The following is a 233,435-nucleotide window of genomic DNA, read 5'->3' as shown; positions in this document are numbered from 1 at the left end:
GTCTTGAGAGTACATGACTCAGGTCTTTATAGCCCTGTGAATCTTCTTATGAAAATATGGGCTAAATATGAACAGCTAATGGAATTTGTCTGTGTCCCTCATTATGATAGAAATGTTAGCATCAGCTACAGGGACAGCTGTCACTTCTTGATTATTGTGAGGCGACGAGTAGATATGTTCCCAACCTTTGAACAGGTGCAAACTAGACAGGTTTATGAAACATGATAACCATGATTATACAAGTATGTGGGGCATTGGGATCTGACCGCGTGATCATAGAGAGAAAATCTGTTAAATATTTGGAAATGTCAGTTTGGTTTCTAACTTGAAAAGCAACGTATGAGTCAGAGCTGTCAGTTTAAGTAAATTGACCTCTTTGGGGATGTCTGAAGTATCAAGGGCAGGGGCATTTAAGATATAAATTCAAAAGAGGATTCTGTTATCACAACTGCTGCAAACTTACCCACTTTCATGTAGGAATCTGTATGAGTGTAACTATTCATATTGTTCTTCTCTATGAATGAATTTTTACCATATATCCAGTATCCTCTGTTACTGATGAGTTAAATTTAAGGTCAGACATTTAGCATTTTTGTCTGACCTTGGAATGTTGGGAAAAAAGAGATTGTCCTACTTTCAGATCACTGTATTATCTTTTGTATTGTGGTGAGAATATGAGCTTGAGCCCTTTCAGCATTCAGGAGGCGGCCTTGTTTCCACGAAATTTAATTGCCATGAAAAGCCTTTTGGCAATAAGCAGTGAGATCCAGCGCAACACTGCGTTCTGAATGCCTCGAAGGTTTTGCCTTTTTTCCTTAGATGCCAGAGTAGAGCCATGATTGATTTGACAGCCTGTTATTGGCCCAGATGCTACCAGTGTAAAACATATTTTACTCAGTCCTTACTTCTGCCTAGAGCAGGACAATAACTGTTACAAATTTTGCTAACAGACATCAAAATCCCCATCTGTGTTTAGGTGTGTTTTTCAAAGAACAATGTCAACAAGGTCATTAAAGCTCCACGTTTAATAAGGGAACTGACCTCTTTGGCATTTTTGTGGACTTGTAAGGAAAAACAGCACTGTGCATCAGTGCACCATTTCTGAAGCACTACACTTTCATACTCTGTCAAGGGTGAAAGTAGCTTTGGATTCAAAAAGGCCAGTAGTTAGTAAGCAAAGAAGAGGAAGTATGTCAAGAAGGCAATTATCAGAGCCAGGTGGTGTATGTGCTCATAGAGAAGACTCTCATAATGAGCCAGAGTGAGAATGGAAAAGGTTAGATGAATTATGAGTCAGAGAAGAAACAACTGATCATTTTTAGAATTATAATCCTGTGTTAGGATCAAAGAATCTCTCGACATCCCTGAGATTGTGTAGTCAAGCAGAAGTTTAATGAACTAGCCCTGTTAACACAGTGCAGGATCCTTACCTGGTTTCTCATTTTTCCAATTCATTTGAGTTTAGGGAAGAGAGAAATTGTTATGAGCCAGCAACTAGATCAGCTGATAAAAGATTTTGCTGGTGTCTTGGTGTGTAACTAGTTTTCACAAGTTTTGCTCTGTGTGTTCTTTCTTTCTGATGATTGGTTATTTATGCATTTTCTTTCACTTTATGATTCTTAGAGCTTCTTTATTTCAACCTCCGTCAACTTTGTGTGGAAAAATGTTTATAAGGCATCATGCCACTTTCCCTTTCATGCTGTAACTGCCTTGCCTGCTGAGTCTGAATTTTAGACTGTGTGCTACCAATTATTTTTTTATTCTCAGTACAGTGGCTGGTATAGTTGTACCACCTCTGCTTCTGAGTGTTCTTGTAAGATATGCTTTTCTTATAGGAAGAGTTAAGGTAGATAGTGGGAGAATTTAATTTTGAAACAATTATAGTTTTCACCTCCTACATCCTACTTGTGTGAGGTTTTGAACTGGCTTGCTCAAACATGTGCAAGAGATCCAGAGCAGTGAACAGGGGCTCTCTGTAAAACTGACCATGATTTGGAAGGTAGGGGTATTCTTGCAGTAAAAGGAAAATTAAATTGAGGCAATTTGCAACAGTAAAACAGCAGAAATGAATGCAATTCTTGGAAAATATTAGAAAGCCAAAATAGAAGTGTCTTAGTTAACTGTCTCATATTTGGCAGTTTTATCCCACTCTCAACTTTCTTAAATCTGCAAGATGTAGAAGTAAAAATGTTAGAAGTCCAAACTCCACAGGATAGAGCAGTGGTGAGAATTATTTGTGACACTGCTAATGAGAGAAATTTCATTCCAAAATATGATTACTAAATAGATAGCATTCATTGATAATTGCTGAATTGAATGACTTCAATATATAAAAAGGTTATTTTGCCCATAAGTGGAGCAAAAGACTGTGATTTGTTCAATCACAGATTCTCTTTGGGATCTATTCCTTCTCACAGAAAACTACCTATGCCTGTGCTTTCTGTATCTGCACAGTCTGCAAGCACCTTGTAATTACCCTGGCTGCAAAGCTAGTGCTGGGGCACTTAGATTCCTTTCTCTATGCAAACAGACTGAATATTTTTGTACCTTGTGACTGAATATTTCTGTGCCTTGTGCTGCTTGTCAAATACTGACGCCCTATAGGCTTTGCATAAAATCAGAATATTGCTCTTTTTTGTGATACAGAAACTTGATTTTGGCCTGAATGTGTGGAGACAATTTGGCTGCATGTATTACCTGTTGTTTTTCTTTTTTTTTTTTTTGTTACCATTGAACGTATTGTTCCAGTCATATCTCTTTAGTATATTTGGTGTAATTATTATTTAACTATTTAACTTTATATAACTGTTGGTTTAGCAGGATAATTAAAAACCTCTTAAATCAAATATATACTAAAAAGATTAAAAAAAAACAAACCAGAGAATGAGACATCTGTATAAATCTGGTTTTGAACAGTGTCATGAAAAGAAAAACTGTGAAAACCTTGCAAAATATTTTTCCCCTCAGAATCCTATTGGTATTTAGTGAATATTTTGTTTTCTGAGTAATAAATAATAATCTTTAACTATTCTACAGTTTCTGTGTTTTGTGATTTGTCACTCTAACGCTCCTGTAATTTTGTCAGCACATGAACTGTATGAAACAGTGTTTCTTTCAAGGTTTATTTTGGACAACTGTTCTAGCCTGTGCCAAAGAGAGCATTTTTTCCAGAGTAATGTAATATAGTCTTTCTAGTCTCACCTAAAAGCTCTACTGGTCTTTGCCCTGATGTGCCAAGAGAGGGAGGATTAGGTAGGGTGGGTGTAACTAAAACCACTAACTGAGTATGCTGAAACAAATGTGTGCTTTACCATATATAGAAACAAAATCCTTTGTGAACTCAGACACTGTGTAAATCATATTATTTATCCAGCATATGCTGTGGAGGCAAAGATTTTAGTTGGTGCCACTGACCATAAACTGAAGACTTGTATGCATTTTATTTCAAAACTTCATGCATTAAAAAAAAAAAAAAGGAATAATCTGTGGAAATTTCTTGTTAACAATTTCAAAAGAAGCTATCTGAATAGCTTTCTTGGATGACAGAAGTTAAAAAAAAGAAACAGAAAGAAACAGGCAAATCTGCAGAGTACGTTGCCTTTAGAGATAAAATTTGCTGGATACAGGCCAACACATGTATTTTATTTCCCACCATTTTATTTATAAATGAATGAATGCACTAGGTAAATAATGGTCTTGTCCTTGTGTAAAAGCCCCCTAAAATGGAGTTTAAATCAAGTGCATGTATTTTACAAGCAAGTCAGATCTGCACAGCTGCACAGTTGTTCCCTTTGATATGGTCTATAGAAATTTGAACCAGAAGTCTTGATCAAACAACTCTGAGCATTGAAACCTCTGAAACTGCTTCAAATTCTGAGACTGGACAAACAATTGGTAATTTAATTTCTGTTAAGAAACCTTTCCTCTATAAAACTTGCAAGCAATGCTTCAAGCTTTGTGTGCTTTAGAAGGCATCGTGATGCAGTAGGAGGAGATCAGTTGGTACTGAGGACCTGACATCTTTGTTTATACATGTTTCAGGGATGGTCTGTTCAGTTCTATTTTGATTCTATGGATTGAGTTCCCATTACTGGTTGATATGCATTAGCAGTGCTCCCAGAAAACAAATTCTGGTAGAATTTCATCCTAAATGAAACCACTTTGTGCACTCTGAAGTTGTTGTGTGATGTGAACCAAAACACAGTCAGTGGGAATAACACAGAGTTTATTTCAATAGCATACTTCTGAACTGAACAAAAGTGCTAGTCTAATTTTTTAAGTGATGAAATGTGGTTGAAAAAAATGAAAGAAGCTATTTAGTTGATGGAAACAGTGTAGTTTAACTGCTTTAGAGAACTTTTTTAGGTTCCAGATTGTTGGCAACACTGAATTACTTGAAAGACCAAAAAACCAAATTTGTCATGTAACAAGTGATACAAAAGTACCATATAAATTAATATGTGTGTTTTCAGAGGCAATTCTTGGCTTTTTTGTGTGGAGTATTACAGTTTCATATAAGTTTTTAGCATCTCCCAGAACAGCTCTGCTGTTTATGCAGCAGTAGCATAGCTGAGGAAAGCTTTTCACACCTGTTGATCAATATCTGAAAAGTCGAGATAACAAGCATATGAGGTCACACTTCCTACCTCTCCATCTAAAAATAAATGCCATGTCTGCCTTTGGCTTGTAATATATCTAGAAAAGTCTAGATGCAGCTGAGAGGCATAGTAGCATTGAGCTATCATGATTGAATGGCTGTGTCATTCCGAAGCCAGAGGATAAAGTGGATTGTTCTTCAGCTGGACACTTTGTTAAGGATTTTTGCCATGAATCACTGAAACCCTACTGAGATAAAGAATTCGGCCTTGAGCACGCCATAGAAAGAATTGTATCTTCCTCTCACATTTAAAACTCTATATTCAGTTCTCCCAGACTGAAGTGACTGTAGGATATTTCCTATTTTTCTCCTCTATCAGGATCAAGGATTTCAGAATCTGCATTAACTGAAAATTGTAGTTTCTTTTATGTTACATTGGTGTAAAGGTTTTCTTATAGGTCGGTACTTGCAATTAGATAGGCTTACCTTCTAATTCTATCAAAGTCACATCCAACTTCAAACATCTCGAAATAGCACTATGTCATGATGCAATACCACTGAACTTCCCCCAAAGTTTTAGGATCAGATCACATTCTGTGACTTCCTTGTAACATAACAGTCCTTGTATCTGCATTTGCAAGAGTTTTCCCACATTTGTAACTGGCATGTTTGGCGGGTTAGAGCAGTTTTAGGTGTTTAGTTTTGAAGGCACGTGATCTCATTCTGTTTTAGAAAGCCCAGGTTATATACTCAAATGCCTAATACAAAAATTGCCTTTTGTTCTTGCCAGGGGTTTGATAAGTGTGAAGAAAACTGCTCTGTCAGGGTGAAATGCCAAACTTCTGTTATTGTCAAGTCACTTGACACTCACACTTTCTCATTTTCCATACCATTTGAAAAGAAACACAGAATATTTATCATATGTAACAGATTTATTTTTACCTTTAGTTACATACAAAGACAGAAACATTAAACAAACATTTTAAAACACCAATGACATTTTAAGTTTGTAAAAATAGACATTATGTGCACTCTCACATCCAAAAGGATTTTCAGATTTGCGTGCTTTATTAGTGGGAAAATATTAATACTATACATAGCCTCCATGATACCTGAAGAGCAGAATTATGTTTTGTGCCCAAAAATATTTCAGGAACTAACCTTGGAAAGGGTGCAACACTTTTTTGTCTGCTTATGATATACAAATGTAAATAATAAAGTCAGTGACACACTCATTTTTAAAACTTTTAAATTCTGAAATAATACTTTAAGATATTTTGAAAAGTCTTTGAATATGTGGATGTTATATTTCAATTTTGGGACTTGTGAATTTTTTAAATAAATTTAAAGTATGGACAGCTTCTTATTTTGATTTCATAGTCTACTTACATTTTAAGCTTCTTATATTGTAGAATGGGAAAAGTATATGAAGTTATTTTTTGTTAGTCTTGTAGACTTGATAAAAAATTTTGTAGATTATTCTACTTTAAATTGGGTTCAAAATACCCCAATAAATAATCTCTGACTTGTGTTGGTATTATCTGTAAACGCTAAGATTTGGTTTGCCAGTTAGGTGTGTTTATGTAGCTGGCAGCTACCTGAAAGCAGTGTAACCCTTGACAAATTCCAGGAATTGATGACAAAAATGAATTCTTTCAGCCTTTTTTTTTTTTCCTTAGGACTTCACTAGTTTTTTTGTAAGAGATCTTTCCTTTGTATATTTTAATTAACAATTGTTTTTAAAGTTGTCCAAGCTTTAATTTTCCAGCAACAAAGATATTATGATGATGTTTCCCTTTTTTTTCTATTATGGAAATTAAAAGATGGAGATGCAAAAATCCAGTATAATTTTCTGCAGAAACGTTTTAAAATTTACTTTCAAACTCAATTTGCAGTGAGTTTCTATTAGAGTGTGTTTTTTTTTCCAGGAAACAATGTATGTGTGTTCATGCCTCAGAACAATTTTTTTGCTAAGTTATGTGAAAGATGATACCATTGCAAATCATTAAGACAACATAGAATTTTTGTTTTGCTTCATACTAACCAGTCTTTATTATACTAGCCATTTTATTATGTGACTTGACATTTATTCTTTATCACAGTTGCTGAATCAGAAAATTAAGGCACTATAACCCCAAATTCAAAGCAAAGTAAGCAAAATCTATCTGGGGTGCACATTAATGCTGGTTGAATAATAGACATGGAGCAGACATGAAGAACTGCTTGTTTTGTACTATCCATGTAAAATAGCTGCTTTTTTAATGACCTGTCAAGCCTCTACATTTGCAGACTCTAAGACTTTGATGGTGTTGGTGTTTGCATAGATACTTAATTTATGTTAGAAGTAATGTCTTGTTTACAGCACTTATGTATATGTTGTAGCATTCATGTTTCACTTTTTGTATTCCAGGACAGCTGTTTTATTTTGTACTTCCTTGACTTATATTGACAACTTCAAAGACAATATTTTAGCAGAATTTTTCTGGTATAATATGCTACTGCTGGCTAATAGGGGCTTCCACCTCCCCCAGAGTCCCTCAAGGGAAGGTTTAAAAGATGCTACTTTGGATTTAGTCAGAAGTCCTGACACTTGTACTGCAGTTCTAAGCTGGAAATGGCTTTTTGTGTGCATGCATATAATTGTGTGTTAACCTAAGACTAGCATTTTGGGTAAACGGTGACTGTTTCATATCCCTCTGGTGGCCTCATGCGAGCTCGGGCGTGAGCTTCACAGTACAGTTGGCCCTCCACAAAGAAGTAACCTTTTTGTTTCAGGTTGAGATTGCAGTCAGAGCACACAAAACATTCTGGGTGCCGGTATTTATCACGTGCCTTCACCACTGTTCCTCTGTATGGAAACAATGAAAAGAAAAAAAAACAGAATTAATTCATATGAATTTTAAAGTGAGAAGAAACTGAAGCAAACTGGTCAAGGGAAGGCATCCCTACCCATGGCAGGGAGGTGGAACTAGATGATCTCTAAGGTCCCTTCCAACTCAAACCATTCTATGACTATGATTGTGATACAGTATGACACAAAGAATGTTCTATGTATTTATTTTAAGGTTGTTCGTCTGATGGTTTTGGAAACTACTATATTGTTTAAGTTTGGATGCTGAGTTTGAGTAAGTGACATAAAATGCTGTAGAGTTGATCACATAGTTCATTAGTACATTGGAAAATTAAGAGTTTAAAGAAACATGTTAGTTTGGTTACAAGACAGAAAGTACATCCTAACCTATCAAAATAGTGACAAAATGAGTTTCAAAACCACATTCCATTCGTTAGCGATAGTGTTCTCTGAGTTCATAATTATCTGTCTTCTTTGCTGAAGTTAGAACTTTCAGGTAGAAATCTCGTGTTTTTAAAATAAGTTCACAGAGCTTTCTGGATACTCCCACTGGGTTGGGAGAAGAGTGCTTTGCACTACCAAGAAGCTTTTGAGAATTCACAGCATGAGATAACACAGCACAGATAACTGCTAGTTACGTTATGTGTGTGTTAATGGTTGACTTGCAAAAGGTCCTGGGAAATCTCAATTAAAACCTTTGACAGTACATTTTCAAAACTGAAATAATCTGTATCGAAATTGTTGAAGGTATAGGTTAATAATTAGAGATTTAGAAATTTCTTGAGCTAGAGATTTCTAAAACTAAAAAGAAACAACTTACAGAATCCCATTCCCGCACTTGTCACACAGTGGCACTTTCTGGACACCAGGCATGGCAGTAGGTGCCTTTGTTACAGGGGCTTTCACACTCCTTGTACCCACAGGGCGCCCATCTGAGAAACAGAACAACCCTGTTATGTATAGGCTGATATAAAAGCATTTGATGCAGTAAGTACTTTTCCTGTAAATATACTACTGGATGTATTTACAGGCTTTCACTTATATCAACAAACAATGCTGTTTCACTATAGAACTTTTGTGGGCCACATTCCACCTCTCTGGAATCAGAAAAAGTGTTGTGTAGCCGTAGCCAAAAAGCAAGTACAAAAGAGATCGTATATGCAGTGCTCTCTGTCTCATGGACATCATCTAATTCTCTGGTAGTAGGTCTTGAATATAGCAGGAGAGGGAGGAGGCTTTACATAGCAACATAACAAAATCAAGACCTATTGTTAGAAAGCTTCTTATTTATATAAATCACCATACAAAAAATAGGAATGATTAGTAGCATGATATGAATACAAAATAATAACAAAATACAAGAGAATGCCAAGCAAAATCCCACAATGGTATATATAGATAATTAGACGTATTTATCCCTTTTCTGGTAAATATTGAGACATAAACATTAAAATTTTAAGTATTTATCTCTTAGGTTAATTGTGGTTTTATTTTACTCTTTATGCTTATTGTAAATATAACAAACTTGCAGTTTTTAGGGATTTTATTTTTAAAATGTCTTCATTTGAAGGAAATATGATTGTAAATTATATTATCCTCTTCAATTTTTATTTAGAATGAAGACAGAATTGGTTTTAAGAGGATTTTAAGAGTTTTTTTTAATTCCTCTTTTCCTGGATGTGGAAGAGAGCGTTTTCTTTCTTGGTGTCATGAGTATAAGGAGCTTGTCCCAAAAATCCTCTTATATAAAACTTTTTATCATTCAGTTAAAGTCAACTGTACATTAATGATCTTAAAATCTGAGAAAAGATTCTGAAAAAGGTGATTAACACCTCCATGGTATTCACAGAGGAGATAGCTAGCTATACAAGCAAGGAGGCGAAATGACAGGAGACCTGTGTGATAATTATAAGATAGAGAATGATTAAGGCTTTCAGCAATGCTTATATCTCTGATATCTCTTACTTTATTCTTAGATTCCCCCTTCCCACAAACATTTTAAAACTATTCGAACAGGTAGAATATGTCATTATTAACCACCTTCCTCGGAGACTAAATTCTGGAGCACCTTAAAGGAGCCAGATTGGCGCGGCTGACTGGGCTCCTCCTGGTTGGCATGGAGCATCTTGTACACGTCAGACTGAGTCACTGAGTTGGGAGATGGGTCACTGTAGCAAAGGGAGGAAGAGCAGATAAAGCAGTTTAACAAATATAATTTTAAAGCAATAGTTCTACCAGGCATAGAGTCTGATTCAGGAAACAAACATAAAGACTGTGTTTCAACAACTACTAAAGGACTTTCTTCCTGGTAGCACTGCTTTATATAGCCTCCTTCTTATCTAAAGGAAAAAAATTAAATCAGTGCAATTGTTACAAAAATAAATCTACAAAGTCATGAAAGTATTTCCATAATTACAATTCTGGCGTTACTGACATTTGGAAATAGGCCATTTAACTTCAAAATAGTTTCATTCCTGTAGACATCTGCTGTATTACTAGGTACTCTTTGGTAGGGCAGCCAGAAGTTCCCTTTTCACATCACCTGGCCTCAAGAATGTTGTTAAAATCACAACTTATACCTTTACATAAGATCAACCAAAACCTAAGCAGACAAATCTTTTGGGAAGATATGACTTCTAAGTTGGCTCGATCACTAGATAATACAGTGTTTATTTTGTTAAGAAAATTGTTATTTATTTAACTTATGGAGATTACAAAAAGGAGATAAATAGGTATTGTATAGTAGGAAGCATTGTAAGGTGAATACTGACAAATAGAAGTTCCATTTCTTGATTTAATAAAAATGAGACATGGCTTACTTTAGTAATGACAATTTTATGCTGAAAAGATAAAGTAATTTATTGTCCAAACAATAGTTGATGGTTAAATCTCAAATGACCTGCAAGATGAAGATTTTACTAAGAATACCTCATGTGATTTTAAACTGTGCTGAATGTCTTGAATTGTTCATGATAAATGACATCCTAAGTAGTTGAGAGGAAAGGTAGATGACTATATGCACTGGCAGGAATTAGACTGAATGTGTGGCATCTGTAAATTTCAAACTACTAATTAGGAAGGTCCAAATTTACTTGGATGAAGTCTATTATCTTACTGCTATACACACAAATGTCTGGTTTAAATTTCCTTTTGCAACTGACCTTCTACTGTCTGTTAAATCTTAGGTAAGTTGCCACTGGAACTAAGCAACTAAGTCCACAAAGAATTAGACTGAGTTTTGCTTTAAATAGTTTATTTGTTTACCAGGGTAGCATCCAAGCTGCCAAATGGCCCAGTAAGAGCAGCAGCAGTTGGGTAGTGACCCCCCGGTTGCTTATGTGAATTGTTTGCATCTTCATCCGTCGGTAGATTTCTTTGAGCTGTCTTTAAGCTGTTGAAGAAACTACTATTTTTTTTTCTTGCTTTTAATGAATAAAAGTAGTTTCGTTTTTACATTTCTTGGCAATGGTTAATTAAACTCTTGAATTGTCTCCTCTTAACTAAAATATTTCTAAACATCAAACAAGTGATAATGCAATTACATACAGAAGGCAAACAATAAAAAAAAGGGACACAAATGTGTGAGATTACATTTCTAAATGCATACATAGTGAAAACCAATCCCACAACAAAAGAGACATTTCAAATGTGTAGAGAGTCAGTTCTCAAACTGTCAATGTCACAGGCAGCGTGAAATCTGATTGCTTTGGGTTTAATCCATTACTTCAGAATAAAAAAGCAGCAAATTTTTCTTTTATTGTTCTCTAATTGTTCTGATTGAGGATAAATATTCAGGCACTAGAGTAACTTCACTCTGCAAAGACTTCATGAACTATAGTTTTATTTTCATCAGATAGGGTGAACTTAAAACTTCTATATAAATATGGCTTTTTTGGTTAGTAGCAGCCAAATTCTTCGAGGTGTGAAAGAAGGCTCATTGGTGCCAATGATTATTGCTTATTTAAAATATTAGTAACTAGCTTTAGTTTACACCATACATATTATGAATTATTAACTTAAGTACCATTGTAAAACGGAAAAATAATTTACTATTATGCAAAAGTAAAGATAAAGCAATGTGACTGGTGAATGATCCCTTGGAAAAAATGAATAGTGTCTTAAACCTTGTATTGTATAATCATAATTGTTATCCATATGCATAAGGTTCCTACCTGACTTTTAGTCATGCAATGCATAAAATTCGTAAGTCAGACATGGATTAGTAGGCCTACAGTAAATTCTGTCTCTTTTTGTGCGAGAGCTAAAAATTGTCCTGAATGAGAATTAAATATCTGGAACACTATAAACATCTACAAGATTTCCTAACCTTCCTAACCTGAAATTAAACAGTTGAAATAAATTTTATTTAATTATATTTTATTACTTATTAATAAGAGAAAATTATTAAATTGTTATCAGATAAGTAATTATAATAGTAATAAACAGTTTTGATTTTTGGAGGGAATCAAAATCTTGATTTGGAGTGGTCAGCCAGCTAATAGTCCAGGTAGTATAATCAGTTTTTATTTATTACCCACAATTCAAAGAATATTACCTATGAAATATTTATTTGTAAATTCTGAAGGACTCCTTTAATACTTTGGGTTAGAAAATAGAAATTACTAATATTTTAATGAAAATATTGTATGTTTTAAATAACTTAGTTTCTCTCTAACCCTTTCACCCTTTTTCATGGAAAGAGCGATATTATTAAACCTTGTGATTTTTGGCATATTTTAAATTTGTATATTCATAAATATGAAAGATACTGCTCTAATTACCTTATGACAGGTGATTCCCCCAAAGCTGTAGAAACTTGGCCTTGCAGTGTTTCCATGATATTGTCATCTGAGTACAACTGCATAGGTGTGTTAAACTGAGCATGTACAATCTTGACACCGGGAAGCTCCATTTCCAAGGGAATGTTAGGGGCCATCTTAGACACTGCTTTCAGCTCTGTGGGGCAGATAGAGCTAACCGTGCTAATTGAAGAGGGGGTACTGCGTCCACTGCCACAGTCCATCCCTGAAGGAGTGCTGCATCCACTGTGTTAATAGGCACATTACGGAAGAGTGTGCAGTGTGCATTGGATTATAGAGAATAAAGACAAAAGTACAGAAATACAGTGATGTTAACAGGCCTGAAAAGCATAAATGGAACAGACACAGAAAAGCAAAAGTATAGAAAGCGGAGAAAAGCAAAAGTATGCATAGTCATTGAAAAGAGTTTTCCTGCAAAAATTATCAATGCCAGTTATAAAGCAGTCCTTGAAATTCTGGCATGCGTGTGCTCTTTAAAGATAGTAAAAATCCACTGATAGATTGAATAATTCAGAACATAATATCACTTTACATTTGTAATGCTAGGTTTTATCGAGAATTAATTAAGCTCCCTAAAATGCTTTGTTCTAGGTGAGTAATTCTTAACATCTATAAAACGGTAGCATACAAAGGTTGTGTGAGTTGTCCATGCAGTGATAGAATAAACACCAGCAGCACTGAAATCCCAGACACATCATTTCAATTCTATACCTCACAACTATCTCAGTCCACAGCTGAAAAGACTACTATAAATTAGTGTAAAATAATGGGGGTGGCATTTTCTAGATTTCCTTGAATTCTACAATAAGATATTTATTAATATTTTTAAATTAGTGTAATAATTAAAAAAATAATTTGTTAATAATTACAAAGAAGAAGAGATACTAAAGCATCCAGGCTTACTTTTGCTTTTCTAAATCACAGTGTTTCCAGTAAAATGTAAAGTGGTCCTTCACAAGAACAATGGGCATGTATTCAGAGAATTATTTTTTCCTACTTTTGAAGTAGACTTTATAATTAATTTGTATATAAAAAATAAGATGTACATTTTTAGAAATATTACTTTTGCTTGACATTACTGAAGTGAAGTTACTGTGCAATTCAACATACCTGGAAAAATATTAGCAAAAAAAATGTGGACATTAGGCCTGAAGTCTTTCTGAGTGTCACTGTTTTATACAGTTCAGTCTTCTTTCCATAGTACCTCAGAGGCTTTGTTTGTTACAGGGTATTTCTTTGCTGTTGCTATGTAACAGCACGTAACCAAGGCTTTTACACAGTCATTGGTTATCATTTATGTGATATTTGGAGCTGTGAGACAATAAATGGCTCAAATACATCCTCCAACCTTCCTATCAGAGTTGTGGTTAGTTTTTCCAAGCTGATGATTCTGTGTAAACCTGGAAGAATGCTCTATTTCCCAGTTTGATAGTACAGTACTCTGCTCAGTAGCTTCTCTCGGGTGGAGAAGACAAACCAAAATTCTGCCTTTGATTCAGAGGGGAATTTGTGCAGGACCACTTTTTTAAAATTTTAAAGGGAAATACTTCACTATCGAAGAAAAGTCAAAAAAGTTTATTCTAGAAATGGTAGGCAAGCCTTAAAGCAAACTGTAATTGTGCATCATCACCTAGCATGAGCCAGCCAAAAAATCCACACAGGGCAACACACGAATTTACAGTATTTTCTTTTAGAAGAATCAGGACCACCTTTAGATCCTGCAGTAGAGTAAGTTTTGTCAGTGCCGATAGTGTTAATAAATGGAAAGCAGGAGGAAAAGACTAGGAAAACCACAACTCTTGCTATGAGCAGCCAAAGTAATGTTAAACCATGATAAATTATAGGTAAATAATAAATAAAATATAGTTATGTATTAAATGTAATCTCCAGTTAGTTTTGCCAGAATAAAGTCCAAAATTTTGGCCAATGTCCAACCCATTAGTTCAAACCCCAGTCCACAATCAGGTTTTCTTTTAATCAAAGTCCTATTTAGCCTCAGCTATCTGTCCTAAAAGCGTGTTTAGCAGTGGGTATTGAGCCAAACTGATGAAATAGTAGCACCCAAATGTTGTGACAACAAGGTTTCACAGATGTAACACCCTGTGTCAGAGATTCTGCAGTTTGCGAGTGCAGACCTCTCCAGTGCTGACAGACCTTGCCCAACTGCAGTTCTGAAACTTGTTGCATTGCTGTCAGGGTAGTTTTTGCAGTTTATTTTCCTCATCTGACATGCTGGAAAATGGCTGTTTACTTCAGTATTTTCATGGAAAACAGTGTGTAATTGAGGTTTCTGAATTAAGAGATTAGGCTCTTGATACATTCATTTGAATTTTCATAAATCCAGTAGACACATGTAAAACCTTTTGGGACCTAGTGGTCCCAAAGTCTGTTTTGGTACAGTCGGTAAGTGCTACCTACAGTGAGAAGCTGTGGATGTTTGCTAAGGACTGTTTTGTCCTTGGGAACCTTTTCTCCACTGTGGTGGTGTTCTACATTGATACTTCTTGTTAGCAGGATGGGACCATCTCCTACAGTCAGGTAATTGAAAAATTTAAGACATCTCTCAAAACTGATGATCAATATGAGATTACCCTTTGAACACTGGAATCATTTGTCATCCTGTTCTTCTGGTGTAGTTTGTCAGACTTAAATTAGTATGATTAAAATGCAGGCATTATAATTTTTCAGAATTAAAGGTAGAACACTAATTCCACTAGTAAAAACTTCTATTGCTAGCAAGGATAAAGGGTCACATTGCAATATATTGCAGCCCTCATGCCCTTATGAGCTTCCTTGTGTTTTTAGCCACACAGTTTGAATTGGCTTTTCCTCCTCTGTATTTGATAATGTAAACAATAGTGGGAAATTTCATCACCAGTTATGACAGAGGATTATTACATCAAAATGATGGATGTAAATGTGTAAGATTTTCTGCATTGGAGTTTTACATGTCTGTGACATCAGTTTTCCTATTTTAGCTCAGCATTAGATTGTTTTCTGGAAAGAGATCTGCTGAAATGCAAATTTAAAATCTCTGAATGGCCTAGATTATAATCTGTATAAGTAGCTATCTTTTGTTCAGCAAGATAACAAATTATATGTATTTGCATTTGGATGGAAAAAGTTCACAGTGCCAAAGATCTGTAAATGTACAATATCTGGTGCTATGCTGTAAACTGAATCAGGTTCATGGATACAGTTACTTCAGACTCTTATCAGTATAACTGAGATGGAAGTGTAGACCCGCTTTCTTTTGGAAATAGAAATTTGAATGCTAAGCCTGAACTCTGTGAGTCAACCATTTCATTTTTTTTGTCTGTTTGTTTTTAGTTTTGGTATTAGGTTATCTAGTACTATAAGTAAATTTCAGATGTATCTGTATGCTTTATTAATGTCAGTGGTGAGTATCCATCCATTAAAAAAAATAACACCATGCATCAAATCCAGCACAGCACTCAAAGTTTATAACCTGCTTCGGCCTGAGATTATGAAAGGTTTGGGCCGAATATTATGCTTGTGTTCGAAGTAGTTCATATCCTGTAAAGAAAAAATGGTTAAAATAACTTTCTTTGGCCTACAAATGTTGATTTCTAGTTAAAATGAAGCTAAAAATGTTTTAAAGTTTTAACCATGAAATAGCCGTGTTTCGTTTGTTCATTCCTGGTACTCAAAATGCAAACGCTGTAGTGTTCAGGAACATTCAGAGTAAAGTGCAGTTACAAGAGAGAAGGTCAGAGGGTAGTGTTGCAGCCCAACGTAGAGTCCAAATGCTGGTTACCTGCAAACGTTGCTACAACAGAGCTGAATGGATAGTTCTCTGTGTTGGAAAAAATTGTTTTGCTGATCACCATTTTTTAAATTAATGAATAAACTCCTGATTCCCAGAAAAAAACAGCAAGAGCTGGACTTTTAATTTGAAAATGGAACAGATAATGAAATACCACAAATGACCATGTATTATAAGTAAATATTAGTACTCACTTTTGTGATGAGTTAGGAATGAGACCCCTCAGTTGTCCATGAAGCGCGTCTTGAATATTGCCAGATGAATAGAGCCCAATTGGAGAATTATAGGAGGAGCTCACTACCTGTCTTTTGTCATCAATATTTGCTGCTGCAACAAAAGGCTGGGCCCTTCTGTTGTGAGCTGTACCAATAGGCTTGAATTCCTGTACATGATAGGCAGACAAAATACACAGAGCTACAATGCACACCAAAGCTAGTAATGAGTAAAACTGACAACACACGTATTGTTAATCTGCATTTTTTACTTTTGCAACTCTGTTATTTTTTAACTGGTGCAAGCATCCTATATTTTTCCATGAATTTTGTATATGCTACTTAAGCTATACGCATTATTTTCCTGCCTCCGGGCAAACAGAAGGCTTAGAATAAATGGGAGGAATGAATATTATAGTGACTTTTCGTATTGTTCTTGAGATTTTTCACTGTTTACATTCTGTTAGAAACATTTCCTGGATAGTTAGCTTGACTGCTTTGCTTTAGTGCTAATCTCTAGATTCTGCATTTTCATCACATACTGATAGAGGGATTCCCAAAAGTATGACTTTTATTGTGTCTTGCCTAGAAAACACATGATTTTAAACACTTCTTTTAACGGAAATAGTCTTGAATGTACCTCAGATTGAGAATGTTTTTCTGAACATATTTCATCTTTGAAACACACTTGTGCTTCAAAAATTGTGATGCTGGTATAATTTAAACATAATGTGAAATCATCATAAATAGGTAAAACCCAGAAATGGATAAATTTGAAATTATTCTTCCTATGTTTGTTTATTTCTGTAGTACTATTTTTTTTTTTAATTGTTGACCAGGATAATTTCCTTCAGTTGTGGAATCCATAAGGGATAAGATCTGGAAGTAAAATCTCTGATGATCTTTCAGATACTTAAAATCTTCTTCTGTAGTGGTTGGCCAGGAATGATAAAGGCTACTGACTGCGTGAAAATTCACTTATTTGTATTGTGTATATTTAGTCAACAGTCTCTTTTGAGTCCCTTTCAGCTCAGGTCCACCCCTAAGCCTCAGAAGTAGACTTCGAAAAAGTTAGCCTTGTCATCTGCTAAGAGGTTGTTTTCATACTACCCTAGTGGGTGAAGAACATTAGCTGCTGCAGTCTATCCAGCTGCTGTGGCCCTGATGTCTTGCAGCACCCTTTGGAAACAGTACTGTGAGAGCACTTGAACTTCCATGCATATGGAATAAAAAGTTTTTGTTACTAACAAATAGGTGTCTACAACCCGAATTGATATTTTCTGGACCTTGCAATGTTAAGATAGCACAGGTCATTAATACTTCAATGTCCATTGAAATCTCTGCTGGTTCTCTGATTTGGCTTTGGTTTTGAGTGTGATTGTTGTACAGCAGTTTCAGAAATATATTTAGGATCAGAATAAGGAAAAGTCATGGATATATAGAATGTGCAACCAGAAAATGCAAACAGTAAAAAGCAGTTGTATTAAATGAAAATGTTTAGCAGCATTGCACTGTAAGAGGCTACTGAAAGCAGCAATCAGATAAATGACCACAAAGATTTTACTGGCAATTCCTTCTTTCTGTCTGAGAGAACTGAGTTGCAGTTAACAAAATGTATTAGTAAATGGAAGTAATCTAATACAGTTTAGCATCATGGCTACTTAATGAAAGATATTAATGTCAAAGTATTTAAAATTGATTTAAATCCGTATATGATTCAAAATGAACAAAACCAACTGAGAACATTGTAATTTCATCCCCCTTTTTCATTTCCTATTGAGAAATGAATAGAAGATGAGGTACCATAATAGCATATTAACAATGTAACAGTTGTGAAACAAGTATTTGCAATTAGTCAGACTTACATACTGTTTTCTTTATCGCTCATCTAATCACATAAAATGTCAGTGACAGAACATACAGCAGCAAAAATAGTCCAGCTCTTGTGTTTACTATATCTCATCGAATCTGCAAAAAGTCCTCTTTTAGTTCAAAAGCTAAATGAGAACTGAAAGTTGTTGAAATTCCTAATCAGGAATGTTTGAGATTTACAGTACTTAATTTCTTAAATTTTTTCCAACTGATAGATGTCCTTTTTGCAGGGTTAGCTACATTTTTGCATTGATATATGTGTCAGGAATAGAATTAATGTAGCTCCCAAAGTCTGTAGAAAGGCATCCAACACAGACCATATGATGGTATTCATTGGGGTAATTGCTGTGGCAGAACACAAATGAGTACAGTTTGGAGGTATCGTGTGGCTAAAACCTTGATCTTTTAAATGCTGTTAAAAAGAGGGGGTAGGTCCTCAAAACTAGCTAGGACAATTATATTGTTTCAAAAGTTGATTTTCAGTGGTAATAGACTATAAAGTTACTTTTTAGAAGAGTGGCTTGTATTTTTCTTAGATTTCTATATATATATGCATAGCATGTCTCACAGGAATGTATAATGTCCTTCAGGGCCAAAAGTCTAGTCTCACTGAATAAAATGTTCAAAGGCAAAGATAGATGCAAATGAGAAAAGCTCAAATAAAAACAATTCAAGATATTGTGGTAAGGAATATAAAATAATTTTCAATCAGGTTAAAGGAATTGTAACAGAAAACATTTACAGGTCATCATGTTATTTTACATTGACAATATAGCAGAAAGGATTTTAAAAATAATTTTATAATTTGCCATTTGTGAAAGATTATCTTTCTAATTATATTCATTGAGAACTGCATGTACTAAGTCACTTTTATACAGAATACAATGTGATTGTATTAGTAATTCTTCAAGTGGTCCTATTATTTATCCATCACACTATAGGTTGCTCCAGACTAACAAAGTTAATGTGGCTGTTTTTTATGTGGGAACGTGTAGCTTTCAAGAGTCACTTTCAGTCAGCCACTTATTGCTGTAAGTTGGAATTGTTGCCTCAGTTTCCTATTCCAAGGGTTTAAAAATAGTGAGAGCTTTCATTGGGCTCTGGCAATTGCCTCTGTCAGTCTCCAAATGACTCTTGGGAGATGTTCAGCGTGATACAGAAGTTTGCTACTGTATAAAGGTTCCTTGTTCCATAGCTGTAAGTAGGAACAATTTTTAGTTGTCTATCAGTTTTCACAAAACCATCTCCAAGCATCTGTAGAAAAATTTTCATCCACTGAAGATACAGTAAGTGTTCTTTGGCCAAATAGTTGGCCAAATTGCTGAAAAATTTAAAATAGGTTTTACACTCATTTTAACTATCTTTTATTAGCCTACAAACAGAAACTAGATACTAATTAAGAATATTGGTTAAGTCTTCATCTGTTTTTGCTATTTAGTTGGCTTATAATGCATTTTAAATGACTGACATCTCTTAACTTTCTTGGTGAATTTTAAAATGTCTATCTGGCAAGAGTTAAAAAGATCTGATTACATTTATAAGATCTATGACCTTTTGAGCAATTTTAATTTTTATAGAAATGGAGGAAATGTAATTCAGTGGTTTTCCATTTCTGTACATCAGTCACAGAATCACAGAATCAACTAGGTTGGATTCAACCTATGACCTTGTCAACTAGACCATGGCACTAAGTGCCACATCCAGTCTTTTCCTAAACACCTCTAGGGATGGTGACTTCACCACCTCCCTGGGTAGCTCATTCCAATGCCCAATCACGCTTTCTGTGAAGAACTTCTTCCTAATGCCCAACATAAATCTCCCCCGGCACAGCTTAAGACCATGTCCTCTTGCCCTATTGCTGGTTGTCTGGGAAAAGAGACCGACCCCCACCCGCCTACAGCCTCCTTACAGGGTGTTGTAGAGAGTGATGAGGTCTCCCCTGAACCTCCTACACTCCAGGCTAAACAATCCCAGCTCTCTCAGCTGCTCCTCATAGGACTTGTGCTCCAGGCCCTTCACTTGTTGTTCTTCTCTGGACCTGCTCCAGCGCCTCAACATCCTTCCTAAACTGAAGGGCCCAGAACTGGACACAGTACTCAATGTGTGTCTTCACTAGTGCCAAATACAGAGGCAGAATCACTTCCCTGGACCTGTTGGCCACACTGTTCCTGCTACAGGCCAGGATGCCATTGGCCTTCTTGGCAGCCTGGGCACACTGCTGGCTCATGTTCAGTCTTCTGTTGATTAGAACCCCCAGGTCCCTTTCTGCCTGGCTGCTCTCCAGCCACTCTGTCCCCAGCCTGTAGCGCTGCAGGGGGTTGTCATGGCCAAAGTGCAGGACTCGGCACTTGGCCTTGTTGAACCTCATCCCGTTGGATTCAGCCCATATATCCAGCCTGTCCAGGTCCCTCTGTAGAGCCCTCCTACCCTCCAGCAGATAGACACTCCCTCCAACTTGGTGTCATCTGCAAATTTGCTAATGTAAGACTCGATCCCCTCATCCAGATGATCAGTGAAGATATTAAATGGACTGGGCCCAACACTGATCCCTGGGGGACACCACTAGTGACTGGCTGCCAACTGGATGCAGCACCGTTCAACACCACTCTAGGCCTGGTCCTCCAGCCAGTTCTTAACCCAGCACAGGGTGCCCCTGTCCAAGCCATGGGCTGCAGCTTTTCCAGGAGTATGTTATGGAGAAGGTGTCAAAGGCTTTGCTCTTACATGACCTAGACAGCACAGGTTGTGCAAATATTTGTCATCTGGAATTAAAGAAACTTTGTACTGTTTTCCTTACTGATATGCAGTGCTGCTGGGACTCCTGTTGTGACTATGTGATAAAATTTAATTTAAAATTACATCCATTGTAGAACAAAAGGCTATATTTATTTTTTTTTCCACAGGGAGGTCAGAGTGATGGATGCTCTTGGATGGAAGAATTTAATCTAAAATGGAAATCATCCCAGGAATGGTATAGCATATTTGCTTACAAGCATTTCTACTTGTCTGGTGCGTACTATTTATTAAATATACTCAGTGCTCCTGATTTTTCTAGGAAGGAAAGAGAGATATACTAAAATGAAAAGGCTGGTTTTAATCTAGGAGAAACAGTTTTTCTAATTGCCAAATGGAAACTGCTTTTCAGTAGTCTGCCAAGTAGCACTCAGTGAAATCTTGTGATCTATTTTAAAGTAACTGTCCTTTTTAGGAATGCAGCTTTCATGCAGAGGGATTACTCTTCTGTCATACATGCCTGCATGGTTTTCTCTATAGCTTTTTTAGTGAATTTGTTCCATTGCTATTCATTTAATGTGTATCCTACTATTCCACAAAAATAGGCATTTAAAATAGTTTTGTTTCTTCATTAAAGTATCTCCTGCTGCTGAAGAGACTATGTTATTTCTGAATAAGTTTGCTGTATCACTTAATGTAAGTTTTTAGATTGGAAAGAAGAGAGAGAAATGAAACACTGAAATGCCATGTTTGGAAGTGTCTCTGGGAAAACTTTGGATTGGTGGGAGTACTTATTGCACAGGATTTATTGACATGGAGTCTGCACTTACATTTTCTAGGATAACACAGAATAAATACTTTGACATACTTGCTTTGAACCTGGAGTTTTAGGATCAGCAGAATGCTCTTCCCTCCCCCCTCTTGGGAGAACACCAGATGTTCGTGTATGTTAAAAAGGAATGACAAATAAATAAAGGACTAGGTGTAGGCAGTAGCTAGCTAATTAGCTATTAATGGTACAGAGACTCTGACTCATAGTAGCTCTTCTTTTTGAGCTTGAAGAGAGAGGAGGATGTCAATTGAGTGGATTTGCTTTGGTCATATACAAGGATCAAGACTTTGTTGGTCAGAAGTGGTGAATTTGCTTGTACAAGACCTGTACATGGATCTTGTACAGATTCATAAACTTCAGTTCTCTGGTATAGTATAAAAATGTATGGAAATAAAGAGATCCAGCATTAATGGATCTCTCTATTTAACCATTACATCAAATTGAATTATGTGGTCTGATGAGTTCATCGCTTAGGTACTTGGCATTTATTCCTGATTGAAGCATTTCCTCAAATGATGAAGAATCTCTAAAAGAGTTAAAGCAACTTAAACTGTATCAGAATAAAAGAACATTTTTATTTCCATAATAGAATGATGGTGATAAGTACAGTCTTAAAGAAATATGATAATGTATTGTAGATTGTTAATGTTTTGTTTCAGTTATAGCTGAAAAATCAAAAACATTCTGTCAGATAAAATGGTGTTCACATATGTCATATTCATGGTGGTCTGTATTAGCTTAAACTGGCAGATAATGGATGAAGTTCTATTCAAAGAATTTTAATGACCACAAGGGAGATAATTTATAATGTAAAACGGCAAATGGAAATGGTTAGGTAACTTTTCACAGTTCATACCTGTGGTTCAGCTTCCAAATTTATCTTGAAGGGATGTGCTCTGCCATCTTCTGAAACTTGTGGGGACCATAATTTAGTTCCTGCCCTAGAAAGAGAGAAATGCAGAATTTAAATATTTTGAATTCCGATAGGGTTGTATAGGTCCCTATGAAATATAGTGCAGCTTGGAAATGTGCAGGCTTTTCTATGCTTTTTTAATGTTTTGACGTAAAAAAACTTTGATGATATGTAATCAATATATATAAAGAGTATTTACTTTTTTAAAAATTATGTATGCTATGAACAATGGGAAGCAAATTGTTAATAGTTTCCAAATACAAAGGGAAAGGGAAAGTACTGCCTTTCTGACCTGAGCTGACCAAACTTTTTAAAATTTTACTTTTTTAATGGTTGATAGAATGAATGTTGGGTCCTCAGAATATTTTGCACAAGTAAGTGAATATGATAGCAATAATCCTAAACCAGGAACTTCAATTTTTTTTTTGTGATAACAATATCCATGCAAAGCCTGCTTTTAAATGTAGAAGTGCAATCTAAGTGTGCAAAGTATGTGCAAGTGTAAATCAAAGTGGCACAGAAGATTCTTTCAGTCATGTAGGCAGGGATAACAAACACAAAAATACCAGTTACAATTCTGTTTTCACTGACAAAGTGAAATATGGCAACTAATTTTATAGTAGCATAATAGTAATGTTAAATACTAATCTAGTACTGTTTGTTATATATACACTTATCACATCTTGAAAATGGCTTCCCAAGATAGTTGTTAAATGGCATATATCAGTCTGTAACAGAACCTAGAATTAGCTGTGGGAGTTTTTAACCATAGTGTGTGCTCTAGTAATTAGACAATGATCCTTTCAAAAACAACTCCACCTTCTGTAGTTGGAAACAAATATTGTGCTCAGCTGTAATAAAGAGCTGTGCTTCCTTGAAGGCCTCAGGTCAATCAGGGCTATCCTAATTTGGAGAAAGCTGAAAGAGTGTGCTAAATGATTCTGATTAAAGGCTGAGCAAACTCAGCTGGAGATGTGAAGCTGCAGGTTTTTTCTCTTCCTGGCTCTAGCTGAGAGAAATGAACACAAAAGTTTCTGGACTCCTGCAGTTTAGGTAGGAGAGTGTTTCTTAGTTTTGTTTTGAATGTTGATTTGAGAGTCCTGTATCTGGCTTAATATGTTGTGACCAAAAGGATTTGCTTTAAACTTACTCTTTTGTCACCCTTTACGAATGCCTGACGTGATGTTTTCCCTAACTGGGAGGATATACTAGCAACTTTGTCTGTGCTTGGGAGCAGGAGGCAATGATAAGCACCTGCAGCTGAGGAAATATTGGAGTAGAGTGGTCACTGAACAAGTGACAGCTAGATAAGGGTTTTATTATTTCCCCAAAACATGAGGAACTGCTTGCTTACTGATGGTTAACATAGGATTTATGGAATCAGCAGAGTCATGTGGCAAGTAACCTGAGAGAAACAATTTTTTTTTGTACCTATGAAGATGAGTTCTGGGGAGTCTTGCTTGGCCTGGAGCTTGTGGGGTGGGTCTGGTTGCTTGTAATTTTAAAGACATCATGAAATTCTTCAAACTATTTTAAATAGTTACATTATATAATAATTGTAATGTATAATCAGTTGGTTGAATAGTATATTCTTTCAGAAATAAGCAGACATGTACACATACCTCTCTATTTTCAAACAAAGCTGATGTGTAGCTGCTTTAATTCTCTCCTGGGCATCATTATGTGTCATGTTCTCTGTGCCTAGACCATCAATAGCTATAATAACATCACCAGGGCACAGGTTGGCAGCTGAAGCCTTGCTTCCAGGTGTAATCTGAAAAGACCAAAATGTAACTGCTTAATCACCAGGCATGCCTGAAAATTGATAGAGAAAATAAACTTCACCATGCTTCCCTATTTTCTGTTGGATGGGGGAGGCAGGGAGTGGGCCTGTAAACAACTATATGATTGCCTACAAAGAAAATGAATTCTTAATTTTGCCAGACCCTCTGTAGTTCTTTTGAAAGATCATCAAATAAATGTTTTATTTATCATAACTTCAAATTAGATGGAAATTATCTTTATACTTCTGCATAAGTTTCCACTCTGACTTCTGTAGTTACTGTAACTCATCTTTGAATCTTCTTTCTTAACTGCCATATATAACTTGCTTGAAAAAAAAAGAGTTATATTTTCCCCTTAACACCACTAGCAGAAGAAAAGAGCCATTAAGAAATAGTGTTACTTAATGTTCATGGGTATGATGTGCCAGTGGACTGAATAATATAGAAAGCAATGTTTAAGGACAGGTACAGCAGTTCATGGTTTCTGTTAGCCTGGCCTTTCATGCTGTATTGCCAAATAATCAGAAATATGCTAATAATACTAAAATAATATTTTTCTTTTTATTCATGTCTAATTCAGACCCTGAACTCCTTAAAGTGCTTATCTTTCAGTCCCATTGCATTTAAGTAACAATGTCCCTGATCCTCCAGGATGATCCATGTGGTGCAATTCATATCTTATGTAAATGTACCACCATTTGTAGAAATAGCCCTCAGCTTATCTTTCTATGCTTGCCTTTTTTTTTTTAATCTACTTGATAATCTTCTATATGACTGTTAAAATAGTTGAAATGCAACATAATTTTGCTTTAAAATAACTCTTGTAGAGAGGCTATGACCTTAGACATTACTGAAGCTTGTTCTAGAATTGCAGGTCTCTATGTGCAAAAGGGGACTTCTCATACCACCACAACACTTACACATACCACATACACAACAGGTCTTAGGTCACTGAGTGGGATTTAGGTCCCTTAGTTATGTATTGCCATTTTAGGTGACTTTTGATTATCTAGACAACAACATGAAATTGATGGATGTAGCACGTAACTCTTCTGAAAGAGCAGAACAAAGGGGACAGACCGATTCATCCAAAGTAACATTAGTTGCTTATTTATAAGTAAATGAATCCCAGTGTGAAGGACAAAAATGTCAACATAGTGTGACTTACAAGAGCAGTTCTTTTATCTGTGGCACATATTAAGTAAAAAAGCTATTGGAGAGAATTTTTCTCACTGTAGGTTCTGCTACAGCAAAAGCAAGTGTTATCTTGATTATTAAAAGTGATTAAGGAGGACTGGAAAACATGCTGTGGAGACATTCTGTAGTTCTGGTGTTTCGCAATTTTCCAGGAAATGAGGAGATTAAGCTGCCCAGTGCACCTCCAGCATGTTCTGAACCCCAGCTTTGGTGAAGCTGGCAGACTTGTCTCTGAAGGTGACAGTACTATCAACATAAAAGCCAAGTAGAAACATTCTTTTTGATGAGAGTTTGCTTTGTGGGCTCTTTTTCTGCATTCCAGCACATAAACTTATTTTTGATGTCACTGTAACAAACTGCAATGCATATGTTATTATCAAGTCAAGGCAGACTTTCCAAATGGGTATTTGTGGCCAGCTGGAAGCTTTTCCACCCTCACCCTTCAAAAGAATGGACTAATGTATTGTGGTCTTAACAAAGTGTTAAGGTGCCTGAATACTCTGTTTGAATATGAATCAAGGAAGTTGCTTATAAATTCTAAGTCTGAAATCTCCAAAATTGTCTGTTTCTCAAACTTCAACAGCTGTAAGTGTAAATGAACGGCATCGAGACCCCTTACATCACTGTAATAAGGCAGGGGATTTAGAAGAATGATCATGCTTCTTCTTTACACTGGGAATTGTTCCTGACTTTGCTTGGCATGTTGTGAAAATGTCTGCAATGACAAACTGCAGTGGAATTCCTAGTGTTCCAATGTGACTGTTGATGCTCTAATACCCAAAATGGGCAAACCCAGCCGTTCTTGGTTCCCTCTCAAGGGTAAGGTAACTTGTATAACCCTTATATAGGTTACTCAGTAGATTATGCTTTTTACATGTCACAACAAATCATCTGCTGTATCTGTGACACACTGCAGCAATGTACTGAGATAATGATCCTGCCTTATAAAGCAGCATATCTGTAGCAGCTGTGCTGCTAGTAGGACCTAACCTACTCTGTGTTGATGGTAAATCCCCTGGATTTTATAAGTTGTCACTAGCTGCATATATACCATTTATATGTTTGAATGGGATTACCAGTTGGTGGGAGCAAGGAGGAGAAGGGTCAGGAGTCTGTATTTCCTATTATTTGGCTGAATTGTGTCTCTTGGGCCTTAACACCTTGATGGGGGTGCTGAGCATGACGTGCCCAAGCCTGCTTGGGTGCAGAGCTACCTGCCCTCATATAATCTTTTCCCTCATCTGATCTTCCTGGGTTTGGCAGAAAGAGCCAGCATTCTGCTGCTAGAATTGAGCAGGAGGAATATGGCTGGGTGTCACTCAATATGTTGAGGGGGGGAAATCTTGACTGTTGCTCATAGGGAAGTGGGACTGACAAAAGTACAGTGGCCTACATTTTATAGAAAGAGGCCGTGTTATTCATTGCAAGATTCCACCATATCATGAGTATAATATTGATATTGTGGGTACCTCAATAATGTAAATGTTGTTGTTTCCTAAGGGCTTATTAGTTACCTATTAAGTGTGTATTGTGAACACTTAGAATTGTGTTATGACTAGTGTTTGTCGCTTGCTCACCTGGGCAGGTGAGATAGATTCTACTGTTGCTTTGGGAAAATTTTTGTCTTGCTCTTCAGGACATGCCTGTATGGCATGCCTGTTACTCCTGTATCTTAGGTAGCTTGGATTTGGATATGGATATGTGTTGATCATTCAGATGTTGTCACAGACTATTTAACCACATATGGGTCAATGTCTCCTACGAAACTGAAGACAACCTCTCTGCATCTGATAATAGACATACAAAGCTTATCATGTTACAGCATCATAAATTTTCAGGCTTTGTGTTTTCTGAAGAGAGCTATGAATGTCTGCAGAGTGAATAAATATAAAATTGAGTTAATATGAATACTAGCACTGTGATTGGTAAAGGTCTATATTAAAAGAGAACTTAAATCTAGAGTTGATAATATTTCACCATTCCCTCCAAACTTTAAAAGTCTCAGTTGTTCTTGCAATGCTTTATTCAGTAGAACTTAAATTCTAGGATTGCATTCCTCTAAATGCTTAACCCAAAATGTTACATTATTCTGGTTAGAATAAACCAAAACTATTCAGTTTGATTAAGCTAAGGTTTTGATCAGTTTCAATAATGCAATTTCTTTGCATCTGCGCAAAGTTCCAAGTATTTCAATAAATGTTTCCACTATTTGTAGTTCATTTGTTGTTTCTGACCATAATAGAATTTAAATATGTCTATTTTAGTCCCCTCTTGTTCTTTCTCTTTCCCAGTGATCATGGTCTGTGGTTTTTACATTTGCTTGAAACAGTCAAAACAGCAGAACAATTTGCAGATGAGCTATTGAGGTGACATCTGTTCTTTAGACAGGTGGATAGTCTCTTATGTTGTCTGTCTCGACAAGTCCTGCTAAAAGCTTTCCTTGTTGAACAAGGAACTATAGCCAACCAAACATAACACCTGTCCAATTATTTTATTCAAAATGTATTTGAAAATAATTTCTATTTATTGTTTAATGGCAAATATTTTTAATTTTTTTTTCTTGTCAGGACAGTTAAGCCAAACGTGACCAGGTTGCTGGTGATACCTTTTACAAACAGAACACTTATGCCCCAAGAAGCAAGACTTACGAATCTTATGAAATGTTCTCTATTTCTTAAGGGGTATTGTATGAATACTTATTTAGGCACTCTTTTAAATGTATGCTGTGGTAACAAAAATATTAATTTTAAACAATTCTACCATTGATATACTTGAATTTGAGCTAAGCAAACTTAACCATGTCGTTTTTTTCCTATACATAATTTCATTGTTCTACTTGAAATGTGATTTTGAACATTTCTGTAGTATGCCAGAAACCAATGGCTTTTGTCTTGTAAGGCATTTCGTAGGTATGAGTCAACTGCAAAGTAATTTATTCCTTAGAAAGTGACATTTATAGTAACATCCTTTGTTATTGCAGTTTTAAACTTCATTGTAGTTAATCTAAACACAAAGAAAATACAAACCAGACACAGCTAAAATATTTTTCATTGGAGATAATGGAAACTATTTTTCTTTTAGAGAACCATAAAAGGCAATGAAGGCCTCAGAACATTCAGAGATTTTTTTAATTAATCAATGTTTTTATCTCATTTCTCTCCAAAGGCTTTGCTATGTCCTATGAGTATTTTTCATGTAACTTCATTCAGTCAAATATAATAGCATTCTGATTTACTTCTGTTCAAAATACATGAAATGTTTTATGCTTTAACTTAATTTAATCATTTATTCCAGATTTATAAATTTTCACTAGTTAATATGTGAGAAGGTGATCCTTAAACTTTGTACAGACTATTGTTTGGAAGCATTTTTACTGCAAGGCATCACCAGTAGTATCCATCCATCTTCAGGGTTCTTGACGCTTGCTCGATACCAGGCATAGTGTATATAGTGAGTCATAGTGCAGGGATTTATTTAAAAAAAAAATAAAAATAGCAATTTGGATGCTCGTGGAACACATACTTGGTGTGTCTAAGGTCCTGAAAAGCAGCAAAAATATAGGGAGAACTAATTCTAGTCTGATGTGCACTGAACATAATTTTCAAAATTATCAAAATATGTATCCTGTCTTTTGAGTAGATCCATGTCTGTAGATGCAGGGCAGCTGACAGTGTGTTGTATGCTACATTCATTGAGTAACTGGTTTCTTAAATTTGAGATATTAGTTAATATATTGAAATCCATGAAAAAAATGAAGGCTCAGATTCTTGCTCTTAACTGGGGGGGAGTGAGAGAGGTAGGTAAACTTTCATTTTCTAAATATGACAGAAAACACCAAATAACTACCTCTTTCATATTCAGGACTGGACAACTTTCTCATAATTCACTGATTTAATGTTTATGGAAGTGAAAACCTTCACATATGTAAAAACAGGTGCTGTTGCCTTTGCTGGCAATAATCAGAACTTGATTTAATTAGATAAGAGTCAGATTAATTTGCAAAGCACAAACTTCCAGACATGAGGAGCTGCTGCCAAGCAGTCTTCACCTCCAGTGATCTGAAAGGCTAGTCGTGAAAAGGATAAAAGTGAGGTCTTGTCTTTACACAGCTTTGAATGCCTGGGAAATCATGCCAACCTTTTTCTGCTGCCAAGGCACTTGAATTTAATTTTTGAGGCATAAGTAGAAGTGCAGTTAAAGTATCTTAGGTGAATTACAGAAGCCTGTCACACAAAACTTGTAAAAACTGTTAGCATTTCAGCTGGCTCTCTTCAGAATTAGCAGCCACTCGTTAATCTACTCACAGTTTTGTCTGAACTCCAGAAAAGGGCAAAAATCTACAGCAACTATTAAATGGAATTAATAGAAAGGAAATGGAAAGAGTACATACCCTGGTTATGATTAAGGGTTGATTAAAATCTATTCCTCCCGAGAGCCTGAATCCCCAGGGTGACGGTCCTTGGAGAATAACGTTTTGTGGCATTGTGGACAGTTTTTTCTTGGTTACTCTTCTTTTTTCCTTAGGTCTGTGTGAGGAGCCGAGCTGTAGGAGGAAGGTTGCTGTCAGCAGAGCACCTGTGTACAGGGCAGCTGACCTTTTATACCTCTTAAGAAGTTTTACTCATTCCAAAGCTGTGGGCACTGCACTTTATCCCTTCGGATGACGTCAGCCAGTCCCTCTGCTTCTCCACCCACAGAGGGGAGTATCACACTCAGACAAATAAAGTTGGAGTGCTGGAAAGTTTACAACAAATACATCAGCTTTATCTGCTGTTTCAACGTCCCCCTCAGCCAGACAATCAGTAAGCTTCAGGATGCAGAGTCTTTCTGGTTTCTTAAAGCTACCCTGTTGCTCATTTGATATCATGCTGATTACGTTGCTGGTGCTTGATTCAGCCATGTGCTTTGACTTTGTACGTGACTCTGTTTCATGTAAACAGAAATTCTGATAAGGAAATTTCCCTTTCAAAGTCTTGTTTTACATCTTCTTTGTAATGTAATAGTTTATTGCACTAAAAAGTCCTTCCAGCCCTCCAGCTGCATTTTTTTTAGATAGTCACTTGAGACCATGGCATGCACCAGTCCTAATGCCTTGAAAAATCTGGACTGATGTCATGCATATTTCTCATACTGAGGAAGAGAAATGCAGTATTAGGTGATGATGGCTTTTTTGCTTTGGAGAAATGTTAGCTTTTTAAGGTAGTTGTACTTCACTTGTGGCTTGCTAGTAGATAGTAGGGTTCATCATGGGTTTTTGTAATTGTGTTCTTGTCCAGAATATTTCAAAGACCTTCTCTATATTCAGAGTGTATTATTTCATTTCCAGATCAGAACAAAACCAATGGTAGTGACTGTTCCAAAGTAAACTATCAGAAAGGATATCTGTGTCACAAAAAGTTTGCAGTGTGACAGTCGTCATCAGCTTGTGGGGGTACAGCCTGCTTTAGGAATGTGAAGGCAGATAGGCACATTTAAAGAAAGAAGGCAGGTGTTTAGGTCAGTGGTATCTCAGTCTCGGTAGCTCAAATATTTTTGTATATTTTGAAGTTCAGGAAAAAAACCCACTAATTCCTTGTGAGTACTGTATAAACTCTGGTATGTCCTAACATGTTTTGAGATTGGTTCAGGATATGCCTTCAATATATTGACGCTATGTGGTTTATCCTGATGGATTACATTGTATGTGTTCAAGGTCCGAATTTATTACCAAGTAGTACTTCAGTTTCTTTTCTCCTCCTCCTTGATAACTGTTTCAAGTGAAAATCCCTCTTATATTTGCTACTCCTTTTTTTATTCCTCTTTTGCTAGTAAATCCTGTAATGTGTTTTGATTTGTAGCTGGGAATGAAGAACATATTAGATGTTTTCATTTAAAGAGTTCTTTTGTGTGTAATTTGCATTTTCTTTTTCTTTGAGTATTGGCAATTTCAAATAGTCAATCCTGCAATGCACTTCAGTAGAAAATGATTGGAAATATAAGAATTTCAGTATCAGGTCAAACTCAGATCATAATCAGGCTCCGAGTTTCCAGTGTCAAAAATTATAATTGTATAATAACTTGTTCACTGCAAAGATTCCTTTCAAGTTCCCATGATTAAGTTATTGATTTATTTCTTAATATGCAGACTTATTTTTTGGGTTTGTTATTTTTATTTTTATTTTAAGAAACTCAAGTTTGGGGTTGCTTAACTGTCTGTAAAGTTTGTTCATGTTTCTTTACTATACTGAGATTTGCTCATATGTCCCTTTTAAACTTGTTAGATACATGTAAGAGGAGGACATGTTTAACCTTTTTCTGGACAAGTGATTGCTCTTAATTTCAGTGGAAATAGTACGCATATATGAAACTGAGCTCTTGCTCAATTTCTTTTTTTTTTCCCCCTGCCTGGTTTAATGGAAGGGTGACTTGCTCTCCAAGGTGCTGTTGCTCTGGAGAGCAATTGTTAGATCTTGTTTTATTGATGTTTCACAGATTCAGCTTTTTTTTTTTTTTCCTTTCTTTTTAGAATTACCGAGGGGAAGAAAAATAAAAGTTTTGAAAGGCAATACTGAATTGATGCTTCTGATATAGGGCTGTTTCCTACTTTCTTTTCAGTGACTGCCTTTAAGAAAGTCCCTTTACCCATTTACATAGTATGTGTACATTTTTTTGGTTTATCTACCTAGAGCACTTCTGTTCTTTCATATTGTACCAAAATGATCACCTGAGCCGGATTGAAGCCAAAGTCTTTTATCCACTTAAAAGCATATTCCTTTCAGTAAAATAAAAGCTATTTTCTTTTCTTCTGCCTGGTTTTAGGGCATCATATCTTCTTTCATAATAGTTGTAGGTGTGAAAATAGATTTTTTGTAAATATGGAGCAGTGTGACATTTTTCTTTTCTTTTTTTTTTTTTTGTATGCCATTGAAGCTTCCATATAAGAAAACAAGTATTTATTTCATTGTACTATAGGATCATTGGTGCTACAACTTTTTTACCTGCAAATATACATCCTCTGAATTTAATGGACATGCTATGAATGTATGTATAAAGTAGCTTCCTCAGAATCATAATGGAGTCTTTTGGTTTGTAGTATGACTACCCAAATGTTTGAAGTAGACTTTTGCTCTTTAGGTTGATATTTTGTTTGACTTTTGTGCCAAATATTATCTTTCTATCCAATGCAATGTGAAAGAGTACAACCACTGTTTTCCATCCTCCCTCCTCCCCTGAAAACTGGGGGCAGGGACGGAAGCTGTGTCAGATTTCTTCATGTCATTAAACTTTTTGGGATTTGGGAGCTGGGGTCACAAATTAGGCATTGGAATAGTAGCATGATGCACAAATCCATCATTGCATATGATGCCACCTCATTATCTTTGGACAATCAAACTCCTGTGCCCATGGCATGATGGCGTTTTCCATGTCGCTAGCAAAAGGCATTCCTCCCAACTCACATCAGATTATTTTTGGATATCAGTTTTCTATTTTCTCTCCTAGTATTGCCCTGCCTCGATGGAAGGAAATGTTGTTTTCCTGTCAATTTGGCAGACCAAGAGTTGAAAAAAAAAGTTGTAAGGAGCAAATGTTTTAAACCAATTCATCCTTGTGTAAACTTATGGAGTGCTCTGTTTCAGGCTGCAGAATTAGAATAAACCCTGGTACAGGAAGAAACAAACAAACAAACAAGCAAACCCTCTTCAATGTCTGTATTTTAAGCCATAAACCTCCTGTCTTATTTCAGAACTTAGTCTATAACATAATAAACTACTGGACTAGTAATCTATAACATAATAAAATATTGGTCTAGGCCATTGTTTGGGAAGGTTACACAGTAACAGCCTAGGATACTAAATGGAGTCTGAAAATCACTTGCACATGTGGAACAACATGTACTGAAACTGGATTTCCAGAGGTGAAAGGTCAGTGTTCCAAACTGCACAGCCTGTTTTCTATTTCAAAACTCATGGGTATATGGGAAGTTTTCTTATAATAAACAGTACTTATTTTAAAACAGTTTCCCAAAGCAATAAGTCTGTCTATGTACAGACTGTAGTTTTTCCTAATCGCATTGTTAGGGAGCAGGAATGCTTAATAATTTGGATCCCAGTGAATTTTCATGTCAGCTTTTGGTTGAATGCCTGATAAATTAGCAGTACCCTTAGTTTTTCCTGGCAAAGAAGAAATCCTCTCTCCTTTTCCTTGTAAGTGATATGACAAGCAGCTCTGTTATTCTTCTCTTGCATCTGGCAAAGAAAGGAGAAGTGGGACTCTGGTACTGTACTCCTCTCCCAGGCATTAGAAATTTCCAGGCTATAAATACATGTGAGGTGGAGAAGGACATTCTTACAAATCCTTCCCACCTGCCCCAGCTTTGAAGCAGTAATTTAGGTCAACTGCCCTCTCATTGATAACATTTGGTTATTATTTTCACATCGCTCTGGTACTTTTCTCTGCTATTTAGGTTCTGAGTAGCAAACTGCAGCTGATAGGCATTTTCTTAAACTTTTCTGTATGCAGGTCAAGAAGCCAGTAATGTCCTGTTTGTTTGTTTTTGGGGTTGTTTGTTTGTTTGTTTGTTTTTGTCCCCCCCAATTTTTTGTCTGTCAAAGGTTCATTTGTTCTGAGAATACTGTAGAAACTGAAGACTTAAACCTCACTTTTTTCAAGAAGCTTCCTACTTGACAAATGGGAAGTAGGTGTCTTAGAGCCCTTTGAAGCCTACATTAAGGATCTGTTCTAAGCTAACAAACCAGTAAGTGGAAAGTAAATATTTCTGAAATGTGCCATTTCAGAACTGTTTCATAAACTTCTAAGCAAATTTCAGAACTTGTTTAATGACAGATGTGCTTGGTTTTCATTTCTGCTTTCATCTTCTCTGTTATTTGTGCTTTACATGTGTGATTTTTTTTTTCTTGTTTTCCTTTTAATTTTCAAAAAACCTAAAGGAGCAGTGGAGGACACATAAAATAATGAATAGTGTTCAAAAAAAAAAATCCAAAGAATATGTTGAATGGAATGAGATGCTGATCTCATATTAAGGCATTGAAGTACTGTTCACCTTAATTTTGAAAACTCATGTCTATAATCTATATTTGCAACTCTGTGTTTGCAAACTGACATATACATGTATTGACTTTCAGTCTATGTTGCTAAGATTCTGATAACTGCACTGGTTTCCTGAAGTGTTACTTCTGTCATACTAATTCTACTTTGCCAATTTTACAGGTGATTAGATATTATTGTGACTAGGAACGAAATTTGTTGTCCTTTATTGGTTTGCTTGTGAGCCTAATGTAATGTCAGCTCATATTTTAATTATGGTTCCTGGTAAAAAAGGTGTAAAGCACTTCTCAAATTTTGTGCTTTATTGATGCACTTATCTAATTTCACAATTAATTTTATGAGAGTTGAATGTTTTCTGAAAGGATATGTTTTCCTGCTCTGTATGAAAAAAGGTTTTCCCTTTTGTTCTGACAGCTTGTAGAAGTTCTGATGGAGAATCTTAAAGGTGACTGAGGAAGGAGTTGTTTTTCTTTTCAGCTCATTCACTCATCAGTGGTCCTGCTCCTTTTAATAGCTACAGTCAAACATCGCCTCCAAATTTGGCAAGCTGATACCTTTTTGAATTTAAAGTTAAAGCCCATTTTGGCACTGGAAATGAAGTAAACTCATTCCAAAGGAGTAAAGTTGGAATGAAGTTAGCAAGGCTCTGTGCCAGCAGGTAAGTCCTGTATGCTTCATAAATTAATATGCTGGCACTTACATATTTTTTTTAACAATATAAGCTCTCTGATGTGCTTGCCATTCAGCATTACCTGAACAAATAATGCACAGAAGTTGTTAGATTTCTAAAATCTCTTTCATGATGCATATTATAGAGCAACATTCAGGAAAGAGTCAAAATACTTCATTAGATGTGTAATGACATGTACCTACAAGAATGAAAATATACTTCTTCAGACACCCAGCAAAGTCTTATTTTGTATTTCTACAATAATTAGTCCTATTTCTTGATTTCATCTGTGATTTTATGCACTTAACTATTTAATCCTTAGTGCTACGTGGAAACTTTAACCTTATCTTTTCAGTAGAAAAGCTTATCATATTTACTAAAGGAATAGTGTAGGGATCAAGTGGGATCAAGACACTTGTTCTTTCTAAATTTTAGAGGTAAAAGGTAGCCATTTACCACTAGATTATTATCAATGGCTGGTGATAATTTTATGAAATTAGCTTTTCTCTGGTAGTGGCTATGAACAGGCATGAATGTGTGTTCTGACAGCTTATTGCCCCATAGACCACTGACAAGCAGATGTTGCTACCTTGCTTTTCAGCCCTGTTAGAAGCAGATGGGAATGCTTTTTGGTGGTTTTAGTAGTTTGTCTGAGATGCTTTGCACCAGTTGGGGTTGTTTCTCCACCCCAGGCATCTTGGGAGGGCAGAGACCGTAGAGCATTGACTATTGTTATGCTTTTCTTGGTGTGTGAGCTGAAAATGGGAGGTGTGCTTTTGTCCGTGTAGGCCAAAATACACGTATGAAAACTTTTAGTATACCAGTGGTAGCTAACCATAAATCTTTTCTTCTGCTGGATTGCATGATCCAAGTCAAGTATTAGCAACACACAGAAGAGAAGAGGCTATCTGACAGTCTTTCTGGAGGAAGTAAGGTGATGAGGATCAGGGAAATGGGCAGTGGAAGTGATGGAGATAACATCAGCTCTTTCAAAGTGGTATGTTATATTGTAATTCAGAAAATAGCAGTATTCTCAGATACTTAGAAGCTGTTGGCTGACTGTGTTTCAGGTATGACCCACTCATCTTCTTCTGTGTATGTCTTGTTTAGACATTGCATTCTTTCTTTTCAGACATGTATTTTATAATTGCTATTCAAGTCTCATTTGTGGGATGTGAATTACTGCATCCACACTATTCTAAAGCTGACCCAAAATGCTGTGGTATGTTCATTCTAAATTAGTTACAATTACCCTTTTTCTATTCCTCAACTAACCAAGATAAAAGGTTACAGGAAAATAAATGTGTTGAGATTACCTATGCTGCTACTGGAGAAGGAGCTGATTCTATTCAGTAGCATTTTTTGTGACAAAAATTTCAGAGAATTTTGAAAACCTCGAGATTTTAAGAACAGATCCATAGTATAACCTGTGTGACTAGAGCAACCCATTGGACAGGAGGTAGTAGCAGTGCTTTTTGAATAGATTAGTGTTTTTATCTAATAATTATTGGGTGACAAGAGAAAGTTTGTTCTTGGACTGGTAGAACTGCCAGCTCAAGATCCTATCTGTATCTATGTCCCTCCCCATGGAAATACTTGTGTGTATGTTTTCTCCCTTCTTCTAGTTTATTTTTGTCAATTAAAGTTTATCTGGAAAAAGACCGGAATTGAAATGTCAAGAAAATAATAGTGATTTCTTGGTTAAAAAGAAAATGCATATGCCTGTACGGTTGTGATTTGCACTTTATTCCTGTTCTAAGACTTTAAAACTTTTTTTCTTGTCTATATTTTTAAATTATTGTCTTCTGACTTATTGAGAATGCCTTACATTATATATAACAGATAATAAAAGTCTGGGAATGCTATAACTATCTACAAAGTACCCTTATGGAAGGGGGAAGAAAGGTGGGAGGCAAAGCTGCTCATCATGTCTGGGGCTTCTTCTGAAGTTTTGCCCAGTTTTCATTCTGAACAGTTCTTTTTAGTTCATATCTTTACCCTGGGCTGTAAAATAGAGCTCGATAGGGCTCCTCGGATATAAGAGAGCAGAGCAAAGTGCTTATATGCAACTGTACTCCAACAGTGTGAATGCTGTTGAGAATGTCTGGTGTTTCCCTTGGGCTTGCTACAGGTTTTTGGAGGGATGTAGGCAACAGAAGACTGTAAGGATTTGGACTATAGTCCATGGTGGTTCATCCTGTATTACTGTAGTTAACAGGATTTTCCATCAAACACTGTTTGTGAGCTTGTGTGCATTTGTGCGTGTGAGAGAAAGATGTCTTTAGTAATAAGTATTTACAATTTTTCCATATCAGTCTACTGACCCAAGACCTCTATCTGGGAAGCTTAGAAGGAAGGGAAAACAAAAAAAAGGTCATTCTGCCTTAAGCCTGAAAGAATACATGGATTCTTTTTTCTAAATACAGAGCAGTCAAGTGTTTCTTCAAAGCATGTGTCAAACTTTTAGATCAATACCTTGACCTATTTTGTGGTTCCCAAGAGATGAGACTTCATACACAAACAAATGAGGAGATCACATGTGAGATCACATGTAAGGCCACAGTCACTTTGTAGTTCTAGTGCCAAGTCTTCTGAGTACTTTTCTTTTAGAAACAGGTATCAGAATTTTTTTTACTATACAATTGTTGTCTTACATTCCATAAAGTACTGTGTTCAACATCTATTTTTCTTTCACCTTGTGGCTGGGGTTTAGCATTTTAACAGCAGTTGCTATGGAAGAGTTAGCCATGTTTATTGGGTAATGACAAACAGCAACAGCTGAAAGACAAATATTGTATTCTGTTTTAAGTATAAGGTGGGCCCTGAGCCAGAGATTAGCAGCTTCAGAATGTAGACAGCCACAAAGCTGGATCCTTGGTCCTGACACACGCTGTAGTTACTCAGGCGTAAGGCTTAAATGTAGCTTATACTGTAAGTATTTCCGCATTAAAATTTTGATTTCTTTCTGCTTGTTGAAAGGACACTGGTGGCTTGTCCAAGTCCATGAATTAGTTTCTCAACAGCAAAAGAAAATACCAAATGGAAGCAAATAATTATGTGTTTCACGCTTTGTCCTGATTAGAGTTTTTGCTTGCTTTTGTTCAGTGAATGTAGGGGTAAGTGCACAAGATTAAGAAAACATTTAAAAAAGTGGCTGTATCATGAGAAAGGATAAACAGCAGCAGGGACAAAACCAGAAAAAGCTTAAAGTAGGGCAAACTTCACATTTTATCAACATGTAATTAGTGGATCTGAAATGGTAGATGTGACAACTGTCAGATATGCATATCTAGTCTTAAAACTGGTATTCCTGCATCCCCTATTGCTATAATCCAGTATGTGGGGAGTTAATATAATTCACAACATAGCTGAGAATTTTTGCTTTTGAAGTTTGCTGGTATTGTAGAAATCCAGGCCAGAATTTGAGTGTAATTCCTCCATGGCTTTTCAAAGGGTAATCCTCACTCTAGAAGGTGAAGAGAGGTAAATCGTGGTATTTACAGGTAATGCTTTGAAATGTAAGCAAATTCTCCTAACAAAATCCTCTGGAAATAAAGACTTGGAAACTGTCTTGCTTACAATCCTTGCTACCAACTCCCTCCAGCCAAAAAATGCCCAACAAACCAAACACTAAAAAAGCTGAAAACTAAAAACCATTCAGAAATGCAAAATAAGTCTCTCTGAAGGCTGTGGTTTTTTTTTTCCTTTCTTGCTTGTTTGCCTCTGGGGCTGACAGGGAGAGAAGGTGGTAGAACAGGAGGGAAAAGTAGGATAGGTCGCCCTTCAGGGAGGGCATTTAGGAGGCCCATACAGCTTGGAGGATTTCAGAAATTACTTGACTTCTGTCAGGCTTGCCATAGATGTTTGTATCTTCCCCTGTTGATCCTACTGTTTTCCTAGTCTGGTCTGACTGCAATAGTTGCCTTTCTAAGGCTTTCCTGGGGAGTTATCATTTGTGGAAGCACAGGATGTGTGTGACAGAGGAAGAAGGTTGACAAGGTTGACTCCACAAAATAGGTCAGGTATCCTTTTTCCAGGGTCTGAAACAGCTCTCCCTGGTCTTGTCTGCCTCTGACATCCCAAACATCTCCCCTCTTTTTCCTCTAGTAACCACCCACCTCTCTGGTTTTGGTGTTTGGGTGGTTTGGTTGTTTGTTGTTTGTTTGTTTTGTTTTTTTTTTTTTTTTTTTTTTTTTTTTGTTTGGTTTGAGTTTTTTATTTTTTTTTTGAGAGGAGGTGGTTGAAACATCTGCTGTTTCTGTATCTGAGGTACAGGATGTGCCTATGAATGTATGTTTATAAGTGACATAATTTATTTTAATCTAGTGGTTTTTTTCCCCCTGCACTAAAGTAATGGTTAAGACCTTAAAGGATCAAGGACCTCTTAGCACAAGGCTTTCTGTCTTGAAGATTCCTGTCTCAAAGACTGCACTGTTTGTGTCCCTGAAATGAAATAGATAAACAAAGAAAGTGTGTGCTGCAAAAAAAGAAAAACGTTTGGATAGTTAGCAGTAATTTCAGGATGCTGTGCATGGAATTTATCAGTGATGTGTGCAACTGAAAAGTCAGTTTTCTGTAACAGTTTAAATACCAGCAGTTTTGTAATTAAAGCTGTGACAATCAGAAATTATTATCTGATGCTGACATAAGTTTGGCTCAATTTCTTTCTCTGACTACTCTTCTTTAAAACTCCTTTTGACTTAAATGGTAGGTACAAAAATTATGCACCCCTCTGTAGCAGTATGCTTGCTTCAGAACATAAGTATGGATTGGTGGCTAGAAGCAAGTTTTTCTATGTGTCCTAGATGATTCCCTGTGGTTTTGATGGCATATGGCTTTCATACTTTCTGCTTCAGATGGTGTGTAGTGCTGCTTTGTGTCTTGTACCTTAGAATTGACTGCAGGAGCAGATTAAGTGAATCTATAAATAGTTTCTTGAACTCTTCCATGGCGTAAGTATTGCTCTTTACTACCCCAGACATATTGGGCACATTAATTTGTCTTCTTTTATGGTGTAAGGAGGGAGGGGTTCATTCTCACCTGTTCAAATACTTCTAGTTACGTGTGAAAAAAAATCCCTGTCTATAACAGATGAAATTGTGGTAGTGTAAGGAAAGCCTCTGGTGGGTATTAAACCAGCTGGTATTTGTACATGTTTCACATTACAGTTTGAAGTATCAACCCAGGGAAGCATGAGTTGGGTCATTGCATGCTTGGGGTTTAACTAGCAAATCACAGCGACAGAAGCAGTGTGATGACCCACTTAGAATGACATGTTCAATCTCTTCAGTGTTCCCCATCTGCAGTGCTGGTTCCAGTTGTATGCTTAGCTCAGTGTTGAGAAAAAAAATCTCGATGCAAGTGGCTGAAGGTTTGATAATTTTAATATAGCAGTCTATATCTTTGGTTCTTAAGTGGCACTTGTAGAAAGTCTTGAAATAAAATTACTCCATTTTATTTTAATGTAAGACAGCCAAAAAGTCTTGCTATTTAAATAGCAAACTACCGTTCCAGTCACTTGGAGCTAGAGCTCTGCACCTGAAGTGGACACACATGAATACAGGACCCTCTTGCAAAGGGAAACAGTGGCTCGTGACAGAAAGGTGAATCCCCTCCTTTTCTGGGGGAAGTATAAAGAGTCACTGTATGTAACTCTCTGGTAATTCTTCACTGGTAGAAATAAATAATTACATTATTCTTGGGATGTTTTTAAAGTGGTTTACTGATTTATCTGATGAATGGAAAATGTAGGAGGATTACTTTGCTATTCGTTTATGTGGGTGATGAAATAATGGTTTCCAAGTTTGTTATGTGTTGGCAGCAGGAAAGATAAATTGTTGAGATGTGAGTGTCTGTACTGAGGATAAACCTAGCAACGCATTTCTGGTTGCCAGTCAACACTTCCCTCCCCTACCCTGGTGTCACTTGTGACGTAATGCCATCCTGCTGTAGCGGAACCCTCTGTGCTCCTGATCTGTAATTAACTGTGATGTCACTATACAAAGGCTGCTTAAAAAATTGCTATAGGATAGTTGTTATAGGCATTAAAGCTATTTTAGTGAGAATGCTTTCTACTTTCTGGAAATGTAAAATAAGTCTCTTACCACAAAACTTTGCTCCTTTGTGACCCCTGAGGAAACAGAAGTTAAATACTCAAAGGCATAATTCTTAATACATTACACATGGGATTTGCATTGATGCAAATGAAACAGGGGCTGGGAGTCCCAGGTGCAGGTGCACAGTGTAACCAACCAGCACTTGCCAGTTAGGTACTAGAGAATGGAACTATCTGCTCTGCTCTGTCATGGGAGCTGTTAAAGAAGTAGTTTCTGCTCTCTGCCTGCACTCATACTTTTCAATATAACAAAACCAACCCAAACTGGACATTCAGTTGGCTCAGGGCTTCTCTCTTGTTCAACTTTAGTTTCAAGCTAACACATAAACTATTAGCACTACTGTGGGATCTGACTTCAAAGGAGTTTGCTGTTAACTGGAGCGAAGGCAGGATTTCACCATGTAACTATTAATGCTGTAAGGGATTATACTTAGCAATGACCTAAGGTCCTTCTAGAGCTACTGACTTCATGCTTCCAGCTTCCCCATGGGCTCACACACTGCTTTTTCAAATGCACAGGAAGCACCTCGTGTTCCTGTCCTGGTTCTGTATATCAGCATTTAAAAGGCAACTAGTAAATGCCAGACATTGCAGAATGACAACATGCTTTGCTTTGGTGTGGGTGACAGAATGTGAGACCCGCTAGGGTGACCCTTTGCTTAGTTTGAGACATAGATCACTACCCTGAACTGCTCATGCATTAGTCTCCCTGGCTTGTTGGTATGTTATGGGCTTTCTTGTTTTAAGAAGCCTTTACCTCAACAGCAAATACACAGCTCAATGCAGAGTAGGCACTGAGATGAACTGGTTTTTAGGGATGGTGTGGTTTTGTTACCTATTCATCTGTTATGTAGCACAACTCTGTAACAGACTTGATTTTATTGGACTGGCACTGACTTTTCTTAGTCTGCTAGCACAGCTGCTAAGTCATAGCATTAAAAAAAAAATCCTAATAGAAATTAAGATGCAGGCTACATGGGCTGATAAGAGAAGAAATTGGTTTGATCTCTAATTTTCAGAAAAAATCTGTGAATATCTGAGACTTTTAATTCATTTACTCTGGTCTCTTCCTAAATATTAAACTGGCTGGCCTCTAATTCCCCAGGTCTCTCTTCCTCTGGCCTTAAGGACAAAGCACCACCTAGGGTCTCCTTCATGAGTTTATAAGGGCCTATACAAGGAAACTCAAAAATCCTTCAGTTTGTTCCTTAAATAGTGTAGTTGGGATTTCAGCAGACGCAGTAGAATTGAATATATTTGGTTTGTGTGGATATAACTTAAATATTTCTCTACTTTTTGATTTAAACATTGACTGCATTCTTTTCCTTAAGCGTCAATTACTTGCTATTTTCACTGCAAAGGCCTATATTTTTGCTTTTTTTATCCACTTTTTGCAATTAGCAGAGGATTCTATTTTACCCCTTAAACACTCAGACCCTTAACTACCCAGAATTTATTTATATTAGTGACACTACACTAACCAGCAGGTGTTATTAGGCTAGTTTTTATAGAAAAAAGGCTATTAAAGCACAGTATTCCCTATTTCTGACAATTCTCACAAGTATTGGCACAAAGCAGTACTTCAGTGATGTCCTGAAGCCCACGCTGGGTCACCTAGCAAACAGAAAGGACAAACCACACAATGTTTGATTGGTATTTGCTTGTCAGGCTGCAAGAGGAGATGCATGTGGTGACTTTAAGCAAACTTAGCATAGGAAGAACACATTTACTTCAGTGATACTAAATTAGGCCTTGTCCAGATTGAAGGCGCTCTCAACATTGACGCTTCTTATACTGACGAAGGAGTTCCTGCTGGAGTTTTAACAGCAGTCCCACTTTCAGCTACACACAATTTATTTAGAGGTGTTGATGGTTTTCCATTTTCCAGCCCAGCAATCGTAAAGACAAAACTGAGCATGAATTGGACTCAAGGAAATGGGTTATTCCTGTCTAAATGCAGGTTGCTGTTGTACTGGATTCGTCAGTGGTAGAAACACACCACACACAGCATTTCAGAGGGGACAGCCTGGCAAGGGCAGCCAGTGTGGCGTGGTGAAGCAGGACCAAAGAGCTACTCTGAGGCACTGGCAGTAACTGTGTTACCAGTCAGTGAAAAAAAAAACACAACAAAACCCAAACATCACCACCCCACCCTTCCCCCCAACACACAATCCCTAGAAGCTGCTGCTTTCATATTTTGCCTCTTGTTGAGTGGTTTTTTTTGACAATTGTTCCTTGACAGACGGATATTCCAAGTGTAAGATGTTCCCCCAATATCAGTGTTTTCCTTAAATCTTGTTCCTATGTTGTCACTTTACATGGGAGTTCTTGTTTTGCTTTTGTTGAAGGATTAGGATGTGGGAACTTTCACCAGGCATAATGAGTTTAACATAATGGGTTACCATTGTGTATTTTACCTTTGTGCTTCTGGAGTGAAGGGTTGTTCTGGCAACAGAAGAATTATCTCAAATTACCACAATTATCACACGCCATGCAGAAAGTCCATAACGATGCTTTTGCACTCAAGTTGCCTTGGGGATAATGACATAGAAGTGGACCAACTGAGAGCCCTGAGGCCAATGCTAGTTGCCCATATATATAATTGGTGTATGCTTGATGGTGGGGTGAAAAAAAAATACAAGGAGAAACTATTTGCATACAAGCTTGAAGAGTTAAGCACTTTGCAATACTTAAGTAATATATTACATGTATTTTGAGAAATGATGGGGGAAACAGTTGTGTACTCCAAGCAAAATTTATTAGAAGTCTATTCAAGAAAAAAAAAACCACAGAGACCTTTTGCTTGTAGGAATTCAAAGTCAGTTACCTGAAAGTCAGGTATGAAAAACTGCATTTTTCTAAAATCAGATACAGAGTAGAAACAGTACTTTTTAAATATCACAGGCAACAGATATTTAAGTCTTCAATCATAAATGGCATCAAAGATAGGTATTAATTTCACAGCAAAGCTGCATGCAGATCTAGTTTAAAATTGAAAGCCTTTGAATATAAAGCTTTTGCCATGAAATCTGCAATAATAAAGGTATGCTGCACAAAGATGTTTCTTTACCTTTGTCTTAATGACATTTCTCAGTAATAAAGACATATGTACATTTAGATTTGGCTGGTAAACCATATTTTAATTAATAAAATTTTGCATAAAATGCTATCTTACAGAATTGCACTATCCAGATGTACTTATGGTAAACAGAGCAAGAAAAGAAAAATGCATTGAAATGTTCTGTATGTAAAGAGGGCAAAGATCAAATAAGGAACTTATTTTTTTTAAAAATCAACAACCAAATGGCTCTGTACAAAAAAGCAAACATATGTACAAAATGCTACAGAGACTACATACATTTTGATAATTTCAATCCTTTACCCATGAGAAATGCAGCAGAAGCTTTTGCCATCTATAAGGTGCTGAAGAAACCAAATCTGAAATTTTATTTTATAAAGCCATAGCCATTATCGTCCTGTGCCTTAATTTTATTTGCTAATTTTATGCTTACCTTTGCTTATGGAAAATGTATGTTTTCAAATACTTTGTTTCATTCAGGAAAAAAATAGAAAAAAAACACCTCTAAAATGTATCGGTTTTAATACTTGTGACTTTTTTTTCTGTCTAAATTCCTAAAAAGAATGTGTAACTTGGGTTTCATTAATATACATATACAAATATAGTGAAGTAAATCAGTACATGATACTTGTGAATATTTTTCAGGTGGCTATGTTAGGAAAAAAACCCCAAACCCAACAACCCATTGCACTAACACTGTTTACTTTCTGCTTATTAAAATTCCTGATATGTAAAAACACTAACCTCTCACATTTCATGTTGCTTACTATCACAACATTTTGATTGCAACCATTTAGTATCAGACATCAGTAGCAGGTTATTATTGTCTATGCTTATACCACTGTCTGTCTCTTCCTTAAATCCTCTTTCCCAAGTCTTATTGCCTTTTTCACTTCTCACCTTTTAACAGAAAACACTACAGGTTTGTTAGGGGAAATAAAGAAAAAAAGATTTAGCCAATACCATTGCACCCGTTCAGAACACTTGCAGCTCTTCCATTTTTCACTATGCTTGCTTGAGATTTTACAATCACTGTGCATATGTTACAGCATACAAGTGCAGGCAAACAATCTATATTATAGTTTGTCATACATTGTAAACCAGTACAATAGGCAAACCCGTGATACAGCAAGTGGAAGCAAAAAATGCTGCCAAGCTAGTAAGAATGTGGAAACTCAAACAATTTTTTTAAAAATAGTAAACAGCAACTTTCCCCTGTATTACATGCATGCTGAAAAAATCCCACCAGACTTCACGGTAGTACCACAAATGTTCTAACCAAGCATAGCTTTTTCCCCCTTCCCCCCACCCCCCAAGGCAATTCCTCTGTGTACCTGTCATCAGGCTTATCCTATTGTGTTTCACATAAAAAGACTTTAAAGCAGGGAGTGTTTAAATGCTGAAATGATTCCTCTTGTCTCAGAAAAGCTTAGTTATTCACTCTGTGGTCGTTGCTGTAATACTGCTGGAACAGTTTGGCGGGTGGGATGGGATGAGGATGAACTAGATGGCCTCTATTTGAGACTGCAAGCAAGAAAACAGAAGGCCAGCGTAGCATGTTTTCTAGCAGCTTTATGCAGATGTGTTGCAGAGATGCAGCATAAATAAGTAGAAAAAAAAATTTCACAGCCTCTTGACATAGTTTCCAGGGAAAGTACCAAAGAATTTGGTTCTTCTCGAGGTTCCTGAAATTAGAAGCAATAAATGAAAGATGGGAATAACAACAAAAATTCACTATGTAAGCATGGCCTTAAAATTTTTATGTTTAATATTGCACAAACAGAAATATCTACAGTTTCTTATGATATAACTTCAAAAAATTATTTTTAATTTCATTTGTGAGTTGTGAGTTTTAACAAAGTATAAATGCAGGAAGTGACAAGCAAATGAAGAGGCATGTTTGATTAAATTGTTAGGTCTTGATTAAAAGCTGTTCTAAAATTCTTGGTACACAGAAATAATTTCAACAACATGAAGTCTATTTAAATAATTTGAATTTTTTTAAATGCAAAGGACTAGTCAGATGATTAAGTTAGCTACATGTATATGGGTGTTTATAAAATGATTAAGCTACTTTACCTAGGCCTGGTTATGAAATCTTTGTTCAGTAATACTTGGTTCTCACAAGTAGTCAATTCTTTAGATGTATTCATGTGAGTAAGATTTAAATTACCTGGTCTTTATGAAGAGAACAGTAATACATAGGCCATTTTGTGTCATAAATGACAACAATGCTGTACAACAAACTGCAGACGTGTTTCAAAAGATGAAAGGACAAAGTCACCCACTAATTTCAGTGGATTTTGGTTGGGATTTCTCCTGATAAAGCCAGGTTTAGGTTTATTACACTGAATAACAAAAATTAAGTTGTTTAAAAGCCACTTAACAAAGAGGGTAGCAAAGGTTAGGGGGGAAAAAAAAAAGAAAAAAGCAACCAAATTAAAACATACCCACAAACCATCCATCATCACATTTTTCCATCACATCAATGACATCTCCCTCTCTGAGCTCCAATTCATCTTCGTTCCTAGGAGTATAGTTATATAGAGCCTGAAACCTTAAATAGGACAAATGATGCATTTTAAAAAGAAGTAAGAGTTCCTTGCACCTTTGCTGAAGTAAAGGAGCTGGCTTAAACATTAACTAACAACTAACACTTCTTGCAAATAGACGGGAAAAGGATTTATTTTGCCTGATGGACTTGAGAGTTAAGAATTTACAGTACATTAAGAAAACCTTCATTGGAAAGATCTGACACTAAAGACTGGGTTTGCTCCTCAACCAGTGGCTTTGAAAATAGATTTATTTTTTTAGCATTATTTTATAGTTGAGTCACCAAAACTGAGGACTATTTATTAGAGGGGAGCCTACAGACATATTGGCACTGTAACCCTCCATGATCAGCATCTGAAACTGTGGCTCTGACCTTAAGCTCTCTGAAGCAAGTACCACCAGCACAAGTGAGGTGTCTGTGGAGGAGGGTGCCCAGGACAGCAGCTCTCACACAGTCACTGTAACTGAGGGACCTCCCTGAGCTCCTCAGCTGCAAGTGGTGTGGCAAGCCTTTGCTCTGATATAGAAGAGGTGCTCTCCTCTATGGAGAAGGTGGAGCATAATTGCTATTTGGAAACATACAGGGGTAACCTGTTCCCTGGTTAAAGAGGTTTGAATCAAATCAGGGGACAAATGCATGGAAACTCAAACAGTATTCAGACACCGACCTGTGTCTCCACCCCGGCCAGGAGCTGCAGTTTGCAGATGTTAGTGGATAAATGGAAAGAGGTATGAGATTCCTTGACAGCTTTTAATTGAGGTTTTCTGAATTGAAAGAATGGCAATAAACTCTCACTAGGGGGAACTGAAGGCACTTGGGCTGACAGCCCACAGAAAGATTGCTGCATAAGCCTCTGAGTCCTGCAGAGTCAGAATCTGCTTTTTTTTTTTTTTTTTGTAAGCAACTGTGCCCCATATATGGCTGACTGCATATAAAGAAGCAGGGTATAACTGCAGAAATTGTACAAAGGAAATAGTTTTAATTTTAAAATACTGAAGCAAAACATAATCATATCCATTCCTTCCCTCTTAACAACAGTTCACTGAGTTTTAAACCTTAATGCCATTACACTTCCCCCCAAAAAAACAAAATAGCTTGCCAGTTGATGTGTTGGTACTGAGTATTTCATTTAGCTCTGTACCATTCCAGCAGTTTTCATGGCTTAAATGAGATGTTTATTTTAGTAAAAAATTGATGTTCCTGAAAGTCCAACTTGAAAATCCTAAATATAGAGTGGTGCTAGGTTTAGTTTAATTATGGTCTTCTTGACTAAACTACACTTATTTTTCACATTGCTGCTTTGAACAAAAAATGAAGATACTGTTCCAAGAAAATAAAGATTTTAACTTAATATCTCATGACTGGCAGTTATCTCCCCAAGTCTGAAAAGTCTCTTTTTATATTTTAATCGCACTAACAAAATGGAACAAAACTGGTTGTTTAAGCAATTACCTCTGGTAAGTTGTGCAGCAGGAGTAACAACAATCTGTGCAAAAACCTAAGTGGCACTAACAGTTTCTGTTATGCTTATCATCATTCCAGGAAAGCAGAGCTATGATGATATTCAAAAAAATTATTAAATGCAGCTTTCAAGGGGACAGGAGTTGCAGATGTAATGTATCATGAATAGGATTCAAGCCAATTACTTACTCAAGTACAGTAACAAGGATGTCCCAATTAGCACTCTCTGTACTTTTGAAATTGAATCTTAGTAATTTCCAGATAATCCATTTTAATAACTCCAGTGTATTAATTTCATTCTCTCTGTGCTAATCTATGACTTTCTTAAGTATGAAAACTCTACTATCATTAACAACACTGACAGAATACATATTCAAAGCAAAGAATGGTTGGTTGGCAATTTAAATATATTTCTATTTTTAATTTTAGGAATAAATAACTTTAGTCATGAACTACTTAAACAATATCGAACAAAATGAAATAGAAAATTATTGCTTACAAAACTGAGTTAGGTGCTTCAGTATGCTCAACAATACCAACAGGAGCTATTAGTTTCAGTGAGATTAAAACTAAAACATCCTATTTTAATTATATATTATCTGTGGCATAGCTGTTTGGTAACTTTTTGCCACTCTCTTCTGTCTTCAAGTGACTAATAGGTAAACTTTAAAATATTTTTAGATGTTAAGCCTTAGCTACATTTTTGAGAAATTATCTAATAGGGCATATGCTGAAGTGCTCTGATGCTAGAGGAAGAATGGCTGCTGGTTTCAATGATCCTTGAAACAGGACCCAAATGCAAGACTTGAGGAAAAAAAAATATCTTAAAACAATCTTGCACTGAACTTGCATTTTAACAGTCAGCACTGAAGTATCCCAAGCATTTAAACTGTTTGTGAAAATAAGACTTGAGATCTAGGTTCTTCTTCAGTTTTCAGAAACACTTTCCTGTATCTCATATTTGAATTGCACTTGTAAATCACACCAAAAAGTGTGAACCTGTGTTCCTGTGATCAACATATCGAGGGTTTTTTTTTCTCTATTCACATCCAGAACTGTTTCTGAATAATTTGCTTCAAGTCAGTAAAGCAGATGAGTTGAATCAATGCTAAATCTTAAACTGTCATTCTGCTGAGATGTAAAAATGGAGAGAATAAAGAAGAGTCAAATTTTACTTTTACAAAATTATTACTCCTTTTAAGTATAGATGATGGGAAAGTTGTCATGTCTGTCTGCATTTGATGTAAATTAAACAATTAAGGCTTTGCCCTCTGAGACCTTCTTCGATATCTTCCTACATCATGCATTTTTCTGTAAACAGTCTCCGAAATCTCTTCATAATTGTACTTGGCAAGTTAACAAATTATCTGATGATGTGCTGGCTATTGCTTAAATGCTAGGTTTTGGTTTAATAGACAATAAGTATACTTACGGTTCCCCCCCACTGTGTATGTTTTCATGAGAAAGCACAGGGCGCTGTGGCTGAAATGAAATGATTTGAAATGTAATAAAGATTTGCAGTTTAAGGTCCAAATAATTGGATAGGGGTGTGACACACAGTTGCTCAAGAGTTCATATTCTACCTTGTGTAAAACAACGGCCCATTCTGTTCCCCCTTTAATAAATTCCTAAGAGACATGACAAACAACTAAATCTTGGCAGGTTTAAAGATCTGATTTTTGGAGGCCATAATAACAACTAAACAAACTGTGAACTTTATCAGTCCATTCTATTTATAGTACAGTATAAAGTTGGGATAGAACCTTTCAGCCTCTTCACTGTGAAACAGAAATAACATTAGAAAAATCAGATGCAACGGCTGAACATCATACATTCTTTGAGTGAAGTATATTTTTAGATAAGCGGAAAAAAATCTCCTATACTTAATGGCAGAATCCAGAATATTGATAGACAAAAACCATACCAATTTACATTACACACACACAGAGTACTAAGTTGGCAGGCATAACATGCTATGCTTTAATTACTTCTGTTTCATCTCAAGCCATGCAGGCTGCTGGGAGTCGAAAAACAAAAAAAAATACATTTAATTGTGTGAAAATAACAATTAACACTTTTACTTCAGCAGAAAAGGTAGTTTGTATTTCCAGTGCAAAGCTTTATGAAAGGAACTATGTTCCTTCTTAATGGAGCATTACCCACCACTAATATTCAATAAATCTGGATGCAATGGAAATGAAAAATATTAACCTCCTACAGAAACCATATCCTGCTCAGAAAGTCATTGACTTATACTGATTAGAATCTGGCTGGGGCCAGAAACAACACAGGAGCAGGTGCTTGGGAAAGCTCAATGTGAGCGGGGATCATATTTGCTGATGACTGAGGATGCCTTAAGGTCATGATGTAGAGACAAGTCCGGGAACCATATCTGCTTTAGAAGTGTGGATATCAAATACTGCTCATAGCACTTTCTTTCATGAATTGAGCAAACTGTAACCTGATCTTTAAGCCACGGAATTTGTCTTATTGCCCCATGATTCTCTCTTGATTTGCTTATTTCAGTTCACTCTTGAAGATGATAGAGTCTTCAATGAGAGAAGGCAGCAGTAAACAGCCCAGAGTCTGATAAAAGAAACTGAATAGAAGAACACTGTACGTAGTTTGTTTTTTGTTTGTTTGTTTTTCTCCCTTTTCCCTCTCAACATCTCCAGAAGACATTAAAGAAGTTAAATTTCTTTTCATCAGTTTGTATGTGTACATGCAGAAAGTATTGTGAACAGTCTACACTTTATCTTCACAGTCTATAGAGTGTAACTTTTAAAAGGTTCCTAAAAATGCAGGCAGGAGAATTACAGACTTTTAATTTGTATTATTGAATGCTAAGTGGGAAAGGTTTTCAAAGTAAAAAAAAAGAATTTTCTATACTCTTTACTGTCTTCTCTCCCTCATTTAACTCTCCTCTGCTGGTGTACAAAAAGTTGTGTAATTTTTATCAAAGAATCCAACAGTAAAGATCATAAATTAAACAGTTCTTAGTAAACCTATTTTAATGGCTGGCTTGTCAAACAAGAAGAAAATAGTCCATTGGGCAGAATGCTTTGTATTTAGACTGGAATCTGACCTTATTTTCTGCTAATCTTTCATCAGGTCTGTAATTGAGCTGACTGCCACAGATAGTCAGAGATGCAAAAGAACTCAACTAAGGTTAAGGATTTTTCCTAAAATGAAAGTCAACGTCCTAAAGAATGCTACAAATGATACAATGCTTTGAACATAATACCAAGACAAGAAGAAACTGGGTAGGTCAGTATTATCTTCTTTTTCTGCATATGCTTCATAAAATGAATTAACTGCTGTAGAAAAAGATAATAAAAATCAAGGTGACTAAAGATTTTCAACTGTATGTTATTGCCACAGAGAAAACTTTGACAAAATGACAATCTTGTGAAAATAGGGTGAAGTAAATGGTGGTATGTCTGAAGAGAGGGACCTTGGAGTTCACTCGCTATTTGAATACAATCCACAATAATACCCCAACCAACATCCAGAAGCTTTCTCTCTGTTTTCTTTCCCTAAGCTCTCATTCCCATATACAGTTACATTAGCTAGATAGGGGGCTGTTGCAAAGACTATTTCTAGTTTTCAACTACTCCTCAGTTTACTAGAATATCCTGTTTCCTGGAAAATACTTCAGGATCTAATCCCAAAAACATTAAATGTGCAATCAAGTCAATGGTCCCAGTTGTATCCCTGATTTTCATGCATGATTAATACACCCTTGCATACAATAGTTCCGTACAGTCCTGAGCATGCAAATTAGGTGCATGATTTGTGCTCTTGTAGTTTTGGAATTAAAGTAATAAATACATTAACACATTGACCAATACACTTCTCTTAACATACTGGTTACATGTCATTAATCTGGAGGAACATGCAAAATTAATATAGGGCTTAATCCCTTTTTTATGGATCTCACTCCTAGTTGGACTTTCTGTGAGATGATGTTGGTCCACTACTACAAGAATCCTGGCCTTCCTATCTATGATTGAACCGTCTTTCTTCATTGATGAGGAAAGCACTGTCCCTTCATACCTGGTAGTAAACACAGGCTTGCCAAAAAGCCAAGCTTTGAAAGTTACATAAACCTACATATCTTAAACTAAAATTCAAATTTTAAAAAGGGAGTCACCAGAAAGATGATCACCTAAAATCAGCAGGAACAGTGTGTTAAACGGTTCATCCTGTTAACTGCTTTAAGAGCCATATGTTAAGAAACCAATGCAAAGAATAATTCAGTCCTAAAATGAAAGTAAAATATAACCCATAAATTCTCATTCTCACAATAGTTTAGGTTGTGTAAGTTTTTTTTTTTCCTTTCCATAGTGCAGATCACCTTTCTGAGGAAAGTCCATGCAAACTCTAAACAACCTGACTTTCTGGCTAGGTAAAAATATTACAGTTATGTTACAGATAGGAAGGGAAAGGCTAAAGGGTATAAAAGGCTGGAATGACACTGCTTGGATAAAGAGAACAGTATTGAGTGAACATCATACCACAGCAAAAAAGCATTTTGAAAAATAAGGACATGGATTCAAACCTAAGAATTCAGTCCATATACATGCAATAAATTTTTGACTCTTGGCAGCTGTAATTTTAATAAATGCTTTGAAAGAGAGGAGTAATTTTAATAAAATCAGACTAAATATAAAGAGCTTTGATCTCTTACATCTTGTAGCACTGGAAATACCATGCAGTACTGCAGAGATACAATACACTAATGGATTTATATAATGAGTTTTGGCACACACAGACCTGTTGCCTTTACTCAGACATAGCACAGAAGCACAACAGGAAGAAAACAGAGCATACTGATAGTATTGAGACACTTGGGCAAAAGCAAAATACTGCTAGACACTGAGCTCCTTGTCCATGGAAATGCTGTTATTGCACACTGGGCATCCAGTACCATACCCTGTGTGAATAGCTGTGACCTCTGACAGGTGAGCTGCAGGATCTCTTAGTCATCACTGGGCTACGAGGAGGTTTACCCATAACAAATCTCTCGCTCTTTAAATTAGCCTAGAAGAACCACAAAAACTATGTCAAGTGAGAGTTTAAGAATGAAGCATCATGGGATTTTTATTCCTTCATTCATACATGCAAACCCAACGTGCTTTTCTTGATAACAAAAAGCAATGAGTTACAGGTAGAAATACGTACTATTAGTACACAGTATTTCTACTGTTGCTGCTGTATCTTTTTTCCAAGTTTTGCTGCTCTGGCACATGCCCTTACATGTTATTCCAGGTGTACCCCCGAAACAGCTCAGTTGGTAACACAGAAAAGCTCAACAGTATACAACAAATGTTGTAATTCCTTCCTGTTACACAGAACACTTCCCTTAAATTTGCATTGAGAAAGCAAGTAAATACTTGGTGGAATGTACTTCAAGAAAATATCCTCGTTTTGTTAGCATCACTATAAATCAGAAAAATATTTGTCAGAATTCAGTTCTTAAGGGGTGTGTGTTCAGCAAATGTGAATTCTCAGGGGCAGGGGTGAGCTGGGGGGAATGTGAGGGGAGTGGAGTGATGATACTGAAAACTTCTTCTATGGTATTTGTGAGTGTTTGTCAGTAGAGTGTGACAAGATAGAAAAACAGCCTCCTCTTAGGAGAGGGGTGAATAACAACACCAGCAACAACAATAACAACAAAAAAGGATACCAAGAGAGACCAAGGAGCTAGAAAAATGTCAGCATTTCTCCTTGGGACATGTTTTCAGAATTCTTCTTTTGGAGGACACCCTCCCACCAACATGGTGCAAAGTGACATTTCCCACCCATAGCTCCTTGTATTCCACTGTCCAAATCCCTGGTCATGCTTTAGATTTGAGCCACATTCCAAATATATTTATGTACACACATATACGTATGTATACGCATGCATTTTTACATCAACAAAAATTACAAAAGTATCAGTATACTGCTTCAAGAACTCTCTGAAGAACCTCCCTTCACTTATGAAATTTGAGTCCTCAAAATATCTCGTGTTCTTTCTGCTGTGTCAGTAGAGAGCAGACCTTAATGATGGGCAACATGCATAAAGAGAAGAGGATAGGAACTGTCCTGTCTTCTCAAGCCCAGCCTGGCGACTAAGGAGCAAGAAATGATGCCAGCCAAAACCTGCTTCCACTTATTTTAATCCAACTCTCTATCTTGGTGATGTAGTCAGTGTTGACTGCTGAAAAAAGTTTGCCTACCCTTGGGAGGAAAAGATTTATCTCATTTTAGAAATACTGTACAAAAAAATCTGTCATTGGTAAGAGTGCATCTAATAATTTTGAAAATTTTCAAATAGGTAAGTATATACTGATTAAGTTTATAAAGGAATCTGTTCCTGAGATTTAAAAAATAATCCAGATTTGAAATGGTTTGAAAACAATTAAGACTGAGAACTCTCTAACAAGACCCCAGACCTTCCGTTCTTCTGGGTACTCGGGCTCTTGTGTCTGTAAGATGGAATCATCCCCCTTGGTTAATTAATGTCTTGCCTCCTGCCTTGTCCATTTAAGAGCAATACACTGCCTAGGAGGTTCCCTGGGGCAGATATTTTAACTCTCAAAACAGATATTCCTTCTGTTTATTTTCAGCTGGGATTTACATACCTTGCTCAAACGAGAAAAGAATATGAGGGTCACCTAAAAAGAATTTCAGTGTAGGTGAGGAATTTTCTGAATTTTGCTCCTTAGGCTAAGCAAAAGCATCAAAAGCACTGCGCCAACTGATAAATTATTAAAAGTTGCAAAAACAAGTGCAGTACTCTGTTTTACGCTTTTTTTGAGGTGGAATGTACCTAAGCCCATGACAGATTCATGCCCAGGAAAGAAGCCTTATGTCTCTTCCCTAAATCCAAAAAATCCCAACAGATCTGGTGGATCTTAAGATTTCCTTAAGTCCATTATGTCTGTGTTTTCTGTGAATGCATGTTGTAAGACAGGACAGAGTAAAAAAAAAAAAAAAGGCAGGATTTCTGGCATAGATGTAATGATCAGCCTTCTAGGATAGTTTCTTTTTGCATGACGTTTTCCCCTTTTCATGAGCAAACGAATTCCCTGGAAGTCAGCACTGGAAATTAACTTTGTCTACCTAGAGCGACTCTTCAGTTTTCATTTTTCTGCCACAGAGCTGCAATGCTGACACAAACTGTAATCCTGAAGAGGGAATAATCTTTGTCCAGTCCTTGACTAACAGAATTGGTATTTAGAACATGACTCTGCAGTGATGCTTTACTGTGAAATTTATGACTGTTCTTCCAGGCATTGCCTTGAAATTGAAAACACAAACACAAATGTTACCTAGTTTCTGCATACTTGAATACAATTCTGTTCTGTTCAATTAAATGAGTTACTCTGTTGTCCTGGTATTGACTAGAAACTGAGTTGAAGCTTTCTGCTTCCCTGTCAGTGGTATCTCCTTAAGCCATTTCATTGTATCATAATAGTTACAGTTTTACCTTGTTTCATTTGAAGAAGGCTTATTTTAATACTCCATGTGTTATGTTATTTAATATTAGTAAACAAATTAGTACATTTGAAAAGATCAAACTCAGTGTTAGCCTTGCAGTTATTTAATATACACGAAGATTTGCAACAATCCATAATCAAGAGGTGCAGTTACCTTTAACTGTGGTGAGTCTTTCTCCTGCTGATGTAACGGTTTAAAGAGGAGGGGAGGTGGGAGGGAAGTAATAGACAGGTATGTTGTAGGAACCGAGTGGAAAGTAGGTGCCTTGGCAGAGTGAAGTGGAAGATTAGAAGAAAGGTGGAAAGGAGGATCAGAGTCTTCTGATGTTCCCACAAAAAGTAGAGTTGGCTTAAATGTTTAAGAAAAATGAGAAGTTGTGCTATAAAACCAGCTGTAAAGGATGTCAAATGCTCAATAAGGAGACATGTAACTAATCTGAACAATCACAAATGTCATGCTAATTTTATTATTATTCAGTCTACATTTCTGGAAGAGATTTCTTTTCTCAGAAATCACAAAAATGTTGCCATTTGTGGCCATGGATTTCACCTCTATTCTTACATTTTTCTCCTGTGTTTTTCAGGTCAAATAAGGGTAGAGGTAGCCTGCAAAATCTTTCTAATTAACTAGTTTTACACTTGGCCAAAAACATACTGTCCTAAGCATCTGATTTGCATGTTGACAGCCAAAGCAACTGCCTGAACAGTCTGTTGAAGTGCTGGACAGAAAAAAAGTCTCTTCTAAAACTTTGCCTAGAAACCACACAAATAGTGGTATTGTGGCATTTAATGGCCAGCACACATTTGGGATAGTTCAGTGATGTGCTGTCCCAAAGAGGAACTGGGGAGGGTTTCAGGAGGAAGCATTTGTCTAACTGCCAAACATAATCTGATCTGTTATTATTAGTCATGTTCTCGTAACAGAGCCTGCTATAAATATATCAGCTGGTGAAGTGACACATGTGAAGCACAAACCGCAGGGTCTCTGTAGGAGGCATGTCCCTCCCTCTGGAGAACTGGGGCCTTCTGGCTCAAAAGGGGCAGCATGTAATGGGACAGTGAGGAAAACTGTTCACTGGTTTTTTACATCAGAAGCTCAATGGCAACCAACAAGGACAGAAGGACCAGCACAACTGATACACTACAGAATTTACAGCAGTGCATATGCTTGCTTCTGAGAAGGGACTATCCCTTAACACTGACGATTTTTAATCATAGAATGGTTTGGGTTCAAAGGGACCTTAGTGTCTAGTTCCAATCTCCCTGCCATGGGCTGAGGCACCTTTCACCAGATCAGGTTGCTCAGAGTTCAAATTTTATCGAATGCAATTGCATAAAGCTGTGCCTGTGCACGATACAAACATGTAAATATAAGAAAAGGCAGAGAATACTTATACTAAGTTATCTGAATAGAGAACCCAGGTATTTCAGAAATTAAAATACCTTATCAATATTTGGTGAATTGTATCCTTCATAATAATCCATAGAGCCTCCTCCACTTGCTACTGGGAATTCTAAACTGTCATGTACCAGATCCTCCTCTATATAGAGTCTTGTCAGTTCTTCTGTTGTGTCTTGTTCTCCTCCGCAGAAATCTGATTCTTGAGGCTTTGACTGATCCCCTATATTAAGTGACAGGTCTGCAGTAAAGATTTCCTCTTCATTTTCAGCATTTGTAGCTAGCACTCTGGACATGGAACCACCTTCATATGGTGAAGGGATGTTACGGATAGCGCCAACATGTTCACCTTCTCTTGTAGTATCTAACAAGTCTCTAGGTACTTCAATAACTAAAGGGTCAATTATACCTCTCAAGTCTTTATCTTTTCCTGATTTGGTATTGTTGCTGACATGCTTATATGCTATGTCATGAGATGAGCTGGCTGAAGATGATACAGAGGTAGATACAAGAAAGGACAGAGGAAGAGCTGTAGAAGAGCTGAGAGACACTTCTGTATTTGGAATAACATGACCATCCTTAACTTGGTGAATGCTATTACCTGGGGATATTGCTACAGTTTGAGAGGTTGACAATGCCAAAGAATTGAGTTCTTCTAAGTCACAAAGAAAACTGTCTGGAACTGATGGAGAAGTTAAGTTGCATGTGCTTGAAGGCGAAACACCAACAGTCCTTGAAAACAAGTCACTGGTGGCAGCCTGGAGAATCTTTTGATCAGTGTGTGACCAAGAGGAGGAAAGTTGTCTGGAAAGTGAGGACAGTGCTTGGGAAGGCAACTTCAAAAATAAGAACAACATGGGAATTCAAATAAATAAGCATGACAGAGAATTAGGATATATGTAAACTGAAAAAGAAAAATGTCTGTGTGATCATCTGGATTACAGGGTACAATTTCAGTGACCATGGGTGTCTGAAATCACTACTACATGAATCAGAACAGCAGGAAAGACATTTGAAACATGAAACTGTATCAGGTTTTGGCTTGAGGCATAAATGTCAGGCATTAAGACAGGACTGAATCATTACATTCATGAAGGCAACTTGCATTTGATCTGCTAAAGTTATGTTATTTATGGTGCTCTGTTAGTGAGCCTGTCACAGGTTATTAAATCATACAATTAATATTAACAAAATTTTCCCCGAACTATTACTATTATTTTGAGAATAGCACTTGCAGAAGTACATTTCAGGTGTCATTAAGTATTTCTTTTAAAGTATAAAAACTGAAGTGATTTCCAATTATTCAAATTTAATACTTCTACTTTTTCTTAATACTTCCAGGTAAATGTTTAAGAAACATCTTTAATATATTGCATACTTTTATTAAGGCATGAACAGCTACAGAATGCATTTTTTTTTCAAAAGTAACCTTAGTTCCAAAATGACATCAACATTTGTGAAAGGTACATTCAATTCAAACTGAATGTAGGCAGTCAATAATGCTTTTAAAATAGTGACAGCACAGTATGCAGCAGTATATTTTGAGTATCTTTACACAATATTGATTGAAGTATCCTTCTGGTAAAAGAAACGTCCTTTTCTAAGAATGAGAGACTGGTGAGTCATACGTACACAGCATCAGTAGATATCCATTGCTTCAGTAAATACTGAAAATGCATTTTTGTTACTATTAACCCTCAAAATTAAAACTGAGTGAAAAATATTTTTATCTCATTGTTGCAACTATCCAGAATAATTAGATGTAATCTCCAAGTTATCTGGACTACTGGAGACTTTAAGTATTAATGTGCTATTTCAAAAGTCTAAATTAATGTGGCAGAATAAGAAGGTTAATTTACTTACCTTCTGCTTGAGTTTTCTTGAGGCAAATAGCTTTATTTTATAGTTAGACAACCTTTTTTACAGTCTTCTGTAGCAAAGTAAACAGTATAGACTGATACAACACAGCCTGCTAAAACAGAGCTAGGCTGTTACAAGCAATACTCAGTCTCTTTACCTCATCTTTCCTCTCAAACAAGAACCTCTAAGATATGGTATTAAGGTCAATAATAATGCAGAAGAGACATTGCCATTTTTTAGTTTCCCATGGCTACAAGCTGCACTAGGTCTAAAGATACAGATGGACCAGGCAAAGCCAAGGACAGCAAAACTTGCTCCTGACTTGTATTGCTTATTTATTTTATTGCCATTAGGCCAGAGAACTTTAGTGCAATTGCTCTAGCAATCTAGTGATACGTGTTAAGAAACTCCAAAGGAATAGGAAAAGTGGTATCAGTAAGTGTAGTGAACTCCAGAACACTTTCAGGGCTCCTGTAGTTCTTCTAGGTAGTCAGGAACAACATGTCTTCTTACATGGTATTGCCATTTCTGAATACAGTTTAATTCAGAAACAAGATGTCTGTCTAAGAGTTTCAGTAGAAGCTTGGAGGTTTTTTTTAAACTTATGCTAGAACCCAATGATGGTATGTTACAATTAAGGTTTCTTCGAATTTAGTCCCCTACAGAACTAATTTAGCAATAACTAAATAATAGTGGCAGCACGGTTTTGTAATATGGATACAAATGCTCTAAAGCATCACCTGTGCTCAACAAGGGTTATGTGCAGCTTTAGCTGCAGGACACCTTAGAGACAAGCCTGCTCTGTAGAAAACGGGGAGAAGCACCTCTGAACACAGAGAGACATCTCTGGAATATGGAGCACCTAAGCTGCCTCCTACTCTTGATTTGCCCTCAGGTACCTCTGGGTTCCTATAACAATAAGGGGCCCTAGCTTATCAATACCTCAGCTGGCAGTTTTGTTGGAATGGAAGAGAGAGGATCTAGTTCTCTGTTGTGAGATGTTCTGGAAAACCAGAAGAGACCTGTTCTAGCAACTGTCCCAAACCAGCTAATATTGTTTAGTCATAAGCAATATTTTCAGAGGCCACTGTTGCCTATAAAAGACATTTTTGGTAGCTTTTTACAACCCCAAAGTTGTAAATAAGTGTGGAACTTATTTCAAAGTTGAAGCATGTAAATGAGCACCAGTATTCAAATATAGGAAAGTAGAAAAGGGGACAAAATCAACTGAAATAAGATGTTTATAATTACAGACAAAACCCGCTGTCCAATGCTAAAGAGATAAAGAACAAAGGTAAAGAGGAAGATTTAGAAAATTTTCCATCTCGAGCTTTCAAAATCATTGATACTATGTTAATGCTAATCACAGTTTGTATGCAGAAACTGTCTTAGTTTCTGTCACTGCCAAAGATGTTATGCTCCCTGCACAGGTGACTGTGAAATCTCACAAGTGAATGATAAACAGTAACACAGGAATCTCTCTGCAACATTCTGTAGTACAACTTGTGGTGGTTATCTAGACTAGGAAGGAAAACGATTCAGAACCTATGACACACATTTGGTGTGAAAAACTAAAACTTTAAAGGTCTGAATCCAAGTTCATTGGCAATGTGATGACAATCACCTTACTCCTAAATGAAACAATACTGTCACTGTTGTCCCACCTCAAAGAATGTAACAACAGCCTCCTTGTTGACTGTAAATGGTGAAAGGAGGAAGGTTTTAGTACAGAATCACTAATAATTTTTTTGACTTTGAAAGGCACAGAACTGATCTTGGCAAGCTGTGTCCTGCATGCTTATGTGACCGTAGGCTTTTAGTACAGCTGTTTTATGGGAATGTCTTCACACTGCACTAGGAAAAGTCTACTAAATATATACTTAATGCTCAAATTCTTGCTAAGATTCCCAAATAAATTTTTTCTGTTGACTTGGTTTTTCTGCCTAAATTTTGCCTAGCCCTACTCTCAGTAACATAATAGCTAATGAAGAAAAGACCATAAATCCTGGCAGAATGTAAGACACACACTTGGCTATTAAAATACTTTATTAATAAGATAGTAATGCAATTCTACCTATGCAGGAAAGAAAATATACTATGTTTAATGTCTAAGTTATGTATTGTATTAAAAAAAATTACAAGTCCTTTTAAACCCTAGGGGTGACAGCAAAGAAAAAAAATCCTTACCTTAGTTGAACTTAAATGGTGTATTCTGTCACTAGAATAGCTTTGGGGGATCGGAGGATCAGGATAGTCATCAACACTTTTTGATGCATTCTTTTTGATGACTTCTACATAGGAAACAGGGAAGATGCCTTGTCTGTTGGTTCCTGGTATTTTACCTTCATACCAGTTTTGATCAACTCGCTTGAGAAGAATTACTCTGTCTCCCTGAAACGCATTATGAAAATGAGTTATCAGCACATACACTGTAAGTATATTTTGTGAATAGCAGGTATTATTTTAACACAGTATCATTTTCCCTGCAGTGCAGTTTCCCATCAGTCTTGAGCATCATCTCCATTTCCACATTTCTACTCCCATTTATAATAACCTACCAGCAAAATTCCAGCAAAATGAGGGGCTAGTCACAGACTAAAATACTATTCTTTTATCATAGGGGAATCACATGTAGTCTCCTACTCTTGGTTGGGAGAATAACATTAACACTTTTCTTTGGAGCATAACCTATTTGAATTCCTGGCAAAACTACCAGCTAACACCCTAACTATAATATGTAACAGTGACTGTTATGCCCATTTTTCCTTCCAAGTGATAAAAGTTAAACAATAAAACCCATACAAGCGCTTTGTTATCAGTAAAACTGAAATAAGTGGAGGTAGAAAGCTAAAAAATGAGTCCATGGGAAATATGAGAGAAAGAACTGCTTTTCCTGGGCAGTGGCTCAGTTACTGGTTTTAGAGAGCTCAGCAACTGAAATGGAAAACATCAACTTTCTACTCAATCTTTCTCTGTAGTGAAACTTCATACTCCCTTCTTTGTTGCACATGATGTGCTTTTTATCACATGCCTTTTTGTAACAAATCCTTCCCTATTAATTTTGCATTCTCTTGGGTTTCTTTAATTTTGTTTCTGTAGCTTATAGGTGGAATTCACTAAAACTATCTTTAGTGAGATGGAACAAAAGAAAACCAGTGTAAGTTCACTTTTCAAAAAAACCCCAGATTTGACTGTCAAGATTATGACCACCACAATAAACATGGAAGGTAATTTTAAAAAGAAATAAATCACTTAATTTCCCTCAACCCATAATTTCTCTTAGTTCCTATTCCTGATTGTTTTTTAGAACTCTTTGACATTTATGAATTTCTAATGAGTAAAAAACACTCATTTTCAATAGTGCTGGATTAAGCTCTAGGTCAGCAACAACTAACCATATTCATAGTTTTATTTCAAAAGAAAAACAAACCGCTGAAAAGCTTTTATGAACTCTAATTCTTTAAAAAACCCAAATGTATGAGGCAGAACTTCCCAGTGGATAAGAAGTACATATTACTTACACACGAGTATTTAATATCTGCAATAATAAAGTTTCTCTATAGTGGTGATATTTCAGTGTCTCACAAACTTCAGAAATTAAACAGTTATTTTACTCATGTGCAATACAGTATAACTACCAGGATGTGCATAGAAATGGCAATAAAATGTTATAAAAAGCAGACTTATTAAATGAAATATTTGCAAGAACTGATACATTCAAAAAAAAAATCTCTGAGCCTTTTTTCTGTATCTTTTATCTTCTGTAATTTTCTATTTATTCTAGATTCATAATAATAGTGACAGCTAGGAATAATTATTAAAAAAAAGGAATGGATAATTAAGGAGAAAACTTGATATTTACGTGGGCAGTTAACAGATGATTGCATATGCTAATCTACCACAATCCAATTTACATGCGCGACACATTTATGCTACTTTCAGGTAGCTGAGAAAGACTGCTAGCCAACAAGCTATTATGTTAGTAGTCTCTTACCATGACATTGCTTTGTGCATGGCAAATTATGAATGCTGAGTGCACCAAAGCACAGTATTGATTTGGTATAGCAGTAGACACTTTCATGGTGTTTTGATGGAAGATAGTTCTAAACTGTACCTTTTTAAGTGATAACTCCACATTTGTGTCTGCACTGAAATTGTATTTGGCAACAGCTTCTCCAATCTCTCCAATCTGTGCAGGGGGAGGTGGCCTGGCAGGCTGTGCTTTTTCTGGAGGAGAAAGTTTCTAAGGAAAAAGAAAACCCACAGATTTTCATCATTTTCATGTGGTTTGTGGACTTATTACCGAAATTAATTAAAGGAATTAAAACAGAGAACAAACCTCAACATAAGAAATAGGGAATATTCCAACTCTTCCATGGTGCTCACCCTCATACCAGTTTTGATCAATTTTCCTGAGGATATAGACAGTATCTCCTTTCTTAAAGGACAGCTCTCTGTAACAAATTTATTTATATCAGATGTTTATAGCTTTACATTTAATTCTTCTACCTGCATAGTTCCTGAGATCTTTACAGTTTGGAACCGAAACAGAATGTAACAAACATTTGAAGAAAAAGTATCATGGCTGTGATCATTTACCAGTTGATCATTCAATATAAAATCAAGTGATTCACATTTATAGCTTTACATTTAGTACCTGTAAGTTATACAGGCCTGTTTTACACTTTGATTCCAAGGACGTATTGCTAGTTACTACCAGAGCACTTAGTATAGCATCTGCATGCAAGTATGATGTCTTTTGGATCACCTGTTTAAGTACTGCTTTTATGACAGGCATCAGAGGGATGTTCTTTATGAAATCAGTAGAGAAAACCAGAAAGTATATCCCATGTCTCTATGGCCTATCACTACCTTTTCATAGCAGAGAATGGTGTGCTTCTGCTCTTAACATTTTTCTTTCAAGACAGCTATTCAGAAGCCTGAAGAACACAGGATCATGCTCTCACCATTTCTGATATTCAGAGCCTGTGATACATTTAATGTTGAATGCCAAAAAAGGGGAATAATTGAAATCACTAAAAATATTTTCAGATCCTGGCCTGGGAGATCTTTGCTGCATCATCCATTTGGCTTTTCAAAAGCTAAGCTGCTGTTTGGATAATTCAGGTTCTGAGTTTTCTACCAGACATAGCTAATGTAATTCTAGTGTCAATGTTGGGCCATATCTGAATATTGTTTAAATGCCCGGGATCATTGGAACAACAGCAGGAATGAAATACAGGCACTCTACTTCAACTCTCTGATATCCTAAATTAGTGGTTCCTTATCTTGTCTTTCTTATGGACCACTGTTGTCTTGGTATGGGACTTGTCACATCCTGCAGAGAGCCTGTGTATGTTAAGACAGACAGGAAAGTGTTGAAGTAGTATACAGAATTTTTATAACCCCATTATCTGTGACAGTATTTTAAGCACTTTACCTTGTGTAACCTGAATAGAATTCACAACAAACGAAAAGCATTCCATGGTTGACCCTCAGGACCTGTGCTCTAGAAGGCTGAAGATGCACAGCCATTCATGTGTTCTAACAGATACAATGGAGGATATAATAATTCAAGACATTTTTACTACAACGTAACTTCTCACACAGTTTGCTAATGCAGAGACTACCTGTGCAAGCAGGGTCCTCATTTCCACGGCATTTCCTGTTGAAACTGGCTTAAACAGCAGTTAAGCTGCTACAAGTTCCAGAATCATGAATTCTTAAATGAACAAAAGTCTAGTACTTACTTAGAAGTCTGAGCTTTAAAGTCATATACAGCTCTAGCTGGCAGTTTCTGAAAAGCAGGCAAAGTGATTAATACATTCAGGTAGTATTACTATATGATAAACATGTTTCAACTTTTAAAAAGGTGACCAAGACACAAAGTGAAAAGGATGTGCTTTACAGTGGTTCTTGCAGAAATAGGCAATTAAATATATGGCTTTCATTTTTTTTAAGGCAGTTAAGTGTTTGAGACTTAGTTTTCTAAAAACAGAAATAGCAGCTAAATTTTAATACAGACTGCTTTTCAATTTTATGTGTAACAGAACTACCAAAGTAAATAAAAAAGTTAACTATGCCAATGTAACTTGTAGGCAACTAGCTTTTTAGGTACAATGTAAATTCACACACCTAATATTCTGTAGTATTCTAGATGCTTTCTCTGTTAAACTTGTTACCTTTAGGCTAATTTCAATTGCAAATACTGTATCACTTATATATACGTATATATGAGAAATTACTCTGACAGCTGGAAATTATTGGGAATATTTTGAATTTCTATAATCACATTCATAGTTTTAAGAAAGTCTGAGAAACACAGGACTGGAGTTGATCTCCTGAGTCATCTGTGCAGCTCTCTTGCTATTACAGGCAATCGCATTATATCACTCCTATCATATATTTATCAAGTTCTATCACAAAGTACATGCAAGCTCAATATTGTTTCAAAAATAAAGCTGTTAAACAGCCCTACCTCTCCTCACCTGTGCAGCTGAAACTTAAACTTTCACTGTTTTCAAAGCTCTGCTGAAAACACGAACTGTGATCCGGCCCAACAGCCTCCCTCATCTAGTGTCTGCAGCTGACAAGTAACCGTCACCAGATACTTCAGAGGAAGGTGCCAGAAGTGATAAACAGTATTACATGAGGGTATTTGGTGAAATTCTTCAGTGTTTCTCTGCAAGTACTTGCACAGATAAGATTGCTACATTTAAAAAAATTTCTCTCTAGGATATACTAGTGACAAGCATGAGCTGACTATGCTATTTCTGAGAGATGCTACTTGTAAGGATGTAAAGGTGTGCATCTTTTTATGAGAGGAATAAAAAGGGACACTTGTAAATTTTGCATTTTTCTTTTATTCCACATGTTCTTGACAGGGTTCTCTCCCTACTTGTAATTTAAAGGCTAGCAAATTTAGCATACCTAGAGCGTTGTCTTCAGTATAACCAAAAAGTCCCTAAAGTTATTGCAGGGGTCCTGTCTATTTGAATTTTGTAATACTAATACAATTTTCCATTACAGGTCTAAGCCTACATTTAAGAGCATTTTCCTGTTCCTTGCTGTTGTTAAAAACAGTCTTTTAGACAGGAGGTGATATTCATATCAACTGTAGCTAAGCCCTTTTCACTCTTCCTTGACTCTGGTACAGCTGGTACTGTAACTACTAAAGCAAATAACAGAGGAAAGAGGATAGTATTAAAAGAACAGTGGAGCTGATTAAATACAAAATACTTCGCACTTTACAAAACATACTGGAAATAGAGAAGCCTTTCATCTTTTTAAATTACAGTGATCTTAAAAATGGCTTGTAATTTAAGTATTTTATGTGTTTTCAAATTGAAAAATGACTTTCTATGTCATGAGATTCTTTAAAAGGAACACATAACTCAGCTCCTGGAACATTTTTTACCTCTATTTTGTAATAAGCAGTCTTTTTTTTCTTTTTTTTTTGTTGAAATCAGACTCTTAATCAAATTGCAGCAATATAAACATGTCAGTGGACTGTAAATGGATCTGAATTCAGTTCTCACTGTACCACCATTTAGCAAGGTAGATAGCCCAGAGCAAACCCTTAAATATTAGCAATTAAAATATAGTACCCTCTTATGCTGTTATTATTTTGTGCAATATTTTAATAAAAAACAATAAAAAATGTTAACAATCCATGGTCTGTAGATGTTGGTTAATTTAAATGTACTTTATGATTGAATAAAATCCCTGAAGCCTGTTTGGAGTGCATTTACAGTTACATCTATAAGTATTCTTAATATACTAAATAATACACTTCATTTTCCAAAGTGTAGTTTTCAGTGATACTTTGTGTTACTTTAACGGTGGTATGCCTGCTTCCACAACCTTTTCCAAAGCACTAATATGAGTAACCAGTATATAATTACCATCACCAACTGTTACAAACATTAGTGTTTGCTCTTAGGAGAAGTGGTTTTGTCTAACACACCAACGACAGTGGTTTTGCTTTTCCAAACAAAAATAATGGTGAAATATAGATGTTTTGTATCAGTTTTAAACTACCAAGGCAGTTTCTTTGTGTGATGCTTTGGATCTCAAAAGAGCCTTTCCTTAGTCACACCTGCTCTTCTCTGTTCTAAACACCCTCTCTGGTCAACTTTGACAGAATCTATCAATAACTAGTAAATTTATGTTCATATCTATTTAATAGTAAATGGAAGTCCACAGCTTATTTTACAAAGTTTGATATTATTTTAATTTCTTGAAGTACTAATCCTCCTTAATGAAAAAGGAAGATGCTGTCCCATCTGATGATATGATAAGTAACTGTTCCTTTGGTCTGCAGTATTACAGTGTCTTAAAACCAACAGAAATCTTGTCTCAAATATGTTACTGATTTCCCATATGGATATTGCTGTGTTATTCATTGTTGTTTCACTACCTCTTTGTCTGTAGTTCCTCTTCTCTCCCTTGGAGTAAATCGGCCCACATCAGTGAAAGCAGAAGAATAGCTTCCAGGAGACTCCTGGTCTACTGAAAACAGAAATTATGTGAAGTTACGGTAAACAAAACCATTCAAATGTGTAATGCTTCTTGGTTTCATTAGGAAGGTGAAAAGATATTGAAATCTATTATTTTACCTTTAATAGAAAGAAAAGCACATGATATGATGGTTAAGTGCACCTTCAAAGAAAAAAAAAAGATACTAACTCTTAAGCAAAGGCAATGGCTGTCCTCTGATCCACAGTAGAAGAAAAGATATGAGAGAGGATCAAGAGAGCAAAATTGTGCCTCACTGTACAAAGGGATGGACCCCTATTGGGCCAAGTGGAAGACATGACAGCAGTACTGGGACTTCATCAGGTTGCATGACACTGTTTCGGAATGCCAACAATATAAACACATAATTACATGCACAAAACATGATTCAAGCATGCTTCAATGAGAAAATAGTGAAGTAACATTGTTTCCTCCCAAGTGATCTAAGATGCATTTCTACTTTACCAGGGGCACATGTTAGGCAGCACAAGGGAATTTAAAAAGAAGTTATTTCATAAAAACAACTCTGTTTTAAGAGATGGAATACAAATCATTACTCACCAATCTATGTGGCAGACTTCTCTAAAATACAGTTTACCAATGTTTATTACAGGATGGTATCTTTTAATGTTTTAATAAGAATAAAATGAAAATCTTACACTTCTATAGCTCTGCAAGTTGCCAATGTGAAATGAAAATATAATAGAACTATTTCAGATCAGAGGATGAAATGAATTGCCTCTCAACTCCTGAGAACTACTGTTTTAGTCTCCTACTGTCACAGTGATATTTGCTAGTGAAAACGTGATAGATGTTTGTCTTCTTTGACTTCATTCCCACAATCTGTTCTTACCAAGTTCATATATTTCCAAAGGAGTACAAGACGTTAAAAAGAAAGGAACTGAAAGCAGGTCATCCATTATATTTGGGTCTTACAGAAAAAAGATGTAAATGGTCTCTAGTGGGCTATAGGCTAAACCAAAAAAATTGAAGCTATTGATAAATATATTGGAGGCAAAAAATGAGATCATTGTATTATTTATGCCATTGGTTGCAAGCATGTCACTCCCAGCAAGTATATCACAGTCCCAGTTCTGGACAGGTTTCTTGATATGGCATGTGTTCCTGAATGAGGATCTATACTCACTGCACAAACCTAAAGATACAATGCCTCCAAACATATCTATTATTTTTTTTTCTTTATTCTCTAGCAGAAAGAGAAGGACATGGAAAAAGAGTGAAAATGCAGAAGCTTTAGGACAAACAATTTCCTTTATTTCTCTACAGCTCTTTATGCAGCCAATATTGGTAGTTTTCAGTGGTTTTTTGCTATGACCTTGGGGTCTCTGTGTGATGGTGGCTGTAAGAGACACACACAGATCCAACAAACAGGAAACTTGATTCGAAGTAGAGCTCAGCCATGACTGGTGCTGATGGAAATCAATGGAATATTCTGCTTTACTCATTCTCCACGCCACTTTAAGGATATTAATGTTGACAGAGTGCATTGTTTTCCTTATGCCAGGCTCCTTCACAGCTGAAGAAGCTATCAGAAGTCCACTGTAATATGTGACCAGTGCAATTTCCAACAATCTTGGTCTCATCATGTAGTACTGTCAGCCAGGGTTAATCATGACCAGGCCTCATGTATGATTAATTCAGTCCTCAACTGCGTTTTATAGCCCTTTTTTTACCAAATCTTTTATTCTAAATATGTCTGTTATAACTAGTTAAGAAGAGATGGTAACAGTTTGAATTCTGAGTTCTCTTGAAATACATATTTACTATTGTGCTGTTTGCAAAAGTTACACAAAAAGATGTGAGAATAAAGGTAAGATAGGTCTGATCAAATACTGCTTAATTTACATATTAAAGACATTTTCTCTTACATCCATTTGTGATTTCAAGAATAGCTTTGTAATTTCATTAAATTCTCAAAGATACTCTGTCAAAGAACTCTATGTCTAGAAGCAGAATTCTTAAACTAAGAAATGGTAGCATTGAAAAAGAGAAATAAACTACAGACTTGCCAAAGATATTAATCTAAATCATCTAGCATACAGTTTGTGCATTCCTACAACGGATCTAGTTTGTTTCTTTTAATATTAAAAGGTTAAACTTTAAAAACACTTTAGGCTTGAGCAAATGTTTTTGAGAAAAAAAAGATGCAGCACAGCAACAAACAGCTCAAAGCAGTAACTTAAACTACAGACTGGTCATACTCACCCTGACAATTTCATTCAAGTTTTGATTATTGAGAACTTCCCTTTTAAGAGGATAGGAAATTTCTCAAAACTTCACAGATATATTAAAATTCTATGAAAAGAACTAGTTTTGCTGCCACAGAAATTGGAAATTTATTGTTTGAACAGTGGAAATGGAAACTTCCTAAAATTACCTTAACATCTATTCACAAAAAGTAATATAAAGCATTAGATTCATAAGAAAACAGAATCAACTTTCTGTGATACTGGCAGAATTAGCAGCATTTTAATCGCTTACATTTAACAAAATAACAACACATTTTAGATGCAAATTTTTTTCTTAATTAATAAAGGAAGGATTATCTCCATATTGTTTTCAGTTTGACCAGCATCTTATGATGCATGAATTCCCTTTCTGTAAGATATTTTTCTTGGGAGAAAACCCCCACAATACTTAATAACTACTGTAATTTATAGATCTAATAATCAATTAGTTGAAATGCACTGTTACTTCAGTTGTTCTGATTGCTGTAGTTTGTGAATAGATAGCAAATTTGTCTATCCTCAACACCTATGTGAAAATGACATTCTTCATTAAGAATTTTGTGGGATGAAAGCTTCTTATAGACAACACAAAAATGGAATGAGAAAGGGTGGGAAACACAGGGAGTAAGGCTGGATAAGTCAATCACAAGGATAGAGGAAGAAAGTTAATCCACCTTGGAAACACAGTGCACTATCGTTGTTGTTAGTTGCATCCATGTCTGGAAAAGAGGCACTAAGAGGTAATCTTCCACAATCATTCTGGTACAGTGGACAATGGATAGCACCATCTTGAGGCAGTGGATGAAAAGGTTGGTGCATGGGACTCTTTTTCAGAGCTTTAAGAGATGAATTCCTTTCTGGAATGTCTGGAAGCAGCTCAGTAATAAGTCTGTGTAATATACTGTTGTCGGGCAAGCTTCCCCGTCTTTTTTCAGCTTTAATTTGGTCACAGATGTCTTTAAGTGCAGAATCTAGTGCTTCAAATACAGATGACTTGCATTTTTTCTTTTCGGTTTGTTTTTTAGGAGCTGCACTTTTTTTCCTCCGGAAAGGCACTGGACTGACCAGGAATGCTATCTTAGAGAGGCCAGATTCTGCTTCCTGTCTCCTTGGATCTTCAGTGGTTTCTTGCTTAGCCCTTTCATGTTTTAGCATGGTAGTGAAGCGAGTGTAGGATGCTGGGCATCGCCCTTTGCAGGAGCTAATGAGATGCCTGTGGTGGTGGTGATGGTGGTGGTGGTGATGGCCTGATCCATAAAAGCTTTCAGATGATGTGAAGGAAAAGTGATCGAAGTCACTTTCACTACAAAAGGATGAACCCTCTATCTGGATAAAGTCACTGAGATCAGAAACCACTCCATCTTGATCACTGTCTGAAAAATCTATATGTGATCGTTGTGGCTCATCACTGGTCACTTCAATATGAATTGGCACCAGGGTTTTAGACTTGTAGCTCTGTTGTACCTGAGAGGGATGTCTGACTGGAGTTTCTTCTTCCAGCAAGGACTCGATAGAAAATCGCCTCTTTGGACACAAGCCATTTTTAGGAGGCTCTAATGTAGCAGTTGACAACATTTCATCACCAAGGTTCGGCATTGATTTTGACTTCTGAATTAATTTTTCAAATTCAGATATTCTGGTTGGCACCATGTCTCTGGGCACCTCTTCAGTAGAAGACTCTCTCCAGCCTTGAAGAATACCTTTGTGCTGTTCTTTTTCATACTGCAGTATTCTGGACTTCACAGAACAAATCACCTCAGAATTCATTAAGTCCTTGCGATTGATGCGGTGCATCTTTTTGTACATTTTCAGGAAACCTGGAGCATCATGTGCAGATCTGTGACGAACTCTCGACCTACCACTACCACGGCCCTCAACATACGGGGAGTTCCAGTTCATTGAGCAAATTTCTTTGGAATCCTCCTCGCATAACAGAGAGCCCATGCTCTCAGCCTTGGCCTGTGCATCAGGAAAGCTATCACGATCATCTGTTAACAGATCATCACAGCTACGAGATTTTCTCTTTGGAGAAGCATTTTCTTCTGTGCTGCTCCAGACTTCTGCATTTTGGCGAGTCATTTGCCAGCCATTCTTGTAGCTAATTGCCCTTCTTGAATCATTTGGAACAGCTAAATGTTGCCTGTAAGTGCTACAGTAATCTAATTCATTTGAGGTGTTGTGGTTGTGCACTGAATAACTTAAAAGGGATGGATATACTTTGCTAATATCCCCACCTTTATAATCCACAGAGCAGCATGGTAAAAAAGAGACATTGCCAGAAATTAAAAGATTCAGAAAGTTGGAATTAGCATCAGTAAGCATTAGAAAGACTAGAAAAGAAATAGGAATTAGTGCATCTATCATTTTAGGTCAGTACATAGTCTCCTACAGCCTGGGACAGCAGAGCTAATAATTAAGTTACTTTACAGCTATAAAAATGCACTCATGAAAATTTGAACAATAAAAAGAATTCCTTATGAATTATGGTGATGTTATCCCCTCTGCAACCCCCCCCACCAGAGCAACATAGAAAACAAGCACTAATACCAATTTTGAAGCAGGTCAACAGAAAATAAAAGCTGCAAAGGATTTAAAGATGAAGCCAAACAACAAATATAGACCCCAGTCAAATATTGACTTTTCCAGCATTCCGAAAGAAGTTGCTCAGGATTTTTAAGCTCTATAATGCTCAGAGAGTTTGCAGCATCTGTATTCTAACATAGTTAAGATAAAGATAAATCTTTATATAAGATCAAATAGGAAATTGCTCCCAGTTTTTCATAGCCCACTCTTTCCCTATGTGATAGCACTGAAGGGAGCGGTGCTTTCTACAGCTTATTGAGGGCAGAACAAGGCAGCTCAGGAACTGGATTACAGGTGTAAAGGAAGATGTATCAGTTTACTTAGCCTAACCAGCACGTAGAAAAAACAATAACCCTTAGATGGACTTCCATAACAAAGCCCAAGTTTTCAAGCAAGTTTCAAGATATATTTTTATGCGCATGCTAGATGCAGAAATCATGATGAGACAAATTTGGAACTGTGGTCTTTCGTAATTGCACTGAACTTTCAAACACAGTCTCAAATGACATTCAGTTCAGGAAGGATGCTTCAAACAGCTCAATCTGCTTTCTAGAGAAAACTGAATCTGGATCAGAAATCAAAACACTTGACTTCAAAATTCATGCTGATCAAACAGTTTATAGCGTGCTCCTTCTTTAAAAAATTGGTTAATTTCAGGAAAAAATAACATTCTACAGGTGTCATAACGCTGGGAGAGAATGGAGTGACACAGTTAGGACACCTTCTGAAAGTTAATTAGCTATGGTAGATATTCTGAACTGAAGGATTTTCAAACACAGGAAGTGTTTAGGTGGAGTCAAATGTACATGCCAGGGAGTTTATAAACTTTTTACTCCCTGGCCTGGTAACCAAAATGGATAAGTTTATCCACTTCTAAAATTACTGCTGTAACATCGGGTTTAAAATACATTTGCTTTCCACCATTTCACTCTTACTATTCCTCACTGCTTTTCTTTGTCTCATACTGCTTTTCTTTGTCTCATTCTGTTGCAGACCAGATATTATGTTCTTTTCAATGGGAATTTACTTTTACAGAGGTTTGCTGATTAATATAGCTATAAAATAGAGCAATTAAGTGAATAATAATGATAATAATGTCAGCAGAAGGAGACACATTGTATTCAGTGTTACTCTATATATTACTTCCATCATATGTTTTACTGGAAGCCTATTGTCTTTCTAAAAAAATCTACTGAAATCGCCAAACCCAAATGAACAACTGATTCTGTGATCTCTTTTCTGAAGAGATGTGAAAAACAGTAATAGAATGGTGAGTTACTTGCAAAAAAAGAAGCTAATTAGGTTGTATCAGCTGTACTAAGTACTTCCAAGGATTTACAAAATAAAAAATCAGACTATGGATGTTTGCTTGATTAACTTAGGTCCTGATAACTGACAATGTCTAAGACATCAGCTATAGATTTAAAAAGCCTACTATCCCAGAAACACATCTTTAGTCTTAAAGGTCATTTGTCTTGTACTTTCTCAATATACTAAAACTAGTTTTAAAATCACAATAACCTAATAAGACAGTATTGGAGTTAATAAAAATTTATAGTTTTATATATTGTGGTAGAATTCATAGTCTTCATTTACTCAATTTTCTTTTGTTAGAATAAGCAGTTGAAACTGTTACTTGTTACAAATCCAGGTTTTCGTCTTAAAATTGCACACATAAGAATAAACAAGTTAGCCTTTCATGAAAGGCCCAAAATTGTTGCTTCATATCCCATCTCCTGAGGAAATGCACTGAACAACAGCGGGCAGTTGCATTTGCTACTAATGTATTGTACAACACATCATCAGAAGTTTTCTGCTAACAAACACAGCCTCCTCTTACCTTTTGCTCTTGACGGGGAAGAAGGAGATGAGCTAGTTAAAGGCTTTCTAAGGGTGGTACATGGGCCTTGTGTGTCTGTACGGCCCAGGTTAGATCTGTTTGCATTCTGATCACTGTGTGCCCTCTGATGACTTACAGCAGGTTCTGACTTCCTTCGCTTTCTGAAGTCACTCGCAGTACTTGCAGAACTACAGAAAAAAGCAGTATAAGTAGCAGTCTAATTCTGAGATCAGAATTTAGGATTTTAAAAAGTAAGCTCATAATTATATTATTGGTTCATAAATTAAAATTGCCAGAACAAATACATCAAAACCACATAAAGTGATGAAACACTGGTCTCACACATCTTACAGCATATTTCACAGAGAAATGATAATTCGTTCGTCACCTGACTGTTTTAAAGTTTTATGCAAAAATACTATGCCATTTTCTTTGAAATAAATGCATCAAGTTTTTTTAGACTATTTGTTGGAACTAGAACTTTAGTGCAAAGATAGGGAAAAGAGACTGAGAACAGTTGGGGCAGCATGCTCAGGGAAACAGCACTGAGGGTCCTGCAGGCAGTAAGGTTAAATGATAAACTGCTGTTGAGACAAAAGCTCGGGAATGTTAGAGGAAAGACCCAGAACACAGTATAGTTTACTCTGAATGTAAAGAGTAAGTCCTTGCAAAACTAAAAATCTACACATCAGTATCAAAATACGAACACTTTCTCCATGCATCTATATTTTGTCAGTAGCTCACAAGGTGAGTGTTACAATCTGACTCTTCACATCTGCTGATTTCAGGGCTCAGAGAAGACCCTTAAGGCTGGATAATCTGTGACTGCTGAAATAATGTGTAGTATTTCTTACCTACAGGGCCTGTCCAGGCCTCTGTCTGTTGAATAGTGATGATATAAGGAAGCCTGTGAAAACAAATACATGGACCTGTTATATGTTTGTATTTGAAAAAAAGAGTGGCAATTTTTGCTTATCATGTTTGATTACTCTTTGTTACTCTGTGACAAATCCTATAAAAACGGACCATGATGATTAACATCCTGGGCACCCTGGCATAGATACAGCACTATTTCATGAGAACAGTTATGCAGCTTTTAAAAAGCACTGTTAGATTTCATTTCCTATTCTAGTTCAGTAATGTTTTTTCCGTTAAAGCACCGCTAAATAGTGATCCAAAATCATAGTTTTCCATGCACTTTTCAAAAACAGATACAGAACAGCTGAAACAAACCTTTACTATAGAAACATAAAAATCTGAAAATAATTCCTTCACGTGCAAGTGAAGTCTGCAAAGCTTCTCCTCCCCTTGCAAAGTTACTCACCAAAATCTCACAATCAATTACACCCAGAAACTTGTAATTCCTATGATGTTTGTAGCCACACCTTATAATCCTGGTAAAAACAGTTCTTATCATAGAACATTAGTCACTGCTCATGGAGTTATGGAAGTAGCTACTGCACGAACCCTGGAAGATGGAATGGAGTACTGCTCCATAATTTTATAATCAGTATAAAGTCAACCATACATGACTACAAATTTTAAATCAACCATTTCAAGCCTTCAGTCAGAATACTACACTCTGGTAACTAGGTATGAATCTAGAACAAACTGCACAGTCCCTGAGGTATTTCTTCAAGCAGTGAGGTTCAAGAGTTAAACTTGTTTCAAGTTCCTGGCATGTCATTTCAGAGCTAACCCAATGGACTAAACCAGAACTATCATATAGATTTCTAAGCTGCAGGAAATACTTTTCCCTTTATAAAGAGCCTTCTTGACTTTTTCTCTGTTTGGAAAAACTTCGTATTCGAGGACTGCAGAGGTAATAGCACTCATGGCCTGTACAAGTGCTTTCTTTTGTTAGTATAGTTTTTTTTTTCCTCAGTGATTTGAATTGCAAGTTCATGAATTGCAACATCACCCGGACTTGCTGACTGACACTTTGGTATACCTCTAGAAGTCACTCGTAGTCTAAGAATACTTGGGAACAGATTTCATAAGACCATATACTTAAATGACATTCAAGAGTAACTGTTTAAACTACTTTTACAGGTGGGAGACTATAAAAACAATACAGTTGTTCAGTTAGAGTTGTCAGTCGGCTTTGTTATTTAAGACCTGCATCACATACCAAGTGATCCCATTAAGACACTAACTGAAGCTTTAATTTCTGTATTACACTAAAATTTACTATACTGTGGGATGGGGAGAACCACACGAACACAGCACAATATGAAACAAATGTTATCTAAAACTTGAGCTAAGATAATTCCAATTTTCTCAGTACTTTTAAACTCTACTTTAAATCACATCCAAACCAGGTAAGAAACCTTTCAACTTTTGGAAAGAATGGTAGCTGAGGTGTAAACAGTTAAAAGATGCTACTAATTCAAAGACTTCCTGTTTTATTTCTCAATATTTGGAATGTGTATTGGGTTCATGACGAGTGCACTACTGATCACCTCTTCTGTCCAAACTAAGTATCATGCTATTTGGTTTTTTTCAAATACATTCTGAGGAAGGTATTTATTCCTGAGTCTTTAGTGTTCATACAGTTCATATTTTCAAGCTTTTCTTTACATCTTCTGAAATATGAAAAGTACTTTGTGACAACTCTCCCACCACTATTGAAATTCAATAATTTTAAGATATATAGCCAATATTATGAGGTCTGTCTACTATAAAACCACAGAAGTCAGACGCAGAGTTGCTCACACCAACAGCCAGTATAACCACAGTGAAGCAAAGGCCTCAGGCCAGTGTGCTTCCCTACGCTTCCCATAAAACATTGAGCCTGTTCTGGAAAACATCAGAGTCTTATTTCAAAACTGGCCACAACTATCTTCATCTTGATCAGTCACTGCCATGGTCTGGAACCAGCAGAGGAAGGTGATCTCTGTTAGGACTGTTGCATGAAGTGGCATAAACATTGCAGGTAGATTGTCATTGTGGGGTTTTTTTGCACAGGTGCCAACCACTTCCACTAGCAACCATCTGTGACATGATAGTGGCCAAATGGCCATGAGGCAGGGATTACTTTCCACCATTTGTAGTGGCTCCAGGGCTATAAAGACCATGATGTAACTCCCAGGGGTGGAACAGATCCCCACTACCTCCTATGGAAGGCAGTGGGTAAATCACACAATGGAAACCACACCAGAGAGAACTTCTTTATCCCCAGCATTCTCCAGGCCATAAACAGTGTGTTAGTGATCAGCCTAAGATGTCTAGAAATGTGTGTCACTCCGAAACTGACTGCTGGGTTACTGTATGGCTTTTGCTTTTCATCCTTTAAGACTCTCCTATCACCTTGAATGTAACTTGCCCTTTTACCCTTATTTGATGCCACCTTTGAAGTTTTTACTATATGAAAGACACTGTATGTTGCACATTCTACAATACTAATTTTTACCACGGGCATATGTTATTTTTTTATAGAGTCTGTGGAGTTTATACGTTCTACCCCCAGGTAGAGCTTCATGGATATGGCAGGTAGGGAAAGGTGAAAGTAAACAGTGGATATGATTGTTTTTTACTGCTTGTTTTACTGCTTGTAGCTGTCCTATCAGCTCTTACTGACCCACTTTCAGGTGGTTCAACTGAACACATCTCCCCTACTCCCCCATCTCCAAAGCTAATTAGTCATCTCCCAGAATATTCAACACTGCCCTACATGAATAAAAGCCACCTGACAAAAATAATTTAATATTGCAGATGACAGCTCCAAACTACCAAATACAGACTTTTTTGAATAGCTTGATTTGGTTTTACTAAAAAAATGAGGTATACATTTAAAAGTAAGCCTATATTTTAGCCATTTTCAGGCATCAAGGCTTTAACGATGACCACAAGTGAAGTTAGGAAAAGAAGCCAAAAGTTGTAAATAACAAACATGCTTGTTTGCCTAATGGCTCTAATACTTTATCAAGTTATTTTGAATATTGTCCTCCTGACCTACCCTCTCCCCCCCCCCGAGAAATACTAATTTGCTGTAGACTTTGAACATGATTTATCATATTCAAAGATTATTAAAGTTTCAAAATTAAAGACAGAAGTTTTTGTAAGTTAATTAAAGAGAAAACCAATATTACTTAATAGCCATTTTACTCTGACCTACTGAACATGGGAATATTTCAAACAGTCATGTTAGGGCTTTTAAATTGTCTTCCTCAATATACAGAGGACTAAAAAGAACTAGCAAAGGCCTAGAAGCTTATTGTTTCAGAGAACCGAACCCAAATTTCCCAACTATGAGTTTTTTCTAAATATACAGAGAGCTTAAAACCAAACCAGAGTAATTTGCAAACAATTAACAGTTTAAGACCACAATTTGAGGTTAAGTTTTGGAGAGACTACAGAAGATGAGAGTGAATCACGAATACAAGCCACCACATGAAGCAAAGTTGCCATTATAGGAGTCACTGACTTTTGCCCTAATGCTGTAAAAATGGGGAGGGAGTGGAGAAGGAATGAAAGCCTGAATCTCTCCCACTCAGAGTAGGGCAACGACAGCCCACTACCTGATCTTGATGAATTTTATTTGGAGTAGCAACATTCTAAATTACAAGAGGATTATTAATTGCGGTTTTTATCTGATTAGCTCCGTAGCCATAAATACTTAATTGGAGAAATGACAGCTTAGCCACAAAGGCTTTCACTTGACATACAGAATTTGAAGTCAGATATTTTAATTAAAAAATACTACTGTAGTGATGGATTAATTGTGCAATGCACCTGCCCAACTCTGAAAAGTGGGAATTTGTCAAAGAGTTAGAGACGTATGGACTGTTGTGTAATTCTGAGTGTTAATCTCTGAGAAGTTTTGGGGATAAGGACTCACAGTTCCTAGGATAATAAGATCAACATCCAACTGCACTAGTGATCTGGAAAGATATGAAGACAAAGATACAATGATTGTGAATTAAAAATGTCTCATAGCTATCAGAAGGAAACCACTAAATTTTAACAGACTTAAGACATAAATGGTGAGCATTCCAACCCTTCTTCCCAAGAGAATCATCCGAAAAAGAATCATTCATTTACCTCATTGGAAACACCAGAAGAACTTTCTTGAAAATAGTCCAAAATCTTTTTAGGTGGCTGCATCATAAAAGCAGAAGTGTAGAGATGAAATGGAGTAGAAACAATGGCAGCAAGGAATGAAACATATGGAAAAGGTGACACAGTTAGAAACTAAGTGTTGACAGCATCAGATACAAAGAGTGACACACACGGGGAGAATGGAAGGATGAATGTGTTATATTTTTTAAATTATCTTAATAAATGTTAGTAACATTAGGTGGTAAAATTTACAACTGGGATAGTTGAATAAATACCAGCAGTTTTTAATACTGATGAGACAAAAGAGTGTAAAGCACTAGAGTTACATTCTGCTGGAGAAATCTCAATCTATTTTATCTTAACAGTTATCATTATCAATAAATTATTGTTGACATATTGTTCATCAGAAGAATGTATCTGGACTGTTTCTGCCCACCTAGAGGGAGGAATGACAATAGGGCTTGAATGGCTGGATAAAGGGAGATAAAAAGTAATCAGTGAAAATGTGATACATTATAGACCACTAGACAACAAAGTAAACCCAGATACATTTAACTTTTTTTTTTCTAAAATTTTCAGATGGTATTCAATTGGCAATTTTTTAAAATGTTACAGTTAAAAAATTAAATTTTTAAAAGAGTGTATGCAGTTTTGCTTTCTATTCTGGTCTCACTGAAGTAGCTGGGAGTTCTGATTTTGGCTTATGCCTAGCTACAAAAAGTGACTAAGGTATCTGGTTCCAGAGTGCCCTCCATGGCCCTGTGTCAACTGCTTAGGCTCCTCATGTAGCCTGGCATGTCACTAATTAGAATTCTGAGGGGCCTCCAGAGAATTGTTGGTTAACAGGGAAAGAAAAGAATGGGAATATTTTAAATTCTGACACTCTCAAGTTCATGTCTATTTGGAATTTTCTGCCTGTGGGCAGATGCTTTTGGTTTTTTAAGTAAAAAATCACAGTGAGAATCCTGGGGAGCTAACAGAATACTTAAAAAGACTGAGCGAATGATTGGGTTTACTTCCCTCCTTCTTCTAAGGGGATTTTAACTCCTGTTTTCCACCTGTCTGGATACTCTAACTGTCCCCTTAGACAGTCTTCTGGGATGAAGGCATTTGTTATCCTATTCCTAAAGATGTTAGAGTGTACAGGAAAGAATTTGAGCTTTGTGGAGTGAGAGAGGGTGTGTGCAAAAGGAAGAGCAGGTGCATCTTCAACCTAGTTCTTGAGACACTGCAGGGAGGAAGTGAAACCTAGTTCTCAGTCTTGCTTCGAGGCAATGCTACTGTTTTACCCTTGTAAAAAATACACAAACAGCCTTTGGTGCTTAAATACAATTAAGCCTGTGGTATTTGCAGATTTGCAAGTGCCTAGGAAATCAAAGGTGAAAAATAGAGATATTTCTGATTTTTAGGTGTTTCAACCAGATGGAACTCTTCAGGTTTATAATTTTAAACATAAATGTTTGCAGTAGGACTAAGGCAGCATCTGTTTGCCCAAGTCCTTTTATCGATACTAGCTATTTGTGAAAATTGGAGCAGAACTGAACTCTGTCAGTACAAGCAGGTGTCCAGCCTGAAAACAGAGCAAACCAATATCTCTGTGTTCAAGTGTAAAATATGTATTCTGCACGTATGCATATAAGAGAGGAAAATAGGGAAAAAAATATCAGCATTTACTGTCATAAGAAATTTGTATATGGCTTCCTACATTTAAATGTAGATACATTCCTTCAAGTAAAATACATTATTTGTAACTTAGCATCCCTAAAGCAAACTGACATGATTTTCTGTTCTAAAAGATTGTTCAAAACTAATCCAGTCAAATGCAAAAGATTTAAGGAGACTAGAAAAGTCTAGACTAGAAAGTACTCCTGTTTATCATGCAATTTATCTTGTTATTACATATTTACACATGCTCCATATTAAAGCTACTAATGCCACTGCTCTGGCAAATTAAGAGTCTTTTTGAAAAAAATACTATTTCAAAAAATAAATGCGATGAATTTATCGCCCTTTCTAAAAAAACCCCTCATATTAATTTTACTGCCATATACTTGCTGAATTTGGTAATTTAAATTCCTCATCATAAAAATATTTTTTCCTAATGTGTAAACATTAATATTCTGTCCTCACTTACCGGACGTCCAAATTCCAGTTCTGAAAAGAATTTATACCAGGGTTCGTTTTCTAAATCTATGTCATCAGGGTTTATGCGATCAGTCTGGAGCAGTTGTGAAGGAAAAGGGAAGGAAAAGGTACACACTGAGCAAAGTGCCAGAAATGCCATGTCACTTTAACAACAAACAGACAAAGACAAAACAAATATGGGGAAAGAAATGGAATAAAATCAAAGAATGAAGATGGTATTTAAGACAGAGAATATTCTTGTTCAAGAGCTGACATTGACCGGTAGCTTTAAAACTTTTATTTTTGTTGATGTTCTTCCAAGCGCTGGAACTTGTTAAACATTTTAAAATTACACTTTTAAAGCTAAGAGGACTCTTTGACTTTTCTTTAAACATCATTGCATTAGTTAAGTAGATTTAATTCTACTAAAGATTCCTAGTTAAGAAGATGGTTTAAGTGATTTTCATCTCCAGCATAGGCAAGAAATTGCCCATCTGATCAGCAATAAAGACAGAACTTTATCTCTATTGCTTTTGGCCATTCCTTGTCTTCTCACAAAGCATGTTAATTCTGGATCTTGCTGTCTTGAAGCAAGCGTTGAGCAGAGATAAGGAATATGCATCATGCAAGCATCACTATGTTAAAAAGCCACTTCAGCACATGAAAAAGGAACTTGTATATTTTAAATTCTATAGTCAAAACTTAGGGAACAAAAAAATTATGCATTCCATACTATTTGTTGCAGCAGTACTGTGTAATATTTATCTCATATAGCCTTGCTGACGCAATGAAGCATTTTTTTCCCCACAGTGAAAAACATTGTTTTCATCTGAAAATTCTCCCAGCTAAGGGATAAAGTAGCAATTGATAGCATTAAGGAAAGTCTTCAGTGAACAGAATAATAATTGACAGATTTATTCAAGTAGCATGAAAACATGACAGGGCAAAACAGTTCAGCTCTCAATGGGATATCTAATAAACTGTAAACCTGGTTGCATTAATTACTTTCTAAATGGCTCCAGTTTCTTTGCAGGAACCTATGTAGGCTTTCATGCAGCACAGAACTACAGTGAACTGTTGGCTTAAAGATCTCTGAAACAGAGAAATCCTCTTGTTAAAGACATTTCTGAATTTAAAGTTGGATTCTCCATAACTGTAATTATTAGAACTCAGACACTAATTACTGTGTGACCTAGAAGGCAGTCGTCAAAGAAGACAGAGCGCAGCATACAGAATAACACTGGTAATCAAATCTGTAACACTTTTTCCTCCGGAGTCAAGCTGTCACCAACATGCTAAAACAATCACATACAGCTATTTCTGTTTTCTGCAACAGATAACATTGTGTTCTTGATCATTTCAGACAATTAAATATCTTACAGCACTTTACTTGCTGACTTTGATGTTACTGGGACAGACTCTCCACTCTTCTCTATCGAAAGGCCAACAACCCTTCAGAACTACCTTGGTGCTCACATATCTGTGAGCTGTTCATGCAATATCTGGATCCCAACTGTTGTTCTACACACTTATCTTCAAAATATCCTTTCAAGAAAGGGAAGTAGTGGGAGTGTGAATGGAGTGGGAAGTGAATGAAGCTGATGAAAAACTTGCTGTGCTCCATAGCAGGGTTAGGAAGTGAAGCTCCTCTGGAGTTCTGCCCTTTTATTTCCACCATCCACAGCTGTAACTCAGTAGTATTAATGACAACTGTTTGAACTCAGCTATAGACACCTAAGACTTTAGTGGAGAAACACCACTGAAATTAGTTCCATGAACTGACCACTAAAAATTTGTGAATATAATAGAGACTATGATTACTTTAAGAAAAACACCATGATTCTCTTCTACAGAGATATGAAGGCATGAGAGCAAAACATGACAGATTCACAATGCAGAAGATAACTTTGTTATATATCAATTTGATTCCCATTACAGAGAACACTTGGTGTATTCAAAGGTTTTTCGCTTACCTTAAAAAAAAAAAAAAGTCCACAATTTATATCTGAATAATCTGAGAAAACAGTACTAAACAATTCTTTTTCATCCATTCTCCAATCTAAGTTACAGTATGTTGAAATATGGCATGTTTTTATCTTTTTATTCTATCAATAAATTAAATTTCACAGAAATGTTAATATCAACAAATGGGTGCATCTACATTAAATAAATAAAAAAATCCCTTGAAATACATACAGGGTTGAAATTGTGGAGCTTTTGGCACTACAAATCCAGGCCTATTGACATTACTTTCTTGGATAGCAAGCATCAGCCCTGTGAGCCTCAAGGTGCCCAGAAGAGCAGCAGCTCTGCACCCACACATTGATGAACTGGTGTCTCTCCTTGCAGGGAGGCAGAATGGACTGTCAGATCTGTTGGGCTTCCACCCAGCTAGCCAAGGAGACAAAAACGAGTATGGGAGTTGGCTCCCTTTTCATATTCAAATACTCTCACAATTAACTGCAAGCTTTAAAAGCCTCGTATAAAGCTAGAAATAGTGTATTTTAACTAGTTTCTAAGTTTTTCAGTTCCTCTCATGTGGTATTCTGCAAATAAAATGAGATTGTAAGGAAGTGTGTAAAACTAACTCCATGCACACAAGTCCTAATTTAATTCACAGCTTAAACCGCAGAGGGCAGCAAACAAAAAGAAACTGAGCACTAAAGTCTGCAAATTCCATGCTGCCTGGCAGTTCTAGAAAGGACTCTGCATTCCCTGTTCTACTCAGATCAATACACAGGCAATTGATTTTGTTGGCTTTTGGATTCAGTTTTGCTGATGGACCTTTTTCTATTATCTCCTCTTCTAAGAGACTTGAATCCCTTTGCCTTAAAAACTGCAGTTGGCTTAGTCTCACAAAATATCTCCCAAACTACTGGAATAGGAGGCAAAAGCAATAAAGGATAATCCGTTTTTATGACTTGTCAGTCAAACCAAGTCATGTTCCAACACTATCCTTCATCTAGTCATTTAGTAATGTTTTGATTACTTATTGAAAATATGCTACCTAAGATCACCAAGTAACTTCACTCCTTTTGCATGTTGCCGGTGTATTTTGGTTCTGAAAAAAATCTCCGGAGCAGTTAATTAGGGGTGAGATAAGAAAGGGTTTATTTGCCAAGGCAATAGGTGATATAGACGCGCGCACCGGCCGTGCCCGAGAGGTTACATTTTATAGCATTATCCATCCAATCCCAGATGTGTCCACCCTTTGGCCCTTCCTCTGGACCGCCCCGGGCCCTCCCCCTGAGAATTAGGTCTGGGGTCTTTTTGGGACCACCTACTTCATCATCTTCAGCTTCATCAGAGTACAAAGGGTATACTGTCACCTAGTTTTTGACCGTACTCTGTGGTTTAGGCCCTGATAGCTGTTCTCCAAACAGTCTAGGCCTTTACCTTGACAAAAGACTAAACACTGCTACTGGATTCAGGGGTAGGTTGATATAGAAGGCATAGAATGGGGTAAGAGGGTTAGGGAATGTGTAAACAAGGGAAAGGAACAAGGGACAGAGGGGTTTCTGCTTTTAAAACCCACCTATAAAATTTACAAGTCTTATAACTATTAGAAAAATAAAAAAAAACCATTAGGGGTTTAAGGCATCATGCATAAGATGGTCAACACAACACTGCATCAGCATACTCAAGCACAGAAGAATATGGTCCTTGAAAAAAATTACATCTGCAGTGTCACATGAAGCTTTGCTTGTGCTTGATTTGACACTCACAAATAGACACTCACAGGTAACAACCGAAAGTGTGCATTTAAACTTGTGAGTTAAATGGTTCTTATATGCATGGTCAAATCAATATTTTGCATTTGCAAATTCAGACACCACACTGAAGCCTATTTAGAACAATGGGCTGAGATGCCTATTGTCAATTTGGTTTTGTCATTTTATTACCTCTAAAGAGTTTGCTTTTGCCTTTTTTTTTGGACTACTTTTAAATAGCTCCAAGTCTACTACTAGATTGACTTAGTCTCTCCATATTTTTATGAGAAGAAATATTTTTTTAATGACATATTAAAACATACCAAACAGAATATTCTGATAACCAGCTTAAGATGTCAAAAGCAATCAAACTCACATATTATAAAGAAAATGTCGAATTTTTCACTACTGGAAAAACCAAACCAAACCAATAGAAGTACAAGCCAAGTCTATTTTTTGGTCTTTGACAAAACATTAATTTTTTAAAATTTATTCTGATCAGTAGAAAATTTGTATACTGAACAAACATTAAAAAATCTAGAACTAAAATTTAACCTTTCAGTTTTATCTGACTAGCACGTGTACTTCTATGCTTAGACTAAAACACCTGATGAAAACAGAGGCAACTATTGCTTGTATCAATTTTATGAAGTCTTTTTTTACAGCAACACTATGATTCTTCCTTACATGCTCTACTGTGGAAATAGAGAAATGTACATATATGAAGGAATTCTTCTCAGATACAAGGTAAAAACTAATACATAATAAAATTTAAATTCATGTTCATGGGAGTAGAATTAAGTTATACCACCATACACTTATTTACAGAAGTTAAACATGCATTTTAGGAAACAAATCCATGGTTTGGATGACAGTGGAGAAAAAGAACATTTAATTGAATTGCAGACATTGGAGATGGAAATATACATCAAAACAAGTTATGTACCACCTTACCAGTGTTATAATATTAGAAGAAATAGTAATGTTTTCTGGGCTTATTGAAATACGAAAAAAAGGAGCTTCGTCACCATGTCTTGTAAGAATATTTAATGCCTTAATATCACTTACTTTTACCTGTAATCTCAAAAGACTAATCCCAAGCTTTTACTTTTTGTCGCTGTTTTATACTCTTACATACACAAGTATAAAAGTTCAAATCATGGAAGAAAACACATTAACTTCCTGTTTCATGGCAGAAGGTTGCTACATGGTACAGCAGTTTGAAATTACACTCATCCTTTTTTACCCATAACAAAATTAGTCAGTTATCCCCAATCAGTCTATCCATTTAATGTTTATTACTAGGTCAATTTTTTAGACTTATTATTTCTCACATTCTTTTGATCAATGAGGATCTGCTGAATAATATTTCCCACTAAAATTTCCCACTAAATTCCTAAGAAATCTCAATTTCTTATATTGTTCCCATGTTTCTAATCTCCACATTAATTACAACTGATTCTAATCTAGTACCTACATCAAAAAAGGGAATTCTGATCTTTCAAACCTCACCTGTCTTGTTTATTATGATATAAGCTAGCTGTAAATATTTTATATTTCAATAGATTATTTTGACATCAAAACTACAATGTTGTGGATGTGGAAATTAACTTATTTCAGAAAAAAACCTTAGGATTTGGAGTGTTATAAAAACTCCCTTTGATTTTTTGTTTTTGACAAAACTAATAAGTATGAATTTTCAGTTCAGATACTATAAATGTCCATCTTGTGCAATACTAATGAACTGTATTTATTTGACATTCCATGTTTTTATTAATACTTTCAGTATCATCAGAACAAATTTTTAGACATTAGAAATCAAATCTTTTGAGATTATCAAGATGGAAGACTTAAGCAATCCTGACACAGTTGAGAATTTGGAGTTTTCATCTGAATTTGGAAGCAATGCACTGTTTTGAGATGTTAGCTTTTCCTACACACACAGAGAAAAAACTTCTGACCTGCTCTGCTGATCATCCTGTAAGTTGTTAGTTTTGCTTTCTATATCCCATTCAACGAACACAAGGGAAGCAAGTGCTTTAGTGAAACCAAGTATTTTGTTTTGTAACATGGTTCAAAGAGAGTATCTAAATACATAAAGCTAAAGGGCATCTTTATCAACAGTGGAAATTCCATATTGATAAAACTGCCTGATAAAATGCCTTTTAAATAAAATTATTTGTTAAGTTCATCTGCACAACAGATATTAAACCACATTTAATTATATTGATTCATTAGCAGTTCCTATAGAACTGCCAATTTCCTCTTTGAAAAATGTGTCAGTTCTTCGAGAATTTAATTTCACAGAAAAAGAGCTTGGTGTTTTTATAGCTAACAAAAATCAGACTACTGCAAAGACCACAAAAACAGAGGAAAAGGTGTTTCTCACTGTTGACATACTACATATTCTGAAATTCAATTATTTCCCTAATTTAATTTAAACTGGTAAAATAAATTCAGTGAACAAGCATGTAATACCTAAGCAAATAATAATCCAGTACCGATTACATAAACCTCTTCTTTAAAACTGGACTCTCTCAACCACTTCAACCTCAGAGTAAAAGACAAAGAAAAGAAAATATTGCCATTGATCCATAACAGTTTTCCTAAAATAAGAAAGTCTTAAGACAGAATAAAGGTAAATTGGAAGTGCTGGGTGAATGTATCTTTCAGGAAATGAAAACCTCCGTTGTTATTTTGCAAGCATTAAGCATAGCTTTATCAGACATGCCTGTGAAAAATTCTGTAATTGCAATCATTATTCAGAAAGCAGGAATAAAGGCTTCTAATTATATGTTAATGTACACTCAGTAATCACAGAGTAATTGAGGTTGGAAAGGACCTCCAGAGGTCATCTAGCCCAACCTGCTGTCAAAAGTAGGTCTGATCAGATCAGGTTGCTCAGGGCTGTGTTCAGGTGAGTCTTCTCTCAGCAACTTTGACCAGTATTTGACCAAAATCTCCTTAGATGTACAATTAGGCATACCCTAAAAATGCAAATACTTTATTTTTATGCATTAATTAATCAGTAGTATGTGCGGATAATACTACTGAAAATAAGTGCAGGAGATGTATACCAATTCGAAAAAGCAGTTTCCATTAATTCACACTTCTGCTCATTATCCATGAGGTTTGCACAGTGGTGGTTTGTTTTCTTGGAAACACCAGAAGATATAAGTTTAGCAACTAAGCCAAACCCACATTTTCAACACAACCATCAGATAACGGTAAAGATAAATTGCTGCAAAACTGTATTTGAAAAAGGACCTTCAATATTCCTTAAGTAGTTATTATTAGTAGTAAATAATAAAAAGATAACCTATCTCCAAATCTCTTACTGTATTACCCATTTCACTTATATGTCTTACCGGTCTTTCATGTTCAAGGATTGATGACTTTCCTGGTTCATATTCAAAAATACTTCTTGGTTCAGAACGGAACTTGCGAGTATCTACCTTTCTGTCAGGAGGATCCCAGTCATTTCTAAACAACAAACAGAAGCAATTGAGCTAATTTACTGTCATCACCATCTACTTTACAAGTTTGTGCAACAGACACCTGCAAAGCCCAATGAGCTTCAGAATGGTTACTCTTTCCAGATTTCACTTGTGAAATGTCTAGTCTAGTATCCCAATCATCTTAACCAGTTTACAGCAGGTATACTCAGTACAAGAGGAAAAATACTAGAGATGTCTGGCCTTTGTGATCACTCACATTTTTGTTATAACTAGTAGATCAATTTAAAAACTTCCCTGACATACTGTAACAAAATATCACAGCATTGCATACCACTGCAAATAGCTATAGTTGTTTTGTGCACTATACTAATATAGGCAAGTGGTAGATATTTTTGGCATCACATAATATGATAATAATTCCATATTGAAAAAAATATAACATTTTCTGAGACCAAAAGACAGTGTGAAAATCTATTAGATGCTCATTATCCTGATCTGTAGTAGAACTGCTCCTGAATATCCTTGCAAGCAGTGTACTGTTTCCCGAGAAACTTGAATAGATAAACATGAGGAAGAATTTGGCAGTTGAGTTTGGAGAAATGTATCCATTTTCTCTATAATTACAAATTTGCTTTCAATTTAATAGTGCTAGGCAAAGAATAAAAAGTAACCCATGCTCCGGTATTTTTTTCAATCATTTACTATCTTATATTACTAGATACCTATACATTTTTGGGGAGTAGTTAGCTAATTACAGTGAGAGCTACGTTTTCATGGTAGTTTTTGTCATACCTACCTACACTGTATTTGGAAAACTGTAGCTTACACGTACTTTTATTTAGCTCTGAGTAAAATGACCCACTAGTAACTCAAAGGATGGAGCAAAAGGAAGGGGAAAAATTACCAGCTATTGTCTTATTTACTGTAAGACAGAGCACACACTGATTAAATTTTATCAGTTCTACTGGCCTTTCTGATGTGACCTGACATAATGTGACCTGCCTTAAAAAAATCTATGGGGTAGCTTTTGTTTATAGCATATATGCAAGTGCAATTTCTGGGACATGGACACCTCTATTTATAAAGCACCCTATATTTCAAGGGAAGTAGATCTACATGGCTCTATTGTTTATATTCACTGAGGAAAAAAATTACTATCAGAGCAGAAAAGGTATTTTTTGAGAATGAACAGGAAAATGGAAATGTTCTGATCAAGTTGCATTGTACTGCAAGTCACTGAAGAAAAAAGGATGCTACTGAAATTGATTGAAACTCAGTTCACCTAATTTACAGTGTTCAGCCTGTAATCCCGAATAGATTGTATTTTTGAGCCCAAATGTTAATGCAAACCATATCTTTGCTCTCAGCTATACATATGTGATACATATGGACCTAAGCCTCTTATGTGAGATTTCAAATACTCAGGCTTTATAGGCAATTAAAAACTGAATCTACCAATGGCAGGAAAAGAGTGATGAGCTACAGCTTTTGACAGTGGGCAAAGCATAACTAACGTGTTTGGAATCCTCTTGCCTGGAGAACAGAGATTTCCACTGCCTTTCTTATCATGCAGGGAAAGACCAAAGGAAGGCTAAAGAGCAAAATTCAGTGCTGAGCAGTTATTTTCAATCTTGACAAAAGGAACTGCAACAGGCCTCAGTTTCTGTGAGTAAGGCATTTGGCCAGCACAGGACGATGACTCATATAACTTCAGAGTTCAAAGTTAAGTAGATTCACATTTTGGTGCCTTGCTAAAAAATCTACACTTCTCCTATGAACTGCTAAGAAAATTCAAACGTCACGGCCTTTGGGAGGCAGCTCAACTCTAACCTTTAGCATTTCCTCTTGACAATCTGCCCTTGGCAACAGGGTAGCCAAAATCAGTAACCATCAAGCAATCTCATCTTCCTCTGCAATATATCTGCTGAATTACATTTTGAATTGCCACTACCTACAAAGTTTTCAAAAAGCCATAGTTATGGTCTTAATTTTAAACACCTAGTATGGTCTTTCCTCATAATATTTTATTCAAACTACTTACTATTTGAAGATGCTTAATATAATTAAATTTCTACATATAAATATGTTTATAATGTTTGAGCTGAAAAAAAGGGTAAATTCTGTTCTGTTGCTTGAGTCTAACCAAGACAGGTGGGCTTGTAGGCACAAATTAAAGGAAAAAAATTGACCCTTTTAATATATATATATATATATATACACACACACATGCACACACACACATAAATGTGTAATAACAATGTTGCATTAACATTCAGTATTAATGAATGTAAACACTAAAGAAAAAGGTTTTTGCTTGAGCTAGTATCCAGAGATATGCTGAAATCTACAGAGTTTGTGTGCAGGTCACTTGCATGGTTTTAGCAAAAGGATAAGCACTTATTTCCTGAATTATTAATTATTAACTTTTTCCAGATTGGACTCTAACCACAGGGATCTGGCTTTGTGCAACACATTTGGAGCTGGAAAGCCATGAGAGACCTGAAATACACTTTTAATCTGTCTACACTATCTTGGGCTACCAAAATGGAGGTTGAAAAAAATGCAGATATAAAGTACTTCTGAGCTGTGGGGAAACGTGTGTTGACTGCTACACTCTTACAGTTTTGCTCTTCCTTGACTTTCAATTTACATCATCTTTTCGATCCTTTGTTTTCGCTGCTGGATACACTAAATGGCGTTTCCTACTCAGAAACTAACTATTGAAGACAGCTGCTAGAGCACAGACTAAATCACAACAAACAAGACAATCCCATTAATAATAATAGAAGTGTTAAATGCTCATGGTCATACCACTCGTAAGAATAAGCACTTCTTCGGCACACTGAAGAAATGACAGCACCATGCATGATGCCCAGACTACGGGTGAAGATTACTCCTCATCACCTGACTGTCCCCTGAATAAAGCCCTTGAAGTCATATTATTCTATAGCTGCTATTTTATCCTTGTTACATTCTGTAACTGGAATACCATACATACCAAGAACACATTTTGAAAATAGGCTAACTTACTTTTCTGGTGTAGACCTTTGCCTCAGACGATGTGGGGGTACTGGAGGTGGCACATGTGGGGGTGGTAAAGGGGACGAGACCTTAAAGGCATCGGAGCTACTGTCAGAAGCGCTTTTAGACAAGGGTCTGTACGTCTGTGTCTTTGCAGCTGGATGTGCCTGAGCAGAGAAGGATGGACTGTAGCTACCTAATATAAAACAAACCCAGAACAGTCATAGCATGAGAATGTGTTCCAAAAAAACGCAACATAGAATGTGTTACAAGAACCCACAGTAACTCAATAAAGCTGCAAGGTTACAAAATGTGTAAATGCACCTTCAAAAGTACATTGTTGTGTACTATGTAGCCCATTAGAAAACTCTGTACGTATTTCTCTATAAAACTACAAACACACAGACAAAGTGCAGTATAGTTAAAATAAATTCATTATTAATTTGACTGGAAGAGAAGTTAATGGGTGTATATATCCATCCATCCATCCACAACTGTTAATGACAGCCTGTAATTAATCCCCAGGCTCATCCTGTCAGGAAGAGAAGAGGCAGGAAACACACCTTTTTTTCATTGTTTTAATAATTAGTTAGTCTGGGACAATGAGGCAATAGCATATCTTGAAGAGGAACACAAGAATACAAAGAGATGTCAAACCACTGACTCATAACAAGTGCTCTCAACAGCACGGAAAAAGGCACTACAGAGAGCATGTCAAAAATTGGACTGGAAAAATTCTGAATGGCATTTTTGCAGAAGGCACTATGGATTTTTTGCACATAGTCTATTCATGCTTTCATTTTTGTTTATTTTTGTAAACAATTTTACCATATGGTTATAATCCTCTGAAAGACACAATGATTTTATATCTTAGATGAATGTCTTTTCTTGAAGTTAAATAACATCCATGCCAGTGCCTATAGCAAAAATGGTCAAGATCATAAAACAGAATCAATTTTATTAGGCACTCTTACTGCATATTTTTAAGGTGTTTCCATTATGTCCTTTTTATCCTTTCATGTCAGTAATTAGCGTTTGCATTTTCACACAGTAGTTCCCTTTCCATTTTCATAAGGAAAGGCCGTGTTACTCACAATCACTAGTGAAAAATAAATGCAATGTAATCAAGAAACTACAGTATTACAGTGTTTTCCATCTGCAGTGAGAGGCCCACAGCTGCAATTCATTTCTGTGGTAAGAATTAAACTAGAATTAAACTAAAATTAAACTTGTTTCATTTGCGGGAAAAAGGCATGAACAACTGAGATCAAGCATTATAAAAGCAAGCATGAAGAGTTATCTACCCCATTACTTGCTGACATTAACAAAAGACTAATTTTGAACAGGGAATAATTCCTACCAGTACCGTATGCATATGCAGTATTATAAAAGTCCGCGTCGTCATCTACAAAAAGAAATACATACATTACAGTAGTGCCATACACGCCAGTTTATCCCAGAAATGCAGCTTTGTTTTTGCAAAAACAGACAGAAGATCAGAAGCACTGAAGCACTGTATTTCTTTTCCTCATCTCATAAGCGTTTTCGGAAGACTCTCTCTCTCCCCATTTTACTTACCATAGGCTATTTTTACCATCTTATTGCTAGAATGGCATCTTCTGGTCATGTTACCAACATTGCATACTTACTAAGTTAAAACCAAATTGCAAATTATAGATTTTTATTTGTTCTTTTCCCTTCCCCAAGCTCAATTTCTTCCTTTTGTCAGCTCTCCTCTGCTAGAGACTGTTAATTGTCGTTCCTATCACAAAAATCAAGCCCAAATATCTACAATGTGACTAGTGTTCAAAATAGGTCTTGTAAGCCAACATTTTCCTGCCTACATTTCTTATTCTCCCACTAACAGTCTGTGTAACCATACTGAATGTTAATTCTACCTCAGACAAACGAAGTCTCCTTCCTTCTGGAGGTGTAATAAGCACTGTTGGCATTTATACAGTTTCTTGGCATCCTTGGTGACAACCATGATAAAGGACATTAACTTTAAAGATACCAATGTCACCAAAGTTCCATTTCAGCAAAACCAAGTAAGATATTCTAGGAAAACAATTAAATTCAAGCCCAAAATTTATCCCCAAACCAGCCTGTGCTGTTCTAGCACTGGAGCTCTCCAAAAGGAGATTTACAGTGGCCAACTTCTCATCCCTAAAACTGGACATGAGGATCACTTCACTGAGCTCCCCAGTGAGATGGTAATCATGCTAGTTGCATACCTATCCTAATAACTTTAATTTTATTTAGTTCTAGGAATAAAATAAACCCATTAGAAATTGTCAGCCTACACCAGAGGAAAACAGCTCTCTCCACAGTAAAAACTATCACTGAATTTATGAATTAGATTTGATTCATTATCTGACACTTGGTGAACTCTTGTATTTTCACATAGCAGACAATCAAAATGCAGAAGAATGCATATTTTAATATGAATGAAAAACCATCTAGACAAAACAAAAACATACTCACCAGGTTTATGAACCATATGGATTTGCTTGAACATTGTCTTGTACCAATCCTTTGGCCTGTCAACTGTCTAAAGAAAATACAGTTTTAACAATTAACAACAAAATCAAAATACCTGTGTGTACAGATATGAGCAGACATTTAATGCTATTCTGGACAGAAAGTCTATTGTATTTTGTTCTCTATTTATTATAATCATTTTCATATCATGTATTTCAAATGGTGTATTTATGCTTTTCATCTAGGAATTCCTGTAACAAATTCTGGAAGACACTGAAGACCGAGTCAGTCTTGGACTCTGACCTTGGGAGGGTACAATGGTTAGGAACATAGGAATTAATGTCAACATCAACAGTCTTAGTGCCCTATATGTGACAAGGATGAATGCTAGATTCTTTACAGGAAAATAAAAACACCTCAGCAATTATGATTACAAGCATGTAAGAAGGGCTTCTTTTGAACTCCTGGCAATTTTCAGCTTAAATCATCTCCAAAATCTAATTGTTAAATAATGCAGAAAGACTCTGGAATGCTACTGAAAAAAGAATTAAGATCACACTACATTTAAGAGTTAATGTTTGGATTGTAAACAAAGAGTAGTCCTTTTCTCAGTTTTAAATGCCCTTTCCAGACAACTTATTTTTAATTTATTTTTCTGTTTCAATAATCACTCATTAAATGATACTTATCCTTACTTTTGCAAACTAAGTAATTCTGAAGTTCCCAAATTCTGCTCATATCAACATCTGTTCGTGCTTCTTTTCATCTCTCACCCTTCTGCATTTTCTCTTTTGCAGTCATTTTCTTTGAGGTAGGATGATAATATTTCAGAAAAGAATTAACTCAAAGGCAAATATGTTTTCAGTATTTTTCTCCTTAAATTTTACTTGTCTCTCAGTAGTCAGAAAAGCAAGTACTTTAATGCAGAGAATCAGAGAATGCTTTGGGTTGGACAGGACCTTAAAGGTCATCTAGTTCCAATCCCCCTGCCATGGGCAGGGATGCCTTTCACTAGACCAGGTTGGGCAGAGCTCCATCCAGCCTGGCCTTGAACACCTTCAGGGATGGGGCATCCACAGCTGCTCTGGGCAACAAAAACCCCTCAACTCCCCCCAAAACCAACCAAACAAAAAATAAAGAATTATTTTCAAACCTCATGGTGCACAGGGATAATTCGAAAGACCTCTCTCGAAGTGCATTATCTTGCAGTAGCTAACACTAAATCTGCAATCACTTTGCTCACTCCTCTTTGCCTTGAAAAGTGAAAATCTACAAATTCTTTCCTACAGAATACTGGACAGATCTGAGAGTGATCACCTGGCTCCATGTCATCTTTACTAAATCACACTTTTACCCTAAATACTTGTTACAGCTACTATACATAATGCATCTGTTTTGTTAACAATGGTGAGCTCTTACTATTAAGGGACTAGCAAAAATGCTCCCATATTTTGAGGACTCAATATAAGTTCTCATAAAATTGCTATTAAATAACATTTTAAAAGTGTTTAAAACAAGAGGTGACAGTTGAAGAACTGGGAAATCTGCTGGGTAAGAAAAAATTTAAGCAGGGGTTTATGCTTTTTATCTAGACCTGCTTGCAAGATAGAGATGTCTCAAGATAGGTCCCTTCCTCACCAATATTGCTGAGTTCTGCCAAGAGTAAGATATTCAGAAGTGGATTTGGACCATTTTAACATTGTTTCCCTAAAGGTATTAAACATCTATACTAGTGGAACTCTGGTAAGAGTAATTTAGCTGGATTTGAAACAAGTATGCTGTTTGGTGCTCCAGGATCATATATACTCAAAAGTTTACAAGGAAGTCCAGGAGGTCTGAAGGAATTCACACTGATAGGCATAACCTCCATGCTACTCCTCATTTCCCACAGCAACAGAAACCTGCAACAAACAGTCCCACGACATTGCAACTGCATTTCTGATTGTATTGGGCCAAGAAGAGTCTTTCAATCAGTGGCAGGTGAATAGATAGCAAATAGTGCATAAATACTACTACTATGCCCCTACTGTTTGTCAAGTCACAAAGGTGCATCGATATCTCTTTGCTGGATCCTTGTCATGTCCTCCATAAATATACAAGAGGCTCCCACATAGCGATCAGGTATGGAGAAGCTCCCACATGACCAGAGAAGAAGGTGTCCCAACACCTTTCTGGACATTTGAATATTTCTTTCAATCATCATCTCCCTCCCATCCATCTCCTTGGGGTTTCAAGCCTCAGCCAATAATTTGTCTTTAAATTATAAGGCAGATATGATTACTTAAGAAATACATTAATTTTGAAGTATATTTTCTCAATTTATATTCACTAATCCCACACACCAACATCGTTGGAGAAATTAACAATATTCACAATGCACCAAGCCATTCAGATGCCATCATGCTTTGCATACATTATAGCTGATGCAATTAAATATTGGAACATGGTACCATCATATATGAAAAAACAATCACCCAAATAGCATGAAGAGGAGATAAGGAGTAACTGCAGTTGGTTCTTAGGAGAGTCTGTAATTACCATAGTGTTGTAATTATCCATCAGGAAATATGCAATTAAAGGAGGCATTTATGACTTTCAGTGGAACTTTGGTGTTTTTTTCTGGTTTGGTTTGGTTTGGTTTTTTCCCAAACTGAAATACTACATCACTAAGTATCAAAAAGAAACGTGGTAGGACTTTATTCTTTTTTTTTTTTTCATTCTTAGTAAATCGAGGCCTTTTCAGTCTACAGATTAATTTTGACAGTTCACAGAATCACAGAATGACAGAATATGGTGAGCTGGAAGGGACCCACAAAGCAATCATTTTGGATAAACTAAAACAGCATACTCTTACTGCTTTCCTTGAATCTGTTTTTCCCTTAACCTAGGACCCTGTTGGTAGCAAACTCTGGTGGTGTGTAAGGTCTTAAAGAGCACAGTTGCCTGTCTCAAACACTGTCAAGCCCACAGAAGGAACTTGCCATAAGATAAGCCACCACAGTAGGAACTTGAGATAAACACAGAAAGGAGGTGCTAATCCCAGGCCTGGCAGAGGTGAGGTCTGGTTAGCACATCCTGGTTAACTCATCAGGAGAATAATTCCCACTGTGGCAAACTGTGGGAAAGGAAGCAACAGCTCATACACATATCACCTCAAGTCATGGGAACAGCATGTGCGACCATCCTGTGGATACCCAGAACTTGGAGTGTATAAAGGTGGAAGGTGTTCCCCCAGAGGAACAACTCTGGGACCTCCACCACCAAGAAGTCCAGGGTAAAGAAGGACCAACAGGATGCCGCTGGATCCATGGGTGGTGACTGTGCTGTGCTTGATCTCTCTCTCTCTCTTTCTCTCTCTTATTCCCTCCCCCCTCCCACTCTTTTCTATTTCTTTCTATCTCTCTACCTCACATTTACTGTTACATATAATCCGTAATATTGATTTCAGCATATGGTCTTGTTTGCACCTTAATTCATGCAGAGGCATCTCTCACTAATTGGATCATAACATGGTGTCATTTGACTGAATGCTTTTCTGAGTGAAGAGCATCTTACCCTCTCTTTTCTGAAGATTTCATTTTTAATTTTACCTTCTCTGGGGCAGGGCTTGGCACAGCAGCAGAACTTAACAACGATCTGAATTTTCAGATCTGTACTTCCCAGACCTGGCAGGAGCTGAAGTGGTATAGAAGGAACATGCTAACATGGGATGAGCATTCTGAGAGAATGGAAAGCTCTCATTTCTCTCTCAGCAGCTTTGGAGGTTCGGAGAGGTGTGGAGAGGAGATCACTCTGTTTTCCTTGGCTAAACAGCTGTCACAAACTCTGTTCTGAGAGTAGAAACAGACTTGTAGGAGATAACCACAGCTTGAAAAACTGCTCTGCTTCTGAAAAGCCATCAAAGTCTGGAATACAGATTCTCTTCAGTTCTTATTTACATGCTTAACTTTGAGCAGCATAGCATTTAGGAACACACTGTGTGTGTGTTACCTATCACCATGAATCTGCATTTACTGCTTTTTTTGATACACTGTTGCCATTTTTGCAAGGATCGAAGAAAAAGAAACTTTTAAACCGTGTGAAATGATAAATTCAACTAATTTGAAAACTTATTTCTCTCTTCAGATGGAGTGAGGCTAAACTTTTTGGGAGAAGAACTCCTATTTGGATTACTCACTGACCTTGAGAAAGAGAGGGTGATTTATCCTACCTTCTCCTATTCATGGAAAACGCGGTTTTAGCATTTTGCAAGGCACAGCATATTTGAGTCTTTTGCTGACAGCTATACCAACTTTGTTCTTGCATGATTGGGGTACACAGGGCTCAAATACACTTGTCCACATTTAAAAAGTAATCTCAAATCAATATCTTGAAAACAATTTTACTACCAGCTAAGTCTTAAGGAAGTAGAATAAGGACACAAAATGGCATATCAGACATACACACACACACACACACAAGCATAATCTTTTAACTTATATCTCACTGTGAGAATTATTTCTATTAACACTGAGATTACAGGCTATAAGATATTTTGAAATTGAAACATAACAAAACCCAGCAAATCCAGTGGAAAAATGTCGTACTTCAAATTGCATTATATTTTCAGGAGAAAATCTGAGAGACTCAGATCATACAACCTGAAAGTTAAATATAGGTTGGAAGATTGCTAACTCGGTTAGGCACACTTAAGGGGGACTTCTGTTATAATCTCATATAATCTATATGCACTCTATTAGAAAAATCTACTATTTAAAAAGTACAAAACCAATTACTATATCCATTATAAATCATAGGGACTATTTACTTAAAAAGGGGGCAGGAAGCTAGAGCATTTTGGAAAGAAATTTCTTCATTTTTAAAAGATTCTGATCTTATTACCTTTTTATGCCAAAATAAAGCAAGAAATGCCAGAATTTCCCCAACATTAAAAAAATTGTCCCGATCTTACCACTTATTCTGATTTTTTCCTATTGCTTTTCTCCATCAATTCCCGATTTTCCCCCTAATTTTTCAATCCAGTGAAGCAGTTCTTGGCAATATACAACACAGCCCCATATGTCAGTATTGGCAGAGAGGACATATCCAACAGCTGCTACATCCTTGCACCTCACAAAGACTTCACCTGCAAGGGCTCTGCTGCTTTCATCCTGGCTCCCACTCTTCTTACTCTTTCTCCGTACAGCAGTTCTTCTCTGGCTGGGAAGGCCAGTAAGCACTTCCTTCACAGACCTAGTGCAGCTGCCACTGTGCTCTCTGGAGCAGCCAGAAGAGGCTGCCCTGACAGCAGAGTGGAAAGAATGCTTCAGCATAGTGAAAACAAAACTCTTCAGTTTGACATCCTGGGACCACTCAAGCAGTGACTAGCGGCAGATGATCAAATTGGGCTAGTTACAATGAAAGGGCTTCCACGCTATTTGTTTATGTGCCACTCAAGGGCACAATGATTATTGATTGCACTCCCACGAAAATGCTACTCAGATTACTTTCAGAACAAAACTATTCATTTCTGTGCTATCCTGATGACACAAGAACCACTGCTCAAGAAATGCAGAAGCATAATATTTTTACATACACACACATATGAATATATGAGTACTTGCATACACACACACATACATATATACAGTATGTATAAACATTATTTTAGAAATAACAAAACAAATGCAACATTATGTATCTCCAAAAGGCAAGAACTAAAACAGAAGAAAGACACAAAATTTTGGCTACTTCTAATTAAAACTAGAAACATGAGGTTGTCTAATTATGCTCCCATCAGCATTCTCCTTTTCTGTCAACACACAATATTATATTCATGAGCTCGCTGATTACGCACACTGTATTCCACATTATATAAGAGTGGAAGAATGTGAAAAACCCATTACCAACAATCAGTTCATTGTATGAGTTCATACACAGATTTCCCAGAATTTCCTACCGTTCTAATTGCTGTAGGGATTCCAGATTCATCTACCGGGCCAATCCCTGCATAATGTGGAGCTTTAATTACTGTAATTTTTTTTTCTTCTTCTGAGGTTCTACAGATTGGTATTGTACTGGTGGTGGTGCTGCTGCCAACATTCTGAACATGCTGTGAGTATGTCTCTGTGGACTCTGTAAAGATAACATGACAGAATATCATGTGATGACACAATAATCATATTTGGCAGTTAAAACACACTTGCCCATTTCAGTATGCTGTACAAAGATTGACAACCTTTATCACATATGTATACAACATTTTTAAAAGAAATATCATCTTAACTAGGGCTTTGCCCTACTTAGTATTCCATTAATAAAATTATAAATTTATATAATGACCAGACAGGCTACTCAACTCAGATCTTATTAGATTAGAAGTACTTTTTCACAACATCTTGTTCACAAAAAAGAGAAACCCCCCCACAAATGCAGCAGAATCTATTGAGAAAGGCGCAACAGCCTTTCTCTTACAAATCAAACTCTTGCACCTTTCCTACTCATTCCCTGGAAACTAGTGACATAATTTCAAAACTTCCACTCCCCCACGTTTAGCAAACTATAGAAAATAGCTGCCCTGTAAGCATATCAAACAGCCCTGCACAAGAAGTTATGCGATATGTGCTTAGAAACATTAAGTTTTGATGCGTGAATATTTGTAAGAAATAAATTTATGTTGATATGTTTATGTGCCTCTACATATAACCCATAAAAATGGACTTGAGTAACTTGGTACCTGTAGAGCAATCTGATGATCCACCTACAGTGATTCAGGTGAACTGTGCAGGCTGCTACTGGTTTGTAGTGACTTGCAATATTTCTACCCTTCTCCTTCAAATCTACCCTTATAATTAATGAAATTAATATCTCACTATTACCATTTCCTTCTAAAATTCAGAGTAATTTATTTGACAAAAAACACCTCAGTGCTGGGATGTGACATGAAAATTTGTACTGCTGCAGATTATGCACTTCTTTCCTGTATACAGGAAGAAGAGCCCTACTCCTCAGGCAGCAGGTTTCAGTAAATTAGTGGGCTGCTGTGACAAAGCCTCTACTCTGCAAGAGCAGGTACAATGAGACATTTCCACTGCAGGATAAATGAATGCACGGAGTAAAAATATACATTCTAACACCAGTGGTAACAACTACAATTGCCTTTCACATGACATTAACATCCACTGATTATTCTAAAGAAAAATAAATTAATTGTAATATGAATCAACAAAAGGAGGTCTGGTTACTGAAAGCTCTAATTTTAAATTGAGTATTTCTGCTCACTCCCACTGCAGAGCTGGATTTGGCATGGCTGTTTCAGCTACTTACTCAAGTCTGAAATCCTGTAAATAATCCAGTGCTCCACATATATGGCAAGGGGCAACTCCGTGTGGCAAATAGATATTCAGAACTTTTTCCCAAAAAGCATGATGTTAAATTTAGAAAACATTTTGGATTTGATCCTTCATTCTTCATAGGTCTCAAACTGAGGCCATCAGGGGGATTTTTACATGAGTAAGGAGAATTAAATCAGGCTGTTACTGTGCAACACTGAACTTCAGCATCATGCAAGAGTGAAAGTTATGGGAAAATACACATTTCATGTATATCCAACCACACTGATAAAGCCTTATATCGTCAGACTGGGAGCAGTCAAAAAATATAGAATTCTGGGATGTGGAGAAACCCATGTATACAGTTTTTGTACTTATCATGATGACGATAGCAGCATTTGTCTAGGCTGTAAATCTCAGAGTGAGAACTGTCACCTAATTTTCCTGCAAGTACAACAAAAAAATAAACTCTAGGATCATATTCAAATTATTTTGCATGTATAATCTTATCTGAATACGCAAAACACTGGTAGAAAAAGCAGCAAGCAAATGACTCTTCTGGCAAAACTCGATTATACTGGCAAAGAGCCTTTAAGCCTTTCTAAGGTTGATAATGTTTGGTTTGGCTATTTTTGTTTAGTCTTTTTTTAAAATAACAATGTCCTAAAAAAATACACAAACAAATTTTAGATTGACAAGGCTTTAGGTATTCAAAAGCCCAGAGCCCCACCTTTATTGGCAGTATTTCTACTGGAGATCATGGAAGTTGTGGGGAGGACCAATGTACAAAGCTGGTCCTCGGGTTTCTTAAGGCAAAATCTGAAGGGACTGTACAGGTTGAGCTATTTTGATAGATTCCCTTTCCTCAGTAAAGCTAAAGCTGGCAAGAGGTTACATTCACACACCTAATAGCAACGTCAGTTCAGGATCACTACTGTATCTAACAATAAATGCTATTATTTTTTGCATTTATTTCCCAAGGTAGATGAATAGACAATACCTTCATTATGGACGTGAAGCACTCCACAATTGTTTGCAGTCTTTGCCACATGAATTGGAATATGCTGTGTAATGTATAAAGCAAATATTCTGTGTGAGGCTTACCCATCATCCTGCCATGCTGCATGATAACAATGTTGGAATTGAGCGAAGCTGGTGGAGGGTAAGCTGAAGAAGGGGAAAAAGGCCTTTGAAAGTGACTCACTGGGCTGGCAGCAGTGCCAGAATTCCCATTCACTGTGATCTGAGCCTGAGAGAGACAAAATAATAACCCATTAAACTACACACAAAGCCCTCCGACTGCCATCCCAAAGAAAGAGTGATGCAAGACTGTCGTCCACGCAACAATTACCAGTTGTCAGGTACATAGCCATAATGGCATCTGCATTCACTGAAACACAAAACTTATCACAAAGGGAGCAGAATGTGTTCCTTATACACCTTGTACCACCCCTCTTCTCTCCTTGTATGCGCTGTCTGTGACACATGCTGTCATAGGAAGGTGACAGAAAGATCACAGTCAGGGCAACGAAGATGGCACAAACAAAGTTTGCAGGGGTCTGAGAGCAATATAAAATGAAGATGGCAGTAAAAGTTCCTCTCGTGTGAACAAAGGCTGCCTGCCAGAGATCCTCACACCAAGAGACATATTCCCTTAATGCACATGCTCAAGCACTATTGATATTAATGGGAACTTCTGTGCAGATCAAAGGGAAAAGGCCCATTAGGACTAGCTAAAAAGAGTGAGAGAAAGTTACTTTAAACAATGGAATTCAGCCACAAAACAACAGAACAAAATCAAATACATAAAATGGGAAAGCTAAGCAAACTGGCAATAAAGCAGCAAGCACCAAAAGCCATTTAGGCTTTAGTCACAAGAGGTACCTCAGAATCCCTACATCTGGTCTGTAGCACTTTTATGAGGAGTATTGCAAGAATTAAAACTGAGATATTGAGAAAGCATTGAATGAAATAAGAGGGTAGTGAATATTTCAGCAGAAGAAGGAGGAAAGTTCTCTGTAGCATCTCTGTTAATGCAGAACTCTTATTTAAATCTGAATAAATTTAGAACTATGTAGCAGCCAGCAGCCAAACTCTGCTCAATTTTATATAACAAAAGAACTGAAAATGTAAACAAGAGACTATCTGAAGCAGTAAAGCATAAGGATAAAATGTATCAAAAGGCATTTTTTTTTAATATATGAAAATAAAAGGGTTCATGACCTTTTGTATACATTTGTATTTTGGAGATTACTGATTTGAAATTTTTAACATCTTGGCCTCCCATAGCTAAGAAAGCAAAACAATTTCTGGGTCGTATGCAGACATCATGTGAACTCCTAGATACATTTAGGGGTTTCAAGGATGCCATTTTTCAGAAGTGACCTGGAAAGTTTCTGTTGTGGTGATGTCTCCATTGAAACTTTCGTGTTTACATGTTTCTTCTCTTAATGAAGTCTAGAACCGAAATGTAAACTAAGTTGTCTTTTCTCACACAATTCTCCCCTCAAAAAAACCCCTTGAAGCTGTCAGAAAAGCTACATAACCTCAAAGATAGCATTTCAAGAGGTATAAAGGCATGTTTTCAGACCAGGTTTCAAGATGAGGCCAGTCATCTCTCCCCTGCTGCAGGGGTTCACCCATTTTCTTTTCCTATTGTCTTTTTATATATTGTCTTTTTGAGAAAGCTTGTTTCTAGGAAAGGCAGGGCACAACTATGTGCAGAGCCTTATGCCTTCTCAATCATTTACTATGGTTTTTGTTTTTCTGAGCAGAACTAGTGCAAGTTCTTTATAGATTGGAAATTTACTCCTATGAATTTCTGTAATTAAAATTCGAGATATTCCTGTGAAGGACTTTACCAAATAGCTCAGTTAGATAGTAAGGCTCACTAAATAGTACACAATATCACGAAAACAGGATCCACAAAAACAGTTGACGGACAGCAGTCATAAATGTGGCATGTTCATATATAATATTTTTGGGTTTGCTTCTAAAGGCTTTAGAGAGGATCTCAGCTCAGCTATGACTTCTTAGTTCCTAAGGACTTTCTCTCTGAGGAAAGTTTCTGTGAAGGTGGCTATTCAATTTATCTGATGCATCTTGCACTGTTGATAGGGTTAGCTACAGAAGATAGTTTTGCAAAGTTTCAAAGGCTTTTCCTTCTGTTGGAATCATTTGGAAGTTACCGACGTTTCAGTCTGAGAATGTGATGCTTTAGTTCCAGGTGACAGAGCTTATTCCCAGATTTTGAAAGGAAGTGAAATCCTTTAAGATGCCTATTCATGAATTAGACCTTTTACTTTCCTAGGAATCTACTTTGTGGGAAAATAAGACAATACAGAAAAAAACCTACTTCACCAAAATGCACCTATTTTCCAATTTTCTGGGAAGATAATCCTAACGTTTCATGATGTTCCTTTCCCTAGGCACCTCCATTAATTTTTTTCTCTAGTATACATAACCTGTCCTTCACTGCTAGTAGAGAGCCACCTACTTCTGCTGCTAGATAATCAAGCACTTGTAAAGATTCCTCCTAGGTATGAGGTTTAAAATTCCTGTAGGTTGCCTGAGCATTAGAAAGAGCAGTTCTCTGGACTTCTGAATTAGAACAGAGAAATGCATCCATCTGGGACTGGATCTGCTTTCTAACTTTCCCTCTGCTGAGACAGGTAACAAGGAGAAAGAGGTCCCATTACAGATGTCTGAGCAGTTCTGTGCAAGAATGCTACACAGCACATCACTGACTTCAAGACACTGAATTAGGTTAAAATCCTCAGGATCAATTCTTGAAGATCAAAACAGCTACAGAACTTTGGAAGAGGCAAAGATCTAATGTGTACAAGTTTCCATTAGATTTCATAATTTCAAACCACAGAAACAAAAAGAACCCACGAAAAGTACAGGGAAAATGTCCATAACTGGAATAGAATCTTTTGCTTGGAATATTTTGCAATTTTGCTTATTCAGCTCTTCCTGATACTGCTTCTTCTTCTTAGAAGAGTTGGTTTAAAACTTCTTTGCCTAAGCTCTCATTAAGAAACTCAAGAGTAAAGAAACATCCCCAGTGTAGACAGAAAAGTCTTTGAAAGTGGGTACAGTGCTGGACAGCCCAATCCTATATTACTTTTATCATTCTCTCAGTGGTTTTCATCTAAAAAAATCAACAACAATCTCCTTTGAGAATGAAGATCATTACAGGAGCAGAGCCACTAGCAACATATATGTGTGTGCCACCAGCTTCCCCATCATTTTGTCATTTCATGAATGCATTTATAGCCATCTGGCCCTCCTCTACAGAGGGTGGGAGATGAAGACTTTCTATACTGCAGAGTTGGGTCTTGCCAGCAGTTTAATTTCTGTGGGGCTCTTACGATGTAGGGCTTTTTGGGGACTTGGTGGGAGACTCATCCTTTCAGTTTGTCCATCAGTGGTGAACAGCTGTTATGCTCATCCCTGCCATGTCTACAAGAGAAAGTGGTGGTCAGATCTGACTATTACATAGCCTTCTACAGGGAGACTACACAAAAAAGGAAAGAAGGACCAAGTGTTTGCTTTAGCTTGCAAAAAATGGTGCTCAAAGAAAACAAATAGAGGTAGCTATTTTAGAAGTAGGCTAGAAGAAAATATAAATGTTCCATGCTTCCCATAGCTCGTAAATGGTCATGCAGTGACCGTGTCTGACCAGTCTGTACTAATAATGGTATCTTTGGTTACAACTACTGGGTTGTATGCAGATTCATAGTACTGATTCTAAAAAAAATAAAATGGTTTCAGAGCTGTATTACAAGAGTTGGGAATTACAGCTTTTACATGCCTCCTATTAATATTACTTTTTTAGCAGCATCCAGAGCACTGAAAACAGATCATTGACTTTCCAGGTGACTACGTGAAAGGTTGGGCTCAAAATACTTTTTGTAAAATATATATGAAGCTTTAAAAATATATGCACTGTTTGTTCTTTTCAGACTTGAAAATTACAGTACGCTGAAGCATTTGTACAAAGTTTGAACACTGGTGTGACCCAATAAAACTCTGGATTCAGAACATCTCTCTGTTTTGCAATTCAGCAACAAATTGCTCAATTTAAATGAAGGCTTTGTTCTGACTCATTTTAATCATGTGGATAATCTCAAAAGAAATCAGAAGTGATCTGGATTTGACCCAAATTCCATATCTTCTTTCTACACATATAAGAGTGTACTGAGATACAGAAAAGGGAATGTACATGAAGTGTCTAACTGCATACTGTTTGTTTTCCTTGACTTAACAAAGAGAAGAGGACAACTGGGTAATACAAGACTATTTATGAAGTTCAATCCTAAAAGAAACTGTGCTTAGGAGAGTAAAAGGTTAGTTAGAGGAGATAAAACCAGTTTCATGCAATCGGTGGTCACAGCTGGGGAAAAAACTGCATTAAATGTTTCCAACATTTACTATGAATTTACAAATTACATTACTGATATCTGTATCTCAGTATAAACCAAAAATGGTGGTAGCCCAAAGGCTACAAACATATACAAATATACAAGCCAGTATATTGCTAACAGTATTTTAAATAAATCTCTTCAAACTGTACTTGCTTGCTTTTGATGCATTTGGAACAGATATTTATTGAACTTAACTTCTTTTACTTTAAGCAATGTGTTTGATACACCTTAGCTGACCACACAAGTGTGTGACAACTTAATATCATTTCCTACTACCAAATCTGATACGCCAATGATTTTTTTTAAACAACTGTTGCAAAACACTGTCAGACTGCACACATGGAAAACTACTAACAAAATACTTGTATGTGTAACAGGATAACAGACAAGTTCGAATTCTGTTCCCCTTTGACAACCTGTTTGAACAAAATGGATGAGGAAAAAAGGAAGCATAATTACATGAGAAGTGGCAGCAGTGTTGGTTAAGGTGGTGCCATCTGACACAGCAGACATCTGGCTCAAGGTTGGGGAAGGTGTTTCAGAGCAGTCAGTAGTATCATAGCTACAAGTCTGCAGCTCATCTAGAATGGCTGTGGAGGACTCACTCACTGTGCGGGAGGAGCACTCACTCATGGCAGAATCTGTGCTTACAGAGGCTGTTTCATTCCTGTGGATAATACTTTCAGAAGCTAGGTATGGGCATTTATATGAAAATTGTGAAAGGGCTGGGGTTTTATAAAAATGTGAAGGCAAAAAATCATCAAGCGTTGGCAAAGAATATTGTACTAGATGGGTGCTACTGTCTGGTGAGAAAGAGGCTCTGTTAACTGGTACCACAGGAGAAGGAAGAGGCAGTGGAGAAGCTTCTGTTGCTGTTTGTCTGTGTGTCTGTGAAGCATTTACCTCCATCACAGGGGCAGTTACTTTCTGGTTTCCAAGCTGAGATTCGAGGAAAAAAAATAAGAAAAGAAACAGATTACTAAATGAATAAAAACCTTTTCCCTTTGGCTCTTGCTGGGTGTAGGAGAATTACAAAAGCGTAAGTTTTTCAGCCACCCGAGGAAGTTCACATTCACATGGATTAGGAAATAAATCAACCACGCTCTATATTAGACTAGGAAAACATAAAAGAAATGAATGCATAAAATAATAGTGGAAGCAATGCCAGAAACCATAGTGTGCTGAGTATGAATAATCATAATGACTGCAAATATTAATGATCTCCATTGTGCACAGAGAAGGTTCACACTATTTTATACTTCACATAAATATGAGGCTAGAAAATGTCATATCCATTTTGTTCTCAAAACGAAAAATGTATCTGGAAGTCTGATTTCCATAAATGTTACTCTGTTTTGTTTTTTTTTGTCTAAGACAGGTATTATTTTGAAATTAACCATAATATAAAGATAAGCAAGACTGCAAGCTAAAAGAAATACTACTAATGAATGTTCCTATGATCTGAAAGCAATAGGTGGTGGAATTTTTTGCCTCTTGTGACAGAATACATCTTCTCCACTGCCTCTCTAATAAAAATATTTGGATGATTTTAGAATTTCCAAGCACCCTGGAAGCACCCTGTCAACCTGCTCTATAAGGTGTATGCATAGGAGTCTTTTCAACATTAGAGGATACAAGGATTGTTAGGGTAACTGGTAGAAATCTGAGAAACAACAAAGACTGGGAGCAGAAGGACAGGGATGACTTCATACTGGAACAAAACACGCTAGTTGTTGGATTCAGCATAGTTCCTTAAAAGTGTAAGGGAACAGCCTCATGAGTGCTTCTGAGAGCTGCCACACAATGTATGAGTTTTCTGTTATTTCAAATGAGCCACAGGGCACTGAGTTTAAACTAGTCCTGCAACCGGCTTTTTGCATCTGCAACTCTATTTTGAATTAAAGATACATGAAAAGCATGTTGGCATCTAATATTTGTTAAACAGCTGCACAAATCCTTCTATACTGCCTATTAACTACAAGCTTTCAATCAATTCCTGAATTATGTCAAAATACTGCCTACTTCAGCACTAATGGTTTCACTTTTGATAGGGCTGAGGAAGTCTGGAATAGCTGCTGTGAAAGAGTGTTTGGGAATTTAAATTTATGTAAAATAGAGGACAATAAGATACCATGTGTAGTAATTACTACTTGAAAAGCAACATTTAGTCATAGATATCACATTGTTACCAGTAATATAGTTATTTCCTATGCTTAGACTAGGCAGATGTCTTTAATCATTCAAAAAATGTTTCAAACCATCAGATTAAAATGCCATTTTGGTATTTTAATCCAAAATCTGAAAATATCTTCTAAAGCCCTTATGGAAGACTTGGAACACGACCCAGATTATGCTACTTATGAGAGGTCACTGGGGGTCCAGTTGCATAATTCTTGCTGAGATCAACTAGAATTTACACAAATAACCTTGATGAGGTCAGTGGGACCATCCCTATGAATAAGCATTTCAGGAAAGAATCTTAAGTATGTGAACAGATATCCATCACTTGATTCAAAAGAAATCTTTGGCATTAGTGGACCTCTAGGGTACACAAAAATAGCCAAAAGTTGCTGTTAAAATCAGCAGTTAAAACAGTGAAGAAACTTAGTCAAACAGCTTAAAATCCCAATCTTATTCACAGCAATATTTCAAATCTACAATTGAACAAACCCCCTCATAATCTTTTCATAGAGGAAATCTGAACAGATTAATTCTTAATCAAAAATATGAATAATTGAGTGTATAGACTATAAAAGGGCATAGAATTTTTAGAGAGATCTAACTTGCCAATGGAGACATCAAAAGAACAATGGAATACTATTAAAATTAATTTAATGAGAAATTAAGATGGCTAGACAGCGTAATATATCAGGAGTTTAAGATGTATGCATTTACATACACATATAAGAGACAGTAATTTCACTTCACAGGTACCTAAAGGGAAGGCAGAATTATATTCATGATGAATTTCATCATCTATGTAATAATTCAAGATCTCCAGCAAAATACATGAACCAGGAGATCATGGTGCAATTATGAGTCAGAGCCAATAAGAAGCTTTGAAGTTCCTGAGACAGGATATCCTCTCAGCATTCCCAGAAGAAAAGTTATATATGACTGAGCCAAAATACGTGAATTCATCTCATATTGTTAAAATAACAGGAATTTTTGAAGAGTTGAGAAATCTAGTAAACCTTCTGGCTTTGAACTGAGAAGATTTCTTGCATGCTTGAGAAAAGAAGGGATGGACAACACAAGAACAGATATTCAGGGTGCATCCAGAGAGCTAGTGAAATTGAGTTTTTAAAGAATTTAATTCACTGTGTTTGGCAAATAATAGCTGATTTCATCAAGCCAAATTCTTAAAAATAATATAAAGTTATTATTCTTACAATATGGGTAGAAGGAATGCAGAAATTCTAGGTACTAATTCCCAACATGAAGCTTCTCAGCTCTGTAGAGTAAAACTTCTACTCTGCCTGGTTATAGAATTCTGTTGTAGGTATAACCATTACTCTGGGAAAAAAGTGGCTTAAATTGTCATTTAAAACAGCATTGTTTTTGAAAACTGATTTACACCATTTAAAAAATATGCAGTCTTGGTAAATTGTAAACAGATATAACTGGCTACTACTAATCCATATTTTTCACTGCAAATGAAATCTCATATATATCACAGTGAAAAAATATGAGAAGGACAAGGTGAATGCATTTCAGAAAACGTTTAATACTGGTTCCACTTAGCAAGCTTCAGATTAGGTTTGTTATTGATATAGCACAAGAAATGCTAGCAGCAGTCACGCAGATTAAATGCCAGACAAGGATTTAATGAGATTGATGAAAAACTAGTTAGACTATGTAACTATCTTGGGTTGTGAAGCGACACTTGAGAAACAGATTAATGCCATCAGTCTTGAAGTGAATTGAAGGCCTCAAGTGCAGCTTTCTGATGGTCCTTAGCAACACTTCCCTTCCTTCAAATAGTAAAATGTTAGGCCTGAAGAACACAGTTGCTACCCAATTCACATGAAGTAGACAGGTGACCCTAATATGGGTTTCAAAACCAGTCATCTATCATTTTAATGCAAGATCTGTGGGGAGTGGTATGAAATTACTAATGACACCAAAGTACTGGCCTTGCTTCAACAGTCAAGACACAGATAAGGAGACTCAGAGATAAGTGAATAAACCCATTTTGTTAATACATAGCAGAGTTTAGTAGTCAACAATCAAATTACACCCATACATTTGCACAAATGGGTAAAAATACCTCTATTTTTTAACTGTTAAAAGCTGATGTCAAATCTCCAAACTGACACTGCAAGTTCTATTTCTATGCCCATTTTTATACCTAGCCCTCTTATTCAAAACTCACTATATGGAGGTGGAGTTCAGTCCTTGTTTAAAACCAGAATACTGATGCAGAGCTTAAAATGAAAATTATGTGCTCAATTTTCTTTGTTTCACATCTGTCCCCAATATTGAAACCTGTCTTCTCTGTCTTCTATATCACTCTATGTATTGTCAATACCTAATAAACAGTAACGTACTAAAAAAAGTGATTCAGAATTTTTTTTATTCCAGGCTTATTTTCCTTGATCTACTTTTCTACAGTTTTAAGGCTAGGAAAAGAAACACTGCTATAGTAGTTTTTATTCCTCCGGGACATCAGGACTAAAACAAGTGTTCTCTCATCTGAGGAATTCAAATAACAGGACAAATGTTTTGCATCCTCAAATTCAGAGAGCAGTATTTAGAACAACAGGCAACTTAGGAACCCAGAAACAAAATAAACATAAAAATATCAAGTGATTATTTCTGAAGATGCAGCTCAGAATTCTTCATTAGTTTAAAACTTCTTGTAAGAAACTTGGACATCATCTCATACTAAGAAACACTAATTTCTCTGTTAAAACAGATTTGCTTATTTCTCCTGTATCTGCAGTATGGTACAAAGCAGCAGCATCTCTTGAGACTGTAATAATGTAAAAAAACCCTATTATTGAGTAACTTGAATGCTTCTATTTTGATATATACTTTTAAGGGGTTTAACCTTTCTCTGAGTAGGAGTGTTTATAAAATGTCATTCAGTGAGTCATACCACACTTCTGCTTGCTCCTAAAGTTTCAACAGATAAGCTCTGAAATGAAGTGCAAATAGGAGCACAAGATACATTAACTTGGACCATATAAGCTCTCTTTTGACTGTATATTTCCAAACTTTGTAACATAACAGAAATGTATATGTTCACTACACACAGATATCCACAGATGAACAGTATTTCTCATTTGCCATCTCTTAAGAAGTGATGATTAGCTGATCTTGCCTCATTCTCCTCCACATACATAAAACCAGATGCAGAAGGAGAAATGCAACTTTCTGAGTGTACTTTTGAAAGTTTCTGTGGCAGCTTTGAACGTTGCTGGTAGGACTAATTTACACTCTGAGAGCGTCCCTTGAGGATACATAAAACCTATGATCTGCAAGTACAAAAGCATTTTAAATCATATACCAAGTCCTGCAGAGCTTGCAAATCTAAAACAATCTTATAAATGAAAGTACTATCATGCATACTGAAAGTTTTCTATGAGAGGAAAAATTGTGAATTGATATCATGAAATATATATATATGATATACCATGATATACAGCACTAAAGGGAATTATAATTTTTGGCATTAGTTAGAATACTTTCAAGGTTTCAAACCAAGATCTGAGTCAGAAAATAAATATTTTTACACATACAGCTTCAGCCTTTATTTCTAACTTTAGCTCACGGCGTCCTCATTTTGGAACCTCCCCTGATGCAAAATTTTACACACCTCACATGCTGATTTGTACTCTAGTTTTAGATAGGTATTTTAATACAGTCAGCAAAACCTACTGGCTCCATGACTCAACTGTGATGCCAAATACATGTCTTCATTAGAATTTATTCCAAAGTTGAACATCATGGAGGATGTCAGCTGAATTTTGCAGACAAGAGACCAATAAAGGGATACAGCTTGAAAAGTTGGCTACACTCCTTAATGATCTTTGTGATAACTGAATTTTTTATCATTTTATTCAAAGCAACCCAGTTGCCAAATTTCTGATAGTTCCTCCCACACAATGAAACCGAGAAGGCAGAAAAATAAGTGTAGAATTGCCAAAAAAGGCACAGTTACTTTTCTGATTTTTTTCAGCTCATACCAGATTCTAAATTAAAAAGAAACTGCAAAATATGTTTTGACTTTTAAAATCCTAAATAAAAGTATGTAGAAGATAAATTTTTAGTCCTTCTGATTAGACTTTGAATATTTGCAATTACTCTTGTTTATAAAAAAGTATTTCCCCTAATCCTTGTTAGCTGTCATACAACTACTTTCTGTTTGAGAGATAATTTGATTTATCTGAGCATTTATAATGCATCATATTCTAACAGGCTGAAAAACTATTTTTAAGTGAGGAGATAACATAACACAGAAGTTGCATTGACCCCACCTACACACCTACACCTGTTCTACTGTCAGTATCCCCTGATGCCCATATTTAAAAGACTTGCAAGCCTGTCCTTTATAATCTTCCTATCTACTAGAAAAAGCTGTTGCTCTGCTTTCCTTACTGTTTCTGACATGATTTCTTTACTGTGGCTCTTGCTTGAACTGACTTGTTCTACCTGACAAAAATCACTGAGTAGCAGACTGGTTCTTCTAAAGGGTAAAGCAACTTTTTTTCCTCAAAATGTTCTTAATTTTATGCCACCTAAAAGAAGGGTTTAAAATGATAGTTTTGTGTCTAGTCTTGAAAAAGACAAATGTGATTAATCCTTCTGTGCTCCCACTTTTTAATGGAGTCAATTCAAAAGGAGCATTGCAGACTGCTGCCATATATTTTCACAGAGCTTTGTTCTGATCAAAATTTTTACTTGGGACTTGAAAGGGAAAACAGATATATTACAACTTTAAAACTATCTTGTTGCTAATGTAGATACTTGAGGCTTCCAGAGTAGAGACTTGGTTGAATGTGATGCTCTGAAAGAACAACAGTCTGGGAAAGCAGATGTGTTACTACTGTTGAGAACAGGGCTGTCAATGGACTTTTCAGATTGCAAAATAGTGCCATATTTAATTCAGAGTAGCCTCACTGCTTCCAGCAGAACTAGATGAACACAAATATGCCATGACGGGATCCTCACTCAGACAAAGCTTTGAGGCACATATGCTTAGATCTATAGCAATCTCTACCTCCAGCTAAAGGCTTTCCAACATAGATAAGCTGGTATATCAGTAGATATACTAGAATAATTAACTTTTTATATAGCAAAATCTTAACGTGACTAAGTAAAGCAAAGTAGAAATGACAAATTTTATTCAGAGCTCTCCTTTTGACTAGTGTGTATTCACTGCTGCTTTATTGGTCCCGGGCTTATTTTATTTGACTCAGTGACTTTCTGAATGGTGATAAACCCTGCTCAGACTCCGCTGGTCCTAAGCTGTGTGCTTGATAGTCCTGTTTCTCCTATATGAGGTCAGTACAGCTAACAAAGATTTTTCATCTCATAGGCATAAGGGGAAACAGAGGGACTTAAAAGTTCAGTGCCCTGTGATGTTTCATATGGAGGTCATTGACAAAAAGATTTTATCAGCCCATTTTCTTTTAAGAGCGCAACTGCACAGGACACACGGCAGTGCCTAGCCTTGCAGAAAGCACCCACTGACACAATTTATTTTTTGTGGGCCTAGCAAACTGGCAGAGCTGCTCCTGTAGAACTCCACCCCACAACCAACCTAACCCTTTTCTATCCATACTCGATCCTTCCAGCATCTATGGCAGTATAATGCTCTAATGAGACCCTCTCTAGGAAGAGCCACTAAAGCAGATGCATTGTCTACAATGCACTCATTTCCTATAGTGCATTTGACCTCCATAAAGTACTCACAGAGGAACAAAGTCTGCCACCCAGCTCAGCTAGATAATTAATCTTTTAAAAATAATCTTCAAAAAACTTCAGGTTTTGTTCATTTCTGTTTGGATCCATGTGACAGGTAGTTTTACCCAGAAAACATAAGATCTAACTTTGATAATGTAAGTATAACTAAACAGATGGTTATTAAGTGATTCATGAAGATCTAAAATAAAAGATGGAAAAATTAAATATACCACATGGCATTCTGCAGCCTGTGAAGAAGGAAGAACTGTAGACTTTTGTCCCAAATCCTTTGAAGACATCTTTGAAGTGTCTGGAGAAATACTAGGTGGATGTTCTTGGATTTCAGGCTCTGCTTTATTGTCAGGGGAGGAAGCTATCTGAATGGAAAGAGATGCTGTGTGTATCTCAGGCATGGGGTTACAGGCAGGTGAGACAGGCCTTTGTGGAAATACTGGCTCTTCAACAGGCTCGAGCTGTTGCTGTGAATTACAATGAACGCTACTTGCTGGGTCACGTGTCCGGGTTAATTTCAGGGTAGATACCTTACGTTTTTGAGACTGTTGCCTCTGGCCTTGATGGAAAGTAGTACTTATACCAGCTACTGGGTTTGTGCCTGCACTGGAGTTTGAGGTCAGTGGTTTAATGATTTTTTGTGCATAGGACACACTTGTGTTAGATATTTGAAATGACATTGTCTCCTGAACAGACTTCTCATTAGTGTAATAGGCAGTATCTGTGGGATGGTATTTAGCTGGACCAGCTGTTACTGCCTGGAGATTAATTTCATTCTTGTGATTAGTTACTCTTGCTTTTCTAGGGGGTGGCAGAGGTGCCTTAGTTGCCAAAAGCATCCACACACAGCAAAATAACATTGAAGAAGAAACAGAAAGAAAGTAAATGTTAGCAGGAGATACAACGCAGTTTGACTTTTATCTTTAAATAAAGGAACTGGTAACTTAAGGGCCTTCATCTCAACATTGCCCAATTCAATGGACAATAAAATGGCTGGATTCCCACAACCTTTTCCTGTGCAGTGCTGTACAGCTTCTGTTTAGAAAGTCAGATGTTCGATTTGTTCAGAGTAAACTGGGATCAGAAGGGAGCCCACAATCATCTATTTTCTTTTAAAAAATAATTCTTACACTGCATAAGAGTTATTACTGTGAATTTGTTCAGGTAGGTAAGTACTCCATGATATTAGATCGCAAGCTATTATTCACAAGTAAGATACATATATAAAACACACAGAGCCTCTTAAACCTTTGAATTAAAGTAGTAACAGAGATAGTATTAAAATTGGTAAGTTGATATTTTTGGACAGATAAATATGTTTCCAAGTCTGGTTTTTACTTAAGCATGCTCCAATTACATTGTTCCGCAAAACAGGTAGAAGCATTTTCTACCTTATAATTAATAAACCCTTATTCTCAGATATTTTGATGACTGGTGCATTTTTCCAAGTGTAAACTATTAATAAATACTCTTTGAAGTCTGGGAATACTCCTAGAAAGCTTTTACTTGTGTATGACCTACTTTTATTTAGATGTTTGTCTTGCTCATTGAAAGCAATTTCTGGTAATTAACCTAGAGGCATACAGCCTGTGTGGAGAATGCTTTATTTATGCAGTAAACCAGTTTGTAATGACCCATATCTGGAAGACTTCAGGACAATGTTCCATAGAGGTATCCCATCTATATTTGCTGTCCCCCCAGAAAACCCCACACACAAATGGCATAGCATGAAACTCAGTGTGTTCAGTTTTACCTGAGTTGGTGATTTTTTATCCTGTAGATTTGGCCGCACACTCCTAAAACCTTTTGCTGAAAGAGATGAACTGCTAGCGTCTCCATTCAGTGTCTCTCTACTTCCATTATTGTAAGATCTCCAAGCTTTTGTAAAGAAAAAAGAATCAAACCATTTTTTGGTGTGTGATTAGTAGATGTCTATATTGCTCTCAACACAGCAACTCAGCTACTAAACAAACTGTGGAAAACTTTAGCTACTACTCAACTGACACGGCTGCTGTTATTACCATGGAAGTTAAAAGAACACAGAAAAGCTGCCTCTCTACAAAATATTGGTCTTTAAAATTTAGAAAATTCAAGCACTGAAAATTCTGCTGGTAATGGCAGTTTGAGATCTCCCCACAACTTTCATAGGACTATAGATTTTAACCTTGGGAGTACTTTTGGGATACTGGTGCTTCAGCTCCTGTACAAAGCAGGCTGAAATACTTTCACAGATTAGGTTCTCAAACTTCACAGCTGTGTTGGATTTTGAAAAATATCCTAGCTCACATAAACTTAGTTGGTCATGGCAGTTTCACAAAATTTCACCACAATACCCAATTAATTGTTCCACTAATGTATCTTATTGCCAAATCCAAATGACACCTCAATTTTCCAGCCAACCAACCGACCAGGTTTTTTCCTCTATTCTCAGACCTGCGATGCCCTCAAGACGTTGTCCAAACATAGAGGGAGATGCTGAACACAAAATACTGTAAGAAGCTGGGAAAATTAACACATTATGTGAGCAGGCTGCTAAATGAGGTGGGCAGAACTTGCAATCCTGAGTAAGACACTAAAAAGGAAATAGCAAGTACCACTGAATGGTGTCACAGTGATAAAGCTAAAGGTGGCAAATTAGCAGTCTATTTTCTCCCACACAATTCATTTTCCTGACAACATATTCTGTGTTATAGGAAATAACTGCTTTCAAATGAGACCTGAATTTGAAGTCTTAACCACTAGCAATTATGATTACAGTTTCAGCAGCGCTTTCCTTAAAGAATGAGGAAGTATAGAGTAATGAAATCAAATAAATAGAAGATTGTTGTAACTGGTATTGCACTGATGCATAAATAACACAGTGTTTTATTTACCTGAATCTGAAGACTGAGAATCAGACCCTGAAAAAGAAATATCCAATACTAATTTGTGCTAGAAATAAATTAATTTTGCAAAACCATACAGGGGTATTGATAAGAAGCAGTTCTGCCTGTCTACTGAATATTCTGTGTTTTTATTGTTTTGAATATTTTTAGGAAAACATGCTTGATAAATGATTTTTTAAAAGTTAATCTGGTTTCTGAAAATCATTTTACAACAACATTCAGATTCTTTTCCTTAGAGAAGTGCTTTAAAATCAAATTTCAATATAAAAAGTTTGTAATAAACAAAACCTCTTTTTCATGCTATATTATCTTGAATAAAAAACAAGTGACATGAGACCCAAAATATGTATCAAAGGAAAAATTAATTTATAAATAACTGATTTTTCCTCAGTCTTCCTATTTTTTTTTTCATTAATGGCTACTAAGCATTGATAGAGAGAAATTAAGACCACTTTTTAAAGAGCACTGTAGAAGTAATAGATCTGTCAGAGGAATAGAAAATAGGGTTACCCTTCTCCTCCTTTCAAAGTAATATGGCAGGAATACATAACACCATAAAAAAAGCCATTTAGAAGTAGTCTCTTGCTGGTTAGTGGTTATACCTGAGGCCAATAGGTTTGGAGAACTCTGAACTCTCTTCACAGCTGTTAATGTGACAGACATTGCAGCACGTTTGCGAGCACACCCACCGCTATCTGGAAGCACAAAACAATACAGACAGCAGCCCCAGACAAAGGGAGCAAGCACATGCAACAAATCACAGTGTGAGATATGCCAAACATATATGAAAATAAGCGTGCAGTTAGGGAACTGCTGCAGAAATGTGTGTATTTGCAAGTTTGGCAGATTAGCAGAATACATAAAATTTCACAAGCTTTAAACAACAATAAACCTCACAGAAAATAAGCAAAGAAAGTAATATTTAATACTTAATCCACTAGGGAAATATACACATTCTGTTACCTGAAAGACTGCTTAATTACAGCTAATTAGTAAAAACAAAGTAATGAAGATAAAGGATTAAGCATTCCAGAGTAATATTAATCAATAATCTGCACTGTAAAATAATTTCATTGTACACATTAGGAAGACATCATTCAAAAACTAAGCTTCTGTTTGATAAGCTGACAAAGTACTTTTGTTAAGTCTTCTGGATCCTTTATGTTCAAGAAAGAAAATTACTAGGAAAGGCATATTTTTTTCTCATTTTGGTGGAACATCCTTGTTCTCCCTTTGCCCCTTTTTTATCTAATGGAAGATAAAACAAACATACGTCTGGAACTGAATAACATTGTGAGGGAATGATTAGAAATTTAAAATAATTTCAAACAATGAGGAATGAAAAAAACCCCTTTCTTCTGGATCTTGCACGTCTTTTTTTCCTTACTCTGCTCCTCTCTCACTGGAGCTGTCATCGCATTTTAGAAATACGATTATTATCATAATCGTGTTGTATTATCTTCTTATTATAAGAAGACATCTTTCCCATAACTTAGCATTTTAGCAACTTTATCATAGTTGTACAAGCAAGTTAATAAATATTACTCTATTTATATATTACATTTAGCTAGAATTTTTTTTGCTCTTCACTATAATAATTATTTTAATTTTCACATTTGATATTACTGAAATTTCATATAATACAAATATTATAAAGGCCTTTTTTATTTCTGTGACCTATGACACGAAAGTTTATTAAATTATGCTTAAAGAAGACCTGCAACCTATTTCTTATGATAACATGAGCCACAGAGTCATCTTTAACCTATATCTGCAAAAGAAGCAAGCTCCTGACATTCCTTTGCTCATTCCAATATTCCCCTGAAATAGCAGAGCCCTCTGGCCACCAGTCCTGCAGGATACACATTAAGTAGTTGTTAACATTGGCAAACATCAGAGTCACTGCCTCAGGTATAAGCAGTACCAAAGACCCATTGCCAGCTCCAAAGATCGAGGCAAAAGGTCAAATGATTTCAGTCAGCAGTAGTTGAACACAATACACTGCCTGCCATCAATTACTAGCCTTGTACAAGTGAAACAAAGTCAATGGATATCAAATCTTGCCCATTTGTTTTGGTTTGCTTACATAAATATAGAATGGCAACAGTAATTAAATTCACATTTTCCATTCTTGCATTCCCTTTCCCCCACCATCTACATATACTAGAGGTAATTCCAAGGAGATTTGATGATGTGTTGATACTGAAGCTCTGTTCTAACCTGAATATTGGTAGACTTTGACAGCATACTGTATTTAATACAAGCTAACAAGCAAACAATTTTGTTATACTGTCACATTTTTTATTAAAACAAAGTGATACTTTTTTGTAGTTTTTTAAGAGCTACCTTCCTGAATTTCACGATAGAGAAACTGAAGTGGGAAGAAAGGAGCACAACAAGAAAGCTGACAATGCATATTTAATTACTGTAACTTCAGGAAATTCTGCTTCAATTTAATTTTTAATGTAACTGAAATGAGTCAGAGTTTTATACTGATTGGATCCATAATCTAGTAAAGTGTTTGAAGTGGTTTCATACAAGTTAAATAAAACAGATGTTGTAACTTACTCTATAGATAGATGCATACAATATTTACCCTTATATGTAGAAGCCTATATGTAAGTCTGTACCTCCATTAATTATCAGTAGCTGTACAAAATAATGAGAGCCAGTTAGTACTCAATTTAGACATAACCGTACATTGATACCAGATTGAGTTGTGCAAAATTTCTAATAGAATATGAATGTGTGTGGCCAAGCACATTTTTATGCATGATGGACTTCACCTTCCTATCTTTGTTCAGGTCAGGCTCCTGTTAAGTCAAGGACATTGTATCAGAGCAAGAATCAGAAGAACCTGCATGCTGCCTCAAAAGAAGCAGTTTACAAACTGCTTCCCTTATCTGCATGGCCTTATACATTTAACTTCAAGAGGCTTATTCAAGCCTGTATTCCTTTTTCATAGTACATGAAATTGCCAGTAAATACTAGCTATATTCACCCAGATTCTTGAAGTCCAAATAACACCAAAAAGCCCTACGTCTGGGGTACAGAGTGTTAAGAAACAGTACGGGAGACTGATCTTCTGCTCATTTCACTTGAAAACTTTAAGCAATTAATAATGCACAGCTGTTACTTAAGGAAAATATGAGGGTGAGGCAATCTATATAAAATGTATGCATACATAAAAAAATATGTGGGCAAATATGTATACACATATTCACAATTCTTCTAACCTGAAAAATTGTTCAGGTATGAGCCCCGTCTTACTAAGTACTGCTTTAATATAGAAGCAAAGGAAACTTGAACCAGCTAATGTCTGCAAGCAATACTAGAACATGAAGTTGGGCAATAACTCACAATCAAAACAGCTGCCTAAAATGTAATTCCATCTTCTTTTTCTCTCGCTCCCTTAATTCTGTTTCTTTCCACATTTAACCATTTTCCACTGAATTCATAATTCCAGCAACTGCTCCCACTACAGACAGCATCACCCTAAGCGAGCTGTATCTCCATTTGACAAATAGTCTATTCGTTGGGTCCTGCTCCAAAGCAGGATGGAGCCAATTCAAAACAACATCATTTTCATTTAAGAACAAGCGGTGGGTTTCTTGAAAAGACTGTTTCAGAGAGTCAGTAAAAACAGTGGCATAAACAAAGTTGGCAAAAATGAAAGGATGGTGACCTTTTGTGAAGAGGTGAAAGAGGGGACCTGGGGCAGGAAGTTTTTAATAAGCTCTTACAGCTCAAAGAAAAGAAAAATGGCATCCAAACATAATGTTTACTGATTATTATTCTATTCACTGTACTTGCAAATGGTATCATCTTTCCCATTTTCTGCACAGCGTATTCAAGTTTAGAAGTCTTTAGACCAGCACTTCTTACTCCCTATTTGCATTTTGACCTGAGGCAAATATATAGCACTGAATCCAAAAGTCCAAGATAGACAACGCTGCTGCCTCTCTGTGTCCCCAGGTCCAACCAGCAGGGAGACTGGAGATGTGCTCCCAGCAGACACATGTATACACCATGTACATACATGGCTGGACACACAGCTCCGAGCACTCACACTAACACAGATGGCACAATGGCCTCATCCCCCTCCCTTCTCTGGCTGAGCAGGATGAAGGTCCACTAGGCAGAATAGCACACATATACAGGGTGGATCCTTCCAGCAGTGGGGCTCAGACACTGAGTCTGCCACTCATTCCATGCCTGCACCACAGGGCACAGACTCTCCTAGGACAGCCCTGAGAGGGCCCTGGACAAGGGAGGCCCTCTCTTCCCTGGGTTTCCTTATTTTGTGTTCCTGCCTGCCCTTGTGTCCCTGTGCTTCTCTAGGCTTGTGGAAATAGGCCTTTGATGGTTCCTATGAGGGGACTGGGAGTAGCCTGGCAAGGCAGGCTATTACTTGGGCTTTCCCTCCTGCCACTGTTTCTCTGAACTCCTTTGTGGGTGTTCGGACAAACTTTTATCATATGATCTACACTGACAGGTGAACCTACTGTTATTTGGTTCTCTGGTGCTGCTAAAAACTAAATGTTTTGTAGAATGCCTGGAACACTGAAGCCAACCTAATTTGCTTTAGCGACCTAAAAGTGGTTTCACAATCTATTCAGGAACTCGGCATGGATCCAAGAAATTCTGTTCTTGTCTCCCAGACAAAATGTAAGAGATTAGTCCATGTGATGACTTCCACTAATAAATTTAACAAACAGAAAATATTTGCAGTCTTCCAGAATTGCATACTTTTCACTCTTGGCTGCTCTTTGTGTACTTCATCTAATGCAAACAGTGATCTTGTTTAATACCTTTAAAATTAGATGCATTTATCAAGAATGATCTGTGTGAAATTCAGCCAAAATATTTACAGATGGACAGTAAGAATCTATTTTAGCTTATTAACTTGTATCCATTTATTATACTTCATTGCAATTACCTCTTCCCCAACGTCAGCTATGCATGCACATACGTATAATGAACAGTAAGCACATTTATCTTGCATTTTAATCAGATGTGAGCTTCATGGCTGGCTTATGTTTTCTGTCATTTAGTCAGTCAAGTCACCACAGTAATGATGCTCATCAACCTGTAAAATACCTGAAGATTTACTGAGGAAAACCCCTGTGAACAGTTTAAAATACTATTCTGTTGATGATTGCTTAGTCTCGGTTTAAAAAGGTACACATTCTACTAGACTACTATTTTTAAATTATGACAGCATTTGAACACCAAAAGGAAACATGAGCCCAAAGTACCTTTGGTACTTCTGAAAACCTCTTCTTACCTCTATTTCTTTGCTTTTGCAAAAATGCTTCATTGCCTTATGCTGTTGAATATTCCTTCCTAACATGTTGTACAGAATTAACATCAAATGGTAAGAAATGCCTCCCATATATGGTAGAGTATTGAAAACCAAAGCTCTTCAAAACATTTTCTCTGTAGACAAAAATATCTTCCACAGGGTTTGCTGAGACAGACTGCCAAGTCTGCAGCCACAGGGAACACAGGATTAGAGGAACCCAGTTCTAAGCAGTAGATTTACTTTTTCTTTTTAAAGCTGCATATACACTAGCTTTGCCACTCCAGTAGTTACTGGTATCAGAGTGCTCATTTATCTGCAGGAGTCATTAATAAAATGCATATTTTTAAAACAAACTAGTGGCAAATCAATAGTATCTGATAACCTCCAACTGCATCACACACAAATTCCTGTTATGAAGTAGTGAAATAAAAAAAAACTGTAGCACTCATGTTCAAAAACAGCATAGTGTAAAAAGAAAAAAAAAAAGAAAAAGAGAAACAACTAGACCAGAACACCATGCAAAACAGCTTCCACCTGAGTCACTCTCTTCCTTAATAAAGTGATGCTGTAGATAGATGCAAAGATAGGTGCAAGATGTTCACTTTTGTACCTATTCACAGGTTATTTTATTTTATTTTTTTGTTACAGTCAGGAAACAATCTACATCAACAGAACTGATAGGAAATACCACATTTTTTGTCTACATGTTCTTTTAGTGCAGCTGGTAACATGCACATTAATATCAAGCATACATAAAATGAAAAATATTTTCACTGTGTAAGTGCAGAGCAGACTAAAGTTCAGCTTACAGTCATGATATCCTTAAGTAACGAAAGGATTTCAGGTGTGTTCAGGTCCTTAAAGTCTGTTTTCAAGGCTCCTGTGTGATCAGAAGACTCCCAATCCTCAACAGAAGACATTCAGCCACAGATTATTTAAATCTTATGTCTATCTCTAGCCACCCTAGTTAGCATTTGAAAAATAATTAAGAACAACCACAACTTTGGGGCAAAAATGCACAAACTCAACTGAGAAAATTATTTTCTCTGTCTTATTATACTTACAAATGTCATGGTTTCAAGTAAGCCAATACATTTTAACTTCGTACTAACAGATCTGTTAAAAAAAATGGGTCCTACAGAGTTCCAGTTGTTTGCGACAACAGGAAGCCACGAAGCCTGATTAATTCAGTGATCCATATAACGGCAACCTATACCATGGAAAAGGTAATCCCTTTGATTTAGAGCATGCTGCTGAAATTGAGGCTTCAAAGTAGTTCAGGTCCTCCAGTCCCACTTATCATGTCAGCTGTCAAGGTGCAGCACTATCGTCAATGATAAAACCACTAGTCTGGAAAGGATGGATATGTCTATCCTTGCACCACAGTTAATCTGCAAACCAGACAGTTCACCTATGGACCCTAAAGAGCTGACTGCAACTGAAAATTTACACCTGACATGAGTGAGGTGAGGATTTCAGCAGTCTGCTTTCAAGAGGCCTATTCCCATTTTCAGCACAAACAGCAGCATTATCTATTGACTTCAATAATTCAGGAGCAAATATTAGTATGCTGTCATAGATCATGAAGATAACTTCCTATAGAGTACTTAATTTGGTCAATACATCTGTCACATCAACTTGAGAGGAAATACAAACCTCTGTAAGTACAAAATAGTTATCCTCACCTGATATACAAGTGTAGCTAATAATAAGGGCAGTGTTTATATGTCCCTTAATTAAGTGACAGTACAGAATGAAAATAAAGCATTTTTAAAGCATGTGCATTTTCTTAGGAAAATGTGATGCTTTAACACCATTTTTTCATAGATGCTATGTCCTTATGTATTTTCACATAAAACATAAACACACGAAACTGATATTAACTTAAGCACAGAAGGCTAAACATGCATTTATATTTCACGTATCCATATATATCCATACATAGAAAAACATGTATGTAAATTTTATATATGGAATACAAATGCACATAAGCAGGCACACTATTAAAATATCCTGCTTAATTTGAGTACAGCAACAACTAAAATACAATTTGTTCACGAAAATTTGAATAAATTTGGGATTCTCTGCTCACAAAACAACACGTAAAAGAAAAATCTCACAGATGCAGCATACCTGTGTTCATTTTGACACTGGAGGTTTTGCTATAAAAGTCTTCAGATTTCCTGCGGGAAATAAAACGATCTATTAATTTGCACAAGATAGGAATGTGTGGTACAAAATGGCAGCAAGGCTTTTGGAGGCGTGGAGAGAGAACCACTGTGATACAAATGGCAGTCCTATTTTAACACAGCTTTAATTAAATTGGTACTGCTTGTCCTTCCAAAGTTAAAGATGAGCTGTCACTTCCATTATAAGCCACTCTATTTTCAACTGTTTAGTATCTCTGTTGTAAACACATGCTCTGAGATAAAAAACTGGTGATTAACTTTCGGTCTTGAAATTATAAAATAAAAATTATTCCCATACAGGAACGTGGAAATATTTTTAAAAGCTGCTTATAAGGTTTATTCACTCCTTTGTGCAAACAGAAAAATGTAAAGAGTAGGTCTCTACAAGTATTTTCTAAGCAGCCAAAGTTAGCAGGTCTTTTTCAATGGTTTATAAGTAGATGTTGTTTTCATCCAGTGATTTAATATGTCTCTAGAGACAACACTGACATTCGTAATGTTACTAGCTGTATTTCTATGCACAGAATCAGGGCATGTGTCTTGGCATCCACAGGAATCCATATCAAAACTCCCAATGGAATCAAGAGGTAGTGAATCAAGTCACTATACATCAACACGTTTTTTAATGGTTTGCACTGAAACAATGTAAAGTGCACACAAAGGTTGAATTTATTTAGATATCCTAACTCTATACAGTACTTACAAACAAACAAATAGTAAAACACTACAGACAAAACTACAACTGTAGAAAAAGCACAACATCCTACATTAAGTGCCGACTTTAACCTATGGATGTCACAGGATAAACTAGACATTATTTTCTATCTACTACTGGTTTATGGCATAGCTTTATTTTAGGATTAGGAGCTTTAATACCTCTTCTATTCAGGTTCTTTTAGAGAGAAAAAGATAGATACAGAAAATGTTTCCAATGGCATTCTGTATACTGGCCAGTCTCAGCTGTATCGTTACATATACACTGCCCACTATAATTTACTTCAGTAAGTGGGCAGACATGCTGGAGACCAAAATACTGAAGGCTAAAAAAAGTCATTCTCCCTCTGCACTATTCCCACATCAGGCCCAGAATAAAACAAAGGGAAAAATCAGAATTTGTAATGTAATACAGCTTCAAAAAATAAATTAAAAATACAAACTGCCTGGCTATGTTGAAGTAAGTCAGAAGGTATGCACGAGGGACTGTTTTCATAATGGGAGACTCAAGGTACTAATTAATACAAGTAAACAAAATACCAAAACAGAATTCCAGTTAAACTCTACAAGAAGTCTGAATAACTGTACCTCTCAGGTAACACGTATATTGCTGTATTCTCTTGTATTTTTAACAAATCAGACATTATGCTGCTTGAAAAACTTAGTGTTCTTCAGAAACTATCTGAATTCTGCTGCTATTATGCAGTCAGTTTTGTGGAAAAAAAAAAAAAAGCATGTTAAACTTCTTGAGAACTATGGAAATAGACAATTGGCAATGAATAAAGTGTTATTAAATTATTTTTATGCTGCAGTTATCAGCAAACTACCTCTGAGAGTTTCCAAAAGATCTCTTAAAAATTAAGGCAAATTCTATTTTATTTTTTGATAAATGGTTTTTAACTGAAATTCTGGATTTTTTTCATAGCCACAGAATATTCTTACAGCCTCAAATTCCCACAGTGTTTTCAGTCTTCTAGAAGAGACACCATTTTCAAGACTTCTTTTAGCTTGAAACTGAATCACTGATGGTACCACAAGCTACAAATTGCAACATGGTATTTATTTTCAGATCCAACGAGTACAGGACTCTTGGAACATTGCAAAGCCAAAATGATTTCCAGCAGGTGGCTTCGACATATTTACCTAAAGCACACTTAACTCTTACTCAAGTTTTAACAGACAAAACTCAGTTTTAGCACCACAGCTTTGTCCTCCTAAGAGTTTCCCTCTGTACAGCTTAGGCTGCATTGCTGACACTCAATGAGGAACTGCATACAAAGACTAACATTCCCACATTAATCTAATTTTGCTGAAGAACAAATTAGTCTTGCACACCTGAAAAGTACGCATGTAAATAAGGCAACCCAAACTGCACTCATACCAACAGCAGGCCTTGTATTTAATATTAAAATTATTTTGAATTCCTTGCTTCTAAAGAGCCAAAGTACCATTCAAATACGCAATGATACCAGCAGTAGGAGCCAAAGGAATGCAATGAAATTAACAGCCATATGCCTGAAATTATTTTATTCAGCATTGTTTCAATCAGTCTTTAAGATCCTTACTTCAAGAAGGGGGAGAGGGGGTGGGAGCAAAGGGCCTTCTGAAAATTGTTCTTTGTGAATGGGTTTGCTGTATAGACGCCTGACAGAGGTGAGATGAGCATTCCACTGGAAGCATCAGACACTTCACTGACAAAATGGATGCCCGATGATCGGCTAAGATCAGCTCTCAGACAGCTAACGCTGCGACGGAATGCCCATAATGACTGTGCAGACACAAAGCACTACTGAAGTGCATGAGTTTTCAAAATCAGAGACTGCTATTCAGTCACATACATCAGGCAATTTTTCTACTCAGCTCACTCCTGATCTTACATGCTGAGGTAAAAGAACACTGAGTTTAACCACAGTCGCATTAGGTTACCATCGCTACATTTGGTTTTGCTAAATACATAATATATATCCCTGTGCTATATCTTGATAACACTACAATGATTACCTCAGCTCAGCAATACTTTGCACAACAAGAGAATACTGAAAAGACTCATGGGAATCTCACTGACACCTGGTCTATTTTCTCCAAGAGACCCTGATATCTACTTGTAGTCGCTGCTTCTCTTCCTCTAAGTTCTGCAGTGTGGGGTGCTGCAGGAAAGCATTCTGTTCCACATTCTGTTCACCCCTTCTGTTCCACATTCAGATAGAGCTATAAAAAGGGTTAGTGAGAAGTCAAGGAAGGTTTCCCCACCCTCAGTTTATTCATGAATCAAGATGCATGTCTTTATTGTTAGGGTTTTAATTCCCTTCTTGATCAGATGTTAGAGCACCTACAGCCACTAATGCAGGATCTCTAACACCCAATAAATCAACAACTAAGTAAATGTGAGAAAGTGCTTTGTGAATCAAAGCCTAAATGAGGAGTAACATGCTATTAACCTGCTTGCACCTCATTCAAATAATTGTTAATCATTGGTGATAACCACAGCCCAGAGCTACCTAAGGATAGAGGGCCATCAGAAGTTAGAATATTCTTTCCATGTAAAATTTTGGAAAGAACTGGGAAGTAAAGAAAAGGAGACTGGAGGTTTTTTTCTTTCTTTTTTTTTCTTTTTTTTTTTTTCAAGGACGTGTAGAAACTCCAAAAATTATACTTAAAACTTTATTAATAACTTAACATATTATGAAATCTTAAATGCCACATCACAAAGGCATCCAAGCTCATGAATAATTTTTGGGGTCATTCTCCCTCCAGCTCTGTAGCCATGAAGTCTAGATCCCTTTGAAATCCCAGGCTTGCTAGCTATGTAACAACAGGGGGCACAGTCTAGAATGCTAGTTGCCTCCTTGCTTACATAGGTTTTGAAAGATTCTTAAAGAACAAGGTGGTAAGTTACCTTGTCTGGTTTGTTTTGAATCAGAGTATAAAAGCAGGCTGACAAAGGACTGAAACATCTCTTATGAGGAAAGGCTGAGGGAGCTGGGCTTGTTCAGTCTTGAGAAGAGATGACTCAGAGAGGACCTCATCAATGTCTGTAAGTATCTGAAGAGAGGGCATCAAGAGGATGGATCCAGGCTCTTCTTGGTGGTGCCAAGCAATAGAACAAGAGGCAATGGGCAGAAACTGATGCACAGGAAGTTCCACTGAATATGAGGAAGAACTTCTTCACCATGCAGGTGACCGTGCACTGGAAGAGACTGCCCAGAGAGGTCATGGAGTCTCCCTCACTGGAGATATTCAAGAATGATATGGACACAATCCTGTGCAATCTGCTCTAGGACAACTCTGCTTGAGCAGGGAGGTTGGACCAGATGACCCACCGTGGTCCCTTCCAACCTTACCCATTCTGTGATTCTAAGTTACCTGTTATTTACTCCTTGCCATTTCACACAAGATATTATAAAAAGCAGGTTTAAGATGTATTTTTGATACAGGATTTATATTAATCCTAAAATTAATTCTAGTATGTGCTCTTTATAGCTACCATCTTTTGTAATGAATTCTACTCCAAGGACCTTTGGTGAGAGGAGCAATTGGCTTATAACACAGAGTGCAGATGGATCAACAGCAGGATAGATGTGTGTGTCTGGCTGGAAAATGATAGATTTTCATTGTCTTAGGTAGAGAGCAATGCCCAGATATTTGGAGAAGGCAGAAGCTTTCCAGACTTTTGTGAGAAGGAGTGTCAGACTTTCATCAATGTTGTTTGCCAGTTTCACAGGTTGACCTAGAGAGAGTAATCTGAGAAAATATCTGCAAAGTTAAGAGGCCAAATCAGTCAGTGATTATTCAGTTTAAACGTTGCAGGTGATCTACACATATTTGTTAGCAGGCAGGATTCTATATCCAAATATGCATGTGGCAGTAAATTATTTTACCCCACATCATTAAGACTCTATACAGCACTCCTGCTCTTACCTCTGCAACAGATACTTCATATGCCAACTCATACATTCAGTGAAGCAGGTAAAAAAAATTATGAGCATTAGTTCTGAAAGGACAGTGAAGCTGATTATTTTATTTCTCTCAATTTTTAAAAGCAATTTTTTTCAGCTGTTTACTGTTAGCAGGATTACTAGGGCAATGAGAATGCAATAAGAACTTGAAAAACACCACAATGTTTAGGCTGTGGCAACAAGAACTCACACAAAAAACCAACTGTCTTGAAGCTGCCTTGGGAACAGATCTCTCTCCTGCCAGCCCCTAAGCAGAAAGAAGGTTTATATGCCAATATATTCTTTCTATGAAAAAATGTTTGATGGAGCATAGGTAGACAGTGTCTATAATGAAAAATGCAGAAAGTATGGAAATGGTTCCTCCATGTTTCAATTTCATTACCATGCAACAAGAAGACAACAAAATGGCAGGGTGTTTGTACTAAGATCCAACCCAGCAAGGCATATGCTAAGCATATGCTTAAGCATATGCTTTATGAAGGCCCCACAGAACTATTTCTGTGCTTAAACATAAGCAGAAATACTGTTTGTCCCAGATCACATTGCCTCACCCTATAAGAAGCTGAATACTCAGGAGCTGGATACTCCAGTTCTAATGAAATTGTTTTCAGATAGGTAATCAAAGAGAAAAACACAGACAGACAACTAATATCATAGTTTCTGTCATTTTAAGTTTTGCTTACAGGATTATGAATACGTCCTCATGTTAAGTGTGGTGTTATTGTACACGTTACTTACACACATTATCTGCAAATGTACTGATCAGGTCATTAAACAATTAGGATTCCTGGATAATTTGTACATGGCCATAAACTTCTACTGGAATGCAATAGGTAAGTCACATAGGTATGTACATGACCAGGGAAATTTGCAAAAATTTGTAAACATACCAGACAAGGTAACTTATCACCTTGTTCTTCAAGAACCTTTCAAAAGCTCTGTTTTCTGGATCATCTGCCTACACTATTACTAACAAACAATTTTAGGTTGATATCTAACTTACAGCATATCAGATATATGAGCCTATTTCCTCAGTATATACAATACTAACATTGTTATTTAATGTACTGCTAAGATTTTGTTTTTGAAAATCAGAAGTGGTTCTACTTTCTATGAGCAAATGTTCAAAGAGCATCAGATACAGGAGAATCCATCACAGGATCATCATTCTCTATAAGAACATAAAGGGATTGAACGTAAGGGGGAGGAATAAAGGTCCTATTAACAATTTAATGTAATCTTAAATGTAAGCTGCAAATCATAAGGTAGTTTCTATTCATGACAATTGTTGAAGTCTGAAGCACTTGTTGGGAGCGCTGTGGTCAGACTTAAGATCCAGAACTTGACAAGTGTATGTGAAAAGTGTGACTGTCTGAAGGCAGGGGAATAAATCTAACGATAAGGAACTTCTTTCCTTACACACTTTTCCTAATGTGATTTTTTCTGAGAATGCTATAAATGCAAGAGTAAGAGAAACTGGTATAATCCCTTCGTTTCTCATGTTTCTTCACGAAACAGAGAAAGTTAACTATATGTCTGAAAGAAAGCAAAGACTAAGTTTCTAAACTGTTCCTGACAGCAATCTTCGTTACTGCATACAGCATCAGTAGAAAAAGGTCTAACATTTGTGTTTAAATTGTTAACAACTTAAGTCTTTATCCCCAGAGAAAAGACTTGAAGCTTAAAATTTTGCCTGTTGTAGCAGGATTTTTACTAGACACATATTTTGACTTGCTACAAACTGAAAAGCAAACTTAAGTCAAATTTCTGCACTTGGTTCTAAATAGGTACTTGCTGTCATCTCAAAATACTTCTCAGACGCTTCAACAGCAGAACATTTTCCTAAAATGTAACTGCAAGTATAAGAGGATACCAAGAAAGTTATTCAAGCTGACAACATTCTGTACATTTTACTGGTTATTTTTACAGCTGCAAAAGGAAGGAGGAGGACAAACTGCTGCTTTTATACTCTACATCTCCTCCTCTACCACTAGAGAAAATTTTGTTAATAATTCCTGTCATGCTTGTGGTGTTTGTGATTTTTTAATTATTTTTATTGCTTAAATGTAAATAAAAAAAAGAGAAAAGTTCCTTTAACTGACTAAAGGTTAAAAGAAAATTTCCATTAACTTGCTGACTGCAATTCACATTTCTTACCCTTTTTCCCAGGCATCTATTACTGCTTTTAATAATATAAAATTATAAATGTCTAGCCTTTAGTGGTGGTTATTTTCATTCCCTGCTTTTGGCTTCCTCTTTTGCTCTTGTTTTACAGGAACTGTGTTTGTTCAAATGAACTCATTTCATAGGCTGGAAATGACTTAAGATTACTGTATAAGACCATGTCACTGAAGTAGATACGTAGTAGATCAGTGTCCCCACACATAATTACAAAAAACTCCACCATAACACAGTGTGCCTAAAATGCAATATGCATCTTCTTAGCCCTTCTGAAAGTTCCCTTGTCAGGTACACTTAGATGCCACAGACACACCAATGAGCCCCTGACAGGTAGCCAGAACCCATACGGGAGATGGATGCCTGTGGCATTCATTTACATATTATTTCATTCAGGATGTGTAGCAAGGCAGTTCTGCTCAGGCACAGCTGTTTGGGAAAAGATTTCAGCATCTAGAACCCCAGAAGATAGGGGTCATTGTGGCCCTTAGCTTAGTACTCTGGTATACACAGTCTGTCCAGTTTTCTCCTTAATGGAAATATGTAGCACTGGTAATACACTAGCTTTCTAGATCACTCTTTGGAAAGGTAGAAACTACTGACACAAAAGAAGCCTGATTAGGAAGTGCCAATCATTTCATCATGGTGAAATACCTGTCTTTTAACAAATACAATATTTAACAATGGTATCCAGAATTAACCTGACAAATCTTTTCGGCATTCTTTAAAATTTTATTTTTAAATTTTATTTCCCAGAAGATCCAAATATTCCCAGAATATCCAATTATTTCTTCATCTTTCTCAAAATAAACAACAAATATAATTAGAACTATGTTTCTGTTAAAAATACATCATTTGAGGGTTAAATTTGGGTTCATTAGACTGCAGTAGCTACAAAAGGTATTAGGAACATAAGAAAATTTTAGTTCCATCACATGTTTCCAGCACTTCGCATATTACTGGTCACTTGAATACTTCAAGTATTATCTAATTTTCCGTTTTTATACAGTGTGACCAACAATGCATTCTTGCTCTTTTCTACCAGGTATATAATATGCATCAATTTGAGACTAATCATGCATAAATCCTGACCTAAATAGAATTCCTTCCAATGGGGCTTTTTTTTTCCCCATAAGTCATTCCCAACAGAATCTGTGGAAATAGTGTTAAATCATGAAAGAAAAATCCATTTCTGTTTTCCTCTGTTGGCATATTAAAGTATGCCTCCCTGAACTACTAGGTAATGTTACACCTAGCTAACAGAGTCAGACTAATGTGTGGGGTGATATAAGTAAGACTCCTTAATATATTCTTATAAGTATGCTGAAGCAGCAGCATTTGACTTGAAACTTTTTGTAACATGCTCATAAAACCAAAAAGAATACCTATAACTTAAAAGACTAACTAAGAAGATATTAACTGAAACATTTCAATCCTTATTATTTGCTAAGATAATAATTGGAAGGGATTGCGCAGGAAACCTTTCAGTACCCCTATTGAGTACCTAAAACTTGTGACCAATTTTGGCTAAATCTGACAGACATGCAGAGGTCTTGGTAACATTGAAAGCTTAAAAGTTCCATGAGGAATTCCCACGGAGAATACAGACCTTATCAAAGCCAAATGGGCAATATATTTTAGCATTATCAGATATAAGTGAATTCATGCAGGAAGGAAGAATTAGGAGCTCTGTGTGGATAAATGCACATAACTTATAGTCCCTATTGAAATAACTGCATCTGCAAAGAGGGAACAAACTGAAGCAGCAAAGGTGTTAGCTGGCATTTCCTATCATCAGCCCTCACAATGCTAATGTAATTCCTTCTCATGTCACCTTCTAGATTTTCTTTCCTTCTAAAAGGAAGAAGAAATACTGAAGTCTCATTATATGGCATCACAGGGACACCCAAATCACTTTTCTAGAGCCATTAGACAAACCTCTGCCTTTTCAGCTCTCAGCCCCAGATCCCTTCCTAGACAGTTTTATCTTCATTGGTTTAACTGACTTTACCAGTTTTTCTGCCACTACCCTCCAAACCAAACTGCTCCTTCCCCTGCCAAAAGCAATTTGTCACAGTCTACTGCTCTTATTCCCTCAGTCTTCAAGCTACGCAGCCTTTTCCTCTGCAAAGATTGGTCTATAGAGCGTCTGAAAGAATAGCAAACACCAGCACCTCATTTTCAGATTGCTGTAGCATTCACTGCAGTATCAACTACATGAATAATCTCACTCGTCCCTTATACTACCCCTGACACTTAGAAGCATTTGAATAATCAGTTCTAATTTTCCATTCACGTGCACTGGGAATAGATTTTCAGATTCTGTTTTTGCCAAATCTCTACTGCGCACCTGCGAAGAGATGTTTCAGTGGTGCACAATTTTTGTAATGGGAGGGGAAAATCACATTCCTAACAAAGTTGTTTTAAAGTTTATCACTGTATTCCACCCAGTGAATCCAAAATTTGCTAAACTCTCGGTGACCAGAATTTTTAATGCAAAAAAATTATTATATTGTAGAATCATGACCTCTAAGTTTTGGCAAGAAACAGGATCTTAAAACAGGAAATTATGACAATAGTCAAATAGATAATCAGTCTGCTCCAGCTAGTTAACAGAGACCAGAAGTGCAGTTCTAAACAAAATGATTGAATAGATTTAAGACGTGGTTTTTTTCATTGCTATCACAATATATTGCCTGCTTTGCTTTCTAAACACCCAGTGAAAATTTGCCCAGGGTACATTCCCAGGAGCACTGATGCCAACAGGATTGAGTGGGTTTAGTATTGGTTCCAAATGCAATGTTATATCGAGGTTATCGGATTAATTTAAATGTACCTGTGGCAGCCCCAGTTCTGACACCATCTCAAGTGCTATTTAGGGCTCACTGTTCTGCATTGTAAGCGTCACTCAACTAATTCATGGAGTGTTAGCACATGAGATGGTATCTGTTTCATGAAAACATGTAGATCAGTTACATGCCTTGCTGTAATACCAGCTATTCAACCTCAAAAAGTGCAGTGTGAATAACAAAAAGAGGATAGATAACGTAATGCAGCACGGCAGAATATTCTCCTTCACGTGCTCTCCCCAGTTTACTTAATATAATTATTAAAATTATGTCCTCAGCTTAATCTGGTGTACGTAATATTTTAATGCTAGTTTTACAGTACTAGGCATTTTCAGGATTTTTTCTTTTAAACTGGCATTCCCTTAGCAGATGTTCTCAGTTCCCACACACTCAATTATACTTTTATAACTACAGCCACCTACCATACAGTGCATTGCAGTGTGTCATTTCAAAAGCCACTGTTACTTGCTCATTAAATTCCTCTGCTATGTAGAGCACAACTGATTTCAACTGTATGCCAATCCACAAGCACATGACAAGGAGACAGGTTTCAGCTTTAACACATGTATTTCACGTGAATGTGTAGAAGTTAACACGGAGGCATGCTAATTTTGTTTAGGAGTATTCAGAAGAAGAAAATATCATTAAGGTAATGACATTCCATCATTTTAATTAATACACTGACTGTTAAGTGGCACAACAAGTTACAGTAATTTTTCCTCTGAAGAGCTATTTCAAATAGCTTGAAAAATGGAAATTTAACTGCAAACAAATTCTCACTATCAACGAATTACAGAGACTGAGAAACATGGGTAAGATTTACCTTTTTGTTGCTTTCACTTACAATTGTATAAAAATCAGAAATTTTAAACAGGATTCAGAAGTTCCACATACTGATGAGAGATGGAAACAGTGTATGTTTCAATACTGTCATGGCACCCTCTCACCTTCTCCTTTCAGCTTAGCCATATGAAAACCCACAAGATTTTTGTCAGTAAGAAGTGTCAGGGTGCTCTGGCAGTTATGGTTTCCACAGCAACTTTCTGGGATGTTTCTCATCACTCCTAAGTTACTTCTAAGTTACTGGGCAGCAGCCCAGAGATCCTCACAAAGGAGTACAGCATCTTTAAAGTTAACATTTCCAGATTTTTATGCAGACAGAAGAGTAATGCCAAGATCTGCAGAGGCAATAGGCAAATTTTCAATTATCTCACAAATGGTGGTCCTATATAGAAGATTGGTAAAGTTTTAAACATCTTTTAAAAGTCAGGGGCTATAGGCATGAAAATATGGTAACTGTGGGACTCAGCAGTAAATTCTACATCTGCTTTTTAATGATTTTTATATTTAATAGTCTGCCTTATAGCAGCATTATTTAGAACTTGCTATTTCACAATCATTCAAATCCAAAAATGCATAAATAGTCACATGAAATTGTATGGCAGATGGGTAGAGCAGTAAGCTTTTTCTTTCTTAAAGAACTCAACAACTAAAGGACAAACATTAAATCATATCTAAGAAATTCAGTGACTTTTATTTCACCTGAACTTTCTGAAGGAAAGGGAAGAAGGTTTAAACTCACACTGTATTTATTTTTAAACACACACTCTTTTCCTCCAGTAAAGAAGTTATACTATCTAGTCTTAAAATTTCCTGAAGTCTGTGAAAAGCTGTCAAATTATTAAAGCTAACAGACTGAAAATACAATTACTTTTTCATTCCTTACAGCAGTTGCTGGTGCTGCTTGCTAAACACAGCATACAAGAATCCAGACACCTAAAAAAGAGGTATTTTTAAAATTTAAAATGCTATTTTAATATCTCCACAAAGCCATCACCTTACAATTGGTTCCAGGGCATGTAAGTACTTCACCTGATGATCAGTAAAATTTGAAATACTAAGACGTTTTTTCTCCCAATTAAATCAAATGGTATAAGAGTACTTCCAATCAAAAAATGAGCTAATTCTAAAAGTCCATGCTAAGTGAAGGAAAGTACGTAGAAATCAATCTGCCTCTGAAAGGAATTTTTTGATCAAGACAAATTAGTATTCTGATTTCTATTTCAAATAATTAAAAAGTATCTACTTCTTGAGAAACTAACAGGTTTAGAGAATAAATGACCTGATGTATGTCCTGTTGTTTTCTTCCTATTCTACATTCTTGCTGAAATTCTCTACTTCCCTTCTTTCTGTGCTATAATCCTTTTCATTTGCGGTTTTCAACAATGTCTCTAACCTCACTCTGTCTCACTTTCCTGACATCTTATCCTCACTTCTGAAGATGATCTCAGATAATTTTTCTCCTCTCTAAGTACTAGCAGTGGCATGGGTTCAGACATTCCTAAATAAAGTCACTTAATCTCAAAGTTGTATCTGTGAACATCTCTCTGTTTCCTAGTATTTTGGTTATAATTTCATCTCATTCTGTCCTATCCCTTGGAAGCCTTCCTCTCATATTCAAAATCCCTTTTTTAAGCATTATCTCTGAAGAATGCTGAAGAATGGGCACTTCTGATAGGATTATTGCTAATCAACACTATGTGTATCTCCCTTGTAAACTTGATGAGGTCAAAATTATCATCCAAACCCAATGTTTTGTAGAAAAATGCTGTTACATAGAAAAATGATTGTAAAAAAGAGTACCAATGCTAGAAGATGGTTTTGTGCCTAAGTTGCAAAATTGCTGAGAGATGGTGTTTTGAATTTATTTGTTTGTTTTCAAATTACATGTTTGATTTCTTGGCTAGTCTAAGCTTTTATTTAGAAATAAGTTAGTTTACAGTAAATTGTTTCAGAAGAGCAACACAAACTAAGTGTTTCAAAAAATTATCTTAATCTGGTCTTTCCATTCCCAGAAATTTGACATTGACATTCAGGTTTTGATTTGCTTAGTAAGTCAGGAATGCTTCCTGAAAATTCAGAACAATTCCTGTAAAGCAAAGTAATAGGTTCCCATGCAACTGCACTCAACTCTGTAGCTCTGCTCTATGATTCACCTCAATTTAACTACTGACACAGGAACAGTGCCCTGCCTTCAAGCATCTTTTAATTTAGTATTAGTTACTTTAAAGAAACAATGAGGCAACCACCAGATTATACTGAAGATAAGCTTTGTATTTTTCTCCTAGTCCCTTCTGCTATATATCTATAATATACAAATTTTTCTCTTATTTAGAATAATTTATACCTCCTTGAAACCAGCTGCTTCATGTTCATACTTCCTCTTTAAAAACTTTCTATAAGACTTCTACCTGTGATACATTGTTTTCAATCTAGTATTTTTTGATATAGCACTTCCCCATTAGTTGCTTGGGGAAGGGTTGGCTGCTTTATATGCATTTTTAAACTAATTTTTAAGTATTTGTCACACTGTTTTCAGTAAAATTATTTTATTATTTCTTACTTGAGATGTGCTCACTACTTTACAGAACTGGCTGTCTCAACAGAACCACTATAATGAAAGACAGTACAACAGATTCTTGCTAGAAATTTTTATATCACATGGTAAGCCAATGCTAATAGCACAAAACAGTGAGCATCTTGAAAATCAACACTGTCATTCTGAACACTCTGAACTATGTAATTCTGTAATTCTGTCTCCCCAAGTAACCATTATGTGTGATGGGGCCCTGCTCTTCTGGAGATTGCTGAACACCTGCCTGTCCATGGAAAGCAGTAAATTAATTCCTTGTTTTGCTTTTTTTGCATGCATGGCTTTTGCTTTCCCTGTTAAATTGCCTTTATCTCAACCCATGAGTTCTTGGGCTTTTACTATTCCAAATCTCTCCTCAATCCTGCTGGTGGGGGACTGAGTGAGCGGCTGTGCGCTGCTTGGCTGCCAGCTGCAGTTAAACCATAACATGCATTCTTAGTTTGCTTTGACAACAGCCATCAAATTTGATCCATTAGTAAAAGCAAACAACACCGCTGCATAACATTACTACTGTGGTGTGAAGCCTTGGTATTTTAAAACATTGATTCCATCTTACCAAAGACAGTAGAACATGCATCAGATACAGAGAAGAACACTTTGCAATTCTTCAAAAAGTTATCACGGTGGTAAAGAAGTATACTGTACAATCAAATCTATATTGTCAAACCTGTGTTACAGACAAACATTTTGTGTATTAAATTGGACCACAGATGCATAAAAATATGAAAAGAGGGTAAAAACTGTGCAGAGGATAATAATTTTTTCCAAATTTACATATGCAATAAGTACACATTTGAAAATTAAACCATCAGCAGTTATTAAAAATGGCTGTCCAGATGCAAAACCTGGTATAAGAGGCTCCTTTTTAGAATTCAGGGGAAACACTGGGGAAAGGACCACTTCAACCATGTCTTACACCTACTTTAAAACACTCACTTCTAAGGTGAAGTCACAGACACTGTATATGATTAGATGGAAGCACCAGCATTCTTGCTTTGCATACACTGATGCTTGTTTGGAGTTGTCTTACATCTTCCTCACAATGAAAATAATGGGAAAATTTGCATTTGCATTTCACCCTTCAGCATTCTAGGATGGAAGCAAGCTGTTGTGCTGCAGTGATAACAGATGATGAATTTGGTTTTACACTTTTATTGGAGATGGGGGAAGAGGAGACTGTACAAGTCATACTGAGTCATACAAGTCTTTTTCAGTGCTCTCCTACTTTGTCTTTCTTTTTAACTTCTCTTAATCCTAGGTGAAATACAGCTGCAGGACAGATTCCCTTTGTGGATGTCTCTGTGCTCTAGTGCAGGACTGCTCCACATTGTCTTCAGCTGAGTGACATTAGCATAAACAGAAAGTAGAGGGGAAGATAAGACCCTGTGAATATATCAGCAGTGAATTAGTAACCAAGGCCATTTCATCCAAAAAACACTGAGTTTTTATGAAGTGCACAAACTCTGAAAGAGCAAATGCTGATGAATATTAAGTGAACCAGAACTGTAGGTTTCAAAAATGATTAACTGCTCCTTTGTGTCCTTGGCACACCTATTTTATATTGAATATACTATTGTCTCTCATGACCTCAGTGCTGGTTGGCAAACACAATCCATCCTTCCGCTCTATCCAGCATCTTTAGGGACTGGATGATTTGCTTCAGTTTAGCAGATTTTAAAAATACTGACACCAGATGAAGCTATGACCTAGTTAATGAGTAAGAAAGACATGAATACACATCTCAGTCATATCCTCCATCACAATTAAGTGGCTGTAGAAGGCTGCTGTGATATACCACATTTCTAGTAACAATCAGTCAAACCTCTTCTACATATCTGCCCTTGTCAAAAGCTGCCCACGCATGCATAAAGCCTCTTCATTTCCATAAGCATATGGAACCAAATGCTGCACGTTACACCTCTCCAAGGAGAAACCCTGCACTTAGTGTGAGCATGCAGCACCAAGTCCTCTACTTTTCTGCTGAAAGCAAGCAGACTGTGCTTAAACGTGATGACCTGCAAAGTTTTGCACAAGAGTAGGGTATCAGCCTCATTTAAATGGTTCCCAAGCACTGCTTAAATGAACTGAGAGTAAAAAGTGAGTCATCATAGTTACTAAATGCCTATTTGGATAATATTAGCAATAAAAGAGAGTCCTACTCCAAACTGAAATGTAACATTTTCTTTAACACTCCTGTAATTTTTTCTGTTTGTACTCTGGTCACAGCTCTTTTCTCTATCTTCCAGTTTTGGAAATAGTGAAGAATGCAAATACTTCCTGCTATTCCCTCAGCTGTTATAAAGTAGTCCAGTTCAACTGAGGTCAATGATGCCCTTTTACTCTAGTTTAGGATCCAACCCCTTAATTATCGCACATTTACTGAAAAAATGTTTCAGAAAAAAAAGACCTGTGTAAACTGACATTACAGACTACAGAATTTCTTTCACCACTTATGCCATTGAACATAATACAGCATTTCTTGCTTTTGTTTTGTTTTGAATATAAGCCTATAGAGACTATGTAACTACAAACTACTACTACTACGCATTAACAAGTCGCTTACAGGTAATCTCTACATGGCTACACTTAGTGTTCTTGGCTAAATCACAATTTGTAGTGGCCTGTCAACATTACTGGAGAATGATATATATATTGTTTTATTGCCATTCAGCAAATGGAAGAGGACAGAACAACTATTACAATACAGAAGTTTTACCTTTCTATCTACAGAAAGCCAATGCTGAATGTACATGTGATATTTTGAACGCTGCCATATGAGGACTTGTTTGTAGAAGCATCACAAAGCAGATCTGTTCAGTGGCTCTAAAATAATTTTTGGGTATTGCCATTTCAGATAATTCACAATTTTTTTTGGTGATAAATACACTTACAAGGGACCAGTATTTGTCTTAAATTTTCATACACAGAACATGTTCAGTGATTTAATACAAGCTCTGTAGTAAATTTTATGCAAGAGTCCCCGAAGTATCACCTTATTATGAAATTCAAGTGACTTGTGTCAAAAATGCTGTAACTATCAACACTATCAAAAAGCAATTCTATCACCTTTTTTCCCCATGCATCACTTCAGTTTTTAGTACAGTTTACAAGAGCAAAATGCATTGTACATATCAACAATTATCAAATCCATGCAAATTTCTTATGCTACTTTAATCTTTTCCCAACACAGATATACTATTTCCATATCACCAAGTATATCTAATGGCTTCCTGACTTCATGAAGACGGCCTGATTCAGAGGCAAAGCATTTTTGTTTGTGCTATCTCAAAGGAACAAAAGCTGTCACTCCTTTTCCCCCAGTAAATATATAATTCCGCAACTAAAGATTTATATTCTAAAAGAGTGAACACAGTGAGCACAGTTGCAGAAGAAGGTACTTGAAGTAAATAAGCAAGATTCTTGCATTGCTGTACTCCATCAACTTCTGTGCTTTGAAAACCTAATCATAGCAGCTTATGTTAAGAACTTCACCTTTATGTTTAAAATATATATTATCTCCTTTTAAGAGCTAACCAGCCTATCTGAACCAGGTCCTTGAGGACTTCACTAGTACAAACATTATTTTATTGAAGCAACGAAGACCAATGTTGCTATTTGTTACATAAATATAACCACATAACACAAGTAAAAAGTACTTTTTTTTTCAAGCCTTGAACTAAGACATGGGAGAAAGAAGAGACCTCCTCTCCACTGATCTCAATTTCTCACCTGTAAAAATTTTTTACTATGTATGAGTTGAAATGCTATTCAAGCAAGTTGCTGTCAAAATTCCACACACTATCTACCAAGCTAGAAACTTGAGATGCTGAGATTCAGAAAAGCAGTCCTACCTTTACCAAAATGATACTTTTGAAATTTTTCTTATAAGAAGTTATGCACCACAGGACTTCGAATTTGTAATTCTTCCCCACAGTGGCTAGAAGTTTATCAAGCCATTTGCTTCTTTCTCCAAGAATGCTAAGCTAGGTGAATATAAACCTAAATAGTGGTGAGCTGCCACACTCCGACACGTCTCAGTTAACTGTGTTACCAACTATTTCATTTCACACAGTTTTGTATGTATGACTCACACACATGAAAAGGATGGGCATTACCACTGACAAGTTGCGTTGTTTTCCACCACTACTGTTTGGCTGCTGTAGAACATTTTGCAAACCTCTGTCCCACACAGAGCAGACTTCCTTGAAGTATGACGGCAGGAAACAAATCTGGGTGTAGCTGGACAGGCACTCATTGTTTTGAGCTTCCACTGGATGCAGAGTTAGCAAGTCACTCAGAGGTCAGAGCTGTCACAACATCCCACTAGCTGAGAAGTGCTACTCCATTGCGTGTTTGATTCATCTTTGCAGCTCTTGTAGCTGCTTCCAGGCAGACAGACATGGGAAGAGTTTAATAACAGAGAAGGCAGGCAGTGGTTTTATGAGTCATTTTCTCTGCACTGCTTTTGATGAGACATTTTAAAAGGCATTTGAGAGGAGCCCGGAAAATTCTTTCTGAGAGCAAAAAGTGACAATTTTGAGATATGAACTAACTCACAATAGCCACAAGCAACAATGCGGAGCACATGCTAATGAACTTTTTGCTACATTAATATAAGGTGTCCTTTCACAAATAATCTAAAAAGGATGTCAGAGTAAATTAACCACAAGGTTTTAGGTATTGGACTGCACCTCAGGGTACCTGGACCCACTTCTCCATGTGAGAACAAAGAATATGAAGTCTGGCAGTGTCATTTTGTTAAATACATGAAACAAAATATTCTGCAAGGGAACAAGAAAAAAGTGCCTGCCAGAAATTTTTGTATTGAACTTTCTGGAATTTTATGTACATTTGGCAAAAAGAGACAGGTTACCAGTCTTAAAAGTTTGGTTCTTTATTAAAAAAATTAACGTTCCTTGAAACTTAGTGCAACTGTTCTTTTATAGGTCATTAATGTCAAGCAAATGCAAATGCATGGAGGTCACCAGACTTGGGAAGTTGCTGTTACAATGGAGGGATCCCTCAAACACTGGCGAATAGGCTGACAGGAACCTCATGAAATTCCACAAAGTCCTGCACCAGGGGCGAAACAACTCCATGCAGCAGATGCAGTTCAAGGAGAAGCTCTGCAAAACAGGACCTGTGAACCATGACAAACATCAGGCTGAATGTAACTTGACTGCATGCCTTTAGAGCAATGATGGCTACCTGCATATGAGCTACACTAGCAAGGGTATCACAGGTAGGTAAAGGATATTGGTCATTTCCCTCATTTTCCTAGTAAGGCCAGATTTCTTCTTGGAAAGGCGAGTGAAAGGACAAAGTGCAAGAGACATGTTGTAACACATATGATTATGAATCTTGTGTTTGCAAAAACAAGCTTCACAAAAGTAGTCAAGCACAGGAACAGGACCAGCCATGCAGTCCTTATCCTTAGGGACAGTTAAAGCTGAGCCACACAAAGTCTTGTGTAAACCTACTTCAAGATGAGTCATGCTTTATGCAAGACATTGGACTACCTGATCTCCAGAGGTACCACACGATCTAATTTATCCTGTGACTGAAGTGATTCTCTTCACGGTTCTACTGAAATGTGCTACTACAGTTGAGTCTTTCATCTGTTATTTAAGACATGGAGTCCAAGCAGAATTTAATCTTACTCAATACACAGAAGAAAACCTGTTAAAGTACAATAGTGAATTTTTTTTACTCTTGTTCTTACTCAATTTTAGGTGCATGATAATATAAGCAAGTATCCTAAATGTATAGACCAGTTTTAATTATACTTCAGCTCTTCATAGTGAAAAAAACATTTTGAAAAAAACCTTTTATTTCACCATTAAATGAACTTAACTGGCATCTTCTGAGTACTCTTTTGAAATCATGGGGAGATCTGCAATGAGATGTCCTAAGAAAATGACCTTGATTATCTCACCAAGAAAATGGCAGTCAGAAACAAACAAGCCTGGGAAGAGGAATGGATTTAGCCATTCCCTGGAGTGCATCCCTGAACAACTTCTCATGGTGTGTCATCAGTAGAGTAAATGAACCTTGCAGAGGCAAAGGAACTTTGCATTTTCCGTAGCTCAGCTTTAGAATATAAACTGCCATGTTTCATCCGTACTGCGATCTGTTTATAGTGTGTTGACACAATTTTATTATGCACAAGCTCATTTTTGGCACAAGCTTAAGTCTACTGTAGGTAAAATGGTGACTTTTTGGGGGGGCTGTTTTTGCATTGGCCTCCTATAGAGGTGCCCATGAAAAATCATGACAGAAGACTCAAGATCTGTGATTAGAGACTAACTTTTTGATTCATTATTTCTGGCCTCTGCAACCACATACAATCCTACCTGGACCAGTCTGAGCATTATAGGAATTTTAGTATTTTAGTCTTTCTGGCAGAAAGGTCATACAGACATATTCAGTCAGTAAATTCAGAAAGATTCTCATTCTTCCCTGTAAAGAAACATAAATATATTGGCCATGCTTACACATCAGCAAATAGCTTTTGAGACTCTTTTCAGCAGCTATAGCTAATTTATCACTTGGCAAATCCATCACATCATGTAAACAACTCACAGGGCACCCAGAAAGGCAAATGGTCAGGAATATGACAACTGTAGCTACCTTCTCACTATACATTTTCACTGAGCATTTGTGATGAAAGAAGCTTGATTGATTTTTTGCAGTGACTATTTTCTCAGGTTCTTAATATAAGTAGCAAAAAAACCCCATCACGCAACCACAAACTGGTAGCTGAAAACAGACACAAGGCTTGAGTCAAGGCAAAACATGACTAAAACACCGGCCTGAAGTTGTTCCTTTCATTTCCATAAACACATCTAAAGCTTAATTCGGAAGCAAATTTTGTCTCTCTTTTAAAAGAGCCTGTTTTCAATGGGAAATGTGTGTGTGTAATGTTTTTCCAATCTGCTAAAACAACGTACCAATTAAGATTAAAGGACAACCTAACACAGAAGAGGCTATTACATACATTTGAAAGTAGCAAAGACAGAAATAGGCAGTTTACCTACTCTTCCTGTTCCTCAGCAGAATTGTCCAATGCTTTAACTAACAGTTCCTCTACCCACCAGATGGGATCAGTTTGCTTCTCAATGTCTGACCTAATTTGTGTTTTTATGGGACCTATTTGCTGCTGTGTGTTCAGTCTTTACATTTGTTTTCTTGTGTTGTTGACTAAGGTTATTGCTTTTTTAAGAGAGAGAAAAATTAACATCCCAAATCTCCCTGACATCTCTATTTTTACACCTATATTTTGCTATCTAAAAATTGGTGGAAGAGTCAACTATTGCAAGGACCTACATTCCAAGAAGTTATAATGATACATATATTTATTAATTTGTTCTTGTGGCATAAGGCTTACACAAATACCTTCCTACAATTTTCAAAAGCTCATGAAAATTGATATGAATGGCCTCTGGAAGGACAGGCACTTTTAGAATTTCCCAGGGTGTGGCTATCTGCATTTTTAGTTAATTACAGATCTTGAAATAGTAGTCCCTGTGCATTTATAATGTTTCAGAATAAACCTTTGTGGAATCACAAACATACTCCAGGAGACTATTAGTAATTCTCAAAAGTTTTATTCTGTTCTTGGGCTCTCTTCTGAATTGCTCTCCCTAACAAGCACAAACTCATGTTTGACACAAGTGCACTGATCTATGTGCAAGGATGAGCATGTGGCAGGAATCATCAGCTGTCAGCTATTCCCTGTGAAAGAACCAGAACTTACGAAGTCCAGACACTGTCTTTCCAGTTCTCCAAACCCAGCCCAAGAGGAACAGTACTATGTTTGTAACATGCCATTCTTGTGGGAGAACCCTGTATCTTTGCAAGGTCCAACCTGCAATACCCCTTTGAACGAGAACCTCTACACCACCACAACAAATGTATTTTGTTTTTCTCTTCCAGCCCTTGCTAAGGCCTTGAGATGCAAATTTAGTTTCTATCCTACCATTCTGCTGAACATACTTTGAAATCCATTGTCATTCCTCAATCTGGAGGTGCTTTCCTCTTTAAAAAATGAAAGTTATTATTTCAGTAAGCAGGCTACACACTCAGCAGAAAGGCAACCTAAAAAGCCAAAACATATTTCACACCATTCTAATTTTTTTCTTCTTTGTGGTATTACCATCTCACAACCATGTAAGGTTTATAACAGAACACTTTCACTCCTGCACGCAATCTTTCTCTCATTTTTTCATAATTAGGCTATAGCTAAGTCCTTCTTCATTACGCTGACCTAGAATAAGACATTAATTCAACATAGCTGTAGTCCCTACACAGAGTCCTTCTGCCTTTGCTGAAATTCACTGTGCTCCTTTTAGGTTCTGTCTAAATTTCATGGTAAAAATACCTCAGTAATCATTCTGTTGGTTGCTCTCCAATTCTGATTCAAATGTGCAAACTCCTCTTTAACTATTTATCCAGTTTTAGTAACTCACACTGATGCTACCAGTCACAGAGATAACAAAATTTTCATTAATTTAACAGACCTTTTCACAGTTACTGATGTTTAGTCTGTGTTGGGTTAATTTCTCTCTTTTATAGAGCTCACCACTCTCACTTAACACACAAACCAACCATTTTTTCTGATCAGCTCCTGTTAAGGGGCATACCAGAGTGGACAGTGTTCTCTCCCTTCATCAGCTTCTCAGACAGTTGAACCCAATAGGATGATGCAATAGCAAACACCTAGATACCGTAGCTATTAACTAGCCAGATGTAGGTCTGTCATACTGCAATGAAAAATATGAAATAATTCATCAGTATATATCAGACACTCAAATCTACCAGGATCATCACATCATAAAAGTACAAGCAAAGCACTCTGTTTTGAATCTTGCATGATTCTGCCAGCATGATTAATTCTACCAACTACAAAAATAAACCCTTTTTCTATTTTCAGTCCATTTAGATCTAGATCTCAGCACTTAATTAAAAACAAGAAAAAATTTAGGCAGGCTTTTTAGAAAGGCCTTGTGCTATGCAATTATCTTTTTAATGGAAAATTTTCAGCAGGGATCCCTTGTCTTTGGACTAGTCCTGTGAGTACTAAATGCCTACTAATACTATGCGTGTCTAATTAGATGACTGTGGGTCCTATTCAGAAACATCCCCAGTCCACATATATGAAAATAGCTTTTTGTATGTAAACAATTGTTTCATGAGATTCATTAAACCCTTTCATTAAAATCTTTTCATCCTGCATGTACTAAGAAGAACTGTTCAGATCATATTTGAGAAAGGTATATCAGAAAGTACAAGTCCCACACAATTTTAAAAGAGAAGTATGTTTTGAATTTTTACTTTCTCATGAAAGAAGAAACTAAATCACTGTAGAGGAAGGCCACAAGGCACCAGAAGCAAGATTAGTAGCCATGTTAAGATATGTATGCTTATTATCTTATAATCTGCTTTCCTTCCCAGGGTAAATACCAAATAACAGAAAAGGTACTAAATTCCAAGTACTGCAGAAACTACGCAGTGACACCTGACTTTGTTTCAAATAATGGAATAACATACAACTACTGAAGCAATTTCCAGATTTTTCCTTTCATGGCATACAACCACTTCATAAGACATTTTTCATAAGCAATGCAATGCTTTCTGACACATGGGCCAAAGAGAGGTGAGCTGAAGGGAAAGGCCTACAGCCTGCACAGCTCAGGCAGCACAGTACCCAGGCAGATTATCTCCTCTCAAAGGCATGGAAGCCTCAGCTGATATTAGTGCTCTGTCTACAGTCAACAGGTTAGCAAAGTCATATAGAGCTTTTGGAAAACTCCATAAAAGAGTTTGGCAAAATAAACACCTGAAGAAAAGTACAAAGACCAGTGTTTACAGAGCCATTGTGCTGTCTACTCTTTTATATGGGTCCGAATCATGGGTCATTTACTGCCACTACCTGTGTCTCCTAGAACGCTTCCATCAGCGCTGCCTCCATACAATCCTAAACATCCACTGGTCAGATTATGTGACTAACACGTCTGTTCTAGAACAAGCAGCAGCCACAAGTATTGAGGTCATGTTGCTGAGAACACAGCTGCGTTGGGCAGGGCACGTCTCCAGGATGCAGGACCACCGCCTCCCTAAGATCCTGCTTTATGGTGAACTTGCCACCGGTTGCCGCAAGAGAGGAGCCCCAAAGAGGAGATACAAAGACTCCCTGAAACAACATCTCAGCCTTGGCCATATTGATCAACATAACTGGTCTACTCTGGCCTCCAATCGGGAGGCCTGGAGACACACTAGCTATAATGCTGCTGATGCTTTTGAGAAAGCACGCAGGATCACACCAGAGGAGAAAAGACAATGCAGAAAGAATTGTGCCTTGCTGAATATACCACCTAAGGAGTCTTTCTGCTGTGCCTTTTGCAACTGGACTTGTCTATCTCGCACTGACCTCTTTAGCCACCAGCGCACTTGTAACAAATGGGGGTAGAGTCCTTCCCAAATCTTCGTTTGCAAAGCCCAGCCATGATGATGACTGACAGTCATCTTTGCTGAAAATCCAACCTTCCCTAAAATAGGACAGGTAGGCAAAGAGGGTACTTGAGAGCTGGATGATAGAAAAGCCTGAAGCAAGTTTCCTCTGCTGTCTTAAGACAGATGAGGCTGTTACACATCTCAGAAACCATATCTGAAGGATGCAGAGGTCCAAAAATAACCTTTGATTTTCACAGGTTCTCAAATGAGGATACTTTGTACTACTCCTATGTCATGCTGCTATGTTACATTTTGATGCCACAACATTACAGTATCACTACAGCACTGATGATGCATCAGTTGTGAAGAAAGAGCAACACAGGATCATCTTGGGCTTTGTGCACCTTGTTTGGTGTCTTGCAGTCCCACTGTGGTTGCCAATTCTTCAGGCTTAACATGAGGAATTTTCATACAGAATAAGAAGGCCAAGGGTGAGCTTTGCTCCCAACATGTTAAATAGAACCAGCAGCTCAAGAACTGCCTACTTATCAATTTTAGCCTTGAATTATATAATTATTCTCTATGACATAACAGTTTTCTGACGTGAGAAAATCTGCAAGAAGTTGAGAAATTAAGAAAATCAAGGCAAAGGAAAACTACTGCCATCAGATATATTTTTTTGTATTGACAGCAGTGTTGATGTATTCCATGTTACAGACATTGCTACGGTGTATTTAGTAGACATAGATCTGTGCATATTGTGGAGAAATTAAGCTGATTTAAATATCTGAAGCTGTAATTATGTCTAATACCAGGTCTGTAGCAGGTTTCCATTCTTAGCTTTCTCATTTAAAAATATTAGGGTTCTAATTCAAAGTCCTTAATATATGATCATAGAATCCATAGTCTTCTGTAAGATATAAATACAAGCTTTCCTGTATAAGGATGGAATTATTCCCAAGCTATAAGTAACCATGTGCTGTAGAAATCTGCTAGATTTAGGCCTCAGAAAAAAACATCACATGAAACAGATTTTTAGCCCAGATTTTACATATTAGAAAGCATACATTTTTTTCTTGCACACAGTCAACTGAGCATGGTTAGCTTATCTTTAAAGCAACCTAAACAATTTTTGGCTAGTGTAGGAACTGGAAAAGCAGCTTTAACTCTGCAGTTTTGCAATGGAGCAACTTCAGAGATATTTTTATATTTTCTGCTTTGTCAAACATTTTGTACACTCTATTTCTTTTCTTTAGTTCATTCCAAAAATGTCCACTACAAATATTTTTTCCATATCTAGACACAAAATGTTTCTTTTCTAAGAATAAACAATACTTCAGCTTACAAAACTGTCAGTCAAACTCCTTGACATGCACATATCTTTATATAGAAAAAGCATCTAAAGCCTTCTTGTCTGGTATGTGGTTACAAAGGTGAAACCCTATAGGGTGAGAACCTATAAAGTCAGACTTCCCTGCCTACCTGATTGGTCATACTTACAGAAATTTCGAGTGGAAACCACAAGATTATTTGTCCTTTGCTTCTTTTCTCTGTTTTTCCTGTTTGCATTGAATGAGAAGTCATGTATATCTTTGGCCTCTAATATACTGAATATGGTTGCTTATGCAAAAGAATCCTGATCATACCACATTAAATTTGCATTTCCAGCTGGAGTCAGAGGATTCAGCCATACTAAAAGTTGTAGCATCACATGTGGTGGGGGGAGGGAGAGCTTGCAAATTAGCTGTCAAGTTGAATAAGAAGAATAATAATTCAAGAAGCTGGCAGTTACCATTTGACACTGCATTACTGATCATGCCTTATGGTAAAGATTAAATTATTTTAATATTTAAAAAACTGCATCTACTGCAGAATAGAGCAATTAAAAAATTTAAAACAAGTCATCTCTGAATTCAGAAGGGTGCAACAGTCTTTCTCTCAGAGTAATAAAAATATTACACATTAAAAAATTAGTGATTTATTTTAATGCTATTAAACATTTGACATGACACAGCCTAATAAATGGTTTCTAAAGCCAGATTATTGTGGGCTATTTATGTGTTTACAGCTATTCTCTACTGACGAACAACTACTATTAGTAGTTTTAGAAGGGAAGCATCTAACATACACAAGGAAATAAAGGGAAATTATACCAAATGTTGTGTAGACTCTTATTAGATTATTTTTCCCAGACCCTCTCAAACACAAACCCCTTTGTTACTGGTTTGCATGGGTTTGCCTCACTTCTGCTTTACAAAGTATATTAAAGGTTGTATTTATGGTAATAGGAAAAGAAGACAGCAGATGTAGATAAGGGTGCCTGACTCATTTGAAGAGCTGACAAAAAAAGAAAATCATTTTCTTCAGAACGTCCCCCCACCTTATTTCACACACAAAATATCTGCAATACCAAGAAACTCACATCAATGACAAGGTGACAAGACCTTAGGGCTGAAAAGGCATGGCTTGCTAACATTTAATATTCTCTGCCTTTGATAAATTCCAAATGCCAGATTTTGTTGATACGTTCACTTTAATCCAGCATCTTAATTTGTCCTTCCTATCTTACATATAGGAATTGCTCATTATACATTTAAATGCCAAGCTCTGTAGACACTTCATTTATGCTGACTGCTATTTCAAATTATAAAATGTTAGCAGAAAATATTTAATGAGAGGAGCAGGCACCCTGATGGCTACGAGAACAGACATTCCCCCCCTCCCTTTATCCTCTGCAATGGGTTAAGTAACAACACTAATAAAATATAGATGATGGAAAACTCAGGCCCTTGAGAGAACAAGATGAAGGCATCATATAGTATTTGTGGGAACAATGCACATTAACATAGCTCTTTCTACATATCTAGTATTTTTGTATTGCATACAAGTATTTCACTAGCCACTCAAGGAAGAGAAATAAAACCAAAAAGGACTGTTCATTTAAAAAAAGGAAACAAATACCTATACATTTAAGAATTGAGCATTTTCTTGTTGTGTCAGCTTGTGTGTTTTAAGAAACAATGCGGGGATCACTTGAGCATTTATGTACCTTTTTTTTGGTGCTGCTTTCTATAACTGATGAATGTCATAAACAGAAATTATGCTTGAGAGAGAAACCAAGGGGAACAAATACACGGACCACTAAAAAATTTTTGCTGAATAAAATGAAATTCAGAACACAATTTCCAACAAGAGTAAACAGATAAGCATTTGACTAAGATTTTGCTAATAGTAACAGAGGTACAGTGCTGTCTGTTAATGAGACAGAGCATTGAGAAGTAAATTCTCCTTAACAAGAGATATATGTGTGAGTGCCAATACCCGCTATCTGATTTCTTGCCGAATTCCAAGGAGGCCAAGCATGTAAGTACAGAAACACAAAATGAGGATAAAATCTTTACATGAGGATACCAAATCACCTGAAGAACTCAGACACATAATAATCATACTGCTGAGTTTAGCACATTCAACTTTCTAAGTGTACGTTTGTAACATTCAATTGTCATTGCTTACAGATCTCAAGCTGGTGTCACTCTGAACTCCCAGGTTTCTAAAGCATAGAAGAGCACAAAAGATAATTTAATCCTGAGAGTAGCAAGGCCAACATTTTCCCATGCACATCTTATTAGCTCAGGTATGGTGCCATGTTTACATGTTGTCTGTTCTGGAACTAGCACAATTCTACACAGCTTGTTCAGGTTACCTGAGTCTTCACTGCACATGCACTTTTCTTCCACAGGCCCTTAAGGAATTTTGGATATTTCAGGCTCACTGCGCTATCTAGGTTCCATATGGAATACAACAGTCTGAATTTCTATACTGAAGTAAATTATGACTTGGACCCTGGCTATAGACCATTTTGGAAGCAGTTTGTCCGATGTCGTTCAGGGAAGAGTGCCTCTCTACCCTAAACAGTCAGAGCAGCCTAAGAGGCAAAAGCATGCAAATGCGTCATAGCTAAATTGTAGAGCTCCTTTTTCTCTTCATTTACATTTTTTGTTAAGGCTAATGATGCAGATGTTCAATGTCTAGACAAATTATTTACTAAGATTGTAACATCAAAGGCAAAGCTATGAGCTTGGACAAGTGTTTTTAAAACAATCAAAATCTATGGCTCATCCATCTTCTCACACCGCAGGACTTTTTGAAGCAAGTAAAAATTGTGCACCTCCCTGCATAAAGCAGAAATACCAAAATGTGTGGGAATGTAAACAAACTCTATTGGATGATTCCATGGATTGATACAGCAAGATTTTATCTTAGAGTTTCTAATTTGAACTCCTTAAAAAGTATAAATGAAACGAGTTTGTGTTTAACAACTATATGCAATATTCACTATAGTTAATTATATGACCACAGTCTCTACACGAACCCTGCAACTACAAGCATATAAAACATTTACAAATATTTTACAAAAAGAAATGTGCATTATACAAAATATAAACAGTACAAACAGTAAATCTACACACAGCATATCAATCTCAGACTTGCCTGAAAGATCAGGACCAAGGTCATGATTTATCTACTACAACGAACATTGGTGTTCAGAAGACAAAGCCACATGTTGCATAGTACTGGAGCAAAGAAACTGAAAGTCTGCAGTTGCCTTTGGGAAATCTCTGGATACAATTATGAACTCTAATTGAGCTTTTAGCACTTTTACAGCACTGAATGAGCTAAACTATTACATATTTTCCAGACCAGGAACAACACTCAGTCACTAGCACCTGATGGCTTCCATTTAGCTGAGAGCATTCAAATCTCATGGTATGGTTAACCCCAAGATTAACCTCTCTTTGACTCCAAAATGCCCAGAGATAAAAGTGATGAATAATGTTATAGGTCACCTAATGAGCTGGTGAAAAGAGTGAGACTCATTTTCAGTTGCTTTTTTTACAAAACAAGATCTCAGAAAGAGGAGGAGGAGGAATAAGAAGTTTGCTAAAGAATAAAAGAAACCACAAATTGGAAAAGACATAGTTAGAAAAGGGCAATGCCAGGCATAAACCCTAAGACAAAAGTTGACTGGTGAAAGAGTTGATGAAGAGGCCAGACCTACAGACATTTTGGCATGATCCATATATTTCTGGGCTACCTCTGCACCCTTTTGAGAGAGGAAACATTTAAGAACTTCACATCATGGGATGTAAACAGAGTAGTATAATAAGAGCCTTGCTAGAGCCCTGCTGCTGTAGCACTCTCTGGGAAACTAACAGAAGCCTACACATGCTCAACAGTCACCCCTGGGAGCTCCTCAAGTGCATCCAGCTGGGCAGAAGAGTCACAGCCAAGGTCTGCCAAGAAAAAGCACAGACCTAAAGCTTCCACTCAGAAGGCAGTGAGGAATAAAACACTTAAAACAGCAGCAAAAGCCACAGACATTACCTATTACTGTAACAAGCTCCAATATCTCAACTAACAGCACAAATTCAAAGTACACATTCAAGTCTGAAAATGGGGACAAGAAACATACAAAGAAAGATAGTGTCTGGGTCATTTTGACTGATCTAATAGTTTGAAAAGGAGGTAAAAATCAAAATCATCGACACAAACTAAAGGGAGGCATGCAAATGGAGGCAAGTTTTTTTAAAAAAATTATATTTTTTTAACTTCTTGAATTCTATCATTCTTGAGCACTAAGAATTTGACATTAATTCAGCTCTAAACTGGAGTGTGGCGTTAAGAATTTTGTTTGAAATGACACATTTCCACCAAAATTAATTTATTAAATCCCTGTCATTTCAGGAACAAAAGCATACTCTAAAAGTTCCATCTAGTTTATTTCAAAACTATCCATTTGATTTGCAAAAGTATCTCAGAACCAAACTTGTGAAAAGATTGTTTCAGACTTAATGTGTTAGAAAAAGTCAGCAATTTCTCACAAAAAATAGAAATGAAAAGCTAATGCACTACTCCAGAGTTGCTCCCATGGTTTACTCTAAGTTATGAACATGACTGTAACATATAGATGCCTCAATTTTTAACATCAAAGTTATTCTTTTCCCCCAAATTTGAAGCAACCTCCTTTGAGATGACCAGGAAGTTATCCCACAAAGATAAAAGGCACTTCAATGAACTATATCTTGCCAGAATCATGTCTTATTAGAATACCTAGCATATTATTGCGTCTGTTCCATTAATCACTTGAAAAGATTGTTCAATCGTCAATTTAAACATAACTTGTCAACAAAGGGTATTTTGTACAACAGGAAATGGAAACGTGCAGCTTACTTGGACATTTTAAGAGTGGTATGTCACTTTACTCTTCAGCTTTTGCTTTTCTTTGTGTTTGGGAACATAATGTGTGTTCACTCTGTGACTATATAGGATTACAAACTGTAGTCATTTCCTATCGACCAGTTCATTGTGCAGATCAAATAATGTCAAGGTCATATTTTTATGCCAAACCATAGTTATAGCCCTGAAGGTAGCATGCAGTGCTTCATTAGCCCCATTGAATTGTACAGAATGTTACCAATACCTAGATGAACAATCTGCTTTAAATCAATGCAGTATCTGACATACTCTTTCTGGAATAAAAATGAACTGAGAAAAAATAATAATTTAAAACATTGTGGTTTGAACACACTAATATTTTGCCCAATAATTTCTTTCATAATTGAAACACATATCCTTCCCTGACTGGAAGGGTTGGGTATGATTTTGGGATAGCCTTGACTCAGCCCACAGATGAGTATGTCTTGGTGCCTAAAGCAACGTGCCCTCATTGTTGTTCAGATGACTGTGTGTAAAAATAAGTGATAAAATTTGCATACACACAAAGAAAAGTCACATATAAATTCCATAGTTGGGTAAACATGAGGACTAGCATGCCAGAAATTATATATGCAATCAGTATCTCATATATGAAATGGTGCGTATAATTATAGGCTACGTTTGAAAATGCATCCTGTGTCTTCTGTATGCTTCTATGCTCCCTGTCTACTTATCAGGACCTCAACTGCTGGTCTTTGCAAAACACTAAGCATGAGTGTCTATATTCACTGGTCCAGCTGTCATGAGTTTTGCCTTCCAGCTATCATTCTCAGATGCTCATCAGACACACTTATTCCAATTCAGTCTACACAGTGAGTGGTTCAGCTGCTGTCCACAGAGTGGAGTTTTTAAGCAGCAGCTGTTGGGTAGTCATGATACTAAGTCCATATTTCTAATGAAAAAAACATTCTTGCAGAAAAAAATTGACACATCTGCTTTCAGTTTTAGTTCTCACATTTTTCTGGTTGTAGTGGGTATCCAGTCAGGGTCAACCCACTACACTGGTACAAAGCTGCAATGTCAGAAACTTTTTACACAGGCATATAGTATTTGTTTGACAGACTGTGCAGTTCCAGTGTGTAATGGATATTCTTCTAATGATAAACAAATACTTATTACTATTATCTACTAAAGGGCACTTTCACCATAATAACAGTCTCAACGCTATTTATCTGTACATAATTCTACTTAAAAGCATATTGAGGACATTATTTTGTGTTTGTTGTGTTTTTGTTTTTTTTTTTTCTCCTTGGTAAAAGCTGTAGATAACTCACATTCTCTTTAAAGGTCAATACAATTAAAGCTACTTATAGATGCCATATAGTAAGTGTATAAGGTCTGGAACTACGTTACCCTTCGAATTACTATCCTACACAGAGATCATCTCTCTGGTCACAGCAATTGCAACTCCACTGCAAAGACAGTAAATTTCAATTGAAAAATTAATTAGAAATGAACTATTTCCAAAACCACTGACAGAATTGGAGGCCTCATAACCAAATGTTCACTTGAAGAAATCAGAAAACTGTTAACAGACAAAACTGACACAGAAAACTCTTATTAGATTCACTTTGGTAAACATGAAAGGGAAGGTAAACCTCACTGTATACAGCACTAGGCAGCCAATAATTCCAAGAGGAGTAGGTTCCAGATGCACACAAGAAATTCTAAGATCTGAGGCATCACCTAATAGGCACTTCATGCCAAAACCAAAGGTGCTTTTCAAGCGACAGGAAACTCCAAACTTCTATGCCTCTGTTGCCAGGTCCAGAACAGGCCAGTAAATAAAATCCTTGCCATTACTATTAAAAAGCAACAGGCTTCACACTAACCTGTTTTGATTGAACTTATAACATTGACAGACTAACAGTAAATTTGTGTTTCCACACACACATTTACCTTTTGGCTGTAAAAGTAAATCCTGAGTATGACACGAGGAACTATTAAGTATTTCCCTAGGCTTGGAAGAGGTGGCAAGCTTCAGAGTAACTGCTGTTTTGTAGTACCCAAATCCTATCCACAAATGCAACAAAAATTTCCAAACACAAATCTCTGCCCTTACTACCAGAATTCATGCAGCTTCTGCATTTTCTTAGTCTGTCTCCTAGAGAAAATTTCAAACCCTGTTTTGAGTGGCATCACTACTAAGTTACAAAGTACGTATCTGCTGTTACCTCAGTTAGTTTGACAAGTAGAATAATATTTGTAAAAACTTAATAAAAACTTTCCCATCCTGTGACAGAACACTTTTTGGAAATACCTTTTTTTTCAACAACCACAAAAAAATTTCCCACACCCATTTTTTTTAGCCAGTACCAGGTTTAGTTCTGAGAACATCTTGATAGCTTGGTGTACTAGGAGAAAGTTAACACAATTAACTGGAAAGCACTCAGAAATCAGACACGACAGGATGAAAAGCACTATGCAAAAAGTTGGGTTGAGGTTTCTTGACCATCTGGGAACACTCAGTTAAGAAAGAATTCTCAGTGGCTTAACACTGCTAAAGCACTTTTGGTCTGGCTTGTTTACAAGAACCTTCTGCTAATATTAAGCCTGTCCTTGTGTTAAATCAGTTACCAGACTGCATGCATTTGGGGATCTGAGTGCAAACAGCTAGGCTGCTGTCACAGACCACACAAAGCATTTGTGAGAAAGCATCTAAGGGTTTGTGCGTATTGTCTTTAGTCCAGCCAAAGACAGTAGTTACAATACAGTGCCCTTATTAAAAATGAAAAATTGCAGTCTCTTCTCACTTGTTACTTAAATGCTGAACAGGGCTGGCTACTGCTGGGATCAGAAGCACTGATCAGTGTGGGCTGTTGACAAAGATGTTACCCAGAGATCTTAGCTAACACTTCAGTGTCTTTCATGTGTGAATCCCCTCATTTTTGAACTCATCACTTTACTAGCAGGGATGAAACTACTCCATTAAATTTTTAAAGCTGACCAAGGGACTGAAATGCCATCAACAGGCAGCACTCAAAGCCATGAGACCACTCTCAAACAGCTTTCTCCTCCCATTGCTCCTTGACAAATTTACAGAGGCAGAAATTACTGCTTTCTGTAGCTTCAGTAGTATACTAAGCACTATTAAAAAAACATATCCAGAAAATGATTGACCTAATTCCAATTTTTCCATTTACATTTAAAGCTTTGAAGGAGGAGCCACAGGCTACAATGTTTAATTTTATCTTCATTAGTTTGCAAAGATAATTTTTGGGGGTTTAGAGACTAAGCACAGAAATTAACTTCCTTTGAGCAGTGCTTCTTGATTTTTGGAAAAGGTCAGCCCTAATTTTAAAATTTCTTTCTAAAAAGAAGTCAGATTGCCCTATGATTAGTGCTTACTGCTATGAATCTTGATTCTAGGTTCACGTTATGAATTCTTGATTCTAGAATTAAGACTCAAAAAAAAATTAATTGTAATTCTTCCTTCCGAAATCCTGTAACACAAGTAAAACTTTAGCATCCATCTAGAGAATGTCATACAGCTGATAAGTAAGTCCAGACCACTACTGGTTGAAGCATTTCCTCCCTTCAGCTTATCCGTACCATCTTATACATTTACACTTGATTTTATCTAATTGTGTTCAGTAAAGACACAATAAAGCACTATAGCTTCAAAATGAGACAATTCAGAATGAGTCATAGTTCTAGCCCTCAGTAAGAAGGGAACAATGTTTTTTGTAAACATTCAAGGTCTCATCCTGAAGTTACAGAACCAAGTTTTATTCTCAATAGTGACTGATTTCCAGTAAATCAAAAAGAAAATTATCTCGATAGGGCCACAGTGTAGCCAATTGGCTATAATACAAAAAGCCTAGGCTATAATTCATATTTAATTTTCTTACCTGGATTCTTAGATGCTTCTTGTTTGTTACATTATCACAGAATACTGTACTCAGACACTAAAAATGCAGAGCACAAACTCTTTCATAAGTTAACCCATTTCTCATCATCTAACCAATTTCCCCATACTTGCGTTTACTACGGGCGAAAAATGATACTTAAGGATGTACGAGGATATAAGATACCTTCAGGCATCTTAATCTATCAATTTAACAACAGAGGCTTCAAAATAAATTTTGACTGAAATATCTAAGAATGATGGAAAAATATACTACATAAATAAAACTGCTGCTCTTGATGAAAAACAACCCACAAGGAAAAAAGTCTCTGTTCAAATTTATTCAATCATGCATGCCCGATGTGTTACTACTACAGCAAATTACCCACAAACAATTTCTCCTTTACTGAATAGACTCAATTCATCTACCAGTGCTTAATAAATATTTGATCCTAATTAAATCTAATGATTTTCTCTGCTTCTGAGATGGTGCTGCAGATCAACTTTTCTTTAGCACAATATCTGATTTAAAAACAAACCTAGTATGAATTCTGTTAAAAGAAAAGTTAACATGGGGAAAAAAACGTGTTTTCTCTGTAAAGAGATTCTAAAAAGGTAAAGTTAGTTATTTAAACCATGTTGCTTTCCAGACAACTACATTAGATACATCCCTGTCACCAAAAAACTGTAACCAACAACCAAGAGCCAGCCACTTAGCACCCCAGAGCCACTTGAAATCTAAGTATTTATACATAAAATAAATTCTCAACATATTCTATACTTGAGTACACAATTACAACTGAAGAGGTGGCTTGTTATTTTAAGCTGTTTTGCCAGTTTTCCTTTAAACAAGGAAGGAATGTTGGAGTTTGAATGTTTATTTTAGCATTCACTTGCAATTTTTAGTATTCTGTTCTATCAGGATATTAGGGAGGTTTACTTTTTAAAGATTTCTACCAATGCATATAAAAAGGTTTTTTTATTTTCTTTAAATCCATCACATTCCATAACATTTTTGTTTGCTTGTGTAAGGGGGGTACTTTTGAATTAGATGATCAATGGAGCATAGAGGCGTGAGAACGAAGTCATATTAGGATGTGAAACTAGCTAGAGTATGGCACAATGTAACTTCATGGCACAAGCTAATTGTAAGGTCCATTGTGCTTTTTAGCAAGTCAGCCTGATATCCCCTATTATCAGAGCTGAGTTCTTCCTTGGTTTTGCTACATATTGCAAGATAGATACATCTACCCTTGAAACACAATGGTAGAGGTCATACATAGGGGTGAGAAAGATGATGATGGGAGGAAGATTATGTGGGCAGAGGTCGCTCGCCCCTTGCCCTACAAGTAGGGCATACGCAGACTGTTGCCATTAGGTAATGATTAGGCGGTGTTTGGCTGCTACTCAGGCATCACCTTATACTACGTACTGGCCCCACGTAGTGTAATGTGGAACTGATAAAAATGGGGTGTCAGAGCTGCTGAGTTGAGCGATACTCATCCTACCACCGAGACTGTGTTGCTCCGCGGGGACGCCCGCTAAGCATGGGTACCGACCAGCTGCTGCAGATCCTGACAGCCCTGGCCTGTCTGTGTGGGTAAGCACAGTTTATTGATAGGAAGCAACTGAGAGAACAAACTTTTTAATATCCTTTTAGTGTTCCTTTAATTCCCCTTTTATGTTTATAGTATTTTTTCCTTTAGTTTCCCTTTTTACTAACCAATATCGTGTTATCCATAACATTGTGTTAAGATCCTTTTTTGGTATCCCTTTTTCACTAGTTAATACTGTATTAAATGCTGTTCGTAGTATTTGTTTTAATGCCACCCGATAAGATAGTTATTTTGTATCCTTTTTTTTCTTTTTAGTTTTTAATTCCTCTTGCTAAGTTTATTACTATTATTATTATTCTCACTGTAATAAAAGATATTTTGTGTGCTTGAGTATTTTTTGGCACTTGTCTTTATTCCGGACATGTATCCGAACGTACTGCTACATAAATTGGCGTAGTCGGCAGGATACATGGAGGAATAAGCAGTGCCCCGGGGAATTCGTTGGTGGAGTGCTCAGCTGACGTTTCTCTGTGTATTGGTGGGAGATCTTCAGGTGGAGTGCACAGCCTGGAGAGCCGCGTCCCCGTGTGTGTTGTGTTAAAAGGGAGATTCTCAGGTGGGGAGCATAGCCTGGGAAGCCGCGTCCCTGTGTGTGTGGTGAACTCTGTGTGGGTGCCGTGAGTGCCAGTGTCTGGGTTCATATCTTCTGCTAGTTTTACTTTGTTTTGAACTGGTTTCTGTTGTTCTTGTTGATTAAGTTACTATATGGGTGGCAGTGTTTGTGTTTTATATGCTTTGTTTGTTTTTTGCATATGGGAGGTAGTTCTGAGCAATTAATTGTGAGTATATCACACTTCTTGAGACCTAGAATTAAGATTTGTCCTTTTTGCAACTGTTGTTTATATGTATAACTTCGTTGTATTGATTGTAATAAATATATCTTGGGACCTAGAAGCAACCAAGAGATAAAGCTAGATTGGACTTTAAATTTTTTTATTGTATTCGGTGTGGAGCGAATCAAAGCCTAGAAGATACCCAGTGGATTAGGTTTTATTGTTGTTTCACTCATAGATATGTCTTTCTGAGGATTTATTCAGAGTTATTGTAGAGTATGTATTTTGTGTTTGGTATATAGAGATTTTAGATCTGATGTGTATGTGTAGTTTGGCTTGTTTGTGATGTAAGAGCCATAGTTTGTGGATTAGTGTGTCTCATTGTGTTTATCTTAAAAATTGAGAATCTTTTGTCATTGTTCTGTTAGTGAGAACATTAGTAGATTAAGATGAAAAGGTGGTTAGGAGGGTCAGCCGCAGGCGGCAATGAACCTAAGAAAGCTCCTCCCCGTGAATTAATAGAATTGGGGCAGGAGCCATAGATTACTTTGTAGAATAAGTGGGAAGCATGTACAAAGATTCCTCTTGAGTATTGGGGGCAGCAGACCCTGATAGAGGTATTGCAATACTGGGAGCAGTTTACCCCTACTACTAAATCGAGCAGTCGTCTGGAACAGGCTGGACGAATGGGGGGGGTGCACTGCTTACTGCATACAAGTTAACTGTGGAAAAATGCAAAAAACTGCAGGAGCAGCTGAATGCTGTAAGAGCCACTCAGCTGGTACAACGCCAGACTTTACTTGACCTTCAGGCCGAAAAGAACAGGGTAGAAGATAAATGTGTTACTTTAGCTGAGAAATATGCTGTGAGAACTGTTCGGCACAGACAAAGGAAAATAGACCCAAGTGATCGGGGACCAGGGGTGCGAGCTATAATCACTGCCCCTGATTGGGATCCAGAGAAGTGGGATAGTAACATATCGAGTAGTAGTGATGATTCTGATGAGGACGATTTTATAGAAAATTCAGAGAAGTTATCAACATCAGATGAGTTGGCACACAGAGCAAGGGGCTGACTCTGTGATAATAGACGATGTTGATGCCACAAAGTTTTTAGGGTTAACTAATGATGTATATGTACAAAATGCCCTTCGGCGTTTAAGACAAACACCAAGAGTTGATAGAACTTTGGTTTCAGTTATTCCTGAAGGTCTTAGTGACCGTTTTACTAATGATGGATCATGGCAGGATGGAAGTTCATCCTGGGTAACTCTGCATCAAGTAATCAAAATATTAAAGGGGGAAGGGATGAAAGTAGCTATTGAGCTGCAAAGCCCTGAACTTTACATGCAACAGCCTTTAATTCCAGTAATGCGAAACAAATTGTTAGAAGGCTGTCCTGTACCCTGGAAACCATACATTATTCCACTGTTAGTGTCTAACTCGGGGGCACCCATAGAAGAGATCATAGAGAGGTTGCAGCAACTTGGTGACCTTCCAGGCCTCCCACCCACAGAACAAAACCTTAACTTGATAAAATTATACTGTTGTAATGAGGAGGGGTAATATGATACCTCAAGTAAATATTAAGTTGTTAGTATGTGGAAGGGGGGAGTTGTTCGTGTTTTGTCTCCCACAGGACCCTGCTGGCTTCCAGCATGTTTGATGAAACCTTATCATGAGCGGCAAGAATTCTGGACAGAGATCAGTGAATGCTGAACAACACAAGACCAGCCCGAATATCACATGGAAGAAAAACATATCCTAAATATAATTAATTGTGTCTACTAACTTTTGCTAACTGGTGTAATGACTCCGTTATCGTGTACCTGTCTCTTGTGTGTCTTGTCCACACCTGATGTTGTGATTTATGTAATGAACAATGTCCTGGCCAGAGGCTGGGAGGCTATAGCTACTAAAGCCATGATTATTCCTGCATTAGCTTATTCAGTGCAGGTCATGTATCTTGAATAACAAGATGGATTGGTTATTCTTTCCTGCATAGCAAGTCTTGTGTCCCAGTAGATCCCTGGATCTACTGCTCCAGAGATAAGTAGGTTTATATTTCTTAGATGAGTTGCACCAACAATCTGTATGCTTCGTTTTGTATTACTGGTAAGCAACAATCAGAATTGGAATATTATTCCTGAACAGTGTGCTGCCAAGTTGTTCTGGCAGCAGTGTTAAAGGTAAAGGCTAAAGCTAAGCCCTGGCTTCAAGAAGTGAAGGACATATGTGATGCTGTGTGCAGAGGGACTGCAATTGTACTTGGTTTTGTCTCCTGGGATGGGGCAGACGTGCCATTATGGGGGGAAAGAAGACAATAGAAAACTATAAAACTTGTAACATCCTGAAGCCTAATGGTCATCACTGTATAGAATGATCTGTTTCTGTGCTATTCATGCCACACCAATGATGTTTGTGAAGATCAGGCAGAACGGTGTGGTTTGGGAATTCTAAATCAGACACTGATTGTTTTGCAGTGCTCATATTTGTATGTGTTTCATCCCGGTAGTGTTACAGCAGGTGGCAAGAATTATTTGGAATCAACAAATGACAGAAACCTTTGGCTTATGAGTCTATACAAGAATATATGTGATTGTGAAATAACCATGTGTGAGGTGCTAAGCCTCGCAGAAGAAAAGATTATGTTGAAAAGCTGGTTGGTAAGACTGCAAATGAAGGACTGATGTTTGTGGACCTCCCTATGGGCTCTGGCTCGCATCATGTTTACAATTTTCTTATGATGAACTGGTAATATTCTAGTTAAGTACAGAAATGATTTCACACTCAATGGTATAGTTAATGTGAAGATGGATAAAATTCTTTTATAGCATGGAGGCAAGAGATAACCTGTACTATCACTCCATGAGGTGAAGGGGGATTGACTGCAGTCAGGGGTAAACTGGGGCAGGACGGTTTGCTCCCAATGAGGCCTGGAATCTGTACAGAGAGTGCAAGCTTTCTGTGGGAGCGGTTGGTGAGACCAGGATGTTGTCTGGTGTTGCATCAAATTCCAGATATACATTGCCTATGATGGCTCCTAACAGGCCTATAAATGTGTGACTGGCAGTCAACCACTTCATACTATAAAAGATGAATCCAGACTATAAAATTCTGTAATGAGAAGTTCTGTTGTACTAGACTTTATATTTTGCAGAAATTCCTGAGATTCATTGCGTTGTCCGAGCCCATACAATTGGACACACCTGTTCACCTGTCTAAACTTAAAAACTAAGTCTGCCAACCGGGAAAAGATTATCTCAAGTACTGTTGACTCCAAGTAAATGACCACTGTAATCCACTTAGATCTCCTCACTGGGGATGGACATGATTATATTATTGTCTGTATTTTCACTGTTACTCAGTTGTTATGTTGTTTACATTTTTAGAAATGACACTTCATCAATACACTGTTCGAGTCATTCGCCAGTGTCATGGTCCAACCATGGACCACGCGGTGGGATGGAATCCAACAGCCCCCAGGAGCTGGTTTCTCCCCTGAGGGTGCAGAGCAGCAGGGCCTTTTCCAGACCCAACTGTACCTTCCAGAAAGATATCAGCTATACTTTGCTTCTTTGCTGACTTCTGTTTTAGATGTCAATGTGTGGACCACCCTGGCCAACGTGACGAAGATGGATGTGATACGTGTGTCCATGGTAACTCCCACGAGTCCTTTTCGCACCTGTCTGGTTGGAGTACCCATTGATAACTACTGGTGGAGAACTCTATATAATGAGACCGTGTTAGCAAACTGCACATATCCAAGAGTTGACATTTTTTCCTAGAGATATTTACCAGAACGCATCAGCTTGGTGCAATGAGACTCTGCAAAAACGATTTATTCCTGGATCCGATGTGATAGGTCTCCCAAATGATCTGTTTCTCATTTGTGGACAAAGAGCATGGAAAGGTATTCCAGGAAAGGCTGTAGGAGGCCCTTGTACCTTTGGACGATTAACCTTTTTTCATCCTCGCAGCGTAACCTTGCCTAAACTAAGAAGACGCAGACGTGGCACACGGCGATTTACTCCGGACTGTAACTCTGATGTAGAGTTTTGGAATAAGGCTGAAAGAATAACTGCTAGTATAATATCTCAGATAGAGACTGCTCATGCTTTGGCTTCTTTAAATAAATTAGGATATTGGCTGGCTAAAGAAGCTAACGCTACTTCTGCTGCTTTGAGTGCATTGCTCACAGATGTAGACTCTGTTAGACATGCAAGTTTACAAAATAGAGCTGCTATTGATTTTTTTGTTGTTAGCCCAGGGACATGGCTGTCAAGATTTTGAGGGCATGTGCTGCATGAATTTAAGTGATCATTCTGAATCTGTTCATGCTAGCATCCAGAAATTAAAAGCCCTTACTCAACAATTACATGTTCATGATGAATGGAACCTCTTTGGTGATTAGAAATGGAGATGGCCCTGGTTACGAAAAGTGTTGATAAGCTTGTCAGTAGTTGAATGTATAATAACATGCATATTGTGTATGATTCCCTGTATACTAACATGTGTACGTCGAATGATAAACACCAGGCTAAATGCATTACAATCTCGAGTAGTTCGTTATCACCCTCTTGCTACCATTGATCACGCGGTGGTATGTAAGGGGGGTACTTTTGAATTAGATGATCAATGGAGCATAGAGGCGTGAGAACGAAGTCATATTAGGATGTGAAACTAGCTAGAGTATGGCACAATGTAACTTCATGGCACAAGCTAATTGTAAGGTCCATTGTGCTTTTTAGCAAGTCAGCCTGATATCCCCTATTATCAGAGCTGAGTTCTTCCTTGGTTTTGCTACATATTGCAAGATAGATACATCTACCCTTGAAACACAATGGTAGAGGTCATACATAGGGGTGAGAAAGATGATGATGGGAGGAAGATTATGTGGGCAGAGGTCGCTCGCCCCTTGCCCTACAAGTAGGGCATACGCAGACTGTTGCCATTAGGTAATGATTAGGCGGTGTTTGGCTGCTACTCAGGCATCACCTTATACTACGTACTGGCCCCACGTAGTGTAATGTGGAACTGATAAAAATGGGGTGTCAGAGCTGCTGAGTTGAGCGATACTCATCCTACCACCGAGACTGTGTTGCTCCGCGGGGACGCCCGCTAAGCATGGGTACCGACCAGCTGCTGCAGATCCTGACAGCCCTGGCCTGTCTGTGTGGGTAAGCACAGTTTATTGATAGGAAGCAACTGAGAGAACAAACTTTTTAATATCCTTTTAGTGTTCCTTTAATTCCCCTTTTATGTTTATAGTATTTTTTCCTTTAGTTTCCCTTTTTACTAACCAATATCGTGTTATCCATAATATTGTGTTAAGATCCTTTTTTGGTATCCCTTTTTCACTAGTTAATACTGTATTAAATGCTGTTCGTAGTATTTGTTTTAATGCCACCCGATAAGATAGTTATTTTGTATCCTTTTTTTTCTTTTTAGTTTTTAATTCCTCTTGCTAAGTTTATTACTATTATTATTATTCTCACTGTAATAAAAGATATTTTGTGTGCTTGAGTATTTTTTGGCACTTGTCTTTATTCCGGACATGTATCCGAACGTACTGCTACAGCTTGTTTGTCTTTTAAATTAAAAGCTTTGTTCCACCTTTGTCAAAATTTATCTGTTTTCCCTTAGGAGTAGGGAGGCTATCATTAGGAAGAACAAGTTCATTTAACCAAGCTAGACACACAGGATTTAGGGTGGCCAGCACTGCTTGCTGGAGATAGCAGTGGGGAAAGAAATTCCAAGGCCTAAAGCTCTTTTTTCTATCAAAAGAAGTGCTAAGATACTGTTTTGAACACTTCCCAGGGAAGTGGCTCTGGCACCCTGAAATCAAACATATTCCAACGAGTAAAGTATTCTGTCATGTATGAAACTATTTCACAGCCATTCCTTTGCTGTTATTTTACACTTCACACTCAGGTTCAGAACTTTTCTTTTTGAACCATTACTGATACTTCCCTCTCTCAAAAGTACTGACAATTTTTCAAATTGTGGAATGGATTTGTCTGTACATAGCTTATTTACTAGCTATCAGAAAAAAAGATTTGCCACCTTATTTGGCACTATTTGGTAGCCCCAGCACAGAAGGGGTTTGCATGGTTCCACAGATAAAAAGTTTCCCCTCAGACATGCTCCATAGTGGTCTCATGCCAACAGAAAAGTATCATATGCTTCTGTGAACTCTGGGCTGCCCAAGAGAACTTTTATTTTTGGGAACTCAATCCTCTTCCAAGAGGGTGTATTTCACACAGATTTCTCCAGCCAACCAAGGAAGAAATGAGAGGCAAACATTCCTCACTCAAGCTGAGCCCATAAATGAAAATTAGATTCTAAATCACTTACGTAAAGTAATACTGGTAGGAATGGGTGCTTAAAACTAGTTTAAATGAAACATTCTAAATTGTTTCATCAGACACCTGCAGGAATCCTAATTTATTTTAATGTGTGCATTTAGCAATTGCAGAAACAGCACATTTCAGCAATATTGCCAGTATCAGCATTTAGGACAAGGTAGTTAAAACCTTCAAAATAAAAATGAAAAAGGGATTAAAACAAAATACTGTATCTTCTGTACTTGGAACTAATCTACCTTCTGATCTGGGGACAATTGAAATGTCTTTCCAAGTTTTGGATAGATATTTCAAATTTAAGCAAAGCTGAAATTCTCAGGTAATATCAAGAGAGACAGAAGTGAGACTTCATGGCACACAAATAAATACTTGTGCACGAAGTGACAAGAGATGGCAACAGAGACTAAGGGCTAGATTCACTGCATTTACTTAAAGTTGAATAATTTCCTTAGGAAATCCTATTTACTTGAGCAACCCATACAAGCACTTTCAAGGAGTGATTAAACCTATTCTAGATCAACTTTCTTTTTGACTTAGCTGCTGTTGACTCCATATGTAATCTCAATTCTGGCACATTAGTGAAGAGCCTAAAGTTCAGTGGGTCTAACTTGAGTCTTGCTTCAATACTGAATTTCAGGTGTACCATTTAAAAAATGTTACGTCACAGAACTATTAGTCCCTTTTCAAGGAGCATCTTTGCACATTCCAATGGTTTGAGTTACAGGCTCTAATGATTTTGAAATTCTACTCTGCATTTGCCCCAAGTTTAAATGCATATTACCATTAAAATATGATTCTTGAAGAGTTGTCATTTCTTTGAAGGGTTAATACAATAGGTTTCAAGTTCCTACATCACTTAAGTACTGTCAAACTATTTCCAGTCGGAGAATTTAAAATCTTTGCCTTAGTTCTCCCTGAACACCTGTACCTTTTTAACCAACAATAAAAAAATATTTCACAATGACAGCATCTTCCTTGACAGACTGGTGCTTTTAATAATTATCTACTGCATTGCTGGTTTTACAAGTAAACTTTTGACAGGAATGCTGGACAGGTAAATGGTAGGCTAACTTGCTTTGTGTAGGAGAATCCAGATGCTTTTGCCTCCTTGTGCACAAGGAATATGGTTGTTTTGTGCATAGGCAGCTCAACTGCAGCAGGACTACATATCCGAGATGTGGCATAGCTTTCAGAGCTGTGAATTCTAGTAAGAACAAGAGCTCAGAACAAAATCATAACCACCTAAATTCATACAAGAAAGTGTTTTGCTAATAAATGGAAACAATATGAAAAAGTATTCTCTAATAAAAAGGAATTCATAAGGTAGAAGCTATTACATCATCAGTAGTGCTGCTGCACTTGACACATGAAATGAGGTATTGAAATTAAAAAAGTAATGACAGTAATTATTTGTACTTTAAAAATCAATATGAGGAAGGCAAGCATGTAATTAATTTTTAGCCTTTAAGACACAGGAACTATCAAAAGACAAATCTTTAATTTTGTGAGACTTAAGAGAATGGCTGAGACAATCTCTTGGACAATAGTGTAAGTGTTTATAGGCCAGAATACCTGAAAAACCTACCCCTACTCTCTAGGATAAGGTAGGGGTCTACACCATAGAGTTTCAATTTTTTTTTTCTTCACAAAATTGAAAATTAAAGCTAGCTTTCTCTAAATAAAATGCCCTCCACAACAACTACTAATGACTTGATTCTACAATGAAATCCGAGCCTATTCCCTCTTGCTAGATCACTTGAGATCCTGATGGGATACAAGGCATCGCAGATACTATCCTGTGGAGAACTTAAAAAAACAAGCAGGAACCATGTTGGAGGAATCTCCTTCATTATCTTAGAATCACAGAATCATTAAGATTGGAAAAGACCTCTAAGATAATTGAGTCCAACTGTTAACCCAGCACCACTGTGTTTACCACTAAACCAAGACCCAAAGTGACACATCCACACATTTTTCGAACACTTCCAGGGATGGTGATTCTAACACTTCCCTGGGTAGCTTGTTCCAATACCTCATCACCCTTTCTGTGAAGATTTTATCCTAATATCCAATCTTTATGGTTAAACATAATCAACACTGCCAAATTGCTTCTAATTTATTGGTTTTCAGATGTTTCATATAATCAATACATTTTAAGTCCATATTTTTTTGTGTCACTGCTCATGTAAAGTTTTTCACCTACTTCAGAATGTAACAGCTTTCTTACTTATTGTATCCTGTTTCTAAACTCACCAGCATTTAGGACTGCAGCAGAAAACAGTACAATTGATATCAATAAGCAAATTCCACATGCACAGTACAAGTTTTAAAAGTTTTAATTATCAGTATTTGACACTACTTTAAAGATGATGCGTGAAGTCAGTTCTGTGTTTAATGAAAATGGTATACTAAAATTTGATATGTACCCAATTTGTGTAAGGGATTCCCAAAAGTCCATATAAGCTACGAATATTTTATATTCTGTGAACACTCTTGATTTTTAAAACTCCAGTGGCAAAATTATCAAAACAGTAATTTGCAGTTTGTTCTCCAGGTTCTACTGTACAGCAAAATTTAATTTGGTGTTTGAAATGTACTACTATCTCTGTGTTTTTAAGTTCATAGTTAATCCATTCTTAACCCATTCTGCTTTTTAGGGTGATAGAAGGCATGGTGATGATTTTTAAAAAAATAAAATAATGGCTAACCTACCATTGAATTACTGAGCTATATATCAAGAAACTATGCAGCTAAAGACTGTCCCTCCTGGCTGCCAAGGCACTGCTGACTCCTGTTCAACTTGTCATTGACGAGGACCCCCAGGTCCCTTTCTGTGGCACTGCTTTCCAGCATCTCACTCCCCAGTCTGTATGAACATCCGGGGACGCCCCATCCCACGTGCAGAATCCAGCACTTCCCTTGTTGAACTTCATATGGTTGGTGATTGCCCAGTCCTCTAATTTGTCCAGGTCTCTCTGCAGGGCCTCCCTGCCTTCGAGGGAGTCAACAGTTCCTCTCAGTTTTGTGTTCTCTGCAAACTTGCTTAGTATCCCTTTCAGTTCAGGATTTGCTATAAAACCCAGCTAAAATTTTGTTAAGGAAGCAGCCTAAGCACGCATTTATGACTAAACAGCAGTCTTGTAACTAACCTAGTATATGGGGTAATATACACTTGCCTTGAAAGAAGCATGAATGGATACTCATTTCTGCTCAGGCGACTGGGAAAGCTGCCTACTGTGATGAATATCCTGTCACTTACTAATTTTTAAGGAGCTGTGATGTAAGATGACAGTCTTAACCAGGTTTTCTTCCATATTAGTTCATTCACAGTTCACCTGAGCAGCTTAAAAAAGGCACTTCATATTAAACACAATCACTTTGATCATTCTTCATTCACAGCTGCAGAATTAAAAACAGGGCAGTTCAAGAGTATGGGAAGATGTGGTTTATCTCTAATTCAGTGTGCTTTTACTGACTTTCTGTAACCCTGTACCTTGTGACTGATTTGTTGTTGCTTGTGCTGAAATGGAGAACAGAGTTGCACTGGCAATTTTATCTTTGTGTAGGTCAATCAGTAGAGGTCATCAGCACCCAACTAGATCCTACCTGAAGAGAACAGAGGGATAAACACACCCTATATGAAATCAACTTACTGTATATTTCCTTAAATACAGTCCTTTGGGAAAAAATCTTCCAAGCAGAATTAAAAAGATATAGTTAAATAATGGACTCATTTTGGCAGAAGAACTACTGAAGAGGTGTCTGCCTTTCTAGTCATTCCAATTCCAGTGCTAGAGTCATCACCTTCCCAACTAGTGTAACATAACTTTCTATGAAATCAGGTCATAAGCTTATCATTAAAATGAGCTGCAGAGTACTGCACAAGCAGTTACCCTGTGCAAAATGAGCTTTTCCTGATAAAGCAAAACTTTAATATTAAGAATGATTACTTTTGAAATATAAGCAAAAAACATGGGGGAAAGGGGAAGATTTAGATACAGTTTTGACAGAAGAGAAAAATAAAACATAGCCTTGTAATAGGCTTTTTTTGGTTTTTTTATAGAGTTGTAAAATGGTTGGGTTGCAAGGGCCCTTAAAGTTCATCTACTTCCAACTCCCTGACATGGACAGGGAACTTTCCACTAAATCAGGTTTCTCAGAGCCCCATCCAGCTTGGTCTTGAACACCTCCAGGGATGGAGAGTCCGCATCTTCTCTGGGCAACCTCTTCATGTGTCTCACAGTAAAGAATTTCTTCATTCTATTCCCCTTTGTCCTATCACTACATGGTCTCATGAAAAGTCCATCTCCAAGGGCCTCCTTGTTGGCCCTCTTTAGGTATTGGAAGTTGAACAGCACCAACTCTCTAATCCTGTGTTCATAGAAAAGATGCTCTAGACATTTGATAAAAAAACCCAAACCAAAGCAAACACCTGGGACTAACCTGAAGTCATTAATGACTTCAAGTGAGAGGAATTCCACAGCTCAAGGAAAGTGAAGAGCCTGGCTTCCAAGTTAGTGTCTCTACAGCACAGGGCACATTCTCTGTGCAATGCTCTGGTACCCAGGTCATCCAAACATGTGCAAATGCTAAGGACAAGACAAGGTCCCACCACTGTGTGCCAGCTATGAAACACCTCATGCAATACCCTGTCTCACAATGTAGAAAAAGCCTCTCAGGTTGAAGATGTTCAGATAGTAAAATACACAAAAAAAACCTATTGCATACATGTAAGGAGGTTTTGTATTACATATTTTAACTTCATATGGTTGCTTGACCTAGGTAAACCTGGTATTTTCTGCATGACAGTCATGGTAGCATATACCACATAACAGTGATTTCTCTAAATCTTCAAGTCATCTGTTCTTTCAGAGGTAAAGGTAAAAAAAAAGTCATGTGTGGGCCATGCAGTGGCCTGAAGGTAAGTAACTCAGTCTAACTTTTAGTGAGGACAGATAATTTCCCATGTTTCATCCCTGTCTATCAAAAGAGATCAACAAAGCTTTCCTCAGAAGGCAATGACAAGCAAATATCAGAACCTGCCTGTCTCTTTGACAACACTGTTCTTTCACACATTAAAGCAGTCATGGAGAATGGCCCAAGTAGGCTAGAGTTATCATTTGTTAATACCACCCTTATCTTCTGCTATAAAAGTTGACAGTATGAATTATATAAAAATGCTACTGCAATCTAATCTTATTACTCAGGAAGCAGACTCTGTTAAACTGTACAACTGAGGATTCTTACAATAAACACTCATTTATACTCAATGGCATATTCAGTGGTAAGACTACTGATCTGAAACTACTAGTGTATACTACATCTGAAGGCTGTGTATAAACCAGTAATTTTTTTTTTCCCATTTCCTCCAAGGCTACCAAGGAAAAGTTACACAGTTCTGAAGTTAGCTCGACTTAGTCCAAGATCCTGCCTTCACCACATGAAAGGTGCATCTCCTTTCCCTGGCACTTCTGATTCTCCTGTGTTATGTCTACTGATCACTTGATGCGGGATAAATAAGAACTAATACTGCAACTAAGACCAAAAAGTAACACCTGTTTTTGCATATATATTTTCAGTTAGATAAGTGCTATATTGATTTAAAAATTATTTGGAAAATGGAGGGATATTTGGTCTGCAATTCATATGCACTTCATGTGCAAGGCGGTTCAAAGACTAACAGTTCACTGTGCCTCTAGCCTAATGTCCTTAATTGTACCCTTAAAAACAAAAAACTAGTCAGACAAACTTGTCTGAGACCTTGGTATCAGCTGTCAATCTAGTACTTCCGCCTAGATCAGGACTTCATAGTTTCAAAGAGTTGGCGCACTGAGGAAGCTGAGGAATGACAACTGACTAAACACATAAGTTGCTTTACACAGTGATCTAGCACTGAATAATTTGGAGAGACAGTTTGTCTTAATATTTCAACTTCTACCATCTCCTGCCAGATTATTCTAAATTTTTTTCTAATATAACGCTCTTCAACTTTCAGTTTTATACCAACAGTAAAAAAGATTCTGCTCTTAGTTACATAACCTTTACACTGCTCTAGACACTGAACTTCAATAATATCCCTACTGCTAGGCAAGAGCAAAAGGAAGAGATTAAGAAATGGTCACAAAGGTGAATGAAGGTATTTAAATAAATTCTGACATTAAGAACATGGACAAACTACATTACTTATCTGGAACCGGAACTAAAATCCACCTGTTACTTCCAAAGAATGGTCTGCCTTATTTGTTACAAACACTACACTCTGTATCAAAAGCTCACCAGGAAGCCAAAACAGTAACAAGTTTTACATTGGTATTGACTTCTAATGTGTCATTGCTGCATCAAAGCTATTCCCAATCTCTAAAATACAGTAACAGGAAACATAATAAGTTATCAAATAAGATCAAATTTGAAAGGTAATTTGAAATTAAGATGCAAAGTTAGCAGTAGAGATTGAGTTCAAGTATGCTGGCTAAACAGAACAAATTCCTCACAAGGACCATTTTCATTAGCAATGTATCTGTCAATGTGAAAGGGAATACTGTTGAAAAATAAATATTTTCTAATACAGGGTCAGGCAGAAAAGAGTAATGCTGCACCTCTGAGAACCAAGCAATTGAAAGCTTACACTGACAAAGTCTGTTTTGTAACAGCATCCCTATTCACCCAAGCGTCCCTGAAGTATCTGACAAATTCCTTTCAGAAAAGTAAATTCAATCAAGATTGAAACTGGCTTAACGCTTGAGTTCACATAGAGTTAAATGTCCATTTGACAATCACTGAAATATTTGCACCATTAAAAAAAGTAAGACAACTTCCTGCTTCCTTCCTTTCCTTCAATTAGGCTTTCCTCACATATAACAAACTTTACCCTTTACACCTACTGATGGATTTATAGGACTTGCTATTGGTGTTGCTACGAGGTTCCCTTAGAGGATACAGGTGTATCCTGAGGCACACCAGTGGCTGGCCTTTCCTCATCTCTGCAGGGCAGCCTCTAGCATACCAGTGTTCTCCAAGGCACAGCTCTGGAAACCCACTCTGAAGCTTTCAAGCTGACAGGCAGAAAACATCAACAGAGCAAAACAGATGACTGTACCAAAAGTCTTAATGAAGCCAACGAAGTTCTCCAGCCTTTCAGGCAACTAAATTGCATCCTGGCAATTAATGAGCAGAATGTTTGATGGTACCATGATTGTGGTTTGATGGTACCATGATGGTGGTTTGGTACATTTAAATAAAGCAGCTAGCAGTAATGTCTCTGATAAAAATCTTGATTAGAACAGTATATTATTCTTGGTTCTAAGAAAATTTTTTCACTGGAATCTTAGTAGGCAGGCATAGCAAATATGAAAGCAAAGGAAACCTTTTAAAGGATTAAAAGAATAATAAACATGTCCTCACTGGCAGTTGAACTGTAAAAAGCAATGAACTTGTAACCCAAGAACCAAAACTGCCAATAATGGTAATGCTGGAGAATATGACGAAGTCAGCACCAAAGTTAGGGCACTGACTTTCCTCTAGACTGGATAATCTAGAGACATAGTTTGACATCTCATGGTCCCTCAGCATGAACACAGGCAAAGAATAAAGTATCAAAGTTGCAATATGCACCTGCAATATAAATGAGAAAATGCAATATGCATTTGAGCAACAATATTTTAATAGTGAAAATATTCCTCAAGTTCATCATTAGTTAGAAAAAATTTTTTAGGGAAGATTTTTTTTAGTTTTATATTGCACCCTCATGACTGATTTTCTACTTCCTCTATTTTTTTAGCTATGATATCCGTGGAATGATAAGTACCGTCCAAACAGCTGAGCCTTCACCACATGCCCTCAAATAGTTGCGTCTTGTTATGGCTCTATCTAGTTAAGTTATTTTCAGCAAAGGTCAACAAGTTCTGAAGTCCATTAGAAAACAAGAAAAACAAAAAATCCCAGTATTTGTTAGTTTTATATCTATCACAGCCATCGAGGCACAATTATTCTAAAAGATATTTGATGAGCAGCCTAAATTAACTGTCAAGATAAATCCATTCTTATGGAGAAAAAGATTTTTGTTGTCATTGTTGTTATAGCTTGTTGTCCTTTTCTCTTCCCATAAATCCATATCCATAGCTAAATCTATGCTCTAATTCAGAAATCAGATAATTCTCATGCAGGTCATTATGTTCAGAAATAAGCCTATTTACAAAAGCCCAAAGACATCTGGTTCAAAAAATCTGCAAATTTTGAGGTATGACATATAAGCATAATTCTTCACGCTCTAACTGTACCTGCATGTCTTCCAAGTGAGTGCTAATCCAGTGAGAAGTTTTACCTGTCACAATTAAACCAATATGTATCTTGTAAATATGTATGTGAATTTTGAATTGTAATTATGCCTCGTAGATTGCCTAGAGAAAAAAAAAAGTCCTGTATTTATGCCACATAAAATGTTTGGAATGAAGTGCAAAAACAAAACCATCCTAGCTTCAATTAATACACCTTCAGCTGACTCTGACAGAGCAGTTTAAATTTATTGCTCATTCCAGACACAGAAAAGGCCAGACCAGACTGGAACACCACGAGGTCTCATCTCAGGAGATACTGCTTTGCCAGAAGAGAAGTGTCTGTGTCAAATGGACTAAAGCGTTTAACTGACTTCACAAAGACCGCATTGCTATGCTATCCTAAACCATGTGTGATCATTAATTATCTGGATTAGACTGAAACTAGCAATCTAAGCCTATATATCCTACATATGCTATTATCTGGGGTTTTGCCCTGATTGCTTCCCCACACATTCTTCACAGTCAAAATATTTAATAACTAAAATGCAATAATCTATGGTTAGTAATTCTGTAGTGACTTTTATCAATGCCAGTGTGAAAGGCACTTTGCCAATAACAGCATAAAATGAAATACCTGTCAAAGAACTGACTTAAAACCTAAGCTTTGACATGTCACAGTTCATATCAGCAGCACAGATATATCTGAAGAGCCAAGTCAGCTACTATGGTCTAAACTGAATGATCTTACACTGAACTTTGAGTTTGTTTTCTTTGTTTCCACTTGCCCACAGCAGGACACTGATTTGCATGGTTCTCCTAGCAAACTTGGTATTGAGTATTAGCACAGGTAGAGAGTTTGTAACACTGAATACTCAATTACTCTACAAGTGCATAGAAGCAGCTGTTTGTGACAGTTTAATTGGCCCAGACATATACATGAATCTTTTAAAGCCTTAAGAGTATGAACAACCTTTGCCCAGGTCACTCTGGTTTGTCAGATAATTGACAGAGAAGTTAGTAAATTCAATGAATAAACATGTTGTAGTAAGTAGTTCAACCAGTTGACTAAAAGGTTTTTCAAACTTGCTCCGTTGTGCTTGCTGGTCTGTAAAGGACTTTCTTAAAAGAGCCTAGATTTTGACTGGAAACAGCTCTCCATCTCTAAGCAAACATTTTGGTCAAGCACGTATTATTGCTAAAAGCAAATATTAGAGCATTGATGTCACACTATTGCTTTTCATTCTATCTGGACACAAAGAATACAAAGATCCAAAAATTTAAAAAAAGCATGCTCCTTACCCATGGCACATAACAGTATTTTCAATCTGAAGTAAGCTGGATGGTTTTGTTCAAATTCTGATTAGACGTTGGCACTCAGTTGATTTCAGCTGTTCTACACATTCCTTATTATTTATATGTATTTTAATACCTATCTAGACAGATGCAAATTTTCTTCACTAATCATTTGGTTTTACAACCAGACACTTGGCGCATCTCACTACAGAAATCTAGGCACTATAAGTAATTTGGATGAGACTTCCTAGATCACGGGAAGACAGATCAACACCATGCTGACCTGCCGCCTGTCACTTAAGTGTTTTGCTAGAAAACCACCATGCAATCAGCTGCTACAAAGCAAAAAACCACACAATTATTTCCAAGTCAGTGGATTTAGGTTTATCCTATTTACATAAAGGAGATAAATCAGATGGGGTGGGGAGGCCAGTGTATAGCAACCTTTGCCCTAGAACATACAAACTTCACAAGACATCATGTTCAAAGTAATTCAGCACAGCCCATTTGCAATACATCTATATGCTTTTTAGGAATTCAGATGTTTGCCTAGTTACACGTTTTTAGCCTTTGAATTCCGAGGTTCTGGGATTTTGTTAGGGTTTTGTTTGTTTATTTTTAAAAAGGGCAATTGATGATGGTGCTTTTCAGAAGCATCACTGTCAAGTCAAAATTGAATTCCAGTTCAAACAGTAGATTAAAGTGTGCACCTGTTCAGTTGTAATGAAGATTCTTTCATAGTACACAAAGCCATTACTGTAAAATGCTTTGCATGAATGCATTATTAGCTACTCCAATAGGTATCACTATGAAATGGTAATACAGTTTAAAACATTCAGTTCTTGCGTTACAGGTAGGCTTCTAAAAACATGCCTATAGATACAGTCAGAACATACTTTAAGGAAGATTTTTCAAAAGTTTTCAATACTATCTAAATTCTGCTTCCAGACGTCATTTTTAATCACTGTTTTTGTCACAGGAAAAAGTAGTGTCTTTCAGTAAATTACAACGTCCCCAGATTTTAAGCCACAGAAACTAAGTTTTTTGTTTAATGCACACTCACATTTCACAGCCTCGTTTTTATGAAGACTTACAGAAGTTTTAGTCTCACTTTTAAACTGTTACTTTGGACCTGAGCTGTAACATCCCAAAAATAATCAGCTTCCCTTTTCAGCACTGGAAGGCTCTGTGCAGGATACAGAGGGAAAGCGGGAGCCAGAAGGTGATTTTACACGTTTGGAGATTCAATGGACCTCTGAGAGCAAGTTTCAAGTGCCTTTATTTGGCTAATCATCACTGTGGAAAGATTAACTAGCTAATTCTGTACATTGAAGGCTAGGAAAACTCTTGAAAAATTCCTTTCACCGGTCAGAACTCAACTGTACTGAAAGACTAAGTGTTACCAAGACAGAGGAACTGGCTCTCCAGATCAACTGTCCCTTTACATAAGCAACATAGCTCACCTTCCCACTCTCACCTCCTCTGCTCCCTTCCCTCACAGGAAGCAAATAAGACAACAGCATATTATTAGATCTATTAACTGTTTCTCTCTGCTGTTCTTATTTCAATTTTCTTTGACTTTGGAGAAGAAATCCACTGTTTTCCAGAAGGTTCAGAGACCTGTTACAGATTCAGGGTCACAGATACAGTTCTCTACCGCATCCAGCTGCACCTCATCTCTTAGCTCACTTAGATCTATCAAGATGAATCACACAAGTAAGTGAATCCTATACAGGTGCCTCATGGTGCACTTGCAAAGTTGAGAGCCTTACTTGCACAGAGGAACTTGTTGCTTGGACTTTCAGATTCAAAGGATGGAGCCGCTACTACATTTGTCACTTGTTTCTGCAGAGACTAGGGAAGATAGTCATGTTAAGAGTCTCATTTGCACCAGGATAGTTCCTTTCTAAATGCATTTGTATTAAATGACTTTGTTATAGGGAACCTTTCTGGGGAACAAGTCACTAGCAGTCTCAAGTATGGAAGCAACCTAGGTGCCCAAGTTACGTCCAGCAGTAAAGATGACACAGCCTTCTAAATTGCATTAAATATTTAGGGACATAAGCCACTAAGGAAACACACCAATTCTCAAGACACTAATACTATGGAGATAAATGCAGTCTTACATACATAAACTCATAATGCCTTACGTGAGCCAACCTGAAAACAGATTAAAGCATACCTATTAGATTACTGAGAACGAGACAGTGCTCAAAAGCACGCTTCTGTCCTTAAAGTACAAGCACACAGGTGGGGAGAGGTTGGACCAGATGACCTCACTGTGCCTCCTTCCAACCTCACCCATTCTGTGGTTCTGTGGCCAAGCAGGGAAATTCTCTATCATATATCATGCAATTTAATTACCAAATCAGTATTTTTCAAACTTGACTTAACACAAGTTAGACTCAAATGTAACAAAGCTTGAGGGAGAAGCGAAAATTAAACTATTCATTGTTTCATATGCAAAAAATACTTGCTTTTGACCGTGAACTTTTCCTTTTTTTTTTTTTTATGGAAAAGGAATGATTTCAAAGTTGCAGAATCTGAAAAATGTTTATCTAAAAGACACTGAGTATTTAGAAAGGTTAAGCAACCAGCAGCTTCGACAATATATTTAAAATTATTAATTCTGACAAAAGATGCTCATTGCTGTACTTGAGTATTAATAAACTAATTAATTTTACTCTCTTCCCCCAAACCACAGAGGCTACTGTGAGAACCTAGGAATCCTGACAGTTCCTATTTCATTTCGATATATCAAAAGGTTAAGCACAGCCTAAACTACAGAGTCAACAAAGATGCATTGCCATCTTGCATTACTGCAGACAGAAGATAACCACAAGGTCATAAAAATTCTATAGCTCTAAAGCAGCTAGTTACATACAGAATCACATCACAAACTTTTCCAGAGCTATCTATTGTCATCTGAGAATGTCACATGGCCAGGTAAGTCCAGTGCAGACACAACTCACAGGTCTCACATATGAATACACATACTCTCAAGCATCTCCAATCTGGTATATTCCCAAGTCTGAGGTTAACATAAGAAAGAGGTGACTGCATGATGGCCTTTTACTCAGATTGATTTCCTTTATCAGCAGGTCTTGCTTTCCAGTTTTCAAAACACCTTTTTCTGCTCCAGCATTGTCACATACTAAACCCATGCAGTTTCAACATAATATTATGATCTGCTGATACACTCAGATCAAAGATCAATGTCCTATACAGAACAGTCACCATAAAACCCCATTGTCATCAATAAGTGAACTGAAGACCACACAGTGGAAGCAACATTGACACGTTGTGACTAAACCGCATACTGATTTAAGGTCTTTCTAAGCACAAAGCTTTTGACAGGATACCTAAGCTATCATGATCTTTTGTTTCCTAAGGTAACAGTTCAGTAATAGTGTTGGAAAACACTTACACTGGCAAGAAGAAAACATTTTCTGAGACACTTCGATGAAATTCTATCATAAAATGCTTATAGATACACTTGCCTCCCACCCCTCTATTTGAGCTCACAAAGACAGTAAGGAGGAATACATTTATGTAACGAAAATTGTTCTAATTGAGCCTTTTTTCTTCACACACAAAGAATTAAAACCAACAGTGTTAGGCAGTCTCAAATTTAATAGGTTCCTTGGGACCATATCATTAAGTAAAATGAAAAATCCAAATACAGAAGTTTATTTTTTTCAGTGTAATTGACACCCCCCTTTTGGGAAGTGAACAAAGACACACTGTCAAAAGCAGAAAACTGCACAGAATGTTACCATTTGTTCCCCACGAATGCTGAGGTATACTTACTCAATGAAAGAAATTCCACTTCTCTCCTGAGATTTCCTCCCTTTAGCTAAATTTTGTGCCAAGTTCACTCAGTTAAAGATTGGGTTGTGTTAACATGCCGGATACAAGTTCCTGTTAGTCAGCTCTGTTACTCAGTCAAAAATTAAGTGCCAGGTATATAGTAACTTCAATGTTAGAAGAATTAAAATATGATCACTAATAGACCATTATTGGCCCTTACTTTAAACAGTTCAAGCATTGTTTTTAATTGAAAATACTTGGTACCTATTTTTGTCTATTATGCAGCCTAATCATGTGCAATTTCTCCTCCAGTTATGTTTTTGGACATGTTAAGGGATCACAGATTTCTAAATTGCTCTGAAATGACTTAAGTTCCTTCAGAAGCTTCAGGTTTTAGGGAAGTAATTTTCAGGTGACAAATTCATCAATATAAGACAAGTATTCTCTAAACTGTGGTCAAAAGAACTTAGGAAGGATAGGGTGACTGACCTACAGGACTCAGGAAGCAGTTTTATATGAGACATAAGACAAGACTAGGAATGATCTTAAACCAAGAGGAATATAATTTCAATAAAAAAATGAGAGGGGAAGAAGAATAGAAACTATCTCTTTTGAAATAAAGTATTCCTGGTACTGAAATTCCCATTGTTCCAAGTGGATACCTACATTAGCAGATATCAATACTCTCAAATATCAGAATAAAACATTATGGTAAACTTTGCAACTGAATCAGACTTGGGTTTAAGTTTTATGAAGAACTGTTAAAGAAAATTCCTGATTTTTTTGCAAAAGTTTCTGTATTTTTTAACAAGAAGATATGCTTTATGAAATGTATAAATACACTTCAGTTTTTCTCCTTTTATCCAAAAATACGCTGGAAAGCTTTTTACTAAAACTTAAATGAATTGGAAAGCCTCCAAACAGCTGTTACGTAAAATTGCTGATCTGTTTTGTTTGGATTTTTTTCCTATGAAAATATAATGTATAACTACTGTTTTACATTAAATATTCGACTAATTTTAAATATTACATAGGGTTTTCAATATATTTTTTGAAACAATGATATTAGGGCTATAGGAAATCCTGCAAAATGAACTATGAGGAACCAGGGCACACAGTGTGTTAGTACATAGTAATTGTGGTAAACCAAAGCATAGCAGCATATGTGATCAGATGGACTAGGTATATATAGGCTGCCATCTAATGCTAGCCAACTGCTTAGAAAAGCCACAGCACAGAGCAAAACATCTTTTGCTCTTCCAAGATTTTCTTCATTTTTATTGCAATAAAGAATAAAAATAGAAGGTAGAGGACAAAACTTTCTTTTGTTTGGGTCAAACTCAGTTAATATTTTATAATCAAAGGAAAAAAAATTGTTTCAAGATGTACATTCAAACCCAAAGAAATGGTAAGCCATAAATATCTTTAACAGAACCATTACAGAATAATATGATCAATTAAAGACTACTGACAAGTATGCTTACTGTCCTCTGAAATAGGCACATCACCAAGAAAAAGAAACCATTGTATTAGATAACATCAACAAGATGAAACTAGCAAGCAATGAGACATGAATGAATTGTTGGTAAAGCTTATTTTTAAACTCTGACTTGACACTGAATATACTTTACAATACAAATTCTTAAGTTAATTAAATACAGAACATTCAATCAGGTAAATAATTTCAAGACAGAACAGTCACCACTTATGTTTTAAAACATTTAATGCCTTCATTACAGCAAACCAAAAACAAAGTACTACATAAACAATTAAACACCCACTTACACCAAAGTACTATTTTGAAGTTTGTAAAAAGCAGCACAGTAATGCCTTAAGAGATTAGTCTTTGTACTTGATACAGAGCAGGCAGCAGAACTACTAGCAAACAGAAGCTGGTTTTCTCAGAACACTAATTAAAAACTCAAGAATGCAAGTCATTAGGGGAGGAAGAAAGATAAATCCTTAAAAAAAGTATGGCTTACCAGACAGACGAGTTTAGTTGTGTCTCAAATGCAGCAGAAGTAAGAAATTTCTGTATGTGTAGACCTTGTTGATTTAGCCCTTTATGAAAGTTTCTCTCGAGAAATTAATTTAATTCACATGCAAGAGTCTGGAAAAGAAGAAGAGAAAGAGTCTGAGCTGCTGACTGATGTTTTTGTTCTAAGAACATTTGAGCTATTTTCAGCAGCAATGGGCTTGCCTACTATCGAAATGAAAATGCAATACAGAATAAGCAGCCTCCCAACTCAGGCCAAAGAAAATCAGGAAATCCATAGCAAAAAAAATTTGTTCATTGTCCAAATTTTCATTTAAAGAAACAGAAAGCACAGGGAACAAAGACTATTGATGAACAAAAAAAAAAAAAACCATGTTAAAAGGAAATCAGGGACCTTGAAGACTATTACCTTTAGTTCAGAAAATGAACCACCATGGATATTTTTTAATGTGAAAATCACCTTTTGAGTCTGATTTTATCTGAAGATGTTTTGCCTTCTTTACACAAGGGTTCATCTGAGATAGAAGTTCTTCTATTTGCATTTAAGTCCATCATTCACGGACAGAACAAATCAGTTTACCAAGACTGAAGCCAGTAGTTTGTTTCTAGCTTGCATTTTAAGTTTTCAGTTTCAGTAACAGTGCTATATGGGAAGCTTATTGACCTGAAGCTGCTGTCACTCCATTTTTTTCTGCCAGAGCCATTCAGTGACATAAGTATCTCCCCGCCCTCCTCTGTCACATCGCTAACCAATCAGCTTACCCTCCCTTAGTGTAAAAATACTGGGAAACAGAAAGCATCAATACAAATTAATGACTCTAGGAAAAGACCCAAAACATCCTGATGGGTACATAAAGGCTAATTGCTTTGCAGTTTAAGACAACACAGATAAAATAAGTCAGTGGAAAATCACCAGGTTATTTAATTTTTTGCAGCTCCTTCTGGTGAAAGAAGAAGTTTCCAAGAAATCCCCCTATATAACTTTCCTCTAGATATCTCAGCAATTCTGACAAGCACAACTTCCATTTGCTTCATCAGAAAAACTTCTCATACATCATCACACTGTTAGGCACTGCCACTGAAAATCTCATTACTTCTGTTCAAGGAAAAATTATGAGACTTAGACTTACTCTCTGCTCAAAACCTAAAACAGGTTAGTGTGGCAAGATTACAAAATGTTTCAATATCTGTTACATTTCCAATCAATTCTACTTAAGCACACTCATTTGGAAACATTTTAAAACACTATGGGTCACCCTATTTTCTGTTCTATTTGTGAACAGTAGACATTTGGAAGTTACAGTGACACATCAAACAGGATGCCAGACACACAGGCTATTTAGTAAACTATTAAAAGAGTAAAGTAAAGCTCATTGTTACAAACAAACACAAAAAACATACTTTTTTTTTTTGTGAAGACTCCCATAAAAATCATTAGCTATGAAACATTTATAACAATAATGAAAAAGCTGCTGAGTGTGAAAATATAGCACAAATTCTTTCTGGGTTAGCTCAAAAGCATCCTTTCCATTTGATCTCAGCTATTTTTAGTGTTATTGCAGTTAAGAGCAGCTACAACAAACCCCACAAACTCTAAATACCAACTTGTTAAATTAATCATTATTGTTGCTTCATTCCAACTCTCTAGTTTAAGACCACCATTTTACTGCAAAACTAGTTCAGAGAAGTTAAACTAGTTCACTTTATATTTAATTCGAGGTTCATGAACAAAGAGATTTAAGGACTCCAATAGCTTAAATTTCAGATAATGTGTGAGTTCTAGCTAGCTTGAGAGCTATAATGGACAGGTGAAACATGCAGTATAGTTTGCAAATACATAAAGACCTGTGGTTACAAGCTAAATCAACAAATATCCACATGTCAATTACTAATACTACACAAATACAAAACTAGAATGTGTTAAAATAATTATTAGCAGTACCAATTTACCACTGAAATAATATAACACACAATGCTTTGCAGTGCAGTATTTCTTTTCTGAGGCTTCTTCTCAGAAAGCAGATTTACCATTAGCTGATTCGACATCAGCACTTAACCCATTTTGGTACCTTATTTCTTCATGCACTCCCTGCAACTCTATTTGTGCAAATTACTGTTTACCAATTAGTATTTATAGCATTTACATAAGCACTATTTCAGTATATACTAAGATAAGCTTTAACTACTGGATCGGATCACCTTTATTAGATGCCAGAAATATCATATATACCATCTAGGTCTCAAAGAGAAATATATCTGTATGCTAATTACTAAAACAAATTAATATGTCACTACCACCAAGACTGTCACCTTATGCTTTTCAGAGACTGACAAAAATCTCTTTCCTTTTATGGATATCAGCAACATTAAAATCAAGAATATAATTTCTTTAGTGGCCCACTGCAGTGCGATTTCATCAATTGCTGGTATTGAACAATTCAAACATGATACAGAAGTGTACAGTTCACAATGCTAATGTAGGTACTTGGTTGCAGGTCTCCGGAAGCTCCATGACCACACACTATGGCACAGAGATTCTCATAAACCAGAAGAAAAGGTCTTCATAGATAAGAGATACCAAAAATTGTTTAAAATACTGATAGACAAGAGAGTTGCATACCTGCTTCACTGTACAGGTTCATATAAAGGAAATCTCACCTTTTCTAAATCTAACCTTTCAAACACAGTTGAGTCACTGAAGCTTCAGAGGGAATGGCTGAAGAAGAATCCTCTGTTTGAGAAGTCTCTCTGTACATTTCCAGATAAATATTGCACAGCCTGGTATAATGACTGTTTTCTCCTTGTATTATTCTATTCATATATTTCAATAGTAGTGCAATACCTTCTACTAATACGATAATATGTCTAAATGAATTGCACATTACCTGCCTCAGAAAGAAACAAGGAGTATGGACAAGATTTCTCTCATTTTTTTTTCCAAATAACCATATTTCTTGAATTTCAACAGAACTAGGACAGATAACATTAAATGAATTTAACATAGGAGAATAGAAGTACAATGCATGCACTCTGCATTTGCAGAAGTTTCTCTTGAGACCACTTCAATCTCTGAAATTAGTATTTTAGAGATTACAGATAAAAACTATATACAAAAGGAAAGCTATCAGTCACGTTTTGTCCCAGACTTCAGCTAGCCTTGCAAATGTCTTAGACATATATGAACTTGAAGGATCTTACAAATAAGACATTTTTTCAATGATCTTACAAATAAGACATTTTTTCAATGTCCAAAGTGTGCTTTCAGTAGCTTCCACTGTTGAAAAGCAATGTAGCTATGAAAAAGTGTGGCCATTCTCCTGGACATGATGGAATACCTTGTTACACATATGTCATATACAGCATTACTTGTGGTGGTTCCTACATAATGTAACATAAAAAAACCCACACATGAATGCATGTGCTAACTGAATCTAGTGCCAGGAATGCCTATATTCAAACAAATGCATCATATTCCTATAAAGTCAAAGGATGAAAATAAGTGGGAAAAGATTAACCTCCAGCAACATCAGTTTAATTTCTAGAGTTCACACAGATGTTAGCATTTAAAGTTTGGCATCATCAAATGAGTTGTAATCAGCTTTCGCTCATGCTCAGTATGAATATGCTCAGGAATTAAAGGGTGACAATGGTCACAAGTTGGCCAGAACATGTACCTGAACAGTCTGTTTCTTGAGAATTGGATTAAGGTTCATTAGTCAACATCTCATTTAGAACACTTCTGGTCTATTTCACTCATATCTGACACAAGATATTTATAATTATCATAAAACTACTAAAAGGTTATTTATGGATGGCCAGTTTATACTTTTTCTCCTACTTAATATATTAGGAACAATCATGTGCTAGCACAGGAAACTTGGTATAAATTTCTCATCAATAATTTCTCACCATTTTTATTTATAAACTTCTTCAAAAAATTACAATAAAAAATATGTCAGCTTCTTTCTCCTATTCCCAAATTTCTAGTGCCTTGTAACCATAATGGCTTCTTAAATTCTCACTAGATCACTATGCACTGATCAAAAGTCATGATAAACTTCCATTAACTACAATAATCAAGACCTGACTGAGGACTAAAAGACAGGAAACTTTTAGGCAGGAAAGGACTGCAGACAGCTGTCTTCTACATCAACAGTTCTTGCCCCTTTCCCTATAATTACATGCACTTGGCATCCTAGCCAGGTTACTTCTCAGTACATCTTGATGCCCAATATTGTCATGCATACCTCAGCCTCCTGTTATGGCAGTAGCTTAAGAACTGTCATATTAGAACAACAGCACATGTAACAATGACTACAAATGCACATGCAGTTTTCTTTAGTTACATATGTATAAAAAGGTAGTTTGAAAATTTTCTAGACCATCATATAAAATAGAACTCCTAACAAATCCTCAACATTAAAACCCCCATATAAACAACAAATTCTGAATTTCGTTCTCTACTACATTTTCATTAGAGCTACACATCAAAGAGGTGGATCATCTATTGAAAAATAAACTGACTTAAGCTTTCAGAACATAGGATTCAACATTTCAAAAAAGAATATGTAGGTAATCAAGTTACTGTGATAGTTACATTTAACACTTTCCTAACCCTAAAGAAAATAACTTAACTCAATAGTGATTATGTTAAAAGAGTTCAAAGATTCTCCAAAGTGACTACAAAGTCTTGCTCTTACAACCTATCTGTCCAAGCACCCCTGGCATTAGAGTCAACAGTCAAGACATTTCAAGAAGTGGGAAATTATCTACAAGCTTTGGGGACAATAAATTACAACCTACGTGAACAGTACAGAAGTGACACCTACAACATTTATCACTGCTTTGTGGTTTCAGAATTCCCACACTGAAACTATGGTTAGAGAATTCTCATCTTTAACAAAACTTTCAAAGGACAGTGAAGTTTGCTTAAGTTCATACTCTGGAATTCTTTTCTTTTTTTCTTTTATTGCTCTGTTAGCCCATTGGTTTTACGTCTCAGAAATTCTGTTCTCCAGTATCTCAGTGTCTCACAAAATAACTCTCCACATTAGAAAACTGGAGTGCTCCATCCTGACTAAAGAGGGTTTTTCCATAATTTCCTTCAAATTATCAATGGTGAATGGCCCACATCACTGACATAATTAGGTTAATAATAAACTTACTAAACTTTTCTCTCCAGCTTTGGTATAGGAGCGTTTCATCCCTATACAACTCATCAGAAAACTGGGAAGACCAAAAAGAGGAAGTCTGGGATTGTGGGGTTTTTTCTGACTTGTGTTTCTCAAAAAGCACTCAAGAGCCAACCAAGAGTTATCAGGCAATTTCTGATCCAGCAGAGTATCCAATCAGCCTTCTGAATTTGTCACAGGAGTGTTTTACTGATAACTCATGCATTTGAAAGACATGGATCAAGACATCAAGTACAAAGAATCATGCTCTCACTTTATTAGCATGAACTGGTCTTTGTGCAAAATGGCAGATGGTCGACGAAGACTTGACTCTGCTGCTCTTCTCCAGAACAGCAGACCTGCATTCTCTTTAAAAAGTCACCACATTCTCTTTAAAAAGTCACCAACTGTCTTTAGCTATATTCAGTTCTCATTTTTGACTTTGCAATTATGTAAGACTGAAACCACTAGCCAGGGTTTTTTTGTGAAAGACATTTTGTAAATAAGCAGCTATGCTATAATTTTTAGCGTGTTTAATAACACCATTATATCATATTGAATCCATTAAAACTTATAATGCCTTTGACTGAGCAACAAATAAATACATTAAAACATAAGGATAGTCTTGACATTGAAGTGAAATCCCATGCATTTAAAAAAGTCTACTATTGAAAGCATATTACCTAACTATTTAGAGCCTCATAGTCATTTATTCAATCAATTCCAATACTTAAACCAATTCCATATAAATGGCAGCAAACCATATAACTGCTCTAATACTGATGTGAAAAGCGGCTACAGTCACTGTAGCTATCACTCTGAAACTGGACCAAGAGGATAATATGCCTGCCTATTTTGCTAGTAAAACTAACATCCTCTGTTTCAAGAGTAAACAGTTAAAAATGTACTGGGAAATAAATATGAAAAGGCCTTTTCAGGAAATGGGGAACAGAAGCTTATTGTTAATCTCCCTCCTGATACACACCGCTAGTCCATTGTTTCAAGAACTTTGTACAAGGTTATTTGTCTTTTATGCCCATTTTCTATTTGAATGTGTTCAGCTACTGTGTAAGACTGTGGGTTTTTCTGCAAGGGTATTGGGGGCATCACAGACATTAAACAAGCTAGGACTCTCAATCTGCAATGCTCATTGTGACTTACCAACTCAAATGACAGGGTCTTTTGAGCCCAAATTCAAAGTGATGATTTTTAAAATATGTGTTTTACATATGCCCAAATTTCTAAGCATCTGTATGACTTTTAACAGTAAAGTTACCTAAGTTACCAAGCAAGCAATGTCTCACCTTCAGCACAGTGAAACCACCATGGTTAGAGGTGTCCTGTACAAACTTGTGAGGCACAAATATCCATAAGATTTTCTCAGGTTATTTTCCCTCTTTATTAAAACCATGGAAGATGCTATTACCACACCAGATGTTATTTTTAAAAACACTACTGATGGACGTTAAAACATCTGCCACGGATATGGAAAACCTGGATTAAACTTCCAGAAGGATTTACAGTCACATCTCCCACTTCCGTGACACAGAACACTAAGTGTCATGCTATTGTCTGGTCTTTTGAGGACACTGGACCATCTTTTATAGAGTAATCACATAACTTCATAAGGCTCACAGAGTTCTTTCTTTAGCTTAATAAAGGAAATTTACCAAGGGAAAAAGAAAACTTAAGCAACTGCCTCTCCTCCAGTTACTCTGAAATATTTATATCCAAAGAGTATACTCTGAAGTATTAACACCTTCCCAGAGTTATCCATAGATAAAACTCTGCTCCCTTCTCAAGGCTCTGGGGCCATGCATGCTCCTGTGTGCTGCTGTCACTCTCAAGCTAGCCAGAGAAAAAGAGATCCACAGAAGAAACACAAGTCCCAATTCCTTCCTTCCGCTTCACAAAGATTTATGTTACAGAGTACATAAGGCCTAATGCCATTCTGCTTTTTCTTAACCCACCAGATTATGGTCAGGTCAGCTTTACACCTCCGCACTCTGTATTGAGCTTCTATTCCAATTACCATGACTAAATCCACAAAGGAATTTAGGCTTTGCAATAATTAACACAATGGTGTGTTCTGCCAACTTCCTAAGCTGACAATTTAGTAATGGAAAAGTAAGGGACCTAAATAAAAAACAGTCCTTAGCTTTACCAATCTAGTAATTTTAACATTTTCTGCTACTTGTAGCATAGAGAATAGGGAACAACAGACCTACTGCAACTGGAGCTTTCAGGCACTGAACCCTAGGATGGAGAGAATGGTAACTGTCACCTCAAATGAGTACAAAACCTCTCACTAGAAGTCAAACAACAGTGTAGAGAACCATCTTTCCTTAAATATTCCTTTAGTCAGTTTATTCATTTTACTAGTACAATCCACCTAACTGAAAACCTAGAGACAAAAGCCTAGAGACATAAGCAACTGTGCTAAGCCTTGAAGGCATCCAGCTATGTGTAGAGAAGTTTTCAGCATTTTAGAATACCAGGTAATACTGCCAGAGTCTAGTATTTTTCTGATATCTTTTTTCCCCCCAACAGTCTGATCTCAAAGGCAATATCTGGTTTTCAGGACAACCCAACATTTGTATTTGGGTTTCCTACCTCTAATAGCAACATAGGATAAATATTGATATCATAAAAAGAGCTGAAGTCAGACAAAAGCTCATTGAGATACAATTGCTTTGGCAAACTCTTTGTTTGCTGCTCACAGTTTCACATAATCGTGACAGTTATCAGTTCTTCAGGGTGCAAAGAAGGTAATTATTTCAAGAGCTCAGGTACTACCATCAGCAGACTCAAGTTACTTGCAGCTATGCTGCCTCCACCTTTGTCCACCTTCATGTTGCTTAGCAGTGAGAAAAGGTGGTGCCAAAATGCCTGATCCTACCAAGCCAGCTCCTGCTTCTACAACTAATGCTGGCACTGAAACCGGAGAGAAGGGCTACAAGTAACGTAAGAACAGCAGAAAGGAGAGTTACGGCATCCATCAGCACAAGGTGTTGAAGCAGATCCATTATAAGACCAGTATCCTAATCAAGGCCATAGGCATCATGAACACTTGATGCACACAATGACATAATTGAATGTATCACTGGAAAAACATGCCATCTGGCACATCACAAGGAATCCCTGACCATCAGTTCCTGAGAGGTGGAGTTTCCCACTCCCTATGACCTTCCCAAGCATGCCATGTCTAAGGACATGAAGGCTATGTGACAAACACAGCAGCTCCAAGACCTAAAATATGCTTTTGCCTTGGGGGTACTGATGAATGAAAGACTAGACACAAGCTGGCATTGTGTGCTTGCAGCCCAGAAAGCCAACCTTATCCTGGGCTACATCAAAAGAATCGTGATCAGCAGGTTAATGGAGGTGATTTTGCACCTCTACTCCACTCTGGTGCTTTTACCACATACTCTCAGGTCTTCACAGGAGTTGCTTCTCTGAACTGGTTCTGAAGAGATTTTTGATGAGATAGAAGTGACAGGCTCATTATTCATGAAGGGTGTGAAAAGAGATAGAGAGCTGGCTACAAACCAAGCCCTATCAGCTTGTAGGAAGTCACAAACTATTCTGACTTTGAATGCTATTAGAAGCAGCAGACAATTTGAGTCCGCTTTCCTACGATCCCTTCTATCATCAAAGAGAAGGGATTTCCAGGTCATCTTGTTCAACAGGAAAATCAACAGTAAATGTATCATTCCTGATAGACATTTGATTGGTCTGTCATGACATTTGATCAGTCTGTTTCAAAAGGCACCCAACAAGAAAGATATCCCAACTTATGCAGATACTCCAGTACTTAAGTTATCCTTAGCATTAATTGTTTTTTTTCTAGCTCGGACCAAATTGTCCTTTCCTGTAATTTAAGTGTGAAATGTAGCAGTTCAGGTGATTTAGATACACGCAATCAAGCTCAAATTCCAAACACACACAACAAGTCAAAGCAGAACTAGAGCAGCCCAACTGCCAAGCTACACCTTTTTTATATTGTGCATAGAGCACAGCAAGTTTAAGAGCCTGCAGGCAGGTAGCCATAGATATCAGTGAGGCTTAGCCAACAGATTATGCTAAAGAAAGCAATATGACTTAAAGAAAATACTATATTAAATTGGGACTCCAATCAAAAAACTCTTACAGATTTAGAAGTCACCTTATTCAAGAGTAGAGCTGAATTACTGCCATGGACCACACCACACATATTCTACTGCCCCAATCAGCTCAGTGGGCACAGTAAAGCTGTATCTCACCCTTATACTTCCAATCAGCTAGAAGTGGCCTGTCAAGCTTGTGGCTTGATGTTGCAAGCACTGAGTACAGCTACGAAGTTAGGCCTACACAGAGAGACAACAGATAAATTACACACAGCACAAACTGATTCCTGCAGAGAAGTTCAAAAGCTCTAAGACTGCAAGAGCCAGAATGGAAAACCCAGGGCATCAGAGTGTGATCAGTATCAATGTATATCTTAGCTAGAAACATTAAGGTTCTCAAGGTTTTATGAAACAAATTACGACACCAAAAATAGTCTTTAACAGGTAGCATTGTTGATGATTCCCAGAGAGATGCAGACAGTAGTTGCCTCATGTTTTCTTTCCCTCTCACACATCGGTAGATAAACGTAAGGACCCAACCTGTAAGCTCAAGTGCAGTTGGTCAGAGAAGTATCATCACTACCAGAAAGTTATATGCCACAGAGAACTTGCAACTGAACTTTTGGATTTGAAAATCTTGGCACCCCAATTGCAGTATTACTGAAACTGGTAATTTTCAGACAATCAAAATACAGACAGTTGTAACTCTGAGGACATGTAAGTTACATAATTATGTTAAGAAAGGGAATGATATAGCAGAAGGAAGCTGTTAAGTGAGGTTTCTTTTTCTTTTGTTTTGTTTGTTTGTTTGTGATAGTAAATCATGTGGGCAATTTCTCTTCTGTAATATGATGTATCATCCTCAACAGGAAGTTCCTAAAGCAGAAAACTGATCTCCTCCTGTTCAACTCTCTTTATTCCTGAAGATCATAATTTCCCCAGAAATTCCTCACACTAGTAGCTTGGAGGCAAGGGAGGACTTGGTTTCTAGGACGTTCTTCAGCTTCCAAAGGTGAAGTTATAGCATGCTGCCAAAACACCCCACTGGATACTCTATACCCCACTTAGTCCTAGCCCACTAGGAGAAAGGCTCAGGAAATCAGTGCTGAGCTTGTGTTTGTTTTGTCTTCTTGTTAACAGAAGTACATTTGTCATGTAGTCATTTATCATGTATTGCTTCAGCTAAGTGAAAATGAGAGCTCCTCCACCGTTTTTGTTTGCTATTTGTGTTCTCCACAGCACCGTTAATTGCAGAGCCAGCTCTTAGTCTGAAACACTTGTTTGAGCTGTATTCATGCTTTTCTTAGCTGGGGAAAGCCAAGCTGATGTTTGTGATGTTTGTGTGTTACAGTTGTGTTGCCAGTTAATTGCTCTGTTTTGCCTTATCTGTAGGCCAAAACTAATTTTTCAGCTAAAGGAACTTGATCCTCGCTTAAGTGGCAAGTACAGCAATGAGAAGAGCAAAGTTGTTGTGGGTGACATTACTTAAAGGATTTTTAGAAATTTCCTAGTTCTCCTCCATCAGTACACCTTCACTGCTGATCAATGAACATCATTAATTACTGAAGAATCCAAAACTGCAGCCATGATTTCCACCAAAGGTTTTCTTCCTGAACAGATAAATTCTTCCATAAGGAAGATAGTCTACAGACATGATTCTAACATAAGACTTCCTTTCCATCTCCACTTCTGGTAGCCAGTGTAGTATGACCACACACATTTTTTCGAGATGCAGCGTATACTTAAGAAAATCAGGCCTTTTAATGGATCCCAATTCATGTAACAAAGGTCAGTGCCAACTAGAAAGGTGGAGAGAAAAGTCCTTGAAAATATTCTCAAACAGCAACAAAGAGTTGGAACAATATGACTATACATACTTTGCACACTGGGTAAAGGAAGGAGCACCTGTGTCCATACCATAAACCTAAATTCATGGCAGCTGAAGTTACACAAAAGAAGACTTGAAGAGCAGAAATGAAAACATCGCAGTCACATTCAGGGAGTTTTTAAGATACGTCAGAACTGGAAGCCAAAGGTAATATAATCTGAAGTAGATATTCTATTTTGTATCCCTTAAGTTTTTCACTTATTAGGTAGTTTCCTCTCTTTGAAAAATAAACATATGGAAAGGCAGATTTCCCTTCCTAGAAATTGTTTACTTCCTCAGAACTTTTACATCCTCTGCTTTTCGAATTCATCCTCCTATTAATAATAACAGCTCAAAAGACCCTTTTGTGCCCTCAAGGCTGTTCAATTTTTCATGACCTTGATGCAATTACTGTTCAAAACAGAAATTCTCAATTCTAATCCTTAGACAAAGATCACCGCAAGCAACAATAGACTAACGAAGCTTAAGAAAACTGAAGGATGAAATCAGTGACTTGTGGTATCCTCTTTTTCTAAAATATCTTTGAAAGCTTTACATATATCGAAAACCAAAATTGAGACATTGAAAGAGAACTTTTCGCTACAGAATTTACACAGGATAGTTAATCACAGTTTTCTATTTTACTTCCTGAAAGAGAAGGTAGAGGTAAAAAAATTGTCAAATTACAGCTTTGTACATAAAACCATCAAAAGTAGACATCAGATATATTTTAGCAGAAGTTTAATTATTACAAATTTAGTGTCCAAAACACATTAAGTTGTTTCTCTCTTTGTGTTGCCTTGCCTTCTGCTATGAACCCACTGACTTAAAATTTAAGCTCATGTACATTTGATGCCTACAGTCATTAAACAAATTGCTCTTCCAAACATTAGAAAAGCGTTTAATGTTATTTTTTAGTCTTTGTATTCTGATGATTGACAGTTTTCTAAAGACTAGAGTTTGAAACCAGAGTACAATAATGGGGGGGAGGGGGATCACTAATAGTTCTATGTAGTGTCTGCAAAGCTTTTGGTTATTTATAATAAAACTAGCTAACGAGAGATGGTTGGCATGAACTAAAAACACATAAGTCAAGGACACAGGTCTAAACTGTCCCTAAGTTGAGTAGTTCAAACCATTTTAATAGTACTTTTAAAAAGAGAAATAGTATTGAAATATAAACAAAACAAACCTCTAAGCTGTTATGTGACCCACACCTAAAGAAGTCAACACACAAAATATTTTTATGATCCAATATTGAAACTTGCTGCCTTTGAAATGACTACACAATATCTCTATTTCCTGATTCCTCTTCTTCATGAAGCTAAGGTGACCCCTTACTTTGATTTTGATGGTGACATTTCAAACTTGCAGGTGTGTCTGATACAGACAGAACAGAAAGTTAGATGATGAAACACCAAAAAAACATTGACCTTGATTTGCAAAATCTGGTTAGCATTTGTCGGATCCCAGTAACTTCTGATGTTCGTCAAGTTTTAAAAGGCAGAACTATTTATCTATCAGAACACCCCAAAAATATGGTGTGCATATAAATATGTAAAGCCATTTCCAGTAATAAATATACTGTAAATAAGGTTAGCAGATTCATTCAAGATGCTGCCAACCTTTTCAGTACAGATCTTACTAATGGTAGTAGGACTTAAATGCCTATGCAAATAATAATAATAATAAAATAATTTATTTCAAGTGACACAAAATAGACACAAATGCAAAACTTTTTTCATCTTTTATTTAAATCTTTCCAGTATTCTTCAAAATGAATTTACAGGCATTTTAGGCTGAATATAAAACTAGAATAGCAAAAAGCTGGATGCTAAGGCCTTTTCACTGGCATTTTAAAAGCACACAAATTTACTGTAACTATTTTTAATGAATTCAGGGAGGATTCCTATCTTTGCCTTCAAAGGGAGAAAACAGATCAACAAAAGCTTCCAAAAATACCAGAAAATAATAATTTCATTTGTAAGCTTTATTTTGCTAAACTTATCTCTTTGAACAAACATTGAAATAAATTCTAAGCTCCTTTTTTAGAATGTATCTTTTTAAAGAATACTATATACACCCAGGTCTGAGGTAAGTCACAGAAGAACAACTACCTTAAAGTCATGACCTTTCTTATAAAAGTCTTACTCAGACTAGATTGTTACAAGCTCAAACTTGAATCACCACTTCAGTACTTGCAGCAGGAATTCTCATAATTCAGGCTTATGAGAAATAAGAAATTAGATTTCACAGTTTAGAAAACATAAGGGTAAAAATTTAAAATTGTATACTGTACCCCCAAAAACGGTAGGGGCCTCAGAGTATAGTTCCAAACTTATCCCTAAAAAAGTTCATTAAGAAAACTACTTGCTTTTGGGCAAAGAAAAGCTAAAAATCCTTCTGGCTCTTTAAAAAAGTCCTCAGTAAAAACCATCCACGTCAACACTAGAGAAAATAAGTCCAAAATTCAAATGCAGTGGCTTCTTTTAAGAAGATTTAATTTACATGTATTATTATCTTGTTTTTACAATGTTAGGTATTAAATGTAAAACTTTCAGAGCATTATCTGCAATTAGTTCAGAAAAACACACTTTTAATGAACATGAAGCGAAGCTGTTCCTAAACGCACTGGAAGATAAAGTCCATAGAAGTCTAACTACAGTTTATACAATATGGAAGATGACAGGACTACATTAATTTGACAGGACTACCCACAAGAAAGCCTGCACTGTAATCAAGCCACTCCAAGCTTCCAGCTCAGGTGATAATTTGAAAATCAAGTAATGCACTGAGAAATGGACAATTTCCATAACAGATTTGCAGTCCTAATCCACGTGTATATAAAGCAAAACATACAAGATATCCCACCAACATTCTAATAGACAAAACTGGCTCAGTTAAAAGAATTTGTTACAAAACCAAAGGACAGCAACTAGAGAATTGTCAATGAATATACAGACACAGCAGAGGTAGAAGATCACTCAGTGTAAATAGCAGTTTCATAGATTGTTTGAGGTACTGACTTCAGAGTCAGACAACCAAGTTCCCCCTCCTACAATGGCCAGCTAAATTGAGTACCATAGCCTCTTCTTTTATGAAGTGTTAGACTTCCTACCAAGCTACCTACTGCCTGACTCCTATCCTCAGAATTGCGTTATTCCATTGCTGGTGGAGGACTGCTAGAGTGAATTCCATTTCCATAACAGGTGGTCACATAACTGTCTAATTGAAACCGTGGGCCAAACTTCTAACACTTCATCTAAAGTGCTTATGAAGAGCCAAGACTCAACAATTTGCACCTCCCAAGAACTAAACACAACACAAAGAATTAAACCACAGTGGGAGATCAATTTGTTTTCGAATCTGCAAATTTCAATTGGAACTCCCAAGTATCCATATGAAGACTAAAAAACAATTAAAAAAATTAAATCTGTGGGTTGCCCTGGCACACTGTGTATAGGTGAGACATCTGACTAGAATGCAAATGTGACCCTTCTTTTTTCTTTCTTAATAAAAAACGCACAAAAAACCTTGGATACTCAAACGTGAATTCTTCAAGGACCTGGCTCATGTTTCTTCAGGCTTGTTCCCCCTTCACTCTCATAAGCATGTGTTGTAGGTTTTCCTCAGAGAATGGACTTCACATAATTTCTGAAGTCCGATTTGCAATTTTTTTTTGGTCCCCCATCAGGAATGCTATTGTTTAGTCCTCTTGGCAACACACAATTTACCTACAGTGTCTGAGCCCACAGTTTTAAGTAATGTGCATTCTGATTTATGCAAGACGCACCTCATGAGACCAGTCTATTTTTTTTTTCTTTGAAGCCACCATGCTTGTCCTTACCCCAGAACAGGGGTCCTGTCTCCTCTTGCAACTCCCCAAACTGTCAACACAACTGTAGACAATATCTGTTAAAATGTTCCCATTCATAAGAAGCAGTATCCTTTTATTAAAAGAACACTTCCCAAGTTCATCGACAAAGCTAATATTTGCTTTTTCCTCAGACATCTTTTAAATTTTCACTTCTGCTACAAGAAATGAGGAAAACACTGGTATGATAGTCAAGCAGTGGTCAAAGCCATCTGTTTATAAACCTGCTCTTCAGTTTACCTTTACATCAGTTGTGTTCCATCTTTTATGTACAGAAACTATTGCAAAGTGAACTTGACCCCAATCCTTTCTCTGCATGGTGATTATCTAATATTGATAAAAACAATTACTTAAACACAAGAGTTTCTTTCAAATAGCAATTCAGATGACAGTCTTTTTATCCATTCATTAGGAAATAATTCATCTGCCATTTCTCTTCTGCTGGCTAATGACACAGAGAAATAATGCAATTACTATTACCTTGCTCACAAGAAAAGTACTGCCTCAAGCTGGAATGCATCCTCCTTCTGCTTCACTATAGTATGTGTTGAATACAACAGGTGCAGGTTTCCAAACAATTTTTGTAGATTTTGCTGTCCTGACAAAGTGTGTCCTGAATCTGGCCTTTGCTCAAGACCGTAAATCAGTCATCTGTGAATCAAATGTCACTGGCAAAAGCACATGAACGTGTAAATCTACAGCTATGCAAATAAGGAATTAAAAACCTCTCTCCTGTACTTGTTTAAAAGTAGAATGATAATCTGCAAGGCTCAGATTACATGATCCGTATCTGTAAAGTGACCCTTACAGAAGAGGTCTCTTAAAAGACTTGAATTTGCCTGATTATCTGCATGTATGTCAAAACAAAGCCTTTGGTTTGGTCTTTTTTCTACTGTCAAACCTGCCAGCCTCTCTCTTCACTCTCACACAGTAGCACTTCATTTGATTAGCCTCTTTTACATTTTACTTATTCAAAATAAACCAGTTGATTGCATCAGTCATACTGAAATAATGATTTCCTCCAGATTCCTAACAAATACAGATTTTTCCAAAAGAAAAACAGTGCATTACCATGAATTTGATTATCTGGGAGAATGTCATTGCTTAGAGTTCCCTAGAACTCTAAGCAGTGACATTCATTAGAAATTCACTAGAAACTAAATTAAATTAAATTAAATTTGTGCTGGAAACTGCTGGCTTCTGTCATAATTTGCTTATTAAAATATGCAAACTGCATAACTGGCTAGAAGGAGTAGCGTGATGTACCTGATCAATATACGAATTAAATTATACATACTGAGTATGTATGATGCAATGTATGCATTAGCACCCCTTTGGGTTTCTACTGCTTGCTTGTCTCTAAAATCTTTACTATTGTTTGTCTCTAAAATCTTACTATTAGTAGGAAAAAAACCCAGTGTTGATACCTAAATCAGACAATAACTCCTTAAGATTTTAAGAAGTGCAAAGCACCAAATCCACAAAAGTCAGCAGTGTGACCTCTATATTCAAAAGAGAATTATTTATTACATATTTCATCTAGCCCAATCACTAGAGCTTAGGATTGCCTCAAAAGCTACAGTCTGTTTGAAATTCAAACCTTCCACAGATGTCTCATGATGTTTAAAAACAGCAGCTGAAATACCAAGCCAAAGCTTGGGCCATCTAATTCATTAACCCATTCCTTATGATGGCCCAGGATGACTGCTTCATCAGAGACAGCAAAACATACTGTGCTAGAGATTTACTAAACAACCTTTCTGAACTACCACTCTTCATAATTCTCACCAATCAATAATCACCTCATACCAATTATTTACTCTCACTTCTTTACCATAGTCCAAGGTACTAAAAGAGCTCATATTATCTGCTCAACAGAATGGAGAATTTGAAGTTCTCAAACAAATACGAAATTCAGTGAGAAACAGGCATTTAGTATCTTACAAATGTCGTTTTGAACCTGCCAATGATATCTTGATTTTAGATCACTTTTACTTTTACAAAAATGAAAATATTTTTGGTTTTATAACTGTGTCTCATTTTTTGTTACTAAGAGAAAACGAACATTCAAAACCAGAAAACATTCAAAGCATGCAGTTTAACAGCCTACCCCATGCTTTATTCCATTGCCTGAATCACTACTTTTTCCTTGTGGTCACTTCAAATAGTGAAAATACTGCTGATATGTACAGAGACCCTCTGTAGTAACATGTAATTTCTGGTTCATACTTTTTTCAGACATCAGAATTGATCCAGATAACTGAATCATGGACAGACTCCCCACCCCACCATTTGCTAAAACTAAACTTTGAAAAATATTAACTTTCAGGAAGTCAATCCCACTGATAGATACATGGCTTTGTTAGACTTGGTAGCACTCAAGGTGTGCTCTGGTGCTGAAGCTTTACATTCAGGCTACAGTTAATTCAGAGTCCTCAGACAACATGGCATCATGCTCAAAAGAACACTCTATGGATGTCATGCTTCTGACATAGTTCTCACCTCTTCTCAGCATGGGCTACACTGTCCAACCCTAAGCCTCTTAGGAACTACCTTTCAGTCTTCCTGTAGTTGAACTGGGACATCACCTCAGAAAAATAAAATAAAAATTCATTAAGGAACCAGACCTGTTGCTCTTAAACTATTTGAAAAAACAAAAAGATCCTTCTACCTACTTTGACCTTCAGCCACAACTACTGATTTCTGATTAGCATAACTTGATCCTATAAACAAATGCAACCTTTAGAAATCAATGCATTTTACTGTTTTTTACAAACGTTGATGAATTTGACTTCCAGCTATGAGAGTTGCAGTTACTGATTCCATTTCCATTTGGTTTGATCACGCATCCCTGCCTATTTTTTGGGTCCTGAAGAAGCAAAAGAATAAAACCACTATGCTTGCAGACAAATTTAATCAGCCACTGCTGTTAAACTAGGGATAGCTTTTAGTTACCCATAAAACAGTTCAGTTGTACACTGCTTTAACACTTGTACACAAAATGCAAGACAAGTTCTCTAAAAAGAAGCAAAAATTTCATTATTCTATATCTCAGTATTATTTAAAAGCTATTTTCTGAAAAGGCTAATGAAAAGGTTTACTATATAATTTGATCATAGAAAAGATTGAGAGGAAGAATTTTTGCTTTTCCTGTCATTTTTATTTTTTCCCACCATCCTTTGAGACTCAGGATCTTCAGCATCACTTCTTAAAAAGGTGCACTATGCTACTCGAGTTACTTAAGGACACAGAACCACATCTGTGCTATTCAACCCACTGATGGTGGTTGGTGAGGCTTTTAAGGGTGGATGAGTCAGAACACTATCTGTATTCAGTACAGAAAGTTGAAAAAAATCAATCTATTTAGGGAAAGAAGTTAGAAATAACAGAAGAAAAGGGTCCGCCTTTGGAATTTCCTACTTTACAGCAGCATTAGCTATGACATATCACTCTTATGGAACAATACATCTGAACAGAAAAATACATTTCATGCTTTAAAAACAATGAAAGCAGGAGTAGATCTAAAAGTTGGTCATCCAGCATGCCTTTACTCAAAGATAATGTGCTGCCCTTTTAAGTACTTATTTCTCTCCTTTTTCCCCTCCCATACATGAAGTTTTCCATTACATCAGTGCCTTCAAAAGTCTTTTTTGCTTTTGTTTTAGCCCTAGAATGTTAAGAAGCTTCATAATTTCAGAAAGGCCAGCTTTTGTCAAAACATTTTCATGTTTGCCAGACTATTTGAAGAAAAATGAACACAGAGTATCTATGGTACAGTCATCTCTCAAATAGGAAGTTAGACACTACATACAATAGTAGAAAAAGAAAAGTCGAACTGGCAGCACTAACATGCTTAATGTAATATGAAATAATGACATGGGAAAGGATCGATATCACAGCAGTAGGACACAATACCAAAGTATACATTTACAAAATTCTAGTTTACAAACAAGCAGAAATTGACAACTTCTATTTCTGTGTTTGTGCAGACAGCTTCACTGGAGCAGAAATACTGTTCCAACGTCACATGTGACGGATGCAGTTTGTGCACTCCAGATGCAACCTCATAACTGATGCATTATATTCAATACCTGATCCTTGTGGTACAGAAGTGACATTCAGCCATGCCACAGTGTAACATCATACAGTGTACCCTAATTCGATACCTGAGTGTCTTCCCTGGGCACATACCATCTGTATTCTTGCTCACAGGTTGGCTGTATATGTAAGTATGAGAATAGTCCATAGGCTGTGGGTAGATAAAGGTTACTGTGCTCCACACACCCCATGGCTGGCTGATGCTTATCACTGTGTGCTTAAAGCTAATTATTTTAAACAAACAACGTACCAAAAAAGCTGTTACACTTGATTCTACCTTCTTTGGTCATCCTGGTCTCTTATTTCTATTACTGTTTGCACCTGCTCCTATGATACTGCATTTAAGGATTCATCTGCCTGCTTTTGCTTTGTTAGTATCCTGTTTTATAGTGACACATGGACCCAGAGTCACCTTCTAAGGTCATCTGTCAAAAAAAATATTCGAAGTGACTGTAATTTTAAAGCATGACAGCTGATGTTATTTACATCTCTGCTGACCAAGAGAGAGCCTGACTTTGCATAACCTAAAGGCTTTCAAATAATGTATAATCATCTCTTGATAGAAAGCGTGGCTCCACTGAAACCTGTAAAACTTCTAGACTTCAACAGGAACTCAATATTACCATTTCTAGTGCAAAAATACAAAATTTGTCTTATGTCATATTATTGTCAAGGTCTTCTTGTAAACCTTCTGTTTATAACTACAATTCACCATGATACGAAAAATGTCCCGCTCACTGCATGCCCCCTTAATTTCTACATCACTGACCCAATTCTAGGCCTTTTATATCTTACATCATGTGGAATTAGTTCATACTGGATACGCTCATTACTTAGTTCTGTTTCTTACCTCTAACTCATTTAAATTCTTCCTCTGCACCAGATTCTATTGCAGCACCTCCATGTCCATTACTGACAGTCACCGATTTGATTTACAAATAGCTCTGAGGGGATCAGATGTTGTCAAAGAGACAGTAAGGAAAGAGAGGGAAGCTGGGAACTGATATGAGAAAAACAACAGAAGGAGAAAAGCAGAATGGAAAGAGTACAGAATATTGGTTTAAACAATAGAGACTAAAAGGATGCACCTAATGGGTGCATACTGTTTAGTGATTAGTCATAGCTAGTCCTCACTTGTTTTCATAACACCTTAAATTCGTCATAGTGAGATTATATCACCTTGAACTACAAGATCCGTCACTTTTTGCACATTGCTTTATTCACGTTTTTTATTGTTGTAACAAAAGCTGTCTATCTCTTTGTTTAAGGCTTACCAACATCTTAAATACTAGCTCTGCTTGTTTATAATTTTCATCATAATAACAGGCTCAATCATAAATATTCATATAGTAACACACTGCAAATGCACATTCCACTTTATAGAACACACATAAAGGCAGTTCTCTAAACCACCTACTGTGTGACCCCTACACAGAGGTACAGAAAAAGAAGTTAGGATGTGCATTTGCCAAAAATCAAAATCCTGGAATGATTCAAGTAAGATGGAGCTTTCCTAATAGAAAAAATGCATAATAGCAATCCAATTATATACTGCAATGTCTCATTTGGGGGATTGTTGCTGAACATGCTTGTTCAAGTGCCTTTGCAGGATATATACAGAAACAACACATTGGAATTTGGCTCCTAGTTACACAGCACTGGTTACTAATTTAACTATAAAGATACCAGACTTCAAATTTATGCCCACTCAACTGTCCAAACAAATGGCTCATTTCAGTGTGATTTAAATCCACATAATTGTTAAAGAAGACTTAAGACCAAAATATCATCTCATTTTCTATAGATGCAAGGTGAATCAGAAAATTTGTTTCAGTTGTCAGAATAATTTAATGCATTTCAGCACTAGCTAATTCTGAAATTGCATTACTGCATAAGAATACAGTCGGTAATCTGGAAAATGCTACTTTTAATAGAAACGTTAGTCCAGAGGGATTGCGGTTTTATTCACCTAGGTCTAACTAGAGTTTTCACCTCTAAAGCAGATGTGTTGTGATTAATAACTATTCAGAACAATTAATTTTGCACTGAAAATCTACAGCACTAACATACAGTGCCTATCAGAAGACCCCTCCCATTACATTTGTCTTACTGCTTTTATTTCCTCTACCTTCAATAGACTATGTCAGAATCACTGATTGTTCAATAAAAGTTTAACCGTCTTGTGCTATTAATGTGCTGGTGCTCCATGTGGAGTGCTCGTTTCCTTCCTTTTACTGAACGCCAAACGGAGGGACACAATGGGTGTGTTGTGCTCTGTCTAGCACGGTACGTGCGATATCTTTAAACAGGAGGTGTGAGCCAGCTATAATACCACTACTCTTAACAGCACAAGTACCACAAACTAATCAGCCACGGCACTGGGGCATGCAGTCCATTGAAAGCTGGTGAAAAAGCTGCTTTTTATTATGACCTACATACTGCACAGCAGCAGTTGGACAATTTAAATCTAACGCTGAGGCTGAACACAATGCATGGAAATCCACTAATGATGAACTCAGCAATGTACAGCTTTTTGAACGTGCTCACGAGTTCTATGATATTTTACTTCACCCAGGCTATCCTGATGGTAAAAAGCACAGCGAAAATCCAAACAAACAAAAATAATCCTTGCCTTTTAGTGTAGGCATAAAATTGTATCAACTATTGGGAATATCCTTCTGAATCAGCAACCATATGGAACACACCATATCGAAACACTTAAGGAAAACGCAGTCAGATCAATGAATTCAGCAACCACTCTGAACCAGCCACTGACCAAAGACAACCTTTCAACGCACAGATACCTAGAGGAGCATATTTCTCGCAGGAAGTTGCGCCCAGCTGTGTCTCACAGAACCGCACTCAGGCGTACCTCTCTCCCCGCAGCCGAGGCGCACAGCGGCTCCCTGTTGTGGAGGAGTCCAGCGGCAGCAGCTCCCACGCCAACCTGCCGAGGCGCAGCCCGGAGCCCGCAGCGGGAGCCCGGCCGAGCCCTCGCACACCTGCTCCTCAGCAGCACCCGCGCCCCGGCGCCAGCCGCGCACCAGGGCGGCGGGAGGAAGGGCGACACCCTCCTCCTGGATCCCGGGCTCCCGCTCGGAGCAGCAGCTAGCGAGCTGCCGAGACAGCACTGCAGAGGAACCTTGCCTTTACAAGACAAAACCCCGATCCGCTGCCTGACAGCAGATATGCAGCATTATCGCCCCGCATTCCACCTCCTCCGATCAGCGGCGGGAGCGGCAGCAGCGAGCCTGTCAAAATGGCAGCTCGCGGGCCCGCTGGGGCGCCAGAATTACTCACTTATATGCCCGCTTCTGCTGTGTCCCCCGACGGGATTTTTGTTTATTCCCCGGTACAGCACAGCATAATATGTCACATTGTTTTCCATAAGCAAAATGGCTGGTCCCCTCGGCACCGCCGCAGAGCGCTCATTGGGCTCCCCCGGCTTGCCGGAGCCATGGCAACAGCCAACAGCCGCCCGGCCCGGCCCTGCCCGGCCCTGCCCGGCTCGGCGACCCGGCACCGCGCCCGCCCAGGGGCCGCCGCGACCCGGCCCCCGCCGCGGCCCGACCCCCCCGCGGCTGCGGGTCGTGCGGCACCGGCCGCGGTGGGCACAGCGAAAAGGCCGGAGCAGCGATGGAGCACCGCTGCGAGCGACCCGGCCCGGAGGTTGCAAATTACCGTGTGAACGCCTTCAGTGAAGCTCTTCGGATGCACCAAATTTAGGCGCCGAAATTATTTGACAGGGCACAGCACTCAGGGTAAAGAATCGTCTTTATTTAGGAAGTAACCTTCAGGGATAACCATCATACAACAGTCAGCTGGTTTTCCAACAACAAAGCACAAGCCCTCACTCGTTTACAAAAAGCTAACCCCTGACATTATCACAGTTCCTAGTGTTTATAAACACATTGCTTAATTTTAGTAGGTTAAAGGTTGCTGTTTATTAGATGACTTTCAAAGATTGTGCATTGCAATCACCATGTAAACCCATTTTATCCTATTTAGAATAATGCATTTATTCATTTCAACTACAAGTAGGAAGAAAAGGAGATATTTGTGAGCAATTTAAAACTGCTTATAAAACACTCCTATACAGCTGTCATTAGCCTGTATCTCAACTGCCAGGAGTCAGAAATAAAAGCTAGAAAGCACATGCAGCTCTTCAACCTAAAGTTCTCAGAAAATCATTTAGAAGCATTAAATATATCTAACCAAGCATACTGCATTTCATAGACAAGAGTTCTGAGTATTGGTCAGAAATTACTATTCCTTAACAGGGATTGACTTAGTACATGAATCATGGCATTTCCTTGGTCAGTGTCATACTTTTCTAGGACTACAGCAGGTTTTCACCTCTGAATACAGCTTGTAGACAAAGCTCTGCTGCTCCACCACTCTAGGTAACTTTGCTGCTCTCAGCATGCAACGGCAGTGGTATCACCATTGAGTCCCAGGCAGAGAACCAAGGTCCACTCTGGGGGATTTTACACATTTCTTCCTTCAGAATCTTTACCCTCTTTTCCTTTTGTAAGGGCTCGTTTCTCTGAAAGTGAGTAATGAGCTCTATGAAAGTGACCTGGGAGGGGTTCACCAGGAGTCAAGTAGATAAATTCTGTTAAGACTTCTGAGGTGTCAGAACTGAAACACTTCAGTACATTTAAATAATGTGCTTCCACAGTCTTGTTTCTTCCTAACTTAGGCTTCTTTAAAAAGATGGGTAGATGTCCACATCTCTCAAAACTGCAGCTGGGGCTAAAAGTCTGTGCTAGCATGAGGTAAAAGAACCCCCAGCTCCCATGACTCAAACACATACTTTCTGTGCTGTGATTACTGTCCAACAGTACCTTTTGACCTAAAAAGGATGTCCACTGATTTGGCAACCCAATTCTGTAGCCTTTTTCTGGAAAACATTAAACTATTGAAGTAATTATTTACATACTAGGTGTTAAAACAAAACCAGCCTGCATTACAAACAAGGATACCATTTCACCATGATTGGTTCACTACCTTTTTTTGTTAATAAGCAACATGAAACAGACTGTACATCCAGTCTCTTGCTTCTTAATGCATTGATACAGTTACTGACTCTAAAAAAAAATAAATTAAAAAATACTCTTCAGTAAGGGAAGACACAAAGAGATTTTCTATCACTTTATTGCATTAACTGTGGTTACTATCATAATACTCTCCACAGGTAGGCTAAAATAGCTTTCAGAAAAGCAAAGGTAATGAGTTTTTAAATAATAGGTTAGAGCTTGGAAAGGTTTCAAGATGTTTGCCCATATCTGTGTATCTATACATATACAGGCATCTTAACATACAGTGGAAGCACAGTATTTTCATAAAAATGTGTTTGAAGTTTGCTTTTAACAAAAAACCTCTTGTAAGATCACAAGTTCATAATTCAATCTTTAGGGATCTAGAACTGTCTGTAATGCAGGTACACTTCCATCCAGAAAAGGGTGATGGAGCTTTTTCATGCAGCACACTCATAGGACTTAACAATATACATGCACATGCCACCTTCTCTGCAGTTTCATAAATGATATGCAGAAATTAGAAGAGGCTTAAACCAAGTGCAGATTATGGTTCCAATTCAGCAAACAATTAAAGCACAAAGTAGTGTGAGAAGCTAACCTGTCTGAGTTTACCTAAAGGTTCCAAAGAAGTCCTAGAAACAGTTTCTGATGCGTGCTCTGCAGTCATAAAATTTCTCCTGGAAAAACCCACTGAAATCATAACATCAAAAGACATGAACTGGACCCACAGTGCAGGTGCAAGACAGAAAAACCTCTTATAGACCCCCAAAGCTCAGTTACACTGGTATGTCTGTTTTTCTAGGAAAGCTCCAAAACCAGGCAGCTGAAATAGTGGCTGCTAGCCTGCTCCCCTTATATAAAAATTTAAGTGCAAGGCATAGAGTCATACTGACCCTACAAGGACTATTTAAGTGGTTAAAGATAACCACTTGCCTGCTGTGTTAGAACAGAGCTGAAAATAGAACACATCATTTGGTATCTTTGCTCAAATCCTACTCCCACGTTAATTCAAATGAGCTTCCTGATCTCACTTGTAGTACCTGGAGGACAGTTGCTCACATCAAAACCATCAGAGCTGAAAGAAAACTAGAATTCACCGATTCTTCACCTTCACTAACAATCTTCAGTTTTGAGACAGAAATAACAAACATTATTCTCAGCCTTATCTGAAGATAGATGCTTGTATCAACGGACCATTCACTACTGTAATTTAGCCCTTCCTGCTATTTTCCTTCACGAACTAGTTTCCAGCTGTCTCAAACCAGCTCTACAGAATATAAAATATATATCTCCATCAAGGCGACATTTAATTCTTAAATTAACTGAAGAATTGTTATTTGCATACAATTCATTAAAATTCATTTTTTATGAAGAATAAATTTGCATTCTAAGAACATTCTAAAACCATGAACCATAAAAAATATTAAAAAACATTGTCCTCCATGGAAAGGAAATGTCAAAAGACCAGATCCTGGTTAGGAAGCAATTACTATGTTAAAATCAACATTTTATTTATTGCATTGCATTGCAATTGTTCCTACATATATTAACTATTTAAATAGGAAAACACCTACTGTTCAGCCGTCCTGAATATCATTAACAATTACAGACCTTTCTGATCCTCATTCAATTTTTGTAATCACTTGATGGTATATTGAAATGAAAAAGACTATTATGAAAGCAAATTGGACTGCTCTAATCATAAAAAAAAAGTCATCACGTAGCAAAGGTCTCAAATTTAAAAATAATGATTTTTTTTTAATATTCATTGGTTGACTTGCTTAAATGCAAAATGGTAGGTAAATAAATGAATATTTGTAGGCGGATATGCTGAAGTATAGACTAGTTAACATAATGTTTCCAAGGCTCCAGGTGATGACAAGCCTGTGAATAAAAGCTCTGATATCTGATTCCCAAGACATTGCTATAATCAACTGCCTGAGACACAATCTGTAGAAGAGTGAGCTGGAATTCAGACATAAAGACTTACTATTATCCAGGGTCAAACTTGTTTGTAGCTCCTCCGGCTACTGAACACTGAGTACAACCCCAGTTGTTGGCTTTGTATTTTCAAGTTCTCACCAGTAACAACTCGGATCAATTTTCTGTACTGTGGATTCAGCTAGGTACTTGGCAAAAATTCTGTATCTAGATTGTATAGAGCAATGGGTTGCTTTAAGTATTTAAGATGTGTCATGCATTTAAATAAAACAATCATGAGCATTTCAGAAACGTTTTCTGAAGGGTAGATGGGAAAGTCTTATTACAGGAAGTATATTCTTTTATTCAGTTAGCCTTTGAGACATGCTACTCATCAAAAGTAGTGCAGCCATAAAATAGGAGAGAAAAGATGAGAAAAGTAACTCTGATTTTCTTAAAAGCAAATATTTAAAAATTTTAAAAGGAAACCCTGAAGCCTTTTTGTAATTAATTAGAGATGAAAGAATCTTAACCTAATAAGACTAGATCCCTTATGTTTTACAGCAGTGTTAGAGATGCTACTGAATTCCTGGAGCAATTTCCACACTATTTCCTACCCTATATTTAATATTTTACTTTCTGATGTAATTTAGCAAAAAAGCAATAATGAAGGTATCACTACCTAATCTCAAATATGAAATACTACAAAAATTATAGAAAACTGTCTGCCTATACAGTTTTAGATTAATTTTTGCTGCATTTAAAGTAAGATGAAAAAGAATCTGAAATAGACTCATTATTTCCTTTTCTGTTTACTTGTCCATGAAACTGGATTAACTAACATACCATATATTATAACACCTATATACTTTATTGTCACTTATCCCAAGAAAACATCAAATTTTATGATGTATTGAGCAGATCATGAGAACCATAGTATGGATGAATATTCTGTTTTCAGATCTTTAGGACAGTGTTTCAGAGAAAAAGGCAAACTTGAGCTCACAAAGAGATGATATGCAAGGTTCTCCCAAAAATGAATGCTTAAATGTCTAGTTTTAATAGAAAATAACAAATCTTCAAAATGAAACTAACACACAGATGAGCGTCTTAAAGTCATCCTCACAGTTTTGGAAGTATCACCAAGACATCAGCTGTAACCTAAAGCAAAATGAAAAATGAGAAACTGCTACCGAAATGCACTATGCTTTCAGAGTATACCAAGAATTTTGTCAAGATAATTAGCAGTTCTCTGGTCAATTTGTACTTGGAAGTTTTCTAGTCCTGATTGGACCTAGTTTCCAGCACCCACCAAAAAGTAAATTTTGTCTCCATTCTAAACTGGAGATCCCTATAAGCCTGAGTACCTGTAAACATCAGGTGCCAGTGTCAGCAGTAATGCTCTGTCAAAATGCACAGAGGCCTGAAATGCTAACAGTGCCAGAATTTTAAGAACTTACAGCAAAAAAGCTGGAATTTTACAAGAAATTTTCTGTTTCCCAATGTATTGGAAAACCAAACTTGTCAGGATGCATTGTAAAGTCTTATTGTATAGCCTACACTTGTATATAAAAGTATAAACATGAGACTGATAGTTACATAATAAAAAAGAAATGTTTTCCCATCTTTTATACAAGAGTAGAGCAAACAGAATTCTGAAGTGAAAATTTTATTAACTCCTTAGTAAGTGTTTCCTAATAAACAAATGTCCAGGATAAAATGTTATTCCTCCTGCTTAGACACCAACAGTGTAGACTTAGAGTATGTTAGTACTCAAACATCATTGTTAGGTCTTTAAGAAGATGAGCTGTCAGTCTCCAAGCCTCCTCTTTTCTCCATTTATAATGCATAAATCCAGAGCTTTCCCCTTCTCCTTTATTGTTATTCTTCATCACCTTCTTCTTGGCTACAACCTAAAGCCACATCTCTGTGATATTGCCAGTGTCCTGCTGAACTGCATCTTCTCAACTGGCAACACTTCCTCTTGCTTATATCACTGCTTCAGCTTTGCAACTCCTTGACAGCAGCTGCCTGAAAGTGTCAGGTCCTTGTATCCCCAGTTGGGCAATCTACTGCTGTCCCTTCGTTTCAAAACCCTGCTTCATATCACTTCTCATGCACCTTCTTACCACTACTTATGGACTACTCTTTCATACTCTAGTAATTAGGACAGGCATTCCTCTTTTCCATTTTGGGAAACAATTCTTAACATTTAATCACTACATTTATAGCACATCAACTGCTAGAAATGGAAAAAAATCAGCACAAAGAAGAGTTTGTTGGTGGGAAAGTGGGGCAGGAGCGCAGATTTTCACATGGTGCCCGAATTCTCAGAATTAGCAAGAGGCTTTTACAACTCACTTAGACCCCCTTACTAGTCTTAACTCAGGCCTGCCTGGAACAAAGACCCAAACCAACAAGAATCAATTCAAACTGTTCTAGTTCTGTGCAACTTGAAATATAGACACAGCTGAGTTCTTGCTAATAATTAGGGTGTGGGTTGTTGCCATTTTTTTTTAAAAAGATCCATTTTTCTGTGTCCATATTCTTTTTCCCCTATAGCCTCAATTGCTTTCAACCACCTGCAAGTTGTATTTTTCTACCCCTTGTACTACCACCCAGCAAACAGTAAGTCTGCTTCTTAATATACTTCTCTAACCAATCTAATTTTGTTCAATCTGGTATGGCAAAAACAAAGAAGAAATTAAGTAAAATCACCCCCAAATGATCTCTTTACAGTTCCCCCATCCCATACTTTCAACATTGCATGATGCTGAGAATTAGCTTACTAAAAATAGACAACAATTCCCTAGACATGACCATACTTGTGGCTCTCAAATCAAAAGAATTGTTCTTGCCTGATTAGATTGGCTTATTAAGTGATAAGGAGCATGTTGGGATAGCCCTGACACTCCTCAGAGCTAACCAGAGGACATTTAAGGATTTGCTCTTTCTCAGTTAGAATTCACACAGCTTGCATGCAGCAATTTATGGCCTGCACAATCCTTCTGTAAAAGTAACTATTCAAAACCTAAGTTCAAAAGCATCTGAAAGAAATGCCATCAGCTATGGTATTTCAGGTCATCATTTGTTAAAAGCAGCAAGATTTGGGACAAGCAGATGAATGAGAGTATCAGCAGGAAACAGGTAGCAAACCATCATATTTTTCACCTTTGAAGACATGAAGTTTTAAATAAACTCCTTGTGAAGAGGACTTAGGTTTTATCAATTTTGAGAACTTGGAAGCATCTCTCTATCCCAGATGAGGTCACAAATCAATCTCAAAACACCTCTGACAAAGTATAAATACCATAGCAGACTATGTCTAAGTCACACTAACATGTCTGGCTGGCATAACTACAATAGCAGTGTTGATAAGGTACCAACCAGCTTATCCACAGCATTCTTTTCATGAAGAGGTCATTTCTTCTTTTGTGCTAGGAAGTGAAACAATGCCAAAGCATTCCAGAACTGCTTAAACAAATAACATTAGCATCTACCTCCACTTAGAGCTTAACAGCTTGTACTTTTTCGGTAGCTTATTTATTTTCTAACGTAACACATTAGGAACTTTAGCAGATCACCTGCCAAATATATCCTTTATTCTAGGAAGTGAATCAGCTTTCTCATTGCAATACAATAGATTCCAATTGCTTTTTAGCTTAAGCCATGGCTGGGCTTCTTAAACTTAATGTAACACTCATTTCCTTTCATCCCAAAGTGATTTTCAACTCTCTTTTAATTTTTGGTCTTGAACGGTGTTCTAGCAATAGGTATAAAATTATGAAACATGATTATTTTAATGTCTGCTGCCAGCTTTCCATCAAGTACCCTATTTACATTAAGACTTTATCGTAGAAACTTCAACTAGACTTAGCTCTAGAGAGGGGAAAGCTGAAACATTCAAATAGGAATGTGGTCCTTCTCCTCTGTGCAGTGCTGGTGAGGCCAACCCTGCAGTGCTGCAGTACTGTGTCCAGTTCTGGGCTTCCCTGTACAAGGAGGCATTGACATACTAGAAACTTCAGCAAACCAGGCATACAGACAGACAGGGAGTCGTCCGTCCTTTGGGGAACAGCTGAGAGAGCTGTGACTATTTAGACCAGAGAAAGCTGGGAGGAGGTTGGTGGGAGGGCAGGGACCAGAATCTCATCTATATGTACATTCCAGAAGGGAGGGTGTGTACTCTGACTGAGGCAGATTGCATGCAGTGATGCCCAGCGACAGGACCAGAGATAATAAGCACAAACTGAAGCATGGAAGAGTCTGTCTGAACATCAGAAAACACTTTTTAATGTGAGGGTGACTGAGTACAGCCACTGGTTACCTAGGTATTGCATCTCTGTCATAGGAGAAATTCAAAAGATTTCTGGATATCCTGGAGAATTGGCTCTAGGTGGCCCTGCTAAAGCACAATGGTTGGATCAGACAATCTCCAGAGATCCCTTCCAACCTCAACCAATCTGTGATACAATAAAAACAATTGTCCCAATTTCATTTTTTTAAATTACTATAGATATTTATTCCTCTCTGGGAAAAAAATTTACATCTTTGATTTCTCTGAATAGAATGAGACTCAGAGCAGCAGAAACACTAAAGGTAATAACAGAATCTCCAATATAAGAGTATCTGGATACTACAGTCTCCTAGCATTTAACTTTAGAGAAGTAGCAGTGGAGAGTTTGTTCAGCATCACTTTCTGATATAAGCTGCAAATACAGTGTGGGAGGAAAAGAATCACTGTATTCATATGCAAGAGGAAAGAAAACAAGACGCCTCAAATGTATTCAAGACTTAGAAGCTCACAACACAGATGTTGTTTCCATAGCAACTAATATACTTCAAAGCAGGGAAAAAAACAGGATGAGGATTTTAAAGGACAGCATCACATAGAAATTAAAAGCAGATACTGCCTACCAACTGATGATTTGGGGTTTGGACTGATAAACTTGCAATTTATCACATGAAATATCACTTGTTAAGGAGTCAAGACCTAATGAAACTACCCTACTAACAAAGTAAGAGTGAAAGAGTGAAAACAAGTACCCTGCTACTTGACAGCCTGTCTTCCAACTCTTTAGCCTCGTGCACTCACCACTCTCTGTCAAAGATGGTGTCAAATATTATTTCTGTTCTTGGTCAGGATAAATGACCTACGTGACCCCAAGGAAAGATATGATACAGTAGATGAGAAGCAACATGCTTTGCACTAAGCTAAATTGGATGACTCGATTGGTTTACAATGCTTATGTTTTTATAGCTTCTTGTCCATGCAATTGAGACAGTTGATATAACTGTCTTTACCATAAAAAAATACAGGCAGAAAAGAGAATGTATACATTTTGAGCTTAGGAAACACAAAGGAAGACAATGTCAGTTCTAAAAATAATATTTAGTGTTCAAAAAATGCCCGGTACAGAGAAAGAACTATAAATCATCTGGATCAAGGCCTCTATTGGTGTCTTCCACAGTAAATACTAAATGTCTTGCACAAGACTCCAACTGTTTTTAATATTCAGTTGAACCCCTCCCCGTGAAAGACTAAACCCTGTATACAATTCTTCCATTTATCATAATTTCTGAGAAATTAAACAACATAAGCTTATAATTTAAGTGCAGCCTATGTTCAATAAATGGCTTTTTTTAACAAGGGCAGAAAAACCTTATGAGCTGTATATTACTATACTATTTCTATATTTCTGTATGTCAGGCTACATCTAATATATTGTACAACTTCAGACTTTTCAACCACATGAAAGTTACTTGGGAGGCAAAATCCAATTTCAAGTTAATTAGCCACTTAACACAGCTGTACACATCCAGTTTCATACACATGTCAAGGGACAAAACCAAAGGAATTTAGAATTACAAAACCAAAGGAATTTAGACTTCTACCCTTTGCAACTGACCTTTTTCAAGAATAGGATTGCAAAGACATTCTTGCTTATCATAAAAAGGAAACATCATGGAAAGATCAGTCTGAAGATAAGTTTCAGAAAGGTGTTAACAACACTCTTGGGATCTTCAGAGCTACCCAGGTAACATCTATGAAATAAAATGAGTTCAGTAAACTATTTTCAAATACTTGGTTTGGTGTAATAGTAATTTTCAAGTGTTGTACCAATAATCAACAGGTAAAGTCAACATCTACACAAGACCACTTCAGTTGATTTGTGCCTCATCTGGTATTTCTTTTAAGTACCTTATCCTTTTAGGAATCAGTACCCTAACATTGATGCAAGGGGTAGAAAACTTAAACAATAAAATCTACAGTAATTTCCCAGATCGATATAATTCAATACTCAAGTTATGTAGAAAATTCTGGGACTGGGTTGCTAAATTCTACTCACATTACTAGAACAAAATAAGGAAAAACATGATGTTGGTTTTTTCCTTTTCACCACAGTGGAGACACTAATTATTTGTAGGAAAGGTCAGGATTACCTTTTACCAACTGCATGAGGCAGCTTATTATCTGTCACATCTCTGGAACACAGTCATGAATTCGTCAGTGACTAAAGGACAAACATGCCTTGGCTAGCAATCAAACTTGGCAACATTAAACAAAATAACACAGCAGATGTCTTTTTAAAATAGGTAAATTTTAAATAGCATTAGATAGCGTAATGCTAGATATCTGCAATGCTGAAAAAACGTCAATAAGGCTACCCTTTAAGTACCTAACAGGTGACTTGATATTATGATCTTCTCTGCATTTGAAGAGCTAAAAAGAATACCAACATCACAAAATTCCAACTTGGCTTTGAACTCCCTCAAAAAGTCTTCAGTTTTTACAGGATATGTAATTAAATTTATTTGATACACTAAACCCCATTTTGAAAAAAAACTGCACAAAGAAAGCATAAGACAGCTACAAAATATCTGGAAAATAAAGAACAAATTTAGTAATTTTAGAAAATAGAGTACTTAAAAAATGAGGGAATTTCTTCTCAGAGTCTCAGGAAAAACCTGTCTAAAAGATGAAAACTGTCATTCCATATTATAATTATTACTGTTGTTCTAAAATCCAAACAGAGATCTGATACATATTGTTTGATAACTGGTTTTTCACAGTCACAGTCACAGAGTGTTCTGAGTTGGAAGGGACTCACAGGCATCATCAAGTCCAACTCTTAAGTGAATGGCCTCTATGGGGATTGAACCTATGACCTTGGTATTATTAGTACCCTGCTCTAACCAACTGAGCTAATCTCAGTTTAGTTACCAGGATACTCACTGTTCCAAGAAAAAAATTGTTTGTTATTTAGTATGTCCCTTGAGAAGTTTGCTGTGCATTAAGTGAAATGAAAATTCCACCCCTGAGATCAACTTACTGGCTTTTCAGAAAGTGGAGTTTACAGGGATGAGGCAACTCAATTCCAAACAGTGTTGGCTTCAATATTAATCTCAGAACTATGACAATGGAAGAAATCTGTATGCTCATGTGTCCCACCTAATAAGTTAGCTTTTTGTAACAAAATCCTTAAATGAAACAGTGTAAGAAATAAGGAGAGATTTCACTCTGTGTAGTTTTGGATATATACATTATAATTGCAAACTCCCCTTGTTTTGCAGTGATTAGTGATCGTAAGTTATTAAGGTTATGTATAGAGTTAATTTTGTTTTGGAGTATAAACAGTTCATTTGCATTTACAGTAGTCAGTTCTGCAGCAGCCAGTTTAAATGCCATCAGCTCCAGCTTTTGCCTACACATACATACATTCAGTACTGAAACAACTGAGAGTCTGCAGTGCAGAATCATGACACCAGCACTTTTTTTGATGCTGAGGAGTGCTGTGTCCAGGGGATTATAACACCCATCTGGGCATTTCCATTCTCTAAGCAATACTACAAAAGTTTCATGCCAGAGCAGCAATTCTGGGGAAAATTTCTGGTTTCCTCAAATGTTTCAGGATCATATTTCTAAAAATGCATTTTGATAAGGAAAGAAATGGATCACTTGGGCCCGCCAGATAAAGGTAATTTTGATTTGTAAGACTTTAGGCTAGTGAAACAGGGAGAAAAACAATTATGCAGACTAGTAGTCCTGGTGCATAACAGTTGACAGCCTCCCTTCCTTTCTTGCCCAAGAATTCTGCAGAATTGTGCTGTTCAAGCTTCACAAAGCACAGTGAACTCTGACTCCTGGTTTTGAAGAAGTTAGTAAGCAGTAGTTTGCAATACAATACTCTCAAAAGGAAACACCAAAACTTTTCTTAGTTCTCCTCAGCAGAGACACAAAGATATTTGTGAATTCATCCAAAAACATTTTGAAGTGCAAGTCTCAGTAACTGCAACAAGCAAACTGAAAAAACCAAAACTGTTCTGCTTTTAATTTATAACTGATCACCTTTGGCTAACAGCACTTTGCTTAGTGTAAGCTACAGCACTCCTCTTTATCAAATAGAGTAACTACTTTTAATTCCAGTGTAACAACATTAAAGTTTAAAAGCAGAAATGTTAACAAATCTTTCTGGCTCTGACTACAGGACAGTGGCCCAGCATACACTTCTGTTTTGTGACAGGCCTGTAACTTTACCCATAACTCATTGCCAATTTCATGTTTTAGCTGTTTTCTACTGAGTGTATCTGAACAAGGAAAAAGTTATTAGACCTCCTCTCCTCAAAGGATCACAAAACCAAACAAGAAAGAGGAAAATCCTGATATGTTTCCTGAATAGCTAGTCTTTTATTTAGGAACAGAAAGATGTCTCAGTGTCAAAAATTAACAGAAAAACTTGACTTAAAATTTTACAGCAAAAGACAACGATCAGGATGAAGGTACAAGGTTTCTATAACATCTCTGAAATTGTAAAGCCAGCTGTTAGTTATGCTATTCACCAGAGCCAGGCTAATCTTAGTAGTACTCAATTTACCAATCCTATATAAGGGTTTCACTAGATGTGAAAATATGTGTATCTACAACATACTTTAAGATATCATTTTCAGGTTAGTTATCAGTGTCTGGATTCAATTTTAACATTCATTCAACCTGTTCTTGTAGCTAGCTAGCTAGTATTAAAACAGCTCAAAACTTCCAGTGCTAGAGATTTTCAGTATCTTCAAAATACCTGAAGCTAAAAAAAAATGAACGATGTTAAAACAATGAAGAAGCACCTCGAAGACAACAAAAGCTGCCATTTTTGAGGCAGGTAAGAGAGCATAGACAAGCAATTTGCCCAAAATCATCTTATGGGTTAATTGGTGCAACATCAAGAAATCTCACCTTCCTGCATTTTCCACCATTTTTCTGTCCACCTTTCCAAACAGACCCTGTGATCTGACATTATAACAGTGCCAACCTCAGGTCTGTCCATTAGTCTATATAGTGAGATACATGATTTGCACTATCACCTCCTTTGGTCTACAGACGTCTCTATTCTGGTCAAGGCCTTACTCAGTTGGTCCAGTTGCTTGCTTCTAAACTTATCACTACTTTCAGTAGCAGCTTTTTGCATTTTAACTTTCCACTTGAAAACTCCAATGTACAGTCAATAAACCTGACTTTACATTCGACATAAGTAAAGTAAATATACAACAGACAGGAGAAATCTTGTTGCATTTGGTGTGAAAAATAATTCCAAATATTCTCATCCCTTTTAATGAGTTATCAGAAAACTTAACGACATCACTTTCTCCTTCTCTCAGTGGTATATATTTTAAATAGAGAAACTCTGAATACACTTTCACATTTACAAGTGCTGACTTGTTGTTTTGTTTTTTTTTTCATTGGCCAAGGTCAAAACTGAGGAAATGTTCAAGCTTCTAAGCGAAACAAGAGCCCAGAGCTTTGAAAATATGTGAAGAGACAGAACCGGTATTTTTAGTGTACCCGTCCAAACTGAAACAGAATTCAGTTTGCCAGTTAGGAGCACATAGCCAGTTTGTATTTGCACAATTAACTGTAAGCTGCAATCCTAGATCCAATTCCAATGTGCAAACCCTCAAACTACTAGATTCTGACTCTAAATTCAGGGATACAGAAGAAAAACATAGGGCATATTATCTGTCCCCCTCTAACATGTACGAGTCCTTTACCCATAGACAGAAAACAGGAACCTCTTGTTTTGTCCACCTTTTCTCAGCTTTCCAGAAGGGGAAAGGAGAAAGGTATTGCAGTCACTGCTCACCCTGAATTTGGCAGCAGAGTCCAATCCCAGATACTGAGCCTTCTGTCAATAGCAGCAACAAATCACAGAACAGTACTCTGTCGCACTGCTGCTTCTTGTGCAAAGGCACAATTAATTACCAAGTTAACCTGGCCGTATTACAACTTAGGACTTGAACCACAGCTGTATGGTTCCAGGTCAATTACTATTAGGCCAGGAAAGCTCCAAAGGCTGAGGACACAGCCAGAGCCACCCTTGAAGAAAGCAGTTAGCACTCAAGTTACACATTTTCTACCCAGATTATTAATCTCTTCCCATTTACTAAATGCCAATCTACCAAACTATCCTAGCCAGACTAGATCATCTGATTCCTGTGCTTTTGCAAAACAGTAATGCTGACATAAAACGGCTGTAAGTTTATCTTATTTTTCTATGTTCATCCAGAACTTATTTGCAAATTGAAAGATCTAGTTACAACCATGTGAAACAAGCTATAAGAGTCCAGAAAAAGTAAAACATTGTTCTGCTTTTAAAAAACATCTTGTAATCTTGTTGATGCAGAGTGGCCACGGCTTTGTCAGAATAAAAAGATAGCAGTGAAAGTTGAACTTTTCCCCAACACCTAGTATTCCTATTAGAATAACCTAATATACAACTGGAAAAATGAGATTTCATAATTAGTGCTATAAAGAACAAGGGATACAAATATATGTGAAAATAAAATTTAAGAACAATGAAAATTTTATTGCTTATGGAATGACTCATGGAATCTGAATGAAGGACAAATTTCAGTTGCCTGCTTACACACTTTTGTGTGTAAATTGTCAGACAATTTACTTTTAAGACCTGTGGTATCAAGAAAAGAAGTGGCAGTGAGTCAGTCCTACGACAACACAAAAAAAATTCACTTTCATCCATTCAGTATATTTTTGTAGGTTGTAATGAAAACCACATTCCACAGCCAATTATTTTTAGTGTTTCTGCACTAGAAGTTCACTTACAGCTAATTACTAATAGAGTTTATTTTTAACAAGTATTTGAGGTGTACCTTGAGGTATACTTGACGTTTCTGTTCTGACTAATCACAGAGTCCCCAAAGTAAATGTAGGTGAACCAATTATTTTTATTGAAAGGAAAAGAATTCTTTGTTACTAAAAGTAAAAGAATATGAGAAGCATGATTCACAGCATAGAGAAGAATATTCAAAATTATAGTATGATGATTTTTTTTTCCACTATAAGAAAAGCAATTTCCAAGAGTGTGAGGGAGGTAGATGTTCACTGTATAATGCTGAAAGTTTCCTTCTTTCAGATTTAGAATTTAGGCAGAAGTTAGAGGTTTGAGGGCAAAATAAAGAAAAATATTCCAAAGCTGAGCACTACCATCAGGTCCTTAATTTAACTAATTTTTCCTATTGTAATAAAAACTTGAAGTAGCAAAAGTTTTAAAGGGTATGCCTTGTTAAATAATCAGACAGGCTTGGTTTTGGTTTTTTTTGTTTTGGTTTCTCTTTGTTTTCCAAACCTTTTAACTAAATCCCTTAAGTTCTAGTAATTTGACTTCCTGAAAAATAAGTAAATTATTTTTCAAAGTGCCAAGAAATCAGTACAGCATTCAGTAATCACATCAGTAAATTTTAAGCAGTAAACTCTTCTACTACACAGAGATTTATTTTCCAAAGAAGTATCTACAGTTGGTAAATGAACAGGTGAACATAGGTGTCTCACTATAAAGTGGTACCCAAAAAAAATTACATAGAACAGATCATGATTTTCACAATTTTTCTCCCATTTTTTTATATTTTACTTATGTTTTATATACTTTTATTAATCAGAGTTAGTAGCAGAAATATGTGAAGTGACAGAGACAGAATTTACACTGATAGTCATAAATGATGTATATATCAAAAATATCCTTATGCATTCTAGATATTTTCATGAGGCATCAGGTTTTATATTCCTGGAGTAGTATAAGTACAACCTCTATTCAACTAGAGTAGCTGTGTGAACTTTCACAGCTCTTGATAAAAACTTTTAGTCATAATTAGCGGCTACAATTGAGTTACTGATAACAACTCCAAACTGAGCATTTATTCTGATTCTGCACAGTTAGCACCTTCCAAGGGAGTACTAGGTGGGTGTATGTGTATTCCCAGACTCCAAATAAAAGTCGATCCAGTGTTCCATGTTGATGCAAGACAATTTTCAAAATGCTGAGAACTTGCACTTCTCTCTTGTGCAGTATTTGAAAACCTAAGTTTATAAGAGAATTAACTGTCTTTAAGGAAGTTGCTAGCATTTTGCCAGGGGATGCTCTAGGCAATTACACCACCAGGGCTTTTTCATGACTACCCTGAAGCACACAAATCGTTATGGATAAAGCCACTTCAAAATGGTTTGTTGTCTATGGATTAGCCATATCCTATCCCAGAGGACAGATAAATGATAAGACAAAGATCACATCTCAAATGATTAGATAAATTCTGTTGGAAAGAGATAAAGCTTTCACTCAGTTGCTCTCATATGAAGGCCAAGGAAATCGCTGTATTTTCTAACCTGAGCTCTTTGCCCCTTATTTCCTGGAGAGGAACAGTTAGCGTCAGACCCTACACAAAATGTATGTAGTGTGAGTACAGTCATTCCATTTCTATTCTTTCATATTCTACCAATAACACAATTGTGCCCTAGGTACCACCAGCAAGACCCCAATGACCAAGCCTGCCTATAAATATCTGCTTTGAGAACTTCAAGATTTACACTGCAATAATGTATGCCCTGTGAGAACACTGCTGAGAATCAAAAACTTGCAGAAAAAGAGCACCTAGCTGCCCTCCCGAACACTTCCAGTGAGAGCCAGAAAATATTCAGAGCTAGTTTCTTGCCTTAAGAACTACAATGAGCATTCTAGAGTGAGGGAATAAAAAATGGAATGATACTATATGCCTTCTTTTCAAGGAATTCTGAATTTCTTACAGTGGATCTTGAGTAAATTGAAAGCTCTAGTGTTTGGAAGGTTAAATGACAGTAGCCTTATATCTAGTGAAAAATGTAAGAAATTTTCAAGGAAGACAAATTATGAAGTAAAATTCAAAGCTTCTAAACAGCTAACTTAACTAAATAATTTATTTGCTTATCACTTGCTGTAGCTTGCCCCACCCTGGTGTTATTTTAGAACACTAGCTGCTTATGAAAAAAACATCCATTCATTACTAGCCACATCCTGAAGGAATATGTGTCCATTACATCAGCTGAGCTAAAAGATGTCACTGCTTTCAAGCACTCAGAGTCTAGTGAATACCTACTCCTTTAAATATTTTCCTATCTTTCCCCCCTGAAAATCCTGTGCAGTTGGAATTTAGTTTCAAAATTTTATAGCATTTTTTGCTGCCAGAGTCAGACATATTCAAAGACACTAAAGTAGTTTTTGTTTATAATCCTACAGGAAAAGTGCTAAGCCAAATAGGTAGTCTCATCTTTGGTATTTGGAATATTATGAACAGAAGTCATAGTCAGAAGTATAGTTTTTTTGATTGGTCATCAGTGATGTCGCCTGTTCAGCAAGTTATATAATCACATACTGTACATTCCAAACGAATGAGCTGACTTCTAGTCTTTTTAGCTGAAAAGTTACACTTTCACACTTTGTCAATGAATTAGCATTCATTGAAGGTCTATAAGCAAAGTGATATGTACATTTCTGAGACTCATCAGCCTAATTTATACATAGTCTGTTGAAAGACTGGCTTGCTAAGAACATACTTTGGAGAAGAGAAAAACAACTGAGTTTCTTCTATTGCTAGGGCTCCCACCTACAGGAGATGCCAGAATTAGCACTAACATTTGGTTAAGTGCTAGGTAGGAGCCTTAACTGGGTAAGTAGCTAGATCAGTGTATAGAAAACTGTATGACGAGAAGTCAATCTTTGATGTGCTAAACTCAAAAGAACCTATTCTGAATTTCTGTGAAAGTCTTGCACTAGTTTTAGTACCTTCAAGTTTCACACTCCAGAATTGTTTTAACTCATGTTTATCATTAAGCTCTTGCAACATTCCTCTTGGCACCATTTCATCAAGAGAAATCAGTGTCTCCTTGTGCACTTTCCTGCCAATCTTCCAGTTACTGTAAAAGGGTACCATCATATTTGCCTTTTATGATTTCATGCTGATTTACATTGTCACTCTAAGGATGCTCAGACTATAGTTAAATAGCTCATGATGCAATTAAGATTTGTTCTGCTAGTTATTAGAAACTATTGAAGAGTCTACACTCTCTAATGGCATCATCCTTCAGTGAACTGATGGTAAAAAATAAACTTAGATGCAGAAAGGCACTTTAAAATGCAGCCTAGTCATAACAAGATCTTCTCATATTCTTGTCTATTTTAGCAAGAATTTGGTTTCATCATAATAAATTGTATAAATTTATATTCTTACATTTCCTGCATCTCAAAACTTGCAGCAAATACAGAAACATAAGTAGATATCTTACCAATTTGACAAGTCTTGCCTGTTTGGTTTTGGTTGGGGTGGGGCACGAAATAGGATAGAAAAGACTTCAGAGTAGCAGTCGACCTGAAGAACCGGTAGCAGCACGCTAACCTTTCCTACTCTATGTCAACTTAAACTAAGCTAACAGTAGTCAGCCAGCCAGATTCTAAGATCTCTAAAGCTATTTATCTGCTTTAAAGGAGTTATCCAGATCTCAGTGTACCCATTTTAAAATTTCCCTTTACAGATAATTTTTTCCAGCCTTTTCCCTCTCAGGGGAGCTGTGATATCCTTGAAAGCAATAGTGCTTCTCCTGCCTGCACTATATATGGTCTGTGGAGAGAAGTCAAAATACCAATGGTATTTTTGGTCACATTGTCTGCATTGGATTTGTCTCAGTTACTTTTAAGTGTTCTGAAAAACAGAGGGCAAATTTCTTTCTTAAAGAAATTGTTATCAGTCATATTAATTTTTATTTATTTATTTTTTAATCAGATAATCATCCTATTCTAGTTATTTGGTTGTATAAGGTAAGAGAAAGCACAGGGTGGCAACTTGTTGCAGTGCTGTTAATTTTAGCCACCATATCAAATAAGAGCTGCCATTCAAGTTAATCAAGGTATTCCGTTATTATTATCAGGTTAAGGGAATGAGATCACTAGCACTAGTCAAGCTATAAAAAGCTGTGGCATAACCAAAAGCTGATGCAATTCTAAAATATACCTAGAAAGAAGTTTGTCTTTTTCCAAACAGATAATTTAATTCTCTTAAATATAATTACTTACACACTTGAAACAGATAGTTTTATTTAAAAATATCTGGATTGTTGATACAATGAAATGCATTCACTGGATATCCAGCCTTCTTAAGGGCAGAAGTTACAGAAGTACTTGCAAAAGTAACATTGTAAAGCTCCACTGTTATTCTGGATGACTCCCTCCACATTTTACCAGAACATTTGTTTTCTAAAAGGCTAGGTCTTATGTTGCAACAAGACTGAAAACTGCAGTTATGGTCACACAGATTCATGTGATCACAGAAAACATCTTGCAGGTCAAATACTATTCCAGGTAGTATCTATGCAAAATCACTGCCCTTAGCCAATGCAATTTCAAATAGTGAGGTTGATCCAGGTATTACTGCAGTTAAATGCATCAACTGATTTAACATACAGAAAAAGAAAAAAATCACTCCCTCACAACACTCATAGCTCAATAACAACTGTAAATATGGAGAGTATTTTATCTGCATAACAATGGTATATTAAGCATTTGTTGTAGAAAAAGGGTGGAGTTGTACTCTCCAGTGTATGAATACATTAGACTATTTGAAAAATCAATCTACGTGTATTAATAAAGCAATAATGATATTGACTGAAACATCACAAAAACAGATTAATCACTTTAAATCAGTGAGTGAATTTAGATTTGTATTTTTCTTCACTTACCTTCTGCATAATGAATAAATTCTTCATTTTTGGAAGAGCTTGTACTCTCAGAATGAGATGAAAATGAATATTAAACTTCAGCTCTGAATTTAATTATTCACTTTAAAGCAATTAACTCGCTTGCTCCCTTGCTCCTCTCAAGAGTTAGGACCCAAGCCTCAACAGAAGACAAATACTTCTAACTGCGTAAAATTACTGAGAATTTGAACTATAATTTTTTTTTCAGGTAGTACAGCAGTTGTTAAGGGTCAGAAAGCTAAGATGCCACAAAACTTTTATTACTGCGATTTCAAGCACATCGAATGGGTTACCAAACAACATTAATAAATAGCATTTCCCTTGTATGCACTGTTCCTTTCTCTGCTTCAGGGAACAGGGTATGTAGGGGAAAGACTAGCAAAAAAGCTCTTTCATCTTTGAAGAACTTTCAGCATAAAGGTAAGTCACTCCCTTACTGATTATTTCAACCTATCTAGTCTTGACTCTAAGTTAAAATGTCTTAATCTGAAAGTTAAGAAAATACATGTAAGACATCAGTAGAAAATCCCTCAAGCGTGCAGCTATGCTTAGTCCTGTTTACCAGGAACTCTCCTTTGGAGTTCTGTCTTGCCAGTGTAAAAAAATAAAGCAATAAAATTTTCCCTCCCATGAGAAGAAATCTCCATGTTCTACAGACTTGAAGCAACAGGATTTCCAGTATTATGATTACAGATACAGCCACACAGGTACAATCCATCACAAAGATGTTTCTTTATGATTTTTCATTAATAACTTTATTGGCAAAAGCCATAAAAATTGAAAGAGCCTTTCCTCAGCTGGAAACTGCCCTGACCATGGATTCTTCTCTCCACTCATGTAATTGGGTTACTGAAGTCATAATTTATGATAGGTAGCTCTAGTCAGTGATCATCTTAAATCATGGCCGAGATTCCTTTGTCTATGGCTTAGAACAGCAAACCAGAATACTGATATGGCAGGTGTTTAGCAGTTTCCTCAATCATGTTGGATCTTTGTGGCTCCTCTACAATCACACTAATATTTTAAGAACTTTATTACGAAGCATTTTCTAGTCAAGCATAGCTGCTATTTCTAAGTTAATTTCATTTACAAACAAGGCTCAGCCCTCAGCTAGCTTTCAGTGCTGAGCAGTGCACATAGAAATGAAGCAATCCTGAAGGCTTTCAATAGTCACTACCATGCAATGACATTATAATGACATTCAAAACATAATTTAAAAAAAATATACACATTTCAGAACACTGAATATTAAGTGCACTAAAATCTGTTTAGTTATGCTCAAGCAATCACTCATATGATCACAGACAGTGCCTAATTTCCTTTGTGTAGTGTCAGACTATTTGGATGCTTCAGTTAGGACAAATATACTTTGTACCTAGCAAACTTAAAATGAATGGAGGGAAGTCAGCATATATAGAGAAAGATCCAGCAACTCTGTAAGACTGAAATTTTAATGTGTAGATCCCTAAGGTCCATAAACATGTCTGGCCTTCTGGTACAGCAGATTCTTTTCACTTTTATTTTGACTATGCAAAGTGTAGTGTGTTTTTATGTGATAAATATTTAAGTAAGTAACTGACAACTGGTATTAGATGGCTTACTACAAATTCTTATCTGTGCTAATCTGTATCCCTTAAACACAAAAGCAGCTTTTCTTGCGAGTATATCACTATGCTGGGCAAATCAACATTCCTGGCTGAGCAGCTCATTCTTACCACTCTTGGAGGCACAGCTTTTACAAAAGCAGTTCCAAGAATGAAGCCAAATGCATGCCAGGTTTTACAGCAGGTAGTCACTGGCATGGCAGCAACTCCATGTCCCTACTCCCAGTCCTGAAAACACCACCCACGTCTAAAAACCTGGGTGTATTTTTATGTGCAATTGCTTCAGTGATAAAGTTAGAAATTGAGCAAAGGTTGTTTGAATAACAGAAGATTCGGAGGACTGCATTTTTTAAAAAGTGAAAATACACTGTTGTTTTAGCATATTAAATCCTAACTCTCTTTACGTAGTTATTGGATGTGAGTTACACCAGGTGCCTGAGATTATTGTCCAAATGCTTTTTGAATTCTGTCAGGCTCGGCACCATGACCACTTCCCTGGGGAGCCTGTTCCATCGCCCAACCACCCTCTCGGTGAAGAACCTTTTTCTAATATCCAACCTAAACCACCCCTGACACAACTTCAGGCCATTGCCTCAAGTCCTGTCACTGGTCACCATGGAGAAGAGATCAGTGCCTGCCCCTCCTCTTCCCCTCAGGAGGAAGTTGTAACTGCAATGAGGTCTCCCTCAGTCTCCTCTTCTCCAGGCTAAACACACCAAGTGACCTCAGACACTCCTCACACGGCTTCCCCTCAAGGCCCTTCACCATTGTTGTTGCTCTCCTTTGGATGTTCTCTAATAGCTTAATATTGTTCTTATATTGAGGTGCCCAAAACTGCACACAATATTCAAGGTGAGACCGCCCCAGTGCAGAGCAGAGCGGGACAATCTCCTCCCTTGACCAGCTGGCGATGCTTTGCCTGATGCCCCCCAGGACACAGTTGGCCCTCCTGGCTGCCAGGGCACTGCTGACTCATATTCAACTTGTCATTGACCAGGCCCCCCAGGTCCCTTTCCATGGCACTGCTTTCCAGCATCTCATTCTCCAGTATGTACGAACATCCAGGGTTGCCCCATCCCAGGTGCAGAATCCAGCACTTCCCTTGTTGAACTTCATATAGTTGGTGACTGCGCAGTCCTCTAATTTGTCCAGATGTCTCTACAGGGCCTCTCTGTCTTCGAGGGAATCAACAGCTCCTCCCAGTTTTGTGTTCTCTGCAAATTTGCTTAGTATCTCTTCCAGTCTTTTGTCCAAGTTGTTACTGAATATGTCAAAGACATCAGGGCCTAAGATGGAAGAACCCCATTAGGGACAGGCAGCCAGTCTGATGTTACCCCATTCACTATTACATTGCAGTCCTGTAATTTTTCAGAGTGGGCTATGGGAGCATTGACAGAAAACCCACAGGGTTTACTTCGGCTTGTACTGTACTGATCAAGTTGTATGGATTGTCCAGTGCCCTGGAAAGCTCTGAACAACTGGTATCCCACCAACAGCAATAGCTCTAGTGGACTGCCATATCATAAGGGCTTGCAAGAGGGCAGACAAGGCCTGACAGAAAGCAGAGTGACTATGTGTTGTTGACAGTAAAAAAATCCATCATTTCCTTAAAGAAACAACCAAGCAAGCAAGTCCAGTTAGTCAATAAAGTTCAAGACCTACCTTCTATGCAGAAGAAACCCAAACAAACAGGATCTACTAAACACTCAAGAAGCACTCTTGAATTTCCAAAACATGAGTACCACTGTCTCATTATTTTGTGTTAAGCATTCCAAGACAACTAACTGTTTTGAGATGTGGCAGGAGAAGTGCCCATATATTTAAAGCAGCAGACAGCAGTTTAAACAAAACAGTAATAAACCAAGATAAAACCCAAGTTTACTACATGTACTGCAAATGTTTGTGATCTGCAGGTGTTTATCTTATTTGACAAAGCAAGCATATATTGCACAGAAGTAATCTAGGAAATGTAAGACTGCCTTTAATATTCCACAGGAAGACTTTCCTTTTGTATAACCAGTGAAAACAGTATTAAGTAGCAAAAACTATTCTATAAAGCTAACAAATTTTATCCTTCTATTTTTATTTACATCAGAAAGAAAACTAAAGATAGGTCTCTTTCACAGACTGAAATGATGGCAAGATTGACCATAGGTCAGATTCAGGGGGTATTTCAAATAATGATTCTCTCCTCCTTCTACTAAACTAGAAACTCTAGTACTAACCAGCTGTGCTGCTAGCTTTTTTGTATCACAAATCAAGTTTCAAACACTTCTTGATTAATCTACACAAGCATGTTAAAAGTCTTTTTTTTTAAAAAAAAAAAGTTCCTAGCATTGCAAATAGGATGCACCTAAGGAAAAGGAGACCACAACCCACACCAAAAAAATCCCCCCAGAAACCACTTTAAGTGGTCACCTGAAGTTGAAGCACTGCCTTTACCCTTTTTTAAAAAATAATTCTGAACCTGAAGTACTAAAACAATAATTTAAAAAATTGTGATTAAATACACAGGGTGAAGCTTGATATTCAAGCAACCATATTTTCTCCTTCTAATTTAAAAAAATATAAATTAACAAATTTTGTGTGAGATACTAGGATACTTTAAGACACAATACAAGGAATAGGGCCCCATCCTACTTCCCTCCTTGGGAGGAAGGCATTCCAAGTAGTTCCGAATAACAAAGTGATATTCGTGTTATATGTTTGGAGAGCAATTTCTAGCTCAATCTTTTCTGGAGCCTTCACTTGGATTAATAAAAAGCAGTTTATGAATTGTGACAATACACAGGACACAAATTAGGCAGCAATACCAGAAAGCTGTTGATCACCTTCACCAGAGAAGACAGATAAAAGTTGTACTGACCCAGTTTTAGATGCAGATATGGGAAGAGATGCTCAATGCATTTGAGTAACCACAGTTCAGATCACCTTTCAGGCTAATTGATGCCAAGTATAATTACAGAAAGTATGGGAGTTTACTCAGTAGAGGGATTCTTCATTATAGGAATACGTTCCAATTCAGAGATAAACGGTTCATTAGGTCTTGAAACTTCTGAGCACAACCATTAATAAATACTTAAAACCTGAAAGTATTCATTTATTCATACAGTAGGCTTAAATGCTACTAGGAACTGATAAAACGTCTATTACTACTCCCCAGGAATTCACATTAATAGCAGATTCCCCATGATAAGTGACTCCTGTGTATGAGACTAAGGCACTTAGAGCACCTTCACCATTTACGCTCTTCCTGTACTGTCACAATATAAGATTTGGTCTGGTTACCTTAATCCAATTTAGGAAAGAAAAAGCCAAGAGAAAAAGAAGAAAATGTCTGAATTCTAGAAACCACCTACAGGAGGTTTTTGGTTTTTTCCTAAGTGATCTTGAATAGTTTGTTTTCGCTATATTGAGGTTCCACAGAACTTTAGAATATGAGTGAAAGGCAAAAAGATTTTTTTTTTTGAACCTCAGATTTTTTTTCTTGCTTTTTCAACCCCCATCTCCTAGATCAAGTGAATATTTGGCAATTTCAAAAGGGTCCTAACGTTCTAGAATCAGTTTGCTGTTCACACAGCTTATAAAACATGTAGGCCAAATAAGGCACCTTAAAACAGAGTAATCTGGCATGAGAGATATCACACAGAATCAAGGTTGGACGAGACCTTCAAAATCATTTAGTCCAACCATTGACAAAACACCACCTTAATCATCCTTAAACCATATCCCTTAGCCTTGTGAAAAATCCTGATATTCTTTATTGCTACCAGTTGCCACTGGTCCTCAGTCAGGAGACAAAAATATGTTTAGATTGCATATTGCAAACCAGCATGGTTCCAGCTGTTAAAAAAGTGCCCTGGTACTAGCACAGTGAACCTAAGTGCTCAGATTAAGCCTCAGTGACTTTTTACTTGGTTAGGCTAGTGATTAACCTGCTTATCTCACAGATGCTACAAGACATTCTTCAGCTTGTACTACATGTCCGTCATTCCTTAAGAGCACATTTTGGGATTCATCACAAGTTTGTCAAAAATGCTATTTTGAGCTGAAATACATGACACTGGATAACTAGATGATTTCACTCAACAGCTTAATGATGTAAAATTGCACATAAACTCAGTTCCTATTGTAAGCACGTTGCCTACCAGAGGCAGCACAAAGTTCACTCCAACCTGTGATCTACGTATCAGAGGGACCTAGCAGATTCACTTAGACTAAATAACTGTTGTCAGTTCTCCACATAGAATTAGCAAGCCTTAAAGCAGTTCAAAGGTTTCAGTATTATCTGGTGTCTTTTGATATCCAATTCCTTTTAATTAAAATAAAATACAACAAAAGGAAATATAACCTTGGAATTAATTATCCTACCAATAACTCTAGCTGCAGTGCTACAAAGCAACTTTGTTTCTTAGGCTTTCATTGGATTTTCTAGGTCTCATTTTAAGCTTCATCACAAAGAACAGAAAAGAAAAAAATTGCTTACTACAGAAATACTATTTGACTATAAGTATTATTACAGAAGCTTTGAGGCTTTTAAGTTCATAACTGAAAACATTGTCATAACTGATTAACAAACTGAGGACAGGAATTATTTTTTTTTTTGGTGAAAAGTAAGTTCAAGTCATTAACAGGAATTACAATTAGCTACACTAATCAGCATGAACAGTAAAAATAAAAGATTCTCTGAATTCTCTGAACTGTGGAAATAAAGCTGTTACTTCAGACAAAGAACCGTAAAGATGTACCTCAGGGGAAGTACTATCTGAGTCTGAGCAAGCACCTGCCTACTCACAGGATATCAAGAGTAGGGTATGTACAGTCAGTATTCTCCTGTACCCCTGTGCAAGTGTGTGCAATGGCCTATATACAATCTGTGCAGGAATATGAGTAAATAATGGCAGTAGCTGCCTCACTTGGGAACTGTTTCAGCCACACTCAAACAGAAACAACGTTTGATAATTACATTTTTAAAGCATATTATATGCTTGCTAAAGCACTTAGGTTTTATGAACTAGAAGCAGACCCTTCCTGGAAGAAACATACATAGTACTACTGAATTCTTCAGTCTATAATTATATTCATTCAGATGACCAGTGTTGAAAATCCCGTTTCTGATAAATCCTGAAAAGTGGATTTTATCTCATTAGGAGCAGGAATGTAACTGACATGTGGTATATTTCCATTTTCCATTTATCATGCTGCTATACAAGAAGAAAAAGTTCTATTATTGAAATTAGTTAAATGACTGCTACCAGAAAAACTTGAGCTGCAAACTTTGAATTGTTCCCTGCTCAGAAGTGCAGGAAGCAAGAACGGTCCTGCCCTCAGCACTCTCCCTTGGGTAGCTCTCCCTCATTGAAGAAAACTATACATATCTTTGGCTAATAAGTATCTATTTTAGCACATGTTATAGAATTGACTTCTGTACATGCCCAGAAAGAGAATTGTTTCAAGTCTTACTGTCTCCTCATTCACATCACAAGCTAAGGAAAAGTTGCCTTTCCAAAGGCCTAGATAGAACAAGGACACAGCAAATACTTCTATTATTGGCTTTGTTGAGCAAAAAACTGACCTAGAAAGGCTATTTCTCCTTGTGTAGATAATCATATTGATTTGTATAGAGCAGATAGAACTTCCCTTAATAAAAATCCAGTTTATCCTAGACATTAAGAATTGCTGCATTTAAATGCTGGGAAAAATCTACGACCAAGGGGTTTGGTAAGTGATTCTTTGTGACAGCGCAGAAAAAACAGTACTTGATGAGAGAAATCACAGCTTTAAGAAAACACCTGATTTACAGCCTTCTCAGGATGTAGTCTTATGTATTCAGGATTCTAGAACTAATAGACACTGAAAAGTTGTAATAAATTTCAAAAATGGCTGTAACAGTGGTGGGATTTATGAAATGACAGTACTGATAAGTCAAGGAAATCTCTGTGTACACATCATTTAGTGCATTCCAAAATAGCGTGAAGAACAAATAACAACCTGAAGATTAATTTTGATTGATCAAATCAAGTATGTCTAATTGACCAATCAAGTAGACAAAATTTAGCTGACCTTGTCAATTACAAGCAGTCAAGAGAGATCTAAGGTCATGGACTTAAGTATCACAGGACCACAATTCTGTTAGAGCCTGGTGTTAATAACACCAAGGTAGTGGGTTCAAAACCTGTATGCACCATTCACTTAAGAATTAGACATGATGATCCTTGCGGGTCCCTTCTAACTCAGAATATTCTGTGATATGCTACGAGAAGCACTATGAAGATGTCAAGGTATTTATGAAAAGTCTAACTAAAAAATTAGCACTACCTACAGTCTTTTTTATTTCAATATTTAAAATCTAAATCAAAATAGTAAAATAGTTTTATCTTTTGATCTGCCCATGTGGAAGATACAGAGGATTGTTGTGCCTTTATATAATCTCTCCCAATTACATAGCACGTAATATCCGATAGGTTGTACCTATAGAAAAGTATGGAAAAGCAGCAAAATGTATGCATG

The 233,435-nt window shown here is 36.8% G+C and overlaps 2 protein-coding genes and 1 long non-coding RNA gene across 18 annotated transcripts; 1 reads left to right on the top strand and 2 right to left on the bottom strand.

The window, feature by feature from the left end:
• Window positions 1-5,510: 5,510 nt before the first annotated feature.
• PDLIM3 (PDZ and LIM domain 3) lies at window positions 5,511-30,246 on the bottom strand. Of its 3 annotated transcripts, XM_051789570.1 has the most exons (8): window positions 29,989-30,242; window positions 24,240-24,391; window positions 22,561-22,645; window positions 15,738-15,805; window positions 12,230-12,493; window positions 9,489-9,616; window positions 8,269-8,380; window positions 5,511-7,445 (listed from the first exon to the last, which is right to left on the bottom strand). In XM_051789570.1, exons 1-8 carry the CDS (start codon window positions 30,079-30,081, stop codon window positions 7,256-7,258), a joined length of 1,092 nt encoding a protein of 363 aa, XP_051645530.1. In that variant the 5' UTR covers window positions 30,082-30,242; the 3' UTR covers window positions 5,511-7,255. The 3 variants fall into 3 exon arrangements, with proteins under 3 accessions (XP_051645530.1, XP_051645531.1, XP_051645532.1); XM_051789571.1 differs by lacking the exons at window positions 12,230-12,493; window positions 15,738-15,805 and adding an exon at window positions 16,250-16,437 and having other exon boundaries at window positions 29,989-30,246; XM_051789572.1 differs by lacking the exon at window positions 12,230-12,493 and having other exon boundaries at window positions 29,989-30,239.
• Window positions 30,247-37,171: 6,925 nt separating this feature from the next.
• Window positions 37,172-71,922, top strand: LOC127472429 (uncharacterized). Its single transcript, XR_007905005.1, has 5 exons — window positions 37,172-38,244; window positions 51,634-51,789; window positions 61,568-61,699; window positions 67,702-67,807; window positions 71,060-71,922. It is a non-coding gene; the product is annotated as an uncharacterized LOC127472429 (long non-coding RNA).
• SORBS2 (sorbin and SH3 domain containing 2) lies at window positions 44,165-205,745 on the bottom strand. 14 transcript variants are annotated; one of them, XM_051790639.1, is made up of 30 exons: window positions 205,600-205,745; window positions 183,170-183,297; window positions 125,298-125,347; window positions 118,462-118,554; window positions 117,848-117,874; window positions 116,728-116,852; window positions 115,193-115,795; window positions 107,511-107,990; window positions 102,727-102,871; window positions 100,251-100,426; window positions 94,316-94,382; window positions 93,192-93,236; window positions 91,841-92,027; window positions 88,721-88,835; window positions 81,653-81,736; window positions 79,501-79,557; window positions 75,312-75,364; window positions 74,458-74,645; window positions 70,709-72,268; window positions 67,688-67,779; window positions 65,019-65,065; window positions 63,608-63,722; window positions 63,383-63,511; window positions 61,456-61,659; window positions 57,453-58,244; window positions 56,164-56,358; window positions 53,458-53,565; window positions 49,955-50,004; window positions 46,958-47,064; window positions 44,165-46,192 (listed from the first exon to the last, which is right to left on the bottom strand). In XM_051790639.1, exons 3-30 carry the CDS (start codon window positions 125,305-125,307, stop codon window positions 46,131-46,133), a joined length of 5,916 nt encoding a protein of 1,971 aa, XP_051646599.1. In that variant the 5' UTR covers window positions 125,308-125,347; window positions 183,170-183,297; window positions 205,600-205,745; the 3' UTR covers window positions 44,165-46,130. The 14 variants fall into 14 exon arrangements, with proteins under 14 accessions (XP_051646599.1, XP_051646605.1, XP_051646606.1 ...); XM_051790645.1 differs by lacking the exons at window positions 53,458-53,565; window positions 56,164-56,358; window positions 57,453-58,244; window positions 70,709-72,268 and having other exon boundaries at window positions 67,688-67,776; window positions 117,848-117,895; window positions 205,600-205,738; XM_051790646.1 differs by lacking the exons at window positions 53,458-53,565; window positions 56,164-56,358; window positions 57,453-58,244; window positions 70,709-72,268 and having other exon boundaries at window positions 46,958-47,034; window positions 67,688-67,776; window positions 117,848-117,895; window positions 205,600-205,738.
• Window positions 205,746-233,435: the final 27,690 nt, after the last annotated feature.

This window comes from Manacus candei, unplaced genomic scaffold (genome assembly GCF_025592945.1).
Source record: "Manacus candei isolate 608988 ecotype Guabito, Panama unplaced genomic scaffold, ASM2559294v1 h1tg000028l, whole genome shotgun sequence".
NCBI lineage: Eukaryota > Metazoa > Chordata > Aves > Passeriformes > Pipridae > Manacus > Manacus candei.
The sequence above is the reverse complement of the archived record's forward strand: the minus strand, read 5'-3'. Positions and strand labels throughout refer to the sequence as shown.

Coding starts and splice junctions, on each gene's coding strand:
- PDLIM3 (XM_051789570.1), bottom strand. CDS start 30,081: ATGCCACAAAACGTTATTCTCCAAGGACCGTCACCCTGGGGATTCAGG. Junction 24,392..29,988: donor AACCCTTAATCATAACCAGG/GTATGTACTCTT, acceptor TGGTCTTTTCAG/ATTACACCTGGAAGCAAGGC. Junction 15,806..22,560: donor ATTTGGAAGCTGAACCACAG/GTATGAACTGTG, acceptor TTTTCTTTACAG/GATATGAACTACTTCGAACA.
- SORBS2 (XM_051790639.1), bottom strand. Junction 50,005..53,457: donor GTCACAGCTATTCACACAGG/GTATGGTACTGG, acceptor ATTTCATTTCAG/CCACAGCGCCCTGTGCTTTC. Junction 46,193..46,957: donor TGATGATGGATGGTTTGTGG/GTATGTTTTAAT, acceptor TTCTAATTTCAG/GAACCTCGAGAAGAACCAAA.